This window comes from Astatotilapia calliptera, chromosome 19 (genome assembly GCF_900246225.1).
Source record: "Astatotilapia calliptera chromosome 19, fAstCal1.2, whole genome shotgun sequence".
NCBI classification, from domain to species: Eukaryota; Metazoa; Chordata; class Actinopteri; order Cichliformes; family Cichlidae; genus Astatotilapia; species Astatotilapia calliptera.
The window spans coordinates 25808661-26090767 of NC_039320.1; the positions used below are offsets into that span (position 1 = coordinate 25808661).

Below are 282107 nucleotides of genomic sequence, written 5' to 3' on the forward strand. Positions count from 1 at the left end.
CTGCTCACTAACCCCCGCCTCGCCCTTTTCCCCACTTCTTCTGTGTTGATTTTTGACATGACACGAGGGCGGGATTTTGATGAAGACCAACCGGAGCTAACAAGACGAGATCTTATCGGCCACATGTGTTTCAGAGTGCTTCCCTTGAAGTTTCCTTGAAGCTCTCAGTGCTCCACAGTCGGTGACTGTGAGGAGATTTATTGCTTGAGTTTGAGAAGGAAATGAATGCTGAACTTGGGTCAATTTAATGGAAGTCTGATCATGTCAGGACAGATGGCTTAGGCCTCTCTCTATCAAAATAAGACTGTGTGGTGTATTGTTAGGATAGGAAGGTAGTTTTTGGCTGCCATCCCTGTTTTCAGATATATTATGTAAGTTACTGGATTTAATTTACCAGATGGATTTGTAATTGACTCACTCTACTGAACTATGTATGTGAGTAGGCATTTTATTGGTAGATTAAGATTTAGTGTAGGGTATGTAATACAGTGGTGTGAAAAAAATGTTTGCCCCTGTCCTGATTTCCTATTTTTTGTATGTTTGTCACACTTAAATGGTTCAGATTGTCAAATAAATTTAAATATTACACAAAGATAACACAAATAAACACAAAATCCAGTTTTTTGATGAAGGTGTTTATTATTAAGTGGGGAAAAAATCCAAACCTGCATGGGCCTGCGTGAAAAAGTGATTGCCCCCTAAACCCAATAAGTGGTTGGGCCACCCTTAGTATCAACAATTGCACTCAAGCATTTGGGATAAGTGGCATTGAGTCTTTTACATCGCTGTGGAGGAATTTGGCCCACTCATCGTTGCAGAATTGTTGTAATTCAGCCACACTGGAGGGTTTTCAAGCATGAACCACCTTTTTAAGGTCATGCCACAGCATCTCAATCAGATTCAGGTCAGGATTTTGACTAGACAACTCGAAAAGTCTTTTTTTGTGTTTTTCTTAAGGCATTCAGAAGTGGACTTGCTGGTGTGTTTTGGGTCTTTGTCCTGCTGCAAAACTCAAGTGCACTTCAACTTGAGGTCATGAACAGATGGCCGGATATTCTCCTTCAGGATGTTTTTGTAGATTGCAGAATTCACAGTTCCATGTAGCAGAGTAAGTCTTCCAGGTCCTGAGGCAGCAAAAAAAGCCCCAGGATATTACACTACCACTGCCATAGTTTACTGTTGGTATGATGTTCCTTTTCTGAAATGCTCTGTTAGTTTTGTTCCAGATGTAACTTGACTGAAACCTTCAAAAAAGTTCACCTTTTGTCTCATCAGTCCGCAGAATATTCTTCCCCAAATCTTGGGGATCATCAGGATGTTTTTGGCAAATGTGAGACAAGCTTTCGTGTTGTCAATCTTTCTTACTGTTGAATCATGAACTCTGACCTTAACTGAGAGATGTGAAGCCTGTGGTTCTTTAATGTTGTTTTGGGTTCTTCCGTAACCTCCTGGATGAGTCGTTGAAATGCTCTTGGAGTAATTTTGGCTTCACCATTGTTCCAAGTTTTCTCCTACTTCTACAACGGCTCTCACAGTGGTTCACTTGAGTCTCAAACAGAGCTGGGCAGTAACGCGTTACTGTAATCCGATTACTTTTTTCAAGTAATGTAATTAGATTACTGTTACTTTCCCGTAAGCATGCTGCTGTACTGCGTTACTAAACTGTGATTTAGTTTGTGAGAGTGTCTCATGACAATGACGTACAAGTGTGTGACATCCATGGCAGCAACAGATGTGTGTAGATCAACAATGGATAATATGGAGTCCGGGAGAGAGCACGACCGTGCAGTGTTTAAAGCTTGGAAGTACTGACATTACTTTAAGTTTGATTGCGTAAAAAGTGATAAAAACATTAGCGTCCACAGTACAATCTACATGGGAAGAAAACTTCTTTCCGCAGCGAAAAATTAAACTTCAAATCTGAGCAAGTACCTAGCACGCTGCCACGAGAGTGTGAAATTCACAGGGAAAGGGGTTAGGGGTTGCAATGTGCATAAAGTTAACAGATTAAAACTAAAAAAAAAAATTTAAAGGAGACTTTTTCAGTTGATTCAATTTTATATCATGAAATATGCAGAAAAATAGAATTGGGCTTTAAGGTCTATTGCTTTTGAATTACTTTTGAAAATAAGTAATCAGTAACTTTAATGTAAAGTAACTGGATTGCCTTCTTGGAGAAGTAATCAGTAATTAGTAATTAATAACTATTTTCAAGTAACTTGTCCAACACTGGTCCCAAGGCCATTCTTTGAGACCCTTTCCAGACTGACTTTGTTTCTCAGGTCTTTCTTCAGATTGTGACATGATGTACTGCCAGGTTCACTTTGTCAGACAGCTTCTATTTGAGTGATTTCTTGATTCATCAGGTCTTCCAGTAATTGTTTTTGTTTTTAGTGAAGCTGAGCACGGCTTTCCAAAAAATGTGATTAATCACAGGTAATTCATGATTTAACAAGAGGGGCAATTACCTGGTCCTGTGTGAAAAAGTAGGCTTGTATAACCTTTCTCCTATAATCAATGATCATAATCAATCATCATTTAAAAACTGCATTTCCTATTTACTCAGGTTATCTTTGTCTAATATTAAAATTAGTTTGATGATTTGAAACATGCAAGTGTGACAAATATGCAAAACACTAGAAAATCAGGAAGGGGGAAACACTTTTTCACACCACTGTGCAGCGTTTGACTGAAGTTGTTGTTAGTTACCGTTTCAACCTTTTAAGTTTAGCTTGCTTGACGATCCCTTGATTTCTCCTTCTCGTTTCAGTTTCATTCAGAGTGGGCTATAAAGCAGAGAATATTGTCCCTTTATCTTTCTTTTGCTGAGCTAGAGGAAGCCACTTCCAGCAGCCCTGTCATCGGGTTGGAAGCGAGGGAGATGTTTTTCGTTTTCCAGCTCAGTCAGTCAGTCCTCGCAGTGTAAAAAAGCACCAAAACAAACTGTGCAGAGAGGGAATGAAAGGGAATACTGTTTGGGAGCACAAACACAGCAGCTCCAACTGTACTTGGAATGTCTTTTTCTACCGGATACCTGGCTGCACGCCAGCCGATAGGATCAGGGGGTGAAGGGGTTGAACACGAACAACTGAGCTGACTGACGAGATCAGCTGGTATCCACCTTGACCATGAATAATTGAAGAGGTGGACTCCACAACGGTTTAGCAAACTCTTCTGAAGAAAAACTCTTTTGGGCTTCTGTTTCTGTACACATGAGGGGTAGACCTTTGACTGCCTTTCTCACTCTTGTTATTTCTTCTTCTTTTTTTTGTTCTTTTAAAAAAAAAAATAAAGGTCTTTCTGCATACCGCAAGCTGTTCCAGGATCAGGAGCCCACTCACAGATGACACGAAGGCGACCAGAGGCACGTCCTGCCACTCTGCAGGCCTGACAGGTGTCTCTGCATGTAACTGCATCTCACAGAGGTTTATTCTGGGACGGGACAACAGATAAAAGTATGCCACACATCGAACAGGGTCCTATTAATTTCTCAATGATACAGCCACAGACATGCAAGAGGATAGTGTGCCAGGCCAAAAATGCCCGGCTTTGACGCAGGTCGGGATTTTGTTGCGCAGCTCCACCCCCTCCCCTCATCGCCCTTGGCTACAATCAGTCCGTATCCCACAGTGCCCGCCCTCATTCTCTCCATGCTGTTGATGCCACAGGAAGATTTCACTGACAGATAGCCTTCAGCAGATGGTTCTTCAAGCCCTGTTGGTATTTTAACTACAGGATTCGTTGTTTTATTCTGTGCTCAGGCAGTAGCATGTCCACCACAACCATGCGTGCACATTTTTCTTCTTTTCTCTTTTTCTTTTCTTTTTTTAAACACAGGTGATATGCGGGTTTTGGTAATGAGAGACCTCTGTTAAGTTTTTGACAAGCATTGTTCAGCCCGCATGAGCAACTTCTCATTTTACAGTCATGAATGATAAGTGTGCAGAGAAGTTCTTTTCATGTGTGGCTTTCCAGCGTTAGACACTCCTGACTCCCACTCCTCGCTGGAAGCCACACAGTTGCCAAATCTGACTCCTCTGCCTTTTCGCCCTGAGGACATGTTAAGCATAGCACCCTTTTTCTTGTGGGCCTGATAATAAAATGTGATTGTATTAATGTTGTTCCCTTGTTTGTATCTACAAAGATGACCCAACAGGGATGTTCAGGTTTCATGTAAAGAATGCAGTCGGCTTGTGATTATTCCTGTAAACTGTTGAGATGCTGATTGTTTTTCTGGATGGACCAAATTCATTATTTTTGATTAAAAAATAAATAAATTATTGTCATTACATCAGTATTTATTTACTGTACATTGTCCAGCGTAACCTTTTTGGCCCATTTCTGTAGCTCAAAGCCTAAAATAAAAAGGAAAAGATCTATAATGAAGGTCGATGCTGCACCAGGAGACCATTATCCTCACAGATATTCTGTGGCTTGGGACCATATAGTGAGTTCACTCAGGGGTGTGTTTATTTAAAAAAAAGAAGATGTGAGGTAGTGGTCAGCAGTTTTACCATGTGTTTATAATAACTTTGGCTGAAATACTTGAATTTTGTGCATGATTTTCTCACATCAGCTGATGACTATCACCTGGGTGAGTGTGCACAGATTGTAGTTTTCAATGCAGTACAACAGGTCAACTGTTTTAACATGTAACTTGACGGTGAATGTTTTTGTAACATGTGCTCTTTGACGTCATGTTGTGAAGTCCGACCTATTAAAGCCAGAACTCCCAAAAGCAAGATCCAAATCAGTGTGTGTAATGTAATGTGGTGACAGCGTTGTTTACAATGTAAAGAAAAGAAAACTGAGACGAAAAACAACTCCTTTCCTCTAATAGTAAATATTTATGTTTTATTAATACATTTAACAGTAATTTGCTCATACAGGTGTCCCCTCTTGGATTTTCCCTTTATAGCTAATGTCTCTCCTATTCAATTCCCATATTAAGAAAAATACAAAGAGGCCACTAGGATGAGTAAATCACTGTATGGGATGTGAGTTTTTGAGACATGCTTAGAAAACATAAACATTTACTACAGGTGTTTTTTCTTTGTTTATTTTCCATATGGGCTGTACCATGTTATAATCTCTTTGACTGTTTACAATATGCATGGAAATGTAGTATTTTTGGGACCAGTGAGGCTGTTTGTAGCAAACAAAATTGAAATGAATACTTGGAAAGCATTAAAAAACACGATGACTGTGACTCTAACCACTTTTGTTCATTTTGTTCGAACACTTGAAATTCAGCCCCTGACCTTTTGAAATAAAAACACCCTAAAACATGTGTAAACTAAAACATAAATACCACAACAGTAAAGGAGAAAAAAACGAACTGTCCAACATTTTTAATTAAAAAAAAAAAGTGTTTCCAAGAGTAATAAGAAAAACATTTACAGTTTGTGATCTATTAAAGTTCACTTAGTGACATTACATCATCTCATACAACAGAAAAGGCTTCATTTAAAAACAAAACAATCCCTGGAATCACCAGTCCTGTTGCATTATAGAGGTAAACATAACCATGGAAATACTACTTTGAAATAACGATCGGTTTCCAGCATGTTGTCTTTTCATTTAGATCATTTTTAATCGACAGCATTTAATCCTAAACAAACAGTGTAGGGAGCCGCGGCGCGCACAGCGTCAGTTTCCAGCTCGGACTTTTTGAATGTGTCCCGTGTGATGTGTTTGCTCTCTTTTGGCGTATGCTGAGTTTAGTCTGCATTCTGAGTCCTTCTCTGTCTCTCCCTCTCTCTCTTTTTAATGCATCCTTGAGAATGGATCAGTCATTTATTGTTCTGTTTCTCTTTCACTGAAAATGGCCTTTGATTACCAATAGTCGTGGACATGAGGTACAAAATGCTGGAAAAACAAAAAAATATGAGAAACACTGATGTCAAAAAGTAATTAACTACCAAGAGGTCTGATGGGTTTGAGAGCGCTGTTGGTGAAGTGGTGTATGACAGGTCTTCTAAGTATAGCTGTAGTGGACTCCATCTCTTTTTTCGTTTGTTTTTTAAGAGCTTGGGCAAAGCTAAAGCATGGGAAAGAGGTACTCATGGAGGCCAAACTGTACATTGCCCGCTTTAATTCCTCATACCCGCTTCGGGCAGTGCTGGGAGTGATCAAATCCCATGCCTTGCTTCTCACAGGGCACCCCCCCCCCCCTTCCCTCCCTCGAAGACCTTGAAGTTTAGCTGCACTTGCAGGACTTGACGACCATGTTTGAAAGCTGCTCGACTTTCGGGGAGCGACCCACGTAGTAGAGGATGGTTAGGGGCTCCAAGTCCTGAGGAACACAGCAGGGAGAGGCGGACGCTTCGGGGTTCAAGGTGTTGTACAGGCTCAGCAGCTGTGAAAGGAAGATGACAAAAGAGATGAGGGTTGGCAAGCACATTTCCAAACACCAAAACGGATTCGAGAAGTGGCACTTTTTCTCACCGAGCTGTGGGTGGTGTCTGCACTGCGTAGGTAAGGACAGGGACCAGAGCAGAAGTTGGCATAGTACCCTTCGGGCTGGTGTATCCACCTCCATCCCAGATCCTCACGGAAATTAATATATAGTTGTCGCACGCAGCAGTTCTCCTCGTAATTGCTGCAGAAATGAAAGGGGGAGACAATGATTACCCTCTTGATTTGGAGGATAACACGCAAATTTAAGTATACATTTTCCGCCCCGTGGCCTCAGTCAGAGATGAGACTCAAGTTCAGAAATTCCAGTCTTAGGTGTGCCCTTTTTTTTCCCTCTTGGAGTCAGCCCAGGTGTCTTTGGTACTGCCTGTCATAGGAAATCCAGAGTTGAGGAGACGGTGTGTAAGAGGCGGTAGTGTTTGCTAGTACCGAGACAGATCCTGACTTGTATAATCTAGTACCTCCGCCATGCTCATCTGGGTGATTAACAAGTTTATTGCATGTATTCTTTGTGTGTTCTGCGCTTATTTACACGTCTTCCCTGTCATGTTTTTTGAAACGTGACAGCTGATATTTTAATTGGATGCGGGTGCTTTATTCAAGTGTCCCTGGAATATTAGCCCAGTAGGCAAATGTCTTAAATTGTCAGCGCAGGTGCAGCCAGAGAGAAACGGTTTTGGGAGAATTTATTTTAAGATGATGAGCAATAGTCTAAGTAGTGCATTACATTTTCCAGGGGGAGCGAATGAGGCTTACTTGAAGCAGTAATTGGTGTCAAGTGCCCGCTTGCGCCTTCGGGAGGAAGCCTGGGCATCCAGCCTGTGGGGAGGGAGCATCATGAGGATGAGGTGGGGGTACAGCTGCTCCTTTTGGCTTTTCACACGGCTCTGCTCGTCATACTCTGCTTCCATCCCTGCAGGAGGAGGGTTTTTTTAAAGATATCAAGGGGAAAAAAACTACACATTTTTTTTAAAGACTCTTCAACAGCTGATGTTAGTGAAAGTAAGATTTAGTTTCAGTCAGCATAATCAGTTGTAACTCTTACATATGAATACTCTCCAGGCCCAACTTCATTCACTTCTGTCTCACTTTTCTTCCCTTCCTGGATTTCACACTGGTCCCTCTAACTTCCTTTCTTCCCCTCCATTCTCCCCCTGGGCCAGTGTCTGCTCATCCACTCTATCCCTGATAGCTAAAGCAGTGGATATCTCAGGAGAGATGCTGCTGGTGGATATGTACGGCCCTCTTTAATTTGGGGCCAAACGTCTGAGCGCCGTGGCAGCACATTCCTTGTGGCCAAGCCAGTCAAGAGCGTTCCCAGGACCGAGGGCCTGGGGGCCCCAGCGCTAAGTGAGATACCAGATCGATTGTATTCCCATGCTCTGTGCCTCTCTCTCTTCCTCTTAGAAAGGAAACCCATTATCTTAACAAAAAGACCTCAGTGAGTTTTGCTGCTAGAGGAACATGTTGATGACTGGACTGGAAAGTACTTTTATAGACCGGTTGCATAATAATAAAAGTATTGTGAGTGATATTTTATGACAAATGCATCCTAATTCACCATGAGAAACATTTTTGTAGAGCACACGAGGACTCCTCATCAGTGCTTCAGGCAACTTTAATTGAGGCAGTAAATGCACTAAAACAAAAGATTTCTTTTTGAAATGTAGGCCAAAAATCCAGAAATTTCCAGTCTACCTCCTTTTGTACAAGTATCTCTCTGCCAACTCGACACAGCATCAGCAAACAGAGCAAAAGATTTATAGCTGTTATTCAACATTAATACAGGGAGTGCAGAATTATCAGGCAAATGAGTATTTTGTCCACATCATCCTCTTCATGCATGTTGTCTTACTCCAAGCTGTATAGGCTGGAAAGCCTACTACCAATTAAGCATATTAGGTGATGTGCATCTCTGTAATGAGAAGGGGTGTGGTCTAATGACATCAACACCCTATATCAGGTGTGCATAATTATTAGGCAACGTCCTTTCCTTTGGCAAAATGGGTCAAAAGAAGGACTTGACAGGCTCAGAAAAGTCAAAAATAGTGAGATATCTTGCAGAGGGATGCAGCAGTCTCAAAATTGCAAAGCTTCTGAAGCGTGACCATCGAACAATCAAGCGTTTCATTCAAAATAGTCAACAGGGTCGCAAGAAGCGTGTGGAAAAACCAAGGCGCCAAATAACTGCCCATGAACTGAGAAAAGTCAAGCGTGCAGCTGCCAAGATGCCACTTGCCACCAGTTTGGCCATATTTCAGAGCTGCAACATCACTGGAGTGCCCAAAAGCACAAGGTGTGCAATACTCAGAGACACGGCCAAGGTAAGAAAGGCTGAAAGATGACCACCACTGAACAAGACACACAAGCTGAAACGTCAAGACTGGGCCAAGAAATATCTCAAGACTGGTTTTTCTAAGGTTTTATGGACTGATGAAATGAGAGTGAGTCTTGATGGGCCAGATGGATGGGCCCGTGGCTGGATTGGTAAAGGGCAGAGAGCTCCAGTCCCACTCAGACGCCAGCAAGGTGGAGGTGGAGTACTGGTTTGGGCTGGTATCATCAAAGATGAGCTTGTGGGGCCTTTTCGGGTTGAGGATGGAGTCAAGCTCAACTCCCAGTCCTACTGCCAGTTTCTGGAAGACACCTTCTTCAAGCAGTGGTACAGGAAGAAGTCTGCATCCTTCAAGAAAAACATGATTTCCATGCAGGACAATGCTCCATCACACGCGTCCAAGTACTCCACAGCGTGGCTGGCAAGAAAGGGTATAAAAGAAGAAAAACTAATGACATGGCCTCCTTGTTCACCTGATCTGAACCCCATTGAGAACCTGTGGTCCATCATCAAATGTGAGATTTACAAGGAGGGAAAACAGTACACCTCTCTGAACAGTGTCTGGGAGGCTGTGGTTGCTGCTGCACGCAATGTTGATGGTGAACAGATCAAAACACTGACAGAATCCATGGATGGCAGGCTTTTGAGTGTCCTTGCAAAGAAAGGTGGCTATATTGGTCGCTGATTTGTTTTTGTTTTGTTTTTGAATGTCAGAAATGTATATTTGTGAATGTGGAGATGTTATATTGGTGTCACTGGTAAAAATAAATCATTGAAATGGGTATATATTTGTTTTTTGTTAAGTTGCCTAATAATTCTGCACAGTAATAGTCACCTGCACACACAGATATCCCCCTAAAATAGCTCAAACTAAAAACAAACTAAAAACTACTTCCACAAACATTCAGCTTTGATATTAATGAGTTTTTTGGGTTCATTGAGAACATGGTTGTTGTTCAATAATAAAATTATTCCTCAAAAATACTACTTGCCTAATAATTCTGCACTCCCTGTAGAGACAAGCGTGTGTCAAGATCCGCTGATAACTAATGAGCAAAAAGACATAAAAGAGCACCACCACTGAATCAGCTAGTCCTGAGACCCCCTAATGTAAATCATCCGAAAAACCACCTGTGCCTCTGCAGCACTAATGAGAATAAATGGAATTTTTCAACAGAAAAATAGATGCCTATCTTCAACGCTCGACAAATCAAACAAAAGCCAAACAAACTGAAGCGCTATCTGGCTCGTAATCATTAATACAACATCTCAAGAGACTGAAAGATCAAAAGCAGAGAAAAATCCTGACCAAACACAGACTCAGAGACCACAGTCTGGGCCAGGGAGTTGGGACAACACACGAGTCTCGGAAACCTATAGAAAGAGGCCGAGTCTGAGACTGAATTCCTGGAGCTATTTGTTAGATTTCTGATTTCACAGTGAATGAAAGCAACAACAGTGAAAGTGTTGCAGTGGAAGGTTTTCAGTTAGACAGCCGAGGAGAACGATTGTGTATTTTTCTTGCTTCCAGTCATAGTGCTTGCGACGTTAAGTTACACTGCTTCATATTCATTGTGGAGAGAAGAGAGAAGCCTCGTTCTCCTCATTTAGTTCTTCACTTGTTTTCCTAATTTTACCTGAAAACACTCTTCTTGATTTATTTACCTGATCACAGTTTAAAGCCTTGTTAAAAGCACAACGTTCATAACTCTGTGAAATCCATCACAAGTTGGGTATCAAATGCAATCTCACCTTTGAACTTGACCTCTAGTACCTCATGGGCATTCTCAATTATATCGCCATTAGGCCTGAAGGTGTGGCAGGGGCAATGCACACTGATCTCCAGGCCGAGATTGGTCCCTGAGGGTGGGGGGAGAGGAACAAGAGCAGAGAGAAGTAAGGAGCAGACATTTTCAGCCCTGAGGCCGTTCTCCTTTGTTTCACACGAGCCGGTTATTATTTGGCAGGACATGTAATAAGGTGTGATGCGAGGAAAATGTGGTGTCCCACTCACGTCGATTCATCAGCCACTCTCTCACCGTCTCCGTAACATCAAAGGAGACCCACTCAGGCGTTCCCTTGGTCAGGACGTTCTTGCCCCCAATGTAGCGCTGTTTGGCTTTGGGGTCATCTTTCTGGAGGATCTGCGAGGAAAGATGAAAATGTGACCCAGCTGCATAAACTCTTTTTATTTTTACACACACATGCGCGCACAGAATCGAGACTGTCTGTCTGAGCCAGACTCTCCAGGATGCCTTTGGGCCAAATGTCTACTCTTCATGGAAAAAGTGACTCCGTGTGTTGATATCCCCATTTTGCAAGTTAATGCCTGTGTCTTACCCTCTTGCCAGTGGGAACCTGGCCGTCCTTCGAGTCAGCCGTTTAAACTTTGACTTATCCTTCACACACAGTGTCAGAAAGTATCTCTGAGGGCATTTAAAGCTGCCGCTCTGTTAGAATGTCGACGCTCCCACTGGGCAAAGACTGACAGCGGAAAATATAGTTTGTATCTGCACCAGCATGTATTTGAACAAAGGTGTTTATCTGTAGGGAGAAATGTGTTTGGGTGGTGGGTATGAGCGGTGCTATGGATAACCAGGTTTCTGAACAATGTCAGCATCTAATCTGTCTTCCTGTGGGAACGAGGGGCGGCAGGGCTGCCAGCGTCAGCCCTCTGCCAGTCAGTTCCAGTCTAAAAAATGTGGGGGCGAGTGAGTGGCTCCATTTACTCCCCCCAGTGGGCGACCCTGCCTCTATCTCCTCCTAGGCTCCTGGAAACAATCTGAAGCCCTGACAGTCTGTGTTCAGCACTGGCCAGAGCCTTGCCTCAGAGGCGGTATGCAGTCCGGAGACGCTTGTCTCCCTGGCAGGAAATGTTGGAACCTGATCATTACTTCTAGTCTCTCATGGGAGATTAATGAGGAAACAGAAAAAGAAAAAAATCTATTCCTGCCACCCCACACGAGCCTATACCAGATGTATGCATTAACACGCTTCTAAAATGCTTAAGATCACAGAGATTTATATATATATACTCCGTGCTTAATCCTACATGGATGGACAGCTGCTTTGATTGACAGCTGTGAAAGAAGAAACTGCCGAATGGTAATCTAGGGTTTCTTAAAGACGGCTGCACAAGCTCTTAAATCTGTCCTGATGTAGAATCCATTTGATTTTAACCACACGGAATAATGATCAGCACTTGAAAAGAGAGGTTGAGGGAGCCGGACACCCTAATATAAATGTTTTCATCTTTCTCACTGACCCACACAGGCCTTCTGAGAGAAATTCAGCTCTCCCCCTCTTCACCCCACCCCACCTCTGGACTCTGCTAATAGTGGAAATGAACGGCCAGTTCACACACCTGGTAGAGCTCAATCCTCTGCTCGTTTCTCCTGGCGCTGGGGTTGGGGATCCGCAGGGCTCGAAACTCAGCCCGGAATAAGTTGGTGGCGTTCTTCTCCATGATCGACACATTGAAGCGGAATATCTTGGGGGTGATGCCCCTGGGGCAGTTGGGGAGGTCATCTGCAGGTAAAATGGAAAGAATGACATAAAAGATCTGATTTGTTTTTGGTTTTTTTCTGTATTCCCTTAAGCTCCTACTTCACTGTGAAAAGCATATTTTCCCAGTGACATCCTCACAGGGGTGGACATGTTTATTGAGCCGATAATTGATAAACCTTTTGCCGAGGATTCCCTTTCTACAAATTTGAATAGTTTAAAGATAAAAGCAAAAGTTCTATTTTTTTAAAAGAAAAAAAAACAATTTCTAGTCTATCAAGGGAGCCATTACCGCAAACCATCTGCTTATGCTTTGTGCGGTCCGAGTTAGCAACAAGTTGAAGTCATGAAATGAAAACCAAATGTCCCATGTGTTAGTGGAGCAGGCTACAGTGGGACAGCAGCGTGCTCCTCCTCCCACCAGCACTTGAACCCAACAGGTGCTCCGAGGGCTCAGCCAGAAGCCAAGTATTCCCTGGAACTCAGAGGTTTAGCTGGGAACATGCGGGCTCACGTGCTGGAGGAGAACAGCACCTGAGCAGGCACCGAGGAGAGAGAGAGACTCCACCACACCAGGGAGAAGCAATAACTCACTGGACACTGTAACATGGTGCATGTGTGTGTTTATGACTGAACACTGACCTTTAGCACAATCGGCCCAATGAATGGCCACACCGCGATCCCATCTGAAAAAACTTCCTGCTGCATTGAAGCCTTTCTCCTTTTTATACCATAATACCATAGAGCAGTTTATTATTTTAACAGGCCCAGCATATGCACTGTTGAGCAAAACAAGCGCATAGCAAACTTTTTATGAGCCAAGTGGAAACAGTCACTTACAGCCAAGCCATGGCTAATTTATTACTTCAAGCTTAAGCTTTATTACCAAAGCCTCGGATTTGCTGATGGTTGAAAGGGGCACTGCACCTTTAGCTGATTTGCACCTCGAGCAGATTTGGGACAAATGGAAACTCAGAAGTGAGGCCGTTTTCTGTGTCATGCAAAAGGAACTTGCACATCTCCGAGTATCTGTACTTCATTTGACCCATAATCCTATTTCAGTGTCCTCCCAGTCATTATCTGATATTTCCACAAAGTTTTTTTTTCTTTTTGATTTTATTTCAGCTTTCCCTATTTATAGTTTGACCTTTCAGCATTTGTCCCCAGCCAGATATCTGTCCAGCGTTTCCACACAATCTATAAGGAGGAAACCTCAGTAGCCCTTTTCCTCCCCTCACTCACTCACTGCTCCGTCTCCCCCACAGAAGGTGGAAAGCCCCACTTCGAGGGGAGATTTGAAATTCTAATCAAGTCTTTGGTTTCCTTTTTGGATGACCTCATTTTTCCCATTGCAATGGTTTTAGGTGGATTTCACATTATGGCTTATTTTTGCCAAGGGTCTGAAAGGTAATTTGTTCCATGTTGGTGAGTGGAAGGGGATTGCTTGTATAATTAAAGTGAGATACAGTCACAAATTGATTTGACCACCACTCCCGACTCCCCCGTCCATTTTTAGATGATAGAGTTTAAGGCTGAGTATCAGGATGCTGACACAAGCTTAATGTATTAACTGTTTGACACGGCACAGGTTATGTCAATAAGCTTCTCCAGAGTTTAATTTCTACTAGTAAAAAAAATCAAGGTGTATAGTTTTCCATGCCAAACAAAGCAACACTCTATATTTTAAACACTGTATAAGTAATTAAAACAACTTCTCATGTTATTTCTAAAAACGCTGTAAAATAGCACACTGCTCTAAGGTCAGAGCATGCTTATTTTGAGTTTTATTGGGAGAGGCTGTCATTAACACATCTGCAAAAGTATATTTATAGTCACACTTTTAAAAAAACCTGGATAACAAAATGATGCCCGCCTGACTCCATTCTCGCATTATCACCCAATTAATTTGAACATATGGGTTTCAAAGGATGGATTAGGGAGTAAAGTTGTCCAAAATGCCCGAAGACAGACATTTGAATAGTTGCTGCTGCCTCGCCCAGACGCTATCGACCACACCTCAGCTCCTGACACGCGTTCAGCCTCCGGTGTCTGGGATTCTGTCCATGACACGGAATCTCCCGGAACGAAGCTCAAAGGAATCACCTCTCTTTGCTCTTTTGCCCAAAGGATACTTGTGATGTCAGTCTCTCCACAGCTTTGTGGATGTAAACAAAGGAAACAGAAAGCACAAGTCAGCAGGTGCTAGCCAGCTGCTGTGGTGTCTAGATCTCATAAAGCAGAACAGAAATTGCATTAGCTGGAGTTCTCTTATTATTTTCCTGAAATTGCTGCATCTGGGATGTGAATTTGCATCATGCTCTAATGGAAAAGTTTGATTTCCCCTCCCCAGTTAGCCGAGGGTTTAATGTACCAAATTCAAACGTTGCTTTTCATCAGAAATAAGTCCATTCCTACATCGGACTGCAGATATCAGCTATGGCAGTGTGGAGGAAACAATGCAATGAGTGACGACACCCCCCCCCCACTCTCCTCCTACTGGATTGAAGATGAGGAAGCAAAAATGGTAAAGGCGTGGGAGTTTGATGGAGCCATGCTGTTTCTTTGGAAGCAGACCAAAGACCTCTGTCTCTGTTTGTACAGGTGACATCATCTTTCTACTATCCCATATATCAGACACTCTGCTGTCCTCAGAGTTGGTCCTCATTTTTTCTCTACTGACCCAACACTGAGGCAGTGATTGGCTTGAAATTTCACTGAGGCTGCAGGCTCCAATGAGCTAGTCAAGGCCAGTCAGCAGACTCTTAAACTGTTATTGTGTTGCAGGTCGCCCCTCAGTTCAAATATGTCTTTATCTAATTTCCTCAGCAGCACTATCCCCACCGGCTTTGTGATGCACCAGGAAAAAGAAAAGGAAAGGAAGCTCCAAATTCCTGTTCTCACTCAGTTTTGTTTCATCTGCTCATAAATGGCCAAAGCTTTGAATTGCATCGCATTGCATTCGCAGTCGTGTCTAGCAAAGCAGTCTGGGTGCAAGCGTCGCATTAAAGAGTGTGTGAAAGGTTTCTGTTTAACTTCCTAACTAAGCACTCCCACCTTCCAAAAAGCAGCGAATGCAAAACTCATTAGATTCAGCAGGAATGAAAATGAACTACACAGCAGAAATACCAAGGTGACAGACATTATGTTTCTGCATACTGCAACATGCCCAGCTCTCCTTAAAATTACATAATGGAAAGGAAGAGAAGATTGCTAATTAATGCATGTGGCACCTTCTGTTAATTTAAACAATCTGTGACTCTAGTAAGCTGTTTGGGAAGAAAGTGCTGCCAGTGTGTTCATGTCTTGTATTATCACCTACATTATGGCCCACGGTGTGAGACCAGTGATGTGTCCTGGGCACCTGGCCATCACTGATCCCACTCCTTAGACCTCTGTTTGTTTTGGGAGCTCTGACTACCTCTGACCAGTGGATAAACCCGGAGCTGTGTATTTTGAATGTCAGAAGCACTTTGTGGGACCTGTGAAATGGATTTGATTCAGGGCTTCTGCTGGAACCGGCAGAGGTTCTGCTCAGCGTCACAGCATTGCACAAACACCTGTTGATTTCAGAATCACTACACCGTGCGCTAACCGGCCTCTGACCGTGAGTGGGCACCAATCCAATTGCTCCACTTAGGCTTTCTCTGGAGAATCTGCAGCTCAGCGGGCTTCTGCTTCTGATTTCTGGAACAATCAATGGGCCATAGTTTATACAGGAAATACCAATATGGATGAACGAGGGAATTAGATCATAACGCGGAGCTACTTGAAGGAAATAGTGGGGGGGAAATAGAAGTGAGTGACAGTGGAAGAAAAAATATTGGGGATCTCACGGCCAGAAAAATGGAAATGAGGTATTGGAGTTGGCAATAAATAGCAGATTTAACAGCCTGAGAATTTTCCTCGCTTAGGAATGTGTCAGACTAAGGCTGGGGTTCCCATGGATTTGGTGTGAGGTATGCATGAGGAATTGTGCTCATTCCAATTAGACTGTTTACTTTGCCCTTTCCTCTGCGCGACGCCACGGAGCGTCTGCGCGTAAAAAGCCGCACAGAGAAGAATGGACTTTCACACCAACCGGAAAAAAATATTTGTCTTTCACCCCCCCCCCCCCCCCCCTTGTAACCTCGCGTAATAATTAGGTTGGACATCGTGACAAAGATAAAAAGCGTTTGCGCAAGTAACTGGAATGATTTGGGATTGCGTGTGGTCATCAACTCTTCTTTAAAGTTCAAAATAAACCACAATTATGCATCTACACCTAGAACAGGAGGAGTTTCTACTTTATTGGCTTATAAAGGAAAAATTGGAACATTCATAACCCCAATACAGTACACTCACTGTTTTCTTGTGGCCCATTGATCATGTTGAACTTGTAAATCTCTTTGGCGTAGTACTCTGTCTCCGTGTTATCCTGTCCGCAACTCTGCTGCCGGTCTCTCCCCAGCTCCTCAATGAGCTCCTTGGTGCTGTTATAAAGTGCCAGAACCTGAAACGGTACTTGACTTGGACCTGTTGTTTGAGGCGGACTGGTCATTCGGAGTTTACTGAGAATCTGTCCCCGGACGGCCTCCACTCTCTTTTTCTTTATGTGTTTGATGTCCACTGTGGTGCAAGTGGATAGCAAGAAAGTCACTGTCACACAGTTTGAGAGGAGGAAAAACACAAGTGCTTTGCCCAGATTCATATTTTAATCTGCGTTCGCTCACAGCCGAAGCCTTGTCAAGTAATATTAGAAGAAGGAGAAGAAAAAAATATCCCTTTTTATCTTTTCATTGAAGTCGCGAGTGAGTACTGTTCCTGGAGGAATCCCATTTTCTCGAGTGCTATGTCATCTTTGCCAAATGCGCATTTCCATGGGAGCGAATCCGCGCAATTGTGCAAAAAGGTCTCGACTCTTCAACAAAACTCTTAATTACACTCTTCATTCCCCCTTGTCTCATTCAGGCACCTCTTCCCCTCTCCTTTCTTTGTAGTTTACAGGGACCCGATCTCTCCACCGCCGTTTAGTTGCTCCATTGCATTTGGGGTCTTTCCATCCACTTGTGCAAATATATATATGGAGTCAGTGCGTCTTTGTTGTCTTCTTGCAGTCCAACCTCAAACACACTAAAGACGCTTTCCACGCTCACTCATACTTTATACCCACCATCGGTGACGTTTCTGAGGGAGGGGCCGCGAGCTATAGACCGAGTGCGGACAATGTGCTCAGTCCCACTCCGTAGTAAGATAAATAAGACTTTGAATTTCATGCTGCCAAACAGTGTTTGAATCATACGCAGCGTAATATTGGGCAATGAGATTTCGCAAGAGAGAAGGGTTGCATTCATTTGTCAAGTGAATAGCAGCATTTTATGGATGTGGCTGAAATTAAGTCACGTTCTGTTGTGTGCCCCACGCGCGCTCACAGCAGTTCAAAAAATCTAAACCTGAGGAGGTTTACGTGCTTAATATTTTTAATCGTGGGCAAAATAAAGTGCCAATGAAGTAAAGTTCAGAGTTAACATGCAGAACTTCTGAGGGTGCGCAAGGGAGCTGCGGTCCTCTGCAGGCTGCTACCGTTCAGCGCCTCCCCAGTATCAGAATGAAAGGAGACAGCGACATCTCGCGGACCACGCGGGGAATTGAAGGTACAATTTGATTTCATCTTTATTTTTTGCCTGCGTCCTCAAATGAGATATTTTGCACTGAGGACAAGAGTATCACTTTATCCATTTAGAAAACAACAACAACAAAACAAAGAAACAAACAAAATAAATATAAAAATAAAAAGCGACAACAATACCTCCTGTTTTTCTTTAGTGATGTAATTTTTACTCTTAAAAATGAATTCATATTATGAGTTTTAAATATATATATATTTGCTTGTTTGTTTGTATTTCCGGACGTAATTATCCAAGGATTTTTTTTAAAATTATTTTTTATTTTTTGGACACACCATAATTATCTGTTGACTCACCATTAAATCAGAGAGAAAAATGGGGCATATATTCGGAGTAGGCGTCTTATTTATTCAACAGTAATGTCTGGGGAGCTCCAGTAGTACAAGGAAACATTGTTATCATTACTTTATATACGTTCTCACATACAAACGAGCAGTAGGGGCATTATAGCAGATTCCCTATCAATATCAATACACGCATCTATTTGTTTGTTTGTTTGTTTGTTTGTTTGTTTGTTTACTTACTAACGATATTTGGGGCGGTCCAAAGGCACTTTCCTCCTGATTTGCGTTACCATGGAGAGCGTTGCTGTGTGACGCCTGGTGGTATCCAGGAAGAAGGTGAACTAGCTGGTAGGAGGAAAAAAATGGACGATAATTTCCAACAAGAAGATGGTGGAACGGCAAGAAATGTAAGTAGGGTCTTATATCATTAAAATGCACATAGCAAGGTAATGGGAGGAAAGTAGCATTCATTCTGAGCTGAGTTGTGGGCACTGTATGACGGTGCAGCGATGCTAGTTAGCTAATTAGCTTTCTGTTTCGCTAATGCGAGCATCAGTAATAGCCAGTCAGTAAATGATATGCCAGAGTTTAACCTGTCAGTTACCTGCTCAGAATCATCATCATTCACTGTTTTTGAGCACTGGCAGCGGGAAGGTTTGTCTGCGTATTCAGCTAACTTTAACTTCGGGGTTAGCCACAGATGATGCTAGCTGAAATTTCCCCCACAAGCATAGCTCAGTGTTTTGGTAGCTCCGTGTAAACTCTGACCTGGTTCTGTGTCTGGCATTACTCCCTCAGAAAACGTACAGGGAGCATGCATACTGTGTTCCCACTGCTACCGGTTTTCTCCATAAAAGGCAAGAATGCCTGCTGTCCTGATAATGTTTCGGGGATACACTCATCTCTTTTTGTTGGTGCTTGTGGTTCACACACGTTCACATTTCTATAAACTACACAGAAAACATGACTTCAAATCTGAAATAAGACCAACCACTTTTAGTTGACAAAAAGACAATGTTTCATTTGAATTATACTATGTGTCTTTGGACTAATGTAAATATTGATACGTTTTTATTGATAGTAAATCCAATTTTTTTAAATTAATCATATAGGTGATATTCTTTGTGAATCTACTTTTTTTATTCCTCCAACATGTAAGCTTCACGGGTCACTCCATGGAAAATGGGTGCCTCCCACCTGAACCCCTCAGAATCAGATGTTTTGTTTTAATAACTTTAGTTTATATTATATTTAGCTTATATATTGAAGCCATACAAAATTCTGCCTATATGCTATAAATGTTTTCCAAGTTACAGGTCCTTGAAGTAAAAAAGGGGTGGGTTGAGATTTGACGCTTTTTTATTTCCTAATTTTTTTCTGGCAGTTTGTGCCATCATACTCTGTTACATATACTGAAGCTAGGCACTTACGATTTTCATGGCTGAAAAACAGTTTTAAAAACTGCAGCCACATCACTTGTACCCACTCCAAGTTTCACAATCTAAAACCAAAATCTTGTTTTTGTTTTGCGGCTATGCAAACCACACCCATTCATAGTTGTCTTTCACTCAGTATTGTCATGGTTTTAATTCCTTGAACAGATTAAATGGGAGTGGTAAGAAGTGATTATGTTGAAACCGAAAGAATCATGGCTAGAAGATGAGCCTGGTATCAGAATGTAGGTAAAAATGTATCTTTGTTTCTGTTACTTTACATCATAGACATTACTTTGATACAGTTTTGCTATTTGAACAATGATCTGTGGAAAGATATTGATCCTCAAAGTTGTAGAAAATGTCATGCTGAACCAAAATAACATTTTGGTTTCAGATTGTAATATTTGGAGTGGGCGCTGTTTTTAAAACTGCTTAAAGGTACAGTGTTTTAAAATCTCACCATGAGATATTAGTAGATTGCAAATTGGTACATAATCTGCTGTCAAGAAGGAAGGTGTGATTTGTTTAAGGACACTTGAGCCTAACATTAGCTGGCATAATGTTAGCTTATATCCAGCTGTTGTTGTTGTTTAGCCGGCTTGTTGTCAGCTGTCTGGAGCAATGACAGTAGAAAACAGTTTTCTACTGTCACTTGTCTGGAGATGGGAGGGTCCCATGTCTAATCTTCTGATAGTAAGTAATTGCGACAATATTAGGAATAAATTAGCATGTTTTCATGTGTTAGAGGATCAGGATTGAGGTGAGGAGGAAGAAGGGGAAATAAGGGAGAAGAGACTGCACTGATGGCAGGGAAGGACATAATGAGAAAGATATGAAAAATCTACATGTGAAAGTGTTAAATGGCCACATATAATTTGAAACATCTATTTTTGATCTTTAAATTAAAAGTGTCTTATATGGTGTTTTCATTTTGGCCAGTCTTCTGCAACATACATAAAAAGCAATTAGGCAGAAGTACGATGTCCATCTCGGCCACTTTATTCAAGATGGCGGGGCAATGTGGGAACTTCCAAAAACCTAATTATTTTAGTTTATGAAAACACATCAATTTGTTGGAAGACACAGATAAACACTATTCAGTGTATATTTATAGTACTACATTGTCTTTTTTCTGTAACCTCAAAAAATTACTCACTGTACCTTTATTTTCTTTTATTCCAGACAATTTCTTGTGCATCTCTTGTACTTAAGAAGTGATGAGGGCTGAATAAACCAAATCAAAACGCACCAAATTTTGACCTTCTGCTGCTTTCTTGCTCCTAGGACCTGTAAAATGTTCACAGTGGTGTAGTACTTCTAGCTGCTCGGTTATTCCCAGTAGGTACTACAGCAAATGGATCCACATATGGGATATGGCACAGAGTTTACAAAAACGGTCCTTTCTGACACAACCCTCCAATTTATCCTTATCTTATGACTGTCTGAGGCTGGGTTGTGTTTTCCCATATGGAAAAGATATATATAGATCTTATAAAGTTTGTATCCGTCTTGTGTGAAACTTGTATGAAAAGCATACAAGAGTGAAAACAGATATAAGATCCCTTGAAGAATTATATAATGAAACTTGTATGTTTTGGATACTTACTAAAACAATATATGAAAGTAATGAGAAAGTGGCCACTTTCATGAGTAAATCATGTAAGTTTTTACTATTTCTTTTCCATATGGGTTTTCCCAGGATGTTAGGGGAATGTTGAAAACACTACACCACTGACCCACCGGACGTTTTCATAGTATGGAGGTAAAAGTTTTCATGGCTTCGTAAAATATTCTGAAGTTATTGTGGAGAAAAAAAAGCAAACAGCTATTTCAGATTTTTGACATCATTTCAAATCTTTAAAATCTGTACATGTGTGCATGAGTGGAAAACAAATGACTCAGGTGTGCAAAAGCTCCACTTCCATGAATTTGACGTCATTGTTTAGCAATGTGCAGCTGTTGGAAAAAAGAAAACATGCCAGGAATTGATAAGGTTGGATGCAGAAGTTTCCAGAGAATTAGACCGTTTGGAACCTCCTTTTAACTGGAACCCGTTCTTGATTCCCATCCCATTTTCAGAAAACATTTAATGTGACAGTTAAAGCAAATTAAAACCACAAATTATTTTATAAACCCCAAATAACTGTGCTAATGTCTGTCACATACAGTGGTTTTACATGTTGAAATTACACACATTTCCCAGGTTGCCAAGTCTGGACGAAGAGCTCGCCCTGCGGCACACCAGTCATCGTTTGAAGAGACTCGTCACATAAGGAAGTCCTCCACCTCTGCTTCAGCAGGAGAGGTATGCAATCATGTGATAATAAACCTCTGCGTGTTATAACATTCATTTACAAGGTCATAAATATGCATTTTGGTCTTGTCTCATACATGAATTACAGGATGATGATGAGGTAGGTAGCATAAATTAAGCGATGACTTTGCATGGCTTCTAGTCCTAATGCTCAGCTTATCAACTTTATACCATTTCCGGTTATCTTACATTTCTTTTATCATGAAGTGTTTTACTTCAGTTCATCTGATTAGATTTGATAGGACTCAAATTACAGCTCACCTCGAAGAGCCAGCTTGACACACATGGTATAAAGTTTGATTGGAGTGCATAATGCAGGTGATGAGATGTTTGAGTTGCTGTTTTTCTACTTTAGCAGGTTTTAAAGTGCTCCGAAACACTCAGAATAGCTGCTCTTTATTTGTTGGCCTGTATATGTTGGCTCTTATGTGTTGCATTAAGGGTTTGAAGTGTTACTTCATACAAACTCTAAATCCTTTTAACCTTGTGAGTCACAAAACATTGTAGTTGTCTTCAGTTGGCTTATTTAGTATCACCAGCAACTGATAAATCCTCTCTTTCTACAAGTGCCTTTTTTACACAAATCACTTCAAGTCATGGCACAGTTTTCATTGTAAAGTTTGCTTCTTGTTGCCCTTGAATCATGTTGCATGTAATCATAAGAAATCAGATCATAAGTGACAGTTGAAATACAACAAATCACTTCACTGTCGTTGGCATTTATAGGATCAGTCACATCTCCTGGATTGGCAAACTGTAAACCAGCCAGCATTCCCAGAGCAAATATTCCAGCAATGCCCTTGCTTTAGGCTAATCTTCCCAAATTAGGCCAACTTTCCTAATGTATGAACCGGTATTCTCGCGCCCTCTCTGACCTGCTGTGCACATGCAGTACATTTTTCCAGAGTGTCGTGCGACTGGGTGGCGTTTTTGCAGTCTTCGTTTATCAAACCCGTTCTCTTCTGCCCGAAATACCCAACTGATTGGTCGCATTCCCGACATCCTTTTAAACAAAGACTCATTGCTTTTATGGGCTCATAGAGTTCGGTCACTACAAGTTCCTCGCCCTAGAGACCGTCATAGAATCCCAAATTAGAAACCTTAAGGCCTAAGCTAATTGGCGTAATAGCCATAACTATTTTACTACAGCTGTGAGCTTCATATTTGGTCATGAGGAATTGGATGCTCGCAGTTTTTGTTTTGTTTCTCAGGACTATTTTGGTCCTCCCCATTTTTGTTGAGTGAAATAACTGCCACAGGATACATTTATTGCACACAGGATGCACTTGACCTTATTATCTCATCCCTTATGAAAATTCTCCATTGTTGAAATGCCACATATGAAACATCAAAGAGATTTCACATCATGTGAAAAAAATGTTTAAATGCTGCTCTAAAAAAGCCTCCATAATTGTAATCCCTTTTTTGTTCCTATTAAAGAGACAGTTACTAATTGCACAAAGTTGAGGGAGCTCGTTCAGCCTCAGCTCTCTCGATTAATGGTAATATACAGTGGAGCAGAGTGGGCTCCCCCTCCCTCTGCCCTGCTTAATGGTGACATTCAGATTTATAAATGGCTTCAGTAAAGGAACCAGCCATGAAAGATTATTTCCTCTTTCATCATAAATGAAAGAAATTCTTCACGAACACTTTGTCCTCTGCAGACCCAATTTAGTAATGAGAAATGTTGTCCCTCTTTTTCCCTAATTCATTTGTCTAGTGCCCACCCTTGTGCGCGCTGAGGAATTTATTCATTCAAACGCTGGCCTCAGGGTCCCGGTCTCAGGATCAAGATTCTTACTCCGTTTACTATTTTCAGAATCAAAGAAGTAGACAGAGTGGGAGGTCATTTTTTTCCCCTCTGGCTCAGTTTTAGGGTCAGACTTAATTCCCACACTCTGCTCTATACGTTCTAATGCTTCAAATGGTTACTGCTGAAAACTATAATAAACTAAACTATTTAGCGCACATGCAGTAGACAAGCGGTCCCCAACCCTGGGCCATGAACCGGTATCGGTCCGTGAGTCGTTTGGTACCGGGCCTTGGGTGTGAAATTCATGGTTTCGCCTTTTAGCGTTTTTTTTTAATTTTTTTTTTATTGTTTTTATTGTTAACTCAGTTTCCCTGGGTCTTTTTCCGTGTGTTATGTATAAATCTTCTTTTTTGGTACCGGTTCTGGATTTATTTTGTTGTATTTATCCGCGACACCTTAATGGCCGGTCCATGAAAATATTGTTGGACATAAACCGGTCCGTGGCGCAAAAAAGGTTGGGGACCGCTGCAGTAGACGATCCTTTGCTCAGCAGATCAGGAATGTTGTTTACTCCACAGGTGGTTCGATCAGCATACCTTAACAAGACAGTTTCTTTTTTCTTTTTTTTTCTTAACAATTTGTGGATGAATGCTTCAATTTTGGAATACCTATTTATGAAATGTGTGTTTAACATGAGGCCACTGATTCTGATCAAGTTTACCCCAACATCTAATGAAAACATGCCGCTTCTGTGCTATATTTTCCGAGACTAAAGCCTCATAGGAGTTTGAATGCTTTCATATGTATTTACTTATCGTGAGTGTGGGTGAGTAGATATTCAGTGAAGCTGTTATTGAAGTTCTTCCTCCTTCCAGGGCCCTCCTCCTAAACCAGCCCGGCGACAGGGCGGCTGGGCAGAGGACAGCTCTGGATCTGGTTCTGCCAAGTACGTATTTTCACGTTCGCCCCCTCCATCTCTTGCGACTATAATGAAACTAAGCTGGGACTCCAAGCCGTGGTCTTGTTTTATGTGTTATTAATGAACTCTCATGCTGTTGAATGAGCTTATTTATCAGTGCATATTTGGCACTCGGGCTGTGAATCAACAAGGTTAGAGGGAGCCTGTCTGAGCAGGCAACTCTCCATTCGTCTTCATCTGTGAGCAAGGCGGTAATTGACATGGTTAATGCATCAGCCACAGGAGGGCACTGTTAGTCAGCTAGCCACTTCATCATGGGGGTTCAAGCCACTTAATCACCCCTTACCACTGCAGTCTGCTCTTTACACAAGGATCACAACATGGAGAATTCATGAAATATGTTGAACAGATGGAAGGTGTTTGCCAAAAGGCTTCGTCTCAGACTAACACATCTAAATCGCAATATTCTCCTTCACTGACTCAATATGAGATGTTTTAATACACTGTAGAACAGTTTGTTCTTCCAACTGCCATTGTGCTTCTTTTGCTCGGTCAGTGGAAGTGGGAGCACAGGAGATGCATTGAAGTGAACAGGCTGAGTCAATTGTATTTATTTGCGTAGTTTGCTGCACCGTTAGTGCAAGCAGGGAGAACGGCAAACTCAATAGATCTTTCCTTTCTCGCAGAAGGTCAGCGTGTCGCTTCTCCGCTTTTGCGTAACCCCCGCTTGATTCCCGGTCTCAAAGTGATTGAAATACAGGAGGTGTAAAAGGGGTTTGCACGTGCATTGATCCTCTCTGAAACAAAGTAAGTAATGGTCCCCCCTGGAACCAGCAAGGACTTTTCCCTTCAATGTCACCCCTCATGCTCAATCACCACCGCCCTCCTCCCACTAATCCCAGCGCAGAAATCCCAGGATTTGTCGATCTATCACTTCTAATTGACACTAAATGATCTGTCAGTTTATTGATGAACCTTTGAAACCAGGTTGTCACAATATATTTTATCCCTAACAACTTTTTCCAGACAGTTTTACCATGTCTATCGCTTTGCCTTACATGAGTCTTAATCAAGGGGCCTGTAATGTGTCTTAAGTGTCGCCACCCCCGCCCCGCAGACAGGACACCATCCAAGGGCAGGCAGGTAGGCTCCCTCAGCTCCTCTCTCGCTCTCCTGATTGGACTCTGCTGGCTTCAGATCGGCTGGTTTGGCCGCAGATAGCGTGCAAAAGATGGACAAAGCAGTAAATGAGCAGAGAACTGGCAAGATGAAGTGTTTAAGATAATTTTTCTTACTGGAAAAAAATATTATTAACGCTACTCATAACAATATAATATAAGATATAGGACTTGATATGGATTTATTTTCTTGTGCTTGAAAGTTTGACTGAACTACCTGAACTTATAGTCCAGTCAATTTCATTACGTTGTTAAAGCTTCACTTTGGATTCGCAGGTTTTGTGATCTGTGATTAAAAAAAATCATACCACATCATCCTATGAACTTAGACCCATAACTTCAACCAGGAAAAACATCCTTTAATACCAACACCCCCTCCTGCCAAAAAAAATAAATTAACCTCAGGCAGATCAACAGGAAATGAAATCCTCATGGTGAAAAAAGATGATAAGATATCACCTTTGAAAAACAAGCTATGAATAAATGTTCTTATTTGTTGCCATTGTCGTTATTGTCCCAATGTTGGGACAGATTTATTTTTATAAGAACCTCTTAATACTTGTTCTTGATAAAAATACAAAAGGATTTATTTATGGATTTAAGTATGAGCTTTGTATCGATCTGCACATAATAGCTGCTTGTGCTCTTGAGTTTTGGACATGCTAAAGAATTAAAAGAAAAAAGAAGTAAAAGGCTGATTGAATCACCTTTAAAACCACTAGGGGTCACTACTCAACCAGGAGAACCAACAAATGTATTTAGCTCTATGAAGGAAGATTAAAAATGATATTGGAAAAAATTTTTTGGGTATGCTTTTAAAAAATACACATAACTTACAATGTTTTGTTTTATTCCTGCATTTGTGTGATTATATGCTTTGCATATTAATAATGCTGCATTTTTGGTATGCCAGCGTGCATCTTTTCATACTGAGGGAAAATAAATGGAGAGAAGTCTGTAAATAGTTGCTGAGGCTGTTAAACTGGTATTATAGGCTGAGAAAACAGAAGACAACTACTGTCTACTCCACTAACACGGATGAAAAAGATATGCCTACCAGGAGCTTACTGTTAGTTTGAAAGAAATACAATTTAATATGTGTGTGTTATTAAATTTGTGTGAAAATTATTTTTCTCTGGTGACGTACAGATCTTCGAGAAGACCTGCAGCTGAGGACCTCGAAGAGTAAGTAGGAACAATATTTTATTCTTTCAGCTGTCAGATGACTTTCATAACTGTCAGCACTTTTTGTATAAAAATAGGCCAGTTTAAATTTTTGTTCTTTTCGCAGTAAAGTGGAAATGGCACTCTACTTCCCCAGTTGTCCTTGGTCGTAACTAATCCTCGCCTTTCCAAGAACAATCACTTAATATGATTAAAATCCAGCATGACTGAGTTGCCGTCACTTTTACTGCTGTTTCCCTGTTATTCTAGTCCCTTCCACCCACCCTCACACAATTGTGTGACCAGAATAGGCATCCACATGAGAAGAGGCAGGTAGAGGACATAGTCCTGTATGTTTGACTCATCATTGCAGCTGGAGCTTGGTGCCTGGATGGCTATAGTGAGACAGAGGCTTTGTGTGAAAGTGATGATGTTACTCTGCCGAAAAATCCCTTAGGTTCTGCTTCTGTCACAATTGTCTTGTCTTAACAATACTTATTCAGACTGTGCCTCCAGCTGGGTTTTTTTTTTTTAATTCTTAGAGGTGATCTTGTCTAGGACAGTCAGGCTGTGTTAACCCAGACAGCACAACTGTGTGTCTCATAGCAGCTTTGTCAGAGGCTGTTATTCTAAAGTCTGACTCAGACTGTAGGAAACTGAACAAGCACCCTACCTATCATAAGAAAGAACAAAAACAGGCCCATCATCAAAGAAAAGTCTAGGAGCCAACTCACTCACTCACTCCCTATGATGACTGTTAAGATAGGGTTTGAAAGCATTAAATAATTCATGCTCTCATACTTCCTGTTTCTACAGCCGCCGTCTGCGACCACAAACTCCCCAGGGATCAGATGATGAAGGAGGTAAGAGCACCCTTGCAATCCTCACTCTCTGTGCCTCCTTACGGGCAAAGTGGAGCCCTCCAGTGCCTCACCGGCACATTCATCCTCAGAAAGTAGAGCAGATAAGCAGGCGGTCAGATCATTGCTTTTCACTGGTGCTCAAACCATATTTCTCCCTGAATATAGCATGGATTTGTGTGTTAGAACGCTGACTTTGACCACTGAAAGTATGAGCGCGGTCCTTTTGATTAACGTGATGAGGGAATATGCTCATTTGATGGAGAGTTGAGGTTGTCCAGCCATCAGCCAGAACAACACAGTTAATCACAAAATGCACACACATGGACACAAAGTGTCAGACTGGTGCTGTTGAATACAGATCCAGTGGTAACACTGCTGCATTGACTAAGTGACCTGAGGGCTCGTGTGCACCACAAACAATGTTTGGACTGAGGGAGGAATTTTCAGCAAGGTGCTGCTGAAGATAAATGCAACATTTTGCAGTGCAAAGCAGTAATGGAACAGGGTTAAATAGGCTAAGTTAATATTAGTTGGCATGCATGCTGAGAGACGTGCACATGAACAAATTGAAAACCTTTTCTGTTAAAACAGCCATATTGTCATTTTATTAGGAAATAAAATAAGAATACTACTACGATTAATAAGAAGAAGATGAAAAAAATACCTAGTACGCTGTAGAGTGACTTTTGAGAAGATGACGAGAATTCATGTTTAATTCTTTGTTCATGAATCTGCTGAGTTTAAAGAGTACCAATGTTGTCACAATGACATGCAGAGATTTTAAACTGTATTATTTATTAATAACTCTTGGTAATTCCACTCAGTTGTATTTTTCTGATGTGTTTTATTTGCTTAATTTAAAAAGTAGAAATCTATTCCAAAATACAAATGATGTTACAGGGCAATAATAACTATTGAATTTCAATTTCAGAAACTGTTTTTTATATACATGTAATTAATGTACTTCTATATTGTTTGTACACACACGATTGTACTCGATATTGTCGGCACACTGGCTAAAATGGACAGTTGATTGAAGGGTCCAGAGGTTTGGTTCTCTTGCAGTTAATGCCGCTGGAAAGATTATTACTCTGTGAAGGGAGACCTCTTAATACAGAGCTGGAGGCAGGGGTATTGGAAATTACAGTGCTGAGGGTTAGTGAGATAGCCCCTCCGATCTTGATTATGTCCCCTACCCTTATCCCTTATGTCCACTGGCTACAAGCACAGAGAGAGACAGAGGGAGAGAAGGCCAGGCTAGCCCCAGTCCCCTGCTCCCTTCTCCCTATCAGCTGCCCCCACAGCCTCCTGCTGGTCACATAAAATAGCACCAGTGTCGCAAAGACACTCATCTATTTCATGTCTCACCGTCTCCCACTTAAACTGTGACGTGTTGACTGTTGCTGTCCCATAAGCCTTTCAAATGGATTCTCTGGCTGGGTAATCATTCGACTGGACCCCTGCGTAGATTATAGGGGTCCGAAGTAAGGCGAGGACACGGCCCGTTTGCCAGAGTCGCTGACTGGCATGTGCTGCCGGGAGTATGTCTACATTCACAGCAAATTATCCCCTTTTGATATTTACATGCTTCAGCGAGGAAGCCGGACGCGGCCGTGTAATAAGAATACGCGTGGCCTCTCGCTGCCAGACAAAAGCCACCTTGATACATGTCCAGCTGAGTGAAGGAAGCCAGCATGGATAATGCGTGCCATGCTGAGGGAAATATGCTCGTCCTGATGGAGTTGCCCTTTGCGTTGGAAGAAAACATTGGCTTGTTTGCAGCTGCTTTTATGGGCCACTTGACCTCTAGTAATAGGTTGGATTTGAAGCTCGTTTTAAAAAATGTTGTTGCTTTTTTTTCTCTTAATAATAGAGTTTGCACATAGACAGCATATGCTTCCGTGCTTCACGTCGAACTCTCACGGAGTGTGTTATTAGTGCGTTACTCGCTGAAATGGAAAGAAAGAGAGTGTGTGTGTGGACAGATAGACAACACAGGAAGCTGTTTGCAGAGCTGGATGGCAAAGCTTTTTGATGTCATTGCACTAAGACCATTAAATTTGATTGGGGGTCCAGGGGGGACGGATTCTGCTGAACGCTGTGCTTTGTAAATGAGAGGACAAAGTGTCACCGGGGCCTCATGAATATGAAATACCTGCGCCCGCATTTATTTGGATATCAGAAACACAGATGAATCTTGTCAGCGGCTAAACGAGCATGGCATTTTTAATTTGGTTTAATTAAAAAAAGAGAAAGAAATAAGTTATCGGCAGAGTGTGAGGCTTTTGGGCTTCAGCAAAACTTGGGGGGTAAGGTTTTGACCGGTCTACTCTTTTTTTTTTTTTAGGATTTATCCATCTCAGAATGTTCAGAATCAAAATATTTTTCTCCTTCTTACATCTAAATTTATGTTTGCTTGAATTCTTTTTTTTTTAGGGGCTATTTTGAAGGAATGGTGACATAGATGCCAAGATATTTCCTCACATCAGATGCAGACTTCCATCTCCTCACCTCTATTTAGCTCCTCTATTGACTTTCCCCTCAGGGTGCAGTACTGTGGTTAGAGATTACTGACAACCCTCTTCATGCAGTCCAGCTCTCTCTTTTTCTCTCGCTATCTGTCAGGTCTCTTTTCCCTCGCTTCCACTCCCCCACTTTCTTTCTCTGTCACTGTCCACACTCTGCTCTAGAGCTAATAAGGATGTGCACTTTGCTGCCACACCAGAAAAATACTTTTCAGGAAAGACACATCACACCCAAAGCTGGGACACCTGTAAAGCCTCTACTGTACTTTTTATTTTTTTTGAAATATATATTGTTTGTTATCTGTACAGGCACCTTTTCTGTCAACAAGCGGCAACTTACTCACTATAAAATCGTTGGAGAGACTTTTCTGTCTCTTTACTGCTTATGTCCAGCTATCCAGACTACTCTCCATCCCTCTCTTATTTCCCTGCCTTGATATGTCCATCTGAAAAATGCTGTGAAAGTTTGCCCTCTCCTTCTTGGGAGTGAAGCCATCCTCTGTCCTGTTGCGTTTTGCCAATTAAAGCGGGTTCCCACTGTTTGAGCAGCGGGCTGGCGGCTCCTGGCACCGCAGCCCCTGCCAGGCCGCACTGTGACTTCCGACCCCACACAGATGGGCCCGCAAGCAAATACTCGTGCACATGGCTGGATACCGCTCCAGTCGGAGTGGCAGAGTGGACATGGAGGTCGGCCTACCGGCCACCGCAGGTCCTGGGGGTGGGCGGCACTGACAGGGCCCAAATGCTAAGGTAGCAGGGGGTGCTTTCTGGGGAGCCCCTGACCAGCACCCCTCTCACAGCAGGATGAGCTGCTGCCTTGCCTTCTGAATATTCATGGCCGCATGGCTATTGTGACAGGGCAGCTCTTATGTGGATGTAGCACACAAGAGGGAGGGGAGGAAGTGCCGCTTACAGGCACGTAACCTTCTAGCAGCCGTCCACAGGGAATTTACAGTAATTTAAACAATGTGTTTGTATTGGTAAGAATACTAAATGGTCGTTTGATGATTATTTGATGTTCTTAAATGTGCCACTTCTACAAATGTATCAGATGGACTCTGCTTTTTTTATTGTGTGTATTTAGACATCCCAACGATTCCTGATCTGGATGAAGTGCAAGAAGAAGATCTCACCATGCAAATTGCAGCTCCACCATGGTAGTTAATTCCTTAAACTGTAAACACTTTCAAACCACTTAATCACTTTGGACACACACACACACACACACACACACACACACACACACACACACACACACACACACACACACACACACACACACACAGAGTGTGACTTACAGAGCCCCAACTCTATGATCTTAAACCTCTGTCCATGCACAGAGCAGTGGCTCAGTAGACTATTCTAGTGTCTTTCATGTTAACTGTCCTCCATTGATGCTGTTGCAGAGTGCCTTTGCTATATCAGGCTGAAATGGAGAAATAACAGTTGGGTGTGATTTATGCAACTCTCTTGCCAGGGTCCTTACTAACCGGGCCCTTTGATTTACAGGGCAGTGAGAGACACGTCGACATGTGTCGAATATGTTGCAAGGCTATGACAGCGGTGGAGGTTATTAGGCTGGGGCTTGCTCTCTGTGCGAGATAATATCCACATTGAACTCATTGCGAGGGCAATGTAGCGTGTAATGTGTAGTAAGTAGGACTGGCATGCACTGCTAGGCCCCGGCCACTTTGAGAGCCCCCCCACTTAATTCCAACCCACAGATAAGCAGCTGGGTTTCAATTTAAAGTGTTTAACACTTGGCAACCATCTCCTGCTCTCTCTGGCCTTTGCTTGAAATCTTAGAGCTTAAGTGTGTGAAAACTTCAAGCTCATCTAAGCCACTTTGCAGTCTTGCTTTGCGTGTATTCTGAAAGCAGGATTTTCTCTGTGACATGCTGTTTTCACCGAAATACAAGTTTGTTTACAGTATAAGTGCATCAGAAGCCTGACTTCCTGTCACTCTGTTAGTGTTCAGGTGAACCGAGTAATGACCTACAGAGATCTGGACAATGATCTGAAGAATTATTCTGCATTCCAAACCTTAGTGAGTCAAAGACACCTTATTTTTTTAAAAATACCTTCAATGTTCTCCTGCGCCTTCTCTTCAAGGTGGCAACTCTCATCACCTCTGTTTGTGCAAGCTAAGTGAATTTTACTGCACTGTTTCCTCAGGATGGAGAGATCGACTTGAAGCTACTCACCAAGGTTTTAGCACCCGAGCAGGAGGTGAGGGAGGTGAGTGAATTTTTAGTAAATATAGCTTGTGAGCTCCCAACGAAAGGCCTGTCCAGCTGTTTCTTGAGCACCAGGGGAGGTTGCTGTCTGTCTCTCAGGTAATCAAGATTTATGATGTGTACATTAACACCCTCTGCTCCCCCCCACCACTCTCTATTCCCCGTACTCACTTTCTTGGTATGTCTCGCTCTGCCTCTCTAATTCTTCTTTTCTTCTGTCTCTCTTTTGCTCTGCAGGATGATGTGAGCTGGGAATGGGATCATCTGTTTACAGAGGTGTCCTCGGAGCTGCTGATGGAATGGGATCAAGGAGAGAGTGAGGAGCTGGCTGTGTAGCCTGCAACTCGAGGAGGACGCTTGAACTGAGACATGAAGTTGCTCTAGTAGGAGTGAACATCCCACTACAGAGAAGGGCTATCAACTTACAAACTTCAATTACTGTTATTTTGTATAAAGTGTGCGTACAGCATTTGGTAAATTTTATAAATAAATAAAGTTGTCTGTGCATGGAGCAGTACAGTGTTACCTTACCCTGTCTTTTGCTTTTTTAAGTTCACTCGCTCACTTTTTTAGTTTGTTAGTTTTAACTCAAACAGCCAAAAGGCAAAGTGAAAATAGCAGGTACAGATAAAAATTCCCCCACTCTACTAACAGCATTATCAACACCTTCATACAAGTCCAAGGTTGATAATCAGCTAAGCTGAAATCCACTTGATTGTGTTCAAATTAACATTCCTCATTAAAGCCTACAACCTTATTGTTATTGACTGTGCCATTGACTTTATCTTCCAGCTCTTCGATAGGAGCAACCCCTTCTTCACTATTATCTCAAATGTATTGAACAGAGTTCCTATTGACACCTGGGGGATTAGCATACATTATACTTTTTTACTGGATAAAGAGGAATAGATGTGAGATAGGAACAAGGCAGCTGCTAGTGTGAGGTGTGTTTTCTTTAAAGCCAGAAGGCCAGGACAATGGAAAGGAGATGTCTCCATGTCTGAATTTAAAATGGCATTGTGTTCTAATGGGATCACAGTTGGCGTAACGTGGGGCTTCAACATGTGGCGATCATGTGTATCAGCATTCAGTTTTGCCTTTGGTTCATGTGTGCGAATATAAATGCAGACCTCCAAAGTCAGGCCGGGTCTATTAGGGAAACGGCTGTAACATTTACAGATTGTGATTAGGTTTATTTCTGAGGCAGAGAGCGGTCTCGTGACATTTGGAGATGCACAGAAAAGTCCTCAAGGGCACACAATCTACGCATCCAACAGCTCAATCACTGCCCATCACAAATAGATCCAGATTCTTTTTCGTTTGGTGGGCCTTGAATCAACTTCATCAGGAGTAATACCTCAGGACGAGGCTATCACGCGGGATATTTGTGCTCAGAATATTTGTGTGTGGCAGAATTTTTAAGTGGGGCCCTCAAATTCTGTGAGTGCTTTCTCTCTCTCTCTTTTTTGTCTATCAGATATACAAATGCACACTTTTTTACCGCCTCCACAATTGGCTTATTTAGCCAGACTTAATGAATTCTGCCCATATGCCCTGAGCAGCTGCTACGGTGCCCCTTCCTCCCGCCCCTGCCGAGCTGCGAAGTGCCCATCCATGTAGAGACAACCTCTAGCTGTCTCTCTGGAGAAGGCTAAGCCTGCCACTCCTCTGCTGGCAGCCAGCCGGTGCTGTCTGAGGTGGACCGCGGACGGGCTGAGGACTCAGATTAGGGCCCAGTGATCACGGGTTGCGGTCGTCCTCAAATGATTGGCCCAGGCGTCGGTGGATCAGAGAGGGGATTAGAGGGAGAGAGAGAGTTGCTGTTTGGCATGTGCTTGCATCCAGCTTCTCAAAGTGACCTCTCTCTACTGCCTCATCCTGCTGCTCTCTTACTTTATTCTCCCCATGTCTCTCTCTGTGTATACTGTATATATCCTGATGCTGCAGCGAGGCTAAGGATGACCTCTCACTGTCTGGGTGCAGTGGATTCAATCACATCAAAACAAGCGCAATGCACGCATCATTTCCAGCGAGGAAGACAATTGTGTTCTTTAAGAGCTTTGTGGTGGCTTTTGGATGAAAACGGTGTCGCCGGGAGGTGAGCCGAGTCTGAGGCCATGTTGATTATGTGTATATCAGATCAGATGATACAGGCCTCACATGGGTTTAGGGTGCAATTTATTTTTCCCTTGACATTTTTCTATTAAAATAATGGAGCCATTACCGCTGCAAAAAAACATCCACACTGCTCCGACGTGTGCTTCCGTAATCCGATATTTCACTGGAAATGCCTCAGTAATGATTTTTGATTTGATGGGAAACACTTTGGAGGAAAGGGTTTCCAGAATTTATGGGGTAAAAAAAGAAGTTTTCTCACTTTAAACTTTATTTATAAAGCAGCAATGTTTGTGAAACCTTAAGGCAAGCATGGCCCAGCTGAGCACAGTGAATTATTTTGGGTTTAAGTAGGCTATTTATCTTTGTCTTTATTGGGTCCCTCATTGGAACCGACTTTTCATTTTGTGGCAAAGAAAACACATGAGAGGAAGTAATAAAAGCTTAACAGTATTTTAAAAGAAGAAGAAAAAGTAGAAAGGTCCGTTTATGTAATGTTTTTTCCCTCCGCCCCTGTTGACTGGCTTGTCTTGATGTATTTTGATATTGGGCACTAATTGGAAGGATAGACTAGAGATAATATCCTTCCAGCTCTACCTAATATGCTAAGGTGCTGACAGGAGTTTATACATCTTATCTGTTCTCAATATCTCCCTTCCATATGGTTCAAATCCAATATGCTGAGGTGTAATTAAAGAAAATGGGGAGATGTAGAGATAGCTTCAGCCCGATGCCGGGGCCCCTCAGACACAGAGTGAGGGGTGAGGACAGACACGCTAAAGCTCAGAGCAATATTAGGTCCGGTTCATTCCACCAGGGGCCGCGTGCCTGTAACAGGTTCCCTATCAGTGACCTGCCCAGCTCTGCATCAGTCAGGTGCCGCGAACCAGCCACAAGAGGACGATTATCAGTTTAAAAGGAAAAAAAAGCAAGAACAGAAAGATATGCCCCGCTTTTAAGCCATGTTTTACTCATTAATTTATAACAAAGAAAAAAAAATATATGCAAGGTCAATTTGAATTCTGAAGCCAGAAATAATACATGCAAATGCAAGCATATTCAAATGGAGCTCGTGCCCTTTGAATCAAACCTCAAAAAGCAACCTCGGTATTGATTCGCAACAAAGACTCCATGATATTTCAAGTTTAAAGGAGAGATCCTCAACACACCACTAAGGCAGTCAGATCAATATCATTTTTTGATCAAAAGGGGGATTTGCCTTTGAAATGGCCAGATTAAACAGATGTTTTATTTTTCATTAGTTATACTGCACCTTTAAAAGCCCGCGGGGGGGGGGGGGGGTTCGTGGGGGGAAAGGAGGGGGGGGGGAATTACTTCACAGAAGAGACAATGAGAGTGGTATTTTTTAAGACCTAAAGTTTGACGGCTGAACTTTTTTTTTTTTGCTCTTTACTTAATGTTCTATCGTTCGAAGTACCAATTTCTTTTCTTTTCTTTTCTTTTGTTTACCCCAGGTGGGCTCGGACATGAAATGGCTGGGATGGTGGCAGCTTGGAATGCCCCTGGGTATCTTGCTGCCATGGTGTTGTCAAAAGACCTGGGAGGGGGAGTGAGAAGGCTAGGATGGTCTCTTTTCTTTTTTCTTTTTCTTTTTTTTTTTTAAACCAAGAAAAAACAACGAAACTGAGCTTCTGTTCTCTTCGTTACAAAGAGATCGGCTGAATTCATTTATTATTATTATTATTATTATTATTATTTCCTTCTTATTACCCCTCATATGTTTTGGAACCGCTGCGGGTTGGAAAAGGCAGGACAGGACAAGGGTTTGAACATGAAATACAGTCAGGCTCCACATTTGTCATGTATTTTATTATTTCCCTTCCTCACCTCTCAGACCTGTAGGCAAGGTCCTTCATTTTTCACATGACTGGTTTTCTTATCATTGTGGGCCCTCTCTGCTGGCCTACGAGTGACTTAAAGGCAATAAAACACAAAACATTCTGTAAAACACAGATGCCTTACAGTGCCTTTCCGGGGAATTATGATAATAACTCAGGGATGGTTGGAGTGGCCAGGTCATTGTGGATGTGGGGAAGGGGGGCTAGGGGCGATGGGAGTAAGTTCACCGAGGTTCTTTGAGCAGGGACAGGTCAAGGTGGGCTGTTGGGCCTCCCCATCCGCCCTCCCTTTCCCAGCCTCCCCAGTCATAAACTCTTCCTATCATGCAGGATGCCGGCTACAGAAGGTACAAAGCAGAACCTCTTTGTCTTGTAGCTGCTGGGGATAAAGCAGTGGCTGATGGGAAAGCGGTTGCGTTGGCCCCCTGGCAACGGCGAGGTCAGCTGAAGAGTTGATCATAGCCAGGAGAGGAAAAACTCCTGAGTCAACACGACTCTGCAGTCTGCCCCCTGAGGGTCAGCTATCCTGTGAACTTGGTACTTTGTAATTTAGTTCCTCTGAAAGAGAAGACAGAAGGTGACAAGATTTTAAGTCGTCTTATTGCTGAACTGTCTGGTTATGATTTTTTTTTTTTCGGTGTCTGGATTTGTTGCAGGGTGGAGGGAGGGGCTGGATGTAGTCCTACAACACCTTTCGAGTGTGTGAATGAGAAGGAGTGAGGACAGGAAACGAGTGTGGGCTCCACCACTGAGGTGCTGACAGAGGGGGGATAGAGGGGGCTGAGGCTGCACCTGTTCCGGCCCAGCACCCTCCCAGCAGGGCTTCGTCAGAGTCTCGGCCTTCTCCTGGCATCTGGGATGGGGGCCAGGCCCAGTCCCACCTCCAGCGTTTGCTCCACCTCTTCGCTGCTTGTGGATGAGAGACGAGAAACGCTGGAGGCTCCATCTGCCGAGGGCTCGCTGCGGTCTCCGCGGCCCGCCTGGGGAAAGGGGTTGCCGAGCCTCCACGACTCTGCCACGGGGGTCTCACAGTGGTAGACCACAATGCGGCACATCACGCGTCACATGCCAGCTGGCCAGGATTTCTCTCCTGTAAACAGAGACTAATGACCACTCAACACACACACACATAGAATAAATATCCCTTGGTGGAATGGAGGCGGGTGAGACTATGTAGGTGAAAAGACTTGGTTTGATTTCGTTAAAGGAGAGCAGCAGAACAAGGGGGTTCGTGTCACAGTGGGACATTGCTAAAGCTTCTCTCAGATGCTGACTATAAGTCCACTACATCACAGTCATGCAGTTTCCTGCTTACACGCAGCATCACAGGCCTCCCAGTGCTCTGCAAGCCTCTGGGCTCCAACAGGTCCACCCGCTGAGTCTGTAAAGCTCCCCTGTTGGATTTCTATTGCGTGGAACTGCATGGAGCAAAGAATTCAGCCAAGGAATCCTGTGATGGTTGGTTCTCCAGGCTGAAGGACATTAGTATCTCTATACTTCCTATCCGGTCTCCCTAGAATCTCCTTGTCCATGTCTCCAAAGCTCCGTTTTCCCCACATTCAATTAGATTATAATTATTTTTCACAACCCAGTAGTTTCATATATATGCCCCTCTGTCTAAATTGCCCCAATGTCCCAAGCATACACTTTCATAGGCATATTTATTTATATTCCTATATATAATTATATCAGTTGCAGGCTAGGAATAATGTGACATTGAGCGTTATTCCCCAGTTAAGCAGGGAGAGTGTAGAGAGGTCGCACGAGCTACACTGAGCCACTGGCAACCCAGGCCCTGCTGGTCCAACAGAGGATCTTGGCTTCATCTGCAAACTCGCAGTAAATATCTGGCCATCATTTATTTTAATTCACTCCTTTCTTGCTCAGATGGAATGGATTCTTAACCTTGTAGGACAAGGACACCCGCATGCTGCCTGCCTTGCCTTAGCTGCTAAATTATTCTTCATTCTTCAGGGGGAATAAAAAAAAAAAGGGAAAAAAAAGGAGTCCGGCGTTGTTCAAACTGTTAGCTCCAATGAAAAGCGTGCCTGAAAACATTGTCACTGAACCCTTGGACAAGGAAAAGAAGGGGAGTGGGCAGTGAAAGACAGAGTGGGAGAAGTGGGGGAGAGAGAAAAAGGGGAGGAGTGGTGGTGGGGTAGTCAGCAGCCTCCAGAGTGATTTATTTGCCAAATCAGGACACAATGAGTCGATTATGAGTCCTCTAATAAGAGAGAGTGTTTGGGGACCCACTAATTGGGCATGATTGAGTTGCAGTCTGGGAGCTGGGCGAAAAGGGAACCTGGTCGGCGGCTGTCATGCAATCATCAGCTAATCAGAGCTTTGAAATTAAAACTGCGTGTTTAGGGTAGAGGACGGGATAATGGCAGGGACCTGCCGGTGCTCTGAGGCAGCCTGAGGAGCCTGTCACTGTGTGTGTGTGTGTGTTTCTGCATGTTTGTTTGTGTTTGTCTTTAGGAGTACAGTATATGAGTGTGCGACGTGAATAAGGCAGATTGTATTGACAGTATGTGTGTGTGGCTGTGTGTGTTTGAGGCCTCTCGTCTCTGACTGTCATCTGCACTGGTCCTGATGAGGACAGTGAAGGAGATGTAATCAGCCCAGCTCTTGTACTAATGCTCATACAGTGTTTGTGTGTCTCTGAGTGCACATGTGTGTCCGGCTTTGTATTTCTAGATATATTAAATGCATGTAAAAGTCCAGTGTATTTAAGTGTGTAGGTCAGTCATTTGATTTTATTGAATTAATTACATACAGTGTTTTTCGCCGATAATTTCATTGAAAGGAAGGCTTTGCCGAGCAGATCGTTGTCCTGTTTCTACCCCCAAAACTCTGACATTAATCTCAGTTTTGAGCGGCTGTGCTCACATGTTGTCACTAGGGGGCAGTGTTTATCTGCAGTGCGTCGCGAGAGCACACGGACAGGACTAATTGATGTCAGGCGCTTCTTCTGGTTGTGTTGTTAAGAAAGAGATGGAAAGCAGAATATACCAGAAAAGAATGCGGTTTGTGCTTGTGTCTGTGAGGTAAGAAGGAAACAAAGCTTTTATTTAAGTAAGTAATTAAAAAGCGGCCTGTCGCACAGCTGACAGTGAAACATTTTCTTGATTGGCGCGCAGAAACCTTCAACGTAAACCGAGGCCATTATTATTATTTTTAAGTCATTAAACCTCCAGAACACGCCACACATTCCCCTCACTATGCCTGTGTCTTCTTCTTCCCCACCTTTAGTTTAATGTTAACGAGGATTGGGTTTGTAAGTTCAGATTTAGGTTTCTCTGAATTATTCCCCCTCCCCGTTTATATTATTAAACGGACTACTAGCTACCAGTAAACTTATCCAGTTAGAGTATTAAATTATAAAATATCTCAAAGTTTTCTTTTTTGTAAACACAGAAAACAACTTGGGTTGGTGGTAAATGGGGATTATAATGTGTGTTTTTATTTTGTGAAATCTTACATTTTTTATAATAGGTTATATACATGCATGCCAAATCTTCGTTTGCTGTGTAGAAGTATTTACATTTATAATTCATCTTTAAATTTCCATTTATACCTCTGGTTGCTGTTTATTATGATCCAAAATATAATTATATTAATGCAGCACTTACACACTTACTGAGTGACTCATAGATGCCTGATGCTGAGTCTATAATATGTAAAATGTGTAACTCTTTTTTTTCTTACACACCCAGTTTTAATGTGTAATTTATGATTCTCTGAGCCACCTTGTATTCAGTCTGTATCTACAAATTACCTGCCTAAACAAACAAACGCACACAGTATTTTTCAATCCTCCTAAGGCCTTGTCTAATTGTAAATGCACCTTACATCTAAAGAAGGCCTCACTATAAAAATCTGAAGTGGGTTTAGGCATAAATGGGATTAATTCCCAAAGAATGTCCTTTGCTCTTCCTCCCGTAATTTCATTTGCAGGGTCCACAGGATGAATAGCCAAGCAGGCAGTGATGTGGAACTGGAGGACAGGCCTTGCGGGGCCTGGTGCTGCTGCACCACAGCCTTCAGGTTATGTTACCTTGATAATGTCACAGCTGCAGGAACCACACTGCCCACCGTACAGGACACAGGAAATCCAATTATCTGTCTTCTAATGTGTGGGAATTTTACGCTCTCATTTCTTAAGCTTTGGCTTGAGTTGTGCCTTAGGGCAAAACCTACCTGAGAAAGATTCCTGGGATTGTTATTTATTTATTTTCTAAGAAAAGAAACACATCCATTTTCACTGGAATCAGTATAGGAAAGTTAGACTGCAGCGGAATCCAGAATGGAATTGTTTTCCTGATAAAATGCAGAATTATAGCTCATTAAGTTGGATTATAATGTAAGAAATACTTTTGCTGGTCACGTGAAAACAGGTAAAGAGGAGCAACCCTAATTTGTCCTGGAGTTCGGTCGCTGTGATGGCTTGCATATGGGAGCAGGTCCTCCCACCTGCATGGGCCCCCCAACTGTTTTTGATTTAATTAAAAGGAAGAGAGTGCATCAATTTCAACTGCGTGGCAGGGAGATGACAGTACACAAATTGAAAGTAAGCATCGCAGCGGAACAGGAGACGGGACGCTGGCCTATCATTAACATGGAAGACAATTCTGTGTGCAATGTAACAAGATTAGAAACATTATCATCAGTCCACCGCTAGACATGAAGCTCAAGCACAGGAAAAAAAAAGTCTCAAGAAGGCTTTTTATTCGGGACAGGACTAAGTGAGACCGGCTTTAGAAAACAATAGAAATGTGGCATGGCTGTCATAACATTCAGCTGATTGCACACCTGTAGAGAAAAGTGGGGTTTTTTTTGGGGGGGTGGGGGGGGGGGGGTTATAATGCCTGGGGGAAAAAAAGTGACACTCATCCCTTCGGGAGGTTTAATGTTTCCTGCTACTTTACCCCACACAGCAGCGATTATGGATCTCATAAGTGATTATGGATCTGTCCCCCCATCCCCTCCCTGCTGAATCTCCAGCACATATCTTTTGTTTTAGCGAGAGGGTTTGGTTTCGAGCAGATCCGAAGGAATGTGAATGGGCTCTGAGCTCGAGGAGGAGCCCCCATTAATGAACAGTAAAGACAGATGAGTCTCGCTCATGCCAGGCAGGTTGCCTCAATTGGATTAGTGAAGCCGGGGTTGGGATGGATAGCTGTCTATGTGCCAAGTGGCCATTAGCTCGGCCAGGATGCCAATATGAGTGTATACAAAAAACAGGCTCAGGATTCCCCTCGGCAATCTCAAGCTAGAGTCAGCAGCTGACAGTATCTGAGGCAATAAACTTTAGTTACGTGCTAATATAGTGATAAACATTTATCAGCTATGATAATGGGGGGGTTAAATGGTTGATTTAATCCTGCTTTTATTGTCCTGAAAATACAAATATCAGAATCTGTTACAGGTCATTTGTCAGTGGCTGTCACGCTGCACTTTATGAATGGAAAGCCGCTCATTCCTGGCATGTATCAGAGCGAGCTGATGTGTTTCCAAGGCTGATGTCATGTTCTCCGTGGGGCGATGATGGGCACTGTACATGTCAGTGGACACCAAGGGCCCTACTCCAACCAACTATACAAATGGGCAGAAGTGCGAAGAGCTGGGGAAATGTTATCAATCACTGTACGTCTCAGAGGAGCTGCTGGCGTTTGTGTAGAGAGTCCCGCTCATACTGATACATATAAAAGGCTGTGTGATGTATTAGAGCAGATGAGCAGGGGCTGGGTCTGACACATGACTGACAGCTCATTTGACAGCCCCAGGAAAGTGTGCAGGGAAGTTTCAATCTAATATAATGCTGCTGAAGGAATGAAATGGTGGTGTGAGATTATGTCTTCATGTTATATCCCCTCTAGGACAACGCAGACTGAATGGGATGAATATGATGCGGCTGACCCCCCGCCTCGGTCGAGAAGGAACAGGTGCCTTATGGGTGCCAGACGCCACAATCGACTCTAGGTTGAGACCTCCTGACCCATGACTTTCTCCACAATCCATTTCAGTCTAGTGAACCAGGTTTCTGAAGGAGGGAAAAACAAGAAACTGAAACCTTGATCAAACCTGTACCTGTGGGTAAACAAAAACATGTTTGTTTGTTTTTTTTGTTTGTTTTTTGTGGTGTCCTGCATTATGAATCAGCTGTCTCATGGGGATTTCCACATAGGTAATCTCTGTCATTCAATCGCTCCACTGCAGAAGCTGGGTCCTCCAGAAACAGGATAGCCACAAAACAGACATTAATATTAAGTGCCAAGGAGATCAGCTTCTCTTTGACCTGCTCTTCTTTCTCCTTTTTTCATAAGAGCAGAATATTGTTAGGTCACATGCATCTTGAAATCAATACTCCGTACTCACCGGTGTACGTTTACACTCATAATTTTCATGCTAAGCTACTTTTTTGTCTTTTTTTTTTTTTAATACAGAGACCATTTTTATTGATATAATATTAATGGAACCAAAGCTGTCTTCTAAAAATACTCCTGCTTACCAAACTCAGAGGTCACTGAGGTCACAGAACTTTCCTTAATTACACCAGAAATGTAAAATTATTTTACCAGAAAGCTATTAAAGCCCAGGAGACTCAAACCTCCCAATGCGTGTGCCCACAAAGATCAATCATAGAGGGCTAATTAGCCATTTTACAGCTATTAAAAAAAAAAAGAAACTCAGCCCTTTTCATTATGGGCCATCTATTTTTCCAACATTATGGCCTTTTTTATTTTTCCCCCCTCAGCTTCTGGAAGTTATTAGAAACTTCTGCTGCATGGAGAAATAAAGCATCAACTTTCCGTATTAGATGTGTCAGGCTTTCTTCCTCTCCGTCCACGTTTTATTCTTAGAATGAGGTCAGCAGTTGGCCCGCGAGCGTTGAGTGTCAGCTGCTGTTTTTCCATTGAAACAGACTATACTCGGGTGTTTAGCCCTCTGACAGGCCTGACGTCGGCCTCCTAGCAGCCCCAGTGACCACAGAACCTGATCTCACACAATCAAGCAACTGTGTCAGCCCAGTCTAAACTCGCTGTTCCCAAAGGTGTCTCTCTCTCTCTCACACACACACTTTTTACTTTTTACTTTGTGTACGTCTCCTCTTTTTTTCCCCCTCCTACATTTCCTACACTTCAACTTTTGCACCTTCTGATGGCGTCCATATTTCCCTGCTAATCTGCGGAAGCCCTGCAAACATTCGTATTGTCTAAGTGATCATTAAAATTTATGGCAAGCTGACTTCATCCAGCTTGCTAGGCCTCGTCGGCATAAGTCATAATTATGTGATGACATTGTAAGACGGAACGTCCACGCTGGCCCACTCGCCCGGGCTTGTTAAATGATGTAATTAGCCTACCTAAGAGGTGAACACTCCAGATTGGATAAGTTATTAAATGTTTGGATGAACCTGAGCTCCATTTCCCTATCACTGTCTTCCCCTCATTCTCGCCCCCTCCCTTCTTCCCCCATTAGCCCATTAGCAGTTATGTGATACTATATGCTGATGGGGCAGTGGACAGAGAAAGTGGGTAAATTAAGCCTGACCACTGGTTGTGTTATGGGCTGCTCTTATTATAAGGTGCCACTGAAGGACACTGCAAGGCTTAAGTGTACAGCGCATCAGTGACGGACACGCGACCAACAATGACCCGACGGTACGGCATATTTGTGCCGTCAGTTGCATGCTATGTGCTGATTACGTTCATTAGGATCTTCTATAAGTCATGTGACTCGCTGTTCTCACCCCTGGAAACTATTGAAAGTGACTGTACTGTACAACAAACACAGGTCAGACGTGTCAAATTTAACCCATCAGATTGCTCAATTTGTCCCCAGTTAAGCTGTAATGGAAGGCAGCGCACTGAGGTTGACAGCGCGCCTGCCACCGGGCCCTTGAGCCTCGGTGTGTGCGTCACTGTGCGGCTGTGTGTGTGTGTGTTGTGCTCCACCAGAGGGTGTCACCAACCGTGACTGTGTGTTATTCACACTGACGAGTTCCACTGTTCACTGTCACCTCTCATTGTGAGGGGAAATAAGCCTGTGGAGAGAGAGCCTGCCACCAGGGGGGAGGGTGGAGGACAGAGTGGGGCCCCCTTACAACCACAGCCCCAAAGACTGGCTTCTCCTTCAAGCTCAAGATTGCTAAATATCAGCATGCATATTGGGGATAAGAGGAGGATGTTCAGATAGACGCTGAACAGTCTGACTGTGGTTTCTAACACATTTTTACAGACAGAGGCGGAAGCTGATTTGTGTGTGTGTGTGTGTGTGTGTGTGTGTGTGTGTGTGTGTGTGTGTGTGGGGAGGGGGTGGGTGTTATGGTGTTTGATTTGTTGTGAAGACTCGAGCAGCAGGACTCAGCAGAGTCCAGGTTGGCCCAGCAGGCCCGCCGAGAGTGACACTTCCTCTCTCTGTCTCGTCCTGCGGAGAGCCTTGACAGCAGGGACCTGGTGCTGAGCCGCGTCCCCGTTCATCATCACCAGAGCCAACCACCCACAGCGGGCAGGGTTGGGGGGGGGGGACTCAGTTATCTCTGTCACCCCACTGTCCCTCCCCCCTATGTGCCTCTGTCCCCCCTCCTCTTCCTCCTCTTGCTCTGTCTTTGGCCCATCTCCAGAGAGACTAAAAAGCCGGTCTCTCTCTCTCTCTGCTCCCCTGATTGTTTTTGTTCCTGTGAGCAGACAAATAGAGTTTGGCCTCTTACAAAAGAAAATGCTCAAGCTCATCTGATCTTACTGCCCTAAGGAGTGGCCTGGCCTGAAGGGCTAGTGATTGGAAAATTACAGTGCTGCTCCAGCCATATTGTCAGGGAGTCTAGTCCAGTCTCTTGTGTTTGTGTGAAAGGCCATCAGATGTGTGGCCAGTTGTCCGCTTTTAAGGCCGCTGTTGGCTGTAATTGTGTAGGAACCGTAACCGTGGTAACTTCACCAAGGATAATATGCAGTATTTATATAGAGAGTAAATATTGCTGATTGGTTATGTTTTTACAGAGCAGGTAAGCCTCTCTTAATTTTCTTGTTTTTAAATTAAGGAGCTTTGCGTTTACATGCTTTATAAAAAGAAAACATAAATTAGCCAAAGTCTAGTCTGCAAATTCAGTGACAGACATCAGAAATTTGGTCTTTGAGTGACGATACCTGTTGCAGCTCCAGAGTGACGCTGAAGCCCCCTGTCCCTGCCTCACAAGTGGCTCTCTGATAAGTGATTACAATTGGGGAGAAAGGAGGAGTAAAACAAGGGCCTTGTCAGCACAGACCCTCCAGATTTGAGGTCAATTTCGCTCCCTGATTGCGTCTATTTTTGTGGCGGTTATGCTGGGGGAGGGAGAGACCAAGTGGGAGAGTTTACCGTCGCCCGTCGAAGCCAGCATCATCATCATCAGCTGACGAGCAGGCGCCGACCCCCGACTTGCCTGACGGTTTCCTGCCCCCCCGCCACACACTCCGCTCCTTTTACTCTTCACGCCCGCCCCTCCAGCTTTTCCATCGTCCCCTATCTGCGCTCCCCTACCACCCCTTGGCCCTGGCCCTCTGCCTGCTCTTTTGCTCACCCCCCCCCCCTCCCCATGTTCGCAAATCACTTCTTCCCGTGTCAGCAGGTAAATTGTTTTGTCCTCCCATTCCCAGCTTTCATTACCTTGTGTAAATTAAGCGATATGTCGTCCACCGGTGCGCGCCAGAGCACTCACCGCGCCAACGCCAAAATCATGAGATTTGGCATAATAAATGAAGACAAACTGGCAGTAGCAGTGCTCCTCTCCGCGCGGGCTCGCCTTCATTATTCGCTTAACTTGCCGGAGAAAATGACTTAACCCTGACCTGTGTATTACGTCCCATATTCACTCCAGATAAAAGCCTTTTTACAGCACACAACAATTTATATTCCAGCAAAGAGGCTGCTTTTCTCTGTCAGTTTTCCAATCTCAGCTCCTGAACACACGTCATTAAACTTGTCTTGCCTTCCTGTATTTGTCCATCAGTCCTTCTTTTTACATAAAATCTGGCAGCATTATTCTGGGATTTGATGGCACCCACTCATTTTTCCCCTTGGAATGTTTGATTGGAAGAAATATAGCCGGGCCGGGGCTATCTCCTCTCTTCTGTGGAATCATGCACTTGATGAAATAGTGTTCCCTCAGCAAGAATAATAAAAACAGACTTGTGCATTACAGGGGGCTCTCAATCTGCCAGCCGGGCTGAGCTGAGCCGAGCGAAAAAACCCACCCTGCCTCCTGACAGATTTTTATAGTTATCCCAGCAGATAAATGGAAACGGGTGACCAGGCTGGGGAAGGCCACTCTGGGCTGCAAGCCTGGACAGAAGCATGATGTGTGGCGCGAGCGTTAAAGGTTCGGCTTCTGAGACGAGCATGCTGCCACCGCCACATTTGTCCTTTTGCAGCGTTTATGAAGAAAAACCTCTGGGAAAATGTTCCTTGTGGTGCAGCACAGATATGTTTGACTGAAACACCCACGTTAATGCAGTTTGCATTAGAAAACCTTACAATAGCGAGGGAGTAGGAAGTTCTGCGTCACATGCTGTGGTCTAGCTCCATTGAGAATGAACTGTAGAAGATGAAAAGGGTGATTGCAACTGTCCTCTGGGTGATAGGTGTTCACTTTCCAATTTGGAAGTGTCAGCATTACTATAATATCAAGCTCACTTGAATGTAAAAGGTCATAGACACTTTACATAAAGTCGTTCATTCACTGTTACTGAAGCACAGCCTGCAGTAGTTAAAGTGTTTCAGTTTGTGCTGGAGCACACGATGAAACTTTGGTGTTTTCACACAATGTAGAAGGCCGCTGCAAAATCAGTAATACAGTTACCTTTTAATGCAACAGAAAAGAGGAAATACAATAAAAATATTGTGCAAACATATTACTTATTTGCTACATTCACCTAAATAAATTGGACTTTAAATATGTAAACATTTTAGTTGTTTTTAAGCTGCAGTCTTGTTCAGTCTTTTGCGTCTCAGTGACATTACATTAAATACAGAACAGCTTCAGTTTTCTTGGACTAAAGTGACGAAGGGAAGAAAAAAAGTTGCTTCTCTTGTGTATCCTGTGGAGCTGGGGGGAAAAGTTTGACTAGCTGTATTATATTCACACACAAAAAATGTGAAATTAAATGAAACCAGGCATGTAACAAGGATTATGATTACTGAAATAAAGAGAAATTCTTAAAGGCTTAAATGGAGGTTAAAAAGTTCCACTGTGGTTTGCACCTTAAGGTTTTGCCTTCTGGGAAGATAATCAGCCATAAATGGTGCTCGTTTCCACTTAACAGGCCCTGATTAATCAGCCGAACTGCATGGGCTAATCAATCCACTGCTAGTGCTTTCCGCACTGGACCTGGAGAGCTTCATGTAGTCTGAGTAATCCTCCTTCTCTTACTCCTCTGTTCAGCGGCAGGCGTCGTGGAGAGCAATACATTTGTGAGGGATGAGCACAAAAAGGCCCACAGTTGTGATTTTGTAAATTGGTGTGAAATTCAAGGCTTCTTTCTATAACCCTTAAATAGTGCACGTGCATCCCAGTTACATTTTATTGTCTTGTTTGTAATTTTTATTAAAAATGAAGAGGTTTATTAGAAGCAAATGAGTAAAGAAATTGCACTTTTTATTTTCACAATATAAGTCAGTTACCTCCTTATTTAGCTTATAGTAGTGTTAGCTTTTTTGTTTTACTGATATGAAATTGACCAGACACACTTATATAATATATATAAGCATACTTAAGCATGTAAAAAGGCTATCAGCGGAATTGTCTTTTTGTTTTGTTTTTACAGAAATGGCATCAGTGAAATGTTAAAGTCTTCAGGAAAGTTTAGATTTATCTTCAGAACTGCCAGTTTTAATTATTTCTACTAATGCGTCTGTAATAGACAAATCAGAAGAGCTCAATATTTCCCTCATCCCTTCCCGGGAGGTGAAAAAAGATCAACTTATTGGCTCAGCTTCACCTGCTCACCTGCTAAATTGAAATGTCAAACATGTAAAGCAGACTGACATGGCTACCTGTGGCACTGATGCAGTTCAGACAATGTACAAACGGGTCTCCAGATACGCAGCACAACAAACACTGTGAGTGTTTGATTTGCTTGTCAACAAAACTGTGCTCCTGAGGTTTGTGGGCCAGCTTTTTAGATAGTGTTGTTAACGGCATATGTCATTTGAGGATTGAAAACTGGAGCCATTGAATCTTAATGAGAGACCGTTTACATTCAGCCCTCTGCACTGTGCTTTCAATGTGGTTAAACTAGGCTTATGTTGGGGAGTTTATAACCAGTCTAGAAGGTAGGCAAAATTTAAATGTGCAATGTTTTACAGTGTATACAATGTTTATGCTCTAATAATTAAATTACATTCACTTACAGATGGTCTACAACGGTGCTGTCACCCATTTATTGTTTATGGAGCCAGAATGTAGCATATTTGGAGTGGCTGTTAATTTACAAGCGAATGCTAGAAAGAGTTGTTAGCAAGCTGCATTTAGAGTGTATTACATGGACATGGATACCTGCCAATTAGTGCTAAATAAATCAGTGAAACAAACAAGTTACTAGATGTTCACTTACCAAAACTGTACCACAAACTGTTGGCGCATCTAACTGCAACATTATTGGCTTGATAATTGCATTAAAAATACTCAAAAGGCAGCGGTGTCGTAAAAATGGGTGATGGGTCCAGTTCAGTGACTCCACTTAATGGATGTGAAGCCAAGGAGACAGCTATTGGCTACAGCCACCTGCCTTAACTTCCACCTGAAAGTTAAAGTGGCCACACCCACAAGAATCTTTTATAAAGTGAAAATGGAGCCTGAACACCTAATTGCCCCCAGTGCATCCACTATGGTGTGTATGACAGAAAGCACTTAAAGACAGAATGAAGAGTTAGCAGGTTGGTAAGTCACATTCACTTAGGACTTCTGGAAGTAGTTCTTCAGCTGGAGCGACGTATGTTTTTAGGTTGTCATCATGTTGGAAGATCAGACTAAATCTTCACATTTATTCATGATTCCTTCCACCCTGATGAGATTCCCCTCCAGAAACACTCCGAAGCATCCCCACAGTATAATACTCCCTCCCCTGTGTTTCACAGTGGGGATGCTTAACCTTCGTGCTGTAGGCCTCTCCCTTATTTCTCCAAATCGAGCTTCCAGTATCCATAATGTTTCTGCAGGTTGTCCTCAGCATATTTTAGTGTGGCTTAAAAGTGTCGCTTCTGCAGAAGAATTCTGCAATTCCCGACTTTCAAAAGTCGTTCACTCGTGTCTTGACAGTTTTTCTGGGGTCTGTAGACACATCTCATAGTATTTTTTCCAGACTTCTTACCTTTGCCAGGTTTTTTCTTTACTATGTGGCTCTCTTTGAATTTCTTAGTAATGCTTCTGGCTTCAGCTCTTGACCCTTGAAAATGCTGTCATGACTTTGTATAAACATCTCCTGCTTTGTGAACGTCAGTAATTTTTTTTCTCAAGTCTAAACTCATTTTTGTTTTTGGCACTATGCTTTCTTGAGTGATAGCTCAAACCATTGCTGAAGTCTTTATAATGTGCGTAAATTCGAATGTAACCTGAGTTTCAACTTAATTTTCCAAGATTAGAGGATTACAAAGTTAAAGCAGTTAAAAGATCAGTTTTTCAGGGGGCTAATAATTTTGACCATGGTATTTTTTTTTTCTGGAATAATTCTGTTATTTTGTTTAGATTAAATTAATTTATTCTTTTTAAAAAATAAAAATTAGTATATATAGAAATGTTGAAAATCCTTTGCTTCATTGCTTTTGACAAAAAAAAAAAATCATAGTGGAAGCAATACATCTGTCCTCATCTGTAACTTAAGTCTTCTTTTACTTGCAGTTAAATATTTTTGAGCGATGAAAAAGATGCCACATAACAATAATCGAAACATATTAACAGACACCCTCGTAAGATTAGTTTTTTAAAGAGAGACAGATCTGTCAGAGAACTCTTCAAATCGTTCCCAGATCGGTCTAAAACGGCTCTGACAAAGAGGATTTAAAATGTAAAGAGCTGGCGCTCAGCTCTGTAACCCTTCCCCTTCTCTAAAAGGACAGAGAAAAGAATGATACAAACAGAAGGGGAAAAAACTCAAATCCAACTCATTTTTTACTGTATGAAAGTTTCACAAGGTCGTTGGGAGAGTCATGTTAACACAATACCTGAATACAGATTTGTTTCCTTGTTCTACAAGTCACGCAGACTCGAGTCTTTAAGCGATCATTATTACCATACAAATAGACAGATCTATTTAACAACCCCCTTTTTATCGCATAACACTTATTCTTTAGTGTTGCTCCCTGAAAGGCACTGAAATGTGTCTCTCCCCCTACTTACTCTTCCCCTCTTTCTTTTTTTCTTTCTTTTTTTTCTCCCCGGGAAATCGTCTCCGGGTTGATAAAGGCTCAGAGCAATAGAAGAAGCAAGGCTGACATCTTCTTAAGAGATGATAGGAGAGCCAAATCAAATAGGATGGAGCAGTCACTCTTTTCACAGATAGGTAGCTCATTTCTGGTGGCTGAGAGTTTGCATCCCTAGTGACGCTCTGCCTGGGAAAGATAGCTCGCTCGGACTCCATTCATTATTTCATTCCCTGTCTCCTCTTTTCACATCTTAGCTACTTCTTTCTTCTTCTTCTTTTTTTTTTTTTGCTTTAATGAGTTGCCTATTTTTCTCAAGTGTTGATGGCGATCTTGGAATTTAGATTTGGAGACAAAGTGTTTAATCACAAGCGTTTTTCATTTGCCAAGAAGAGGCAAAAAAAAAAAAATCAATTATTTCTATTAGACAATGCTGATTGAAAATGAATGGAAGTGGTAACATTTTGAAACAAAGGCTCCACGGAGACAAAGATAAGTGTCAGTCTGCTACCCCTGAGGTGTGATGTGCGGTTTGGCTTAATAAGCAGTTTGCAAAAACATTAGCTATTAAATCTTTGCAGAGGGTTGATACAAACACAGAGCAGTTTATTAATAATAACAGCTCATAATTCTGTACTTTTAGTGTCACATTGTTCCTCGCAGAGTCCATGTTGAGCTTCCGATGTAGCGAGCTTCTTTATTTTTTTTGTTTTCACAAACACGTACGTTGATGCATAAAGATGTAACTTCATCAGAAGAAATTGCAGGAACTTTCCTCGTCCAATTATTTATTGCAACACTTACTGAATGAAGCTTCCAAACTCCATATGATATTCACTTTGGCACTTTGTGAAGAGCACTTTGCTATCGCATCCCTCACATTCTCTGCAAATCCCTTAGAAAATTATTTCTAAATATTAACTTCTCTTGCAGAGAGCTCATTCAAAAGAAGAATTACACGACAGATAAAACACTTTATCACCAGTGAAAGACTAGACAATGTACGTTGAGAAATTGGGAAGAAGGCAGAAACAATGAATATTAAGTGCCTAAGAATCCAAAGCTGCTGACTAAATTGAAACAGTATATCCTGAGGGGGTACGGTTTCCAAATTGCTAATTACTGCCTCTGAAAGGGGGCAGTTTCTGATATGTTTGCTTGTGAAAGGCTGCCACTTAATGAAGCAGTGGCTAAAGTTTTTTTCCCCCTTTCTTTCTTTTTTAATATTCCCACACTCCAGCTTTCAGGGCTCTCTCCGGACTTTCCTCCCAGGCCAGAACAATGGCGGGCCCAGGAGCCCAGCTTCCCCACAGGCCCAATGAGAGGAGGCCGGGGGCTGGGTACTGAGGGAGCCGCTCAGCATGCTGAAATATGGAGGCGACAGATAAGGTGGCAGCGGCACAGAGAGGCCCTCTCCCATGGGCCCAAGGGGAAATTTGCAGTTATTAAGAGGAAGATGAGAGCGATTAAATGGCTTTTGTACTCATTTTCACTGACTTTTCTTTTTTATTATTTGGGCTGCCTTCATCTGATAGATGAAAGAAATGGTAAATTACTTTTTTTGTTTCATTCAGCAACAACACTAGCATTGAGAAAACATCATTACAGTGAGCTTCAATCATAAAACACTTATTAGTCTACTATTGTTTTAAAAAGTGTGGCTGCAACAGAATTACTGTAATCTGACATCTGGAACTACAGTAATTACAAATTTAACATGGTTTGGGATTTTGGTTTGAAGAAATTGGACAAAATGTAACATTGATACATACACAGCATGTGCATGTTTCTATGTATGCAGTCATTTTATGGATGAACACAGCTGGGAGCAGCTATAGAAGCTTGTGCAATTCAACAACAGCCATGCAGCAAATAGAAAGCTCTTTGATTTTGCTTTTACTCAAACTGTGTGACAGATAATTTCCCACTGAACAGCTATATGACACACTGCTCTGCAATGCACTGTGAGGTCTAACAGTGCAATCCAACACAACGGTGCCTTAAAAAGAGAGTGAGTAAATTGCATACTCACAACACAGTGCAAACCTGTTGCTAATAATACCTCAAGCCTTCACATAGTGTTAGATATGCTTGAGAAAAGAGCAGAACAGTGGTGCAGTGTCACCTAACAGCAAGGAGATTCCTGGTTTGAACCGCTTCGTCAGCTGGGGCCTTTCTGCCTTGAGCACCCCCACTTACCCACTCACCAGTGCAAACCTAAGCTGGGCAAGCAGTTAAGAAAATGGATGGATGCTTTAAAAAGTCTCCTTCAGGCATCTTTTAGTAGGATTTTTTACCTTTCGAGATGAAAAAATAGGACGAAAAATGTTTTTCCCCCGGTTTACTATAGCATCCAATATTTCTCCTCATTCAGTCAAAGTCAGCCCTCACTGTTGGAGTATTTGCATTGCTGACTTCAGATTTAGGTAACACACTTATGAAGTTGACTTTGGTTAATGCTAATATTACACAGTGCTGTGCAAAAGTCATGAGCCATCCCTTGTGTCTTTATTTGGGGAAATGGGTGAAGAGATTAATTGAAAAATGTGTAAGCATAAATGGAAATACAGTATATAAGGCAAAAACACAGTTTGAACAATTCTATTAAGCTTGAAAGTCACTGTGTGGTATGACCACCTTTATTATTCAGTATAGTCTGAACTCTCTTAGGCAGCTTTCTTGTAATTTCTTTAGGTAGTCTTCAGGAATAGTTCTCCAGGCTTCTTGAAGACATTCAAAGCTCTTCTTTGGATGTTGGCTGTCTTTTGTTCTGCTCTTGACCCCACACTGCTTCCAAAAATGTTAAGGTCCAGTCTCTGTGGAGGCCAATCCATGACTGATGGTGTTGTAATTGTGTGTTTTTCTATCTACTTATGGTTTTACTGCATTGGAAGTGTGTTTGGGATCACTGTCATGCTGCAAAATGAAGCTGTTGCCAATCAGACACTTTCATCCTGAGGGCCAGATGCATCTTTCAGGTCCTGTTTCAGGTCTCTGCTGGGTTTTTTTCTGTTTCTTCGTGCATATTAAATACTATCAGACTATCAGGTACAAGGACTGGATTGAAAACGAGTGAAAAATCAGCCAATGTCCAAAGAAGAACTTTGACAGAACTTCTGAAAGCTTGAAGAACAAATCTTTAAGACCACTTCAAAAATGGCAAGAAAGTCTGGCTACTTGCAAGGAAAATTACAAAGAAATAAGGGTATCTTAAGACATTCGCACTATATCTCCAACTCACGGGTGCACAATTTTAAGTTTCATTTTTGACCAACATAGAAAAACAGTGCATTAGCAGTGTTTAGCAAAGATAACAATCCATAGTTTCTAAAACCTCTGAATTCTACACAGTGGAAGCAAAGGTATCCAGCTAAAGTTACCCAGCAAAAAAATCCCAGCAAAACAGGAGTAGAGTCAACCTACTAACACTGAGAGGTGGTCTGACGTTAACATGGAGCTATTTCTTTAAAGATATACAAAACATACAAGATGCAGTTTTACATTTAGTCTCTGAAAAACACACATGATCTAAACTGAATGGGACTTTCTCAGGTACTTCACTAACTAAATAAGCATAAGCTCGTTCTAATTGCCCCTTGTGACCGTCAGCATGCAGTTCCCCTACAGACCTCCTTTCCTACCCCCACAACTTTTTGTAAACGCTGATGGAAGAAAACTTGCACATTTTATTATTATTTTATTATTGCACATTATCTTCCACACCAGCACTCCGTCGGTTTCCTGAAGTGATGCCATAGTGACCAGACGCTGGTGTTATCTGCCTTGCAGGCTGTATTTCGGCAGCACTGTGCAGTGGCGCACTGTTTTTTTTGTTGTTTTTTTGTTTGGCGGAGTCACAGCGAGGCGGAGCCACCCGATTGGCTGGACTGCAGGGCGGAAGTGCGTCTGGTGTCCCAGCTGTGCTGAAAACAAAACAAGACAAGCTGCGACTGGTGAGTGCTCGAAACGCAGAGGGGTGTCTTCTCCCTGGCGTTAAATAGCATCCGAATAGATCCGCGCACACCGTGTCCGTGAGGCGGCCGTTGTGTTCAGCGCGTGTAAACCGCTTGTTTTGTTGTCAGCAGTGGACACAGAGATGTGTGGCTGTCCTTGCGCTGAGCTCACGTGTGAGCTGTTGTTATGTAACACAGGCTGAGCCGAGCGTGCGGATACTACAGCCAGCCTGAGCTGTTGTTGTGCTGCACTGATGTTGCACAGCTACACAGTCGCTTTTCTTTACTGCTAATAAAACGTGATGTCAATCGTTTTTCTTTTCTTTTAAGCCGATGATGACCTGCAAATGCTCGTAAATGCAGCGCTTTCTACACCGCTGCAATCAAACACGGAGCAATTCCGGTGATGATGAGCCCACCACGAATTTATGCTGCTAGACGTAAAGGGGGGGGGAAATCAACCTAGTGATGTTTTATAGCGCTAAAGCTATTGTGGATTTACTTTGTGATTGTTGCGAGGAGGTGGTGGGGTCCTTTCTTTGTTTGTGTTTTTTGTCCCATGTCTTTAAAAATGTGGTTATGACTGCTACTTTGGTCTACTGAAATGGACCTCAGTCATCATGCCTGAGATGGTTGGGGAGGTATAGTTCATAATGCTGCTGATACACAAACAGGTAACAAATTACTAGAAACACATATAACTGCATTATTAAGTCCCTCCGGAGCGGTTTCACTTTGCAACTCATTCTCCAAATGAAGCCACAAACCATTCTTTCAATAGATACTTCCATATTTGGCAATTTAATGGTGCTCTCGTGACTGCAGGGTTTGGCACATCATTTATGTCTTCCTCAAACCATAAGAGAACCCGCCCATAAAGAAAGAAAGCAATTTTGTATTGATTTGCAGGGACAGGTGGACCCCAGCTGTCCTAGCAGAATGCCCACTGCTGCACTAATGATTACATAATTATAAGAGTAGAAATATATGAAATAAAAAGGGAACAATGGCGTGTCGTTTAGTGGCAAGTCCAGCAAAGTAACAACCTGCAAATACACTATTTCCATTAGACTTTCCCAATGAATGGTTTGACTTGTTGTTTTCTTTACACCTTGAATATTTACACTCACGGGCACTTTATTAGGAACATCTTGGTAGTCCTGGATTGGACACCCTTTTGTTTTCAAAACTGCCTTCATTTTTCATGGCACAGGTTCACCCAGGTGTGCTGTGGTGTTTAAACAATAAAAGCTACTGAGGGGCCCAAAGTGTGCCAAGAAAATCCTCCACACCTTTACACCACCAGCAGTGGTCTAAGTGTTTGATTTGATTTCAAATGTTGCAGGAAAAATGGGCAATCATGAGACCAGACAACATTTTTCCAGTTTTCTACTTTTCAGTTTTGGTGACCTTGTATGAACTGTAGTCTTAGTATCCTGTTCTTAGCTAACAGCAGTGTCATCCAGTGTAGTTTCTGCAGATTCATTCAGAGATGCTCTTCTACACATCTTGGTTGTAATGAGTAGTTATTTAAAGTTTCTGTTGCTTTTTTATCAGCTCAAAGTCAGTCTACCCACTCTCCTCTGGCATCATAACCCATTCCTTAGAGATGGTTGTGAGAAAATCCCAGTAGATCAGCACTTTCTGAAATACTGGGACCAGTCGATGTGACTGCATTTAAAGTCACTGAAGTCACATTTCTTACCCTTTCTGATGCTCAGTTAAAACTTCAACAGGAATACATCTACATGCCTAAATGTACTGTGTGATTGGCTGATTAGATATTTGCATTAACAAGAGGTTTGGCATGTGTGCCTGCTGGCCAGCGAGTGAAGATGCTGATAATCAATTAGAAAAGTACATCGGACGTTTCTGTTGTTTCATATAAACCTCTAGCCTGCGCTTTAAACCTGCAATTTAACATGACAAGTCATCCAAAGAGTTTAACTGGTCACTAACATTTCCATTCTTTTCCAGCACCATGATGGATGAGCTGGTGCAGGACCTGGTATCTGCACTGGAGCAGACCTCAGAACAGAATAAGCTAGGAGAGCTGTGGGAGGAAATGGTACTGAGTCCTCTGCAGCAACGCCGTCAGATCCGCCGTCGCAGAGGCCGTAAGCGTTTTCGCGAGTCCACCCTCTACCCGATAGAGCACAGGCGATGCTGGATCGAGGCATCCGAGTCCAGCTTGGACGAGGCTAAAGAATACAGGGAGAACATCACTACTTCTGTGGCCAATTGCAGTGACTCTGACGATATGACCGCATCCACCCGATGGCCGTCCCTCATGAGAGGCTCAGTCAGGGCGAGGCAGTCCTCCTGGCCAGAGTCCGACTCCTTCACTGAGAATAACCCCGGACGTCCACTCAGGAGGCGGAGGAAAGTTAAACGCATGACCTCAAATGTAACCGTCAGACTGCAGTCCACTTTAAAAGGTTCTGGCTTGGACAGGAAACAGAGGAATAGGCCTTCTAAGGTGCGGCATCTGTCAGGATCAAAGAAGCGGTCTGGTGGTTGGATGGGAGCAGACAGAAAGACTGAAAGAGCCAGACTGATGGGAAAGGAGTGCTGGGAGAGAAAGAAAGAGCACAGAGATGCTGCAGACGAGAACATGTCTGATGGGTAATTTTTTACATTTTCTTCTTTCTTTGAGGTAAACCCAACTTTTGGCCTCCTCAACCCAACATTAAGAGTCGTATTAAGCACTTTGGACTCATTAATTGTGAAAAATAACATTTTCAGCTTTTCGAACCCAACATTTAATTTACAGTTGTGCAGCGAGCAAAATGTTAACCCTGCCCTTGTTTAAAGAGTCTCAATTTAAATCATGCTGAAAAAGAAGCTCAAAACTCTAAAAGCCCCTTTTACCCTTTAAACTGAAAGTTACCAAGGCAGTTAAACCCATAACATAAAAGTCATGGGCATAACTACTATCAGACAGAAGCAATTAAACAAGGCGACATTTAGGATGATCTATAATGCCTGTCTCCATCTAGCCAGTTGTCAATATTCAGCATGTCCTCAACTAAACCGAAAAAAATGTATCACAATCATGCCACTCCGCTTTAAAGTATTGAGTTGACATTAAAAATGAATGATAGAGTCTCTTCATCCTCATCTCGTATAGCTGAAATGATCATCAGGGAGGGATCTTTGATAGTTATGCCTCCGGGCATCTGCCAGCTCATTATTTTCTTTCAAGAAATATTGTCACAAATAAATGAGTGACTTGGCGTGGTATTGATTTGTTTTGAAATGAATTCCTGTCTTGGGCTGGGTAATTAAAGCTGTGCCTGTCCCACAGTCCCAGAGTGCACCGTCTTGTGCGCATTTTATTTAGCAAAACTAAATGTGGCTGTAACTGGCAGCAGAGAGGGACATTATATTACTACAGTAAAGAAAACATTACCATATGTTGCTTTAGCTTAAGCCCAAAAACTACCAATGACCTCAATTTAAGTTTCATTCACCGCTCTCTGTTAAATATACACATTTAATAGTACTGTGTGTTGAGAAGTAAATAAAACAATTAGATTATTTCTCCTTGTTTTGTACATTTAAGAGGCGTTAACATGTACAGAGGTAGTTTTTGTATCTATAAATGCACCTATGCATCTGTAAATTTCTTTGCATTAGATTTTTATATATGCTTCAACTTAATTCCATATTACATTATGGTTATTTATCTTGCAGTAGTAGGTACTATACATCCATATATCATATATAACATGTTCGTTTTCAGAGAGGTCGTGCCACTTATGATCCAAACTCTAAGCCTTTATAAGATGTAACTGAGTAGGTCATTAAGAACTGAAAGCATCCCCATGCAGATGCCCTGCTATAAAAGCCCAGTGTGTAACATGTTTGTTTTTACTGGGTTTTAACATGCGAGTCTGCAAGGATTGATTTGCTTTTGGACTGAGCCTCTAGTGGCCACTAGGGGGACTGCAGTTTTAGGTCCTTACAAAGTGGCTTCACTTTTCAGGCCCCAAGGTTGCTTTTTTTTTTTACTTTGAAGATCATAGTTGCACAAACTAAACAAGGTGACACCTGAAAAACTGCTTGTGATTATAGCTAAAATGAGATAGTCTCTTAGTACCCCTAAACAAAATGGTACAAGGCTATGAAAGCCTAGTTTGTTTAATGACTGATTTTTACTCTAATAGATGCACGTCTTCAGTATCTAGGCAGTGGTGCATGTCGGTGGCATTTATTTGTCATAATAGAAGTGTTTTTTGAGTACACCATGTCGTGCTCGGACTTCTGAATTTTAACATTTGAATACAATAGCAGAGAGTAGAGAGTATTCAGGAAGCAGATTCAGACACGGACCTTGACTCAGGAGGCAGTAGCTGATATACACACACCCTATCCCATTTCTGTACATTATAGTCATTGGGTTGTCAGGGATATAATGCTACAATACAGTTATAATACACAAATGCTTCTCAGTGCTGGTCAGATACACAGGAACAGAGTCGGTTTTTTGAAGCGTCGTACATCCTGTTTACCATTTCTAATGCCATCCAGTGGACTTTCATAACATATTTCCTTTGCTGATCTCATTGTCTGTTGATCACATAAAACATGTGTGAAGAAGACATTTGAGGGAACCCATAATGGGACGGAGAGAAGGCTTTACATCTTCAGGTTTAATTTGTGCTGACCTCCCTAGCCCCTAAACGGTACTTGTTTTCTTACTTTATGGAAAAATCAATAGCCGTTCTGACAGAAAACAGCTCCGGAGAAGAAATAAATGGGAGCACCATGGCACGCTGTCAATCATTTCTCACTTGCACAACGCCACCACTGTTGATTGCTGCTCAGTAGACTGCCACACTGTACTGAGGGCTGAACAATCTAATGGTTAAGTCCTGGCAGAGGCAAAAGGATATGAACAAATGGCAGCGGTGATGAGGGGTTGACAGTGGTACAGCGGCTATATTTATGCTCTGAGAGTGTACGGTCCATTTGATGTCAGACACTCATGACATTCTTGTAATGTCTTTTGAGTCACTTGGACTTTTTTCTTCTTTCAGTTTTGATTCATTCCTTTAACCTTTTTCATTTGGAGCCTCTGGTCTTCTAAGATCTCCCTCATCTCAAGGTCACTCGGCTTGTGTGCACACCGAGCAGGGCTTTGCCTTCAGCCACCCAAGTGCAAGGAGAGCACATGTTGGTAGCTCCAGTTGGGCTCCACATCCTTGATTAGACGTGGCTCAGCCTGCTGGCAGTGAGGCCACCTGGCACCCAGGCTGTCCCAGCAAGCAGGCCTCACCTGTGGGTAGTTGCTGTCCCGGGCTCGGCCTTGGTCTCCAGCTGTGTGCTGCTTCTGGTGTTGTTGATTTCATCCCTGGCATCAAAAGCAAACAAAATCTACTGTGGGCACTTCTCTCTTACTGATATCATTTACATTTTAAAAACTCAGTGAGGAGGGCTTTTTTTGGGGGGGGGGGGGGGCAGCACGGCATCTGCAGAAGTTAATTTTCATAAATCTCTGAGACTAATCCAATTACTGCAGCTCAGGGAGGGTGGGATAACCTTATAATCAGACACCCATGGAAGAGGGCATGGATTTGGGTTGGGGCGGCTTGTTTGAAGAGCCCACAGATCCATTGTTATCAGCACTTTGCCCCCCTCCGACTCTGCCTCTTCTTTATTCCTCTGCAGAATGAGCCCAGGCTCAATAAATGGCGGCTTGCCTGTAATCTCTGTGCAAACTGGTCTGCCTCTCCCAGGAGCTGAGGATTATAGCCTAATGATTAGTGCTCATCTGGATACTGTGTTTTGCTTCAACTCTTTGGATTGTAATAAGACAATACAGCTGTGAGGGAAGCTAAGTCCATTTCTAAGTGCTGGAATGCAGTTTTTTAATTTCGTTTTGCCCTTGTCTTTGTTTTTTCTGGGCATATTTATTCTAATTATGGTATTTATTACAGAAAAGTATTGTTACATTTGATCAGATAAGCTGCAGTTTCATGGAAGGATTTTCTTGCTGCATGCAGCGAGACAAAACCAAGTTTGCTCAAAACGTTTGTCAACTTTTCTCAACAAAGGTCAAAGAAGAAAGAAGAGGTGTTTCTTTTGGTCCCAAGAAAAATGGGGACCTCAATTATTTATAACATTAATTAGAGTACTTAATGGAAACGGTCTCACATCGGCCCTATGCTGCTTCAAGCGACATCACATTACACCTTTAATACGGATAAATACTTAATGGGAGTCTCTAATTAATTGTTTATACTTGTGATTCTTTTTCAAACTTTGCACAAAATCCCACAATATGAAGCAAAACAGATTTCTTATTTGAAAATGGGAAAGAACATCCTGAGAAATTCCTGTGAAAGGTAATAGACCAGAGCATAAAAGGGGGGGGGGGGGGAATGCAGGTGTTGGCTGTTGTAGAGCTTTAGGCAGTGTCCTCCTCTGATGTTGTGTGCTCCAGATGCCAGCTGATATGTCCAGAGGTGGGGTACAGCTGAGGAGAGGCCGGGGGAATCGGTGAGGAGAGAAGGTTGAAGGGGAGGGACGGTTTAGGACTGCTGGGTTAGGGCAGACATCTTCCAGATTCTCTGGAGAGGCCTGTTCCCTCTCACATCTGCTTCCTGTGGATGTTAGGGAAGAAGCTGCAGGACCATCTGGCTAGGGAGGCAGGCAGGCTGGATGGGCATTTTCCTGATCCTGTCATCACTGACAGGCTTCTGCAATATGGCAAAGCACCATATCAGCGCATATCCGACCCTCCAGCTCTCTCCTACAAGCAAGGTCAGCGTTGATAAACAGGAAGCAAAATGCAAGCTGGTCAAGAGAATTAAGCGCCTTTTCTTTCAAAAAGTTGCATGAATACCAATTTGACTAATTAAATGGATAAACCAGTGTGTGGCGCTCAAGCTGATGATGATATATCAAATATATGCCAAAATATATATTTCCTTTAAAAAAAGTGGTCAAACAGAAGCTAATTAAAACAATTAGTACTGTGGCTGTTGGAAACTGGTGTGTGTGTGTGTTAGAAACCAGTCACCCAGGCTTACTGGTATTCAGAACAGTACATGCAGCGTGTAGTTAATCAATAAACCCATGTGCTACATGTATTTAAAAACAACGGCAGAAAAAATGGCCTCTTTCTTCATCTCTTACTGCTCCTTCCTTATCCTCTGACCTTGAACTGTCTGGAGGTCCCAGTTTGAGGAGGATGAAATGTGAAAAAGAAAGAAAAGCCACAGTTATTTGGGTGAGGGGCAGGGGGCACAGAGGGTGTGGAGGGAGCGTAACGGGGGTTGCCCCGAGGACGTGGGGAGGACCGGCAACGGAGCGGTCTGTGCAGAGGCAGCCCACGCAGCAGATGTCGGCCAGTTGTCGAGGCGGCACGTCTGTGGGTCGATCCGCGTGTGGGGCACACCCAGAGGGAGGGGCGGACAGGGGAATGCGTTTCGCTCTCCTGTCATCCTCCACAACGCAGGCCAGATTAGATTGGAGCTGACAGCGGAGGATATTCAATTAGATTGTTCATGTCACTCAGTGGCTTCGATCAGAGTCTCTCCTGATGCCTTTGTGTTTGCTATCACAACAAGGGAGATCACAGCACGCTCTGTCTCTTTGTGTCATTTCCATTTATGTCGACCTCTAGATCCAGACTTCTTCATTATTTCTATTATTGAATGTTGCATGTTAGATACTGACATTACAGGAGATATTCCATTTTTGGATTTTCATTGTTCACTTTTCAGATGCTATAGCATTGCCTGACCTAAAGAATCTACGACGTGACAAATCAAAGTGCAGTTCCCGATCCTCAGATTTTTATTGATATTGACGTTAAAGGAGTTTCAATGGGAATCATTCACATGTGATGTTTTTTCTCTTTGCAGGGAAACCAGCAGCACATGCAGCAGCGACCCTGGTCTGTTCACCAATGATGAAGGAGGACAAGGTATTAAGAGACAAATATGTATTATTAACATGGATTCAAACTAGAACGATGACGAGCTGTCATATTTGGACAATACCCTGCTCGGCTATGAGGGAATGCTGGGGCTAGAGAAGGCGGTTTAGATACAATGGGCCGGTTGCTGGGCACCCAGGCGACTCTAATAAGACGTTGTCATGTCGTGTTAATGAGCGCCGAAGCCTTTGCTAATCTCATTAGCCGTGGTGGGGCCAGGCGGCCTCTGATTTAACAGTTGTCACTACACCTTGACTGTGAGAGGCATGGTTCCTGTGTACGCTTTGCTGAGTGACAGGTCTGAGAAGAGCTCGCCGTCTGGGGAAAAGCCCGGTGCTGTCTGGTAATGCGTAGTTAAAGGAGTAGTTCACCCCGCAGCTTGTAGGATGCTAAAAATGTGCAGTGACTTAGCTTCTCTCAGACATCAACACAGCGTTAAATGAGAGTTATTGTAGCTTATGTCTAATATTTACTTAATGTTTTCAACAAATTGCTTGACAATCTTCATTATTGTCAGAGTGATTTGCTAACTGATGGAAGATCTTCCCTTCCCCTCTGTGCAGGTGATGACGAACAGAGTGACTGGTTCTTCGAGGGGGATTGTGGAGTTGGGACGGGTGTGGCTGGCCTGCTGCCCAGCTGGGACTCTGACAGCCAGCTTCCCCTTGAGGACAACCATTCCTCAGCCGCCTTTCTGCAACCTGCACGACTCTCTGACCGAGGTTGCAAAGAGCAATTCTGTCTTCTAGATATAGTATTAGATTTTGAAACGCTCGAGTCTGCATCTTTATCACTGCAATAAAGCGCTGTTGAATATTTGACTGGTACCACGTCAGTATGTAGCGTTGGTCCGCAAATCACTACCTTGGCTTACAGGAGACACTTGAGTTGTCCTATAAATTCTTTTGCTTGTTTAAAAAAAGAAGAATGCTATAAAATCAGAATTTTTGATTATATTGTTAGTGTAACCAATTCAGTTTTTCCTTTATTCATGTTTTTGCTAAACCATAAAGTGTTGTTTTTTTTGTGCCATTGCAGGGTATCATTCACGTCTTAAACGACTGGCTGGCTCTGCTGCATGCTGCGTCAGGAGGGATAGGAGGCGGCCTCCCAGCAAGGTTAAAGAAAGCTTGAATTTCCCTCTTCAATAATTACCGTTGCACAGTTTTCGTGTTTTGTTTCTTATTGTACATCTTTGATTCGTTTTTCATAGGCCAGCAGCATGCCAGTGTTTGTAGAGCGACTGAGACACTTTTCCCAGGATCCTTACCAAAGAGAGTACGAAAGTTTTTAAAACTATCTTAGAAACATAACTCTTAGACATCAACTGTATTTGTTTCCATGATCGTTTTTTCTTTATCTCCTCTAGCTTTTGGTTGCCTTCTGTTGGAAAACGAGACCGAAGCCAGGTGTGCAAGAATAACACATTTTTTTTAGCTTTATTATGTTTGTTTTTTTTAAATAAACTGCATATTCTAAATATTATTGATTCTTTCATTTTTACAGATGAACCCTTTGTGCCCATTACCAGTGTGTCCTATTGACATGGTGCCAGAGAGCCCCCATCTCAGATGTTCCTCCTCGGTCTTCAGAAACCGGTAGTTGATGCTGTTCACACGCCTGCACCATTCAGTCCTTTTAATCAGAGCTCAATATATTGATGGGGGAGTCAATGACCAGCTCACTTAAGTGAATCAGTTACAGAGCGTTAATTGGAGTGATTTCTGTTCAGATGAGACTCTGTGTGTTAACCTTCTCCTTCCTTATTAAAATGACCGTGTGTGTGCGTGTGTGTGTGTGTGTGTGTGTGTGTGCGTGTGTGTGTGCGTGTGTGTGTGTGTGTGTGTGTGTGTGTGTGTGTGTGTGTGTGTGTGTGTGTGTGCGTGCGTGCGTGTGTGTGTGTGTGTCAGGAAACAACTGTTTTCCCTCTTGTGCCTGACAATTCACTGAATTCATTTCATGCTTCAAAGCTGCAATATTCACATTGTAACTACTCTAGAAGGAAATTTAATCGTCATTCGATGCTTCATGTAAACTATTGGCAGTGACGTGTAGGACTCAGAGGTACACATACTGTAACTACTGTGTTTACATATATTCTTCAAATATATTACTACGTAATGCATTTGAGCCATTCCTCATTCTGTTATATTTTTCTAGAAAATGGGAAATGCGTGTAGAGATTTATTGAAACATTATGAAAATACAGTATATAAGGTAAAAACAGTCTGTACAATTCGAACAAGCTTCAAAGTCAATTTTTGATGTGTGTGTGTTCAACACAGCCTGAACTCTATTAGGCAGCTTTCTGAAGACTACTTTAAGTAGTCTTCAGGAGTAGTTCTCCAGGCTTCCTGAAGGAAATTCAAAGCTCTTCTTTGGATGTTGGCTGCCTTTTGTTCTCACACTACCTCAATAATGTTGAGGTCTGGGCTCTGGGGAGGCCAATCCATGACTGATAGTTTTTCTATCCAGGTATTCTTTAACTGGATTTAAGTGTGTTTGGAATCATTGTCAAGCTGAAAAATTAAGCTGTTGCCAATCAAATGCTTTTCCAGATGGCACTGTGTGGTGGCTCAAAAAAAGGAGGACCCACTGCACATCATGCTGTTTTGTTTTGGCTGAAAGAATCTTGTGCAAAAATACAATTTATATCTTTCAAACCGTGTTATCTTTGGCAATTTCCATAGAATTGGCTACAGAAATAGGAAAAATTGTGTTTTTACAACAGGCTGCTTGTAACAAAGTGCCTAAAGAAGCAATTTAAAATGGTTTCTTTGCTAAGTTGTCTGTTATGCGTAGACAAAAAACTGGTTCATCTTTTCAAATAGGTGCATTTTTATGCTTGAATGATTCATAGGACAGTATTATTTGGCCTAACTAGCAAAAAACATTCCTTTGGAAATGGTTGGGTACAAGGACTGGACTGAAAATGAGTGAAAAAGCAGAAATCCTGGAGAAATCCTGCTTACTATATAGCTGGGCCTTTTTTCCTTTTACGCTTTGCAACAGATAACTTTTTGGCAAATGAAATGAAATTCTGGTAACTAATACTATTTTGATGATGATGATTTATATAAATAAAAAACCCGACGTAAGTATGAGAAATGTATTTGGAGGAGTTGTACTGTGTAAACCCCAAACAGATGGGGTGTGCAGTTCTATGCAGTAAACTTCAGAAATGTGGAATCTGCCCCCCAACCCCCAAAAAAAAAAAGAAGATTTTCATAAAATTAGGGAAAAGTAATGAACTATTAAGGTGAGAAAATAATGTTAAAGTTTAATCCCAAACAAAACATTGCCTGTTTTGGCCTAAAGTCTGAGCTAAACTTACAATAACATGCAGGTGGTGCTCTGCGTCACTTTAAATCGTTTTCAAGGTCAGCGTTTGCAAATGGAGAAATGCTACGTGTTGACATAGTTGTAATGCAGATTAATATGCTGGCATTTCTGGGACTGCACGGAAACATTTAAAAAGGTTTATCCAGGAGATGTTTGTCAAAGCATCACATCGCTCCCAGTCATCCCAGAAACTGTTGGATCTGCATGGGGGACTACTGAGAAGCCGAGCAGCCCTCTTGGCTTCGAGACTGTGGGACTCCTCATTGTATTGTTTTCACTCTGCCTATTTATGGCGCATTCTTAATTTTGTTTCACACGCACTCCTTTCCTCCCGCTCTCTTGGGTTATTTCACAGAGCGCTCCGTGGCTCCTTGATGAGGGGCAGAAACACGGCTGCTATGAAAAGCCCCCGACTTCTTAAGGCTTTCTTTCTAAACTGGCCCTTTCTTCTCCACCTGAAAGGTTCCTTCAGATTCTAGTTTAAGGCATTGTGAATACTAATTTCTCTCTATTAAAAAGCCCTCATATCCCTGCCATGCTCTCATTTGAATGACAGACTCAGGGGAGACCTCTTAATTCCTTTATAGTGGGATTCAAGACCCTTCACTTCAAAAAGTATAAATCATACTCCCAAATGAATGAGGGAGAGGGGGATTGACGAGAGGGGCTTCTGATGTGTCCCATTGGACGGCACGAGCTGAATCCATCTCCCCAAGCTGCTCAATTCCGCTCTCCAGCGAGATGGCAGCTTTGTCCCGATGACCCAGCTTTGCACACATTGCACCCATTTGGGTACTTTAGACTTTCTCCACAATGCTCTTGCATACAAACAGTTAGAAATGTTGTTCGGCATGACAACGAGAGCCGTCGCTCGTGGCCGTTCTCGACAAACTTTAGACAAACCGTCAGTTTGTGATTCGCATAATTTGTTTTGTAACTCTCACCTGTGTTATAAGTTTCCAGCGCTCAGCCCCCATACCGCACGCGTGACTTTTCTTTGTTTAGACACCCTTGAGAGAAAGTGAATTCTCCGTGGCCAGAGTTTGAGCATTTAATCTTGTGCTGTATTGTTGGGATGATATTGTGATTTTTGTTGTACGCAAGCCGACAGCAGCAATCACACATTTGATATTAAGTGATAAAGGCTGCGTAAGGTTGCATGCCATTTATCCTCGCATCTGCGCGTGAATGGGCGCAATGCTTTGTGGGATTTTGGCTGTAATGCTCTGAGCCGCGTTAAAATGCACAACCATCTCCCACCTGAGCCAGGCGGCAGCAGCTTTTATCTATTGACTTATTTATTCCTAAATGACACTTGTGCTGTGAGATAAATCATAGTCTTATGCCATCCCTATCCCAGTTTTCTTTTTAATTGTGAGATCACAGTGTCAGCAGTTAGTATATTGGTGTGAGTGGCCTATTGATTATTGATTTGGAGCTATTGATTATGTTCCCTGGAGACCCTAATCCTTTCTGATTCATTTGAATGCCTCTATTAATCTTGAGATCCTGCTCACACCTGAAGCGCCATGTAACCTAATGAAAATAGATGGCCATTTTGTAACAGCGGCCTTTCACTCCTCTTTTGATTTATTATTTTTAATTGATATATTTGCTTTTGGATGTGGGCGCCAAAATTACAATTGACCCTGTGTCAGTGCTGTTTTACCCCGCTCTCTTAGAGACTGCACTGCATTTAAAAGTGTCTCATGTGACCTGAAAAAAATCTATTTTGGACACTTTTTCCCCCTCAGTGTCCTTGTGGTAGAATTTAGTAGTTGCCGACCATCTCTGTTACTTTGTACTTGTTTTCTCTTTGCTCATTACCTCTGAGTCAATCTTTGCTTTCTCATTACAGTTTCAGTAAATGTAGGCCGTCATCTGTCAAGCTGTTAAAGCTGATGAAGAAACAGATGTTAAATAATAACACTGTTGTGCTTTTTTTAAGCATTTCTCTCAGTTTTGCAGTGAGCCATGTAAAAGGCTTATACAAAGCCTTTGGTTTCTGCTCTGAGATGAATGGTAGTGTTTTTCCTTGGTTAATGAGGCAGCTGATGGTATTCTCATGTTTGATTAGTATTGTGCTGAGTGGCTCACTGGGCCCCTGGCGGACTAGAAGTGACTCTGCATCTTAGCTCTCTGTAACGCCGGGGTGGGCGGGCGGGCGCTTGAGGAGGGGGCCAACATGTCTCGGCCTCAGCGCGAGGAGAAAAGAGATGGAGGGATGGACCACCACACATTAAGACCAAATGCATCAGGGTATTACTTTTAATACCGCGGGCGTGCCTTGTGAAATAATGCGACGTTTAAATGTGGATCGATTTTAGAATTAAAAAGTTAGTTTGCAAAGATTTACTGTGAGGAGTTCAATGCCTGAGCTCTTTATCAGGGGCGCAAATGGCTGGTTATGTGCTGTCCGACAGAGGTACGATTGAGGGATCGATAGGCGCGTGATTTACTAACTGGAGTACAGGTAATCAATAAGTATAAAAGTAAATGAAATATGCATTACTGGGATTTTATTAGAGAGGGGTAGCAGGGAGAGAATAACGGTCAGGCCATTTATTTTTATATCTATTGATTATACAACATAGAGACTTCGCTCAAAGCATGCTCCGCACAGCTCTCAACGCCCAGCGCCTGCACACCCGTCATGTGATTTATGGGTGCTGAGGTCATGGAACACGCCGCAGTTAAAAGGCTGGTCTGACGGGGCCTCATTGTAGCATGTGCCTGTTAGGGTTGAGCTTTAGGTAGCCACAGTCTTGGTTTGTACCAGCTAAAAAAGAGAGGGAGATCTTTTATGCATCCTTGTTGTTGAGCTGCCATGAATTCATTTTTACATTTTTATCCATATTTTCATAAAGGATGCTTATCATTCTTTATGGTGCTAAATTAGCTCAAATATTTAAGTCTGTCAGCGTCTCTTATCAGGGTTCACTCATCCTCTCTCTGCTCTACACAAACACTCGCACTGCCCTGATCACATCAGCTGCTGCCAACCCCCTTGTGATGGAACAGACCTTGACCTTAACTTTACATCTCAGAAGTCAGGGCTATTAAGCTCATGGGGGAGCTTTTCCTATTTCAGGGCCCCTGACATATGACACACAGGAGGCACAGAGCAGGTGTAATTTGTTTATGTGAACTCTGCGATGACTCGGGCGCTCGCACCCCAGCATCTCACATTATTCTTGTGAAAATATACATTAATGAAGAAAAATTAACACACGGCAAAGTTGTATTGAGGTGAAACGCGAAGCTGCAGCGTTTGCAAATGTGCAGCGGTTGCATTTATCGACTTTTGCGAAACTATTAAATTTCTTCATGTTTATGTGTTTATTCTAGGTCGGAGCTGCATCATAATATTGTGAGTAATGTGTTGTTTTTTTCCCTCTCTGTGTCTCACTCAGACAGACTAGTTTCACTCCAGGACTGCTGTTCACAGGAGACGTGAGGAAGCGGAGGGAAACCGAAGCTGTGTCCATCACTTCATCAGGTAACACTCGCCACCCCAGTTTAGCACGTGACACAGCTCAGAGAATGAGGTAAAAGTATCATGTTTGAATTGCAAAAACTTTATACCTTTGCGTTTTGTTTGTTTTTTAGCCATGCTGCGAGTAAAGCTACTTCGATGTCACTGCACCTCAATAATGAACTCTAATTACTTAATTGATGCCCTCACTTTTCCTCCAGTTCCAAAAAGATTTGTTTAAATTTAGTGATTTAGTGAATGATTCAGGAGTTAAATGTAGCATTCAAAATGGTGATAGGTGATTTTTTTAACTATTTTCCTTTCTATAACACCTTTAGTTTGTAAGTTTTGCCTCTGTATAAAACCATGGTAGATTTTCTTTTATACAGTCAGTATGTAACATATATGGTTGAAGTCCGTTTTAATAGGAATTAGAGCCATTTTTACCCCTCAGCTGTAAAAGGCTGATGGGGTATAGCCATCATGCTGCTGGGCGGGCGAGTCGGGGGTGTGGACACCTAAGTTTGTAAATGCGATACCTCGAGAATGAGGTGACATAGGAGCTCCAAATACAATAGACGTAGCTCCTAAAAATGTCAGACCTCAGTTTGAATCTCAGTGACCTTGGCCTCAAGTTTAAGGTTGGAGGTCAAGATTTCTGGAATTTTCAAGTTGATACCACAAGTGCATTTACTAAATACTCTGGATGATTTTGAATCTTCAAGGTCACAGTAACATTTTCTAAAAATCTTCTGAATATGATCACTTGAGAACAAGATGATGCTGGATTTTGAAATTGATGCCATGGGTATCTATTTTCATGCATAGTCCCTCATTTTCAGAGGCTTTCAGACTATTTGTACAATTACCAAGTTGTTTCATGGCCAAACGAGGCATGTTCCCTTCTGTTTTTTTATGACATCTTAAGTAGATAAAAGATCTGAGGTTTATTCCAAGGGTCAGATTTACTAACATGTTGCACCAGCCAAAATTACTTTTGGTACTACAAGGAAAGTGCGGTGACAAGATTCCATGTAAGAGGTGAGAATTCAGAAATTTAAAAACAGACGTGAATGCAGAGAGACCCACAAACAAGAAGCAAAGCAGAACATCTCATTGGAGGAAACAGCATTTGGTGCTGTCTATGGTTTCTACACTTCAGGCAGTTAGTGTCTGCTGCAGCTTTTCAGCCATGCATTAAAAACAGTCCTTTAAAATTGAAAGTCATGTTAGTTTGTAGAGCTTGCAGAGAACCTCTGAATGCTTCAGCTTTAACGTGACTTTACAAGGTGAGAGCATTAAAAAGTGCATCATTGCATAGGAGTCAGATTTTCAGGGGGATAATAATACTGAGCCTGGTTCTTTTATTTCTGAAGTAATTCTGTTATTGTGTGTTATTTATGGTTTCTAAAGGAAAGTATGTTTAGAATTGCCCCAAAATCCCTCACTTGTAGGAAAAGCATTTGACAAACTTTTCATTTCAATGTGGCGGGGGGCTAATAATTTTCTCCTCATCTCTACATCTATACCCCCTTTTATATTTGACTGCATTTACTTATGTACTCATGAGCTGTGTTTTCCAGTGTCACAGTTGCCTTACACTCCGAGCAGCCAGCGTTGCGTGTGTGCTTAGACCAGTGGAGCTGCCTTTTTTCATTAGACTGATGGCTCGGGGCCTTTTGTCTTTGCTGGATTGAAATCTGAATTGGTTTGTCCACCTTTTCTTCTCGCGTCCCCTCTGTGTGCTCCACTCCTGCAGCTGCTGTTTGTCATTTAAATAACAAATGCTGGTGGTTCTCTGATTTAGTGAGGGGTGCAGGCCTCTGATGTATATTAATATTGCTCCACAGTGCACTGTACCAGGGTCCATCATTCATTTGGATAAAAGAGGTGGAATTTAAAAACAGCCACTGCTTTACATGGATACAGATTGCATCCATTTATTGCAACGAGTGATGGAGGGGCCAGCGACTCCGTCCTTCACCTCCCAAGTGCTAAACTGCTTCACATAAAAGTTAAAAAAAAAAAAAGGACGGACCCCTGGCCCCTAAGGCCCTCTGATACTCAGCATGCGGAACGAGGGGCATACCTTGTTTGTCAAAGGTTAACAGGCCCACGGTCTACTGTAGTCATTCTTCATATGTTATTGTAATGTAATCTTTGTGTAAAAATGATCATAAAGCTTTTTTAAAAATATATATATATATATTTATCATCTTAAATAAATATATTTATCATCTTATATGTAAAAGACAGAAGTAGAGTCCCTGATATGCACATCCCCCTCAGCCCTGTTCAGAGTGTTTTCCTGCTTCTTGAGTCTAGTGCCCCCTGTCCACCATGATTTATCATGCATCCCATGTCATCCAATGTCAGTTTCTGCAGCTGCAACTGCTCTGTATAAATCTTTACTTTGGCAGCCTGCTGCACCATGTCTCTCCTCAGTAATCTCACCTCCCACCAGGAGATGCACATTCACCCTGACAAGCTTTCACACGCTCTGTGTAAAAATTTTTGGTTTGCTGCCGTTGTGACACGAGCGCGTATAGATTCGGTGATTTATCGAGCAGAAGCGCTGTCTGGTAAACATCTTGTTTGCATGGAAAGATTGTTTACTGCATTCAGTAAAAAGCGCAGCACGGCTCGCCGTGTTGCGTTTAGTGAACACGACAGCTGAGTCTTCGAGTTAGCCAGAGGAAGTGGATTGCTGTATGTGTTAGTGGCTGATTTGAAACTCTGTAATCAGGAGTGAAAATAGTCTGCGACTGAAGGTATCCTCCAGGACTCTATAGGGAATCACTGAGGTGGTACCCAGCTGTTGCTTTGTCTTCTTTCTTTAACCTTTTAGCACCTTCACGGCAGTGCTTGAAGCCTGTTGTGGAAAAAAAAAAGACAACAACTTATCAAGCCAGGTATCTGTTTGGATTAGATGACCACTCGATTTCTCAGCCTTAAATTGACCATTTTCTACTTTTCTCACCACCTCCATCCACCCAGAAATCCAACCGAGCCCCTACTAGATTTGGAATAAAGAAAACCTTCTTTCTGCTCTATAGGATTTGAAAAGTATTTTTAAAAAAGTGATTACAAAAATGCAAAATCAAAGTTTGCAATTATAAATGTATTAATAATTGCATTGGCTTTTATTAGCGAATTGTGCATTTTAGCACATGGCGCTCATTGATGGTGAATTAGTATGAAGAGCATGTACACGCTACACAATTGGGGGATTATTTGTGAGTCAAGAGATGAATCAAGAAGTGTAAAGATCTTGATGGAATTTAATATCCTTGGCTGGCCTGACACACAGACTAATTAATTATTGCAATTTTACTCCTCCCCTGCTGTCTCGCACAATGCCCTTCATCTTTATCTCTATAAAGTCGATGCTAGTTTAAAAAAAAGCCTTAATTTCTGTAGTGTGTTAGACGTCAGGAAGATTTTGTCTAAATAAGTGCGGTTGAAGTCAGTTTGCGCTTAACCTTGTCAGACCGCTTGTTATCTTTATATGTTGGTAAGTACCACATGTGGGTGTCCATGTGGAGGCCTGCCCCACGGTCAGCTTTGCTGCCTCTCCTCTCCCCCTCTGTCTTCATGTGTCTCCTTGCCTGAGCGAGACGGCTGCGTGACAGATCACCTGCATTGGAGGCCCGCCGTGTTCCTGCCCGGTCCGGCCCCCTCTCATTAATGCCCAGGCTGGTGCGAGGGCCGTATGGCAGCACAAGACAAATAACGCTACCACTCAGCCATCACTTCTGCTGACAGAAATGCAGCCCACCGCACTATTTCGCCCTCTCCGGCTCCACTCCACACCCTGCTCTTGTCCTTCAACCCCCCCTCCGTCTCCACCTGCACCTGCCTGCACGGCTCTACCAAACTTTCATGGCGTGCTTTTTTCTTTTTTTCAACTGTTGCTGGAGGCCCAGCTTAACACTGAAACCCACATGAGTTGATGTGCTATAACCACAAACCTGCTGCGGCTGTAACCTCTCTGATTGTTTTTCTTTTTTTTGTATTCTTTCATTCTTCTGGAGGTAGATTTACCCGGCTAGACTGTCAGGTGCTTCTTGTTTGTGTGCAACCCTTCTCACCAGGAGGTCTGATTTGAACGTCCCTTTTATTTTTTATTTTCTTTTGCAAAAAGAGCAGTGTGTGTGTGTGTGTGTTAGTACACGGAAGAGAGAGAGAAACACAAAGGCTAATCATTAAAGAGCTATTCAGCCCTGTTCATTTAAGTGTGGGAATCAGCAGGCCCATTACTGTCAATGTGTAATTAGCTGATTAATAAAGGGGGGAAGGGGAGTGCTCCAGGAAGGCCTGCAATGATTGTTTTTAGAGAGCATCACATGAGAGCTTATTAAGATGGTAAGATGGTTCCATTCAACTTCCCATTATCGTCCACAATAAATGTATGTACTGTAATTCTCCCATTGACTGAAAACCTTTGCATTGTAATGTCTTTATTGACCTTGATGTAAAACCAGTTGAGTGCAGCTGGTAATCTTTTATTCATCATTTTTAGATTACCTTGTAATCACATTAATACACTAAGATGCTAAACCTGTATCTCTTCACATGGTACACTTTGGATGCTATTTTTATATTATTATATGAAAAGTATAGTTGCTACAAAGACGACATGTTGTCAGCATGTTTTGGACCTCCATCGTGCACTAAATGCACTAAATGTTGTCAGTGGTGACAGCTCTGGGTTGCAAAGTTTACCATGCGCTCTTTACTGTTGAGTTAATACATTCAAAATGGGATTTGGCATTTTTTTGGTAGAAATAAGCAGGGCTTAGTAAACATGTTGATTTAGATAGTGTTAAACCTGTGTATTCTCACTGAGTACTTTAATAGGTATAGTTGTTAATATGATTTTAAATGCAAATCAGCCAATCACATGGCTGCAACTCAATGCGTTTAGGTATTAAAATGTGATCGAGATGACCTGGTTAACTTTAAACCGAGCATCAGAATAGGGAAAAAAGGTGATTTCAGTGATTTTGAATGTGGTATGGTTTTTGACATGAGTCAGGCTGGTTTGACTATTTCAGAAATATTTGTTCCCACATATCCATCTCTATGGTTCACAGAGAATTGTTAAAAACGAGAAAATATCCAGGTCAGTGGGGGAAAATGCCTCCTCGATGGCAGACTGTTTTGAGCTAATAGGAAGGTGCCAGTAACTCAAATAATCACTTGGTTCAACCAAGGTAGCAGAAAAGCATCTCTGAATGCACAACGCTGGACCTTGAAGCTACACTGGGCGCTACTCCTGTCAGCTAAAAACAGGAAACTGAGGCAATAGTTTGCACAGGCTCACCAAAAGTGGACAATAGGAGATTGGAAAAACATTTCCTGATCTGATGAGTCTCCATTTCTGCTGCAGCATTCAGCTGATAGGGTCAGAATTTAGTGTAAACAACAACATGAAAGCATGGCGCAATCCTGCCCTGTATTAACAGTTGAGCATTGTTTAAATGCCACAGGCCACCTGAGTATTGCTGCTCACCATGCCTATCCCTTCTTGACCCCAGTGTACCCATTGTCTGATGTTTGCTTCCTGCAGGGTAACGCACAATGTCACAAAACCTCAAATCAACTCAAACTGGTTTCTTGAACATGTCCTCAAATGGCCTCAACAGTCACCAGATCTCAATCGAGTGCACCTCTGGGATGTGATGGAGTGGGAGATTTGCATCATGGATGTGCAGTCGACAAATCTGCAGCAGCTGTGTGACGCTGTCATATCAATATTTATACACAATCATACTGTGAGTTTGAACTGAACTAAAGTTTTTCAGCGTAAGCATTTATTATGTTGTTTTTGTAGCATTTTCAGTTAAAGACTAAATAATTGGCAAAACACTTTATTCTATTTTGTTTTTAAATTTTATACAGTATTTATTTTTGTTCTATATCTAAAACTATATCTATAACCTACCAAAGCAGTGATTTATAAAAGGAAGCAAGATAATTTATCAGTTGATATGAAGAAAAATATTGTAGTTTTTATGCCATCTAATGGACTAGCTCATTTAATCTGAAGTAAAACTTTGAATTCAGGACTTACATTTCAGGATTTCCACATAAAAACACACATATATTAAAGATCGGAGCACTTCCTCCACCACTGCATTCAATGTAATTGGCTGAATATGAGAAACATGAAGACTGATTATTCCACCAGCAGGAATGTTCCAACTTTAAAGCGTTTTAAAATAGTAGTATTAACGTATGAAATGGTAGTTTTAAAAATATTTATTTATTTAAATGTTTGCTGATTTGATTGGAAATACAAATGTGCATACTCCTCAGCAGCAATCAGTCATCATTCCCTCAGGAAATATTAATCATTTACCTTAACCTAAACATGACCTTGACTTTGAGTTAGTATCTGGTGTGTCTTATGCATTTTAACATACTCAGACTTAAGTGTTTCCTGCTGTTTTTTCCTATTTGTCCAGTAAGAAATCCCCTGAATTTTGATCAAGTCCTCTGACTATGTTTAACCCGAATGTTTGTGTTGAACCTCAGCAACAGTTAGTCATCATTCCCTCAAGAAATATTAATCAATTATCTTGGCTGCTGGATCAGTTTGGAGAAGAAGTCATCTGGAAAGAGCCACAAGCAGATATAAGGAGAACGAGCAAAAGCACATACCAGTGAATGCTGTAATGCCTAATCCTTTGAGACAGCCCCGAGCCACAATGTCACTTCTAGTTCCCTTGTCCTATGTTATGGGACTGCCTGGCAAATGTCTTGTGTGACCGCCGCTAACTTTTTTTTTTTTGGTGGGGAGGGTGGGCGGAGATCAGGAGAGATTTATTTATCAAAGTGAAGTAGGAAAAGCAGGAAGGCATGTTAGCGAGTGCAATTGTTTTAGAGTTCCTCTGTTTTCCACGAAAATTGGTCCCGGCTCTCTTTCTGATATTTCTCTTCACTCGCGGCGAGAAAAAAGCTTTTAAGGTGCACGAGATCAAGAGAAAATGGGATCCTTTAAAAAGGAAGGTCATCAGCGAGATGTGAAGTGTGATGAATTAAGAGTTCAGAAACACAATCAAACCACCATAAGAGAAGCACAGATAGGTTTCGTTTTTTAATAACGTCTACAGTCATATGGGGGTGAAGCGGGTTTGCCTCACGTGACCCAAAATTAATATTTAACCTATTAGAAGAGGATTGCTTCAAAGTTTTATTTCCATCTACCTAAACCAGGGAGCGATCTGTGAGTCATGTACTAAATTTAATCATTTTTGAGAGGCTTGAAACAGTGAAGGGCAATGTGATTTATTTATCTTTTTGTTTGCTCTCAGTGTTTGGTTACATGTCCAGAATATGATATGTGCTTTTCTTTTTTTTTCTCTCTCCTCCTCTGCAGCTTACAACCCTTTTTACCTGGATCACCAGAGAGAAGAGGCACAAGGGCCCGGTAACACCTCAGCCCTCGAAGCTGTGGGACCAAGCGTACCTGCTTCACAATCCTCCACTTGTGCTCAGCCTGAGAGTTTATCTTTGCTCCAGTAGGACTGAATGGGACTCGAGAAGTACCATCTGAAGTCTGGAGGAAAGTGACAAAAAGAAGCTATTGTGCCAAGGAATGAAAAAGGCTTGAACTCCTATTGCTGCACAAACTTTATAACAAAGAAGTAAAAAAATACAAAGCAAATCATTAGTCTTCAAATCAGCATGTTACTGCTAGATCCAGTCCTTCCAGGTAGTATATTAAGCATGACAAATGTTAATGCAATCAAGCCTTGTTAAGCCCTCTGCCATCTCTTCAAGGAAGAAGGCAGCTTCAAGAGGCTCCTCGTTTCACTCTAGACTCGGCAGCTCCTCCTGTTTCCAAACAGAGTTTCCAGGCCACCTGCTACCGCACAATCCAACAATTATGTCCACTCTAGTTGCACGGCATTTGTCAGCAGGAACCCTGGGAAGGATGGTCAGGTGAGGATGGGTGGGCTAAGGGAGGGGGGCAGTCTGCTCTATTCTAGTGTGGCTGTCCGAGACAGACGAGCATCACAATGTTTAGCTACCACATGCTGCTACAGGGTTCACAGAGGCGACCACCGGTAGCGAGCCGCACAAAGTACAGGCCTCCTATTAGCATGGATTTGAAAAGCTACAGTTGGTACAAAGGTGCTCATTAGCACAACACAGAGGGAGTGTAGTAGCGGTCCTCGGAGGGCCGCCTCTGTTCTCTCCAGGTTACCTTCTATATTCAAATTTTGCCCAAATGTATTTAAAGTTCAAGGCCAGCTGCAGATCTGTTTGAACAGCCTGTTTTTCAGCTGTGCTGGATGGGCTGCTTTTGGAGCTGTTTAGAAGGAGCGCAGAGGCGAACGGAGAGAAGTGGAGAAGCTCTAGGAGACGGGAGTGGACATCCGTGCGCGCTGTATTTTCACCTCCCCTTAGGATATGGATTCCCCCACCTCCCGCAGCATCAGATGCATTAAAAGATCAATCGCAGCATACAGAGAGATCAAAAATATTCATACTAGCCAAGATGGTAAACAACCAGTTTATTTTTCAGAAAAAGAAAATACTGTGAGATACATGACAAACCATAAAGATACAGCCTGACTCCATTTAATAGTGTTAAAAATGCATTTTACACGGAAATTCTCACCTGAATTGAAATATTATTTTGAATGTTTTTTTAAAGGAAAGTTTAATGAATCTAAAGAAGTTACCAGGTATGCACTTTCTCTACTGATTACAAGATATCTTCTTAGTAAAGTGAAGTGCATAATCATCAGCTTCATAACGCGTCTTTTTCCGGCACTTTAAAGCCTTATTTAAGGGAAGAATCGCATTTAATAGAATGAGATTTGCCAATTAACATGAGTTATATGTCTGCAATAATCCATCTGAGAAGGCTTTATGTGATCATGTTGGAGGGGGATGACATTTATAAATGCTGTGTGTGCACACTAGTCTAAATGGATGCCTCACACAAGACATCCTGCCACAGAAATCAGTCAAAGTGCAGAGACCAGCCCACCCCTTTCCCCGTCTACTGCTGCTGCTTTTCCTTCTGCAGCTTCAGTCTGCCAGTTGTAACCAGGCCAGGTGGGAGTGCTTACGGTATACGTCTGATTAATAGGAATAAGAATAATTAGACCAAAAAAACAATAACGTGATGTGTTCTTCCCCTCAGCTTGTTGACAGGTATTGACCGTGCAGTGTTTTAAGGAGAGCTTTGCGCTGTTGTTTTATCCAACAGTATGTGTTTTGGTGCCAGGGCTCTGACAGGGGAGGAAGATGCATCAGGTCCGATACAGTTCCATTAGTAGGAGGGAGGAACACCTTACATGCCACCATGGCAATTAACAGTCACTATAATGACATCTCAGCCAGACCTTATGCCACGAAATGAATTTCCAATGGCTAGGAAATGGTGGAATGGCATCCGTGCAGCCAGTCAATTGTCCTGTTACAGTTAAGGAATCCAGCAGGCTAGTACCACTCATATTTCATCCCAGGTAAAGATTACCTGTCAGACCCATGGGAGATGTATTGATCTGTTTTCCTTTTTCCGCCAGCAATCACCTGACAAAGGCACCTAGGAGGCGAATGAATGAGTGATGCCTGGTCTGTCTGCTTCGGCGTGGTGGCTTCTAGTGTCCACTGATGGGTGGAGAGGTGATGAGGAAGAGGAGAGATAATGCAGTCATAAACTCTGTTTGAACCTCCTCTGTATGCATGCATGGCAGCCCCTTTGAGTCGAGGGTCACAGGTCAACAGGGAATTTGCTTTTTTTTCTCTCCCCCCCCCTCCGCACCTTGCTTGTCGGTAGCATTACTTCTTGCTGTGTCCACCGATGATAGAAAGACATGCAAAAGAGGCCCTCTGGTTCCTGCTGACAAATGCATGTTGCGAATCAACGTAGTTCAGCTCACTCTGGATTTCAAAAGCGATCCTTTTGGATCCGGTCGCCCTTTTAGCGACGTAATCCGGCCTTGCGTGGTCCTGCGATGATCACAGTGGCAACGATCGACGTATTTGACCATTACAGTATGTTCCCTTGGCAGCTAAAAAGTATTAAGATATTTACCTTGTTTAGTAGAATGTCAGAGTTGATATTATCCATGAAGCCATGCGTTTAAATTTGCTCTGCATAAAATGTGTAGTACTTATGATGTGATAATTATAGCTCCATTAATTAAGGATTTAGGTGCAAGAACATTTAATTCATAAATGCAATTTCTCGATAGATAGTACACTAGATATGTCTCTCTAATTTTTTTTTTTTTTTTTACTATCACATTTTTAATTTCATTTACAGGGATTTAAATATATCTAGCTGATATCAGGGGCCCAAGGCAGCTATCCACATTTGATACGTAGTGAAAATAGCATCTTATCTCATAGGCTGTTATCTTTATGTTTAATAGCAGTGGGGGCATGCCTAATTGCTTTGCAAATGATCTGAAGAGGATTACTCCACCCTTAGAAAGCCTGCACCATGTCGCTAGATCTTAGAGAGACATTACAATAGTAAAGTTCAATCAAATCTGAAGTGCAGCTCTGTGTTTGTGTTAAAGTACATTCTGGGAACAGCTGGGAACACTCTGCAATGGAGGAAACTTTGCGTAACAACATCATAGACTAATCAGGATGATGGATGTTTTAGGAAGGTGTAATTCCACTAATGTAATTTGTGTATTTTTCAAGTGATAGTGGGATTTTTAAGGACATCTTGCCTTTATGCCATAAGTGATATATGTGATATATTTATTCTTCCATGTCAGTATCAAATCCATTTTGAATACTGAATTTGTGTGCAATAAATACGTCTTGGTGATCAACATTTTTTGTGGGATTTTTTTGTGAAAATTGTGGCCTGAGATTTGAGATGAAGGTTGCTTGATATGCAAATATTTACCGACTGATGTAGAAAATCTGCAAGATGGAAACAACCAGCAAAAGGCCTCTGTGTGTATTATTGTAGGGTCCACCTTACAATATAAGGCGACTGTTGTTGTTGTGATTTGGTGCTGTATAAGTAAAATAGAATTGAAGCTAAATAGTTTGATATGAGGTTTTAAAATAAACAGCGTGCAGAATCATGTGACTAGTGTGGCTAGCGCTAGCCTCTGAAGAGATAAGAAGCCTTTCCTTTTGCTGTATGATTCAAAATTTGACATATTTTTGCTGTGAGATTTAGGACCTCACAGTTTATACACTATAAAGTGATACAGTCAAATAATGAACTGCTTAGTTGGTTATGAAAGTAACATTCAATGGCTGCTCTGGAATACTTGTCATTGCAGATTGACAGTCCCTCCAAGATTTGTCAATGGCTTTGTTGAATACAAATGTTAGTGTAGCTTCAGTGTGGCTGACAGAGAAAATACTCCCTCAGCCGCTGGAGATTATCGGTAGATCCCCCACTGTTAATCTTCCAGCTGAATGCTGAAGACCGGGGTAGTCACTTTTCCACGTGTTGAGAGTCGAAGCAATTCTCTCTCTGCTCACTGGTGGTCCATAGTTACAAATCACATCATCAAGTGTCTGAACACCCATACCCACCTCTTCTCCAGCAGATTGATGGTGAAATGGAGGAAAAATCAATGGCTTCCCTCCCGTCAGAAGGAGCCAGCTCTGTCATGTTTTGGAGTTTGATGTTACCCTCTCTTACTTTCTTCCGACTACAGGAAATTGAAAGCTCAGTTTGAGCGAACTGACACACCTGGAGTCTCTCAAGTTGATATAATGAATGATTTCAATCTGCCGCCTTACTCGTGAAGTATCGGTTACGCCTTTTAAAAACACTTCTGAACCACTAGAGAAGATTACAGTGATCAGGTTGAGCTGGTTGAGTTTTTAAGTAAATGATTGTTAGTCTTCCAACCGAAGGCTTCTGTGTAGGTGACCCTTTGAATAACAGCAGTCAGTTTTCCTGCTAGTCCCCCCCGCCGACCACCTCCATCACTTCATCCTTATCACTGTGACACACTGCAACTGTGAAGCAAGGTTTCATTCACTGCATTCAGTGAAATGAGCAAACATCACTGAGCTTTTTCACTTCGACACTTATCCCCCTTCCTCTAATGGGAAATTCAAATATCACATATCAGCTGAATGCAATATTCACTTAGCGAGAGATAACACTCTGCCTGATGTGTCTCATGTATCCGCTTCAGAATGGGCACGGCTCAGTCTCTGACACCAGATCTGACCGTGAGACTGGGAGTATAAATTCTGTCTGAAGCTCGTGTGCTGCCTGTTCACTCGCTGCTTTATTGGTGCATGTGTTGGTCCTCTTGTATTCCCTCGTGTATTTGAGGGAGAGCAGATTCCAAGGCATCTGCGCTTGTCCTGCTGCTCCCCGGACGTTTTTTACACCGGCACCATCCCTTTTCATTTCGGCTGGCATTCTAATCAGAGCGTTATGAGCTTCAGCGGGTGAAGTACGCAGAAAGTTGTGTTTCCTGACAGCCAATAAAAACCTTATAATCTCCTTGATTCAAGTGGCCCACCGAAAAAAAAAAACACTAACTAGTGCTATCACTCAGACCGCCTCCCTCCCTTTTTCTTTAATGCTCTTTTTTATTTAATATATAGCCCATGAAAAATGAGAGACTCCCGCTTGGCCGTGTAGATATTTTGTTGCTGATGATGCGAGACGAATTTCCATCACAGCTTTGTTTCCAGCGGGTGAGCGGATAATCTTTTACAGTGCAGAGAGGGAGGGCGCCACTCCCATCAATCTTCAGGGGTTATAGCGGTGGCGTGGTTGCCTTACCTGACCAGAACACCTCCACATCGTGGCAATAGAGGCCTATTAAGGGTCAGGAGCCACGAGGGGGTGGGGGTGGCACACCGGAAGCTTACTGACAAAGCAGCTACCTTCCAAAACCCGTTTGAACCCCTCTGGAAACAATGCTTCACCTCTCTTCCATTACTCCTGTCATTGTTTTTATGTCATTTTTCTAACAAGGCAGTCACATCTGAGAGAGAAGCATTGCTTTCCCCACTGACAGCCCTGTGAAACGTTTCAGCCAGAGCCTCAGCTGCTCCTTTTCTCGACGCTAAACTGCTCCAGAGGTTTCACCCTTCTGTGCTTCTCGATTGTGTGCACTGTGTGCTGTAGAGCAAAAGGTCTCCGTTTTAGTCGTGGCATACTGCCCGGGCAGCCCCTTGAGAAGCATCCCCCACCCCTCTTGCACTGGCGTAGTAGCTTGCAGGCGTGCTGCACGCTCCTCTTCGCACCCCACTGCCCTGGCAATCGCCTACTTGCACCTCTCCCCCGATGGAGATGATGCTGCCCTGATTGACAATAATGGGAAGTGGCAGAATCAATGGGAGACAAGAGAAGGGGGTGTGCGTCAAATTCTCCAGGAGTTTCTAGTCACAGACCAGGGGGCTCTGGCACCAGTCACCTGTCATCCCTGCAGCTCCGGGATTAGGGCCTGTGACAGCACAGGCATCCTGAGAGAAAGATGCTGCGGTCATCATCGTCCCTGACAGCCTGGAAATGGTGCCTCTCCCGCACGCTTAGGACTACATATATGTCTCATTAAGGGCCGGATTCAAGCAACACAATGCTTTAAGGGAAGTAAATGTGCTGGAGCTTCTAAAGTCTGCATGTATAGATGAAAAAACTCTTAGGTTAAGATAAAATTACTGAACACATGATACTGTATATAGAAAAACCTGGAAGAAGTGCGTGACCTATCCTCTAATGAGCCATTTAACAGAGTGCTTTCAAAAGGTATCTTATTTCAAGGATTAAAATAGCAGTTCACCTTGTGCCTTGTGGCCATGTGACACGTGTGTGTGTGTGTGTGTGTGTGTGTGTGTGTGGAGCATTGAATGGAGGGCAGGTGGCAGGTGTCAAGACAGAAGGGGCACTCCATTCTCTAATTGATCAGCAAAAGATGCACATGAAGAAGACGTTAAAGCAAAATGAAGTCATAAGAGTGGATTGAGACATTTATTAAGTCAGACGAAAGGCCCTCAGAAACGTTGAGATTGTTTATTGATTTTTGTGTTTTGGCTGGCTGCGCAGGGGTAATCGCTCGTGCTTCTGCCACCGAGGCTACGCGGGCTCGAGCGCAGCCAGATGTTCAGGTGGAAGCGCTGACTTCCTCTAAAAGAGGCAACTTTAACCAGCAGAACACAGACTTCATTAGGGCTGCAATTGTTCTAGCATTTATAGAAGGGTCCTGACCTGATATGCTGCCAGTCCATTAGCTGGGAATGCCAGCAGCACGGAAATGCTGGAAGCAGTGAATTCTGTGTGCTAAGTTTTTCCACACTGGGTGAGCATACTTCTTTTTTTGCTTTTTACTAAGAAAAATACTGTATAATAATTACTGGGAATATTTGTTGAAATTCACATGAAAAACACTGATCGTATGATTTTCCATAGCTCCTGTTTCATAAAAGCGGAAGTGAAGTAACCTGTTTGAAAACTTTAAATTATTTTTGGATGTCATTTTCAACCACGGTCAGACCATTTCAATGTTTTATGAGATTTTAAAGACTAAGCCAGGGATGTCAAACTCATTTTACATTATGGGCCCCACACAGCCCACTTTGTTCTTAAGTGTGCCAGGCCAGTGAAACTACAGGATAAATGTGTTAAACTTATAGCACCCCCTTGCCCAAAATGTCCTGTAATTATGAAATATAAACTTTCTGCAAATTAATAATTGCAATTAGAAAAAAATCTATAAAACTTACAAAGCTACAGCTACAAGTCTAAATCCATTCATAACCTCAATCAGCTGTCCACTGGACCAGACTGGAGTCTTTGCCAGGCCAATTCTGGCCCCTGACCTTATGTTTGACACTCCTGGACTAAACAATGAATAAGGAAATTGTCAGATAGCTGACATATTAACTCATAATGACCACAATCATTAGTTGCAGCTCTCTGTTATGTATGTGGATATGTATCAACTCAAATCACAGTTTATATAATTTCTGTGCCAGAAAATTAAATAAAAATTATTTTCCTATTTCATGACCATGCTGCATGTGTGTGTGTGTGTGGTGCTGGTGAGTGTTAGGTAGAGTTCAACCATACTGGTGACATCAATCTGCCTGTTCTTTATTAGACGAAGCAGTGAGGTGTAACTGACTGCATTGTCCACAGATGGACTGGGCCCCATAGCACACGGGACCCTGGTCAGCCACCCTTACAATACAATCAATAACCACACACTCATTATGGGAGCCTTGCCTGCCTTCTCCTCCTGCCTGCTCCATGGAGCCTCTCTCTGTTTCACCCAGTCTTTAACTCCCCTTTTCAAACTACATTTTAATCTTTCTGCCTTTTCACGTACTTTTTGTTTCTACCAAAACATCACATTAAAAGCCCAAACTGAAAGTGCTGAATAGACACCTACACATCTCAGCTCCAGCTTCCCACGCTTGTTCGATGTTCTGTTGTCAGGCTGGACACTAGCGGATGACAGTGATCCAGCACAGAGCCTGGGGCCAATAAATGGTAATGCTCTCCACTTGCCTTCCTCATAAAGCATAATAAAAGGAGGTTATAAATCCTAGCAATTAGCTGCGTCCATCAGTTGCCTTAATTGGAGTGTCGTGACTGGCTAGGGGATGACCTTGTGTGCCAGAGAGCCAAGACAGACGACGAGGCCAGAGGGGACATCTATGTGAATGTGGAGGACTTGGGCGCCTTTAAACCACCTTTATCTATCAGGCCGTACCGTATTTAGGCCCAGATCACATGGTAGAAAAACGTTCATGCTGACCGGTGATGTCGATTTAAAAACTGATTTGCTTTGCTCAACTTCGACACTCTGAGCGCAACTGTGATTATGGAAACAATATGGCTGGTGCAACAAAGCCCCAAGACACCAATAATCCCTTTGATCAGTGAACACAGGTGTTCTGAGTTCAATAGCCTCCACTCATCCCGCTGTGCAGCACTTGTTCTTTCTTCCCCTCTGTCTTCCCGCAGGGCCCGGCCACCACACCTTTCCTCTCAACACCTCAGTCGCGTGCTCTCTGCGGCCACTCAAACCTGAGACTTCAGCTTCCGCTCTCGCTACGAAGATCCACTATCTCGTGACACCGCTCTCCCTGAAAGCAAACACTGAGGCCATTTGTCTGTGCGCAGACGCTGATGTGTCCTCACGCTGTGCTGTCTCTCCCTGCTCCCATGCCTCCACCACAGGATTAGGCAGTAAAGACCGGTTAACCAACCGGCTGTCAGGGACGAGTTTCTCCCCGGCTGACTGAGAGCTGACGACAGTTGTTTCCTTTCTCTCTTACCGTCCGGAGATAATTCAGTCAACAGACTTTGAACTGCAGATAAGGGGAGGAAGAGGATGATCCCAGGGACAGACCTGCTGTATATGGGGCAGGGGCAAAAAGAGAAGAAGGGTGCAGCCAAAGGGAAGCGTGGGGCAGGTGTATGGGAACTGGAGAGGGCCAAGTACGATAAGACCCAAGACAGATGCGACAGCCCAATTTACACTGCACTTTTAGTATTATTTGGCTCAGATGGGAATGTTTTTGAGCCACCTCAGTCAGGAGATCAAGTTTGCATGTTCTCCTGTGCACAATGCAATTTACTCAACCTTTTAAAACATTTATCAAACAAACAAGAAAAAAAACTAGTATATTTTTTCAGGATTGGGATCTGAAGGTTGCATCATACTTTAATATAACATTCACAGTTTCTTATAATCAACTTGATGAAGTACTTACACAGTCTTGTGACTGCCTCATGTCTGAGCGCTGCCCCACATCATCGTGTTCTTTTCCGTTCTTCAATTTACAGGCACAAAAAAAAGAATCAGGGAGAGGAAATTAATTTCCAATAAACGTTTGACAGAGTGGCTTTTGTTTTGTCTCGGGCACGTGGTTTTGCATACCTGCCAGGTGTTGTGAGGCACAACCCCCCCCGTGCGAGATGCACGATGAAAGGCCTCAGGTTGGCCCATCAAAGGACCCATTGAGCTGCAGCCATGAGTAGGACAGAGGAGCCACAGTGTGGGCCGTGGAAATGTGACACTCTCTGACAGAAGCTCCACACAGCCCACTCAGGACCACGCTGACAAGCCTCGCTCGGAGGAGATCAGGCGCTCGCTGGCTCTCTTCTACTGACTCACCACATGCTGACCCTGGGGAGAGAGAGAGGCTGCGCTGTGAAGAACACGGTTACACAGATTATTTTAAGTCATGTATGGTTTTCCTTTTAACTGACAGTCAAGCGCACTCCACTTATATTTTAATGTAGCTTCTTCACCAAAATCTGCAGTTGATTTTTAATAATATTGTCACTATTTTTATGGTTTAAAAACCACCAATAGCACTAACAATATAATAAGTAGCATCAACAATACAGGGAGTGCAGAATTATTAGGCAAGTTGTATTTTTGAGGAATAATGTTATTATTGAACAACAACCATGTTCTCAATGAACCCAAAAAACTCATTAATATCAAAGCTGAATGTTTTTGGAAGTAGTTTTTAGTTTGTTTTTAGTTTGAGCTATTTTAGGGGGATATCTGTGTGTGCAGGTGACTATTACTGTGCATAATTATTAGGCAACTTAACAAAAAACAAATATATACCCATTTCAATGATTTATTTTTACCAGTGACACCAATATAACATCTCCACATTCACAAATATACATTTCTGACATTCAAAAACAAATCAGCGACCAATATAGCCACCTTTCTTTGCAAGGACACTCAAAAGCCTGCCATCCATGGATTCTGTCAGTGTTTTGATCTGTTCACCATCAACATTGCGTGCAGCAGCAACCACAGCCTCCCAGACACTGTTCAGAGAGGTGTACTGTTTTCCCTCCTTGTAAATCTCACATTTGATGATGGACCACAGGTTCTCAATGGGGTTCAGATCAGGTGAACAAGGAGGCCATGTCATTCGTTTTTCTTCTTTTATACCCTTTCTTGCAGCCACGCTGTGGAGTACTTGGACGCGTGTGATGGAGCATTGTCCTGCATGGAAATCATGTTTTTCTTGAAGGATGCAGACAAGCTGCACGCTTGACTTTTCTCAGTTCATGGGCAGTTATTTTGTCATTAGACCACACCCCTTCTCATTACAGAGATGCACATCACCTAATATGCTTAATTGGTAGTAGGCTTTCAAGCCTATACAGCTTGGAGTAAGACAACATGCAAGAAGAGGATGATGTGGACAAAATACTCATTTGCCTAATAATTCTGCACTCCCTGTAGTAAGTAGCATTATGCTCTTCTAGTAGTTGAGGCGGAGTGTCATCCAGAGATGCTCTTCTGCATGCCTTGGTCCTAACAAGTGGTTATTTGAGTTACTGTTGCCTTCCTATTAGCTTAAAGCAGTCTGGCCATTCTCCTCCGATTTGTTATCAACAAAGCATTTTAAGTCAAAGAACTAGATAATTTCTTGTTTTCAGGTCATTCTCTGTAAACCCTAAAGATGGTCACGTGGGATAGTTCCAGTAGATTAGCAATTTCTGCAATGTTTTATCATTGTTGTGTATTCAGAGATGCTCTTCTGCTTATCTCGGTTATAACCAGTGGTTTGAGCTGCTGTTGCGTTCCTATCAGCTTAAAGTAGTCTGTGGGTTCAACAAAACATTTTCACCCATTCTTTGTAGAGATGGTCTGGTGGGACGATATTAGTAGATTAAATATTCAGACAAGCCAGTCTGCCACGCTATGTGCAGCGTTGCTCAAACCACCTCTTTTCCCCATTCTGATACTCAGTTTGAGCTTCAGCGGGTCGTCTTGACCATGTCTCCACGCCTGAATGCATTGAGCTGCTGCCACATGTTTTGGCCGTCTGGATGTGATGTGGTTCGTGACAAAGTGTCTTAGAAGACAGTGTTCAGGGCCAGTGTCTGACAGAGCATTTATCGGCCAATCTACAACTATCATGGAGATGCGTACAGAGAAGTAGCAGTTTTTTGATTTTCTCAATATTAATTAAAATTTTGAAAATGAACCAAAATGCAACTCACTGACTCTGATGCAAATATATCAGGAAAATTCTTGTTGTATTCATCAATTCCCTCAAACTCTTTGCTCCACAGAGATTTGCCACAAATTAAGCATCCACTTAAAAGATGAGGATCAGAGTGATCTTATTACCCAAGCACTTCCTGAATGTCATTCCTACACAGATAAAAAAGCAGTGTGCTTTAATGAAGTGTAATAGAATTTTAACTGTGGGTCTCTCAAATTAGCAGTGGACGGGTCACGACTGGACTGCTGCTGCCCTCAAATAAGCCTCACCTGTCAGGCTGTAAAAGACCACAGAGAGCCTTCAATCACCAGCAGGCGACCAGTGGACAGGTCGCTGTCCCCCAGCCCACAACTACAGGTGTTAATAGACACAAAGCATGAAAAAACACCTAATGCAGGCACCTGTATGCAATTCACTTTCCAGAGCTATAAACTTCCCTTTTTTACAGTATGTTTATGGATATAGTGTAACAATGTTAATCTTACTCAATATGAGGAGGATGAAACAAATCCATTCAGTTCATCAACTGCTCGGTTCCCGTAAATTAATGTGAACAACATTCATATCCCCCCAACCTCTCTGCACCACTCTAGCCATTCGAGCTCATCGCCTTTAAAAGACACAGCCCTAAATAATACGAGTTGTTTGTGTTGACACCCCGGCTGATGTTTGTTGCTCAGTAATATATTGCATCAGCAGAGCAGAGCAGTTGTCTCTGCTCTGCACCTGCACCAGCCATTCAGCCTGAAGTCTATAAATCCCAGTGCAGGGAGGAATGAGGGCGCTGAAATGCTCACTGGACTCCAGGGTTGCCTTTTCTGTCACCTTACACCACGTGAACCCTCAGATATGTGTTTTTGTTTATGCATATATGTCGGCTGTGGAAGCTAGAACCTTTACTGCGAGGGTCCTGCAGTTCGCTGCCCCTGCCACATGAGTAGATTCTCCCTCCCCTACGATCTTCCGAGCCACCCCAGCCCCCAATTCCACATACCACCAAGCTGTGCATATACAAATCACCACGGCCTTGTTAGCATAGTTTAGTGAAGATGTCAGCTTTACGAGGGCCAGGTTGCCTGCTATGCATGTCAGGGACGGCAGGGGAGGGGCTGACCCACAAGGGGGAGTATAGTGGGATACACAAGACCTGCGCTGTAAATTTAGGTCTGAGGAATGGAAGCTGTGAAATGACTGGCCAGGACCTCCGTGAAACAGACCCACGCCGCACTGTGTGATTTAACAGGGACACAGCAGAGCGGACAGAATGGGATTCCTGCATCCAATAAAATAAATCATTTAATAATTTAATTTAATAATAATTTAAAAAAAAAACCTCTCTGCTTTGTGATTTATCCTAAATAATTTGATCACAAATTAACGAAAAAGCCTCGTCCAGTACTCGTCATCAAACTACAATCAATGGACATTCTCTTATGAGCGCTGTTTTACCTGTGTGTGCGTGCATGTGTGAGCGAGTGTGTGGAGCGCCGGCATCATTAGATTGTTAATCTCATTTCCTTTCTGATGATTGAAAATGGAGAGAGGCTCTGAGTTTATCAGGCAGATAAATGGACGGCCCATCCTCCGAGAAGATCTAATCTGTCATGCGTCAAGGCTGGGGTTCACCCACCGCCAGATAATAACCGTGTCGAAGGGCACCGATGATTTAGGGGAGCTCGGCTCTTTGTTTGCCTTTGCAAACACCTGATGGTTTCATTAATTAACTGGCCACAATTAGCCGGCCCACGTCACGCCAGGTAGACGAGAGATGTGCGATATTAAAAAGCAGGGAGGAACTCCATTAGAGCTGACCTTTTCTGTGAAATTACTGATATTTGAGATTTAATTCCGAATTCAATGAAAACTTCATTTTTATTCTTACAGCTGAGGTCCTTTCTGACTCCAGTCTGAAATGGGGTCTCCTGCAGCCTGCAGGTCATTAATTATGATCTTTATAAATTTAATTAAGAGGATGTCACTGCTTGATTCTTTTTTTATCTTCCTGTCCTACAGGTTAAAGAGTAGATAAGATATTTATCACCTCTCGGATGATGGGGAAAATATGCTCTTTTACACATTAATTATACACTGTACACCAAACTCCCAGTTGACTTGCTCTCTCATACATTAGCTTTTAAATATCAAATAAATATCTGTCGTATCCTCACCAGTTTATTTGCAGCTATCCTCTACAGCTTTTCACCAAAAACATTCAGCTACTGGATCTGTTTTTTGACAAGTGACAGATACAGACTCTCGGACGGAAAAGACAATGTAATTCTGAGGGTATACGTCCTGATAAAAATGCCTTTGGCAAGATTAAGCACAGAGTATTGTTACACAGCAAGGCTTTAAGATGTGTAATCCTCCAGATGATTTTTATACTTGCTGAAGGGAGGCAGGACTAGAAGAGTACTGTCCTTCCTCGACTCTCTCAGCACACATATAATATTTCTGTGTTTTACCGCCTACTCTCGCTCTCTGCCTTTCACTGACTTTTTAAAAGTACACACGCTAAAAGCACATGAATATCACCACACTCATCTCCCACCACGCTCTTCCATCCATACCTCCTCCTGTGACTCGGGACCTCTGCAGCTGCCTGCTCTCATCTCATCCCTCGTTCCCTCACTCACACGCACACAGAAGCGCACATTTCCACTTCCACCCGCGTGCATTTATTTATTCGTTATATTTCCTAATTCAGTTTGACGAATGAGTGACAGCTTGACACTTCATTCGGCAAGATTAATAGAACGACACAATATTTACGTGGCAGAGACAGCCAATTATCCCGCCATCTATCATCCAGATTATCTTTCTGATTGAAAACTACTCGTCCATGTAATCGGAATTATTTGGAATTAGAAGGGAATTTATGGCTTCTTGTGTCACTTTTCCTGGACGGTGGTAAATTAGAAATATTAGATACATAAAGTGAGTATAGAAAAACAGGATAAAAAGAGGTCTGGAATTAATGCCACGCTTTCGCCAGTCTCCGTGCCCCGGGATGAACCCGCTTTTCAGTCACCGTTGTACGTACTCTCTTCGCATATATTAACACTTACAGTGGGTCATACATTGTGTTGGTAACACTGTGTAATTCACACTGGTAAAGAAGGCAGCTTTTTCCCTTTCTGCAGCATTTTTAAGGATATGCTTGGCTGTGCGATGAGTTATTCTAATCACAAAGCAAGCAGAATTAAACGTGTTCAACTTAGAAGACTGTAATGGATAGATCTTATCAGCAGAGATAGCCTTGCGTGTATTGATCTCTGGCTATGTTTTTTAAATGTCCATCTCACTCAAGGCAGAACTGACATTAGTTTACTCCTTCAACCTCTGTCCTTCAGCCTCTGTTGATTAATTCACTCGACTCTTTCCTATCTCACCCCGCAATACTCTGCATTCTGTTTTCATACATCACCTCTTCTGTACCATTCTCTTCTCAAACTTTCATGACTTGATTAATTTACCTAATCTCTCCGCTCTGTGTAATGTCTTTGAGTGTCTACTTTTTTTTGCAGCAAAAACCTTTAAATGAATATCAGAAGAACAGAACAGATGAATTGTACCAGCAGACACTACAGAAATATGATATGGTTGTCAGGCTGGGTCAAAATCAGCTAAGGCGCAATGGATGGCTACAGCTGACAGTAAAGCTCCCGCCCTCCTCCAGCTCACTGCAGGAATCAATATGCTGCACTTCTGCAGAATTTGAAACTTGTTTTTAAACAGCTATATAGTAAATTAAAATAGACTCATAATGTAATCTGCTGCAAAAAGTGGCCAATAACCGCACCAAAAATAAACGTACCTAATTTTTCTTATGGTACATGAATTGACTAGGCATTTTTTCGCTGTAGGTCTTTAGTAATGAAATTTGAAAAGTGACGTTTCATCCATTTAGTAAATCCTGGCAGTCTAAAAGCCTGGCTCTCAGTCATTTCTTGTTTTAGAAATGGTGAAAATTGCCACATATAACCATGTTGCTGGAGTTTGATTTTATTGGCCAGAGTGCGTACAGACTTGTAAATGGGATTACGCCATCCCAATATAGTACTTCAACAACTAGCTTGTTTATTTTTATCCTCTTATTAGGGGAGCTGAATCCTTAAAGGGTGCCAAAATTATCCTGCAAATTGCTGACAGGGAAAAATGAAAGGTCTCTAATGGTTATTATAAGCAATCTGTCTGCACCGAAGCACAATGTGACTGCTGCGCTTGCGATACCACCGGGGTGACCTCGGTGAGATGGGGAGGAGAGGCGTGTTGAAAGTCAGACACACCGTCTGGATGGGACCACCAGGAATATCCACACACCTTGCGCGCCATGTTCGTACCATATCCAACCCCAAAAGGGCACTCGCCATTGGCTTGAGAAGTATTCATATGACTTTGTGGCATGTTGCCTGGATATTTAAGCAGTTTATGGCATTAGACTGAAGAATAATGAAAGGATGCAGTGAAATAAGTTAAGAATAGTAAACTATGGTAAACATGAGGATGGGCTGGAGTGAGGAGCATTGAGGATATACAATTTTAAAAAAAAGATTCTTATATATTTACACCAAAATGTCTCAAGCATTAGTGTGTGTTTGTGTGTGTGTGAGACTCTTGCAAAAAGAAAAATCAATCAATCAATCAAATAAATCCACTGAAATCAAAACTATATCATTTTTTCAATCACAAAAAAAAGTTTTAAGTAATTTGATTTTCCTCCGCTGCCTCACTGTGTCATGAAGCTCTTGGTCAAAGTTCTTTATGATAGATGACTGCAGACTGCTGGAGGAGTTGGTATTTTGGATATATCTCCTGAGTTACCCGACCCACTCCTTGAACCCCAGGGAGCAAATTAACAGCACTGAGCTCTTGCCTTTCTTGTAACCTTTCCCCATCCTGACTGACATTTGTGTTTTCCTTAGCCTTGGGCCTGGGCGTATGGCAGCTTGAGAGAGGATGCACAGAGATGCTGCATATGTTAAACGACTTCCTGCATGTGTTGATGCAGGGTGATGTCTGCGTGTGATGTGAGAATGTGTGCCAGTCCAGCTGTTTTATATATATGTATATGCTGTAGATGCCTCTGTGCAGGGCAGGAGGTATCTAAACACTTCTGGGGGGAAAAAGAACTTAAAAAAGTTAACTTATTATTCTCAAATTAACAAATATTGTTACTGTCTTATTACATTCTCATTGCACCACTGTAGTGCAGCATGCTGTGCATCAGAGCTATAAGTAAAATGTTACTTGGGTTTGTATTTGATTGCCCTTGACGCTGACAAAGCTGTTTGATTGGGAGGGATGCACTCAGTGATGGAAAGTGCAATTACTCTGCATTTTACAGTGTTGCATTTTACACTATTGCTTTACTTCAAAAAGTATGCAAACACATTGTCAAAACCATGATGCCAAAATTATTTGTTTTAATAAAAGTTACCCACTTAAAATTGGCTTAAAATGTGAATCAGTGAAGGGTGGCGTCAAAATGGTTATCAGTGGTGGTGAAGGTTCTGGGTTTGAATCTCCTGGTTGGCTGGGGCCTGTCTGTGTGGCGTTTACAGGTTAGGTTAATTAGAGGTTCTAAATTAGCCATAGGTGTTGATGTGAGTGTTTATCTCTCTGTGTTATTTCCCCGATGGACTTGCAACATGTCCAGAGTGCACCACACCTGTTGCTACTCAGCTGAGATAGGCTCCGCCCACTTCATTGACACAAGCTGGATAAATTGTTAAGAAGATAGATTTACAGACACTAGGTAAATGTGACCATCAAACGCCTAGTTTTTTAATTTAATGTTTTAGGAATTTAAGGTAAGACACTGAAGGCAAAAACTTTATTTCAAGGACTCGTTTTCAAGGCTAGTGGAAAGAAAATGTCAAGAATACAAATGTAGATGTGTCAATTTAGTCGATTTATTTGGCAATTGGCCGTTTATACAACCCGATGCACAATTAAATATTAATGAGAAAACCTTTAACAAAATTGTACTTGATCAACTTTTCGAGTTTCGCAATGATCTGCTTGTTAAGATTTGTAACCCCATTCACCTCTCGGTCACACACGTAAAAATGTGGTGGGACGCATCTCATGCCTCATGTCACAGTTGCAATCCTTGCACCTCACAGACTGGACAGCAACAGGAACACAGTTTAAATCAATGAACAGTGGCTGGGAGTGGTGAATTGTTTCAAATATCTCAGTCTCGATGACCTATTGTTAGCTAAAACCTTACAGAAAACCCTCAAATATAACTGAAAGAAAAATCACAACAATGCTACATTGAAGATCTGAGCTTAAACATTAACAGTCAATCTCTGTGCTCACCAGTGCAGAGCAAATTCAAATACTAATAGTGTTTGTGTGCATGTGAGTGTGTCTACTGGCAAACATGATAGCTCAAATTTTTTTGAATGAATTCTGATAAAACTTTGTAGGAGTGTAGAATGGAGTCATGTCAACAATCCATTAAAATTTGCTTGACATCCACCAAGGTCTTCAAGGTCAACTTAACGGTTTATTAGGTAAAAATGAACAAAAGGCTTCATAACTTGGAAACTATGATTCTTACAAATGTGTACTGTCAACACATAAACGTGTAACAAGGTTTTACACTATTGCACTGGTAACTCCTACATATGTTTGGCCTCCACCAGTATTTTCTCCACTATTTGATCCTGTAGACTTACAGGTTGTTTTTAGTAAGGATGTAGGCACTTACTATGAGTTCTGAATGCCTGTTGTTGAATCAATAAACTTTGTGTGAGGTCTGAGTACACAGAACTTTATAACTTACATTTAGGCTGACACAGTATGTTTGCATTGTTTTCTGTTTTTTCTCCATGTGCCACGTTCAGTTCCTCGTATCAATCCGACTGCTAGATTCTAAAACCTGAGACTGCAGTGTGAGCCTGCGATGTCTAAAAACACTCTTCTGAATATGATAAAGCTCCACTTAAACAAGTGTAATTGAACTTTCGAGGAGGGAAGGGCACACAGTGGGTTTTAGTTCCCAGACCAGTTGAAGCAGTGTGGGAGAAGAGGGATGGAAATATGGTTGGGTATATGAACCTTACAGTGGAGCTGTCATGGTGCTAATAGAGGAAGTGGAGCAGAGGGTCAGGAGTCCTTAGCACCTGTGTGGAAGATTAATGACCACAGAGCCATGGGAAGGAAAGACAGACAGAAAAAGAGTAACTCTGAAACAGACGCTGGCCTATCTGACTAACTCAAAGGTCAGAGCTACTTGACCTTTGCTGGGGAGTTACAATGTTAACTATACTGTCTGAGCTCTGTCACCAGCGTTGGTCTTTGAAAATAATATAAATATTATTGTAATTTCTTTGTGTAATCCACTTCAACTGATATGAAAACCACACCTGGGATCGTCGCACTCCATGTGAAGTCTGTAATAAAGCGGTGAGATTCGTATGCAGCACAAGCTGTTGTCCCTTTAGACCATAAAAGGTGCTCTCAGGCAGCGATGCCAGTAGAGACCTTTATGATTACCTCAGTAGCATGTAGCGCCACAGAAAAGAGATATCATCATTATCTCGACACAAAGGCGGCCCTCACATTGTTAAAACAATTTGCTGCTTGCTAATGTAGGCTGTCAGAGCACCGCACAGGTCTAGTTCCGAGAGTTAAGTTGTAGGAGGGTGGAGGGTGGGGGTGGTTTTCACCTCCCTCCCTGCCTGCCTGGGGAATCACGGCGGGTACGGGGCTCATTTCCTCATCAAACACAGGACGAGTGATTTGGAATATTTATGAGGCTCCCAATTTAAGTTAAACATTTAACGAAAAAGCATCCGATTAAAATGAGATAGCAGAAAGGGTTAAAGTCCCTGTGGGCAGTCAAGACTAAAAATTAAACATGGAATGCTACCAATGAATTAAAGTAGCAGGTCTAAGAAGAAAGATTTCAGCTCTGCAGCATTACTGTATAGAAGCAGTGGTGATATGGTATATGTTGAAACAAGGCTTTCAGTGACTGTGATTAGAATTTGAATTAGGTATGACGAGATAATGCTTTGATAAAGTGAATGCAAGATCATTTTGTGAACAATCTGCACGCTAATACGAGAATTTCATCCAAATGAGACGAGGCGCGAAATGCGTTATAAAAACTAATCTGTGTGTATATTTCAATTTATAACACAAAACGCATGCCACGACGAATGCACAAAAGCTTCCGATAGTCCGGTTAGATCCTTGAATGCCGATATCACGATAAGGATATCAGAGCTAGGAACCCTGCTTAGGTCAGAGGGCAGATGTAACACAATGCCGTATTGACTTTATTGATAATCTATGGCTCCCTTTCATGCTTTCCCCTCCTCTCTTCTTGTCTCTGTAGCAGCAGATCAGTCAGTGGCTGAGAAGGAAGGGTCAGCCAGCTCCTGATCTGCTCAGTGACTCTCCATACTTCCTGTTTAATCACCAGTCCCTTAGGAATACTCTGCCATCCATCTATCACGCCCTGAAAAAGTTCAGGTGCTCTATATATCGCTGACAGATGGAGGACTTGAGTCAGGTGTGTATATGTGTCTGTATATACAGCAGGTACCCCTACACATGTGCACTAGTTTCTCTGAATAGCATGAGATTATAAAAAAACTATGTATAATCTTTACATATATATTCTACATACTGTGCACACTGAGCACTTCATTAGATACCCCTGTTCAACTGCTTGTTAACACAAATATCTACACATGAGGCAATTCTGGCGGTAAAAGGGGTCCAACCAGGTCTTCTTTGTGGGCTGATTCACTGAACAGAGCATCTCCCGATGGAAACGCCAGCTTCTCAATATGTATATGAACATGTCTAATCTATGAGCAAGAGACAAGAATTTTGTTACCAAAGCTATCTGATTTAGCCTGCTTGCAGTCCAAACTCTGTGGATCAATTCTGTTTAGTCTGTGTGGAAAGAAAAAGTGAACTAGTACGTGCAGAAATGCACTGCATAAGTATCATCAGTTGTGTGATGACTGTGGAACAAAGGCAACGAACTTCCTAGTATGGTGAACTGTTCCTTTAATTTCCAGCGTCATTTGCTTTTCAAAGTAACATATTCTAATGAAACTGCTGTCCTTTTGCATTAGTCACTGTCAACAAATCCAGAGTCTTGGGGCTAAGATCCCAATGCAGCAGGTAGGAGGCAGACTGAAACAACAAAAGATTAGCCGGCTGCAGCTAGATAACAGACAAAGGAAGCACAACGTGAAAAACACAAAGGGGACGACAGGACTATTTATACACAGAGGGCTGATAACAAGACACAGGTGAAGCCAATCAGGACAATCATGGGAAGACTGAGACAAACAGGAAGTAAAGAGGAAACAAATTAAAAGCAGAAATGACCAAAGAACATGAAATGTGTTCATTTTTTGTTAAAATTATATTAAATCTTGTGTTTAAATGCTTCTATGGCATCAGACCAATGCTACGAGGACTCTTGTTTGTTGTTCTCTCATTACTTGCATCATTTTAACTTTCCTGTCAGTTGTAAGGGTAATTCTCCTCACCCACTGTATAGGCTGATTACTATTGCAAACATTTTATACAAAAAAAATAATTCTTGAATGTCCACCTGCACGGTAGGAACGCTGTTTATTTATGTTTTCACCGGCAGCCCTGAGGGAAGTGACTGATGTCTCAACCACAGAGACACTGCCTCTGGCCATCATATGCTACCCTCCAAGGTTCCTCAGTACAATCTGCATCTGTGTGTCACTTTTCCCCCCTAACAATCCATGTAAGGGTGTTGGACAGGCAGGATGGACTCTGAGTGCCCTTGTAGCTATTGATGCATTGGTCATAAGAAATAATGTTTGAGAATGAACCCCAAACACTGTTTATACATATATAAGCACTGCCAGAAGTGGGATTCGAACCCACGCCTCCAGATGAGACTGCAACCTGAACACAGTAATTTTTAATTTTGGTGATTTTAATAATTCCACACATCTGCCAAGCTCATATAATTTCATTTCATTATATTGTATGTTATAAGTTTTCAGTTGCAAATACAGCTAGCTTACATTTATAAAACAGAGAAGACTTATTTATCTCTGTGCCTACTGTTAAATGACAATGATTGTGTGCCAGCTGATACCTGAGTGCCTGGCATTTAAAGAATTTATCACAGTGATTGATTTATTATAATATTCCCTTGGCTGATGCAAATCTTGTAGCCTGCTATGAAGGTCTTCCAAAGGCAGCTCCCCTGTTGCGATGGTGTGATCTCATTTTCTCGGCAGAGAGGCAAACTGCTAGCCTCCCTCTGATCCACCTGGCAGGAGGGAAGTTTGGACTGAGACAAGCTGGCCAGCCCACTGACCTCTGGGTAGAGTCTCTAGCTGTGCTGGGCAGGCAGGCAGTCGGGGTTGGCCAACGATGGGGCACGAATGACTGAAGCAATAGGGATGTGATTAGCTGACATGGCGGCTGGATTTTTGCAAGCTGTCCTATTCGCAGGCATGGGTGAGCAAAGGGGCAGAGCCGCTAAAATGGGAATGAATGTATTGATCCTGCTGCTGTTATGAGAATGACATACACAAGCTATTTTTACAGGAGGGAGAACACTCTGCTGGCGAAGGCAATCTGTCTGTGACGTAGATAAGCTCCTAAAGACTAGATGGACCCAGTGGGTGGGGAAATAATTCAGGTGCGATTTAAAGGAATAGGCAGGGGTGGGTTTTTTTTTAGAAATAAAGATTGAATTAGTTTGTTGCAACCTTTTACATCGTTTCTAATTAATGAGCTTGAGGGGTGTGGTTAAATAAACTTCAATACTTTTGGACAGAGCCAAGCTAGCTATCTGTACTCAGTTTTTGTGTTAGGCTAAGCTATCTGGCTGCTGGCGATAGTGTCATTTCTTACACACACCTATCCGAGTGGTATAAATCTCATCTGAGCCTAGGCAGGGAACCAAAACAGGATAAAATATTCAGCCTTTCCTTTACATGGAACCATTTGCAAGCAATGCTTATTACTTATTACTTACTTTTCAAGGGCTAACAATTCAGTATGAGGGTAATGCACAAGAATTAATGTAATCATGGAACCAAATATGGCAGAATTGTATGTGCAACATCTAGATGGCAATACTACAACAAGGTCCCTGCCACAGAGTGCAGTAATGCTGTCCTCCGTCCCTTCTCGCAATCCTCTAGTGTCCAAGGGAAGCGAGATGGATCCTATTGGAATGCTGCATCAGGCCAGCAGAGTTCAGAAGAGGCTTATTCTTGCTCACGCCATTCACTGAACTTCTCCACTCTTTTTGCATAAAGTAATTGCTGTCAGGCAGTGAGCACTGCAGAGTCACTTGGGCTCCACAAGCGCAGAGGCTGAGATTAGGGAATAAAACAGCCAAGTCAGTGCTACTTAGGCACTCCTCTGTCATTGCGCCGCTATGGATGAGGGCTGACAGTGATGAATATTGGCCAAAAGTTGGTATTCCACATGATGATTTTCCCTAATGAGAATTGATGAATGCGGGACGGAGGGACTCGGGATTGGGTGATGAGAGGAGGGACCACTCATTAGGAGCCAGTCATGCTAAGCTGAGCGGCTTTAAGGTGGGCAGCACTGCTGGGCTGAGCTATGCCACTCCAGCAGTTCTTCAATAAACATCAGCTAATATCATGGATCAATACTGCCTCACACAGTACAGAGTCACATGAGAAAAATGTACGAGAGGAAAAAACACCAATACACAAACTCCCCCCTAAGAGCAAACTCTAATCATGTAGCAACCGTATCCATATAGAAATAGATTTACTGTTTGTGTGTTAGCCCCCTACATATGCTAACAGAGATCTACAACAAACTCTGTATCCATATGCATGAAGCTGTGGTAACACCTGGGTGTGGGACAGTCACAGGGCTTTGCTGTCCCAGCTGTAGCCACGTCAGCCCGAGAAGGAGAGCAGGGACACTGGACTAGCAGATGGTAGTGCGGGCTTTGAAAAGCCATGGCCCTGAACGAGCCGCAGGCAGCCCCAGAGGCCAGTGCTCAGCCAAAGCTCCACACGTGGCAAGCTAGGAAGGACATTAAGTGGATAATAGTTAATAGTGAACCAGGCCATTTACTATCATGTGCATACTTTATGGACCACAACCGCCACTCCCGTGTGCAGAAGGGGCCAGGTCTAAGAACAGGTTTAACTTTTAGATGGAGATAAAAGTGCTAAATGATCACATGAGCCATTTAGAGACTGTCACACTCTTGGATAAACATTGTGCAATTCTTCAGGTGATTTAATAGCTTGTTGTTCGCTTGATGGGAAAGCATATTAGTGGAAAAGGCTTTTCTTGCAGTCATATGACTGACCGCGGAATATTTCAACATTTTCCATCCAAGATGTTATTGTCCTTCTCCTTTACAAGGCCCGGGGTCATTGAATGTGTCAGTCTCCTGTGGTTAAGTATAGATGAAGAGATAGACTCTTTAATATCCAGGAGCTCATTTCACAGTAGCTGGCAGGTCACAGCATGATGACAGCTAAACAAGCCAATCTAGAGGATAAGCCACACCGAGCATGCGGACTGAGGCCTGCGCTGTCCTGCAGTGCACAGAAGATAACAACTACATGATGGATTGTTACAAAGATACAATTAGCTGAGAAGGCACGCGTTTGTGTTGTGTTCTGGTATGCCTGTCAAAATAAATACGCATAAGACTGCTAATCGCAATGACATTTAAGTCTCAAGTGTAAGTGTCCTTATCCAAGCAAAAGCTTTCGCGCTCCTTTGATAAGGACAGTTTGCTGGTTGTGTTTTGCCTTCTTCAGCTGCAGTGATAGAATTTGTCATTGGAAGATGCAAAGCAGGGATGTCTAGGGACACATAATAGGATTGCCTTGTCTACATTGTATTTTCTTTCAAAAGTGAATTAGGATATCTCTTTTCATCACAAAGTGAAATAATGTATATAATAGGTACATTCGAAACCCCTTAACCACTTTGCTCTGCGTTCATAACGGGATTTTAACAGCAGGCTCCTTCAAAAATCTAGCCGTCACCATCTACAATATTGGATTTTTCAAATACTTTTATGAAACCCTCTCTTTATTTCCTTCCTGTTGAAATGACTGGTTTTTAATCAGCCGATGCACAAAATGTCTGAATTCTCTGCAGCCATTAAACCTGCCTGCCTCCACGCAGATACATCCTACTGACTGCACAGCCTATTAGGGAGATGGAAGATTATGGGCTAAATGAAGCCATTAGTTACGCAAACCTAATGATCATCTTATTTGTATGTATAAATCTGATCCATTTCCCTTGCTCAAGGCAAATATTTCTTCCCTCAAATGATTTTGGGGGAACTGAGTAAAAACAACAGCAGCATCAACAACAAAAACAACATCAGGACCCATAATGAAAGGAGCGGAGGCAAAGGCACTCAGGCGATTGCATCCATTACCCCTCTCCACTATATGGACCCCTTCATAGGGATTACCCCTGGTTCCAGCGAGGTTGATTATTAGACGCTTGCAAAGGTTTCGTTTGAATCGCCCCAGTTAAACGAGAAATTGCAGGCTGAGGAGAGAGGCTAATAACAGTTATTAACCCCGTGCGGGCGGCGGTGTAAAAGAGCGCCACAATAACGAGGTGCACCACCAAGGTTTGAGGCGCAGCGCAGCTAGCACACCCCCGAGGAGAAGCTAACTTATTAAAATAATGAATTAGGCGACCAGATTACTGCAGCCTGCGGCAAAGGCAATTATCCCCCTCCAAATCCCTGGACACGGCTCCCTAGCGCCACCATAAAACAAGTGCTCAGAAAGCAGGAGCCCTCCGCTCCACACAAATGGATAGCCTGTTAATTAGGATCTCTCCCGCTGCGGGTAGCCTTCCCACTGCCATAACAGAAACCACTTCCACGACAGGGAAGAGGAGGAGGGGAGAAAGGAGTGGGAAGATACCAAATATGCACAACAGGAAAAGATAGTGAAATATGTAAAAAAAAAAAAAAAAAAAAGCCAGTGAGTGAGAAAGAGTGAGATTGCAAATAGCTCCAGTGTAAAGAAACGCCTAAAAATGACAACGGAAGACGTGGACCATTAGCACGTAGGCTACAAAGAAGCAGCGGGAATCACCAGTGGCCTCAGTTTAGAGCTCTGTGTGAGGTCTCTTTGGAGGCAAATACAGTATGGGGCGTTCAATCCCAGCCCAGTATGTGCTCAACTTTTAACAGGTTTACTTTGAGAGCCACAAAACCAGTGACCAAACCACTGAGTTACATTTCACACTTTAAGTGTTACATCTAGGGCTTAATTGTGCACGCGTAAACTACCTTTAAACCCCAAATATATGTCAAATCCAATTTGAAGTAGCTCAGCTTTCCTTAAAGCCAGCCAATCTAACCTGTCCCCATGAAGTAGGGTTTATCAAGGATGTCAAGGATGGAAGCGAAGTAGGCCAATGGCCACCCAGAAAAAGAACCCACGGTTACTTTATGACACATATACCGCCTCTAATGGTTATAAATACTGAAGTATCACATGGTTGACATTGTGAACCAAATCTGGCCACCTTCTGCTATCACCTTCCAACTCCATATCAGTAGAAATCATAAAGTTTTGAAGGCTGGACTCACCTTGTCCTGCATAGCTATACTTACACAGAGCAGGGACATAGCAGTGAAAGTGGAAACTGTGCCAAAGGGATAGCTGTTACATACCAGTCCAGCTACCCATTATTATTTCGTCTAATATGTATTTAAGCTCAAAATTGTGACAGAGTTACTTATCTTGGGATAAATACATATATGGATCAAGACACAACAGAAATCTTTCTTTGCACTGATAATGCGAATCACACCCTGTCCATGTTTATGTTTTAATGAAGGACATTGTATTTTTGAACGTATTTATAATGGAAATGTTTTTTCCTTCAGTAATATCAGTTGCTTTTATGCTCAATACGCAACTAATATAAATTGAAACAATTGCCATATTTACATTACAGGCAAGTGACTTGTCCTTCCATTGATACTACATTGCTGCTTTTACTATACATATGCATGTCGTCATTTGAAAATGTATACATTATAGTTAGTAAACCACAGTCTTCATTGTGCAATTTTTTCCCAAGAGAACGATTATATAGTCACACTGATATGAAGTGCATGAAACAAGACATTATGCCAGTGTACTGTATGAATATGCCTGCAAGGCTTGACATGAATGCAATTTCATGTAATTTGAATGCCTTTCATGAGGCAAGGACTCTTTTGAACTGTCTTAAAAAGCTCATCCACCATAGTAGCTGCCAGTGGCCCTCGGTACAGAGGAGTCATGTCGACAGGCCCAATTAATGATGGGGCGTCTGAGAGTGAATGAATGAGGAGCTTTGAGAGGATTCCTCCACCTTAAATCCCCCTGTGCTGCTGCTCCCAGACTGCCTGTGAAGAACAATCAAACGGCAGCAACCCCCTCCTATTTATCACTTTAAGACATTAGCCAGACATGGGCCTGAATATTAACCAGCTCCTTTTCCAGGAGAGTTCCACACCAAAGGCTGCATGTGGCAACATACATTTTTAATCATAGGGGAAAACGAGGCCTCTCAATCGCTCTCATCTATTACTGTGTGCTTAACTCGCAGCATTTTTTTTCCTCCGGGCTGCTCAGAAAAAGAAAACATGCTCGGAGCATTTATGAGCTGTGCAACAATCATGCATTTATACTCTGTTTCATTCTACACTTAGTAGATGAATCTCACGAGTGCTTATTCAATGAAATTTATTTGAAAAGCATAATGTGCCTATCTCAACTGTGCTGACAGAGTTCATTTCCTTGGGTTGACTATGTCTCCACACCTAGGACAATTGGGCTGCAGAGGCAGTGGAGCATGAGCGAGGCTTCTACAGCTTAATTGGAGTCATGTTCTCTAGAGCTTGGAGCTGCTCCTTTCTCCACACTGGCCTCTCTGGTGCTGGGCCTGTGGTGAGAGCACTAAGGGTAGGGCACCGGTACCAAGCGTGCAGGGAGATGATCTGTTCACCTCGTCCTCTCCCTCTGGGGCTCCCCTACTGTGACACACTGCACCCTGGTAACAAGGTCACTCTACTGTTGTGGCACCACAGGGAGAGTTGGACTTATTATCAGGAGAGAGGACAATCTTAAGAAGAATCAAAAGGAGAATCTGATCTCCAATCACATATTATCCACATGAGACCACAAGGTTTTCTATATCCAGGAGCTTTACTTCTAACTTTGTCAAGGGTAAGAGTTTAGTTAAATTACTAAAGGCACTGTGATAAAGATATCACCACGGATCCATGTGCGTTTTATAAATCTATACCTATGTTTATGCTTGAATTCAATAGCAGGAAAATAACAGCTCATAATCCATTAAAGCAGCCTCACTTTAGGCTTACGTTCAGTTTAAATAAAAACTCATTCATAAAAAAATATGTTTATTTTAAGCCCCAAATAAATGTAACAAATGTGCCCTTGATATAGAAACTGTGGTGGGCTAAGGACCCTGTTACATTATGCTAACTTTGTAATGCTTTTCTATTGTGGCGTGATTTATACACGTGACACCTCTGACTGATACCAAGCAACAAAACATTTGCTTGGTAGGTGCATAGCCTATATCTCACCGTTCAGGGGACACCTGGACCAGGACAAACGAATGCCTTTAAACTGAACCATACCCCTTATTAGGTTGTAATGTGATGGAGTGAATAACACACAAATCAGATCAGCCTCTGCAGATGATGATGTCACATGTTAAACTGCAGAAATGTATATGAGATAATTATACTGCATCTTACAAATGTCTAACGAGTCATGGCCAAAGTTTTTTTTCTTGTCTGATGCACTCACTGTTAGAGTATGAGTCTAGTCAGTGCCGATTTCAAGGGCGTGTTTATAAGACGAGCGATTTTTCTGAAATGCTGTTAAGAATTTCATCAAAACGTTCTCAGCAATATTTATTCTGTGGTCTATTTTTCTTTTGTTAAGGTAGCCAATTATTAATCACTGTTTAGTGAGGAAATTGCACAAATCAGTTAAATGAGCTACACCATGCATGGGCTGGCACTGCACTGCCAGCATTTATCAATCTCAATCTCTCTCCCAGCGTAAGAAAGTGAAAACTGAGGAAGGTCATTTTGTGCCCAATGAAAGTTTTCCTTTGGAAATTTTACCTTCCATTAAGAATCAAATTAAGCACCGGACCAGTGCCCACCGCCTCAAAACACACCGACTCGCATACTCCTAATTTACGTGTACTTAATATGGAATACTGGTGTGTTGTTGAGTGAGAGGAAGTGGTTTAGTCTTTCCACTGTAGTATGTATGTTTGGATGCATGTGGATTTGCCAGTGTGTCCCTGAATCACAGAGGGGGGTGAAGCAGAGTATGCAGCTATCATTCACTGCTGTGGGTCAGCCCTCACACGTATCAGCAGATGACCAGTGTCAAGACAGGGAAGGTCACAGGCCTGCAATGTGCGGTCTCTCGCAGTTTATAGAGCTTAAAAAAATCCTGCAGACAAGCAGGTTAAAATCTGACTCTGTGAGACAGATTAGCTTCCTCTCGTGCTGTCATGGTACCATTCTAAGGTTTGGGTCAGGATGAGATATTTACTAGCTGGTGCAGGTAAACATGCCAGCTTTTATGGCCGGATGCCTCTTTGGCTGATGCGTTTTCTCTGTCTTGTCCTGCTGTCTCTCTCTCACTGTTTCACTTCCCTCGCTGTCCCCCTTTTTTCTAGAATTTCAACAGCACGTAGTCTTTCTTCCTAGCTCGTTCGTCTGCGTGGACCCCGATGACAGTGAAATCTGGAGGCAGTGTTTTTGAACATCTTTTACCCCAGCCGCTCTGTGGGAGTCCTCTGGCTTAAAGGTACTACCTTATTTGTCTAATGCACGACGTACATTTGACATTCACCTGTGTGCACGCCTGTCTGTTTGTCTGGTTCTTATTCTGTTCACAGTCCCATTTGCTAAATAGATAAAATGCACTGCTCCCTTTTCATGTCTCTACTGCCTAAGGGGTGTTTTTCCTTGATTGCATTACAGTCACAGGAAGCTTTTCCCTGATTTCCCTGATTAATTTCTCATTTTTGTGTGTGCGTCTGTGCACAAACGCATGATCACAAGTGGCCAAATTTTAAGCAAATTCGACGGTTGTTTTTGTTTTTATTATTGTATGACGATAACGTCTGCTGAAGGAAGCTTAGCTGTTAAGTTTTACGTGGGGGAAACCTTTGTACTAGCTCCTCCATTGTGTGAAAAGGGCATTGATAGGAAGGCAGATAGAGCTGATCAATATGAAGTGCAGTTTTCTCCGCAGGCCTTTTTTTCAAATCTCTCTTGTTTGTGTTTTGAAGGGGTCGGGGGTAGGGCCTGGTAAAGTGGTGGCGTGGGCGGGCTTCTGCCCCTTTATCAATCAGGATTTTAATTACACACGTCTAGGGCGACAGCTAGATTAGAAACCAATCGACGCTATCGGCCACAAAATCTAATTACTGTTTATTGACAGATAAGGGCAGGCCCCCTTCACTTTTCCAAATAAGATAAACCTCCCCCCTTGTACACAATGAAGAGCAGCTCATACTGTCCACGAAAGACTCTATGATAAGTAAACCCCCACCAGAAAATTCCTCTCTCACCCATACCGGCTCCTTCCTGCCACAGGATCACCGTCAGGGAGCCAAATTATACTTCCCCTTTCAAACTTTTGGAATAGTGGAAGGATGTTTTCCAGCGAGCGCTTGTGTTTTTCCACAGTCTTATTTATGGAAATTTCTATAACCCTTCACCTCATGTTTCATAAACTGTACTTACTCCCGTTTCTGTAACTTACTCATAAATCAATGGAGTCTTAATGATGAGTAATGGGTGACCTTTAACCCTGCAGAGTGCACACAGGTGAGCCATCGTGTCTCCTGTAGACATACATCTCCCCGGGGGACGGTCCATCCTCGCCTACCTCGGTGTCCTTCTCTGCGAGCTAGAAACGCTCTCCTCGCAACATCACCCATATCAGTCGTTTTACAGCCTCCGCCACCGCGTGATGCACTTTGCCTTTAAAGCCGAGAATCTGCCTCAGGTAAATATGGAGTAAATGATTGGATTATTGTTCTTTCATTCGGCTGTGTAGTAATGGCTGGATTATAAACATTGCAGAATATAGATTTCCTGTCAGATCCTATGAATCAGACATCCTTATCTCATTTCCAGACTGCCGCTCCACCCAGCGCTACCATCTCCCAGCCTGGGAGTCAGTGAGAGCTTGGGGAAGCTATAGACATGCATACACACACACACACACGCAGAAAAAACATAAACACACAGACAGATAAACAATTGCACACACTCACACACATATGGATGAGGCAGAGAGAGAGAGAAACTGTTGCCACCCAACACAGCACAGGCACTCCAAAGTCCATTCGAAGATTTCTAAAACCACTTAGGTCCCCTGTCCATATTTGTTAAGCAAGTAAGTCTAAGGGCTACAGCACACTGAATTCAAAGAGAGAGGAGAGGCAGCAATGTGTAGAGCATGAGAGCGAGGGGGGAAAGGGAGAAAGATGTCTTCTAAATGAAATTTAGGGAAGGGTAGGATGGAGGGTGGCTGACAGCAGGTGGAGGGAGAGCGGCTCAGGACCCCCCTGATTTGGTTTGAATCTCGCAAAGAAAAATGTTTGGACTTGAATTATGCAGCATTTTTGACCGGGACTGGAGATTGATGCGTGATTCCTCTGATGCTTGGACATCATATCAGTGCTTGTGTCTGATACGGTTCATGTTTTTCTCTCTCTCTGCTGTCTGCCTCTCTGTCTTCTCACTGGATTACCAACAGTGTAATTGAGTTAGCGAGCTGTGTGGACCAGCAACCGCTGCACAAACATGCTTTTGTTGGAATTCATCAAAACTCCCTCCACAACGAAAACAACACACGCAAAACTGGTGTCACAAAAATCATACACTGAAAGCCAACTGTATGCATAACTGCCCCCCCCCCCTCAAAAAAAAGGAAAAAAGAAAAAGAAAAGCTGATCAACTGTGTAAAACATAAATAAAAACAAAACCCACGGATTTGCAATTCTGAGTCTTTCAGAAGTAAAGATAGGACAATACTGTGAAATACTGTGTGGTCAAATAGTTCAACAATTTAAGATTAACATTTCTGAGGATTACATTATCTTCTGCACATAATATCATAAAAGATTCGCAGAATCTAAAGAAATCCGAAGAAGAAATCAAAACGAATACACAGCGGCTGTGCTCTCTTTAGTGGAAATCACTGAATGGAACACTTCCAAAAACCAATCCATCACTGCATACACAAATGCAAGTTAAAATGCTACCAGGCTCATTTCAGATGGGCCTGAGGTGTAGCGGAGAGCTTTGTGGTCTGATGAAAGCCAAAAAAAACAAACAAAGTGTACACTGCATGACTAAGTTGCACATATGAGAGGGCACCATTAAATCTGAGCTATCAGCTGCCATCCCGACGGCATCTTTTTCTTGCTGATTTCAGCAAAATAATGTCTAACCATAATCTCCATGTTATGTATTACAGCAGCACGGTTCTCTTCTGCATTCAGTGGCATTCAGTGGAGACGTGTCAGCCATTGAAAGCATTTGGTACATGTCAGTGCTTACAGTGTACATTCAAAATAGGTGTTACAACAGGGGAACACAGGGCCAGACGTGCCCCTCTCTCAATTTTTTATTTATTTTAAAATGGATTGCTGATAAAAAAAAACCATATTTTATTTTAAAAAACTACAAGTGTAGTATACAGACCTTACAATCAACTGTAAGGTCTGTATATTATTCTGTTCTGCATTTTATTCACAGTTCAAACTTTTCTGGGAATGAGGTCATAAGTGGTGACATTGACTCCAAACCTGTGGCATCAAAAACGGGAATGAGGAAAGATGCGTGTGAGCTTTCATTCTTTCAAATATAAAAAGTGTTTGAGCTCGAGCCGTGCCGTGGATCAACTCCAGTGCTCTGGTCATTTAGCCATCAAAGAAACAGGCGAGCGAGGATACAAGAGAAAGCACTGCACAGACCACCAGCGCTGGTTTCAGGGTCCATTTGAACTCTGGCTGCAGCTTTTCATTCCTGATTAATCCTCCAATTATTTTCCCCGCATGATATTTAAAATAGCAATTTTCACTATATTTTTCATGGTTGTTTCATCTAACAAAACCACCGTCCTGTGATACAAGATGAAGCTCCAACTGTTAGCCAGCGACTGTTTATGTTAGTCGGACAAGAATAATAATATTAATTTGCATGTGACCCGTTGCCTGATATTTCCCTTTACTGCACAGTGTGGATAATCTATCTGTGAGCCGTTCACCGCTAGTTAACACACTGGGAACTGAACAGGACCGCTGTTGTCATTCCTTAGTGCTGAAGCGCAGTGCCATTACATTTATAGATTTTCTCTTTGATGGGATAATTTGGTCTTTATATCTCTCACAAATGAAGTGATCCTCAGTGCTCCTTGCACAGCTCAATGTGCAGGTCTCATTTTCAAATACAGTTAATTGCATTCGAAAAGAATCAATGATACTTTCACGGTGACAATATCATTCTTTTAATGTCACTTAATTTCCTCAGTGAAATGATTACATCAATAGCCTGGAACCCATTTCTATCTTTCAGCATGAATTAATCTATTAGGGACAATAATTACACGTTTGTAATGGATAGGTTTTTGTACTCAGAGGCAAATGCACTCGAGTCTCCATTGTGCTCCCAGTTGCTGGCACTGTCCTGACTGTCATTCATTCAGTTTATGAATTACACTATCAACCTGGGAGAAATAAATAAATAAATAAGGGTACCTCAGATGCAGCTCCTTGGTGGCCTTGTTGTGAGATAGCCCTCCCTCTAGTGGAGATGATAGAGTTGGTTGCTGCTGTCAGATAGCTTTCTCCTCTCGTCTGCTGCTGAGGCAGTCAGTCAGCGATGGAGAATGCAAAATGAGAGGAGGAAAACAATTGACAGAAAATATAGAAGGGAAATGGAAATCTCTGTATTACATGCAGCACACGTGTCAGGATAGAAGGGGTGAAAAGTCTGGTGTAACGCCAGGGAAAACGAATTTTTGAAGAAGGCTTACAGTGAATGTCAAAATAAGGCCAAATATGTCCACGTGGGTTCATTCAGTGCTGTGGTGTGCAGCTGATTCACCTGCACAAAGCTCCATAACAAATTACAATAAGTGCGTTCACACTAATAAGTGTGTAATTCTGCTGAAAAGCCAAATCAAGTTTGTGTAATTTGTGGACGCCTGGGTTACCTGATACAGCAGCTGTGATATGTGCGACAGACGCGACGCTGCTTTTGTCCCGTTATTTATTCATTACCAGTGGAAACCAACCGACTGCCACGGCGTGCAGCCTTTTCACCTGGAGTTTTTTCTGCTAGGCTACCCACCGAATTCCGAAGGGGGGCTAAGGTTGACCAGATAGGCAAAATTAACTTAAATTAGAGCCTCTAAAAACCTAGTTAGCTCGAAACAGCTGTACAAGCATACAGAGGTACATAGGAAGCATCTGTTTCCGAAACTGAGCACTGAGGTGTCTTACCTTTTTTTTTTTTTGGGGGGGGGGGGGGGGGGGGTATAGGAATTCACAGTCTTAAAATAAAAAATATATTAAAAAAAACAGTATGAATAAAATGTGTTATTTTTTTTATACAAGACCTAAAAGAAAAAGTGGGTGAATCAGCTGTAAGTTTTGTTTTTCTTCGTAGCACAGCAGAGCCCCCCCCCCCCCTCTACTCCCTCCCCCCCGCGTTTGATTCACATTTGACCCCGCTCGCCGGGTCCTGCTGCCTGCCGGTGGAGGTGTTTGGTTTAGCCACAGGGCGCGCGCCGGAGGAGGAGTGGATAGTGCGGCTGCCGTTGTGTGACAGTTAAACGCGGCGCTCAGACACACAGAGCCACACTACCACCACCAACACCACTACAACCTGGAGACACCACCTCTACAGTGCGCGGTGCTCAGCCCGGGGATGTGACATGACTTGTCCGAGTAAGGTACACGGCACGTTCATCAACCGTATTTATCTTCCAATTACACATCCAACACACGTGATTTTAAGAGTTTGATTTAATAGGTTTAAAATTTTTATACTAGTTTACTTATCTTTTAGCTTGAATAACGTCAGCGTGCGGGCAGTTTAGCTCTTACTATTAAAGCATGCGCAGTGCACGTGCAACACCACCTTTTTCACTGGTCATATAAATCATATCAATTACGATATTTATGTGATTAATTCTGTATGCCTGCCATAGGGTAAAAACTAGTGAGGCCTATTATCAGGTTTAGTTTCCGAGGAAGGAAAAAATACGACTTTATAGCAGTCTTTTTAAGGACATTAAGTTGTTTTAAAGCTTTTCTGCTCATTATCCCACACTTGTTTACATAAACAGACTTTAATATCATTTGTTTTTTAATAATAAAATTAACTTGACATTTAGAGAGTTAATGCCATACTTGTTGAAGCACACTGATTCTTCAGGTTGCCTCAGTGTTGTCAGAACTTTGTAATTTGCTTTCAGTGCTATTAGTGTATGTGTGTTTGTGTGTGGCGTTTTATGACACAAACAGGTGTAATTTTGTCAGTGTCGAGACTTTCAATGCAAATAGTACCAAGTCTTTAATGGTTGTGTAGAGGTTCTTTGCCTTTCTCACCTGAAGTGACTTTCAACACACCTTAATTACTGTTTTACTTGCATACATGTAGTACATGTGAACCAACAAACAGGCAGGTGTGAGGTGAGCAGGCTTGAAGAATGCAAACAGGAATCTCAATTTAAAAAACAAAAAAGAACCCGAAAAAGGGAAAAGAAAAATTTTAGTCTCTCAACTTCAGCCCCGTTCAAGTGTGATTGAGTGTTTGCCTACAACAGGTCTATTATTTATTTGAATCAGATCCCTTTCTGTCAAACAGCTGCCACAAGCTGTGATTTTTTTTTTTTTCATAACAGAGCTGATAAGAAGCAGCGATAACAGCAGCATGGCTTTCATGGCTCACACTGCATGACAAAAGTATGTATGATGTCAAGTCCCGGGAGGCCTATAGGAAATATGCAGAAATGTGATTCGTCAAATGACGGCAGTTATCACTGTTAAAAAGTTAGAAACCAGTCTGTCATGAGACTGTTTGGTAATAATATGATCTCCTAACATCACTGCTACTTCTAACGTATGCCCTGTTCAGCGCATTTAACACAAAACAATAATTTTTTTGTAGCTGTTGCACTATTTAAAAATATTTTACATCATTTACCAGACAACTTGAACAACAACCAACAACCTGAAATTGGCTGAATCTATACCCATGCCTTGTCTTCCTTATTATTCAATATTCAGCTCGTATTGAAGCCCAAGAACTGTAATTTTGATTTTATTCCTGAATTAAGTAAATTAAACTGACAGGTGTTTGATTTGGCATCGACCTTGATTGGATTTTCATTTATTTAGTCATTTTGTTTTGTCACAAAAAAGGGAGCAGATGCTGTGTGATGTGATGCCACCTTAGAGGCACCATTGCTGCACATCAATAGGCCTGTGATGATCAATAGGGATTGCGTGATGTTTTTGCATTGATTATAGAAACGTGAGCCGATGAATGGAACCGGATTCCTCTCCGGGGGGGGGGGGGGGGGTGTTGTGCTGTTCCTGTTCGGAAGAGGAAACTGGAGAGCTGCAAAACGACACAACACACCCTTTTTTGCATGAATCTGTCGCTAGATCACTCCTCCTCGCTTCCTCACTCACTCAAACTTTACTTTTTTATTGAAGAGTCTGAAGGCTCTTATCAGCCGCCTTGTGAGGTTTTTTTTTTTTTTTTGTGAAATGGGCAAGCTGCTGTTTCTTCTCAGTTCAATTCGACCAAGTGCCAAGATACCATGGTAAGCTCTGTTCTTATAATGTGGGGATACAGTAACATGGAGACCCTCACTGACTGTGAAATGCTATCTGCATTCTCTGCATTCTTACTGAGCTTGATCAACAGCGAAGCACAGGCGCTTATAAAGCTGGGGTTAGAAGAGACAGAGCTGGATTTTCTGCTGCTTTAGAAGATGATGGGCTTCGAGAATATGAGTTATGGCTTGAGATCATCTCTCACAGGTGGTGAAAGGTTCACAATGGTCCCTCACATGTAACACCCGCGAATGGAGCTAATGACACCGCTCAATAAATACATTTACTGTCCTCAGCGCGGTTTGAAAGCTATTGCTTTTTGAAAGCGAAGTGCTGCGGATGCACTCGACTGCCCGCTGGAACTTCTATAGTGTTGCTCTCGGCTGGCGTCAGATCTGACTTTATCATGTGTTGTGTAACAGTGCAGGTATCATTTTGATCTTAAAAAAACTTGAAGTGTGTGACAGCAGGCTTAGTACTGCCGTGCAGTCATATCTCTGAGGTGTGTGTGTTGCTTGGTTAAGTTCAGTGTTCATGTGTGGTTGCTTTATGACACCACTTCAAATTAACCCCAGCACGGTTGGATATAACACAGAAAACTAAAGAGATACAGCAGGTAAAATGTCACATTTAAAGAGACCTTGCTTTATATTGTTAAAAAAACCACTCAATTCAGAACAGCAAGTATTGAAACTCTGATTTATTTTTGCTTTATGAACACTAGGAGCTTCCCCTGATACTTAAAACCCCTTACTTCTCTTTATCATCTTATTTATTTAACTTTCTATCACCCATCTCTGTCATATCATGAGATGGAAACTTTGTGTGTTGACCGCTAGATCGCTGTTGTTCATGCGATAGCTTGTTTTGTCTATGTCCGTGTGAGCCATGCGTGTTGTGCATAGCGGAGAGTGTGAGCGAGCGTTTGGATCCCTCCTCCCCCAGTGCACCGCCGGCCCCCTCTGTCGCTTTAAGTCCTGCCCCTCAGAGCCAGCCAACAGCAGCTGTTCCATATTCATCAAGCCCTTGAGTCTTAAAGAGCCCTATCCCGACCATGGAAAGAGTCATTCCTCTTGCTCGCACTCTCATGCTCTCTCCATCTTAGCGCTCATCCCGCTGCTGCCTGCGCTTCTCTGTCTCTCTCACTCTCTCTCTAGCTTTCTCTCACCCCCCCACCCCACCCCCTTTTTACCTCTCCTGTCGATCTGTCCCTCCCCCCTTCACTCTCTCTCTTTCCCTCTCTGCCTCTCACACATACACTCAGACACACTCTTTCTCTCTCTCCCACTCATATATACATAAACACACGCGCATACACAACACACATGCTCAGGCACACACACGCCCACTCAATCCATCAGAGTCCAGCATACCTGTGCAGGCTGGGGGGAAGCGGTGCTGGAGGGGGTTTTCGGCAGCGTTGTCTCTGAGGGTGCTTTGCTATCATTTGGGAAAGAAGCGGGTCTCAATTGTTTTCTCTTTCCTCTTCCTCTCATTCCTGGAATGCTAAAACTGGACTGATGGACATTTCAGAACTTTGTCTTCCAGACCCTCTCAGCTATCATAACCAGTAGGTGCACTTGTTTCTCTGTTTTCCCCCTTTTATTTCTTTTTTAACCTCTGCCGTTGATCCCTTTGCTTTTTCCTGTATTTTCCTTTCATTTTTCTTCTATTTAAAAAAATATAATCTGCTCTTTACCTACTCTTCTTTTACTTTTCTACTAGTCGAGGCGCTGAACTTTTAACTTTCTAATTCCTGGCTGTTCTTTTTGTATAGCCTCTTAACGCCAACTCAAACTCCTTACCTGCACTTTTTTTCCCGTTCGTTGTTTTGAGGGATTTTAAATATCGTTGGACTTGACAGGATTGAGCAGCAGAGCAGGTGCAACTGTGTAAATGCGTGTATGGGTGTGTGGCACATCATGATGTATGTTTTATAAATATCTTTCAGAGCATGGCTGATTGATTTAACTTGGCCCTTTGAAGCAGTGTGTGTGTGTGTGTGTGTGTGTGCGTGTGTGTGTTTTCCTTTTTTCTTTCCTTTTTTTTTACTCTATAGAATTTGGGGGGTGCCTGTCCAGTTTGGTTAGGAGCTTGTTTGCTGATGGCTTTGTCCCTAGATCCGGCCACCCAGGCAGACTGAGAATGATATTATAAAGAGGAGAGATTAACGTGAATCCGTAGAACTGGAGAGGATAAATTACACGCTGTAATATATATTTGTAGCCAGGCAAGACGAATGAAAGGACCCTGTAACCTCAGTCAGGCGGCAGGTCTGTCCCAGTCAGCGGCGTGCCGGGCAAGCTGCTGTCTCGACAGCTCCTGGCTGCTGGGACAGTCTGGGCTTACAGTGCCTTCACCAAACTTTTTAAATCAACCAGTATCTTACATTTAAAACAAAACAAATTACCTTTAGTTAAGGTATTTTTTGTATCACCAGTTTTCTTTGTAATTATTATTCTTCTTTTTTAGAAGCAGTTTTATCATTATGGTACAAATATATCTAACAACAACCAATAACAGATATAGTATGAAAACCAGCCTCTAAGACATTTGGCTGTTCTAAAGTTTTTTGTTATGAATTTAAGCAGGTTATAAATCATATATTTTGTAAATGATAATAATTATAAGGGTTATTATGTAGAAGTTTAAAGAAATTTCAGGAGCTTTTCCCAAATTAGACAGTGTTTTATAATAATTTAATATTTTTGGTAAATAATTTTTTCTTGTTAGTGTTGTTCTCATATTATTCAGTTTTACCATAAATAAGATATTTAGTTTTTTTTTTAATTAATTAGATTTAAAAAAATGTGAAAATCATTAACAGAAAACAGTTAGAGCTCAATTCTCTTAGTGTTTCTTACTTTTTTGACTTTTTTAGTTTGAGCTTTAATCACTGCAAATTCAAAGTTCTTCTAGGATACTTATGAATAATAAGGAATAAATGGAATCATCTCTGTTTTTTTCCCTTAAGATGTATTTTGTGTAGTTTCATTCTTTGATACATCTTAAAATTAAATTAAACAAACCCTAAAAAAGTGAACATTTCTATTGCATGTCAGGTACGATGGGCTCAAGTCATAATGTCTTTTTTGTATTCTTTTGTCTGTATTTCCTAATTAGGAAAAGAAAACCACTGCAATTTTTATTTCTTTTAGAAGAGCTTTACATATTTACACCAGTATGTAATCACATATTTAAGTTTTCATTTTTTAATGGACTCATTAATGGTTTCCTGTAAAATCCAGTTTTCAGCAGAAATTGAACTATATGAACTGCACAAGTTGAAACATTAAACATTTAAATTTTAGGACAGTTTCAATTATGTCGAAAAGTAATTGCTTAGTAAGTCTTTTAGTTTAAATCAGTTTGATCTTTCAGGTGTCAGAATTCAGATTTTTTTCATTGTATTTCTTAAAGAAATTACACATAATCTAGTATTTGTTTTTCCATTTTTCAGGTGTGAAAGACGAAGTTTATGTAGCTGTGCTGGGATATTTTTTAGTAATACTTAAAGAGTGAAGTATATTTATGTTTGTTTATTATCAGAGATGTAGTTATGTTGTGCTGATTTAAAATCTGTCTAAAATAATAGGAAACATTAAATATAATTTAGTGATTATGCTGAATATAAATAATTATATTTGTACTTGACGGTGAGCAGAAAATCTACTCTTTCAAAGCTCAGTTGTGAACAGGTGTTTAACATATTAGTAACTGTTTACATTTCTTTTGAAATGGCAATCAGTAAACCTAAAATATCTTAATGAAGGAATGCTCAGCAGTAATGTGAATGTATATCAATCCCCCAAAACAGTTAATTTGTGGGCTCTTTTCAGCACATGCTTGTGTGCTGCTGGTAATTTTGGCTCAGCAGTAGCTCTCTGCTAATTATGCACTGGTATTTGCAGCCTCTTACTGAGCGCTGGATGCGGCCGCGATGCTTAAGTGAGAGGATTAGTAGAACGTATGTGCTCTATGTTATTAGCACAACAGTGTAGTGCCGTATCACTGTAGTACCTATACTGAACCGAAGGCATCAATACTGCCTGGGAATTAGCTGGAAGGAGAGTTTTTATCTTTTAAACAGAGAGATGCTTCTCTTGTTTCTTTAATGTTGGAAATCAATTGAAAAGAAACGTCGACGTTATTGCAACTTGTTCTAATAATGTTTTATGTTCCCATTACATTCGCCCCGTTTTACAGTTTTGCTTCAGTTGTTTAAATCCAAGTGTTTTTTATCGTGTAGTGGAATTAGATTCTCTGCACTCACTTGTGTTGCACTGGCTGTTGCACTCTCTTTAGAAACCAGCTCTGGTTGAGGATTGCAAGTGTAAGTTTTTCAGTGCTTGTTAGAAAACACAACATTTGAGTGGCAGCGAATTGAGATGTGACTTCTCTCTGCTTCTAAATGTTCCATCAACACCCAGGCTTCCCTTAAGCCCTGGCAGAGGCACTGCAATAAACTAACTAGGCTATCCAATTTCCCTTCATGAAATAAGAGCTTTTTAATGTATTTTCAGAGAAGCAGAAAGAAGTTAACACACAGTGATGAATTAGATTTCAATTTATTTGACTTCATTCCCAGCTTGCTGCATTAAAGCCTGCAAACACCCATCTCTAGCAGTCCGTCCACTTGATTCTTATTAGGTTTCAGAAAACAAGGCGAGGGAATTGCATTAGTGTATCTTAAGTTAAAAGCTCCTTGCTCTTTGACCAAGTGTTTCATTGTTATAGGGTTAATCAGATTTTTGCTGTCTTCATGGAGATGCTATCACAGGCTAGAGGCAGTGGTGGGTAACCAAAGCAGCCGTGCACAGACGCTATCCAGATGGGATCAGCTTACGGTAATTTGGTTTCAGAATACATTACCAGAAGAAGCTCCTGGCCGAGAATTGCCACCCCGCTATGAGCCAGGAGCCGGTGGCCTCTGTAGCTGCAGCATGGAGCCCAGGCAACCCACCTGTCCTGCTCTTACTTTCCTCATCTCCCAGAGCAAATGTTAGGAGGTTTTTTGGGATGTGTGCCTTTTAAAGAGAAACCTAATGTGCTTAAGCTCAGATTTTTGCCAAATTCTAAATACTTCTTCCTTGTACCAACAGGGCTTTGTTGTCCAATTCATTAGAGAGATTCCTGAGTCCACTGGCCACGCTGGAGCCCTCTCATTTCTGGTATCTAGTATCATTACTTTCACTGTAAATATGTCACTCAGCTCAAGCTGAGCGGGGGGAGCATGTTGTCTCTCTCCAGGCCAAATGGTGATGCAGAGTGTGTTGGCAATGTCTAGATAGTCTCAATTCTGTAGCTTCAGAGGTATTTGGGTTCATAGTTGTTAGTGCTGAGGCTGGCTTTTAAGGAGCTGCCAAATCAAGCACCTTCTTGTGTTGCTTTATTTCCCAGGTCATTAACTGATAAAATAAAAGGACAAGAGAAGGTTTCAGGATCCAGGCTGGTTCTTTTTTCTGTATTTCTTTACTCTAAAACTTACTAAAGACCAGATTCTGAATGTTTCTTTTTAGTATTGGTCAGTTTTGGAAGATCATGCTTTCATAATAACATGCTCTCTCTTGAGAGCCTATTTGATGTTTGGCCTTTAGATCTCTTCATGATTACTTATAATACCTCTTTGGCTATTTTATAACATCCACCTGCACAGATATCACCAAATGTCACTGCATGCGTCCCTCCTGATTTCTCATCCATGGTAACCTTGGACACCTCCACCGCAGTGTGAGAATCTGTTTAAAAATAACCAGGCCCATTAGTCTAGAAGGATAATGCTAGCCTATGTGGGCTCTCATGCCCTTGTGGCAGCAGAGTGCTATCACTGACACAGTGCGTCAGCACTTCTTCCTGTTGCTCCAACACTGAAGGGCTCCTCTTCATTTACACACATCCATGCATGCATGCATCCTCACACACACACATACATACAGTCACATACACACACCTACAATAGAAAGCGGAAATTGGGAAATACACCACGGTCAAGAAAAGAGCCGTTAGCATGAGCTGTTGAGTGTTGCATTACAAGAAAACACCACACGGTGAAGATTAAAAGCAAAATCAGCCGTGATTACAAAGTTTAACATTTTTTGTGCAAACATTTTGCTTTCTATTTGATTGCAGTCACATTGTGCGACTCCAGGTTCAGTAATTCACACTTAGTTTAAAAAATGACATGACGTAAGGTGGGTAACGATATGGGTGTTTATCATTGAAGGCTATTAGTATTGAGCGGTCAGTTGTTTGAAGGTTATGTTTCGGAGCAGTAATTGAAATGCAAAATAACATTAAGATCGATGCTTAGCTTTGTTTATTTATGAAATCAATATTGGAAGCGTCCATCACTGAAGCAGCTCTGATTCCTACTGACAGCTTCACCAGGTCTTCTATGCATGGTCTGCGTGAGCCTTCCACCCATTACAGCTTTTAGAGGAATAACGTTTTTTTTGTCATCGCTTTTTGGAGAGCTGTTCGAATGTTTCAGGTTCATGTGCTGAAACACGCAGAGCACAGCCTTAAAGAAAGCTGTAGGGCTCAGCTTCATGAACTGCTGAAATTGTTAAACTGAAAACATGCTGCGTGTACAGAGGCTGTCTTACGGGTGTGTCTACGAGAGGGAGAGAGAGAGAGAGCACTACTATTGCTTATCCCAGATTTGCCCTGGGCAATTAGATGTAACCAATAATCACCCAGTAACAGAACAGTGTGCAAAACGCCGGTCAGTGTCTCTGTGCTTACATATTTGGACCCTGCTATTAGAAAAATAAAAGCAACTTTTGTTTGAGATTTTAATTCATGTAAAAAATAAATAAATTAAAAAGCAGCGCAAAAATATTTGAATGTCTTTGTCAAATAAGAGTTAGTGAAAGTCTTAAATGTAAGAACATTTTACACATTTAGTCTTTGGTGTTGTTTAGACTTCAGTTTTTTAAATGTGGAGTCATTATAAATGATAAATACAGTATACTGTATAAATCAGAACAAGCTTCTAATTTTTGTGCTCGGTTTCCAAATAACCAAATTCTTGTCTGCTCTCCAAACTTTTCAGTGACACAAATATGGAAGCAAAGGGAAAATTAAATTATAACTCAATCTGAAAATCAGGCTGTTCACCCTTACTGTCATCAAGGGAAGTTTTTATTAGAGGTTAACATTTTTTTACAACTTTTCTTGTCATATAATAATTAAATCTGATAACTGACAGATTTGTTAGTGTAAAAGTGTGTGTGTGTATTCCTCTGCATCTGCCTTCAGTTTATACGACCGTGTGCTTATATGAGTATTTGCCTGTTGGTCACAAAACATGTGCACATTAAAACGTCACCTTAAGAGACCGCCCTTGCATCCTTAAGTACAATCAAACGTTCACACACTGAGTGGCTGCTTGTCGAAATGTTGAGAGGCCCCCTCTCCCACTACATCCTGTGACGCGAGACGTTGGTAAAAACCGCGTCGCACGTTTAGATGTCAACCCCCCCACCTCCCCACCCCTGAAGGAGATGCATTAATTCAGGAAATATCCCCAAAGTTTAATTATTCCTGAATGGTGTGGTGGTGGACACAACCATATAAATCAGTTAGGCCCACCCGCCTTTTTATTACCAGCACTATTTATGGAGAATGTGTGGCAGCTGGTAGAGATGAGCCTGTAAAAAGCTAGAGGCTATTGCTGTGACTGTGTCGACTGCTGTGGCGTGTGACAGTCATAACAATGGTGTTTCTGAGTAACAGCAATTCGTTTTGGAGTCGTCTGAATTGTGTGCCTCGAACAACGCTTTAAACGCGAGGAATCAAGTTACATCTTTAACTCACAGATGTCGTATCGCGCGCCGCGCTGTGATTGCTCACTGACCGTGAGCCTCTGCAAACGCCGTCACGTCTGAAACACCTGATAAACCTCCGATTTTTGACCTGTTAATTTTGCTCTAGCATTTGTGTATGTACGCGTGTGTGTGTGTGTGTCTGTTTATATTTGTGTCCTCTTCTGATAAAGGGGATAATTTGTGGTGGAGGCAGGATTGGCTCTTTGTTTTAGGCAGGTAGAGTTTCCTCCTAAACAAGGACGGCCTATCAGAAGAAGATTAATGAAGTAATTTCATGCATGGCTCTATGCCTCCGTCCCCCTCTACGCACAGTGACTGTGTCTAAACCTGTGATTTACATTGCACTGTGTTAAATAGCCTTAACCCTTTATAAAAATATTTCTTTCTGTTTGTGACACACACAGGCACACACACACTTAGACACACAAACAATAAAAAAAATCATCCAGCACAGCTTGCAACTTTCTGTGAAAATTAGCCTTGTTTTCTCTCTTGGTTTGCTCCACAAATATCTCTGAATGCTCTCTGAACTGCAATGCATGACTTTTAGTTATGCGCAAACTTTTTTCTTTTCTTCATTATTCAAATTTTATAATCCCACCTCCCTCCTCATGGAGCGTGCTGTGGTTGATATCTGTTGGCTTTTTACTGGATTTGTTGCAGTTAAGCAAAACTTTAGCAGTCGGCTTTTATCGTGCAAAACTGAATGTGCAGTTTTTTTAAGAAAAAGTGTTAAAGTTCAGATTGTATTGAATCACACTGTTCATGAGGATTTGCATGATATATCACTATAATGCATTCCTGAGAATAATACATTATCTTTACAATTTTAGAAAAAACGACTCGTTGTTAGTGCATTTATTTGCACCGTGCTCTTATTTGAGTTTTACAGCCAAATTTAATTAAGCAGTTTTAATAAATGTTCACATTTTTAAAACCATCACATGACAAAGAAACGGTTTAGTTAAACCGTCTGTAGTAAAGGGGAGAAACCTCCATGTCACAGTATCGCAGGAGAACGTACTCTGATATTGTTGCCTGTGTATCGGTAACATATCACACAACACAGGGTTGTGTCCGATGTCATCACCTAACCCCAAGTTTTCTAGGCCCCAAGGCTAATTTTTTTTTTTTTTTTTTGCCATGCACCATAATTACTTTTTGTAGTTATCAAGAGCCATTGTAAATTCATGTTGCTAAATTATACCATGACTGTGCCACATAATGGATGTAATGAAAAGTAATCTTTGGTAACGGCACGGCAGGCCGGAATTATCCCTGAACTTCCTTTTTTACATACAGCGTGATGAGCTGTCCAACTCTGCAGAGAGCCGTTCCCACTGGTTCTGCATAGAAGATTGTTAACTCCTTGCTTTCTGTCGTAAGAAGTTTAGACGGCGGTTACTTCCCCCACGACCCCCCCACCCACGCTTCCACTGACAGAAGCTCTGTCATTAGCCGGTTGCTTCCCTCAACATCCTGAACTCAGCCCCTTATAAGAACAAGATCTGCCCAGAGCGGCCCAGACAGTTTACGTCAGACAAACAGCAGCGCCTGTGTCACGAGAGGCCCTCTCTCTTCTGCCAGCAGCGTCTCTAGAACAGGAAGGAGCGGGAGGGGCGATCGATAGATGTGATCTGCTTCTTGGTCGACTCTATCTTGTGGTGCTGCTGGAGCGTGGGGCTCATGTTGTCGTAGTGGAGTGAGCTCATGGCTTTATAAAGACTACAGTAACATCGCTGTGAAGCAGCTAAATATAATCCTTTGCTAGAGCACCACGGAGCAGCAGCAGCGCAGTCCCTGAGAAGTGGTAACCCTGCCCTGGCCCCTGTAGCCTCCTGACTATCGATCTGGGACCCTCACTCCCCATCACAACAGTAAACACTCTCTTCTCTGTTTCTTCTAATGTAGCCCCTCACTCACTCTCTCTTTTCCTGTTTTTTTTTCCCTCCGCTTTCCTTTTGTTTGCCTCCATAGATCTGCAAATCATAAATCTCTGTCAGCGTCTTCTGAGTGTCTGGCACATCCGTTAATAAAGATGCCCCTCCCCTCTCCTCAGGTCCACCCCCTCCTCTCAGTCCTCTCCCTGTCTCCCTGCTAGAGCAGGACTAATGAATGAGAAACTCCAAAATCAGGGGCCTCTTCCTCATAGATTAGAATGGGTCCCTGTGGAGTGCCGGTCTTGCCTCCAACCAAACCACCGCCGTCAGCCACACGACACACCGCCAACCCCCAAATTTCCATCTTTCATATTCTGTCTGCAGTGCAAATACACACTCGCATATGAGCGCATAAACCAATCTAACAGACACACACACTTATGCTCATTGCCCCAAGAGTCTTTTGGCCCTTATTCCCCTGGTGGTCATTAACCTGGAGCCAGTTAGACAGAGAGAGGCACACTCCATATTTCAGCTAAGTGTATTTTGGAATCTCCATTCCCTTCCTTTCTCCCAGGGGCCAAACCAACCCCTCCTTGAGCCTCGGTCCTTTTTCATTTACATTTTCCCCCGTGTGAATGTGCGGCGAGCACCCTTGGTGGCTTTCAAGCCTCTGTGCGTATTTCTGTGACTTTTGTGGGGCCGTGTAGATTTTGACCATGATTTTCGCTTTTACAAAAAAATGAGTCCCTGGCTCTGTGTGTGTGTTGGAGCGGTAAAAGGTGGCAGTGGCCCCTGGAGGAGAGGTCAGCGTGGCAGCTGCCAGCGGGTTCTTGGCTGTGCTGAGGAGGCTGCGCTGGGCTGCAAGGGGGTCTGTCAGGAGCTAATTGAGTTCGTCCTACCACCGCTGACTCTGGGGCCAGTGGCTTATCAGGCCACATCGCCTGAGGCCCACGAGACAGATCTGCCCCTACTGGGGCATCTGATATCACCATCGCCCTGCCTTGAGATGTCAACCCCCACCGCCTACCCGTTCTTCCCCTTCGCTTGTGCAGTCTGATCAGGTAGCAGGAGTGTGACACTCTAAGATGAGGTGAGCAAATGTTATAAAAATTGTGTTTTTTGGCATCTGGCGGCCTTGAGAGTGAAAAGGACATGAGGAATGTACTCGCTGCTTGAGTTGAGTCTCTAGCGCAGGGTTGTACTCTGTGCTTGGGATTTATACATGAAACAGGGAGAGCGTGGCAGTCACACAGAGAAAAATGGAAGATGTCACTATCCTCCTGAAGAGAGCTGCTAGCTCTCAGCAGGCATACTTACAAATTGGCTCAATTAGATCCTGAATGTTCTCCGTTCTCATAACAGTGTCATCCAATGTTCAGAATTTCGCTCGCAGGCAAAGGGAAAGAGTGGAGATGTTAGGAAAGAGCGCTCCGTGGCTCTCCTCTCGGAAATCGCGGAACGGTGAGTGTGATACGAGCTGCCACATCATTAGGCCGGCTAATCCCAGTCACAGCAGCACTGGTGGAATGATATTAGGGATCTGAAATGCCGTTAGGAGGGCCAGGTGGAATCAGATTAAAACCAAACTGCGCAGTGTGCGTTTGCGGGCCCATAACCTACTACTCAGCATGAATTTTGATCGGTACAAAGGGAACAAAAGGAGGAGGAACAGAGGGAGAAAATGGGAGAGGGGGAGATACTGTGTCTTAGATGAGTGCTGCTCCTTTAGGCAGCCAGGCAGCAGATTTTGAAAAAAAAAGAGAGAGAGAAAAAAGCTCTTACCTTGAGGAAGGAAGAAAGAACTATAGATTTTACAGCATCAAGTCTCAGTTCAACACACCCTTTCCTGTCTGCTCTGTCTGTGGCACACAAGCTAATTAGCACCTGCCCCACATATTGAATTATTTATCGGGACTATTGCTGCTGTCAAACAATTTAATGTTCATAATTCATTTTCCCGTACAGTTGTATTTATAGATTTAAATTGGCCCTGTCCCACTAGAGATTACCAATATTTATAGAAATATTTTCGACTGTTTGATTAATACGCCAGGTTCTCATGGTTAGTATTCCCTCAGTATCATTAATCAATATATGCAGGCTTGTTAAAAACATAAGCATAGCAGTGATATAATGTGTCATAGCGGTGTGAGTTAAGGGGATTCTAGCCAGCACATTCATTATAAATGACCACATTGAGCTGGAGGGGAAACAGTTAAGACACTTATGCAATTATGCTAAGTGTCACCCTCGAGGTGGCCTTTGAACTTGGGTTAAGCTTACTCTGAATTTCTGAAATAAAAGCTAAATGGAGCCATCTTGTGCTCCTATGTTTTAATATATAGCCTTTAATAAGCCAAGTGCAGGTGCCCTGTCGCGCAGGTGCACATATCCATCCTGAAACGGAGAACATAAAGCAGATGAACACAGAGCGTGCATTAATTTATGGGTATGTAATCTGCATTCGTTATTAAGAGCGGCGAGATCTATTTTAGAAAGGCATGAACATGATTCACTTTTTTTTCTGCAAACCATTTAAGAGTAGAGGTAGGTAATTAAAAAAAAAAAAACGGTAATTCTTAACAACCACCCGTTATACAGTTATTGCATGAATTGGTTAAATTGAGAGTAAGTGAAAGAAAGAGGAAATGAAGCATGTATTGGATTGCTTTTTGCGAAACAGGATGGCGGCTGTGTGTCAGTTTTATATTTTGAGAGGTTTTATATCACAAGAAGGATTCCAGGAGAGCTCGGGCAAAGAGCTTATTCCACAAGGTCAACGGTTTTAACAGGGGACGTTTTTTTTTATTTTTATTATTTATTTTAGCAGTTAACCTTTTTGTGAATTTCCAGAAGTGCTAGGCACCTGGAGCTCCAATGAATATACATGACAGCAGGGAGGGGAAACCCGGGAATGAGATTTAATTTGACACGCTGACCCCCATCTCCACGGGCCCTGGAATCCAGGGTGAGAAAATAAGGTTGACCCACTGACCCCTGGGCTTGAACCCCTCCGTCACCCATCTTCACAATTAAATCAGCCTCAGAGAGCGAGAAGCAGTGTGGCCAACCAACGGCGGACACCACAGCATACGCTTCTCGCTTCCTGTTTCCTCTGAAGTGCTCTGAGAGCAGTCCAGTCCAAAAGATAGGAGCCCAAGTGGGAAACAGCATCTTCTCCCCGTGTTGATGGTAAACCTGACATGTCAAATATGTAAACATTACCGTTAGTTGGCAATATGCTAATGAAACTAATGTGCTAAAGCACAACTTGGGCTTTCTAGCTGCCACTCATGAGAAACCCTTGAAACTGAATTTGCATAAGCCACGCAAGGCTCAATTTTGTTAATGTAGGCAAGTGCAGGTAACCTTTCACCCCTTCAGTGGTACCCTCATGCATAGGGGTGTGTGCGTATGTTAGTGTGTGACCTCGCCTTGACCCTAAGAGGTTACTGTGTCTACACGGCATCCCCAGCAGATTGAGTTATTCATCTCCTCCACCACTTCACCTCTTCAATACACTCTATTTGCAGATGGAAAAACGAGTTGAGTGTGTCCAGGATAAGTTTTTTTCCCCCTCTTCGTTGTTCTCTTAGTGCAATTTCAAGTTAAAGGTTATAGAGCTGAACTGAAGTAGATTTATATGGGCAGGAGAGGCTTCAGAGAGGATTTTGTGGCCGCAGTCAAAAGACTGCACTTTAGTCTGCACACGTTACAGCATCAGATTGCATGTACTCCAAAATACAGTTATTAGGCAGACAGTGAAAAAGTCAATATCTTCCCATCATGTTTCCTTTTGGTTGACTGCTGACTCAAGGAGACAAGCCAAGGTCCACTGTGCTCTCTAGACTACGGAGATGCCCCCATCTTTGATGTGTGTGCACGCTCTGTGTGTGTGGGTGTGTTAAGTCTTCAGAGTGCCCTTTCTCTCCTCCTCTTATTCTCTTTCAACTACCTTTTTTTCACTGGGTTTGTGTGGCGTACGGACTTGTGCCGCCGTGTTTGGTGTGTATTTTTGCTCTGAAGCGCTTTCGCAGCTGCTGTAATGTGTGGCTAATGAAGCACTTCCCTTCCCCCTGGTTGACTGGTGTAAAGGGATTGTTAGGGCACAGTGGTGTAGACAGACAAGTTGGAAAGATTAAAAAAAACAGAGATGACTACATATTTAAATTTCAATTTTAAACGTAAGGCTGCAACCACACGAAACTTATCATCTGTCCTCTTTTCAGTTTCCTCTCCTTTGTGAAAAGAAAATCAAACACATGTTTTTCCACTGTAAAAGCTGTGAAAGTGAGTTGTTCTGCTCTGTAGTTGTAAATAAGCAGTATGTTAGCGCTCATCTTTTCACACTCCATTCACTCCAAATTTCTCGTTAAAGGAAAGAAGCATTTCTGTTACAGTTGTTCTGAATTGCCATATAATCTAATAATTTGCTGTCTCCTGCACTTCTGTCACTTGGCTGGTTGATGAGATTCATTACTGCTCTCCGAAGACCTCTGCTAATCATCTTCATCTTCTCCACCCTCCACACCCTCTTTCCTATCAACCCTACCCCCCACCCCCTTCCAGGCTGCTGAATAGAATGGCCGCTGATGACCGGCATCTACCCTCCAGCTGTGGGTCCTACATCAAGACGGAGCCATCCAGTCCTTCCTCGGTCATCGACACGGTCAGCCACCACAGCCCCAGCGGCAACTCGGACGCCAGCGGCGGCTATGTCAGCACCATGAACAGCCACTCGAACGGCCTGGACTCTCCTCCTATGTTCACCCCCAGCGGGCTTGGGGCTGGCACCTGCCGCAAGCGCTATGACGACTGCTCCAGCACCATCATGGAGGACTCGTCCATAAAGTGCGAATACATGTTGAACTCCCTCCCCAAGAGGCTGTGCCTGGTCTGTGGAGATATAGCCTCGGGGTATCACTATGGGGTAGCCTCTTGTGAGGCCTGCAAAGCCTTTTTTAAAAGGACAATACAAGGTATTTTTCTTCTTTCACCCCGCCCGACAAACACTCAATACAAGATATTTCATCCCATGTCGCTGCATCACAGAACACCAAAACACCCTCCATACAAGACACCTTTGGCCTCACAACAGCACTGAAACATACTCAGTCCAAACACTTTCCTATGTAAAAAAAAAAAAATCACTGGAGTGTGGAAGATGCCTCATACCACAGGGGACCAGTAGCCTCCTGAAACATATCAGGCTCTGTTTTTAATTTATTCACAACTCAACAAAACAAAACAGAAAAATAAAATTCTCTTTAATGATTAACAAATAATTATGCGTTTTGAAAAGAATCTTTACAATAAAACTGAAATAAAAGAAAAAGAGGGAGACTTGAACACAGAGGAGGCAACTGTTGAGATTATGACATCATCTGTCATGGTGGGTGGAGTTTGATGGAGGCAATATCATCACTCAGAGGGCAGATTTGGTGGAGGGTGGGGGCTGTTTGTCCAGATGCCTTGGGGGGGTGCAGAGTGCATGCTTTATTATTCTTGTTCTGACTTGTGTGTGTGGGGGGGGGACGGGACTAGTGTGAGACTGTTCTATCTGCAAGGCATGATGTATCACAGCTTCTCATTGGAGAGGCAATGAAAGGCCCCCCACTGTGAAACTGTGCGCTCCGCTCCAGATTAATCAGGGCGACGAAGATATTGTTGAGCAGAAAAAAAAAATTTGCACAACAGGCACAGCTGCCCAGAACTAAGCTGTGCTGGCTTAGTCGTGGAATAAATTCAGTGAAAAACAAACTAGATAAAACAGATCAAATGAACCTAAGGGTTTGGTTAAGGTGAAACAAAACAATCATTTTGTCCGCTGCTTTCAGGGAATTTTTTCATCAGCAAATAATTGCGGGCATTAAATGGAGAGCAGGCTGCCTGTCTTGATGCTAGGTGTTGATTTTGGACCTTACTGCCCTATCAGCTTTAGACAGTCTATGTACCTTTTGCAGGCAAACAAAAGCATTAGGCCAAATCCTCCTGTTTACCCATGCTGCCATCAGCAATCCTGTCTATTGACAAAAGATGAACATTTTCTCTCAAGTAACATAACTGGGCTTTTGTCCCTTCACTAAAAGTACACTGACGGCGACACAATGGGACAGAAAAGAGGCATCGGGAAAGAATGAGACGTCTTAAGTGGAGCAACGGCCCAAACAATTAAGAGCAAGGTACATGGAAAGAAAAAATTGAATGCTCCTCTTTTTTCCCCCCTCGCTTTGCATTGTCAATTTGAAATCCCTCTCTTTCTCTTCTTGGAGGGCTGCCTGTAATGGAGCTAATCTGCCGTCGTTTGTCCGAGCCACAGGAGTTTTGTCAATAACAATCAGCGTTTGGAAAGTGTAATTAAGGCCGAGGCTTTTCATTAGGAAGAAGGGAGGGGGCCGTCTCCAGGGACGGGCATGCCAATTAGAAACTCAGGCACGCGTCGCCGGGTAATTTCAGGGAAAGGAGGGGAAAAAAACCCAGGACTTCTTTAGATTGGAGAGGGAGCCTGCTGCTCTTTCAGAGGAGCGGAGGAGAGGCTTAATGGCATAATAATCAGACAGGGGTCCCAGGCAGAGGATGCAGGGCTCTTTTTTTTTTTTGGGAGGGGGGGGGGGCGGTAAAATCCTTCCGAAATGATGAAAGAAACACATGCAGGATTGCTAGAGGAAAATGGAAGCGGTAAAGAGCAGGATGTAGAGCCCTTGAAAAGAATGAGAGGGTGCCGTTGATGAGAACTGATTAATTAAAGGAATAACGAGGCAGTCAAGGGTGGAGTGTGAGACGGCCCTCTCTAATGAGAAGAAAACAAAGGAGCTGTCTTTCCCAGCCCTTTCTCACATTGTTCTATAACACTTAGGGCAAACATGTGAAGTTAATGTTAACCGTGTACACGACAATTTCTTTATCACCTTGTGCTCACCTTGCGTAACTGTGATTTAGCAACTTATTCTTGACAATGCTATTAAAACGCAGGCTTAAATTATTATTATATAAATAAAATATTATTTTCAGTGAGTGTGTGCACAAATGTGTGCGCCTGTCCTTTCAGACTGCTTCAGTTCTCTTATGGCCTGTGCTTTTTTAAGGCCACGTCCCTACCGTTTTCAACAAACACGGATGGCACATCCATCTTCTGCCACCTATTCATCCAGTTTAAAAGCCCCTTGAACTCATATGTGGAGATAGTTGCTTTAGTCAAGGCCAGACCCAAATTAAAGTCAACCTAGATCTCCATCCATCCCAGAAATACCCCTGTTCTCAATGCGCCCTAATCATACCTCCAGCCCTGCACCTCGCGCGCCCCACCAATCAAAAGCATAAATGTCTTATTGAACCGTGTTTTCTTCCCATTTTGAACCCAAGTGCAAAATTGCTTGAAAACCGACTGAACTCAGTGGCCCTCTTTTATATGAAGTAACAGACCTTGACAGTAAGCCTGTAAAAGTCAGTTTAGATTTTGATGAGAAATACCTGCCATTTTACTGTAATTTACTTACAAGACCTGACTTTCCCCCTCTGTGCCCTGGCATGGGTCCTGAAAAGCCATAAAATAGATTGAGACAGATACTTATCAAGAGAAGAAGGAGGCAAATCTTTTTCTTCTCCCTTCACTCTGTAATGTTATTGGTAACCATACCATAACCTCTCTAAAGACAGATAAACCCCCGAGCATGGCCCTCGGGTTAAAGGGGTTCCCGCCAGTGCGCTTCGTTTTAGAAAATGAAAGTTGCCATACAGTCGCTCTAGCAGCCAGTGTATCTGTGCAGCGTTTCTGAACGGCAGATCTGTTGTATGACATTTATTACAAGCACACCATTAAATCTGTTGTCACCGTCTGTGTTTAACTCCTGTTCAGTATAGTTCAATTTGTTATTAGATAAAAGACAAAAGAGACTGTTAGAGCCGTTCAGCCATCTGTTCTCTTTTATACCCTCTGAGCCCTGATATTAGTTCAGTTTAGTTAATTTCAGTATAACTCAATACAGTTAAGTCCGCTGAATTACAGTCCAGTAAAATACTTTATTAATTTTTTTAAGAAGACAACTCAAGCAAAGACGATAATAATTCAGTTATGGCGTCTATGCAAGTAAATTAAATATTTAAATCTTTTAACTTTAGTTGACTTCATTTCACTTTGACTATTTAAGGGTCAGTACCTAATTAGCCATTATTTTGGATATAATGTAGGTTAAGAGTATGACCAAATACAAGTGAAACTGAAGCTTTATGCTTTTCACGTCTGTGTTTACAAAACTGCTGATGGGAGCAAACCTTTTAACGCAATCAGTTAATATAATGAGTTACGTGTAATAAAAAAGATCTGCCATAGAGTTGGGACTCGTAACGTGCTGTAGTCTTGTGCTTTAAACATGATTGCAAAGCTACATTTTTGTCTACATTCACGTTCATTTATTATGTCCGTTAGCATTTTCTTCTGCACTTATATTGACTTAAAATAACAGGTCAGAAGCAGCAGTCATGCTAGAAAGTGATACTTTGGTAAGGTTGCGTGTGTGCTGACACTGAAACAATCCCTGTTCTAAATATAAATCAAATGTAGGGATGAAAAATGAGTTAATCCACCTCTCACTCTGCCTTGAGCTATGAGAAGCCCCCTCTGACAGAACATCAGACGAACGTGGGGGTGGGGGGGAGTCGGCTGGGGGGGTGAATACGGTAGCGCAGAAGTGTGGGCTCGCATGTTTGCTTTTGTTTCTGGAGTGTGCGATATCAAAGGGCTAACTTAGTTAGTGCCAGGTGTGGTTTGTGCGGTTTGTGCACGTGTCCTTGGGATCCCCTGAGAAACGAAACGGAGAGGAGGAAGAAAAAAACAACAACCCATAAGCATCACCACACAGGGTCAGCTGTGCTGTATAAGCCCTGCAACATATCGTGGTGTGCGGTCCACAAGTTCCTAATTGTATAATTTAGTGAAATGCAAATGAAAGATATATATTTTTTTAGATTTAGTGCTTTACATCAAAATTAAAGATTGGTTAGTGTGTAATGGAAACACAAACAGAAGATTAACTTCTGTGCAGGGCGGCACTGATTGCCTCCTGCCAGATTATGAGAAAGGGATAGGATTATTATGGTCTGGTTCTGCTATGACAACAGAGAAAACAGACAGAGGAAAGACAATCAGAGCTCATCAGCCACTTGCCTCACACATTTATTTACCCCAACCCCAAAGAGAAGAGGAGAATTAGCATAATGATTTCTAACCCAGATATAAAGAGGAATTTCTAATTATTTATAACATCTTGGGACCCTCTACTTGATCTGTCCAATAATGTTAACATAATTGCATAAGCTGTCAAAGGATGTTAGAGGGCTAGCATAGGAATGCCAGTGGAATATTACACAGCTTTCTGTACAGAAATGTGAACTCAGGGTCAGAGCTGGGGTGCAGCTTCAGGACGTCGGGGTGCAATCCTAATGTGCTTGCGTGTGAATGTGTCTGGATGGTGTGCGCACACACAAGGAAATGCTTCCCCCTTTGGAAGAGGTTGGTGGGTGGAGAGCACGTTTGCTACGTCCTGTTTGCTTAGATGCACTTTAATGGATAAGGATGTTTATGTTGTGGGAATTATAACGATTAGGTTCGATTCTGACATTAGATGTCAATCTATTTCAGCACTACACTGGAAAAGACAAACAATAGGTTAAAAGAAAAGTTTAGAAAATATCAATGTCAAAATCCTTCAAGCTAAAAGCCCACTCAAGATGAGGATAATTCAAATTCCTAGGCCGAAGCAACCATTACACTGAAACCCTTTATTGAAAACCCCTGAATGCAGTAAAATGTAGGGAATCAGGCAGCAGCGGAGGAACTGCCTCACATACCCTGCCCTTCCTATTGCTAATGCTAGAGTAGTGCGGAACCGGCGCTTTTATTGTGTAGCAATGAAACTCTTTTTCATTGCTCCGTCCTGGAATCAGACGCTGCAGCTGAATAATGCATAAGGCCTCTTGCCTGTACACTATGTAAATAGTCAACAATGGCAACAGTGGTAACAACAGGTTTGGGTCTGCAGGAGTATTATGTAAAGTGGTCAGGGGCAGTGTGTCTGGCTCTCTAGCCTGCTATTGAAGCAGTGGCAGGCCCCTCTGAGCGCAGAGGGACATGGCCTGCGCCCAGAGGGGCCTGGAGGGGACATGCACAGAATTAATGAGACCAATTTAGTGTTGCAGTAGAGTGGCATCTGCTGAACGGTCCTAACGGACTGTTTTAGATTTCACTCCACCCCTAACCTCTTGCCCTTTACTCCTTGCCCCCACCACCTCTCCTCAGACTCTGGACCTCAGTACTAGAAGGTACTCCACACACTGGAGGGCACATAGAAATTGGTTCTGTAAGAATCTATATGATTAACAGGTGCCCATACCAGAGTGGTTATTATATAATAGACCATCTAAACACAATGATGGTGTTTTCTGCATTTACTGGGAGCACCCAGCTAAGCATCAGGTCCAAAATGCTTGTACTTTATACTCTACTCGTTATTTGAATATGGCATTGAAGCTAAGCTGTGCTTCTCCTTCTTCTTCTTCTTCTTCACAGGTAACATAGAATACAGCTGTCCTGCCACAAATGAATGTGAGATCACAAAACGGAGACGCAAATCATGTCAGGCTTGTCGCTTCATGAAATGCCTCAAAGTGGGGATGCTCAAAGAAGGTAAGAAGAGTAAGAACATTTTTTATTATTCTTACACACTCATGTAGCATAGATCTTGTAGCATAGAAGCACACACTTTATACAAAAACAATTGATCAGATCAACAATAGTCTAATACATCATCATCGCGTGCCTGATGTCTTATGACCCACCAAGAAGGCCCATGTTATTTTTTCCTGCAGCAGCTCGTTTTATGCATTTCCACAGTGAGAAATGCATAAAACGAGCTGGCCGGCACAACAGTTCCCAGCCCCTTGTCCTCCCCCTCCTATCCACACAGCAGTAAATAATGTGCAGTTGAGTTGGGGACAGAAATATGCTGAATAGCTTGATCCCTGCCTTTGAGTAATAGAAATGTAACAGTATTCCACTTGGAAAGGCTCAGGCCAGGTCCCTGAGCACACACCCGCAACAGTCTCAGCTCTCCCTGACATATTGATCCACTAAATGTTTTCCGAACATCTCAGCTCTCTTCCTGCGGATGGTTTTTTAAAGTCACGCCAACAGGGAATTCAGTGACAATTAAACATGCTTCCGATGGATTTGTCTGGCTGGTTTTCTCTCCCCCTCCCTTTCCCCACTGACTGACTCCCCCGAGACACAAACCTTGGCTGCTCTTCTAGCGGAGGCACCTGTCCACTCTCCCTCATCCCACTGCACTAGTGGGTGAGTTTTCACCTCCCTTACTCTTTCTGTTTCTGTCAGTTTATCATTTGCTGTTTGCTTGAAATATAAAATAAAATAAAAGATAGACAAATAACATAGAAATGACAATATCTGGAGGGAAGCAGTGTTGTTTTTGTTTTCACTCGTTTTTATTTTGCTTCTCTCTTAAGTGCAGATAAAAGCAGGAAGGGTAGGTTTTTTCATCCCTCACGGTTGGGCGGTGGTATAAATGCTTTGCCAGATAAGAGCTCCGAAATCGAAGATAAATTAAATCCAGTTAAAACGTCCACTTTTAAATTCTCTGCCAAACTCCGTGAAATTTATATACTCTGCTTTTATTCATCCCATTATTCTCTTCTATTGGAGAGTGGGGGATTTATAGATGCATACATACCCAGTCGCGACCTGAAGCCGGAGTCGTAGCCCGTATGGATCCCAACCCAGTAACAGAATCTGCTGGACTGTGCACAGCCAGATAAAGCCTCAATGCCAGAATGACAGAGTAATCGCATTACTATCTGATGAAAAATTTATGCCAATATATCACCTTGGAGAATAAGAGACTACAAAAATATGTAGCCGTTGCTATAAATGAATGACTGGTGTCAGGTCAGGCTAAAAATGAGCGTAAAACCCGAATATGCAGAGTACGGCTAAGCCTGAGGTTCTAATGCACTCCTCTGTGTACTCAGCACATTATCAGAATAAGAATAATTCTTCTCCTTTACATAGTGGCTGTCATCACCGCACGGCAGCTATTGTCACTGTGCGTGATTAAAGTCATGTGCTGGTGTTCACAGATCCCTCTCATATAACTGATTTTTGTCACAGTCGAAATTATGAAACATGCTGGCTGTGATCAAGAAAACGAGCGTTTGCTTGAGCTCTTGTCTTGGGGCTGTGTCACCAAGACTAAATGGAAAGAGAGACACGTGGTCTGTGCCGACTGTAAGCTCAATGAAGCCGTCGGCTCAGGAAATGGTGGCAACCGCTCATGTGGCTCTGGTTGCAACTTACTTTCATTACTGCAGAAAGGTCACATTGTGTCTCAATGGAAAATTGCCTAATTATAACTTTATAGCCCCAACAAAGTGCATTGCTGACCCCCCAAAGAAACATAAGTTTAAATCCTTCACTAGATTTAAACAAAAAAATAAAACAACTTAAGATTTCACGTCTCTGTTCTGTGTGGGTACACCTGTGAAAGCAAAGCCACTAAAGCCACATTTGGCACTTCAATATTGGAAACCGGATAGGAGGCATAAGGAAAATGGTCTTGGAAGATCAGCAGTCCGATTACAGGAGGCCTGCCTGAACCTTGTGTTGAGTAGCTGTACTTTCCCTTGACTGTGTAAAGGAGGAAGTGATCAATAGACTAATCAAATGTCAGATGCAACAGGTTTTTCCTCTGATCAATGGAAACAGATCAGAGCTTAGAGCAAGAGAGAAGACAAGATAGTATTGAGAGATTAGACTGACATCATTCAGTGGCAGTTGCTGTCCACCACGACTTCCTTTCTCTCGCACACTCACACTACTGTACATGCCTCCACATGCAAGAATGGGCAGGTATATTTTACATAGTGCTTTTTCTAGTCTTACTGGCTGCTCAGAGCTCAAGAAAATCGACCATTTCTGTAAAGTTAATATATATTTTTATCTGCACATCCACAGCATTGACCAAAGACAATAGCTTTTTGTTCCATTGTCCTAATTTTGGAATACTGTGTGTTAAAGGAATCGTCTGGTTTTGCAAGGAAGCAGTGCGACAGCTGTGAAGATTTGCTGAACAAAGGAGTGTGTCTGTACTGATTAGGGCTGCCACAAACGATTATTTTGATAGTCGACTAGTCACCGATTATTTATGCGATTAGTCGACTAATCAGATCATCATCCATTGGACGTAAAACTACAGCTTATTGCACCAGCAGCATCTGCTCTTATATAACTATCATTAGCTTACAGCTTTAAGCTTTTAAGGTGCTAACTAAAAATAAAGACAAGATGATAGTTTATTCAATTTTAATGAAATTTGCAGATTGTTTCGGTAAAGTTTAATAAACTCCTTGCTATCTAAAATATAACAGGACACCGGAGTAAACTCTCCAGCATCTCACACTTATGATAATCAGCTGTCTGCTTGACGTTTATTCAGCTGTGTAAAAACTATAACTTTAATCTCAGCCAAACCGATTTACTCAGGAACAAATAAAATACAAAAAAAAAAAAAAAAAAGCCAAACAACAACATTTTTAATTTATCTAAGTGACTCATATATATTTAACCTGAGTCGCGAAAGATGGCGGTGGGTTTGAAAACAATTTGCCGGGAGTCCGGTGTTCTCACGGCGCTAGTGAGCCTAGCCCCCGGCTAGCTATCGAGCTAGTGGGTAACAGACGTCTCCGAAAACGTCGGAGCGCTTTTGAAAATATGTGGTGTCCTGATAAACTGAGCCGATATTTGAGGTTTACACAGCTACATTCTCGCCTGAAAATATGTTAAACGTTTATTTTGTGACCCAGAAAGAATAATAAGAGTAACATTAAAACTAACTAGCTGCCGCCATTGTTGGAAACTAAGCTGGGCCGCGCTATGAATTCTGGGACACAGCTGCTTCTTCTTCTTCGGGGTTTAACGGCAGCTGGCATCCTTGTACATGCTGTGCTGCCATCTTCTGTTTCAGTCCGTTATTACACTCTTAAATCCTGCTATTATTCCTGCGTCTTTTGTGATCGTACAAAGCTTCAAACGACACGTCGACTATTAAATCAGTCGTCGACGATTTTGATAGTCGACGTAATCGTGACTAGTCGACAAATCGTGGCAGCCCTAGTACTGATATGCAATACATTTTCATGCAGAGAACAAGCTCTAACAGTCAGTTATAGTAAAACGCACAACATACAAATGGAAAAAAAAATGTTTAGTGAAGTAAAGTACTAAACGTCATTTCTTCAAAGTTGTGTGCACCAGTAAGATGAATCCAGTCTGCTTCTAAGATCTATAATTGAAATAAGTAAGTAACAGGAGGCCTCCACTGTGGCAAACATCACTTGAAATGTTTTTTCAACAGTTTAATTTAGACTCTGAAGTGAGGTTTAAGTGCCGTTTAGTCTTTTCAATTAGCAGTACGAGCAAGGATGTCAGCTCACGAGGGATACTGTAGCTAACCTGTAAATGGAGTATGTGACAAGGGTGTCACTATGGCAGCCTCTGGGGTCAGCAGATGAGGACGGGGGGCAATGCGTGACAATTTTTCCGCTACCCCTGCTCATCACCACTCGTGATTAAAAATGCTGCGATGCACTTAGAAGCATGCAAAGCTGGCAACGAGGGCCCTTTGAAATAGTGCTGACGGCAGTTTAGCGGGCGGCTTCCTTGAAAGGCAAGGTTCACCATGCCTTGCCATGTGGCCTTCTGATTTTCCCAGCTAAAATAGGGACCGCCTAAGCCCCCCTTGGCATTGCCAACCATCCCAGACATCCTGACACTTTCCCCAGGGAGAGACACCCAGAACAGGTGAGGGACTCAAAATAAGGACCCCTACCGCATAAAGTGAGTGAAGACAGGCCCTTTTGTAGGAGTGTGCTCGGAAGGGGATTATTATTGTTTTTGGAGAGAAAGAAGAGCTGTAGGTCAGCTGGCCCCAGCCCCCACCTCGAGGCCTGTGCTAATCCGTGCACAAATGCCAGCCGCCTTGGCCAAAAGCCCCCTCCCTGAGCACCCTCCTTTGAAGAGATGATACCCGAGCTCACCCGCTGCTACCCTTGCTGCACTGTGTAGTGGGCCATAAAACAGCAAGATGACTGTGGATGAGGTGGCACTCAACTCGCTTTGCACATTTATAACGCACCTACTGTTTACTCTGGAGGGAGCACAACAGACTGGCCAGAGTCGGAGCGCTTAAAGCGTCACCAAAGGGGCATATGAACCTCACAAAGGCCCCTATAAAAGTCCTGGCTATAGTACCTGACAGCATGAGTGAATGAATCTGTCTGGCTGCTCTTAATCACTCTCTCTTCCTCTCTGCCTGTGTCTGGCCCTGTTGGACAGTAAAATGAGACAGGTTAGTGCGGAGCTTTAATTCCAGTCAGCATCTGTTAATTATGGCCAGGACTGTTCTAATTAAAAGAGGCACCCATCTACCTCCGTAGTTGGCTTTATGCTGGCTGACACAGCCACACGACTCAACCGGCAGAGAGGAACACGGAGAGCAGAAGCGTTGCCACCTGGCAGCAGCCAAGCTCATCTGGAGAGCCGGAAGAAACTGTAGAAAGTGGTGATAGCACATTTGACAGGACATGCATCCAAGAATAACGGTATTTTAGCTAATGCAGAAAGTTTTTAAGCAGTAGCCCACAACACTGCCAGAATTGATTGCTTGAGACAATGCACATAAAAAATAAATTGTCACCAAGTATCCACGCTTGTGCATGAAATACAGGTAGTTGATGTCAGATGATTCCCTGGTACTCACTGGGAAGGATAGGCTCTGCTGGGAGTTGGGGGTAATTAGGTTAGTAGGTTGTCAGTGTCAGGAAATTGAAAGACAGTCCTAATCAGATTTGTGTTTCTAGGGAATCAAATAATTTATATAAGTAGAAAAAAATCTTTGTTTCATAGTTACATGTTAATACAACTTACTGGACTCCCCATTCACACAGAGAGCGAGTAGGGCTTTGTGTCTGTTGTATATAAAAATCAGCTATTTTGCATAAATCTGCTGCTGAATTCCTCTTTGTTAAATGAAGGCCACCACTTCTATCTTACATCATCTGATTTTCCCTTTCCCCATCCGTTCACCGGGCGACCTCCAATCGCCACGCATGGGACACATCCAAACTCATCCTCTCCAAGAGCACTTGCTGATGGGCAAATTGTATTAGGCTCATTTGCAGTGGCCACACAATGCCCAGGTTTGACACCGTCCTCCCTGTTATAAAGTGATGAAATCATCAAGGAAGTGCTCCAGCTGCGGGTGTTGTTCACTCAAAGGACACGGGAGGCTGACAAATTAACTCCTCCTCCACCGCAAGAATTTCATTGAGCCTTTTTCCTCATCCAACCTTTAGTATTAAATTTGTTTGCACGTCTGTGTAAGGGGGTGGTGGTGTTACATTATGCATACAAGGTAAATTGAACAGATTCTCCTTCTCAGCTGGATTAAGATAGCCGGTATGTTTAGACTGTCCGGTGGCAGTGACACAATTCCAAATAAGGGCATGCAGGATATAAATGTTTGCATACAATTTCATTAAATGGCCAAATACCTGCCGAGTGGCATCAAATGAATAGAACGGCACAGATGAAATATGTTTACAATGTTGAAAATTAATAGAATAGAAAAGACATCTTAATAGAAACATTCTTATCAAATAATGAGATAATAAATAACTTATGTTATGATGAGGCCAGCTTGACATTTACAGTATCAGTGTGGAACCTGGCCCCCTAGGTGTGGCTGCGGATGATAAGGCCTCGGTGCTACTCCTGTGAAAGAGGGGTGAAATAAGGGTCTTTTATTGGAAAGCAATACCTAGTTATCTATCTGCAGTATGACAGTGGATGCTTTGTACACTGTATGTGTGACTATGTCTTTGCTTGTTGGCTGGTTAAGTTTCTGTTTGTGGATATTGAAAAAGGACACACCTGAGCACACACACACACACACACACACACACACACACACACACACACACACACACACACACAAGCAAAGAGGCAAGTGGCTGGCAGCTAATTAGTATTCAGTCTGCCTCACCCCAAAAGCTAAATAATTAGAGGGCCAGTCTGTGAGATCATTGACCCTGCGTTAAATATTCATATGTTTAGACCTGCTCTGGGCTCAGCTGTGTCACAGTAGACCAGCCAGGCATGGACCACATATGGGAAGCCTGCCGCGACTCTGACACATCCCCACACACACACACAGACACACACACACACTGAAAGTATGCTCATACACACGGACACATTTTTATACCTCTACGTAGTCCTTTTATATTCCTTACATACAAGCTAAAGGCCAGCACTGTAGCTCACATTTACTTTAATATATTATAATATAGAATATGTGAGGGTGTAATTTTGAACCATAATCCTATATTTTTGTCTTTACAACTTCATCACAATTTACACGGCGGTCTTATCTTTTCTTTCTTAGGGGTTCGTCTGGACCGTGTGCGAGGGGGCAGACAGAAGTACAAGAGGAGGTTGGACACAGAAAACAATCCGTACCTGGGCCTGACGCTCCCTCCTCCCACCAAAAAGCCTCGTGAGTACCCCCCACCCCCCGTCAATAGCCCATTGTCTCTTTCTTCCGCTGCCTCTCCTCTACCAGGCGAGCAAGCAAGTAAAACTGAGATAAAATTCTAGGACAGACTCGCGTTCCTCCATCATGTTGCATGTTTGGACAGTTGAGAGTTCGTTTGTCGTAAATATAGGCCACGTATTGTTCTGCTCGGAGCCGAGTTACGATAAGTCTCTGAACAGATGACTGATATTAAAGAGTGAGAGATCTCGAGGACACTCCTGTCTCACATGTTTTTTGCACACTGCAAATTTCCTTTGCACAATGTGGCGTTTCCTTCACACACACAGGCAAAAAAAAGGGAAGGTGGGACCACCATGCTACTGTTTCGTCATGTTGTCATGCATATCAGTGTTGCACATCTGTGTGCCTCTCTAAGCATTACGGTGAAATAACCTTTGACCTCTCCTTTTTTTTGACACCCCCACCCTCCTTCCTCTTCAATCCAGTCACAAAGATAGTGTCTCACCTGTTGGTGGCAGAGCCAGAGAAGATCTATGCCATGCCTGACCCCACCATGCCGGAGAGTGACATCAAGGCTCTGACCACGCTCTGTGACCTGGCTGACCGCGAGCTGGTGGTCATAATCGGCTGGGCTAAACACATCCCAGGTACAATACATATAAAATATTCTCTTATTGTCTTATTTCAAGGCATGCTCCTTTTCAATACTGTTTTATTTTTCCTCTTTCATCTCTCTTTGCCCCCAGTTTTAAACTTGCTCTGTGAAAATAAACATGCACTCACACGTAGATAATTAATGACAGCAGCTCATACAGCCTCCGGGTGCGTGGAGGATTGAGGGGTGTGCAAAATGGACATCGCTGTGCGAGAAACAAATCAATAGAGTGCATTTTAAATCCCTCCATTCAATGGAGAAGGGGGGACACAGACCCGGTGCCATTGTATGTTGTAATCACCGGGGAGATTAAGAGCAAAGTTGGGGACCTGCCCAGTCAAACAAGACATCATATCACACACAGGCACACATATGCACACATGAATGCACACAAGTGCAAGCACACACACATATTGAATTATTGATGGGCATAATCATGTTTCTTCCTTGCCCCATAGACATTCTGATAGAGGAGGTGTTAGGTTATAAGAGGCTGTTGAATTGAGGATAGGCCACCTCACATCAGCAGAGATTTTGCTTCCTTCGAGAGTTTTTCCTCTGATTTTGACAGAGTACATGTTGTTTAGCTGTTCTTTTTTGGCAACTAAAGCAGATTCCCGCTTGATCTTTCGCTCGACCCCCATAACTCTGTAGCACTGCAGTGCTGTAGAGACAAAGCGGTAACAAACTAAATCAATGTGTCCCTCGGTGCCAACGCCATAACCTCTTCTTCTCATCAGCATAACTTGGACAGGCATGCATCTGTCAGCATGCAGGAAATGCACGACATCATTACAACACTGACACATATGCACACTCTACGCATGGCACACACATGAAAAGTTTATTTATTTTCACTGATACAAAGTGGACTCTTAGTGACCTCGGGGTGGTGCATTGTGTACCGATAGGTATTAGAGTACTTCTCAGAAGAAGGGGTATTAATCAGGTACAGATCTGATAGTAAGGAGATTAGAGATGGATACGGTCCCAGCCCCTGGCCTCAGCCCCAGTCCCTTACGCGACTAAACCATTTGGATCACTCCCCACAGGCCATGCATGGTCAGCAGACTGAGAGTTTAACCAAGGAGCTTACTCAGGACTGGATCACAGCTGACCCGATAACACACTCTCATCATTGTGACCCAAAAATTACACCAGTGGCGCAGACATGCACAAAATTGACAGCATTCCCAGGCTGACTGTAGAGTACAGACAGGAAGAATCGTCACTAGTGCAAACTTGCATTTAGAGAGAATAAAGAGAGCATTAGTTTGTATTGTTCAGAGTCAGAAATGTTTCTTCTTCATAGATGGTCCTTTTAGCCAATTATTTAAAAAACACTAATATACAAGTATTAAAGGTTTTATCTCGCATCCCTGAAATGCTTCATCATTTTAATATGTGTACATGCTTACTCGGATTTTGTGTGTCGTGGTGTTGAAACGTTGCTAATCAGATTATACTAACACGTATTGTACAGTGGATAGATTCATAACGTTAATGGGATTTGCCCCATAGATTGCAGCTGACGACTCGTCATTCCAAATGTGGCGATAATGATCATTTAACCCAAAACCTGAAGCACTAAGCCCGACTGTGTGCTCCACTGTGAGCCGGCGCGTGGAACTATAGCTGCACTAACTGATTTGCCCTAAATAATCTGCACTGGCTGCACGTTGACAAGACGGAAGCAGATTTTTCTCATCTGCTTCTGAAGAAGACTCGACACTGGTTTCGTTTGTGGCCACGTTTTAATGCTTTTGTTCGTAAAACCACACTCATTCTTGTTAAATAACAATTTAAGAGGGCAAAAAAGGAGTTCCACTTCAACTAAGTGCTCGGTCCGTGTCTGCATTAGGGCAGTGGGTGTCCTCTGGCCATGAAATGGCTGCATAATTGAGTTGTACATGGCTGAACCTGATCAGAGACGGTTCACTGGTTGAGCGAGACTCCATGCGCTAACACTGCATGCACCAGCGGTACCTCAGGGCAGCCTACCACGCTCCGCTCCTACTATATTTCTCTTCTCCAGCTACGACAGGGAAGAGAAGGAGGGGAAAAAACCTGCTGATTGTATCCTGATAGATTTTTGTGGCCTTGGGCAATGGAATTAAAGAGATTAACTGTTCATTATGAAGTAGACCACATTGATTAGGCCACTGACAGATGGGCCAGCAACTGAAGTCTGAGTGTAACAATTTAAATGTCATGAAAATTGGCAGTTACCTTCTCCCGATTGATTTTTAATTTCTCCTATTTTCAGCTAACATTTGGAACGAGTTTGAAAAGTGGCGTAATGTTGAGAAGAGTAGCCCTATTGGGTTTTAATGGGAGGACAATTGGAGGATAACAAAGCTGTGTCATTAGTGGAGCCGATATCTGCCTTACAGGCTCCGATGTCGACTTTGTTATTTTGGCCGTGAAAGGTCGGCTTACATACGTGAAGTTCTTTTCAGGTGTTACAGAATTCTGCAATTTTAGGCGAAATAAGAACACGTTCAGTTGTTCAGATCAGCGTGGTGTCACATATCAGTCCTTTTTAACAGGTTTGCCATTGCAAAACTGCAGCCTTGCCCTCATCTGAAGAGCATCTTTAATTAACTGATAATCACCGCTGAGCTTTTAGACACTTGTGTCACTGCTCCAAATGGCAGCACAAAGTAACACGGCTGTTGCCTTAGGGGCACGGGGTCATTAGGAATAGTGTTAGGGCAACGCTGACAGATGGTTTGTTGCTCCTAAGGTGCTAACAACCTTCGACACACATAGCAATCCTCTGGCCACCCCTTCTGGTCCCTTCCATCAATTTAGAGCTGCATTTTCCTCTGTCCAAGACGTTTAGTGAGCAACTAAGTGCCCTGACCACTTCAGTACACTAGAACCTGCTTACCAACTTGACACTGCTGCCTTCCTCAGCAGCAGTGAGTTTCAAGTGTAACCCCCCATAACCCTGTGCTTTCCCCACATGCCTTCACACCCGCAGTGGGAATGTCATGTGTTCATATGTAAAGAGTGCCGTGCCTGTTGTTTATACAAAAGGTGCTCGTTGGTTGGTGCTTGCCAGCTCACCTCCCAGCTTCCCAGCTCCGAGTGTTTTCAGCTGGGAGTTCTCTCAGGGCTAAAGGGCCAAGCAAACACTGACACTGTCCTACTTTGCACCATACAAAGAAAACACGTTTCAGTCAGGACCAATATAGTCAAAGGATTTAAGGTGGATGTGGGTTGCAAAGCGGATTGCAGATGCATGACAATTGTATAGGTAGACTAAAGGAACTTAAATAGTGTGCGCAGTGTGACGGTGCCAATTGGATGCATAAATGGGTATCATCTGAACAATAAAGTGATGTTGGCTGACACTGAGTGAGGATTGTTTATTTCTCAGGTCTGTTTACATTTGTAACGTTAAGAAGTTCATTTGTCACACAGCTTTAATTATAATGAATTATTATAAAATATACACGCAAAGGATTTTCTCGTATTAGATTCAGGCCAGAGGAACCTAATGAATCAGACTAGTTTGCATTGTTCTTTTCATCGCTGGTGTTTTGGGAATATTCATCGTCTGTGCTTTATTGGATTTCAGTTCATCAGCTTCTGCGTCTGACACACAACTGCTTGGCGCGTTATTTGTTAGCACCGAGGCACCGATGTCGAAAAAAGATTGTGCCTCTTGTACGTTGTCTTGTTTTTGTCAGCTCAACCCTCCACTATAGTCGCCTGGCCTCCTTCACCCCCCCCCCCCCCCCCTCCTCCTCCCGGGCTCCTGTTTTCTCTTTGCCATTAAATTGTAAAATCTACTTACTGTGTTGCCAGCCTGATCCCACTCGAGCTGCGTAATCTCCTTGTAATAGAGTGTGAATACTGCCTGGCAATAAATCAGCACCTCATCAGTGCACTTTATTAAATATAGACACCAACAGACAGCTCTTAGTATATTCAATTTACCCTCTGACGTAGGCTTCAACACAGGAGATAAAGACAGATTGAGCAATCAGGTGGATGCTGAGGCCTGAACCCAGTCAGAGAGTGGAAGGAAGGCAGAACCCCCCAATCTCATGCAGGGAGATTGAGATGGGGGACAGGAAGCCAACAGTGTGCAGGACCAGGAAGCCAAGCTTGTTTAGTTATTGTGACAGATGTATAGCTAGGTACATCCGGCGCTGTTATATACATATTTTTAATGACAAAAATAGATCAAATTTAAATACTTTCTTAAACTTTAACATGTGTGGATAATCTTTTTGTGTGAAATCTTTTTTGCCGATGTGCCTTTAAGTGATGATCAGCAGAGAGACATACCTCATTAAGCAGTGTTACTTGATGGCAGTGGAGATAAATTATGTGTAATTATAGCAATGATTAAAGCCTGATTCGTCCTGGTCTTTGGGGCTAAGAGATATGTAAAGTCAGTAGTGGCCAGTGGGACCCTGGGGAGAGCTAAAGACTTTGCTGCCCGGGTCAGGAGGTTATAGGGTGCAGATTAAAACAAGGGGATTACTGTATTTAACGTTTTTCAACCTCATAACATTCACAGGCTGCTGGTCAAATCACCCCATTCTCCAGCTACTTACAATGGGATAATGGGCTGGTTATCACGTCAAAAGAAGGCTGATAGGCGCTTCCTGAAAACGCAATTAATTTTCAGTCATCAACCTCTTTTTCACCTAGTCAGCTTGTATTGACTAGACTTTACTCAATAATTTTTTTTAAAAAAAGCAGCATTTCGTGTCATCAAATCAATGTCCAGAGAAAGCTCGCAGCAAACTGAGCTGTCTGTGTTGTACATGTGGCTGGATTTCAGGTCAAATTATTTACGTCAAGCACAGCAATTTATTACCAAGCTGCTATTGATTGGATCCTCCTGACGCCGTCATATAAATGCAAAAAAGGGTCATAGTCGGCATGAGAGTTATATGCACAAAGGTCCATGAAGACGAGTTTGCGCCATCTGTAAAATTGCTCAAAATGGACATTTCTTCCTATATTGCTTGTATGTCTTGTGTGTCACACTTGGAAGTGACAAGAATCCATGCAAAACAGAGGTGCACGCACATTTTCCCCAGTCCTTTCCCCCTTTTAAACTGTTATCTGAAATAAAACAAAACAACAACAAAAAGCTTTGATATAGAATAAGCTTATGGCAGTGTGATCATTCAGCCCAGTTTGAGGTTAGAAAAAAGAAAGATGTGCTCAACCTCTGGGGTCCTGTTAGGGGCAGTTTTACTCTAACTGGAGCCCGGAGAGCACTTGACTTGGCTGAGGTGAGATTGCCGCTGGGCAGAAGTCTTCAGGGCCTGCTTGTCCTTCTGATATCTGGCCATGATAGATCAGCCCCTGTCCAGCCAGAATTACTCTCTTTCCTCTTTCTATCTCCTTTTTTGCCTTTCCCTTATGCTCTGGTCCCCCTTTGCTCTCTCTCTTCCTTATCTCCCTCCTCCCTGGCCCATATCTTCTCCTCTCTTTTATCCCCCATTTCTCTAGCTCTCTCCCTCCCTCTCTCCCGCCTGCCATCTTTTTTCTTTTTCTCTCCCTCGCTCTGTCTGCTCTGTTGTCTGATTGAGGTTGAGTTACGAGGGGGCTGCAGCTGGAGGGGGCCACCGTGCCTCGTAATTACATCTCTTTTTATTACCCACGCTAATGGCCCTCGGGGAGAGGGAAACAATAATAAATTAATAGAATATGAACTCCAGCTCAACAGAAATCTCCAGCATTTCATTTTGGACAGTCCTGTGCTCTGGCAGATGAAACAGTGCTCTGATTAATCTCTGCAAAGGGTTTAAAGCAGCCGTCTGTAGGTTTGGGCTGCCCCCTCCTGCTCACAGCCGAGGGCTTTTGGGGAGATAAAGGAGGAGATGATGGTTTTGGCTTCTGTTGTTGGACTTTAGTGGTCTGATTTTTGCCCTTTGAGCTATTAATGATGATGCAGTTGACGATTAGGTGGGCCATTATGCGGTGCTGTTTCTTTATCACTCGTATTTATTTGTGCTCCTTTGTCTCGATTGAGTTTTTCATTCACAAGCAGTGTAAAAAAAAAAAGTCGCAGCAGAGAATTTTGAAAGTGAACATTTTCTTTGAGATATAAATGCTCCCTATTTGAGCGGGGTGCTTAAGTCAAAGTGAACAAAGAGAAACTCAAGAGCTGCATTGTTATTATCTCCTCGGCCGCAAAGACTTTCAGACAGAAAGCTGCCGGAGCACTCAGCAGTGGAGTGGAAAAGGCCCTTCAAGCGCACCGACAGGCCTCTGTGATTTGGTCAATATTGTGTCATGTTTGGTCAAACCCCGCCAAGGCAGTGGGCTGGAAATGAAGATGTAAATATTGATATTTCATTAGAGGAAATCACCCACTCCGACGGCACTTAACCGGGCCACCTTCAGAGTGCGGCGGCCGGAGCGGCGTGTGACCTGCGGAGTCGGGAAGTCACTTCATTACTCGATTAAATTGAGTGGAAAAAGGCGAGGCAACGACATGAGATCCCATTTGGAGCGATAATTTAGGCCTTGAAGAGAGAAAATGGAGCAAGGGAAAAACACTACCTCTCCATCTCACAACACTGGATTAAATTCAAGGACTTTTAGCGTCAAAGGTAATTGTAGGCTGCTGGAGCCGCATGTGTGCATATGGCTGAGAGGTGTCTGTTGTATCAGAACAACTCCAAAGCCACTTCAGCGAGCCCTGAACAAGGCCTTCACACGAGCTGTCATATTGGGAACAGCGCTTTAGTTCCGCTTCACTCCTCCTTGGCATTAAAAGGCTACACAAAGCCTTTTCCTGTGATTGTGATGCCAACCTGATGTGGCAATCAAGACCACGTCCACGCTTGCATGACAATTTTGCTCCGGCCAGTCCACATTCTGTCCGACATAATGGCCACGTATGCAGACAAGGAAATAACACAACAAAGAGTTTTAAGATGCTGTCTGGATATGTGTGTAATGGCACAGGCCTTTTTAAAATATGGCTTATTGCCTTCACTGATAATAGTAAAGTGTTGTGAGTGCTTCTGGCAGTTTGAATTGTTGGGTCTAATTTGGACTCTTCAGAGACAACCTCTGACCAGTCCAGCAGGGCACTGGTACCTTTCAGTTAGCACTCTATTTTACTGACTATTGATTCCCCTTCAAAATGTGAAGGCCCTCACATTCTGATCACAATCTGTTAATTAATGTATCCTCCAGCTCTTCCCCTGCAGTGGTCATCACCACGATAAGGGAAATTGAACACTCGGGTACTTCTCTCCCCAGCTCTTCTTTTCCGCCCGTCTCCCTCGCTCGCTCTCATCGTCCCGTTTCTTTTTCGCATTCTCTGACGCTTCCTCATTATGTCTCTTATTCTTCTTAAGCTGCATGCGTGCGTGTGTGCGTGCGTGTCTATGCGTTTATGTTGTCCTGGCAGAAAGAGATAAACATCAGGTTGGTGGCTGCACCCTAGTAAGATCATTTATATTTAAGAGAAAATGTGGAATGCGGGTGCAGTGAGCGCTCTGGTCAATACTGTAATCTATCGCCCTTAAATCACACAACGGCTACGCAAGTGTGGCAACAGCAAACTTGTAAAAGCAATCTTATTAATCGGGGGTGGAGCCGAAGAGCCTAATATGCTGTCAGAATGAGGCGCCTGCAGGAACGCTGTGCAGGAGGAGGGGAGGTGGGAGATTGGGGGGAATGAATATGGGGAGTGTTGGGGGATGTCATGCGGTTTATTGACAGCTAAAGGGAGCTACGAAGGGAAAAAGGGACGAGACGATTCCTCTCTGGCTCTTTTTTTTTTGCTCTTATTAATTTGTTTGAATTTCTCACAGCTCATCTTTCAGGGATCTCACACTTTGTTTGATTTAATGTTCTATTCTGAGCATATGTCGTGGCGTTGGGGTAGAAAGAGACGGAGGTGTATTGTCCTCGTGCCGATTTCAGCTTTATTCTACTGCTGTCGAAGAGTTTGGCCCTGGGTTTAAGCAGGCCTTTGGGCATGACTTGCACCATGTGACCCCGGCTTCGTTTGTGTCTCTTGATGTGCGTCGTTTTACGTTTATGCATTCATGTGCATACATGTAGATGCCTTTATCTGAATATGCATGCATGTCTGTTTTCTTGCACTTCCGTGGATGTGTGTGTGTGTGCATTCCCTCATCACCTCCTCTTGTTACACAGTGCGTGTCATGTCCTCAACCCCTCCAATGAGGATGTGTCTTGGTGCTAATCCCCCCTCACACCAATACAAGAGTGACAGGATACAAGGGGTAACCACATGGCTTTGTGTATCCCGGACCTTTGCACTGATTTACTGTCCTCACTTACACTAAAGCCCACTCAAGTGCTCTGACACCAGCTTCAAAGAGGACCTTGCACTGTGCATTTGAAATTAAAGACCACTCGCTAACATGTGCATGTACATGTGTATTTGTTTTACTGATCGCATCTCCGACATCCTACGGTTTTAGCTTTCTTTCCCTCTAATAAAGAAGATTTTTTCTAAATCGTGGAAGAGATAAAATTACGTACATCACATAATTGCTCTTTTTTTGTCCTTTTCTTTAACATTTGACTAGAAATATAAGCTTGCAGATTGTGCTCAGGTTCTCTCGCTCAACTTCCCCTTCTCTTCCTGCCCAGGCTTTTCTACTCTCTCTCTGGGAGACCAGATGAGTCTGCTGCAGAGCGCCTGGATGGAGATCCTCATCCTCAGCATCGTGTTCCGCTCGTTGCCGTACGAAGACGAGCTGGTGTACGCCGAGGACTACATCATGGATGAGGAGCACTCGCGGCTGACGGGCCTGCTCGACCTCTACGTGTCCATCCTGCAGCTGGTCCGCAAATACAAGAAGCTCAAAGTGGAGAAGGAGGAGTTTGTAACCCTCAAAGCCATTGCTCTTGCCAACTCAGGTGGGTTATCTTCAGCACAGTGACGCATCATATATGACACGGAGTGTGCTTGAGTTTTTATTGAAATACATTTTATTTTATACTAATGTAGACTAAAAGAGAATCCTCAAAAGAGTTAAATTACAATATAAATAAAATTGGAGTTTTTAATAATTTGATTTAAAAATTTTGGGGAAACCAAATATATAATTTTTTAAAACTAATTTTTTTTTTTTATCCAACATTTCCTCTATTTTTGTTTAAAAAAAATCACCTTTCTTTAGTTTAATCACTTATATAAAAACGATTGTAAAATAAAAGCCATGTCTGTAATTAAAATATTTTGTTGCATTTTGTTTAAAAAGTGTAAGTATGCAAATTTGACATACAACAACTAATGAACCATACAGTAATAAGAAGCAATGAAATTTTAAGCTTTTAATTCACCTGAATTAAAACAAATGAATACACGCACACTATCCTAAAAAGGACACAATCTCTGGGCTTAAACAAAAGTGAAGGTTTAAAAATATTCTTGAAAAAAATCCTCATGGGCATTACTCACTCAGGACATTTTACTTTCTCCCGACTGGACCTCTGAGGAATGCACACTAGTCAGTGTAATATGGGTTTTGTCTAACACAGTTTCAGAAATGACATTTCTTAGTTTTTCATGAGTTTTTCAGTGTAACCTTTAGTTTGGAGCGTGAGATGGAGAGATGGAGAGAAGATAAGGCCAGTGTACGAGAAAGAGGGACGGAGGGAGTTTTTTTTTTTTTTTAATTGAACACCTTCAATGTTGTGGTATTTCTCCAGCGCTCCCTCTCCCTCCTCTTTCTCCATCTCCATAACAGTAGCTGCAGGGCACGGCAGCCACGGGAGATAAATTTAGCATTTCATTAGGAGCGCAGGGGGCTGTCAATAAAATGTGTTAAGTCAAATGGAATGAGTATCAGGGCGTGATGGGGCTCGTTTGTTCCAGTGCGAAGCCGGCACGCCGCTATTGACAGGCGCCTTTTTGAGGAGTCCTCCTCTGATCAATCCACGCCTGGGTCACCGGGCCAGTTTTTCCCTTGTTTTGTCCGGGACTGAAAAACGAAAATGCTGATGCTTGGACTTTGCTTTCAGATAACAGAGCGTTGGTAGGGAGGTGAGGTGAGAGGAGGAAGGAGAGATGGGAGGAGGGGGAGGCGGAGGGTGTCCAGAACGTTAGAACAAGGTCTCTGGGAGATCACTCTCCCGGGAGCCCCTCTGTCTGACAGCTGTGAAAATTCATAGCAATTGATTTTGTAATTAGCAGTTTATCAATCGGATCGACGTGGGCTCACTGATGGATTGCGAGGAAATTGTTTCTTCAAAGTTGTTGTTTTCTTTTTTACATTTTAGTCAGCCCCCTCCTCCAGTGTTTGTAAGCTGCTCGCTTTCTCTCGTGCCCCATTTTCTTTCCCATTTGTCGAGATGTCTCCATCCCTGTTTTTATTTTCTCTTCTTCTCCCTCTTTCGACAAAACCTTCCTTTAAAGCGCAGCGCCAGTCAGGTCGGTTGTTAGAGTGTGCGCATGCCTTTGCTGCTGAGAAACTAGAAAGGAAAAAGAAAAGAAAAAAAATTGGTTTGATTTGTAAAAATGCAGCCTGTGTGAAAAGAACAAGAGATAATTATGTCACACCACATCCTCATCGGAGTCTTTTGTTCTTCCATCCCCTCCCTCCTTCACCCCCCCTCCTTTTCCCACATTCACTTTACAAAACGACCTACTTCATTTTACCACTGTGGATTTGAAAACCGTCAGGGTGAGAAATGTCTCAAGGTCTTGGGAATACAGTTGTTCCAGTCAATGAATTTGGGGCGAAGCCTGAAATCTGTTTTGCCTTTTATTGTCCCGTGTGGTAAATTATGCGCCGCCAAGGTGAGTCGAGTCAGGCAGCCAATGACATGCTGCCTCCTGAGTGCCAGATGCCAGTTAACCAGTGAAAGAAAGGGCGACCCCTAGACTGTCCCTGAGAGAGGTGGGAGCAGAAAAAGGCGAAAGTGAGAGGGGAGTACGGTAACACCATGTACAAGAGGATCGCTTGAAAAACAGTGGCACTGTAGCGAAACGTTATAGGAGCGAAGAACACCGGAGGGAAGCCAGACTGAAACTGCAGACAGCTCTAAAAAGAAATGCCAGGAGGTGAGGTGGGAGAGATTTGGACTATCTGAAGCTGAGAGAGAAAGTGAGAGAGTCATATTTTAGCTGTTTGCAGGAGAATGTAGTGAAGTGGACACTTTTCGATAATACAGCGCAAACTCGTGGAGAAATGTCCACATTCATCGCTTTCGCATCCGTTTTGCAGGAGACAGTATCAAAAGGAAGTGTTGCATTCATCTCACGTTTGTTTATGGTGTCCAATTCTCTAATGGAGCTCCCTTTTTTTCCTTTGTTTTTTTTGGAAAACACTCTGTCCTTTGGAACAGTCAGGTGTTTAATGTGTACTCACTCAGCAAAGATTGGATGCTATTCATGCTATTGTTACTGGAGGATAACATTGATTTTCAGTCCCACTGGTCAAGGGCCATATCAATACCCTACCCAATCCACCAAAGAATAAATATATAAATAAAACAAAGCAGATGTTGTTGTTGTGTGTGTGTGTTTTCTTTTTTTATGATCTATTCTTTATCTTGTCAGGGTGTGAGTTATACTGATAATGTGTTCCTAACCTTGCTGCAACTGACCGAGCAGTTAAGATCACTCATGAGATTTTATTTTGTTTTAGAAGACTCTATTTCCCATGACTGCTGTTACATTACCACCGTCTAGAAGAGCAAACTGTATTTCTTACAATTTCCCTTTTCCCTCTTCGTCTCAAATGTAAAAAATCCATCATATTCATGCTCTTTTTTTTTCTTTCTCTCCTTTTTTTTGTCAGACTCCATGCACATAGAGGACATGGAGGCAGTCCAGAAGCTTCAGGACGCGCTCCACGAGGCCCTGCAGGACTATGAGAGCAGCCAGCATCAGGAGGATCCACGACGGGCTGGCAAACTGCTCATGACCCTGCCCCTGCTGAGGCAGACAGCCACAAAGGCTGTGCAGCACTTTTACAGCATCAAAGTGCAGGGCAAGGTGCCCATGCACAAACTCTTCCTGGAGATGCTGGAAGCCAAGGTCTGATCGGAGGGTGGCTGATTGGCTGCGGCAACAGAAAGTGACTTGAACCAAGGCTGAGGGTTCTCAGGAGAGAGGGAGACACCCCTGCTGAATCTGCTAGGCAGGATGGAGACTGACCTCTCTCACTCCTCCTCTTCCTGGAACCCCGGGACACAAAAAGAAAAAAAAAAGGGAAAAAAAGAGCAAATGCAAAACTTGGTTATTAGTATAAATATAAAATGATGCAGATTAATTTAAAATATATAAGAAATACTATGTACAGTAATAATTTTTTTTGTTAATTAACTGTCAGTTGTCATGCTGTATATGAAGAAGGACCCTTCTGCCGCTCAGCATCTGGCAACTACTTCAGCAAGTAGTTGCCAGATCTTGATAACAAGACTTTTTTTTTTTCAGAAAATTTAAAGTTCCAAAAAAATTAAAAAAAAAATGTTCTGAAGAGGTGTCAACCATCATAAACACACCTACTTGTCTAACAGCTGATTTTCTTTTTTGTGGTCTGGAATATAATATTTGTAAATATTTATTATTTGAAAGACTGAGTGTACAGTTCAAAGTCTGGTGAACTTGGTGGCCATTTTCTCTTGTTCTTCTTCTAATGGGGGGAAAAAGAATGAAAGTGGTTACTTATATGTGAACTCTTATCAGTTTAAATGTCCTTGGATATACCTCTCCAGAGCATTATGCCGTGTGATCGTCGTGGATCTATGCTCAGACTGGAAGACTCGCTGGTCCCATGTTTAACCAAACTAGCGTAGGCAGGTACAATAGTCAGTTGTTCCTATTCTGTAGTAACTCAGCAATAAAGCGAGCCATTGGGGAGCCAAGCTTCAGATCCTATCTTTTGTGCGCTTTTCAGTGCTGCTGTTACTAAAAGACCATATTTGCGTAGCCCCGTCTCAGCGGTGGAACACGCCGCTGTACCTCGGTTAACCACCGTTTCTCCTTCTCCAAAGCGGTTTGTGTTGCTGCTGCTCGTGCAAGCCAATGAACCCCAGACTGAACCTCAGATTTGGTCATTGTTTGAGCCTTTGAAAATTGCCTCTTTACATGCAAATGGATGACCTGATTCAGGCTAGGCGAAAGTTAATCAGCGGGTTTTGGTGTGGCAGTATCAAAGGATTTATGCCGAGTGGCAGAGGTCCAGGAGATTCCGTGTTCAAACAATCAGAGGCCCATATGTCAACCACTCTATTTTGGTCTCCTTTAAGCCTGTGGCAGAGTCATCCCACACACTGGGAGCAAGGTGCCCAGCATCTGCTCTCACCATTTTAGACGCCTCCTGTCTTTTAATAGCTGCGCCTGCATTTATAGGACTTCGACGAAACAGAGGTAAATGGCAGGTGCAGAGATGCGGTTGTGGCGTTTCACACTGGGTTTATTTTTAAGCCAGCAGGAGGTTGTTGTGTGCGCAGTGTCGCACCACGATAGACACGTGGAGCACTTCTTGACCTCGCGTTGACACCACGGCCAGCAGCACCCCTCCCGCCGGACGAGAGGCAGGTAGACGTCAGTGAGAAAGAGCTCGGGGTGCTCAAGTATGTACCTGTGAATAGCTATGCAAGAAATAGAGGGTCAGTATGCTACAACGGGTAGCAGCAGCCCATCATTGTGTCAGTGCAAGGTGTGGACTCTGGTGGGAGAGAGATCCCCCACCCCCACTGTGTTTAGCTGTAGGTCCATTGTGCTGGGTGTGAGTAACACTGTAGTCCAGTCCACTGGAGTCATGCCACTGGTCTTCGTGTGAGAGGGAACATGTTGAAGGGGGAATGCTTAGACTGCTGAAGGATTTTATGTGATGTGATAAATTGTGGCGCTGTCACAACAATATGATACCGCGATCAAAGGAATCCCTGACATCGCAGGAGGGTAGAGTTGCCGCCACGCTTGTGATATCAGTGTTTAACACTGATCCAGCCGCCGCCATGACGGTTTTTTTTAAGTAGCAGTCTGATTGGCCGTGCATCCAAGGTTGACCGCCCACTCCCTCTCCAAATTTTCCCGCCCAATTCCAAAACCTGAGTTAGCCGCCATCGAGTAAACGAGCTCCGCTGTAAAGGGTGACATTACCAACTTGACTTGTTTTAACTGTTGTGCAATACAACAGGGACCAATTCTGACTGAAACCATGCTAAAAGCATGCTTTTACTTAGGTTTTGGAGAATTTGTAAGCGATCAAGTGACATATTCTAAATCCGTCTAATCAGTAACATGTATCCTGTATATCAGAACTGTATTTGATTTGCTCCACTGATGACTTTTGTGCTTGTTTCAGTGAAAGCGCGGCATTAATGAAAGCATCTGCAGAAAATCTCGACAAATAGAAATTTGTAGTGGCCTAAGATGATCAGCCATAAGAAACTCGATTAGATTTTTTTTCTTCACCTTGCAATATGACACTATGTTAAGGAAAAGACAACATGTCTTACATTAGAAGCTGTGTCTAAGTGTGTAAATATATCAGCGTCAATACAGTAGGTTGCCGAAATACCACTTAAAAAAAAAGAAGTATGCAGCGCCCTGCTGACTACTACCTCATTATCATTTTGTCAATATTTCTCTGATTCAGCACTTTCTGGTCTTTATCATCCTCACGTCTGTGACACACCTGAGCCATCCATGTTTTTATCAAAGACTTCTTCTCTCCCGCAGTGCTCCTGCCAAAACATTTGTAGTTGTACATCTCCTCCTCCCCGTCATTCTTCATAGATCTCTTTGTAAAGGTAAAGCATGCGTTCACATCGACCATACGACTTGGCCGTCAGTGGGCATGACCCCCACGCTTTGGTTACTAAGCAAGTGTGTGTTTATATGAACATCAGTTTGTCAGAATTGGTCCCTCGATGATGAAACTGCAGACAGGAGCAGGTGACTGATTTGCTGCTTCTGCGCTGTGAGTATTTATGATGTGAAATATATCATTTGGCGATGGTGTACATTGATATCTCTGATCGTTGAAATCACCAATATCTGTGTAACTTTTATGTTTTGATTTTCAAAAAGGTAAAGGATCAATGAATTAAATACTCACCGACCTCTGTGATTATTTTGTGTTCTGGCTTAAAAAGTCTGTCGAGTAAAACTTTGAAGGAAATTTCACATGGATGGTAATGTTTAAGGGTGACAGTTTTTTACAGGGGTTTTTTGTGTGTGTGTTCGCAGCACTGACGCTGTTGTGTATCTACTTAATTCAGTGTAGCAACTTCACCTAACCTTGTCCTCTGCTTGGTGTAAATACCCCCTTTCCACACACACACACATTGAGAGCGAGTTCGGCGATGGGACAAAACAAAGAGCACACAGGAGCTCCCAGAAGACCAGAGATTGGTGGCAGTAAGTGAGGCAAGCCAGTGAGAGATTCACGCAGGCCACCCAACCATCCAGTAATCAACCGCAGCCTCTGCAGGGCCAGGAACTGTTGAAAATGGATCCGTCACAGGAAACAGGCAGACAGACATGTTAACGCTGATGGAGGCGGCGGTGGAGAGTAGGAGGGGAGGGGGGGAGTGAGGGGCTGGAGCGCCATTATTTCAGGAAGCTGATATTACAGGGAGTTAAAGTATTCCCTTCACTATATAATTATAAGAGCCAATTTCCCTTTTTGAAATAACGTCTTGCTAGCCAATTAATCGTGATAATCCTCTATGTGGAAACAATGGCATCACAAGACAAGAAACAAGATGAATTGAGGATGAAAGGGAAAGAAAAAAGGAGATCTGGAGGCCAAACACAATGTAGAGCGCTGCTGCCAGCTGCTGTCATTTTTATTTTTTATTTATTTATTTTTTAAAGTAATGCGCTCCTCATTTCTCATGCAAATCATCCAGTGGGACCGGCTATTGCCATCGATACGTTTCGCACAGATACAGTAGCGAGGCAATCATTTACCTCCACTGACAGGTCAAAACACCTTTCATTAGAGTTATGAGGCATCTCATCAAGATGCGGCCCCGCTCGCAGCTGTACGACTGCTGCGTATTGCTTAAGTGTGTTTCATTATTCCCAAAGCAACGTTGATGATGGTGAGGGAAAGGATTACACGTCAGGGTGAGTGATTGGGTTTGAACAGAGCTGCTGCATACACTTTGTATCAACCCAGGGCTCAAATTACACTTAGGTTGAAAACGGAGCACGTAAATGCCCAGGAGAGCTGGTGGCACAGAAATGAAGAGTGGGACACCATCTTCCTGGCCCCCCTCTCCGTTTCACTCTCGCACGCTCACACTTTTCATCTCTTTCTTTTGTCAAATTTTCTTTTTGACCCCCCCTCCACTCCTTCCTTCTCCTCCCCACCCGTGCTCCTTGTTTTTGCCCAACAATTCTTTATGGCCGTTCTTATTGTTCCACTGATTCTGTTATGTGTATTTATTGCTCCATTTGTGAAATTGGAGGCACCGGCCGACAAGCCTATTACTATTCAATAACAGGAGCTGGGCATTTTCACTAGCGTTGGGCTATCAATGGTGCCAGACAGAAAACGTTACGTCACATCACTTTGAGAAGGCAGACAGTTTGCTATATTGTTGTTGTGTATTATATCGGAGGAGAAATTTCAGCCATCTCTGCAGGGAGGACTGTGAAAGTCAACAACAGGTTTGATCTTCAACGAAAAGAACAATGTGATTTGCTCGACAGTGGATCTGTTTCCTAATAGATCCTAACGCTGTGCTGTATGTGTCCCACTAACAGTATCTGAGCCATGCATCCCCACACCTCTGACCCCACACAATACTCTCTTTGGCTGATCAATAGGCTGTCAAAGTGCCTAGCAGGCACACAGGCCCGACCATCTGAGATTTCGCCCTCTCATTGTCCATCTTCACTGTTTTAAGTGCATTTATCAGGTTACACTCCTGAGCTCCTCGCCACTTAATGCATGGCTGAGCTGCTGTCCTAAAAACCCAATGGCCATCAGCAGACCTTTGTCCCAGTTTGTCAAATGACTCTGGTTACATTTTTTTTCATCAGAGCCATTACGCAACGATGTAGTGAAAGGTGAACGTTTAAAATCCCCGTTTTTAATCCGATAGCAGACTCTTAAGTGTCAGAGCGAAAAAATCTGGAACAAAAAGAAAACGGGAAATATTATATCGAGCTTTGTGTCTCTTAAACGACGGCGGCCTGTTTCTGGGCCAAACTGCGGTTCGGGTCTTTCACCGTTTTAGCTGATAAGCACTGTAGAAATTAAGCAAACCCACAAAAATCCACTGAGAACAAGTCCCTGCGGAGACGCGACACCACACAAGAAGAGTGAGGATGAGACCACACTGAGCTGCTAGTATTGCAGAGAAAATGCCACGTTTAGCGGAAATCAGTGCACTTGTGTTCTCCCAGCACTTAAACATTGCAGGAACACAAGTGCTATGAGAGAACAGGTAATAAACTGCACACACACACACACACACACACACACTGATAACTGCTTGTGAAGGGTTTTGTTCCTTCATTTTGAGATTTATTTACCCACCTATATCTTTATCTGTGCTGCTCACTGATATGAAGCTGTGGAGGGAGTAGAAATATTTCTAACTATCTGCTCAATGTATCTGCCTCCACCCAAGAAAAACACTGTTGTGGGATGTACAGTCTGTGTGTGTGTGTGTGCGTGTGTGTTGGAGGCGGGGGCTCTTCTTCCTACTGTTTTATTGCCTCTGCCATGTATTCACACGTTCTTATGGGCTTTTCCAATTTAACCACTGGTTAGGAAGTAATGAAGGGAGATAAGGAACATTGATAAGCATGGATACGTCCATCAAATGGAGAAAAACTCACACTGGGTGCTGTGTGTGCTCACTTCACAGGCGTTTAAAACAATTACAGTGTTTTTAGAGCGTTTCCAGCCTGTGTTCTGAATTATATTAAGACATTTGTTTCATCCGAGTGTGCAGGTGGGATTGTTCTACAGTTTCAGAGCTGGGATTGTTCATTAATTGTTTTATTTTATTTATTTACATGTTTTAGGCTAAAACTGTGTGCAGATTGCTTATCTGCACTATGCTTGTTAGTAGTGTGGGTCCTGGGATTGTACCAAAGGTTTCTAGCGGTCCTAAGAGCAGGGAGAAAATGGTCCGTCTTCACTCCAGAAGGAAGGAAACCACGGATAGGCCTGACCTTTTCGGTGTGTCAAGCAAAGGTTAGAAGTCTCCATTGGCCTTAAAACAAATGCACTTGTTTGCCATAATGGAGGAGGCCCCTTACCTTTTTTGAGCCAAGGACCAGGTCTGGTCCTTAGAGACTTCCCTCTGATGGAAATCTTTGCACACATACACTGAGTCTGCTGTCTCCGGCCGCCTGCTTTGCCATATAATCACGTTCAAGTAAGTGTCACGCTCTTCTGTATCAAGCAAACAAAACTCAACATGCTTTCCAAAGGATAAATGTGCCACATCATATTTCACATTATGGCCATCCTTTTCGTGTCATCTCAGGAGGAGATGAACAGGGAGTCAAACAGTCAACATCACGATAAGCACGCATGCGAAGTCTGAAATAGATACGTGATCAGCCACGTAAGACCCCCAGCAAGGAAATCGCCCATCCCTTATCCTCTGATGAGATGTTCTATAGAAATCTCATAAATATTGGTAAGGCACTCTGTCTGGGGCCTATAGACGTATTGTAAATCATACAAACACATATGACCGCTTGTAATTCACACATTTGTATTCATAAATGTGATTTTGTATTTAAAATATGACTCATAAAGTGTGATTTATGGAAATTGACAGATCATATGTGATTCCTGAATTAAATATCATCCAGATCGCACGTTTTATGTCCTTTCCTCTCCCCTGTCTCTCCTTGCCTGAGAAAGAAGCCTTGACCATGCAGGTAATTTACAGTGTTATGGGACGAGTGCAAAACATGCTGTAAATAAATAAGACTCGACCCGTTTCATTTTAGGACAGTGGGGAGGTCAGCTGTCCCCCCCCCCCCCCCCCCCACCACCACCACACCCAACCCGGCCCAACCCCCAAAACCTCACCCTGCTGCCCAGCTAACACAGTGATGTCCCATCACTGGGTGCGTCGGTATATCACCAGGAGGAAGGGGACCACAAATGGGGCAGCAAGCTACACTCTGCAGTCCATTTGCTAATTTCAATATGGTGTCCGTCTGCACGGGTATGGCCTTGGGCACAGTAGCAGTCCCCCTCTCAGTTCACTGCCGCTCCCCCGTCTCTCCATTGTGTCCCTTTGACCTTGCACTCAATCACAAACAGACTTCACACACATATTGACAGCATGAGAAACTGCACACAATCCACAGCACACAAAGAAACTCTGGGGTAAATAAAAAAAAAAGATTCATATATTCATTTTAGTTTAGTGCCACTTATGCAAGTTTTCTTTTCTTTCTTTTTTTTTTATGGAGCAATTAAAAGCGCCTCTTATTGTCAGACTCAGGCAAACAGAAATCTACCCGAGCCTGACAAACATCCAATATTTTTAGTGTACATGCTCTTTTTTTCTTTGTGCAGTAAGAGCTCATGTATCTGCGAGGCGTTTTAGGACACATTCAACGTAATTAATGAGTGAGCAGTCAGAGGATGAATAATTTTAGAAATCCCTGTGACCACATCGGTGAGTATGTGTGTGATCTGCAGCTTGTCTCTTGGCCCCAGCAGCGCAGACACACACCGCACATACCTGCATTTGAATTACTGTGACTTGCTCACAGCTCTCTACAGTGACACGGCTATGATCATTGCCCAGGAAACTGGTTTCTCTTACTGCTTCTCACAAACTTTCAAAGACAGACAGAAAAACTTAATTTGAAAAATTAAATGAAACTTTTTCCTGCGATCACATCACATTGTTTTGTCCTCAGTGCCCAGCACATCTGCCTGCCTGCTATTTAAAGCTTTACTGGTTCATGAATCGTGATGAAAACATCTCCTGTGAAATATCTTTTACGCTTGTTGCAGTTCGCGCGTACCCACAACCTCCTAACTTATAAGTGTCTGTACATGTTCTCTCATCCTCCCCTTTCATTTCATCTGTGTGTGTGAGTGTGTGAGTGAGAGAGAGCGTAACGAGAGTTCATGTGTGTGAGGGATAGGTGTTAGAGCAGAAGCAGAGGGAATATTACACAATCCTCTGTGCATTATTGTAATTAGATTTCCCAGGATAGCTCAATTAAGTCATACCGCTCCAGGGACCCGGTGGTTTGTGGTTTGACACTCACCCACAAGGGGTCCAGTGTATTAAGTAAGGCAGAGAAACACAACTAAAATGGTCACTATAGCCGTTTAAATGTTTTTTCTTCCTGAAAACGGCAACACTTTTGGGTTTTTTGTTTTAACATGGAGCAGGTAAAGGTTGAGCCTACACCACAGCACAGCTCTTGTGATGCTGTTTAAGGATGATGGACGGCGCACAGTTACCGGAGAAGAGCCTTGTAATGTAATGTAATGCATATTCTAATGAGAAGAGCTCCATCTATGGACCACCTGTTGAACTGCATTCATGATAAAATCCTGTAAACCCAGCTTGGTGTTGGGGGAGCAGAAAGGCTTGTGTGGGGCAATTTCAGATTTCAAAGCTCTATTTTTAGCAGCCACGGGATAAATCTGATGGACACTCAGTATTACTGTAGAGGTCAGCCTTTAAAGGGCCCTCCTGGCTTCCTGTGATTATTTATTTGTATGAATGCAACAAACATGAATATGTTTGGAGGAATTGCATGTCATGTGTGGTGACAAAAGGAGATTCAGCACTTTTGATGATATGTGGTTACATTACTGGTCTCAAGGCTGGCGCCGAGTTTAAATGCTCCAGTAACATTTCCTTTTATTTATATCCGCAGACCTTGGCTGAAATAAATGAGTTGAGACAAGTGTGAGGGGCCGGTGTTACGAACAATTTCTTCCTGACATCGGGAAACGAGTATGCGCAAGACATTCAACTCTTTCACTGCCAGTGGCTGACAGGCCGTCCCGGCTCGGCAGCAGGAGGCCTCTTAAAAAGATTCAATGTCGGCATCAACGTGAAAGTCGTTGTGTCATTATCTTAAATCTTAACTATCCAGCAGGATGAAAGTGTGAGAGACAACCATATCTGTCAGGGGTCGGCAGGAGATGTTTTATTCTCTGTGTACAGTGAGTGCCCCCTCTCACACGCTGAGATTAGCAGTCCCAACCGAGGAAGTCACTCTATAAGGGTCATTCTGCACCCTGCCTTCAATTTACTGCCACTTTTAATATTCTGTCATAGTTAAATTTTTTATTGCCCTCTTTTACGACCATATCCTTATGTCCCGTGCTTATGAACTTTTCTATGCAAATCACTCACTTGAATCAAAAATGAAGGCCCGTGCTCTTTGTTTTCAGGCAGCTGAGGCATCAAGAAAATCAGAAGCTTCTTGTCTTCTGTGCACAGTTTCTGCAAGCCCACCCCGTTTCTGAGACAATGTGTGGTCCGCTGGATGGAAGGGGACAGCTGTCCAGACAAAACAACTGAGGAACAGTGTCAGATATTAGGAATTCAAAATTACGTCAACTCGACGCTGTGTTTGGTTCAAAACATTTTTTCCCCTTTAGTAAAAGTGTATGAGTCTATTGTGGGAGCAAACAACACAACCTGAGCTGAATGCAGTGCTTCCATCCCATGTTTTTCTCTCTCTCTCTGTAACGGTGCACATGGGCTCACGGGGGACTGGTTTCTCTGAGCTTAACATTTGTACTTCCTTCACCTCGCTGTATTTTCACACTCTTCTTGCTCCCTGACAACTGCCCCGTCTTGTTTTCTCTTCCTTTGAGGCTTGACAGGCCAGCGGGCATCTGTCCCTCTTGAAGAAAAAAAAAAAGAGCGGCGAAGAGGATGAGCCAGAGATTTACGGCTGCATCGATCTGCCACCCGGAGGATGAAGTTTATGAAGTTTATGATTTTGTCCTCTTTATAGGTTACAACGTTAAATGCAGAGAGCCGTGCCTTTTGATATGCCAGAAGCATGGATCATACAGTCTGCCACGTGGAGGAGGAGACTGGCGTGAGACTGAGTGGTCAGCAAGGCTGGACTATTGTCCTGGTGCCATGGTGACTGGGACCAATCGATACTGTATTAGTTTGATATGGATACGAGTTGGTGGATGCCTCTCTCCACACTCACACACCCACAAGCACACATGGACTTTTAATGATAGTTATCTGATTGGGAAAGGGGCATCGAGGAGAGGGCAGACCCCACCAGGGTGATGTGTGGATGTGCAGGGGGCCTCTAAGTGCTCATGAATGGCCCTAATGAGGGTGGCAAATGGAGACATAAAGAGGGAATGGGTACACTTTTCACTTTAGCCTGACATACCGTTGCTGCCCCCTAAAGCCCTTGAGGGGGCATTTGTAGAGGGTGCAACCATGCTTCAAATCCTCCTCCTCCTCGGACTAATTGTTGAGGATATTGACCTTGGGAAGGAGGAGAGAACGAGGGAGGGGAAATTGGGTGAAGGGTTGAGGTGGCTCACAGTTCATGCCGGTTGCTTGACCTACAGCTAGGCCATCTCAGTGCGGCCCACACACATAGTTTACAGTCTCAATGATGTTTGCAACCTTTGTGGAATCAAAGGAGTGCAAATAACATCACATTCAAGAACATGGCACCAAATCTGTTGGAATCAATCACTCCATTTTCTGGCCTGATTTTTGCGGCACTTTATTGATTTTAAACACGAACGCAGCACTATTGAATGCATGAAGCCGAATGTGGGGGTCTCACACAAACATTCCCTTCCCCTGTCCCTTGCCCTGACCCTGATCTGCGTTAGACAAGTTCACCATCCCGTTCTTCTTCAACACCCAGTCAATGAGTGTCAATAAGCTGGATTGTCCGGGCGACAGGGGCTCGAAAGGGAGTCGATGAGGGGCTGAAAAGCAGGCTGCTTTGTTTTAGTAATGACGGCTTAAAAGAACGCCCGTAGGCCCTTCCGTTAAACCAGAGCCTCAACTCAAACAACAAGCTTACATCAATAAAGGGACAATAACACATATCTCTAGTACGGCTTCATCCTTAAAACATTTATGACACGCAGTTTTGCACAACCTCTTCAGATATTATTTTGATGCAACTTAAAGTGTCAAGCCCAAAGTTCACAACGTCCTCATCCAGATCAAGGGTTGCAGGGTCTTATTTCTCAGCGCTAACTAAGAAATTAGAAATCCAGCACTAAAACCCTTCCTTTTTATTTTTCATGCTGATTAATTGCCAGCTTAATGGCATTTTATAATGTTACATTAACACTTTAACGATTTAATACTCTTGGTTCTGCATTGTAATATCTAAAGTTCATTAGAAGTAAATCATATCTCATTACTGATCATGCTGGAGTTATTGAAATTGTAATTCTGATTTATATTACAGCGAGATATACGGTATAGCAAGAAAAGCCGTGGATGCGGATGCAAATGTTTGATCAGAGGTGACTACGCATGAGCGTGCACATGCAACACAGCATGTATTCACACCACGGGAACTTAATGCACGCTTATGCTGATTGCACATGAAAAAGCAAGGGCGGCCGTGTGTCTGTGCTCCATGCATGGTTTTTAACCACTTACGTACTCGTTCCGTTGCTTTAAGAAAGATGTTTACATTGCATGGCCTCCTGCTGGGAAATCACCTTTCAGTGCCGTAATTTTTCCCAACTGTTAATTGTCATTTTTCTCATTTAACTGTCTCATATACTCCTGCTCACAGTGTTAATTTTACTATGTATAGACACGGCTTAAAGACATAACAAAACACTATGATGAAGTTAATCACGACAGGCGTATAAAAGAGAGCTGCGGTGATATATTTATTACATTAATATGTGAGGTGTTGCGGGAAAAAAGAATAATGTTTTCAATGGATCATTGCCCCTGTTAACATTTAGCCTAAAGACTGCTTTGACCACTTGCTGTGCTGTACTGTATGACTGCAAACAATAGCCTTTTTACAAGAAAGCACTCCTCCCTCTCTCTATGACAGGCTTTTATGGTGTGACAGTTGCACTATACCTCCGCAATTACTTTTCAATTAGCACGATGAACATTTCCAACACTGCGGCACAATTATTTTATAGCCCAGTGTCTTAGCCCATTAATGGTGCTACCAACAGCATGGGAAGTGATAAACCATCTGGCCAGGCTCCCAAAGAGATAGAGCACACTTAATGGAGTGAAAAAGTAAAAGCAATTAATGTCACATTAATATAATGATAATAATGCCTTCCCTTACAGCTCTGGCAGGCAGAGCAGGATACTGGGACAGGGCTTTCATGAGTGCTGCAGAGCTGAGGACAGGAACTCTGCTGGGACTCTGCACAGCCCCAAACAACCCAGAGGATAGGGAAACAACCTCACTGCTCCTCCAGCTGGAACATGAATGGAAAGAAAGTCCTGGCAAGGGAGGAAAAATGTGAATGGAGAGGGAATCGGATACAACAGCAAGAAACGAATCCTGTTAGATATTTAATTCCTGTACAATTAGGGAAATTCATAAGCGGGCGATTGGTTTGAAGAATGTTTATGTCTATTGAAATATTCCTCCATCAATTTGAGTGTTTACATCTATCAAAGGTGACATTCCCTCAAAGGTGTATTAGCGCGTGCACCTGCAAACGTGTGTGTGTGTGTGTACATGCTCAGAAACATTAATGGGGTTCATTTTATTTAAGCCTGTGTGTGTGTTGCGTGTGTGTTTGTGCGTGTGTGGGGCAGTGCCTGTCTCACGAGCAGCTTCCCTGTCCTATCTCCTGACCCCTCTGTGTTCCCGCCGCCCTGCTCTGTTTGTGTTAATTCCTCTACATCTCCAGGGTGGCTTACATTAGAATATCTTAACCACTGGGCTGCATTAGCATAGTGTGATGGATGCCGCTGAATCTCCATGCCAGATAATGTCCACATTTTGCATTTTAAACTAAGCTACGCTATGGACGTGCTATCCATTTTCACAGGGGGAAATTAGGTCCTGGTGGGAGAGCGCCTGGCACTCTGTCATCCCAAGCAAAGCTCCCTGCCCAGGTTTTATGACACCTCTGGGGCACCATACAGAGACAGGTTGAGGGTCATTGTCTAGCACTGGTCAGCTGTGATGTCACATAAACACTTCGTAAACTTGGCTGTCAGTTTACTCCACGTGTTTGTTTTTTTAAAGCTCACCAAAGTTGGGGATGGGATTGTTGTGTAGCGTGCACCTGCAATATTCATGCCTTTCTGTATGGTCCACCTGTCCGCCAGTCTTTCTGCAATGCATCCTGTAATTCTTTCCATGGAGTTACTTGCAAGCAGAGCGTGATAAATCATGCATAATTTCCATTTCAATCCTTACAGTCCAACAGATGACTTGCGTGCACATGTGTCTGTGCAGTCAGACTGCCTTGGCTTTGAGGGAGTGTTGATTTCCGTTACGAGGCTGTCTCGGCCTCCGGCAGTTGATCAATAGGAATAAATCAGTGGGCTCCTTTATATGACATGAGATAGTTGTACATTTATAAGCCTCTTTATGAGATAAGATCTCAACACTTGAGATTGCATCATCCACGCTGACACACACTCGCATGCAGTGCCAGGTTCTCGGTGCTTATTAGGCAGCAGAATAATGGCATATCTGTATACTTTGCCTGAGGTGTGATATTCCTCAATAAACATCCACAGACGGATTTTATCACTTTTATCCTTATTGACAATGCTAACAAATGTTCCGACGGTGTTTTATAAAGCATCAGCCTTTAAATCAGATTGCACAAGCTAAAGAAATTAATTTTAAAAAATGACAACACTATGATTATGAAGGGTCAGATTGCATTACAGTAAAGAGCTGGATGGTTTTCACCAGTATATAAACACCACTTATATGCATAAGCCTGTGCAATGACTAGCTCATTGATTAGTCGTCTCCTTGCGTTTTCTTCACACAAGCATGAAAGGCATTGCTCTGCAGCCTAATAATTCCGTAATGTTCTGCTAATTACGTTTGACTAATTATGAGTCTTTTATGCGGCAATATAAGCTGGGAGTTTCCCCTATTATTACAATATAGGTCCTGGCTGTGCTTCATTGATTCACGATTGCACACCAAGGTCTCTGCTTTCTGTTTGTTTTGTAATTAAATATTAGCTTTAACCACGTTGAGGGTAGGGAAAAAGGGGGGTAATTAAACTATTACACCCCCACGCACCCAATGACCGCTCCAGAATGTGATCAAGTGAGACTCAAGCTTTAATTAGACGCTTGGACATCACTGTTTTTTTTCCCCAGGTTAGGAAAACCCAGGCAGGATGCTTTCAACACCAAGCACATTGACTGAGCTCAAATTACATCCGCCTTTAAATAGTGGATTGATTGGGGAAAGGATAGGCTGTCTTTACAAGCTAAGTATTTCTGAATAGAGCTGCAGCATATATCTCCTCTACTGCCCTTTCATATTCCCCCATAAAAAAAGGGCTCCGCTCAAATGGAGTGGGGAGTATGTGAAAAACAGAAGTGATTCAGATGTTTACAGTTTAATGAAAAAAAAGAAGGAGAAGAATCCATGACCCTAAAAAGTGAGGGTATCCTGCAGCTTTGTTGTGCTTTGTGGGGCATTTTCCAAGCCTAGTTTAGGTGTACTGTAAATCAGTCCAAAACCTTTTTAATGAGTATAATTTCTTCAAGACATGAAAATCATGTGACTAAAAGGCTGTGGTCATCATTGTCGTGAGACCTCGACCAACGATTATCAAATTTGATAGTGCATGCAACTATCTTTTGGAACCATGTTGTTCCAAATGTTCCCTTCAAAATACCCTCAGAGAGGTAGAGAATCTGAGCTAAGGCATATTGAAGCTCTTCCTTTGTCGCGCTTTGGCCTTAACACCATAGCAGGACACCTAATGTTGTTGTTGGTTTTTTTCCTTTAATTTGTCACCCGCCCGTAATTGAACAACACTTGTGTAGATGAAAAGGAGGGGGCCAGCGCCGTGGCAAAGACAGGATGTCTCAACAGAGAGTTCGAGAGAGGAATGTGCCGGGAAAGGTGTGTGCATGTGTGGGTAGGTGTGAGCATGTGTGTGTGTGTGTGTGTGTGTGTGTGTGTGTGTGTGTGTGTGTGTGTGCACGCGCTGGGGTGGGATGGGGGTGGAAAGCAAAGTGGCACTGTGCTCTCTCTCTCTCTCTCCACAGATGATGGATAGCAACAGTGGGGAGAACAAAACCAAGCATTCCTCATGCTGTCACCACAATGAAACAGGGACATAACAGGATTTGGTCACAATGCGAACGGAGCACTTCAGAGAGATGCCAGGCCATCATGCCACTTCTACTGGAAGTCAAAGACTCCATCCATCACATATAACGTCCCCTTAGCATTTGACTGGGCTGGCGCTGCTGTCTTCCATGGGACTTCCCAGTCTAACTTGCTAGCCTGTGTGATGGATTTATTTCCCTGCCCATTGTTTAGCTTCTGTTGTTATTCTATTGAGGGAGTTGTGAATTGGGTGTGCAGAACAGTTCATGTAACATATGCAAACACAGGAGATAAAATTAAAAACCTATTGTGTCTCTTCTTGAGTCAGTTTAAAGTATTAATAATAATTTGTTAGATAGATGAGAAGGTCACCATCCCATTGGTTGATTAGTGAGCTTTGAATCTGCTGGTAGCCAGATATGGGTTTTCAGTCAGGCTATATTTTTTCCTCCATTTCTTATTCTTATTGTAAGCTAAGCCAAACAAGTAACTGTATATAAAAGATGGACATATTTGGTGGTCTGAAAACTGAAACCAGGGCAGAAATGTTGTAAAATGGCATTCATATGCTATTTCAATTCAATTCAGTTTCATTTTACTTATATAGTGCCAAATCACAGCAACAGTTGCCTCAAGGTGCTTTTTATTGTAAGGTCAATACCCTACAATAATATAAAGAACACAGAGAGAACCCCAACAATCATAAGTCACGCTATGAGCAAGAACTTTGGAGACAGTGGGAAGGAAAAACTCCCTTTTAACAGGAGGAAACCTCCAGCAGAACCAGGCTCACGGTAAGAGACACTCTTCAAATCAGTTTCAGCAGCCATGGCACAACGTGCCAGGAGACGAAAATTGGAAGGTGAACGACCTTTGTCAGACAGTACTGTGTGAGGTACTGCATGATGGGTATAAAAAGGCCCTTAGTGTGTCGCTATCTTGTCTAGGATATGTGCATGCAGGGTACTCAGGTTCTCAGCCTCACTTTCCTCGCAAATAACAAAAAACGTTTGCTAAGATTTTTTTTTTTAAACAAAAATCTTGCACCCTGATTATTATCATAAAACAAAGAGCGATGACTGTTACACCTGTCTTTTATTTACAGTCTAATGGGACAGCTGTGACAGTACCATCTACCTTATCATGTAATATTTAGAAAGCAAACAAATATTATTTCCCGAAAGTATGAAAATATAATTTGAAGCAAACTTCAAGTTTAAGATGCATAAGAATTATTTAGCATATTCTTCTTTATACCATTTAGTGATTTAATGTTTGTTTTTGCTATGATGTTTTAAATCCACTTTGTCGGTCCTTTCTATTGATGGGTGTAGTCCGTGCAGCGCAGTGCTAGCAGGTGTTTCCCCTTGTGTCCCGAGCTAAGAGATCAGCTCTATCTATAGTCATGGGCTGTGCTCCTGTCTGTAATGTGAAGCCCCCCAATCACACCACACAAAACGAGGACCCTGGGGGGGGAGGACAGCACTTACAGCCGAGCTCCGGAGTGATAAACCCGATTGTGTAACACTCCTGTGATAATGTGAATATTGTGATGTGAGGAGCAGCTGGGGGTGTGGGTGCTTGGAATGAGTGATTGGAGGAGGGGAGTTGCATTCTCAAAATTAAAAATTGTAGCCTATTAGTCTGTGTTTGGTAGCTGAGCACGCGCCCATGCCTAGCACGCCTGCTAATAGGAAAAGATGTGTGGAAGTGTATGATTTATGGTTGCACGCAAGCAGGGGTGGAATAATTTGGTGCAGAACGGGTACTTACTGAACGGCAACAACTCGGCTACTTATCCGTACTTTCTGGTGATAAATTAGCTCTTGTTTAAAGTAGCTGGAGACCCATTTTTCATTTTGATTACTACACTTGATATCTCTTTCTTTCTTACTCTCTCTTTGTCAGCAGTGGTTCTTAGCATTTTTTGTGTGTGTGTATATGGTTCGGTGTATGGTGTATGTGTGTATTCAGTCAAGCCGCTGGTCCTTAAGCTCTCAGTGACTAGACACTGCAGCACACTCTCATGTAAAAACAAGGTAGCGTTCCTAATTACGCAGAAACGCAACATGGTCAGAGTGACATGGCTTTTCTCATTGACCGTGAGCTGTCCTGCTGCCAGCTGGATGCAGGGCTCCTGTCAATCAGTGGCTGACCCCTGCCGGGACCTTCCCCTGCTCAGACAAGGTTCCCATTGATCCCTTCGTCGCCCCTCTGACAGGAAGCAGCTTCAGTGGGGGAAATAAGAAGATAAAATATTAAGTTATAAGTCAACTTCCAATCAATAAACAGAGACAGAAGGGGAGGGGTGGAGTCTGCACAGCAGGGTCCCCACTAGCCAGGGGGTAATGCGATTGAGGTCTGCGGATCACCCCAAAGACCTGCGGCAGAGCCGAAGCTACTTCTCTGCTCCCTGACTGAGGCTGTCACACTGAGTACACTGCCAAGTCCTGCAGCACTAGCTGGCACCCGCTCTTATAGACCTTGGCTTGGCACTGCCACCCATGTTAGTGCCCAGACAGAGCTGGACACTCTACAAACGGCATAAATAAAACATATGAGAGCTGTAATGAGAAAAGAGTTGCAGGGCCAACAGAGTCAGGGTGCACTGTCCATTGATACACACAGAGAGACAGCTAAAAAGGAGTCCGATACAATTACAGATGTAACAGAAGGCTTGCAGAGCCAACAGCTCCACCTTTGGTTTTCACCGGGAACCGCAGAGAAGCACAGGTCGTATGTGTTTGAAGCCGTTGTCCTGAGTAGTTTGCTTAAATCGGTGAGCCTCTAGCCTCGGGGTTGGATAGCTTGGCAGGTGTCAGCGGTTATCTTGGATTGTCTTCTGTGGACAGGGCAACTGAGGAGGTAGCGATGAGCCCTTGTCAGCCCCCCTCCCTGTTAGGCCTGAAGGGGCAGGGGCATGGGGGCAGTAGGGCAGCTCAGAGAGAAGGCCTTTTTCCAGCAGGGCTACATCTCCAGGGTCTGCTCCTCCAGCCCCCTCCCCTCTCCACTCCCCCCTATGCTTGTGCTTCTGACTGACAGCTATCTTCCAGCTGCGGGACATGCACCCCAGCAACCCACTGCTGATAAAATGTTAATGTAATTAACAGATAATGGCTGTTGTTTTTAGCTGTCAATACTCGGACTGGGAAGGGATAAAGGATTGAAGCCGCACAAAGTCACATTCAGATATCTGCCAACCATTGTAGAATTCAATTATTCGGCAAAGCTATCCCCCACCTGTCCCTAGCTGCTAACCTCCACACCACCATCTCAGAAATCTCTTTTCTCACCTTTATTAAGCAGAAGCGCACATCCGATCGTCTCTATGTGATATTGACAGCATTTCCTCTGGCCCGTTATTCAAGGGTTACGTGACTGGAAGACGGGCTCGCTCTCTGGCCAGCCATCGGGAAGTTTTTCCATATTCAACTGCTGCTTTTGGATCATAAATCATGTGACTGAGGCAGGCAGCCACGGGGCTCCTCTCACCTCGGACAGCACGTCGGACACAAACAAACCCAGCCAGCCAGCCTGCCACAAGACAAATGTATTTTTATTTGTAACCAAAAACACAACGGCTATCAGGACATGGTCAGTGCTGCTTTGGACAGCGCCTGCCTGACTATTCTGGTATTTTAATAAGTATCAGGCCCAAACAAGATTAGGCTCTTCCAGTTTACGAAATGTCAGCGAAGGCAGTGCTATCACTCATAATAAATGGGCTTATGCAAACAGTGGGGTTTTTGCCATGCATAAGAGCTTGTTTGGTGTGCTCCACAGTGATGCTGTATGCTGATATGCAATTATTCTAAAGAGTATCAAAGTTCAGGTGTGAGTCTACCGTCTTACTGGAGCAGTGGGGGATGCTCTGAGCAGCTACAGATTACCACTGGAATATTCCATGAATAAAGAGGGGAAAAAAATTGTGACGATAAGCGGGAGCCTGGGAGTATGATAAAATACATTCCATAATGGATGGTTCTCTGTGTAATCATATTTTGTTTTTGGTCCAGCTCTATGGCCGATGTGAGTGATAACTCTGTAGCCCTAGCCTTAGCTGAATTTACTCCCAACCATGTCAGACTGGAACTTTGATCAGTCCACCTCAAGTGTTTGTGCTCCCATTCCCTAATTAACCCAGTTTGTATGTGCTAATGACACCTAATTATCATTTGTGTAACAAGATTGCTCTCATTGCCATAATGAGAAAAACTCCTTCAAATGTTGCACCGCTTACAAGCGGCTTTCTGCTGTTATTAGCGGAGTGTTTATGCAATCACATCTAATTGAAGCGTTGATTAAATCAGGAATACCATTTTGCTAAACAAAGACGCTAGGTAGCGGGAGAAAGCTAAGGTTAAAAGCCTAAAGACACCCCCTTTCTCGCCAAACATATTTTAGGAGCCTCCCCCCCCCTTACCATCCCCCACCACTCAAACCACACATCTCACGTCTCACCCTTTTACCAGCTGCATCCACAGATGAGGAAGGAGAACCAAATAGAGGTGATTGGCACTTTGACTGGCTAGTTGAAATCAGGCCCCTCCCTCGCTCCCTCCTGCTGAATCACTCTTAATTGCCATGCACAAGAAAGTGGAAGGCCTGACGACTCTTGACCTTGTCTGCCCATCAATAATCATGTACCCGCTGAACGAGGACAAATATCAGTAGTCAGTATGTAGATAGACTGGACACGTTTTAGAAATCTAATGTGTATGTGTGGCCAGCAGAGACACACATTTGTATATTTACTTGACTAATATTAGCACAACATTAAAATGTAACATAACAAACACTGACTGTGACTATTATATTTTCTTGGATTTTTTTTAAATGGCATGAATCATCAAAAGTGCCATAAACACGTATCTTAGAATTTTAATTTGACATAACAGCTCACAAAGCTGAGAGAGGATGGAAACTCATTTCAAACTGCAGGTTTGTGTAATATAGAAGATTTCTGGTTACTCCAGATAGAAAAAAATAATGCAGCAAAGACATAAATACTGTTATTACACCAAGTTTGCCTCATTCTTGTTAAAATGTGGCCTCTACATTACCCACAAAACACTTTGCCAAATCTTAGTGTGGCATTGTTGTAGCCCTTAAAACAAATTGTCTAGTACGGTGGCCCATGGAGCTCAAACGCACTACAACAATGCAGAAAAAATGCAGCAAAGGCACAAAAAACACAATGGAAATTGATTTAAATACAAAGGAAATTAAAAACAACAACAACAAAAACAACAAAAGTGTTTTGGGGAAACAAAAATAATGTGACTGCAGAAGAGACATGCTAACAGAGAATGGCTAAAATCAAATTAAATTGTGATTAAAACACACATTACCTTGCATCTTTTTCTACCTCACAACAATGAATCCGTTGCTTCTTGTGAGCAAGTATCAGTGCAGACCTCTGCAGCTGTCCCGTCACATTATTGTCTCCCCAGAAACACTTCAGTTGTGTTTCGTGTGCCTTTGCAGCATTTTTATATTTGCTGGTGTTTTCTTAATCGGCAGTACAATTGACCTCTCGGGCTATTACTGAGATCTTGGGAAAAAACAAAACAAAAGATATTCCCGCTCTGTACTGTGCAATTCAGTGTGTTGCATTGCAGTGTTTAAAATATACATGTGAGACCTTTAAAAGCACCTGAGATCACTTCTTTCTACCTTTGTGGTATTAAAGTCAATACAGGTAAGACAAGTAACTCAAACATGCTATTTAAATTCTCAGTGCAACGCTCAGGAGCTGGCTGTGGAGAGTGTTGTGACGGAAATGTGTGTTTGTGAAATGTGTGCGTTAAGACTACATACACAATAGGTCATTCGATATTGTAGCAGTGATACACACATCTAAAAAGAGACAGATATTGCAGGTATTGGCACACACACAGAGAAAAAGCTTCAGTTAGGAGATTATGAATTGATTTCTTCCGCCCTATAAAGCTGATGTCTTCCTCGGTGAATGCAGTAATGTGTCCACTTGACCTTTCTTGGTGGACTCCTTTCTGGTGAATTGACTCCTAAGTGTTTGGCCCTGGCCTTTTCAGCACCATGGGTGTCCTCCATCTGCAGAGTGTGGCCTGGCTGGCAGACATCAGCAGCCTGTCAGCGCGTCACGCTCGCCCTTACAAATGCAAGCACGCTCACTCTCACACGCTAAGTGCATTTAACTGCTGAGGCATAACACAGAAGGCCTTACTGTATAGTAATACAGTATGTCTGTATAAGGCTGATACAGTGAATCCAGCTGCAGGCAGACAGAAAACAAGATACTGCATGAGAGTGCCATACGACTGAATTTATTTTGTTGACCTACACCTATTAAACTGGACTCTAGCCTATAGTTCTACCCAGCATAGTTAATGCATTATGCAGTGTAAGACACATGTATAGAGTATTTGCTGCCACTGAATTTCCTGGTCTTTGTCCAAGTGCCGTCTCAGGTCTGTGGAGTGTGGTGGAACTGAGAATGGTCAGTGACACCGAGGTCTCGGGCATCTGAACTAGCATCTGTTGCGGACAGGAGCAGCACAGCGGCCGCCCTGTCCTCGCTACTGGTCCGACATCCTCCCACACCGTCCACTGTCTGTCACATTCAGCACCACGCAAAGTTAATTGTGAACTAGAGTGGCGCGTTGGGGCCCTCTCGCTAAGCAGCCCCTAATGACAGGCAGAGAGACAGCTACACATGTTTGCTGGCTCTCCCTCTGGAGGAGGCTACAGATAGCGCTCCGGCACAGACACTGACCTGTCACAGTGCTGTCAGCAGCCAGCCTGTCAGCCACGCAGCCCAGCACGCGGCCTAGCTATCCCAGGTGCTCAGCTGACAATCTCTGCATCCTGTTCTGTCGGCTTCTCTGCCAAGCCTGCTGCCACTAAGATTCATTAAGGCTTTATTCAAAGCAGCCTCGGCCACTTCATTATGAACACACCGAAGTGTGCGGGACACACTTTACAAGCTTTGAATTGCTGTTCAGAGGCTTCTAGAGTCAATGTTGTTTAGTAATCTTGTACGGGTGTTAGATTTTGAGAAAATTCTCACCCCCTCTGTTCCACTTGGTCTCCCTTGTTGTGGCGGCTCCTGAGATGTGCGTTTTGTGTTTCTGAAGGATTCTCCTGGTAGTGCAGTGGAGCTCAGCACAGACGTATGGAACACATGTGCTAATATCTCCTCATAGGAGCCCAAATGAGCCATTACAGAAGCTAATCTGACAGGCACACTGCATTCAGTTCCCCATCTGCCATCCGCGGTATTGAGAGCCACATTGTGTTCCTTCTGAGTGCAGAGCTGGAATGGATCGGCCAGATGGAAAACACTCTACTTTGGAAACAAACTACTGACCACGGATACAGAGCGATGCACGGAGGAGGAGGACAGTTGATAGCATCGTGGAATTACCTGGTCAGGGGGAGATGTTTGCAGGAATCAACGCACAATTCAGCACTTTTGTGAATGAGGTTGAAGGAAATCCTTATTTAAAATTATACAACACCTTTTCTACCTGGCTACATGGACCCTCTGCATCTTCTGCTTCCATGCAGTTTCTCAGTTTCCTCCATGCTCTTAACCCATGGATATTAGGAGAAGAAAATGTGGAAGGAACAAAGGAACAGTACAGGCTGCTGCCTACCTCTTGAGGAAGAAGACATATAACATTAACGGCATCTGTTAACATCTCCTTAACCCCAATCCTCTTGCTTTTGGAGCACCTCCCATCCCCTGTGTCGTCCCCCCTCGCAGCCAACCACAACCCAACACGGTCCCTTCTACCTCCACCCCACCCCTCAGGCTTTGCTCCCTGGGGGCCTGTTTGTTTCCCTGCCAGGGGCACAGGCGGTGGAACACTGATGAGGTGCTCAGGCCACCGTGAAATGCACCATAACCTGCCAGCGCAGGGGCCTGGTGAGATTGCCGTATTTACTTTTTAATCTGGCCGCCTTAATACATGCGATAAAAACTTTGTCACATTAGATGGTGACAGATGGGCCCGGAGATGTTATTACTGGTTGGGGGTGGGGGTGTCGGGAGGAGCGGGCGCGGGCTGGGGAGCACAGGGCGGGAAAAGGGGGGCAAGAGGGAGAGAGAGGCAATGCCCCCAATCACGATAATTTTTCATCACCCCAATTACATTGTTGAGTGCGTCTCGCGGTGGCATGTGCGCACCCAGTCCTGTTGCTGGGAAAAGAGCGAGGCAGAGAGACATAAATAAAGATAAAACGAGGTGCCCTAGGTCTTCTATCCCGCTGACTATTCCTCTGCCATCTCTCCAAACTGATGGAGGCCCTGTTTAAATGAAGGCTAAATCTTATTTAGATAAGAGAACTGAACTGCTGCCCGGGACGAGAGCATCATTGTTTGTTACTGATGGCTGGAGAGGTGGAGAGGAGGAGGAGTATGGGGAGCTTTAGGGCGGGGGGAGGGGGGTGGTCTTTGCATGTTCTTATGCTATGAGAGAGATTGAATGTTGTTTTTGTGTTTGCAGGAGAGCAGGCGAATGATATCTGACACTACAGAGATAGACAGGCGTGGTTTTTGCTTTCCAAGTGTGCATTTGTGAAGTCAGTCCCATGGTAATAAAATTTCATTGCAGTATATCTATCCTAATGTCATTTCCTACCTGGGAGCTCTTTTTGGCTCTGTATTGCACGGAATAAAAGATCACAATACAGCTGTTGTTTATAGTTTCCCTTTATAGATGAGCAGCCGAATGTTTGTTTGCATCTGTGAGTATTTGCTCCACAAACAATTTGCCTGAGCCGCTGAGCATGCCGCACTGAGAGGCCTCAAGCAGGACAAGTTTAGCAACTGTTTTCCTTTTTAATTGTTGCGGAAATTAAATAAGAGAGTTTGTGACATGAATGTTGGAGGTAATGAGAGCCCAAGAGCAGCTGGGAGGCTACGGGCCTGGCGTGTGCATCATTAGGAGCTCAGAGGCTCCCGGGCTCCACGCTAGCGTAAGCCGCTAATGAAAAGAATGTAGTCACAGATCTCATTTTTCAGGCAATTCTTGTGTAAACTGGAGATTTTCCAGTGTATGCACAGTGGAACAGGGGCCCCACATAAATCACGCGGGCTGGCTGCCCTCGGTAAGAAAAAAGAGGGGGTTTCGAGCGCATGCTAACTGCACAGACATATGCTGCAGAAAAGTGGAAATCTGCAATGGCACAGCTAGAGGGAGAGCAGCTCACAACACCTACACCTGTCTAACCCACTCACCCCACCCCAACACATCTCTCCCCATCTCCTCAAGCTCTCTATCCATCTCCACTGCCCCTGCACAACAGCCCAACCCCCACCACCACACCACCCCCAGACACACACACACCCATAACATCCCCTCCTACCCGCAGGCAAACCAGGCAACCGGCAATGCCTGCATGCAAGCTATTGAAATGGGTCATTTTTTAATTAAATACAATATTAATTACTGCGAGCATCATTACCGATATGTGAGATTTGACTAATTAGTGTAATAGTTTTGGAGTCACGCTCATTAAATATGAAAATTACAGCAGTAGAAAGGATTGGTTCCGTGATCAATCTTGTATGGACAGAGAGGAAATGATTTAGAGAATAGCTTTTATTGTACAATTAACTCCATTACAACCTGCCAGACAAGAATAAAGAGAGCAGGGAATTTGGTCGATGTTAAGAGTTTCACACAAGTGCTGCCTTCGGGTGCTGGCTCGCTCACTTTCAAGCGCAATTTTTTTTTCCCTCTAACTAAAAGAGACACTTGCCAAAGCATACTGTACAATACGCTCCCAAGGAACCTCAGCCTCATCACCCACTCAGTTATGACAGCTGCTAAATGGAGGACTTGTTGATCTCTTCTATTTGACACCCTAAGAGTTCTTTGTACTTTAGTTTGGCAGCTTTGCACGCAAAAGGGCAAAAAAAGTAGGTCAGAATTGTTCTGGGGAAGCTGCGATTCGTTCTGAGGTTCATCTTAGCTCAAAAGCTGTCCCTGGAAATTGCCGATCGACCCCCAAGCAAAAGATCATCAACAGGAGAAGGAAGGTTCAGGCAGGAAAAACGTAGCAATTCAAATAGACAATATTGTACAAAATAAACGTTCCACATGCCAGAAATAGATTATGGATGGTCTCCAAGGTGGCCAGTGGGCACAGAGCTCTATGTTATTTGTGTGCATCAGGGTCTCTCTCCACTGCCCTGGTAAACACATTGCATAGGACCACAGCCAGTGCATAAGAGCTGAACAGAGCTCCTCTATGTCCTCACCATTTGTATTGCTAAACACTGAGAAATTGGCCCCTTTTTTCTGCAGTGGGTTTTTTGTGTGTTTAGCATATCAAAGCTGTGAAAATAACCGTGTTTGCATTGCCTCTTCCCTTTCCAGGTGGTCTATCATATCTGGGCCCTCAGACCGAATGGCACGAGCTGTGTGTGCTGATCAATATAGCATCTGGGTAAGGGGAACACCCCTGGCTGGCACTGCAAGTGTGGTAGTTTCAATAGAAGTGATGGCAGCCATGGCAAAACAAACATGTCAAAAGCCTCATTCAAATTAGGCTTCTTTTTACATAATTGAACATTTTTTGATGGACAAATATCACCATACTAAGAAAGATAACCTTGCAGTTACCCTTTGATAAATTATTGACTGCAAGTCACCTGATAAATGATCACCCTCTAATAATCATTAAGTTTATTTATGTAATGCATCGATCCTTGTTCATCAGTTGCTCTCAGTCGTAAATAAGCTAGATTGTCATTTTTAATCATATTAAAAGGGATCTAAATATTATTCCTGTGAACTGTTTTGTATTAATATTGTACTTTATTGGCATCAGTTTGAATACAATTATATCCTCCTTGCAGTAAAGCTCCCTATTGTTCATGACCTTGTACCTTGAATGTCTTTGCGACCCTCTGCTTGTATACGTATGTACCATAAACATTTCCCCCCTCTTTGAATATATGCAATAATCCTATCTCCAGCCACATGAATACCGGCCCTCCATATTATTGTAATGCTAACCTCCAGACTGCATGCCTGATAGCCACTATTTTATCACAGCTTTGCCTTTTTTATGGGTCTGGTGTCTCTTTAAAATGATTGCCCCTGTTTTGATCTGATTAATTTTGTGTGAGCACAAACAATTACTTTTCATCTTTATCTGCTCAAGGAATCACCCTTTTTTTATGGGTATCATTTATTACAGGTGGACAGCTACTTGTTTATTAGAATTTCAAGCAGTCTATCGCTGCTGAGATCTCCCGCGGTCTATATTTACATTTCAACTTCAGCTAAACAGGTATGACAAACACACACAGCAAAGGGCCAGCCATGGCCACGCTTCATTTTCATATTGCCTCCTCACGAGCCAGCCAGACTGGACCTAATGCAAAAGTTCCTGACATGGTGGCAGAAGGCGCTGAGCGGGAGGGAGAGAAAAAGAGAGAGGGAAACTGAATGAGAAAGGAAGCAAGAGGAAGGGAGAAGGAGAGAGAGGAAGTGAGAGGGATGGGAGTGGAGGAGGTGGGATGGCGAGAGCAGGTTGACTGAGTATGTGTTTGAGCTTTCAGGTGAGTGTCCATCATTCAGGGAAAGAGAATGGGTTCATGGCCTCTGAAATCCATCCATGGCAAGGGGGTCTTCACAGTGAATATAAATATATGTGTGTGTGCCACGGCCAGGGCCACTCTTGACAAGCCAACAGCTGTTAATTATGAATTGGCCTGCAGCGAGGGAGACAGGCTAGTGAATATGCAGAGCTGAAGGAGCGCGCAGAGCCCGTGCAACACAAGTGTCAGACCCCCACTGCACCTAGAGTGGCAGGGGTTGACCTGGGTGTCAATCACAAGCACTGGCCAAGCAACAGGACAGAGTTTGCTTGGAAAGGACCCAAAAAACTGCAGTTTGACTCACACAGAAATTAACTTTTCTATTTGACGACAGTGAGCAGAGGTAAGTGCAATCCTTACCTCGTAAATATTGGAATATTAAAAATTAAGGTGAAAGGAGGGATAGTTCAATCTTTGTACAGTGCTTGTTTTTAATTTCTCATGACTAACTGATGCTGTAACAAGCCAGTCACTTTTTTTTTCTTCTGTCTGCAGGCATTTTATCCAACCTGTATCATAGCTAAATGCATGTTAAACATCCAGAATGGAAGACGGCAGGTACATTTTAATTAAATAGAAATGTACTTCAAATATAAGCACCATAAATCAACATTTAAAAAGACACATGGGATATTACAGGTAAGAGAAAACAATGCTAAGTTTACATTCTTGCTAGCTGCTTTAGTAAGGGCTTTGAGCTAATTGCTAACACAAGATTAGCATCAGGCTTAGCTGTTTTTCACACTGTTTATCTTATTTGGTTTAGCCTGTTAGCAAAGATAATAAGAGCTAATGAGAAAATAAGTCGCTAAGGGCAATGGTTTGGGAGACATTTGGAATCAAACACCAAAGATGCCAGAATTTTGATTTATGTTTTATGGATGAATTTCTGTATACAGCTTCCTTAGAAAATCCCATAGCAATTGTTATTTCATTGCTGTGTTTTACTGTATTTTTTAAGGTACTGAGTTTAAATCAGAGCACTAAACCAAGTAAATGATATGGCTAAAAATGCACAACTAACAAAGACTAATTTAGATGAGAAGCTTCAATTTAAATATGTCTTAATTTCTTATTGATTTTGGTATTGGACATTTATAGCTAATGGTACTTTAGTTTTAAGTATGGCCTGATTTTACTGATAGTCTTCTACATTTGGGATGTAATGGCTCTCTAATGCAGACAGAAGCCTAACTATGCAAAGGTTAAAAAAATGTCATCCCTAAAATATATATATGCACATCTCCTTCCATTCACAGTGGAGAGCCCCTGTGTATACACTAGCTATTCACAGTAGGACCAGGGTTAACAGGGCCTGTGCCTTTAATGACAGGGATATCTCCAGGAATTTTAATTAATTTTCCACTCTTAGCAGCTGAATCCGCGTTAATTTCCCCCTCAAGGACTTTTATAAATTTCATCATTAATAAAATCAGACATTCAATTAGTCCCAAAATCCAGATTGCCAACTGTTTCATAACAGTCGTGGTCTGATTTTCCCTTTTTTATTGGGTTGGGTGAAAAAAAAGTTAAAACTAATTTCATTAATCTAATTGTCATAACTTCGAACCATCTCTTAATTAGTTCAAATTAATATGATTAATCACAATAATGACAAAAACTCATTCAATTACAGGTTTTCAATGGCAAGTGGATGTGTTCGGGGTGATAGGGGCATAAAGGATGAGGGCGGGAAGCTGAGCTGGCTGCGAGAGTTGGGATTGGTGGTGATTATTCCAATGACTGACAGGTTATCAATCATGCTGCACTTTTAATAAAGGCTGCCTGAACTTCAGTGGAAGGCCTGGCTCAGTTGTCTCCTTTCTTGTTTTATTTCTTCAAAATCCTTTGGAACTCTCCTCATTCCTCTGTGAAATATGATCCCTCTTTGAATGACTTGAGCTGCACATTTTAATGAAGAGAGTAGTGTGCGTGAAAACAAAAGTGGACTCATCCATATGTAAATAAAAAGATGGCAGTGCATATGCTCATCTTCACTACCCCATTATTGCAGAAAATTGCATACGTTTATGCACTGGAATGATATCACTTTATTTTCATTTGTCTGAGCCTTTCGCTAAAGCTGAAGATGAGTCTGCCCCCTCTTGCGTTCCTTTCTCTCCGATCCTCTGCAGACATATGGGTGTGAGAGGTGCCTGCTGCTTTGCTTTCAATCAGGGCCACCGATCTAACAAAGCAGGGAGCGGAAGCATGTCACCATTTGTCACATGCCACTGGGGCACAAGTCGAGCAGCAGGTACACCCTCGGGTGTGTTAGGCCAGGAGGGAGTGCTGCAGCTGCCAGTCTCAGGCAGGTTCCCTCTTGTCCCGTGCTGTCCCCCTGGGACCAGCCACCCAAATGTCCCCAGTCAGTTGTCTGGGACGATTTGACCTGTGATCCACCCATCTGGAGAGAAGGCTGCATTCTAACGGCTGCTTAGTTTCCATCACCCTGAGGAGGAAGGAGTCAGATGATCAGTAAGTCCATCTGCGGTTTGAGATCCCCCCCCTGGAGACTTCGGAGTCCTAGAGATGTACCTGTTTTGGCTATTCGTGCCCGCTTATTCCCTGCATTACTTCAGACACCATGCTTTGATCCCTTCTCCCGTGGGGATTGGTACTCAACAGGGGAATTCACCTGCCACCCCAGGTGAAGCCAGCCAAAGCCTGCTGGAGCGTTAAGCAAAGCATAGCATAGATACATATGTTATGTCTCTGTGACAGTGCTTATCATGAAGCTCAAGGGCTCCCATCCTTTACCCAATGGTTATATCTCACACAGCATTGGATCCATGTCTGATGCATATCATGGGTGACAACATAGTTGAAAGCCTGGAGCAATGATAGACATGTAAAAGTGTATATTGTATATTGAACTGCTCAAAGCAGTGTACACTGCAGCTTTTAAGTCGCTCTACTCTGCTGTGGCATTTGTTTATAGACCCAAGTGATTAGAGGCTGCTGGATGTGATGCAGAACCACATAGTGCCATACTTTCTGGATGTGGGGCAGCATATGGAGCAAGTTCCTCTTCTCTCTCCAGGACTTTTTAGACATGTCACTTGGGCCTTAATCATGCGTTTTTCTGCACAAGGAGAGAATTGGAGTATCTGTGCCAAGCTGGCTTTTGTGCCCATGCAGTTTTTCCACCAACAAAGTCAATCAATAGTGCCCAGTAGGGCTGCCACAAACGATTATTTTGATAGTCGACTAGTCACCGATTATTTTTGCGATTAGTCGACTAATCAGATCATCATCCATTAGCTTACAGCTTTAAGTGTTTAAGGTCTGTGCTAACTAAAAATAAAGACAAGATGATAGTTTATTAAATTTTAATGAAATTTGCAGATTGTTTCGGTGAAGTTTAATAAACTCCTTGCTTTCTAAAATATAACAGGACACTGGAGTATATTCTGGAGCATCTCACACTTCTGATAATCAGCTGTCTGCTTGACGTTTATTCAGCTGTGTAAAAACTATAACTTTAATCTCAGCCAAACCGATTTACTCAGGAACAAATAAAATACTAAAAAAAAAAAGCCAAACAATAACATTTTAAGTTATCTAAGTGACTCATATATATTTAACCTGAGTAGCGAAAGACGGCGGTGGGTTTGAAAACGATTTGCGGGGAGTCCGGTGTTCTCACGGCGCTAGTGACCTAGCCCCCGGCTCGCTAACGAGCTAGTGGGTAACAGATGTCTCCGAAAACGTCGGAGCGCTTTTGAAAATATGTGGTGTCCTGATAAACTGAGCCGATATTTGAGGTTTACACAGCTACATTCTCGGCTGAAAACATGTTAAACGTTTATTTTGTGACCCAGAAAGAATAATAAGAGTAATATTAAAACTAACTAGCTGCCGCCATTGTTGGAAACTGCGCTGGGCCGCGCTATGAATTCTGGGACACAGCTGCTTCTTCTTCTTCTTCTTCTTCTTCGGGGTTTAACGGTAGCTGACATCCTTGTACATGCAATGCTGCCATCTTCTGTTTCAGTCCGTTATTACACTCTTAAATCCTGCCACTTATTCCTGCGTCTTTTGTGATCGTACAAAGTTTCGAACGACGCGTCGACTATTAAATCAGTCGTCGACGATTTTGATAGTCGACGTAATCGTGACTAGTCGACAAATCGTGGCAGCCCTAGTGCCCAGCATCAATATGTACACAATACACAAACACACAGTCACAGACAAGCGCAGTAAAACACATACACACACACACACAGTTTACCTCAGTCCTATTTAGGAGTCCGAGCTTATGCTGTCTGTTATTCAGGCCACCGTGCTTTAGACCATTCCTTATTGTCATCATGCTTTTTAATTAGAAGAGAGTGAACTGGTGGATGGGGGACCATACCTCAGTAGTTTAGCCTTCCAGAGACTCAGGGACAAAAAGGGCATTTTTCAAGGTCTAAACCCACCCTCCCCTAATATGCTCAGCCATCTCCAAGTCCCCAGCCACCCTTGAGAGGGAAGCACAGCCTTCCATGTGCATAAAGTTGAAATAAACTGCAGTCTGTATTTTCATTGGGGAAAGTGAACCCAATTTACATGCTGCTCCATTGAAGATGAGCACTCTAGCATACCCTAGCTGGTAATCTTGCCCAGATTCCCCCCCTTTGTGTCCTGCATTATTGTTGAAATAAATAACCTTTCACTGCAATCAGTGTGGGGATCTTCACTTAAATTATCGCCCCACAGATAGCTCACTCATGATCTGCTTCTATATCCATTAACTATCTGGGAAAGTGATTTATTGGTGAAGGGTAAGAAAAAGGGAATGAGGAAAAGCAGAGGATTCGGTTGGGTTAGACAATAGTGCCCTCTACTGTCTGAAAGTGGATCAGCGTGACGGAGTGAAGACTGGAGTCCTGCACTGATAACATCTTCAGCGGTGATGCTGCGATAGAGTTTTAGGAACGGCTTCGGTATCTCTTGTAAACAAAAACCTTGTTATATCAAAGTCTAAAAATTCAGTTAAAATGATCAGGCATGGCAGGATGAGCAGATTAGATAGACAGCAATATTAGCGCACAATGTAAAGGCCAGTATATCCAATACTCTATTCAGAGAGACAGCAAAAACACAGAACTTTCATTTCAGATGGTAGCATGGGCATCATTATGCCCTCTCTCAGCAGCAATTTAAGCCAGGGCTCCACTACCTACCCCCCTCTTCATGCCTCCATCCCTCCTCTGCAGGCCCTCCATCCCCACACTCCTGTGATGTGTCGTTACACGCTCGACTGGCTCCTCTTCCATGACAGACTGTTACTTCCTGGAGCGGAAACACATTTGATTGTTAACATCTGGGCCATTACAATTGCAAACTAGGGCTCTGTACATCAATCAGGAAGTGATTTCAAAACAAAGAGACCGTCCTCCAATCAATCTATTGGGAAGCGGGGGCATTACATGCTCCTGTAATCCCGGCTAATTAGCGGGATAATGGGAATGAGATTTATGAATCTGCTGAGGAGAGTGGAGGTGCGAGGGAACACTCAAATTAGCGGGGATGCGCAGCAGCCATTGCTGCAATAAGGAAGATGTGCTGTTGATTTTTTTTATAAACCTCTTGCTGCCTGGCCACCTTTGGCTTGGTGTCATTGTGAAGGAGGCATTACAGGGTAATGTACAGGAACTATGTAAGGCAGGGGTACAGTAATCACAAAGAGAACTAGGACTATAAAACCATGATCAGATTCTTAATGCTCCTGTTGAACATCTGCCACTTTGCAAAGGAATATGGTTTACATGTTATTAAACAACAGCACTAAAATGACCAACGTACTTTAAAGACTTTTTATATTAGATGTGTTTTTTTGCTTGCTCTTTGTATGGTTGTTGCTTCCTCGGTCCCTACCTAGCTCAGGTTTTTACATCTTTTTCCGCTAAAAAAATACCCACTTTGTGAGCTGTATAGCTACACACATCGGTCGGTGTTGGATTGGAGATAAAGGAGCTCTGATGATTTGAATGGGAAGATGCAGCCTGGTTGTCTCTGTCACCTGGAGTGCAGTGTATTCAAAAGTAAACATTTTGGGAGTCTTGACTTCTGGTTATATCATCAACGCCATTGTCTCTTCCCTTTCTCTTTTTATTGCCAGCTACTTAAAATCTATGATGTTAGGAAGAAAATTACAGTCTAAACTAATTCGATGTATAGTTTGGAATTTAAAAAATGTGGCAAACAGCCACCGGTCTCCTCTTTTCCACAGCTGTCTGTATGAGTGTATGAGAAAGATTATGTGTACGACACTTGCTGTGTGGTAGGCACTGTGTGTGAGGCAGTGGATCCCTGGAGGTGGCTGTCTTGGTGGGACCCTGAAGCCTCTTTCGCCCCAGCGGGCCCCGGGCCTGACCTTGCCCGCTGGCGGGGGGACATCTCCCATTAAAGCAGTGCATTGTGATAAGGCCATTTCTTTTCCTTCAGCATCCCTTTAATGTCATCCCTGAAATATGAAGTCATTAAGCGATATTAAAACAGTGCTGACAAACTAATTAACAGAAGACATTATACGGGATGGGCTCGATTAATCCGCTTTAATTGCTCTTTTAAATGGGGGCTCCAATTAAAATTAATAAAGATTTACTGGTGATCGCACCAAACTACACCAAGAAGTGGTTGTCTGAAGGGCAGCCTAAAGTCAGCGGCTTCCATTCTCAAGTTACACTCCCTTTTGCTCCGAGGGCCCTCCCTGTGCGAGCCTGCCAAAAAGCTCCTATCCACGAGCAGGAGATTAAACAGAGGGACTCTCCCAGTGCCCCGAGTCCCACGGCTCCTATTGTTTCTAGCTCAGGGGTCTTTGATCCTGCCTTTGTCTTTCCAGGACCCCGCTAAGGAGACCAGATCTTTTTTTTTTTTATTATTTTTTTATTTTACAACGCACACACTGTCAGTGCAAAATCATCCATGCTTCTCCAGCATCCAGACGCACATTTTGCAAATGAAAAATCTGTTATGGCAAAACATTTCATTCAGTACTTCATAGGGTCAGTTTGCAGTGTTTGCTGTCCTAATTCTCTTGGCATCCTCTCAGATTCTACACAGTGACAAGTGCACCCCTGTGTGGAGAATAGTGTGCATGACGCAGTCTGATGCTCGATATTTAATAGAATTAAACATTATATATGCAGAAACTTAAATTTATAAAGAATTGTAGCAATTGGTTGAAATGTGAAAACATATTTGCATACAATATACACTTAAAAGTATTCAACTTACTCCGTCGGAGTTGAATCAGTCAAGTTTGGGTCAAAGCTGAGATGTATGTGCGATACAGCAGACAATCACTAGATGATGCTGTTACCCTTCTGTAAATACATTGCTCTATTTCTAGGAACTGAGCGATTGGCTCTGATTTTTCTTTGTACTGAAAACAAAAATCACATTGTCGAGAATTTCCACGAGGTTTAATCCAAACAAAAAGCATCTGCTTAGCCAGTGTTTTTCTTTTCATTTTATCACGTCCCCGTGCCTTTTACTTTCCATTTCATCTTCATTACACAGCGCGGCGTTTTATCTGAGATTCTCTAATACAGAACATAATTTCATATCGCGCCGTTTAAGTTGAGGCCTCGTCAGCCGGAGGCAGTTAAACAACTGAAGGTTGTATTTTCTTTGTTTTCTTTCATTATTTCAGAGGTTACCAAGTCTTGTTCAGAAAATGTCACACAATAAATTAATTTGAGCAAAGCACTTTGGTCCAGTCGGAGGCATTTTAATTGAGTTGAGAATGTAAATCAATTTGCTGAAGAAGACTGATCTAATTGAAAAGAAATGTCTATTAAAAGATTAGTGAGGTTTATTGTCTCCAGTCTTTGTCATCAACCAATCCAACTAATGTTTTAATTTCCTTAATGTTATCATTTCTGATGTAATTGGTGCTTGGGTGCCTAACAGGTTTTCCAATTAAATGTTTGGTTTTGGGCACTGACATTTGAATCTCACGCATTGGAGAGAAACACTCAGCCTGCACTTTCGAGCTGTTGTGCACGCTGCGGTCCACCTTTCTTTTTGAAATTTTTAAAACTTAAATGCATTTTGCAGCCTTGTTCCTAGAGTTTTACTAATGTAATTACCTGCAAATATTGAATAATATTATAAAAATTGTCTATTAACTCATTCACTGCCAGCCATTGGCAGTGAATGAGTTAAACCCATTGACTCATTCACTGCCATTGACGGCTATAGACGTCAATGGCAGTGAATGAGTTAAAAGCGACACAAAAAGGAGGTGGCAAATTTGGCATTTATTTCCCCGCTGTGTGTTTATATTAAGCCCGGGGCATCGAGAGTAGCCAATCTGTGATTTCTGTGACATCACCAACCTGCGTGCGTGCGCGTGGTGTTTGCGATCAGCGTGGTCTGAGTGGATGCCTGGAAGAAAGAGTCAACGGGTTTGTGGAATTTTGCTTTGGTGGCACAACTGCGATATGAGGTCACCTCGGGCATTAGTCATTAGGAGGGAATGCATTGTGGCTGTTTTTAAGACATGGCAGTTGTCCGCATCCGCACAATGAATGCAGGCCTTAGAAAGTTGACTTGAATTGGCTCTGGTGAACAATGTGAACAGCATAGTTTGGTGGGGCATTTAACAGCTGGCTGTTGGACGTGGATTAGAGGCACCTTAGGGGCTCAGTACTGGGCAATACTGCTTTCACAGGAGGGTTAAACATTTACAACCCCAAATAAAGTGTGTACCTGCTGCTTCTTGTGTCTTCAAATCATGAAAATATGCTCAATATAGTGGAAACTGTAAATTAAAAAAACCATAACACACTAGTTTATATTATAATTTAGTGCATCTTTAATTTTCATCATCATCCAATACAATGTCTGTGACTGAAACATCAGAAAATGATTGTTCTTTACATAAGAATCATACCTTTACACGTGGTAATAAAAAAAACACACACATTATTTTCACATGCTTTCTGTCAAGGTAGTAGTTTACAGCATACAATCTGAAACACAGAGTAAGTAAATATACAGTTACAAGACACGCAGAGCAACAACAAAACAAAAGCAGAAAAATGGAATTAAAACTAAACTAATACCAGCATATCGAATGAGTTCCAAGAGGCTCAGGCTACGCTATGAATGAATACACATCTGTAAAACTTTATATACACCTACAAACTCAAAAAGCTCTCTAAATGTGTCGAGGCAGAATATATAAGTGAACACTACAAAAATCCACAAGAGCATTGCTGTGTGTTGTTTTCAGACAACAGATTCGTAACTCTTAAAATTGTGTGTGCGTGTGTCGGGGTGGGGGTACAAATTTCATCTACAGTTCACTTCACTAAGATACACTACAATAAATTATGATATAATACTGCCAAGTGACTAATTTCAAAAATCACCCATTCCTTCACCTGTACATTTCGCTACTTCAGCCTATAAGTAGGAAGACGTCTTGAACTCCTCCGGGACGTCGCTGTCCAGTTTACAGATTACCTTGTATATGGCTTTTTTCCATGACGGGTCTGAATCTTTAGTTGCGGAAATGGCGTTGTAAAACTCGTGCAAGGTAATCTCAGCAACCTCCAGAAACCTATCAGGGACCTGGAAGAGCAAAAGGAAGTGAAAGTAAGTCTAGTTAAAATCATACTTAGTGGAGAAATGCTCTTTGTGTAAAGCTGTGTTGCAAATGTGCCAAAGCGCCTGCCTTCAGATTTCTCAAAGTCAAAAACATAGCATGAAGAACTGCGGTGCAAACTCTTCAAACACTCAAACTGATGAAAGGCAGCTCTACTCTTTGTTCTCTGCACAAAATACAATAAATGTAATGCTTCAATAATTAACTTTAAATTAGGGGCCTCTTTGATTAGCTTTTTGTGTTTTCTTGAACCTTAACTAATTATAGGTAAGCCTTCTTCCCAGGGATTCTTCTCAGCTCACCTAAATAAAGCATTAGTATGAATTTCAATAGGAATATAGCAAGAAGCTGAAATTCGCTCGTATAAACCTTCAGACGAATAAAGATAATTGTGGATAAGTAAAGATTTGGAATGGTTATTGCTGGGGGCAAGAATATGGGACTGATAGGATCCACAAAAACACACCAACAAATAAAGGCTGGATGCAAGTGATACTGGGAGGGAAACTATCCAGCAGTGCAGCACTTGTTTCCCATCCATTGGCCGGTTAGCACAACAGTTGTTGGCATAAGTTATTTTTCTTTCCCCTCATCTCCTGACACAAAAGCATCCCTGGGAAAGGAATGTCTTGGTCCCAAGGTAAAGAAAACGGTCTCATCCCTTTCCCACCAACCGGCCTTCTCCCTCGGAATCCACAGCGTCTTTCTCAGCATTCCGCATCAGTAGCAATCTCTGTCTCGCTCAGGCGTACTGGTCCTCTAATCCCAAGTTGTTTTAGTGGGATTTTGCGGCTTCCTCTTCCCACAGTTTGATAAAGCATCACTCTGGAGTTTAGATAATGGCTGTAAAGGCTGGCCAGCCACAGGTGCAGTGTGACACACAGGTCAGCACACAGACATACATGACTGCAGCCACATGTTGGAGGTCCGACATGGTTACTAATAATAGTTGGTAAACAATGAGTCATTGCTTGACATACTGGGAAATACACATTTTAGTGATGAGTTTGGTGAGATTTGTATTACCCTTACATCTGTAATTACAATAACAAGGCTACAAGCAGCAACTAGTTATCTCAGCCTACTCTGTAAACAAGGGGAACGTCTAGCTTGACGAAAAGTAAAATAAAAATCAGCTAATACCTCTAAAATCACAAATGAGGTTAGGTAGATACATTCGTCACAGAAGAAGTTCAGAAGAAGTCATTTCAAGTGTTTCTTGGCCTTGTACGATATCCTCTTGGAGTTTCTGGAAACAACTGCGCAACATCAAGAAAATGCCTATTCCAGCATCCCAGTAAGCGATAACCTGAACAGTTTGTTAGACTGTCAACACTAATACGTTTTTGTTTTAAGCCTAGCATCTGCGCTCCTACAATGTTTTGGAACCCCTTATAATAGAAGTTTCGGAAACACTGCTGACACAGTTTTACTTTCAATCCTCTGACTGCATTTTAGTCAGGATGAGCAGAAAGCTGGGACTGTAAACAATAACACAGACGTGCGCGTTCACAGGACGAGAGCGCTGCTTCTTTTGACTAAAATACCTCCTCAGCGAAAGCATCAGCAAGATTTGTCAAACAATGCAAACTGGAAAACAAAAGGTCGGTGACTAACAGGTGACACTTACGTGAAAGTCGTTGGCTTTATTGTAGTGCATGTTCAGTGCCCGGAAGAGCTCCGAGTCCCTGCTAACTGACATGTCTTTGATGTCGGTGACGCCGTCAACGATGGCCTGGCGGGCAAACTTCTCCATCTGGATGTAGTAGAACTCCCTGAAGTTACTGAACCACTTGATCAGCTGAGAGGTGATGCAGCGATTAAACTGGAGGTGGAGAGAAAAGACTTGTTTGACATAATGTAAATTAGACCAAGTTCACAGCAAGAGACTGCCCTGCGACTGAAGCTGCAAGCTGAGAAGAAATGCTCCAGCCAATGAGAGTAGCTCAGGGGAAAGTGGCTGTTTTGTTGCTAACTCTGACCTTTGTCCTCCTTGCTTGAGCAGACAAATAAATGCAGATTTCTTGAAATGGAATATATTATTTCAGAATTCAATTACAGAACTCAATAACGAATCTTGATGCTTTTTAATTAAAAAGGTCTGGTGTTTTGGCATTAGCAGCCATTTCCATTATTGACTAAAAAAATTAATTTAGTACCTGTAGGGCAAAATGTCACCTAATGGTCTATCACTAGACGGAACATTAATTGCTCCAATCTTTTCCCACCGATGTCCGGGATGAAAAAACATCTGTCGGGGCTCTGTGTTTCTAAACTCAGTCTTGACATTAGTCTTGTTTTTCTATCTTGTCATCCAGAAAGACAGAAAAAAAATGCCTAAGGGCTGGGCAGGCATCAAAGACGCTTCTTCTCTCTGGTGTGGTGGGTGAGAAAGCGGCGGCATAAGAGCAGAAGGAAGCTTCCCTCTCATTGACTCGGGCTGATAGGATGGAATCAGACATTGGGATTAGGCGCTCTTTTGTTCAGTGCCACTTCCCACCACAGGATTGTAAGCAAGGAGGAGACGTTTGCAGGGCTGCAGCGACAGCATCCTCCCCCCTGACCCCAGGGGTCAGAGCAGATAGAGAGGCATGGGGCCCGCACTGGCTCACAGATCCAGGAGACAAAATAGGAGAGGAGATGGGAGAGAAAGTTGAGAGGAAGCAAGGAAAGGCAGTGAGTATTAGTTTGTGAGGTAAAAAGATGGAAGAAGAGGAGCATAGAGGCTAAATTAAAAATGCTAACACAAAGAAGGAAACAAGAGAAAGAACAAAAAGATGACATGAGACTGAAGCCAGAGCACACAGGATGTTGTGTTTAGGACGAGCTCACCACAGCCTGGTTGCTACCGCATAAGTCTCTTAATACCAACTCTCTGTTGACACTCAATAGCAATGCCTTGCCTACAGAGTCCTTTGTCAGTCCATTTGCTGACTGGAGTGGCTTTTTTTAAAGAGAGAATACCCCCGTATCTCCCTCTGCCCCCAGGACATACTAGCAGCTCAGTGCCTTTGTTTTTTAAGCCCTCTGCGTTTTTGTTTCTCTCCTCCAACACACTGCTGATTGTTTCTGCCCCAAACACACACTGACAAGTAGATACCAGGAAGTTAAACACAGGGCAAACCTTCCATAAACTGTTCGACATGTTAAGATATTTGTGTACGTGTACATATAAGAAAAATTACCTTGACATCAGGGAAGAAGGTTTTCAGCACGTTGGAGCTGGGGTAGCGGGTGTAGAAGAACATGAGCTTCGCCTTCTTCAGATGACTCGGGGTGAGGCCCTCCTGGATGTTCACGTTAATGTTAAGGAAAAAAACCCAACTGAGAACTATACAGCACAGCATACAGTCCCATGCAAAGTGATAGGAGACCAGAGTATTGTGTTGCCTTAATCTTCAGCTAAATTGAATTTCACTAAAGAACAGCTTGGCATTAACTAGCGAGTCAATAATGACCCTAACATGTGCTTATTGGCAAAACAGAATTACGAATTAGATTAGGGATTTTTAATTAGAGAGTGAAGCACTTCATGCCTGGCAGTTAAGACAGCTTGTTGTGAAATGTTTTGAAAAAAGGAGACGATTTTCTGATATAATTGAGTCGATTTAAAGGCGGCTTATGCTGCTGCGTGTTGTTTTTTCTTTTTTTTTACCCCATGAAAAGCCGCAAAAATGAAAAAAAAAGATTTTAAACAGCTTAAAATAATAAAATACAATAATTTAATGCCGTAAAGGAGTAAACAGTTTAACATGTAACAACATTTCCTGTAATTAACACATTCATAATTAATAATTGAAATTTTCTTTCTAGGTTTTCGCCCCCCTCCCATGGCAATAAAGGTGCTCTGGATCATTTCCTCTGTAGTCCACCATTTCGCCTTCGGTCATAATATTTCCTTATCAGGTCACCGCACTACACATTTATTAGGGAATCCTACCTTTGAAATATGAAAGTTTGATAAAAGATTTATGTGGTATTGTTCAAAGAGAAGCAGAGCTCTTTACACTGTAAAGATAAAGCAACTCCTGACAGGATCCACACAGTATTCATCTCTAATGCCCCGACAAGACAATCACAACACTTGTAGGATTTTCGTTTGGTTTTTTTAGGATTATTTACTTGTTAATGAGCAGCACAAAATTAAATTTCTTTCGTCTAAGGAAAAGAAAAATGAATATACACATTATTTTAATAGCATCAATCGTGCATGCTGATGACCTGAAAAATGCATATAGTTTTCAAACAATACCCATTTTTCTTCTTCCCATAAGAAAAAAACCCAAAACTTGATTTTCTTTGAGTTCCTGTGAGGTACAAATACTGTTATCTTACACTCAATTTCAATCATGTACGTTCTGACAAAGGTATCCAACAACAAATGCTCAAGACAAGAGCTCAAGTGTTATGGTTTGGAAGCACTTGTGGTTTCCACCAGCACTCAGATGTGACCTTTTAGATGCACCCCTATCACTCTGATGATGGAGAAATAGATCCTGCACCTTTTCAAGTCTGAAAAAACCACGCTTCCTGAAACAGAAACCGATGCTTTCTCTGCCTTTGAAAAATTGGCTTTTGTTCCTGGCAATTCTTATCAAAGCCTTGTATTCCTTTTTATTTGTCTTTTTCTAGACTTAAAGTCATTACTCTGCTCAGATTAAAGAAGATGCTATAATTTTCTATGGGGTTAGTGAGATCAAAGAAAAAATTCTCCTTGAAGTTTGTTACTGGAACTGCTCATGCTGCAATGAGCCTCAACCGAGCATTGTTCAAATGGAGAAGCTGAAATATGTGGGGTTTGTATAAAAGAGAAGGTAAATATGGTCTATATATATGAAATTATCAAACATAATCTGCGCTGCGAGAGTCAGGTTTTCGCTTCAAATTTTGTTTGTGCAGAAAAAAGAAAAGATAAAGAGGAAGTCTTAAATTAATACATTTGATATTGCTAGATGTTAAAAATGAACATCATAAAGGTGATTATGTTTATAGATACAGATGCCATTCTGACTCAGCTGTTAGCGAGTGAAAGGATATGTTTAGAGACATATACGGGTTTCTGTCGGCCATGCCCTGCAGTTCACCACACTCGATCTTGACGTGAGGGAGACACAGGTTGTCGACCGTCACCCCCCCAAGAGAGGAGGGACGAGCGTGATGGCCGAGGTGGCTGGATGTGACCTTGGATCTCATAGCAATGGTCTCCCAAGGCAGGTCGACTGAGTCTGGGGAGGTTCTGTCCATAGACGGGGGCAGGCAGGGGAGACCCCCGAAGTTGGAATGCGGCCCATATTTGAGAAGATGCTCGAGGATGTGGCTGTCGTGCAGAGGGGTACTGTAGCTGAATTGAAAGGGTGCCTGGTGCACAGGGTAGGGTCTCTTCACTGTAGGGGTGACGGAGCTCATAGGCGGCACCGCAGGCTTCCGTACCACCAGTGACAGCGCCTCGGTCTGGTCCTGTGGGCTGTGAGCCTCAGAGCTTTCGTAGTATTCTAACGACCGGGATTTTATCCCGACTCCCTCCGCCTGGGAGTGGTCGAGGGCAGAGCTGGCTTGCTGGCTCTTCCTCTCTGCACCTGTGCTAATTTGCATCTCTGGTGACGAGCAAATGCGCTGCTTAGGGGACAGGTCGAGCCCTTTGGAGGACACGTTCTTGAACACCCGGTCGACACAATCATTAACAGCTCTGGTGAGCTCCTGCTTCAGTGTTTCCTGTAGGTTCTGACTTTCTCTTTGCTGTACCAGATAATCGGCTACTTTAATACGGTCCTTACACTCTGCAGCCACCCTGTTATTTTTCCTCTCAAAGTCATCTTCAGCGCTTATGTAATGTGACTCTGTGCTTTCTTCCAGGATGTCACGCTCAACACCAACTTCGGTCTCATCTCTGTCATATTCGGCTTCTTCCTGGTGGTAAACTTGAAGAAACTTTTCCTGGAGGTGGCGCAGGAGACGCTGCATGCTGTGGAGCTGTTCTTTCAGCTTGTGGCACTCCTCATCCTTGGTGTTGCAGTTATCACTGCTGCTGCTTCCAGGCTTTCTGCTCACCTGCGCTGAGGCGCTGTGTTCCTGATGCTGAGGCAGCCTCTGCTTGCGTTTGTTCTCCCTGTAAGCTTCTCTGGCCTCTCTGGTGTCTCTCGCCTCATTTTCAGACCTCTCACTGTCTCCATGCTGCCTGCTGTTGGGAGAGCCAACCATGACTCTGATAATGTTCTCCACTCTGGCCCTCTTGGCCTGCAGATGATCGGACATTGCATGCTCTCCCTCTGGGCTGGCTCCTGTAGGGGCGTGACCACTGGGCGATGCAGCTTCGACAGTGCTGTCCTTTGAGGAGACACTGCTCTGGTCCTCCTGGCTGCAGTCAGCGACAGCAGAGCTGGAGAGGTAGAAAGGGCTTTCATCTAGTGCCCTCTTGCTGTGGATTGTCTTACGGAGGAGTTGGGAAATGATGGATCCGTTTGAGTACGAGGCCAGAGGCTCATCGTACATGTTTCGGTGGAAGCACGGCAGCATGACATCAGCTTTGTCGTCCTCTATGCAGCCTTCGCTCGAGCTGTGCATGCTTTGGTCAGGAAGACTGAGGTTCATGGTCTCTATTGGGCTTTACAGTACACACTGATGAATAAGATACGTAATACACAAGAATCTGAAAAGAGAGAAATTCAGACAATAAATTATAAATAATAACAACACCTCTTTACTGTCGTTAAATCCTGCGGGTGACCTTTTTTATATTAGCCTATGTGTTTATAAAAATACTTACCTAATACTTTTAAATGTTATTTTCTGGACACTGGGAAATTAAACATGCCTAGTAATGCTGTGGAATTATGACTATCTATCTATTATCTATTTATGTTTTCAATAGAATATATAAATGTGTGAAGAAAGCAGATAAATGAAAAGGTACAAAACATGTAATGCTTTAATTCGGTCTAAAACTTGATATTATAATTGTGATTGTGAAAGCAACTATATCACTATCACACCAACGGAAAAACAAGGAGACCGATGATATTTTCATATCTTCAGTTAAGGAAAAAACAACCACAACAACAACACCCATAAATGCTGAGCTTATATAAAGGAGCATATTCTTTTATATCCTTTCAGCTTTGGATTGTAATAATGGTTGACACAAAGGTTAAAAAAAATTGTGATAAAATCATGAAAGGTTACATTCAGGTCATGAGAGCAAAGCGCTATGCAAAAGAAAGAGCTCTGTCTATACATTATTCACAAGAGAAACTACTCTGAAAATGTCTTTCTCCTTCTGATTTCACTCTAAGTAATAACAAAGATCATCAGTGCCGGTGAAAACAAAAAAGCTCTTGGGGTGGAGACTGGCTTTAGCCACGTTTTGTCATAAAATACACAAATTAATCAAATCAATTTAAAAAAATGTGAATAGGGATAAAAACCAAATTGATGGTTTCAAGGAGAGCAGGTTGAACTTTAAATGTTCAAGTCAGGAAGTCCCACCTGTGTCTGTTTCTTGGTTTTTATATGTGTTCACTACAGTGTGGCAAATTAAATAAATACATAAATGAATAAATAAAAATAAAAATTACACTAAAAAAATCTTAGGAGTCATTTCTGTATTTCCTTTACTCGCAACAATTTTTTACAGCTTCTGCAATATAATGTAGCTGCAGTCCAACTGCTTGCTGGGCAAATTGTAATTTCGCTAATGCGCACTGCGTAAAAAAGGAGCATCCACTTGCAGTTTAGATTCATTTTTAAAATTTCAAATTCATTTAGATAAATCTATAACAGATTAGAGTACTGACGGGTTGTCTATAGCCTTTTTAATAAACATAACACCCACAAGAAAACACTCGTGAAACATTCTCTAGACAATAAATAAACACTCAATTAGTCGATCAAGACCTTCAATATTAAAACCATAAAACACGCATTTATTAGCTGTAATGTGTGTGAAAGAGTGACTATTATTAAGCTTATTAAATAATTTTTTTAAAAAACCCCACTAAACTTGAAGAAAAGTGAGCTGCAGGCATGCGTTTTCACACTTGTAGGGTAGTGCAGCTAAACCACGGTTCGCAGACGGAGTGAGCGGCGGTGATGGGACCTTACCTGTTGCGCTGCGTCGCTGGTGTCGAGCTGCTGGCCTGCGCAGACTGTGAGTTGGATAGGAGAGTGCAGGAGAGTCGATGCGATGAGAAGGAAACTGAGCTGGGGCGTGGCCACATGAAAGCAAAGATAGTCCAGTCAACCCCACTCAAAAAAAAAAGGCCCTGCAAAGGAGGAACCACAGCAGTAATGTTGTGTAGTTTTCACTTCTCTTTATGCTTTTAAAATACTGTTTCGTGGCGTTGAGGAAACATTTATTTTCAAGTTTAACAGCAGCGATGCCCTCTGAGTAAAACATCGTTCTTTTTGTGTGGTTTGTGCACACATATTTAAGATGTTGATATTTTTGAAGTCAGTCTTTCATTTTGTTTCACTACTTGAATATTTTTAGGTGGTGTTATGCCACAATATTGTTTGCCAAACTGTGATAGTGTTGCACTTATATTCATAACTTTAAAGTGTTCAGACATATATCCAAACAAGCTCGATGTATGAATAAGTGGCCTTTATTGGCCTATTACAGGTCAGTATGCTTTCATTTTTGCCCTTTTTGTACTGATTTAAAAACGTTTTTCATTACAGAACATAATTCAAAACAGAAGAGAAGAAAAAGTACTTTAGGTAATATAGAAATGTTGTTATTGTATAGTTTGCCGAGCAGAACGGACTTCTTTTGTTTACAGTACTCTGCAACACCTATAGCAGGGCAGGTCTGAGCATCACAGCTTAGCAGATGATGATGAGACACTGCTCCAGTGTTAGCGTTCATAAAAAATGAAATACATTTTTCCCTAAAAATATCAGATTTTTTTCATTCTAAAATCAAAGTGTTTGTTGTTTGGTATCTGTGTTATTAATATTATTATTAGTAGTAGTAGTAGTAGTGATGTGCAGTGAAAGCACTTGAGCTGGTTACACAACACCCCCACCCTTTACATCCAAATGTTTTATTTCATCATTATGTTTAATTACAGTGCAGGTTGTGGCAAGTTTAAAGACCCAGACGTAGTCTGATTTTTCTATTTTTTTTTTTAAAGTGGATCACCTACCCGATGAGCTTGTGAAGAAAGCAGAGGATGATGACTGTGCAGGGACATTTCTTTACCAGCTGTCAAGGAATGAATTTGCTCAGAGAAACTTTCACATTCACGGAGCAATATTAGAAGCCAGCTTACTCCTGCTATGAAAGTAACAGGGCCTAAAGGTAAGTTTTAAGAATCAGTGCTGGTTAATTGAGTAGACTACTTCATTTTCTTATTTTCGTGTTGCATTGACAGGATCGGTCAAGATATGGCACACAGACTGTATGTGATCACAGCGCATAGTACAAGGGAGGCACAACCTCTTTCAGCTCTAAGATATCAGGATATAATGAAAAAAAAAAACATCTGGTGCTCGTCAGATAAGTACAACCTCAGGTCAATGACAAATGACATATTAGACCACGCCATTATTTATCTGACACAAATTAAGGCAAAATACAGAGGCAGTGTGTGAAAAGCCTTATTGCTTCCACAGGAATTAACTGGGTAAGTAGCAGCCGGTGCTGCTTATCAAATGCATTTGATTAATTGATCATCAGCAAGTGTGAGCACCTATATAAAAGAAGAGGTTTTGGTAAAGTGCAGTTATAGAGCAGTCAGATCTAGTAACACTATGCCGTAGAGGAAAGCATCAAACATCACTATATCCCATCATTCATAAACTTGTTGAACCCCTTTGGTAGACATAATGGGTAATCATTTTCTATTACGTCTTGTGGTTTGTTCAAATGCAGTTTTGGAAACCTGAGACAATCTGTCATGTTCTTTTTAAAGAAAAGAGGCCTTGTTCAGTGTTTTTTACGCCATTAATTTTAACATTTAGCATGCTAACTGAGGGCTGTAGTATCTGAAATGTAGCTCTTGGGTTATTTGCAGTTTCTCTGACCTTTGCACAAAATAACCTTGGGAAAGATAAGTGGGTATCTTCAGCGTTTTCCACTTGGAAACACTCTTTCTCACTGCAGAATGGATGAACTTCAGATTGTTTGGAAATGACCTCATAACCTTTGCATTTGGTTAGTCACACCTAGATGCTAACTGAATGCATGCCGTAAGGATGTACTTAGCTTTTCACATGCTACTTTTGCATTTTAGCTGAATTTTTTGTCAAATAAATAATAACACAGTCTAAAAAGAAATGCTTTGTTGTTCATCTGAGGCTGTGTTTACCTAATTTTGAGACCTGATAAGGGCCAGATGTTTTTTGATTATGCACTGATATGTAAAACTGTCTCATTTCAGAAGAAATCTCTAGAGAGGAAGTGTTGTGAGGAGCACTAGAAGACGAAGGCTGGAAGATTAAAAAGTACTTCAATGGTTTTGTCCATTGCAGTAATTGAGTTTACTTACCTTCACTGAAATAAATCTAAGGGTTTTGACAATTAGTTTGCTGCAAAGACTCTGTATTGATATTATATTGAATGTGTTGAATTTGAGGCTTTAGTAGAATCTCGCCACGTTTTTGGCTACAGGAGGTGAAGTTTAGGGTCTTTTTGAATCGACTGAGCCTGATGGGCTTCTGCTACAGCTGCTGATCATCTCAGAAAAGGTACAGAGAGTATCTAGCCAACATAAAGGAAACACGGGTCTATCCATGTTGCTTTCCACCTACCTTCAGATATGCCAGTGAAGCATCGCAAATTACAAGCATTTTCAAGCTTGACGATACTTACCTTTTCACCTAGCATCCTCACATATATCATCATCTGTAAGAATAAGATAAGTTCTATGTGAAGAAAATTTAATGCAACTTAATAATTATATTCTAATTTAATCAATTATGTTGATTCTAATTTAATCAATTATGTTTATTAAATTAGGTCATTTTGATTCCTTTTTTTTTCTTTAAATAACATGGATGCTTCAGTTATATCTGTTTGCATGTCAAACAATGCAGTGAAAAATGCAAATACTTTCATAAATCCTTTGAAATAATGTTCAGATAGAGATAAAAAAAAGTTGACAGTGCAAAGCTCTGACACTGGGGACCTAAATTCAACCCCAGAGTTTGCCGTAATCTGATAACTACATAACTGTATATTTTTAATATACGGTTAACATATTATTTTAATGTGTCATTTGGAGAAGGCAGTTATGCTATACTGCTGTTTAATGGTAAACATGACAGTTAAAAATAAAATATTGATCTTATGATAACATTGTGTACATAGTTATACACTCACTTTAAGTACATATACTCACATTTTAGGTGTCAAATTAATAAATAATCATAGTCAATAATTTGACTGATGGGCTTTAAATTCTCGTTTGTTTCCATTTTTATACATACTGCATCAATATTCTTATTGTAACTTATTTTGGCCATGATATCAGACTATTGAAAACCTGGTATCACATAAACTCTTATGCAGTTACTACTGCAAGTCACACTACAGTCACTGTGAGTTTAATCACTGACTAGCCACCCATGTAATGCCAAAAAAAAGAAACTCCACTGAAAGCTTTTTTCAAACAGAATGGGCCTAAAACGACGGTGAATCTGTTACAAGTAAACTAAAACTGTGGCAAATAGATGTCAAACATGATGCAGGCCTTTATAAATGAACATAAGCCTCAACCTCTTAATTTTTTATTTTTACTAAATAAATTACCACATTTGTCTTTAAATCTAAACGTCGTTAAAATCTTGAGGATAAAGAAGAAAACAGGAGAAGAACAGTGAAAAAGTTTAATATTTTAGGTTAACTACAGATTTAAATATTTAACCAAAAAAATAATTATCTCATTACGTTTTTTTAAAGCTCACCAAGATAAGCTTTGTCAGGTGAAACCCTAAATTATCTGTACCTTACCTTAATTTATTCAGTTCTATATTACTATTTCCGCGTTTACGTTGATACTTGTTGGCTGCCTGCGGGTGTATTCATGGGTGTACTGTGCGTACACAGTTGGGGGAGTAAAGGCTCGGGGGGGCAGTATGGACTCCCCTACTCCCCCTCCAGTAGGAGCAGTTGGTTTATCCCATAGTACTTCCTCAGTTGTTGCGCGTGCCTAGCTTAGCTGGTCTGTGTGACCGGAGTTTCCCTTCCGCTGACGGGCTGCTGTCACACACACACACGTACCATGTTTTCCCATTCCCGGTGTCTCACCAGGAATTTTGGCCGATCCCTCTCTGCCATCCGCCAGGTAGGCCGCAACCTCATAAAATGTTGTCTTTGCCATTCACAAGGGAATTGTATCCTGCGGCAATCTCTTCCGTTCATCTCTACCAGAGCTAACGTTAGCATTAGCCGGCTAGTTGCTATAGGCCAAGGAGAGGCCGTAACATTGTAAGCCAAGGACAGTATGACACTTCCGCTCACAAGTACTTGCTGCAGCTTAAAGTTGGAAACCGTACCTTCTGGATGTGTTTGATTTTGCCTTTTGACATACGTGTAGGAGGCTTGTGGTTTAGGCAGACAGTAGTTGATCTATGTTCATGCAAAATCATTAAAAATGATTTCCACAGAATATGCTAGCTGTAAGCTAATTGTATGGATAACATAGCTAGCTGTCATTTTTCCGAGGTCATGTCAGAAAAGTAAGAGTCTGGTAGTGTAGCTTTCTGTGGCTATGTTAAAAAACTTTCAGTTAATCAAGACAGGTCCAGTTAATATAGACTGTCAGGTTGTTAGTGGGATTAGTAGTAAATAATTAAGCGTTAATGCAGCCAAGAATCCCCATGCTGAACACTCGGTCCAGCTGTCGTTCACTTCATTTTATTGATCATGTCAAAGGTCATCTTACGTCAGTGTGTGGAAGTGACTTTTGACCGCCAGCTTTCTCCAAAACAATTTATTTAAAATTAAAACTGTGGGTACTGTTTAACTTGATGGTGGATATTTGTGCATTTCCAAAGGTTGCAGATGTTTTGTAATGATTGACTTTGTCTTTTTACAGGGGAATAATGTGTTAGCTCGTCGGGCTGCAGCAGGTATGTATACTTACTGGTCAAACATGTTCATCCCTTCTCTAGAGAAGTTCTTTACATGGTTATCTTGTCATTCCTCGAACAGCTCTGTCAGCTAGCAACTCTGTCATCATCAACAGCAACAATGTGTAAGTGCATACACTCTCTAGAGACTGTCTGAGCTACAGTCAGAATATGAGGACACTTTTACAAGAAATATGTGATAATGAGCTTAGTGTTATTCTATTCTTAGCTGGTAAAGTTTAATATAAATTCCATTTATCAGTGTCTCTTTACTTTTTTTTTTTTAATTATTCAATAAACACTGCATGCTTCATGCATATGTTTCTTGTCTGATTGTTTTTTTTTTCTTCCTCCCTTTTATGTTTAGAAAACATAATCCCCGATCCAGTGTCTTCCAAATTCAGTACTTCAGAACATCTGTAGCCTACAGTAAGTATTAACTTGATTTTGTGAGGGCTGTTTAGCATTTAACATATTAGAACAGTGGACAGGAGAGCTGTGGACAGAAAACGGGGGAAGACGCGCAGTAAATGTCTTCAAGGGAAGTCGAAACTTGGGCTTATAGGTTATCTGGTCAACCCAGTGATCTAAACTGGCGCCTCAGCATTAACATATTTTAATGTTTCATTTTTACTCTTGTCTAACTGTCACTAAAGCACTTTCACAATACATTGAAATGAATGTCCTTTTACTCGTCTTTGCCCTTCAGGAGATGAAGTTGTCACAGTTAAGACCCCTGCATTTGCGGAATCTGTCACAGAGGGGGATGTGAGGTGGGAGAAAGGTAATGCTTTTAATTCCTAAACATAAACTCATTGTTTCTACTATAGACATTGGCAAGATTGTTACAATGTTTTCTCCTTACAGCTGTTGGAGACACTGTCTCTGAGGATGAGGTGGTGTGTGAAATTGAGACCGATAAGGTAAAACTAAATAAATGTTAAACTAATTCAATATGTTTTTTTACTGCTGGTGGTTGTTGGACTTTGAGGGCTAGGATATATTTCCTAACTTTACAATCTGTTTTGTATTTACCTATTCAATACAAAAATGTAAGATTGCAATCAAAAGGTGGTTTTTAAATACATTAATTCTTAATTTCACATGTTTTAATTTGGCACGGTTCACCTCGCAAAGGTAGACTGTGTGATATTGGGTTAATATCCTGGAACTTTGTGTATTTCTTTATATATTTTAAGCATTTTTACTGCTTTTCCATGTTATTAGACATCAGTGCAGGTTCCCTCTCCTGCCTCTGGAGTGATCGAGGAGCTTTTGGTCCCAGATGGAGGGAAGGTTGAAGGAGGAACTCCACTTTTTAAGCTTCGAAAAGGAGGTCTGTGGATTTTTGTAAAAAAAATTTTTTTTTATTGATTAAACACACTCTAAAGACTGGGTTGTCATAACTGTTCATATCTCCATCTTTTAGCTGGTGCTCCTAAAGCTGCAGAAACTCCAAAAGCCGAAGCTCCAGCTGCTGCAGCCCCTCCACCGCCTTCTGCTGCCCCTCCACCCCCTCCCCCTTCATCCGTGGGCCCAATTCCCACAGCCATGCCCCCTGTGCCACCTGTGCCAGCACATGCTCTGGACAGCAAACCAGGTTAGTTGCCATCAGACAGACGGTCTGTGTCATGTGAGAACTGTTTTGCTTGACAGCTGCGTTCTTGACCTCCAGCTTACTTGATTAAACGTTGTTTGGTGCTCTTTCAGCAGTTGTAGACTGTATACTGATGTCCTTTTGCCTCATCAATTCTCACAGTTTCAGCCATCAAGCCCACCCCTGCTCCAACTGCACCAGTGGCACAAGCAGAGGGAGGGGCCAAAGCAGCCAGGACAGAGAGCAGGGTAAAGTGCAAAACATGACATTTAGGTGTATTTGAAAATTTCAGAGTTGTTTGATTTGAAGTAGTGTAGAGATGAAAAATATGCAACATAATTCTGTGTGTATTTGTGTTTTTTTTTAGGTTAAGATGAACCGCATGAGACTGAGAATTGCCCAGAGACTGAAGGAAGCCCAAAACACCTGTGCTATGTTGACTACGTTTAATGAGGTCGACATGAGGTAGGAAATTCGAAATTAACTGACCTACATTATTAAACGCTCTGTGCTATTTTAGATAATCAATGTGAAGTGTTCCTTGTTACATGAACACACACAAATGGAAATTTCTAAAGAAAAAAACGACAGACTTTGCAAAGTTTATGAGCCAAACTCTGCAACTGTGCAAACGTGTATTTGTTTGTGGTATTTTGTGTATGTAGTATACATACTGTATCACCGTTAAAAGCCAAAGCAACACTTTCACAAATGGTTATAGATTGGAATCTGTCCAGCAGGAAAAGCTTTTTGAAACCCAATATCCTCTTAAACACTGGAATGTAAATATTTGGTCGTAATTCCATCTAAAACAAAGATAAGAATTGTTAAAACAGGTTTTATTAATTTACAAGGAAATGTTATTGTCTGCACTTGCCCCCTGTGCTGAAGAGGACACTTTGAGGATTTCTTTTCCCCGCAAATGTGTGGTGTCAGCTTTCAGCTATTCAGGGTTTTCTATGTATCCTAATTAGATTGACATCGACGGTCTGGAGGAAGACTTCCCAGGCTAGGGCTCATCTGGAGCCGAAGGAGCTAGTCAGAACAGGAGGCTGGAGCATCTGCAGGGGCCCACAGAGACCTGCGCTCTGAGTGGAAGAGCTGCCTCAACCGATATGGGCTTTTATGACAGCCCAATAAGATTTACAGGCTCTAGAAAGTGAAGATTTTTATCGCTTCTTCTCTCCTTTCTCGGAGAGTCTGTGTCTTGGGAGGGGCTAATTACGTTAGCGGCGAAACCCTAGAGCTTCAACAGGGTTAGATACAGGAAAACAAACAATTAAGAGATACAAGAGGAAAAATGACCAATAGTGAAACAATTAGCAGGCCCAAAGCTTTTTTCTTTTTTTTTTCACTACTATCAGAGCCAACATTCTTTTATAGCCATCAAAAAGCCATGTGTTAAACTTCAGAAGATACAGTATTTAAAACTCTTAAATAAATACAATAGTGGTGCACTTTGTAGTAGAAACTTGCACAACGGACAATTAAACGCTGCTCTTGTTTGTCAGCATGAGAAATAGGTTGTCATACTTTATTAAATTGTAGCTCAAAGCTTGCTAACCATTGGTTCAAAGATGCTGCCTGGCACAGCTCTCTCTGTGTCTCAGGAATTTAGACACAGTCAAGTTAGACCAAGACAACCAGAGTAGTTCTGCAGTATTTTGATCTACTAACTGAACTCTGTCAGCGTTAACTGAGCTATAACCACTTAACCAGAAGAATCCTCAAACGTGGTCTGCACAGACACGTAGACGCTATCCTTCAAAATTCATAACTCTGCTGGTGCTAGAATGGCCAACATGAGCCACACTAAACAAGCTAGCTATTTAAATTATGTTGTATAAAACCATGTCGTTTAAATGGCCTTTAAAATCTTATGCTAAATTTGTACAGACAATGTTTATTCATGTTCCTTTTAAATGTGCTCAAGTTTGGAGTTTGTTTTTACTGTTAGACTAGTCAGGTAGTGTTTTTCTTCTTTTTTTTATCACTTTGTAAATTAGTCAGCAGGAATAATTTCGTGCCTTACTAGCATGAGTCATGGATTGTCTGCTGCTAAATACTAGTGAAATCCTCAGAAAACCATTAACTTAAAAAAATAAAACTACTAAAAAAACTAAAACTACTACTAATCAAGTCAATCAGGGATTGTAATACCATAGAAATGATGGCATTTCTAAGTAGAATATATATATATATATATATATATGGCCATTACATTATATTTTTGGTTATGCACCACCTTTTTGTTTTTAAAGAAATCAAGTTTTTTTTAATAAATATTTTACATCTTTTCATTCATATTTAATGTGAATATATATATTCAAATACTGAGATCTTGTTAGACTGCACCAGTTAGAATTCCCTCCTTTTTTGGATTCCATCAAATCCAGTGTCTGTAGGCTTGAACTCTGCTTAATCCCCAAGTTGATGATTTTTTTGTTTTTTTCCACAGCAACATCACAGAGATGAGGAAGACTTACAAAGATGCTTTCCTGAAAAAGCATAACATGAAGTTGGGCTTCATGTCTGCATTTGTGAAGGCTGCTGCCTACGCTCTTTCTGACCAACCTGCTGTTAATGCCGGTATAGATCAACCTCAAAAGAATGAGAACCCTTACTTGGTGGTATCAGTTTCGCACCACTGCTTTGCATGTTTGGTATCAAGTCATAGCAAGTATGTGCGGTGAAGAAAAAGATTTAAGTTTCAGTATCTTTCATTGCCCAACCACAAAACCGACTCTAACTTATTTACTGCTCCTAGACCACCCTGACCTATTTAGATAGACCTCAGTGAAACATGGGTGGTCTATATTTCTGCCCTATCTATAATTGTCTGTGGGTTTTTCTTGCCATGAGTTTTTACTTGCATGTAAGTGAAAATGGTACATAAGAAAGGGAACTTTTGGTTGCATGTAGTAGTGGAGATTCATAATTTAAATCTGCATGTAGATTTTCAGTAAGTCTTTCTTGTTTTGTGTTTCCAGTAATTGATGACACAACCAAAGAGATTGTGTACAGGGACTATGTTGATATCAGTGTGGCTGTGGCTACACCAAAGGTAAGACAAGTGAATTTTATGGTCGAGCTCATTGTGAGTGCTTGATGGCTCGTTTCTGAAATCTGACTCACGTGACTTTTTCTTTCAGGGTTTGGTGGTTCCTGTAATACGAAATGTCGAGGGAATGAACTTTGCTGATATCGAGAATGCCATCAATTTGTTGGGAGAAAAGGTAAGATTGTGAAACATTAAAAATTTTGTTATAGTTTGTTCCTTTTTTCTGTTTCTTTTCTAAAGTTTTATTGTTTTACATTGTTTTATTTACTGTTATATTGTTTTTATATTCCCATTTTCTGTGTTGTAAAGCACTTTGTGATTTTTATCTGTGAAAAGCGCTATATAAATAAATTTTACTTACTTACTTAAATCCTTGTTGGTAAAGAGTTTCTATCCATGCGTTTCCTCATTATATAAATTATGCGTTCTTAGGCCCGTAAGAATGAGCTGGCTGTCGAGGACATGGATGGAGGAACTTTCACCATCAGCAATGGTGGCGTGTTTGGGTCTCTGTTCGGCACCCCTATAATCAACCCACCGCAGTCTGCTATATTAGGCATGCATGGCATCTTTGACAGACCCGTTGCAGTCGGTGGAAAGGTTTGTGCTCTCATTATTAAAAAGAATCATGCATGACAGAATCACTATTTAATGAAAATGTGCTGATAAATCTCTTTGAAAGGGTACAGCTTGGTTTATTTATGAATCAGGTTTAACCTTTGTGCACATATCTCACTAACATGCATTGGTCTGGGGAGAAACTTCACATTTAACTTAATATGTACAAACAATATTTTTTTTTATATACCGGTACATAAAAATCACTGTAGTGCATACACATTGTGTCAGTAGTTATCTGCTGAATAATATGGTGCTCCACGGTCTGAGTATAGAGTGGCCTGGGGGGGGGGGTTTAATTACCCTTTGTACAGACTTCCTGTTCTCAGTCGTGCCCCCTGCTTACCAAACACCCAGCCAGCAGGAGAGCCACTGAGGAATAGTAGAGGGCCAGCAGCAGCTTCTGGTCCAGGTTATTCTTCCTCAGGACAAGGAGGAAGTGCAGCTGCTGCTGGTCCGCCTTTACCAGGGCATTTGTGTTGTGGGTCCAGGTGAGATCGACTGAGATGGTGATGCTCAGAAACCTGAAACCTTAAGTTGGAAAAAGGATCCCACCTGTTCTACATTTATAACATTTATAAATGTTTTTGGTGTTTTACTGCCAAAACTCAAATATAGTTTTGAAACATACAAAGAATGTAAATACATTAGAAAAGTGGGAAATAGGAATGATTCACATTATGAAGACTGTCCATTGTTTTGTTTTTTTTTTGTTTTTTTTCACATGTACAGTAGAGTGACACTGATCGGGCATAACATTATGACCACCTGCCTAATTTTGTGTTGGCACCCCTTTTGCTGCCAGAACAGCCCTCATCCTTTGAGGCATGGACTCCACTATACCCTTCTCCAAAGTGTCTGGCACCTAGATATCAGCAACTTTAAGTCCTGTAAGTTGTCAGATGGGGCCTCCATGGGTCTGACTTGTTTGTCCAGGATGTCTCACACATGCACGATTGACTTGAGATCTGGGGAATCCATTTTTGCTCCGTGGCAGGGTGCGTTATCCTGCTGAAACAGGCCGCAGCCATCAGGGATGACTGTTTCAATGAAAGGCTGAACATGGTCTGGAGCAATGTTTAGATAGGTGGAATGTGTCAAAGTAACATCCACATGTATGACAGGACCCAAGGTTTCCAGCAGAAAATTGTCCAAAGCATCACACTGCCTCTGCCAGTTCCCATAATGCATGCTGTTGTCAGGTGTTTTCACAGGATAAGCAACCAGGCCACCTTTTTCCATTGCTCTGTGGTCCAGTTCTGAGGGTCACATGCCCACTGTTGGCGCTCTTATGTTGTTAACAGAGGTCAGCATGGGCACCCTGATGGTCTCCAGCTATGCAGCCCCATATTCAACAAACTGCGATTGCAACAAGCTCAACGTCAAAAAGAGTAAAGGTCGCTCTCGAGTAGGACTGCACGATTAATCGTTAGAAAATCGCGATCTCGATTCATACTTATGTGCGATCTCATTTCAAAAAGACGACGATTGTACCGCTTTTTGATCCGGGATGTAATCTGCATGAAAACAAGCGCTCACTCTTCCTGCTCAACAAGTGACAAGGGCGGAGCCTTATACCACGTGATGCAGAAGCTGTGCTGTGTGATGCTAAAATTAGCAGGGAAAACCAACGGAGAGCACGTCAGGGATGACGAGAAAGTGACAGTTTTTATGTTCAGTCTCAACTGTTACGAAGTTGATGTGCAGTTAATAAGTGCAATAAATATTTATATTGGAGAAAAAAATCGTGAGAGAATCGTGATCTCAATTCTAAGCCAAAAAATCGTGATTCTCATTTTATGCAAAATCGTGCAGCCCTACTCTCGAGGATGCCGCTGTTCACATTTTGGACCCGAGAAGACACATTCGGTAAAAGACGCCATCTACGTCCACTGTAAATGGCTGTCACTGAAAAGAGGTGGTGGGTAACAACACCAACTGCCGGCCATCTAAAGTGTGCTCTTGAGATCCCTTCCCACGGTCCTCAAACCCCATTCACATCTTGCGTTAGGTGACCTCAATAGGCCACATGATGGGGTGGGGCAAGGTCTGATAGTGGTTTCACCTGAAACCTTGGGTGGTATAACCCACACCTTTTTTTAACACTTTGGCTCACATGATTTATAGTGGGTCAACAACCACCTCCTAAGAGACGACCCCCACTAGGGTTTAGTACCTGGGCCTCTCTGGCTTTTGGTTTTTCATTTTAAAAAGAAGTTTGCTGAACTTCTTTAAGCGCTTACCATGACCTGGATGACTGAGAACCTACACAGACAGCTCGTCTGCCCAAACAGGCCAGCCTTCGTTTCTCATGTGCATCAGTGAGACTTGGCAGCCCATGACGCTGATCGCTGATTCACCACTATTCCCTCCTTGTATCACTTTTGATTGATAGTGACCACTGCAGACCGGGGATACCCCACCAGAGCTGCAGTTTTGGAGATTCTGTGTTGTCAAGGCATCACAATTTTCCTGCTTCTAACACATCAACTTTGAGGACACAATGTTTACTTGCTCACTAATATATCACAGCTTAACAGGTGCCATGCTGAAGAGATAATCAGTGTTATTCACGTCACCTGTGATTGGTCATAATGCTGTACCTGATCAGTGTATATCATTATGACTCCTCTCTCTGTTTTATTAAACGAATTTTTATGTACAATATTATCAAGTAAGTTAAGTCTTCACTTTCTTCATCATTATCGTTTGGTTGTGTCTTGTAGGTGGAAATCCGTCCAATGATGTATGTTGCCCTGACGTACGATCATCGGCTGATTGATGGAAGAGAGGCTGTCACTTTCCTGCGCAAGATCAAGTCCGTGGTGGAGGACCCCAGGGTGCTGCTCCTTGACATGTAAACCTCTGTGAACTCCAGGCCCAAACAAACAAACCACCCACACAAATAGTGGCTGTACTCATCTGACGAACATTACTACATGTAATTTTGTAATGTGTTGTTGTATTGGTTAACTACAGGGGGAAAAAAAGAAGACAACACTTGGGTTGTGCAATGGACATTTGCAAAACTAGCAGTGATAAAGGGTTTTGTGCTGCTGTGGAGAATTGTTGGGGTCTGGGGTTTCTGGTGCTGGTCTATAGATCAAAAAAAGAAAGAAAATTGTCATACTGATGTGCGCCATATGTCGTTTTCTACATAGGACTGAAAGATTTTCAACTTATTGTGAGACGAATGGCAGACACAGTTAAAACTCCATAGATTAATTTTATTGTTTTAGCAGAGAGAAAAACAAAGAGCACATATTGGGCTAGAAACCAAGAAAAGCTGTTCTAAAATCTCCAAAGTGATGAAGTCCTCAGAGAATTTACGCCACCTGCTCAGAATAAAAGAAAAGGTCTCGTTTTGCTGTGTAAGAAAAACTATTTAAGAAAAAAAAACATTTTAAACAATAAAAGCTGAATTACTCGACTGTAGTCCTTGTCTGGGTTTGTTTTATTCCTTCCAGATTAACCACAAGGAATAGATGGCTTAGAAAGTAGCTGATTGACGTGTTTCAAATGAGGGGTGGATATGTTGCTTTGTAACATGAATGACAAAAATATGGGATGTAATCCAGCCCAGTGGATGGTTGCAGAGAGAAAAATGTTTGAAATGTCCACTGCAATTTACACCAGAAAACATGGCTGCAAGTGCTTCAGAACCGATTGCTTTGCATAGGTTTTGGTCAGAAATGCCAGATGTCTGACTCATTGTTAGCTTGAAGGCGGCCTTACTTACAAATTACCCGTGACCTGCCTTAGTACGCACAAAGGTCTGTAGGCCAAAGCGCCATGCTGACACACTGCTTTGAGTTATGACAGTAGTGTTCCTTTGTAATGGCACATTGTGTATTTTTTATTTTATTAACCTTTATTTAACCAGGAAGATCCCATTGAGATTAAAAACCTCTTTTTCAAGGGAGACCTGGCCAAGATAGGCAGCAGCAGATGTCTCACAGTTACAGAAATTATTCAAACACAGGCAGCAACATCACACATAAGTGAAAGAATATAAATAAAATTCAAAAACAAAAAAAGTCAGTTAAAATGACAATCAATAAAAAGCTTGTTAGAAAAAACTAAAATCCATTTAAGATAGTAAAAAAAAAAAAATACCCCAAAAATTCAAAGCAGACATTCAACAAGGAGACATGCTGCTGCCATCTTGGACTGTGGACATGCAAAATGTATGCATGTATCCAGGCAGAAAGAATCCTGAATAACTGCAGTTATTTTTCTGAAGACATCTCAAGCTCTTAATGTGTTTTGTTGATTTAATGTGAACTTTTTAAGAATCCAGTTGTAATTCTACTAAAAGAAAGTGGGAGATGTTGGCAAAGGATTTTGAAGTTGGAGCTGCCAGGCAGTAGGAGGAGAGACCAGAGAGAAGATTCATTGATGCAGTGGAGGAGCACATGAGAAGGACTTGTGTGACAGAAGAGAATGAGCTGCTGTGTTGACCCCTAAAGGCACCGGCTAGAGGAAAAATGCAGAGTAGTTTTAAATTTCTGACCCATTTGAGATCAAGTTGCACTTCATGTGACTCATGTGGGGGCGATACCATCTGTTGTAAATAACTTGTTTATCCTAGTTTCTGAACATACACTCACTGGCCACTTTATTAGGTACAACTTGCTAAGAATGGGTTGAACCACCTTTCAACTTAAGAACTGGCTTAATTCCCCATGACATAGATTCAGCAAGATGCTGGAAACATTTCCCAGAGACTTTGGTCCATACTGCCACGATAACATCACAGGGCTGCTGCATATTCATTGGCTGCACACCCATGACACAAGTCTTTCATTCCACTACATCATAAATGTGATCTATTGGACTGAGATCTGGTAACTGTGGAGGCCACTGTGGATACTCAAACTAGCCCCCGTGTCACCAATAACTGCACCATGTTCAAAGTCACTTAACCCACCTTTATTTTCCCATTCTGATGCTTGGTTTGAACTTGACCACGTCTTCATGCCTAAAAGCACTGAATTGCTGCCACGTGATTGGCTTATCGGTTTAATGTTTGGGCTAATGTGCAGTTTTAACAGGCTTACCCAACAAAGTGATCAGAGAGTGTAGGTATCCATGTCAATACCTGTACATTTTGAGTCATACTGCTGCAAATCTAATCTCAATAGGTTTAATGTATCCCTGATAGTATTACTGTTGTTTTAAAATTGTGGAGCCTTAAGACTCAGTGACAGACTTTGTGAACATATCCGAATGTACAACAAGGAAACACAACTCCTGAAGGGAAGGAACTGTCAACTTAAATGTAAGTTTCAGAGTGGTCTGTGGAGGTCCACAGCTATGGAGTGAACTTGAAAGCACAATAAAAACCCTTCTCTGTCTTTAAAAAGTGTTTTGCACCGTAGCCCAGTCCACACCCTAATGAATCTACACTTTTCATATTTTCATGTGTCACTATCAAGAGATGTAATCATTTCATGATATGATACTTTAGGATCTAGTTTAGTATGAGAATGCATGTTCAAAATGATATATTTTAGGTATTATGCAAGTATTTGCTGGTGTTTTGGGTCCCTGGTTATGAGCCCTGCATATCTTTTGGGGAGTCCCACTTCACAAATGGCTACTTTATATGTAATCATATTTGAAAAAGTTTAAAATTCATTTGAATAAACCAAAACTTAAAATTGTGCCAATCTTTGGACGTAGTAATGGCCTATTTATGAATGATAACCCAAAATGACAAAGGCTTTATAACAGGAAGGGATGTTCAAAGAAGATGTAACAATTTATTGCCTATTTATTCATTCTTCATTATTGTTTTTCTACATCAAGTAGTCCAAAATTAGTAATTTTTTCAATTGTCACATGTTAGGTTTAGTTGGCATCGGTTTTCATGCACAGTGATACTGAACTTGTAAAACTATCAAAATTACATCAAATATATATTAAGTTACATCTCAAGGGTTTAAAATAATCCATCTTGTTTCACTGTCCATGTGACAGTTCACCATTTTTGTTTCAGTTTTTATTTTGTCATATTTCTTTGGGAAGCACAAAATTCAAATGAAACCGGTATGCGGTGCTACAACTGTTAGGGCCACGTTAGGATGCTCGGATTCAGCCCAGTGTTTCAAGTCCAGTGTAACACACAGGGATCATCTCCTGCTAGCAGCTCAGAGCCTTCCAGGAAACTCCATTGAAGAAGGGATGACATTTGATGTCACTTACACCCCCACCTCCAGAGCCAAGGCGATAACCAGCATCGAACTGGAGCAACTGTAAGTGAAAATGAGTAGAAACACAGTTTAAAACTTTTTGAATACACTCTTTATAACAAAAGCCTTGCAGATCTTTCAACCCTTAACTCTAACCTCGGTAAGCAGAGAAGCGGCCGCGGTGCTCAGGTGGTCGGGGATGAGCAGCTGAGTGTGGGAGTGGATTCCTGCTGGGTGGAGCTGCCACAAAGGCTGCGGGAGAGTCAGAACCAATATTTTGCAGGGATGGTACAAAACTTACAAAATTCAAAAGTTGCAGACTATTACATTATTAATATGCTTGGAGAGCGTTTAGCTTACCATTCCTGTAAGAAGTTCGAACAGCAAAGCCCCAAGACTCCACCAATCGCAAGACTCTGTGATCCGGGACACTCCGCCAATTTCTGTCAACAAACATCAAGCTGAGCTGAGTTCAGGTATCACTGATGTTTCCTGAAGGTGTGTTTCTTGTTATCGCTTTATATTCACTTGCAATGTGTCGAGTTGGTTGAGATGAATTTAAAAGGCTCTACAGCTGAGTGAATGTGGCTCAGCCAATAGAGTGGCCAACTGCCTAATTGGAACGTTGGTGGTTTGATCCCTGGCTGCTCCAGGCTGTGTGGCAAAGTATTTTTGGGCACGACACTGAACCTCTAAGTTTGTCCTGATGCTGGATCACAGTGTGAATGGTAGACAGAGAGCACTTAGATGTAGAAAAATGTCCTTGTGTGAAGGTGTTTTGTATAAGAAGAGTAGAAAAGTGATATATAGAGACCTCTCCACTTACCATGAAGTACCCAACTTCTTGTTCAGGACAAAGTGGACCAAATGGACATTGCCACTAGGTGGCAGTTTATGCTAAGGAGTAAGCAAGGGTGCCAGCTTAGAGTGAAGTCTTACCGGCAGAGGTGGGACCAAGTCATTGTTTTGCAAGTCTCAAGTAAGTCTCAAGTCTTTATCCTCAAGTCTCAAGTCAAGTCTCAAGTAATGTCAGGCAAGTCAGAGTCGAGTCTCAAGTCACTGGTGTAAAAGTCCGAGTCAAGTCACAAGTCTGAAACTTTGAATTTCAAGTCCTTTCGAGTCTTTAAAAAAAAAAAAAGAAAAAATAATGTTGCAGTTATATGCTAAATGTAAATATTAGACCATGTAATTTTAAAATCTGTGTTTTTCTCAACACATGACAAAATAGTGAACTTAGAAAATATACACAAATTGTGAAATTGCACCTCTTTAAAATGCAGCTCAATTAAACCTAGCTCCAAGAATAATTTTCACCGACAGTTCTGAGATAAGCTGCATGTTATTCTTGGATGCGGTTGTAGGACCCGCTTTAAAATCGCATGACAAAAATATCATACACATTAAAAAGAACTGCATCACCAACGTAGCCTGGACAACATTTGCTAGTTAGATGAAGTCAGCTATCTCATCGTAGCATATTTATATGCATATTAATAATCATACGGTTCTTGGAGTGAGTGCATACACTCATGAAGTTTAGTAACTTCAGGTCACTGCAACAAGCCCAGGTACAGTTTACCGACGGATGGGTGCAGGACCTTGAAATGCACCGTGTAGAACGAAAGACCATCGTAAGTATCATAAGTTTACCAGTCTCACAAATTGTCGTCATAAATACACATTCCTTAACCGTTTATTAATAGGACCTTTGAGCTCAACGGTAATTAATTAGTAGTGGAAATAATTTCTGGTAGCATCACAGAAATGTAGCAGTGACAATAATATTGTATGCTGTAATCGTACTGGGCAATTAGTGATACAAAAACCCTGTTTTATCCTGTGAATAAACGTATATGTTTTTGTTAATGTACCATAATAACAGAAGCGAAACGCAATATTGTGTCAGGACAATTCACTATTTATGCACAATAAATAAAGGAGCATAGCGCGACAATTTCTGTTCAGCACCAGACTTGCTTGTAACCTATATCACTAATTATGTTATGAAAATGACGTATTAACTACTAAAAAATACTGACCTTTGTGTAAATGCTTGGAGCAGACTAACCTGTGAGCTGGAGTGTTCTGGGACGTTATATTTGATCTTTGAATGGCTGCAATCCAGTCCATCCGTCGCGTCTTTGTTACTTCGGAAACATGGCTTGAACAATTTCTCTTCAACGACATAATCCGATAACAACCGATCTCTTTACCTGTCGGCTTCCCGTGGCTGTCATGCGACCGGCTATTGCAGTTAATAATACAACGGCTTCTTGACATTTTTGTGTTTCTTTTTATCGCTGTGTGACTGATTTCAATTGAAAGCCTGCGTGCGCTACTACCGCTTGCCACGAGTTCCCAGAATCCTTTGCGGTTCTACCCGTGAATGACGTCACATTTTCAATCTCTATATAATATGCATGTTAAATTTTATATTTTGGGTAAAATATCAAGTCTTTTCAAGTAAACCGGTTCAAGTCCAATTCAAGTCCCAAGTCATTGGTGTAAAAGTCCAAGTCAAGTCACAAGTCTTAGAACATTTTTTCAAGTCAAGTCTAAAGTCATAAAATTAATGACTCGAGTCTGACTCGAGTCCAAGTCATGTGACTCGAGTCCACACCTCTGCTTACCGGGAGCACAGTACATCTGTTCCATGGATTTGGAGCTGATCTCTGACTGAACCTCACTCCACTGGCTGAAGAACGTCAAACACACCTTTCCTGTGAAAACATTATAGCAAATTAAACTCAAATACAGCACAAATTGGGTTTTTTATCATGTGGTCTTTGACAGTTGCTAGATTTGATAGCCTTACCGTTGCTAGTGAGCAGAACATTTCTAGGGTTAAGATCCCGACACAGGATGCCTTGCTGATGCAAACTCTCCAAGGCCAACAAGATCTGTGCCCCCCAGATGCGCACTTCATTCTCAGGAAGCCCCCAACAGGTCTGCATGGCCTTATCTGCAGCCCCGGGTGACTTGATAGGGAACCGAGGCAGATGGCACCACCCATCCACCTCTATGATCTGGTCTTCTCTTTCACCATCTGGTCTTTCTGGTTTTATAAAACCATCCACATCCTCTCGCTTCCTGTTGGGCGGGGCATCATGAGGGCCAGAGGAGAACCAGCCTACAGATGATCCCTTTGTTGTAGGTGCACGCTTCTCTCCAGGGCTTAGCAGCTCACGGGCTTCCTCTACTCCTTCTTTTGCCTCACTTGAGCAGGCTTCCCCTTTATTACTGAGCCCTGAAAAAGCCAAAGGAACCCTGGAAAACATGTGCTTTTTTTCTGTAACACTGAGGCAGAGTGAAGCTGAGGAAGGCCAAGAACTGTCCGAGGTGATCTGTGTATCTCTGTGGTCAGAAAATACTACTCTGTCTGTACTTCTGATAACTACCATTCCATTTCTTTCTTCCACAGTGGGACTGCTGCGTTCCTGCTTTGTGTTTAATTCTGCTGAGTTTACACCTAAAACAGATCCCTGGGGAGAGCCATTCATATCCCATGAAGCCCTGCCATGGATCTGGGTTTGGCAATGAAGAGGAAGATGCAAGATGGCAGGACTAGAACTCAAAACATTTTCACCGTTTTGTGACCCTGCTTTAATAAACGAGTCCAGATTCGTATGAGGTGCAGTTCGTTCTAGGGATAAATCAGCGTCAGTCAGTGCATAGGGGTTTGTTTTCTCACAGTTGTGCACTGGATCCGCAGCTTTCCAAGCCACTTCAAATTCGGAGCTGCACTCTATCAGCCCCATTCCAGGTTTCTTTTTATGGAGCTCCGACATGACGTCGAGAGCTTGACTGACACGAGCGCAGGAGAGAGGAAGAGCTGGCTTTTCCTGAGTTTCGCTGGAGTGCAAACACAAACTAGGAGCTGGTGGATGGATGTGAGTTTTGACCTGTGTCCTCGTCGGGCCAGACAGCAGAGTGAGCCGATCAAGCTTGGTGTAAAAAGACGCCGCCGAGCGTGTGTTCTGCAGACAACCCGTCTCTTCGATGTAGGAGTGAGTCCCGCAGCTCTCCAGTCGCTGCTGCGTCTCATCCCACGAGGTAGGGAAGTCTGCGTCGGGGCTTTCGTCGTTTAGTTTCTCAGGAATCACCGCTGCACTTCTGCTCTGCTGGTAGTCTGCGCTGATTGCAGGTGAGGTCCGGCTGGTCTTCAGCTTGGTGTTATGATGGCGAGAAGCGAAGCATTCTGGGTGTTCCTTGGCCTTCTCGTTCCTCAGTTTATGCAGCTTGGAGAAAAGCCTCCCACCTACAGAGAAGGAGCAATGCAAAAAACAAACAAAACAAAAGAAAAAAAACCCTCTATATTACACTCCATTACTGTTACCAAAAATCCATCCACATTGTTCCAGCAGCAGTGAGAGCAGTGGTTAAACGCTCACCTTTGACATGCTCCAAATGCAGATACACAGCATCCTCACTGACGTAATATCTTAGCAGCTTAACCATGTATGGCACCCCTTGAGGAATGATGGTTGGCTGGTCCCTGCTCTCCCAGCTAGACTTAACCAGGCTCTGGAACATAATGAGCATGACTCATATAGTTATATATAAATTAGCATTTTCTAGATGAGAAAGACGCAGGTGCATTATTACTCATTCAGGCGTAGATTAACCACTGCTTGGATTGACCCTGTAGGTCCAAGTGCCTGTCTGCTGCAATGTCTATCTGTACACTGAAATATGAGGTGCACTAGCACTGGCTAAAAGGGTGAGAGCTCTTAGCCTTGATTAATGTGGAGTGATACTCTGGGAGACAATCAGCATCGACTAGCCTGCAACAGAATACAACAACGGTGTTGCTGCTAGACAGCCACCCTCCCCCTCAAATCATCTCAACTATCTGTGGACACGTGTTGGCCAATGGATGTGTTTTTATAGGTATAATTTTGTTGATCAACTGGCTACTATAGAGCGCACACTCACCTTTACCACAAATGTCTCCTTGTTGACCATACTTTGCACAATTAGGACCTTAAGAATGAGAAATAACACCTTTAGCCTTCCACATAAAAGCGGGTAAATTATTACAGCAAGTTTCAAGGTTGGAGCGCAGTTGATCATTGACACTTTCACTGTGTGCTACAAGGAGTGCAAAAAGGCAAAAGAAACAATAAAAATCAAAATTAAAACAAAAGTCTTTCATACCTTGTCAGCCACACCCACAACCTTACACATCTCCAGATCCTCCACGGGTGAACTCAGGTGTCTGATTGGACGGAACCTCAGACTGCTGTAGCCCTGATGACACAGAAATCAACCGGATCTCAAGTAAGAATTTGAAACTTGGTTTGTGATAGTAGGCACTAAATGTTTTGTCCTTTGAGAAGAGTACAAGCAAGGACTGCTGAGCTACAATATGTTACAACCCTGCATACAGATCAACAAACAAGATGCCTTTTTTTCTTCTCTTAAAAGCAGCAAAGGATGATTGTCTTACCCCTAAATGAGAGCTCCCTTTCCCCAGGTTATCCTGTAGATGTGTTATAAAGATTTCTTCTGCTCTCTTCAAATACTGGGTTGTTTTCCTCTTCACAGCCTCCCGACGATCCTTGTTCGGATCCACTGCAAAACAATTAAACTCAGTCTCACACCAGTAAAAGTGGGTAAAACCTTGGCTTTGGGAATATATTAAATGCCACAAAGTACCTTTGATCTATAAAACAGCAGCACACACCTAAAATATTTGGCCAGCAAGCAAATCTGTGCTTAACCTTTGGTTTATGACTTCCTGTTTTTATACTCGTTCACATCTTCCCATCACATGTCTTGTGCAAACATGCATTTCCATGTTCCCTATTCACTCTGTCACGCAGAAAAGAGACCAGATATTTTCCACTTACATTGAACCCCATTTAGCAGCAGGTCCACGCCGTTCTTGTAGTAACTGAAAGCTGCCTCATAGTCCTCATTCACCTCACTGTCCAGTGCCATGCGGATCTGCTTGGCCGCCTCCACCAAGTAATCTCTTTTTGCCATCACTTCTTCTTTTGGACCTGTCAAGGTCCAGCTGGGCCTGTGCATAGCAGGGAAAGTTAGACATTACTCTTAAATAAATGGAACTATATTTAAATATAGTTGAGATATGAGCAAACTGCCTAATCACAGAAACAGAAACTGAATATAAAACTTGGGTATGTTAATCACACTGCTGCTGTGAGGCTTTTAAAATGATATTAAAACAACACAACCCTTCAGATTACCTTTGCTCTTCAGTCTTATCAACAGCAGGGCTCATCTCTGCCCTCGATCACTGGAATCAGAGCGTGTCTGCTCCCAGTGACTCCAAAACGTGGGTCTCTGCAGAAAGGCATGATCATCTGAGCGAGCACAAGCAAAGAGTTAACCGTCAGAGCAGAACAGGAAGTGAGTGCAGGCTTTGCTCTTCTATTTGTGATGAATGGAAAGAAGCAGAGCAGAAAATGTCCAAGATGACAGAGAGATGACTCAGAGCACTGAGGCTCATAGCTGTATGTCTCATAAATGCAATGTTTTTTCCTTAAAATATGATAAATACGCAAAGGCTTGCCTGAAAAAGGTGTAGACACAAGGACTCCCAACTGTACATGCTATAAAAACTGGGGTAATCGACTCGCACAAATCACATGACAGTGATCACTTCCAAGGAGCAAAAGTATGTGCTAACAAGAGGCTTGATTAAATTTTTAGTATGCCATTTATAACATTAAATGAATGAATTATCAGGCTGCATGCGGAGGCTATGGCTCAAAAGAAAACCTTCTATATATGAAAATCCTATATCCCCCCTCCAGTTCAGTCTACACTGAAACATCAGAGCCATACACACCCCATCCAGCCGTGGAGGCGTCATCATCTGAGAAGTGTGAGCCACACAGACCCATCTGCAGTCTCCTCCATTATAATCCATCATCTTCACAACATTCACCTCATAGCCAGTAAGCTAGCAGTGTATCATGATACATAAGTGCACTAACACCACAGAAAACACGTGTAACCCGCACAAATGCACGCTGTGTACCTGATGCAAGGCGAGCATGGCCTGGACCCTCCGCCCCAGCAGCATCAGCAGCAGCAGCAGCAGCATCAGCAGCAGCAGCAGCAGCAGCCCGTGTCTTTAGCAACCAGAACACATCATCCCACAAGCAGGACAGGAGGAGAGAGCTCAGGCGAGGCTGCTGATTGGCTGAGCATGATGTCACTTTAGGGTACCATTCCACACACAGAGACCACTTCCCCCCTGTCATCCTGACAGATGCTAGAGGATTTAAAGAGACAGTGCTGTATTTGTGTTGACTGACTGAAGGCTATTTTCAGCCCAGATTTATTTATTTATTTATGTAATTAAAAATAATGGATTTTCCTCAGATTTCTCCAGACAAATCGCATTTAAAATTATTCATTTTATACAACAATCGATTATTTTATTTTTTTAATGTCGACCATGTACAGTTAATGAAAGGTTCCTCCTGTTTAGAATTGATAAGCTGCTGGGTTTTGGTGGGTACTTGGTACCAGATGGAGCCACGCTCCAACCAGAGCACAAAGGCAAGTCCTCCCCCACCCCCTCACCCACCCAAGGGAGGGATTGGGTTACGGAAGTGGGAGGAAACTCCAGCATGTCCCTGGAAGAAGGGGGAGAAAGAGGGGCATAAGATCAAATGCTGTAACCTTATCCAAAAGGGGAGGGGTATTAGTCACCACAGAGGTTTTTTTTTAACCCATCCACAATTAAATCAAATCAAATTTTTATTTTGTTTTAATTCAAACTGAAGAAAAATAACCCAGTTGAATGATAAACTTTGATTTTAGCACAATGTAAGACAACATTTATGACAATCACAGTTGTGCTCTTGCTTGAAGAGCTTCTAACGTATTCAGATGTGACAGCTGCTGTTATCTGTAGTCTAATACTCCTCTTATTATCTGTGACATCATTTCATGGCCATAAACATTTTATTAGAACAGCATCACTGACCCTTGAGATTAGTGCACATGTGTGCATTATGCATACTATCCTTGGACTACTACAGGTCCATGACAGGGTTCCTGTTGTTTGTTTTCTTTATTTAATCTGATGTATGAAAAAAACAGAATTAAAAGAGGATTATGGCGAATCTTTATCTTAGTACTTATGGTGAGAAACTTGAGTTTTTAGTATCAGAAAATAAATCCTGTATGAATTCTGTGAAATGTGTGTATATGTTTATTTGCATCGCATGATAACAGCTTATCTTCAGCTGCAGTTTAAAACAGTTTATTATCTCCTTTAAACCTGTAAACTCTCCAGTTACATGAAAGAACTGCTCAATTAGTTCACTTTGATCAATGAAAGCTAAAGTGATTAATCTGCAGTAAAAATCACATTTTATACTCAACTTTATGCGCATGTTAAATTCTGATTGTGAGTCTTAATGCCCAGCCGCAGATAGAGCACACAGTTATTTAAACCCCTGTTTAACATGTGAACACTGGACAAATGTGCACCACTGTGTCCCTATTTGTCATATTTTGGTTCATGTTTTTCTATTGGACTTGTGTGCAAAAATTTTTATCTGAATACAGTAAGAATTGTTTTATCAAATTCATGCATTTTTTCCTGTTTCATTTGATTATCTAGAACTATTTTAAATCTGAAGCTAAATTTGTGTGGCATAATTTCATAATGATATAATTTATGTGCATAGACAATTGTTCACTTTATTTGAATGCTTCAGTTTAATTTTATTCAGGAAAAGATGGCCAAAAGCCAGTGCATCACAGAAAACACAGGGCATAAGAGATTACAGAAGACTCGTATCGATCACAATACGGCAGATGACCGAGAGATAAAATTATTCTTTGTCAAATTTCACATTATAGGACACATAATAGCCATTGTTGTACATGTAGAGTTTCTGGTCGGTGGGGTTGTAGTCCAGGTTGGTGTATTTGTCCTGGAACTTCTGGAACTGAATACTGAGGTGTTTCTCCTCCTTGGTCTTCGTGTCAAATGCGTAGTAGATCTCCTCTGTGGCAACATCCACTGACCTGGTGGCATACATAACTCCACAGGCCATGAAAGAATTACCCACCATCTCCTTAAACACACCAGTATTCCACTGATCTTCAACACCAAAAGATTTTTCTTCTATCTTAGCAATGACAATTTTCCCTTTGCTTGCCTCTGAAGCATACATTACCCACATTCCATTTTCATCAGCTGCAAAGTCTAAGAACTGACTGGCTGAGTAACTGTAAGAGAACTTCGAACTAGCGGCTGAGATCACTCTGTAGTCATATGTGGAACTGGTCAGGTTCAGTTTGGCCATACTGAGAGGTGCGTTGCGCTGATAGTATAGGCTGTTACCGTGAACAATAAAATTGCTCCCAAGCCCTGCCCACCCGTTTGGTGTGCGATGGTGTTTGAATGCAGACCTCAGAATCAGCTTATCATAGTTAGAGTACAAGTAAAAGTCACTGATTGAAGGGGAGCTGTATGCACCAAAGAAGTACATGGACTCAGAACCTCGAAGAGGTTTGGAGTCTTTTCCCCAGCCCCCATAAATGGAACCTGGGGTCAGATGAGCATTCAGCTGAAGCACCATTGGCTTGCTGAGGGCCAAGATTCCCGTGTGATTGCAGTTACCTGAAGAGAAAAATAAGCATGTTTAAAATTATTAGTAATGTCAAAACCGTACACCAGCGTTAATCCAGCCAAGGCAGTGGCCTTACCAATATCTGGATTGATGAGCTCCTGCTCCTTCTGGCAGTCCTCCAGCTTCTTCTGCAGCTTAGCCAGCTCAATGCGGAACACCGCCAGGTTGCTCTCATCATAACTCTCCAGTTGGTTCACAATGAGGGTCATGTTGTGGATCTACAAAGCACAGAAAGACAGACACATAAATTAGGTGCTCTTAAAAATAAGTCATTTGCATGTAAGTTCAAACGCAGTTTTTACCTCAGTGTACAGGCTGTCAAATATGGGTGAGGAGGAGTTGAGAGAGTTTTTGAGCTGAGATACCAGAGCCTCAAATTCTCTCAGCTCAATCCTGAGCAGCTCAAAGTCCAGTTTGATGTATTTGTCAGGACTGCTTTCCAGTATGTTCACTCTAATTGTCAGCTCAGTTAGGTCCTGCAGGTAGACCGCCAGCTTAGCCTCAAAGCCCACTATCTGGAAGGGTGAAAAAAAGCAATGTTAATGTCTTACTACAGCATATGCTTTCAAATGTCACATAATTATTTAGTCCTACTGCACCTTGTTCATTTGGATTTCCACTTCCAACATCAGATCTTTAGTGACTTCTTGCATGTGCTCAACCCGGTCAGCAGGGAAGGTTGTGTCAGGCAGAAAAACATGGCAAACACACTGACCTGACTCACTCACTGATGCCGTTACATTTCCAGACTCCCAGTCCTCCACTGGCTAAAATAAAAACAAACAAACAAACAAAAAAACATTCAAAAGACATAACTAATCACTGTGCCTGCATGCTTTATTAGAAAAGTAAAGGCACTTACAATCCAGGCCAAAACAGGGCTGAGGGCTGGCAGGAGCAGCAGCAGAAGAGCTGGCAACATTATGTCTCTGTTCATCTCTCAAAGGTTTTCTCTGTGGCTTTCTCAGAGTGTTTTTAAAGGTAGCTCTTATCAGACCATCTCAAACACCTTCTCTCTTCACAAATTTACTATCTTAGTCCAACATACACTCAGGCATTGTATTTGTTTGCTTATGACAAGCACAGAGGAATCCGCCACGTCACGTTTAATACAAATGTGGGGTGCGGATGAGAAGCACAGCATGTGTTGCTGCTGTGTTGTTATGTTTATGACCTGACAATTTGGACAAGTATTCATTCTATGATCCCGAGTCCTGTTTGCACAAAGGCAAACACAACTTTTTTTAGGAGTAGATTGCTGTAAGTCATAAAGGTTTTTTAGGACATCGTCCTAAAAGTGTGAAGTCACAAGTCCATTAAAATGGAGCAACTTATACTTCTCCATCTATGCCAGTAATTGCAAGTGACTTGGGTGGAGTTTTTGAACACCGTAGTTTGTGGAAACGAAGCGTTTTGCCACAAAGAACTTTGAATAAAATGCTGACTCAGCTCAATAAAATCACTATGTTTGACAAACCTATCTGAATCAAAATGCTGGTTTAAAGATTTCCTCATTAAATAGCATTAGAGTTTAAATGTATTAATAAAAGGCAGATGATACTCGAATGCATTTTCTTGTGAAAAGCTGACTGTGAGTGATTGAAAATCAATAAAGAAGGCAGTAATTGAAGACTGTAAACGAGCAGAGACAAGTGATAAAGCCACTGCTCTCATGACACAAACCTCTGAGGGCAGAAGGACTCACTGGATCATTAGATGAAGTATGTGTGAATCAGTCAATTTGGGCTTTACAGTTACCAAATGTACCAAGTCTACCAAAAGTATTTTCTATATCAGACATGATCACGTCACTCAAAGAAAGAATTTCCAGTAACTGAAGCACTTTGGATTTAGTTTATTTTTTTTGTAACAATTTCAAATGTTTGCCCTCATTAAGGTCTTTTTTGTTGAACAGCTATGGGAGATTTTGCCTGTTAGTGTGTGGTAGCACCTCACCTGTGAACTAGTTCACTATATGAACTAAATGATTTCTGCCTTTCTTGCTTTGACACACAAACATATTTATGGGGCTTTTATTTATTTGTTTGTTTGTTTGTTTGTTTATTTCACATATTTTTGAACTCTTAAATATGTTTTCACAAAAAAAAAAAACACCCTGCTATTTGTCATATTAGAAAAACTGAAAAACACTGAGGGACAATCTTGCAATGACAATTCGAATGAGTTCTTGAACAATCTTCAGACTTGGCGTTCACACCTGTAAAGTTTTGAGACGACTTGATTTCATGATGAGATACAAACATGGACTTGCACAAAGACTCAAGAGGTGAAACAATACCAGGTGTGAGAAATATTGATCTTTTTTTATTATTTATGTGGTATCAAGTCTGAATGTCTCCATCCCATATATGCCTAAGAATGCCCTCTAGTTTATTTTGTAAACACGATAAAGTTCAGTGCAAGGTGGGATCACGTTTGTTATATGCAGGAATAGAACCCTGTGTTGGGTGTCTCATTTACCCAATTGCAGAATAAGTTCTCTCTCCCTGAGTCACATTTTTTCGATATTTACAGATAAGAAACTATGTTCGTCAGAGTATTTTAAACTTTCCATCTCTTCCAGAAGGGGGGACCAATTTTTAAGCTCCTTCTGGGCTCCCCGAACTCTAACAAGTTGGTTTCTGGTTTTGTGAATGTTTTTCCAGAGTATTTGAATTCTAAATCTGACTTTGTGAAGAATGCATGGGAGGAGCTGGGTTTGCAAATTGGGGATGAGGCGTGGGAGAGGAGTCCGTGTAGGAATCATCATTGGAAATGGGGTAGGACGTATTCTCTGACTGTAGCAGTTTTTAGTCAAGTTACTGCACATACAGGATGATTATTCCATTGCACTTTAAATGCAGACATGCATACAGTGGTTCAGTTAGATCATTTATGACTGCAGTCAACACAGATGTTATAGTTTTGTATGTTCAAGGAAGTTTTATTTTTATTTCATTTTGACATTTTGTTTCTAATTCTGCATAATTTCAATTTCCAGGGTGGATTTCCACATTTGAGTTTCATTTTTATTGTGGGAAAATGTTTAGTTGAGTTTGGATCAGTTTCAGTGTTAGTTTTTTTTTGTTTGTTTGTTTTTAATCTTTTTAAATTTTACTGAATAGAGGGCAAACATCTGAGGCAAGATTGAGGAAAATGAGTACAGGTGTTACAATAAAAATATAGGTTTTGAAACCGTGGACTCACACTCTTGTAGACATGCCTATCAATGATTTGTCAGGGAAGTTATAATAATTACAAATATTGTATTAATAGTTAGCAAACTAACTAAAACAACAGATATTACCTCTACAGTAGAATAGAAGTGTTTGAAGGTACAATTAAGAACCATTTTTATTTTAATTCTGTTTTAGTTTTCAAAGTTCACAAAAAAAGACACTCATGACACTTGTGTGATGCTTGAAATCATTTATTAACAATCAAGAAGGATTAGGAGGTCATTACTCGACAAGATGAGACAATAGTTGGCTCATTCATATGATGTGATACTTCAGAAAATATCAGATCTTCAATTTAGGTTAAAAGAACTTGTGGCGCCGTGGTGGTCGTAGCCACAGCTGTGTGGTTAAACCACAGGTGATACTGGACATAGTAGCCATCATTGTACATGTAGAGCTTCTGGTCAGCGGGATTGTAGTGCAGGTTTGAGTACTTCTCTTGGAACCTCTCAAAGGGAATACTGATGTAAGTTTCCTCTTTGGTTTTAGTGTCGTACTTGTAAAATATCTCTTCAGTGATGGTATCGATTGTCCTGACCGCATACAAAGTGCCACAAACCATGAAGGCATTGCTCACACCCGGCTTGTAGATACTAGTCTCCATTTTCTCCTCTATCCCAAAAGACGCCTCATTTATTTTAGCAATGACCATCCGACCGGCAGACTGCTGTGTGGCATAGGTCACCCACAGCCCCGTCTCATCGGCAGCAAAGTCAAAGTTCTGACTGGAAAAGTATGCATAAGAGAAGCCTGAACTAGCCTTGGGGATCACCCTGGACTCATATGCCATTGTGGTGAAATTCAGTTTAGCTAACCCAAACGGGCTGTTGATCTGATAATACAGAGTGTTGTCACGGAAGATAAAATTGGTTCCTGTGCCACGCCAGCTGGTTTGTAAGCTGTGATGCTGAAAGTGGTTTCTTAAAATGAGGTTCTTGTAGTTAGTGTAGAACCTGATGTCAATAATGGAGGCACTTGTATACCCAGAGTACCAGTACATGGACTCTCTGTCTGGAATAGGTTTTGAATCTTTCCCCCATCCACCAAATTTGTAGCCAGCATTTAGATGGGCATTCAGTTGGCTTACTATGGGTTTGCTGAGCTTGGTGATACCAGTGTGTGCACATGAACCTGCAGAAGGAGACGAAAATTAGGTTGTAATCACAAAAACAGGGATTACAACTGGAATGACGGTATAAGTGAGCTTACCAATGTTGGGGTAGAAAAGCTCCTGGTGACGTCTCTCACACTCCTCTAGTTGCAGCTGCACCTTAAGGTATTCTCGGCGTGTCACCAGAATTAAATTCTTGTCGTAGGTCTTTTCCAGCCTGTTCAGGGTCTCCACCATGACTGTAATCTGAAAGATAACACAATGGATCTCCACTGCTTCTGCTGGCTTTTAAAACACCTTCAGCTCGGGACATACCTGTACACGCAGGGATTTAAGGACAGCAGTGGAGCCGTTGATGGAGAGCTGCAGGTCTACAATCAAGGCCTCCACTTGTTTAATCTCAATCTTTATCTCATTCTGTTCACTTTCACTGTAGCCATCAGGATTCTCCTCCATTTTTTCAATTTTTGCTGTGAGTTTTACGATCTTTTCTTCATATTCTGTCACTTTGATTTCATATTCCCCCAGCTGAAATTTAATTGGGAAAAAAAACATTCAAAAATGTTTTTTGTCACAATTATGCAATCTTTTAATGCACACGTTCCCTTGTGACTAAATACCTTGCCCATTTCCAGCTCCAGTTCATGTGAGATCTCCACTGCTGTCTGCTCTATCACCACCAGATCACCTACAGGAAAAGTTGAACCGGGCAGGAAGGCGTCACAGGAGCACCTTTCACCACCTCCACCTCCGGACTCATTTCTTGGATTCCCTTCACTCCACACGCTCCTCACTCCCTAAAAAAGAGTTAGATGGAAGAAGTCGTCTCACCTAAATGTGTACGGAGCTTTAAAGAATAAAGATGAATCGCTTGATCTACCTCATGCCATGCGTACCTCCCAGGCAACTGTGGAGCTCAGCAGTGCTGAGAAATACAGAGTGACGATCATTCTGCTGCAGTCAGAGTGGTTATGACTGAGATAGGTGGATCATTTGAATTTATAGATCCTCCTCCATCATATCAGAGGACACAGCACCTGTCTCAGTTCACAGAATTATTAGTTGAGGAACATGCCAGGATATAATGCTCGTTCTTATCTACAGCAAACAGAAATTAACGTCAGATGTTTGTTTACAATTATCCTCAAGAGTGTGGGCTCGCATGAGAACACCATTCCCGAATACCATAATGAAATATTATGTTTCTGAAGAAGGCCCATCCCACTCAGTGTCGTTAACTGCAAGGTGGCGAAGACATGACCGCTGATAACTTATTAAAGCAATAAATATAGATTTTTAGATAAGATTGATAATCAAATGTGTTATTTATTCATTTAAAAATATTGCATGACATAATAACCAAGGGAAAAACAAATCACATGTATAATATATCACGTAATACAGCATTATACAGTGTTCATGTCACTTGACCGTTACTGCAGGGTTCTTTGAAGCTTTGTCTGCATTCTTCTTCGGTTTCTTTTTCTTCATTTTCTTGGCTTTGACTTTACTTTTACCCTCTGACTGCTTTACATTGAGAGCGGGCCTGGATCTCGTCAGGCTGTTAGCAGTGGGGCTTAGCTTGCTGTGGCTCATCTCTGGATCTGAGCGAACGCCCTGAGCAGAGATGGACTTGTCTGGAGCAGAGCGAGGGGAATCGGCCGACAGGTTTGGCTGGGAGTACGAACGCATCCCGGAGGAGCTGGTGGGACGGTAAGGCGTGGCGCCTCTTAACATGGGCAGGTGGATGTTGCTCATGTTAGTGACAGAGTAGCGGCTGCTGTTGGACATGACAATGTGGTGCCAAGAGCTGAGAGGGGTGGCGGAAAAGTGTTGAGGGCCACTCGAGTCTTCTTTGGCACCTCCTGGAGACATGACTATGGAGCTGTGAGGTGTCACCGCCTCCACAGCACTTTGGAAGGTTTTGAGAATGCGGTCACTCTTCTGCTTCTCTTTCTTCTGACGGGACTCAAATTTCCTAAGCTGGCGGCGGTGATCCCTCATCATTTGTTTCCTTGTATCTGCCAGTCCCCTGCACAGAATGGTCAGATTGTAGTATAAACATCACTGACTGCTTTTAGATTCATACGCCAACCAATTATCTACCTGTCTCTCCACAACTGCACTTTTCTGTGAAGCCTAACAACTTGAACAGCCTCTCCTACCTCACTAACAACGTCACTACAATTACTGCTTGGGTGTCCTTAATATTCTCTCAATTTCAATCTCGACAACTGAGGTTCTTGTGTTCGGACCTGACAGCTTCTCATTCCACTGGCTGAGTTAGAGTTAATTTCAAAATGTTAGTATTTATCTATGTGCAGTGTGGCAGAACAATGAGGCAGTGGTTAACACTGCATGATGGTCCTAGTTTGAACCCACCTGTGTGTGGAATTTTTGCACGTTCACTGTACCCCAGATGAATTACATACAGTATAAAGCCCATCATACCCAGGCTTCTGTATGCATGAGGATCTGCTTTAACCTTATTCCAGCAGTAACCTCCCTGATCATATGATCAGGGTCTTATAATTGTCATATTTATATATTTTATGCTCATATTTAAATCTAGAGGCGATCATGTTTTTGAGACTGTAGCTTCTAAACGTTGGTGCAACCTCCCTCAGCCTGTCAGGATGGCTGAATCTGTGGTCTGCTTTAAACAACTGCGGAAAAGGGTTAGCTTTTTCTTAAACCTATGATCATTACTTTTCATGTAGTTTATAAAACACCTATATAAAAATATGAATGTATAGACCACATGGTTTACCATCTGTTTGCATGTTGAGCTACGTGGACTTCTTTAACATGTGTTTTTATCCAAACTGTGGAAGAAAAGTTCCCATACAAGTTATTCTTAGCTTATGATTCTCTCTGTGCTATACATAACTATACATATATAACACTATCACTACTTCAGTGGAGCTTCTGCGATTAGTTTGGTGTGTCTGTCTGTTTGTCTGTTAGTAGGATTACTTAAAAAATGTGATCAGATTTCTTTTCAGGCAGATTTGCAAAAAAGAAAAAACAACTTCTGTAGTAAATTATATATACAGTAGATCTGTGAATATTTGGAAAAAGCTTTTACCAGTGCGAGAGACAACCCAATATCCTAATATACCAGTCAAATAGACTTCTGCCGCAAGTGAGTGAACTTTTCAGGCTTGAAGAGGTTTTCAGCTACTCTTAGTTTTGATAGGGTCAGTTGAACTTAAGATCTGGGCAAATTCCCAGGTCATAACTAAGACACTCTATGCCCAGCTGTACTATCAGTAAACGAGAGATAAAAACAATCAAAATGTTAAAATGATAAGCTTTAACACGCCAAAGCTCCACCTTGTGACGTAAATATTGAAGCGTCAGATGTGAGTATATTTAGTCAGTATGGGAAATGCTCACCTGTAGTCCACCATTCCTGTCCTGTCCCGATCAAGTCTCTGAATCAGCTCCTCAATCTGGTATCGGTCCAAGGGAATGCTTGATTGCTTACAGTTTCACACAAAAGAGGAAAAGGGAATCAGTTTCATAGTTGCTCTCTTTATCACAGTAAACTCTCAGTGAAATGCACTGACTCTACACGGCTCCATATACAGTATCACAGTTTGTTTGGAAAACCTGAACTGCTTTCCTGAAGTCAGTAACAGACACTCTCATGATGCCATCTTTATCGATGTTTCGAAAGAAATCCCACAGCCGCAGTTTCCGTTGGTCCAGATAATCCTTCAGAAGCATTGGTAGAAGTGATTTTGACAATAATTAAATGCAGACCAACAAAATAAGTAAACATCAGAACAGCAAATATACTCTGAATAAAGAAAGAAAGAATAAAAATAAAGATATATTGTGTATATTTTCACAATAAAATTCATGCAGTATGTGTCAGATGCTCATTCGACCAACTGAGACAGACCTGAATGACTTTCATTGGATCAACACGTTTTGGTGGCTTCTTAGCCATGAAGCCTCCTACGCCTCCATACTGTACATCCAGACCAGGATGCTCCTGACACGTCACCTCCAATAGATGCACAAAGTGCTCATTTACCAGCACATTCTGTTCAGATAAAAGACAACATGATATACACACACACACATTTTGCTTCCTATGTCAAAAAAAAAGGAAAAAATTACAACTTTGACTTAATATGAACACAAAATTGAACTGAAATCAGAGCAAAAAGGAGTTGCTTAAAGAGAAAGTTCCCCTTATAATTACATATGTTTAAATCTGGCCTGTAGTGCAGTTTCTCTGTATAGACTTTTTAGATGAGAGTTGCTCAGTTTCAGTGGCACTGAATATTTCCAGAAATGACCTGGTTGTGAGCAGTTTCATTACTATTTTTTCTCCATAAAACAACACCTGCTGACTGCATAACTGTACAGAAGGAAGTGTGCATTTACCCATGACGAGAACCTGGTGATTGTGACAGCTTGGCAGGATGTAAACGCTGATAATGCTTTCTGCTATGGTGTAATATCAACCAGCTGCATGTCTACATTAGATTATGTCGTTTGGTAGAAAGAAAAAAGGACGTCGTGCAAGAATTGCTCTGAATTGCTCAAGAATTGCTCGGCTCTAATTGGGTCTTGATCTGCGGAAAGAAACATAACTGTGGGTTTTTCAGATGTATTATTTGAGTGCTTTGAGCATCACAAGTCAATTTCTATTAAATGTAGACACATCTCTACAACCAATAACTCAAGAACTGGGACATTTGCACCAGAACAATTCACATGGATAAATCCGACTACAGGCCAGCAGAACAATATGTAAATTTGATTTGTGGATGCACTGTCCCTACAGCCTGTGGTAATCTGTCATGACATGGAGCAGAGCAGGATGCACAGCCACTCACACATATGTTGATCTCCTCCAAGGCAGTTTTAGGTGAGTTCTTCACCACGTTGACTAGAGCCAGTGCGCCCTCTACTGTCAAAGAGTTATAAGCCAACTAAAGAAATAGAAGACATTATCCGATATTTCACTTGAAGCCATGACTGTGATATACGTTACCCTAATGCAATTTCATCCACCCACCGTCAGGACTCTGAGTGTGTCATTGAATTCAAGACCCCTGCACAGCATGCTGGCGCCTTCATTGGTCAGGCGGTTATTGTTGAGGTTGAGATGCACCAGGGTGGTGTTGAATTTGAGGGCTTCTCCCATTGCCAGAGCACCTTCGTTCCCAAAACCGTTCCACGATAAGTCAAGGTGCTTTAACATCATATTCACCTAAATGGGAAGACTGTGATGAAATGCTGCACACAGAGTAACTAACAAATTTTGTTAATCAGCCCTACTTTTAACCCAGCGCAAAAAGCCACAGCCCCTTTCATTCTTAGATGATTCCAGCTGAGGTCCAGCACCTCCAGGCCCTCATTGTTTGCTGTAGAAATAAGAAAGCCAAGTCAGTGAAAGAATACATCTATACTGCTATTAAGAACTAGTCTTAGACCTATTAAGACCTTTTACCATACCCAGCAGCTGTCCCAAATGCTCCCCTCCTTTTCCACAAAACTCATTATGGCTCAGATCCAGTACCTTTATCCTGGAATTGGTCTGAATGTAACAATATGTGACAGGTGCAAGTAGCAAAAGAACAATTTATGAATATAGAAATGACTAAAATGGGTTGTTATGTGTGAAAAAGCAGGACATAACTGATAACTTACTGACAGAGCATCTGCAAAATATTTAGCATCATCATCAGTAAATCCATTCCCTGCAGGGAAGAAAATGCATTCAAAACAATCATGAAAAAAAAAGATCACAATAATTATCGCTGTTAAATAGACAAACCAATCAGAAACTAACCTCGACTAACCTGTCAGGAAAAAGGCAACCCCGACACAACAAATGTAAGCTGACTGTTTGTGATGCCAGTCATCTGTCACGTAACATCTGACAAGTTAAATGCATTGTCACGTGCATATTACCTGAAAGCTTCACAGATTTTAACGAAATGCTGTCCAGCAACATTTTAGCCACATACTCAGCCCCAGCAGATTTCAGATGGTTGTGGGATATATCCTGCAAAAAATGTATTATTAAAACCAAACTTGATGTAGAGCTCTCAGATTTAGACCTGAAATACACTTGTGCCCTCCAGTGGTCAACCTGCAGTCTTACATACCAGGTGCTGAATGGTGAAATTAGCCCTCAACGTCTCCATGAGGTATTTGGCTCCCTCAGCTTGAATTGAATTGTCTGCCAGTGCCAGGGCGCTTATTTGTGTATCAGTCTAAATAAAACCTGATCATCAGTTTTCTATTTAAAAGTGCCTCATTGATTAACAGCTCTTAGATTTTAAACATACCACTAAAGCAATAGCAAGTGCCTTGCATCCCAAAGGTCCGAGCCCATGGTGGGAGAGTGTCACAGCTGGAGAGTCAAGGTTTCGAATAAAGTAAGAGACCGGCACCACACCTACCAGCTTGCAGGCCTGCATGTACACCTCAGCAGTGTCCATCTCCTTGTTGATCTTATTTCCTGCATATTATAAAAGTCATAAATTAATATAACCAATGTATAGATTTATAGTAATGACTACTAAATTACTTAGTATTTAAACAAGAACCTCAAGGATTATTCCATGATTGAATTTAATATGCTCACCATCTGATTCCAAGTCTTTGTCAAACTCATCGCCAAAGCTGTCGAGATCAGTTGGGGATGGACAGTTGTCATCGTCTTTTAAGCAGAGGGACTCAAATGACGGTATCGACATTACGGCCTGTCTTTAAAACTTGTCCTTATTGAAACGGTTCCCACTCACAAACATCAGGCTGTGATGTGCCTGGTAAGAACAGGGCCTGTGAAATGAAAGGGGCCTGTACTATGCCCCGGGTAATTCTACCCCTCAGGTTGTGTGTCTTGTGTCGTTAACAATTTATGCATCACTCGGGTTACAATCCTAAGCAAAACCTACAGTTATAGTGTGCTGTAATTTAATTCATCCAATGTTATTTATTAGTACAATCTCCCACATTTACAAAATTCAACACATGACTGTCACAAGCAAAGTATGATACGTGTGCAGAGGAAGTTTCATAAAAATGTAATTTGATCTTCTTAATTGAAATTGTGACAATCCATCAGTTTGATGGAAGCAAGTGTATGTTTATGAGCAAATGCTAATGCTAACAGATAGAGCTACCAGTCGCTGCACCGTTGAAGTGTTAATATATAAAGAATTTAATGGGTCAATACTGGATCAATACTGGAGTTATTTAGCAAAAAGAAAATTGACTGCATTTCCACTGTAATGATTACTAACTGGTGTTATATGTAAGCTTTACTCCTTCTAGAAAATATGGAGCATTCACAGCCATTATAATGCTGAAAAAATCATGAAATAAATGCACTTATTCAAGAATTCACCAGTGATAGAGAAACAAGGATTAATTCATTCATTATGTCAGAGATTTATGGATTTCCACACAAGAATTGGCCAATTTCTGAATGACTGTGGGCAAGTGCAGCGCTGAGGTCTAGATGCCAGCAGATATGAGACAGCAAGCTGAGAAGGAAATTTAGTTAATCGTTTAAATTTACTAGTCAACACAAGTTTCAGTTTATATGAAGATTTAAGGAGGAAAATCCATCTTTGAAACAGGTTTCAGTTCTTAGAAATGAGTTTTTTTAGATTACTGTAAACACGTAGTAAAGGCTCATAATCAAGGGAATAGGGGGGGGAAAGGCACAAAGTTTTAGAAACTTGCTAGGAGCAAGTGAAAGCTTTACTAGTGGTTGAAGCTGTAACTTCTACATCCTGAATTTGGCACCAAATGGACCATTAAATAACAACAGTAACCTAGCATTGTGTTTCAGCCCACGCCAGGCTGCAGAGTGCAGCTGTCTTCATTATGCTAAAAATGAATCTTTATTTTTGAACAGGAACTTGTTACTTTGTTAAATACATGTGTTTAAAAAACATGCAAACAATGAAACCTTTATTGTTTAATAAAATGCAAACAAAAAACCCTAAATTAATTAAAATGTTATTGAGTGAATATGGTGAAGAAAAGTCCAAATGTATTATTTTTGAGGGCGTAGAATCTCAGGAGGCTATTTTTTTTTTTCATATACAAATATATGCGTTTTAAGGAGTTTGTCACGGCTGGGATAGCTGTTTGCAGAAGGAGGACTCAAGTTGCAGACACAAAGCAGTGATGAGAATTACAAAGTAAACTGAACTGGGAAAGCCAGTAAGCTGACCTAAAAACATAACACAAAGGGAAGACATGAGGCGAGAAACAGAAAACAGAGAGACACGGAGAAACACTAAAATAACACAGACGAACCGGCGATGAGCACAGACCGACACCCAGGCTATACACACACACACACACACACACACACACACACACACAAGGTAATTAGGAAATGACACAGAGGGGGGAAGCACAGCTGATCCTAATCACAAGATGACGGGGAAACACAAGCTAAACACAGTTAAGTCACACACGGATCTACAAAGTAAAACAGGAAGTTTCCAGACAGAATACAAAATCAGAATAAAACTAGAACACGAGAAAAATAATCAAAACAAAACCACTGCGTGTGCAGACTCAGGACCATGATAGTTACTTAAATACAATGAAACAATAATCTTTTTCATGTTTATTCAGAATAAAATTGTTCATTTAAAAATTAAATACCGTATAAAAGCTTCTAATCTACTGGTTGTGAAACAGAGGCTTCTCTATTGGGTTTTGGAGGTGAACATAGGCCTCAAAACACACAACAAAGGATAAAGGGAGACTGACACAGATGTAGCTGGCAATGGAACAACAGGTGGGAAGACAGCTGAAACTAATCACAGATTAAAGAGACAGGGGAACCAAAACTGAACAAAACACACAGGGGAAAAGGGAATATTAAACAGGATACCTGGCAAACATTAACAAAAAATGTAAGAATATTTAACAATATCCAGAATACATTTAAGCTGGAATCACTGCCTCGTGGTTCTTTGCATCAGCCAAATTGTTAAGTTGTGGTTTAAATTCTTGTCTGTCGAATCATGTCTAGAGTCACTTCTGGCCAAATACCAAATGGCATTTATGTCATCAATGAAGCCGAGACAACATTTATCCTAGATTAACACTGTAGGACCTCTACCTTGCAATTTGAAGCAATAGAGATGAGTTTTTGACAGTTAAGCGGTGCTAAATGAAAATAAAATTAAAATAAAATAAATAAAACTGAACAGATCTAAAGGTGTTCCCGTAATTCGGGTTTATTAGAATAAAAGATCGATGAGGAAATTTTAAAAAAATATATGAGTTGGGTCAGTCATATACTCTGAATAAGTTCACTACATGTCTTAAAACTGAAACAACATTATCTGATGAGGGTATTTCCAAGCTTTGTGAGGCGGTCAAGGGATCCACATATGTGTAACAGGTGAGCAATCAGCTGAGTCTTCATCAGATATACTGTGTGACATTAGAGATGGTAAGATATTCAAAGTAGTTCTTTTTTTTTTTTTTTTTAAACCAAAATCCATTATGTTTCAAACTACTGCTATACCAAGATGCCTTCGAAGTTGTTAATCCTTTAGGTTATGGAAATAAATAGATAAAACTGTAGTTAAAGGGACCATGTTTTGGGCTCACATTGCACTGGTGGCTTCTGCTTTAGTCGTACACATCATTTCTGTAGATATTGTTTAATGATGCAATCTGTTTTTCAGGGTGGTCCAAATCAGTGTGGAGCAGAATGCACCACAGAGATGTACAACTCTCCTGCTGAACACCTCAAGACTGAAGGTACACCAGATATAGGAGGAGTAAAGTTTGAGTCAGTTTTCAACTGTTTAAAATATTTTCACATCTGTCAGCCAGGTTTGCCATTTTGATTAGGACACAAGATTTTTATGGCATTTTGTCATATGATGTTGTGCTGTTTCTTAAATTTTTTTGTGAAGAAAAAGAATGGTTCGCCTACTCCATTCTGAATTGGAGCATTAAACAGTTTAAATACTCTGACTCTGGTACCTCTTCAAAGCCGTGTGAGGTCAGTCCTCAACAAATTCTCAGCACAAACAAAACTGGAACTTTTTAAGGCTGTTGCCTCTCATAATTGGTGACAGAGTGGAAGATGGAACAGATGACTTTTACCCCACTGCATCCAGACTGCAAATAAATCGCGCATGTGCGAAGGCACTGCTGGCATGTGATGCACAACAGCAGAAGAAAAGGACCTGTGAGGCTCAGTAACAGAGATTTTATTAGAAAACTAAAGACATTTTGCCCCGAAAAATATATATTTTTCCCAATGCATCATGATAACTTCATTTCAGTTTTTTCTTTTCATCAACAAATAAAGGAGGTTACATATAAGCTACTTTTTTTTTATTGCTCAAAACTTGTCTGAACACAGGCTGCACGTGTTGGTCCACTGTGATGTATGTGGCTGACGAAAACAAATTGTACAACCTAAAAATAACAGCAGTCCTGATCAAAAGTTTTAGATCATTTGAAAAATGGCAAAAAATCATATTTTGCATGGTTGGATCTTAACAAGGTTCCAAGTAAAGCTTCAACATGCATGCAACAAGAAGAAATAGGAGTTAGGCAAAACATTTTTTGAGCATGCAATTTATTAAAAACAACGCTTAAACTGAAACAGGCTGTTTTACAGCTGATCAAAAGTTTAGGACCACACCTCCAAAAAACATGGGTAAACCCCCAAAACAGAAAGTTCCAAACGTGAACTCAATAATTATTTGGTCCGCTGTTATTGTTGATCACTTCATGCAAGCGTTTCCATGAGGTGAGTGGGAACATTTCTCCAAGTGGTGAAGACGGCCACACGAAGGGTGTCTACTGTCTGGAACTGTTGTCCATTCTCAGTTGGATTTAGATCAGGGAAAGACGCAGGATGGTCCAAAAGAGTGATGTTATTCTCCTGGAAGAAGTCCCTTGTCCTACGGGCATTGTGTACCGTAGCGTTGTCCTGTTGAAACACCCAGTCGTTACCACACAGATGAGGGCCCTCAGTCATGAGGAATGCTCTCTGTATCATCTGGACATAGCCAGCAGCCTTTGGACACTCCTGCACCTCCTGAAGCTCCATTGTTCCACTGAAGGAAAAAGCATCTCCCCAACCATTGTGGCACCCCCTCGTCTGTAGGGCGTAGAAAACATCTCAGGTGGGATGTGCTTGTCATGCCAGTAAGGTTGGAAGCCATCAGGACCATCAAGGTTGCATTTTTTTACAGGAGAAAAAAAAAGGTTATATTTTTTTCTCATCAGAGAATTTTTTTTTGAAGCTCTTCACCACTAATGGCCTTAATTTGGGTTGAGGATTTTTTAGGTCTTCCACTTCACGTTTTTGTTCCATAACCCCCGGGATTAGTTAGGAAATGACCGTCTTAAATGCATCCCACCTCAGCAGCGATGGCGCGCTGTGAGCGACCCTACTTATGCAGTTCAACAAGTCGACATGTTCAAAAAGGAAATTTTTCTTTGCTTTTGCCATCAGAACATCCTGACAGTCTGACTACCTGACAGAAAATGACAATGAATCCACAGTTTTGCACAGATTTGGCCTTTTAAAGGCAAGTGGTCCTAAACATTTGATCAGCTGTAAAACAGCCTGTCCCAGTTTAAGTTTGTGAAATGTAAGTTAAATGTTTTGTCTCACTCCCATTTCTGCTTGTTGCATGTTGTTGGAACCTTGTTAAGATCCAACCATGCAAAAAATGATTTTTTTGCCATTTTTCAAGTGGTCTTAAACTTTTGATCGGGACTGTATTTAATAATCAATTAGTTTCTTCTGAATGGATTAAAAATGCTTTATGTCCGCATTGCAATGCATGACAATTGTTAATCATTATACGATTAATTGTGTCAGCTCTATTAAATGTAAGATTGTATATTTGCTTTTGAAATGGGCAGTTTGCTCTATTGTGCTTTGTATTTGCTTTCAGACTGCAAGGAAAGAAGGCTAATCTACACCGAGCATCAGAAGAACAACATGCAAGTCCTCCAGCACATTGGATCCAAAACCTGTTCCAGTTCCTCAGACACCGTCAGAGACTGTTTTGAAAGCCCTCTACTATCAATCTGGAGAAAAAGAAACTTTGCCAACCACTGCAAGTATCAAGTGTTTTAAATTTTGTTTGACTGTTTATTATGTACTTATTTGTTTTTGGTTGTATTAAGTTTGATATTAATTAGATCAGTGCCTTTTTAGTCATTAATTTGATTATTAAATATAAACTGTTTAGGGCAGCATGGTGGCACGGAGGTTAGCACTGTTGCTGCACAGCAAGAAGGTCCTGAGTTCAATTCCACCATCAGGCCGGGGTCTTTCTTTGTGGTGTTTGCATGGTTAATTGATTAATCCAAATTGCATAGGTGTAAATGTGAGTGCGAATGGTTGTCTGTCCCTGTGTGTTAGCCCTGTGACAGACTGGCAACCTGTCCAGGGTGTACTCCGCCTCTCGCCCTATGAAAGCTGGGATTGGCTCCAGCACAACCCTGAAAAAGGATAAGCGGATGGATGGATATTAACTGTTTAATTTAATCATTGTCTCTACTGGTTTTTATTAATGTTTCTAGCAAATTATGACAAAAAGTCAAAGAATGTAAGTTTTATGCCTATTAGCCCTATTGTGTTTATTACCTCATTTGTTGGACCTTAATCTTTTTAGACCACATTCTGGCTGCAACAGCTGCCAATAATTTCGTGTAAATATGAACTTTTGAATAAAAAGGCATGTTTTGTATTATACAGTTCTTCTGTGCTTTGTCAATAGGAGACGGTAAACAAGCTTATTAAAATGTATTTAAACTGGTTTACTTTATAATAGTTTTTTATTTCAATGTAATAATTGTACAAAAACCAAAGTTCACTGTGAATTTTACATTTATCAACAAATATACCGTTATGTATTCTGCATTATCACTATATTTTCCACGGTGAAATTCTGGCAACCACAGCTGCCAGTATTTTACCGTAATATTCAACTTTTTAGGTATGATACCGTATTATTTTATACAATTTCACTATATTTAACAAAGTAAGACTGTAATCAGGTTAACGGAATGGCTGTTGTTTTCACATGAATTTATGTTTAAAAGTTAAAAGTTAGGGTTTTTTTGTTGCTCTTGTTTACTTTTAAGCCAAAAATAAAATAAATAAAGCTACAAGGTAGGGCTGGGCGATATAATTTGAAGCATGTGCGGTAACGATATATATCACGATATATATTCTTTTCTTCTGTATAACCACACAAAAAATCCTTTAATTTTCTCAAAAATCGAGAGTGCGCCTTATGTATGAATTCTGGTTGTGCTTACTGACCGCGAACCGATTTCTGCGTGCAGAAATCTGTTAAAAATGTTTTAGTACAACTTTGGCAAGCCGCACTGCTTGATGGATCGTCAGAGCATTATGGCTGCTGTAGTGAGGAGCTTCGTGGAGTAATCTGGGTCCAAAACTCCTTCCTCTTCAGGTCCCAAAGTCAAACGAACACTGAGAGTTAAAAACGGTCTAAATTCTTCCATCTTTAATAAAATCATCAGCGTTGCTGCTTTATCGGGTGTAACAATTAAGTTTAACATCCAGGCATCCATGAAAACAGAATTTATTAAATTTAAAGGAGTTAGAAGTTAACAGGAAGTTAGCTCGCTAGTTTACACCTAAACATTTCATAGCATGTTCTGACAGAGATTTTTGAAGCTAATTAAAACGTACAGCTCTGCTATCACTTCCAACATTAATGAAGACAGAAAACTAAACAGCAGTGGCGTTTGCAGGGTTACTGAAGTTGGACTACCTGCTATATAATGATGTGCTACGTGATTGCTAGCGACACAGCTATGTTAGCATAACATTAGCACAGTGAAGCTGGAGGATGAACGCCAACTTTTTTCCACTCGATAAAAGTTAACATGAGGGATTCTGGTGGTCAGGGACAAATGCAATCGCATAGCAGGATGCTGTACACGGGCCAAACTTCAGTCAGGAGAACAACTGAGATTATTCATCCACAATACGAGGTTAGTCATTCATATACTGCAACAACATGGGAACAGAACAGCTGCGAGAGAATTCAACATTAATGAATCAATGTTACGGAAGTGGAGGAAGCGCAGTTTTTGGCTTTCCCCATATTTCAAAAGTGCTTCATCTCTTTGCTATGACTGTCGCCCAGCATAATTTGCAGATGATAATGGTTTTAGCTGCAGCTATGCTTTCTACCAAAACAGGCGCAGCTTGATGACATCATCAACATGCGCTATGGATAGAGCGTCAAAGTCGCTATCGTTGGCCAAATTTATATCGTTTCTATCGCCCACCCCTACTACAAGGTTTAATATTGAGAAACTTGAGGTGGAAAATGACTTGAGCATTGTATAATTCAAGTAACATACATTGAACATACCATCAAAAAATAAAATAAATCATAACATTAAACTCACCTTGCTAAGTTGATCAGGCTTTTTCTTCATCCCCTGAGACCAGCTGCACTGAATCATCACCAGCTTTCCTCATCTTTTTCGCTCAGTGAGGTCTTTCCTTTCCTTGGCCATTCCTCTGCCAGCTGCCTTTGCACTGGAAAACCAAAGTGTGTGATCACAGGTGAAGTAAGGGATATTTTTTCCAGTGCAGGGTGTAGAGTAGTGATGGTAAATTTGATTCTTTTTACTGAATCGGATTTTAATGAGTCGCTCACCAAAGTGAATCGGTTTTTTTGAGTCATTTGATTCACTGAGTCAGTTGACCAGAGAGTGCAAAAAATTTACATTTTCACTCAAACTTAATTTGTCTCTCTTTTCATGTAAATCCCACTGCTAAGATGAATGATTCTAAAAAACAACCCAACTATTTTATGGAGCATAAAAGAGCAAAAACATTTCTAAAATTAAGCAATTTCCTATCAAAATTGCTTAATAAACATTTATTTTGTTTATTTTTATTTTATTAGTATTTTCCTTAAATGTGTTAAATATATATTTTCTCATCTAAATGTCCACTGAGCTGTGAGCCAGGGGGCGGTAATGCGCCTTAACATTGGTTGCCAACCAAGAAGAAGAAGAAGCTGTGAGCCAGGAGGGAGGGAGTGAGTGAGTGAGTGATTCGTTCGCTCGCTCTATGATTCAGCACAGGAGGGAGGGGGTGAGCGAGTCCTGAGTGATTTGCTTAAGCTTACGATTCAGCACAGGAAGGGAGGGGGTGAGTAGCTCAAATGTGTTGTTAGCATGTTAGCAGAGCGATGCTACTGTGAACCGAGGAGCTATTTTCTTGATGTGAGCTTCTACTCAGGGTTTTTTCTTCCAGTTCAGAGCAGAAATGCTTTTGTTAAGAAACTGGCTGTTGTTTTCTTCCCCCCCGCAATTTTAATTATAAGCTAGATATATTTCTACTAAGCAAATTAGTTTGCTAACAGAAACAGGGATGAGTCAGTGAGTCAGTTGGGCTTGTGAATCATGATTCACGAGTCAGTAAAGTGATTCTCGAGTATTGAACGATTCGTTCACGAATCGAACATCACTAGTTTAGAGTGCTCCATTTGGTGATAGTTGTTGAACAACATTTCTAAGGATGTTGAAAAAGACAAATATTTCTGTTTACTATTAGGCAAAATCATCAAATAAATCACATTTTCAACAAAAGTTAGAGCGAAGGCACAGTTACAGGGAAAATGTGTCTGTCTGTGACTAAATGTACTGAGGTGAGTAATTTGCTATCAGCCTGCTTATTGATTCATTGTACTGATGCTACAATGATTTGTACAAATTTTGGAAATCTACAATAACATTTCTAAATAAAACTGATGATGTACAATGTTGTCAAACCACCTGATTTATAATATTGTTACTTAAGAATAAGAAAAGTAACAGTCTTCAACACTTGCAGATAACAAACTCACAGACACTCACCTCACGCTCGATGATACCGAACGCATCAGCAAAGAGCTCATCAACCTCCAGGATACTTACAAGACTGCAGTGGAAACCATGAAGGATGCCAGCAAGCAGGTGGACAGTGAGATGAGCCATCAGACACAAACCAACTGGGAGCTTGAACACCAGACAAAACGAAGCAATGACTATAAAAGTCAGATGGAAAAAGTTACAAAGGAAATTGAAGCCATGAGAACACGCTTATCAATGCTTAGTAAGACCGGTTTCATTGTTTCTGTATATGATAAAATTGTAAAAGCATAATGATTTGTTTCATAATTTTCTATAAAGGTGGTATTATTTTTTGGAAACAGGCGATGGCTGCAAACACTGTCCTGCAGGATGGATTTTAATGAACTCTGTATGTTACTACTTCCCCTTGAAGTCAAATGAATTCAAAACATGGAAGGAATCCAGAGATTTCTGTCAGCTGCAGGGAGGAGATCTTATAATCATAGACAGCCAAGATGAAGAGGTTTGTTAATATTTCTGTGGAGCAGTTTTCATGCAGATTTCTGAAAATTTATCTTTGGTTTTGTTTCTTTTTTTGTTAGAACTCCACAGTCAATTATTTGAGAAATCAGCTACTTCCGTGCAACTGATATAAGATGCGGTAACCTGAACACAGCTTCAACCGTCTGTTTGTTGAAAAATAGTAACTGTAACGGCGTTGTAACAATAGGAATAGTAATTAGATTACTCATTACTGAAAAAAGTAACGCCGTTTCTTGTAACGCCGTTATTCCCATCACTGGTCTTTCCTCATCATAAAATTTAGATTTTGTGGTAACAAACACATTGATGGCTTACATAATTGGGATAAAGAAGTTAAAAATATGTACAGCTTCTGAATTTAATGTAATTAAAAGATAAAATTCACAATATGCCCGCTCAAGTATTCACCAGAGAAAGAGAAAATGAATTAATTCATTTACTATGTCCCAGATTTAGGGGCTTCAACACAGGACTTGGCCAACTGGAAATCAGGCCGAGAAAGCAAAAATACTTTTAAAATTAAAATAGTGTTTACATTTATTAGTCAAGTTTGACTTTATATCGAGACTTAATGAGATAAAGGCAGGTTTCAGATCAAGTAGACATGTCAGGTGTGTGTTTGAATCAATGCCTTTCGAAAATGTCTGTTTGCTCCACTCATTGCAATGAAATGTTTGTAAAGCATTTTAAAAATATATAAATATTTTCCCGTTTTTGTCCGGACCAGATTATCAAATCAAAGCAAAGTAACAACTGAAAGTAACACACTGGAAAAACAAAACAAAAAACGTGACTTTTGCCTTCAGGCCCCTACCCTCCCACAGCTATCACCAAATTCGGAGTGCGCATGCGTTGATTTTTGTACCGCAACATGATTGGCAGTCTGATGTTTTATGTGCTCTACTATTTATCACGGTACCTGACCGTTCGACCCTCAGGTAAATCTAACAGTGGATTTGCAAACGTGTCTGAACTTGTGATTGTCGGCTGAGCAAATACGGACTGAAAAAAAAAAACTACGTATGTATTTCCCCAGACACGCTGCCTGGAGCTAATAGTGCTAAAGTTTAGTTAGCACTTTTTTTGCTGTCTGCTTCACCGGCATGAGGTTTTTGGTAATGTTTCCCGTTATAAGCTCAGTGTGACACACGTTGTGGTGTCCCCAATTTGCCAAAAGTTTCCTCTTTGTGAAAACGGTAACGAAGAACATATTTAGCTGTTGCAGTATAGCTAACTTTATGAAGTGCTACATGAGTTAACTTGCACCTGTTCTTGAGGTCTTGACGCCCCCTTGTGACGCAAAGACGCTATCACATGACTTTTATGGTGTTGTTTATGTTCCGTAAGCACGTCTGTGTTTTCATGGGTTGTCGTTGACCTCTTAAAGTATAAGGTTTAGTAACTTTTAGCATACCTGCTTTCTTACTGTATTCTTGGCTTACAGGGGCCTCAAAAAAGGGCCTCCCTCCTGCCGTGGTTAATGACAAAGCTGCGTGGGATGCCAAAACCCGGAGGTTCACCGATTTGCAGACAGAGCAGCTGGAGCAGCGGCTCCGCCCAACCGGTGGTTCGAAGGGAGAAACGAAAGAAAGGGTAAAAGATCCAAGCCCGGAAGTGGAAAAAACTACAAGGAGCAACATGGACAAAGAACCTCCAACGGCTGTCCCGGATAAAGATACAATGAGTGACGGAAACTCAAACATTACTTCAGAAGTACCATCTGAAGTAAAAGAGGAAGAAGCGGGGAAGAGACATGGAGCAAATCAGGAGAACCTTCAAGATTCAAAACAGGAGGATAGAGAAATAATTACCCACCTTAAGGTGCTGCATATGGATGCAGAGGATGGGGGAATCTCACCAGCAAAGGAGACGATGCCAGAGCAAGCACTCGAGGAACAGTTAAAGTGTCTGCAGACAGAGGACAGCATAAAAGATACTGCATCTCAAGTACAGAAACAAGCCATGGGAGAGTCTGGATCTCCAGCTAAGAAGAGCACACCGGAAATGACCAGCTCAGCAGAAGACCAAATTCAAATACCATACATGGAAAAGTTAGAGACTACTTTTGAAGAGTGCTGGGATGAATACATAGTCCCATCTGCAGATGAGCCACATGATGGAGTCAGCATTTCCGAGACGGTGTTTCCCTCCCTTCTCTCTCATCCTCAGGCCCACTTTAAGCTCAGTGAGCAGCACCATGCACAAACCAGCTGGCACTTCCCTGCAGGACCTGGTCTCACAGAAGAGGTGCAGTGCCCACTTATAACTTTTCCTTCTATGAGCTATTACCCTCCTGTAGAGCCAGCACTTCCCTTGGAAGGTGAGGATGAAGGCTATATTTTGTTTTTAATTTAATATTTTTACTTTTTTTAAAAACTAATTTACAGTTCAGTAACCCGCTCCATGTATATCTGTCCTTCTTCCAGTGATGTGGAGAGTCTGGGTAGAGATGGATGAGAGTGCTGCTTCAGCAGAGCCTGCCCTCATACCCTTCACAAATGCCACTATGGACTTCACTGTAATGTCCTACAACATCCTTGCTCAGGACTTACTAGAAGCCAACCAGCAACTGTACACACACTGCCCCCTGGAGGTGCTGGATTGGCATTACCGATGTAACCTGCTTTTAAAGGAAATAGAACAATGGCTACCAGACGTGAGTCATGTCAAATTCATGTTTCTGAAATTTAACTTGCAAAATTTTATATCTAATGTTAGGTGTCCGCTAATACTCTGTGTAGATTTTGTGTCTTCAAGAGGTTCAGGAGAACCACTACCATGAACAGCTGCATCCTGCCCTGTCTCAGATGGGTAGGTCAGCTGAGACAAAACAGTGGAAGAGTCATGTTGGGGGATGTTTTGACAAAGATGTTACACATATTCTGTTCATGTTGTTGATCCAGGCTACACTTGTGTGTACAAGAGGCGTACGGGAACCAAGACAGATGGATGTGCTACTTGCTTTCGTAGCAGCTTCTCTCAAGTGGCTGCCACTCACCTAGAGTTCTTCAAGCCTGAGACGGAGCTGTTAGACCGGCACAATGTGGGCATTGTTTTGCTTCTTCGGCCACTGGTCAACCGGGGTTCACAAGTGAAGGAGGTGGGCTCGCCACTCTGTGTAGCCAACACCCACCTGCTTTTCAACCCCAGGAGGGGGGACGTGAAGTTGGCTCAGTTAGCAATATTGCTGGCTGAAATTGACAGCGTGATCAAGTCCTGTAAGGCTAAAGGTGAACACTGTAACGTAATAATGTGTGGAGACTTTAACTCTGTCCCACACATGCCTCTGTACCAGCTGATCACTACCAGCCAACTCCACTACCAAAACCTGCCAGCATGGATGGTAAGAAAATATAAACTAATTAAGTAACACCTTGTCTCGATTTTTATTTATTCATGCCTCAGTAAGAGTTTCTGTATTCACTGACAGGTATCAGGTCAAGAAGATCTGTCATATAAGGCCAATTGCCACAGACTGTTGGCGCCACTTTGGCCCAGCTCTCTGGGAATCACTGGCAGCTGCCAGTACACTACTGCCAATGAGATATTTGAGAGACAGAAATCAGGTAAGGTTAAGTCAAGTGCACTGTTACTATAGTAATATTGATCCATAGCGCATGTCTCATTCTTCAGTGGTATCTTTTCTCCATAATTTCTATTGATGCTTGATGATTTCTTCTTCTTGCGTAGGGAAATGTCAGTACAGCCACGACTTCATGCTGCAGCTGCGCTACTGTCCAGCTGCTTGTGTCCGTCCTCAGGGCCTGGAAGAGATTCCAGGGGTGACTGACATCACACCAGGTAGTACAAAAATACAATACAGAAACTGCACTCGCATTTTCATTTAAAGCTCCTGATTTCCTTACCATGATATGTTGATTCTCTGTTCATTTTTTTCTTATTGTGCACAGATGCTTCAAGGGCAAATCATCTTGATGATAAAAGGTCAGTTTACCACAGAAGCAACAGACAATAAACAACATAGTATTAAAGTTACTGTAACTGAATTCTTTCTACCATTTAGAAAGTTACATATCACACATGGAGCTAATGTATGATGTACAATATTATCAAGCTTACGCTGATTTTTAGCTCCATGTTTTTAGTTTTAGACTCTCCTATGGTAGCTTTACATGGTTTAAAAAGCCCTTATTTATGTTGAAGTGAACCTCGGTGGAGAGCTCTGCATCATCCGCTGTCTGAAAAAAGTAGTTTTAGCTCCTGTCACTTTGAGGCCACCTTACCTTTAAGCCCTTTGTTCTGTTTGCTGCCCTTTGTAAACAAAACATTACGTAGCAGATGTATGGTGCTGCTGTTTACCTGGTATCTAGTCGTTTACCTGGGATGACAATATTAAGGATGTCCACACTGAGCCTAAGCTTTTGGGTCACACGGATCACATTTCAGTACTGTGTAAGCCTCTTTACATTTCTTTATATTTCACCAGGAACTTGGGAAATGCAGAGATTTATTGAAATGCATACAAAGATACAAAGTTTGTTCAATTCTAATGAGCTTTTAAAGTCAATAGTTGGTATTCTTCAGCACTCTATTAGGCAACTTTATTGTAATTTATTTAAGTGGTCTTTATAAATGGATCTTCAGGTGTTTTGAAGGACATTCAAAGCTCTTCTTTGGATGTTGCCTTTTATCTCATTCTCTGTCAAGATGATCCCACAGTGCTTCAGTGTTTTTCTTCATATCCAGGTATGCTTATACTGCATTGGTACTATGTTTGGGGCTGTCTTGCGGAAAATTCTAGCTTTTGTCAATCAGTTGCCTTCAGATAAGTGAGGCACAGTGGGTGAAAACTTCACAGTATTTTTATACATGCATAATTCCATTGTTTTGACAAGATCCCCCAACACCACTGGCTGAAATCCCACGACAGAGCCTTCCTGTATTTTACAGACTGCTTTAGAGGCCGTTTGTACCTCTCTTCTCCCTCCTCTGTGCATATTAATAATGGTTGGGGTGAGAAATTTCAAATTTGGATTCTCATCCCACAGCGTCATGGTGGTTAGGACTGTTGCCTCACAGCAAGAAGGTCCTGAGTTCAATTTCACCATCAGGCCGGGGTCTTTCTGTGTGTACTCCAGCTTCCTCCCACAGTTCAAAGACATGTACCGTAATTGTCGGGCTATAAGCCGCTACTTTTTGCACAAGCTTTGAACCCTGCGGCTTTTAGTCAGGTGCAGCTTTTCTATGGATTGTCCATGAGCGGATTTGTTTTGTTTGTTCCGCTGTTGTACGGCACTACGTTGCCTGGCGGAAGGATCGGGGTTCAAGAGTGGTATGTTGGTCACATGTCCATCCGTCAGGCAACGTAGTGCAGTACGAGGTAGCGCGAAAAACGAACTTCAAAGTAGCGCTACGCGTTCAGCTGGAGGCGTGGATGACGAGCGGCGATAAACTTGCGAAAAGCAAGTTATGCCCAACTCCACCATTGGATTCTGACAGCGTGGAAAAGTGTGAAAACATCCACGATCACCAACAGATTTCGAAGGGCTGGAATGCTGCATGATGGAGAGGAGGACACCGCCACGGCCCTTCTGAGGGTGTTCGACTCTGACACTGACAACGAGGATTTCTTTGGTTTTGAAAGTGACAACGAAGGAGAGAAGAAGAGTGGATGACGAAGCCATCCTGAGCCTGTTTGTATCCGACACTGGAGGAGAGGACTTTGGTGGTTTTAGAGCGCAGGAAGAAGAGAAAGATGGTGGTGAATGACTGACTTTTCTTCTTGTTAAAGCCGTGTCACTGCACCTGAGCCTAAAAGGTAGTCCGAATCTATTTTTCTGGTGTGCTGTAGGTTACTGTTATGTACTACATTTGTTACTCATTTATGAAGCACAGTACATGTTTTGTACTTGTAATTACCGCTACTTGTACATATACCTAAAAAGTTATGCAAATATGTACCCATAACTTGTTTTTCAAAATATTAATAAAAGTGATGTCTCCAAACAGCCATCTCTTTCCTGACAATTCGCTTTGTGCATATTCTCTTACATATGATAAGTCAACATTGAAACACCTGCGGCTTTTGGTCAGGTGCGGCTAATGTATGTACAAAACAGGATTTTCCCCTGATTTTAGCTTGTGCGGCTAATATTCAGGTGCGCTCTGTAGTCCGGGAAATACGGTAGTTAGCTAAGTTAGGTTAATTGGTAACTCTATAGTTAATTGCCCATAGTGAGTGCGAATGGTTGTCTGTCTCTATCTGTTATCCCTGTGACAGACTGGGTATACATTACGACAGCTGGGATAGACAAAGATAAGTGGAAGAGAATGGATGGATGGATTCTCATCCCACAAGACCTGCTACCACTGACTTTCAGTCCAGTTCTTGTGTAATTTGTCATTCTTCATCCTTTTGGTATGGTAGCTACCCTTCCAGTAATTGTTTCTGATGAGGCTTTAGCAATAAGGATCGGCTGAAGGGCCATCTAGAATTTTTTTTCCTATTTCTTACCAAAATAATTTTCAAATACTGTCCATTTTCTGTTGATAGTTTCTTTTTGACTTGTTATTGCATCTTTTTTTCTGCACTTGTGCCGTTATCCTATTTTCTTTTTAACGACACACTGCACACTCGGCCAAGTTTTAGGCTAATAGCTTTTTGAAATTTTGCAAAAATACAGTACTATGCCTGTCAGACTTGTTATCACTGGCACTTTTTGTAGATTCAGCTAAAGAAAGTACACCTAATTATGTTTTATGTGACAGACTGCTAGCAACAAGGTGCCTAAAGAAACATCCCTTGAGTTTTTATGCTTCAGGGATCCATGGGTCAGTGTGAAGTGGCTTAATAAAGACCAAAAGATATTTATCTGAAAATGGTCTGTTTCAAGGACTGGACTAAAATGAGTAAAAAGCAGCCAATATCCAAGTAAGAACTTTTTTTTTTTTTTTTTTTTTTGTTATTACTTTATTCTGAACAAAACGAGACAGCAACTTAGAAGAGACAGATCCAGGACAAGGACATAGATGACTTAAAAACACGGACGATACAATAATTGAAACACGGGGGATATAGGAGCGAGTGTAGAATTTATAATGTGCAAGGAACCTCAATGTGAGAAGTGTCTTTAACCAGAATCTGTCAGTGATCAGGTGAAAGATGGTGGGATGTGGCAGCCCAGCAAGTAAGACAGCTGTGCAGTAATCTGGGTCCAAAAGGGCTTCATGTAGGTGCAGAGCCTGATTGCATCTCGGGGTGTTCTGAGAGCACTGTATGCAAGTATCGGTGTCGCTAAATCCAATTTTGCAAAGGTGATGCCAAGAGTGAGATGAGTAATTCTTTTTTTTTCTTTCCAAATAGTTGAATTGAACAAGCTATAATTGAATACAAAGTCTGGGTTATTGAAGATTAGTGACTTAGATTAGTGGATGGTCTAACTACAGAGTGTGTGATCTGATATGCATCCCACCAGAGTTGACGCTATTGTTATACTTTGGAAGCATTTATGTTTTTTAAGAGGCTGGGTGATAAGCGGTAGGTCTGACAAATGTATATCTTTACCAAGTACTTGTTTGGTATCTAACCAGATGGTTTCATGTTGGGAGTGCAAGTATAACTTTGAAAGACCTTCAGAAAGCTTGGAGAACTACTGCTCAAGAACACTTTAAAAACACGAAAGTGTCATTTGAAGCAAGATATCCAGAAAGGAGGGGGTGGCTCAAGACTTTTGCACAGAACAGTACATATGTTGACCTAATTGCATCTTTGGCCAAAACTAATGAGCATCCACCACTGTAACAGGATAGACAGATGAAAGATGATAAGTAACAGCAAAATATGTCCACTGGAAGTATAAATAAGATCTATTAATCATTAATTCTATGGTTTTGCAGGTTCAGACACACAGTCCACCATCGGTTAAACCTAGAGTCGGTTTATAAGCACATTCTCCCAGGTTCTGGAAATCCAGAAGTGACAACCCTGCATTCGGAGGTCGGACACACAGTCGACTACATCTTCTATTCTCCAAAACATGTTCTTACTGGTCGACAAGGTATGAGGATGTCTGACACGAAGAATATTTAAGATGTTCAAGCTCTAAATTAATTATTTGTGACATTAAATATATTGTGTTGTTTATTGTTTCTTTTCCTTAGCTTGTGCTAGCTTTCTGAACGATGGCCTGAAACTCATCGGGTCTCTTTCTCTTCTGTCTGAGGATGTCTTGTGGTCAATGAATGGCCTTCCCAATCACATATTCCCCTCAGACCATCTCAGTCTTCTCGCTAAATTTCAGCTGGACCTCAGTAATGCTTGACGGGAAGAACTGTGATTGAATGTTGGAACATATTTTCTTTCCAACTGTTCATTTATACAGGTTTTTGTTATAAATACATTTTTTCTGCTTCACTACTGGCAACAAAATCATAGTTTTGCAACTGAATAGACCTTAATTTCTTTTCCCAAATAGCAATGTAAATAATGGCCACCATTTTTCAGTCTACTTTTTTTGTGCTTTTCATTAGATAAATACTGAAATGTCACAATTCTTTAATGATGCTTTAACAGTTTCTTTTAAAAATGCAGCCATTGATTGCTTTGTTGCTGGTGTGGAAACTACATGGACCTGTTCATGTTGCTGTTGGTGAATGTTGTTTTGTTTGGGGTGGGATTTTTTTTTTTCTTTTAAATTTAGTCTTGAAACTATGAATATTTTTTAGATTGTTAATAATGCTGAATAAATATATTCCCTAAATGTGTGCATCTCCCTGTGTTTACTGTCTGGTGATGTCTGGATGACATGAATTAATATTTGTGTGGTGTTGATTTATTAATGCATGATGAATCTTAGTGTGAAAGGGTAAAATGTAGGCTGTAGAGTGTGTCATCACCCCTGTCAGTATGCTGTTTAGATATATAGGGTTATGATGAAGGAAAACCATGAACCCCTTACCTCTGCTGGTATGATTTTGTTTACTTTGTGTGAATTGCAGTTAAAGTTCAGTTCATCATATACTAGTGCAGCCCCTCGATTAACCCACTGTTTGAGACGAGTCATTTTAAGATAACATACTTTATTTCTCCCTAAGTTAGGACATTCCCTTGCCCTGCTAGCTGCTTGTCCTGTGTGAGCACACCATGATTATTATTTCTACTAGGAGTAAAACTATAAATAGATTATTCAGTTTGGGCATGGTCTTACTTTTTCAGCATTTTTTCCAATTTGAAGGTATTCTGAAATCTAAAAGTCCAGTATGTTGAACTCTGCCATCGCAGTATGACAGTGCTTTAGTTTGCTGAGGCTTGTGTTTCCCCTGTTATAGAAGTGTTTGCTTTGTATAGTAGTCCTGACAGAGATGGTGTTTAGAGAGCTCAGTGCGCTCTTGTTATGTGCCTCTGTTCTGGAAGGATCTGCAGTGCTCATTATGAACTGCTGATAGATAGAAAACCAAAAAATTCCCTGCCTGGCACAAAGACACCAAATTACAGTGTGTCTCCTTGTTAAGTATAGAGTTTATGATCTTGTTAAGGATTAGCAGACATTTTAACCTTTTTTTTAAGCAAGGTGTTGCGTAATCTCCAGGCATTCAAAGTTTTTTCTTTGGTCATTTGCTGCTTTTCACAAATTTTCAGTCCAGTCCTTGTACCTGACCCGTTTCCTAAACCACATAACACTGACCTATGACTTATTCAAAGCATAAAAAAGGCACGTAATTCAAGCAACGAACCTGTCTTGTGTTTACACATTATAGAAAGCTGAGCAAAGAACCAATTTTAAATTCTATATTCAGAAACTTTGTTACTAGAAGCCTGTCACAAAAGCAAATTTGTTTCCAGTTCTTCGGTTAAATCAAGGAAAACAACAAAAACTTGGGATATCTCAGTATAGCATACAGTGTGTTCTTAAACAGTCTGAGGAACTTGGACAAGTAGAAGACCAAAGACGTGTCAGGCCTAAAACTGTATCTACAGCAGATAAGCACCATCGGAAATTCCTTTAAAAAATTGGACAAATTCAACAAAGACTTAACCAGGGTCCAAGAGACCCATCTAGTGTCATAAAACTGTCCACAACTTGCAGTTATCACTAAAAAATAGATATACAAACACACTAAACCACTGCCTTAACTTTCTTGTTGGAGGTAATAAAAAACCCATAAAGATGTGTTGCCATAATCAACGTGACTCTTTATTGTGATTCTGCAAATCAACAGTTTTTGATACAAAACAACCGTGTTATAAGACATGAGAATGGACAACACCTACCGTAGAGATAAAAACGTTGGCTGCAGCAACATTTGAAACAGGGTGATAAACAATTAAGTATTTACGGGTGATCGTCAACAACGAGGGTATAAAATGACGGCATTTCCAATAAAAAAATACAAAATGCAGGTAAAAGTGCTGTAAACAAACTGCTATACACTTTTGTTTAAATGGAAGTCAGTTACTTAGGTTACCACTTAAGGCAAGTGAAGCATTTGATAAAGTTGCTACAAATAAAAGTACAGTTCACACAAACTCGCCTCGTTGTTACTTTACAATAAATGCAGCTGCATTACTCATCGGCTTTAACTCATGTGAAAGATGTTATATTTATCAGTTAGAATAACTGATGACACGTGTGTTTATGTTATAGTGATTCAGACGGGCAGAGCTGCTTTGTGTTTAGTCGGGCAATAAGAATAATGGGTTAGATGTTTTTAAAAAAGTGTTTATCCTCCTCTTTGAATTATCACACAAGGCACGAGGGAAGTGGTTTGCAAACTAGTCACTACACAAGTAATGGTTGCCCAGCAGAGTCTAAGTGGATATATACTACATGACATTTATTTGCACACTTACAGTACAACTAGACAGATTGCAGACGAGCCTCGAGAGCTTCTGTAGACAGCACAGGGACCTGTGATATGTCCAGCAGCTGAGCCGGTACTTTTTGTCCAGCTTTAGCTTCTTCGCTTTGTTTTACCAAAACTTTTTCAGTCATTTATAATGTTTACATATTACTGCACTTGTGCCCCAGCTCTGTTTTATGTTGGGAGCACTGCCAGCACCAATTTCTATGCACAGTAACTGCTACAGAAAAATACTGTAACAACACAGGGAAGCTGAATGAGGCGTTTGTTTGCGAGGAGTTGCTGGTAATCTATTCAACACTGAATCCTGTGAACGGGCCAGTGTGTACAAAAAAATAAACCTTAGGTTAAATCACTGGCCCCTGGAAAATATCAGATTCACGTCATATGACATGTAACACATTAACCACCACTTCCATGATCTAAATCTAAATCTGTGGGCACAAATTCAATGAGCAGCATTGGAATCTGTGAGCAAGAAACAAAACAAAAGGGTAGGAAGGCATAGAGGGGTACCTGTGTGTACAAAGCTCAGATCAGCCCCAAGCATGAGGGAAATTTATACACAAGTCAACTCTGCTTAAAAAAAATAAATTCTGCTTCTGCTTCTCTCACGACCTGATTCGAGGATTAGAAATCTCTCGGCCCTACTGTGATTGGTCACCGTAAACACAGTCATACCCACATGGAGATTCTTGTACTGTCACTGACAGCTAATATTACAGGAAGTCCAGAGGCGGCGGAGTTAATGGAGACTCCAAATTAAGGGTCCACATAACAAATTCAAGTAAAAACATTTTTGTCAAGTAACATATAAACATTGTAAAACTGGCAGGGAAAAAGTGCATTGTAAGATTTTCTTTAGCCTATCCAAATGAATAGCATTCCTTAACTTTTTAAGCCTGAATAGGTAAGGCTACACAGTGGGTATAACTGTTTTGCAGCAAAACACTCAACTCACACGCTCTGCCCTTTGTTCCTGATTGGATCATTAAATTGAAATTTAATAGAAGTGAAAACATCAGAGCAGGCGTTTTTCTTTTTACACTGAGCTGTGGTTGCACCTATAGAGCATCCATATTTCACTGCTGTAATCAGATTTTTAAAAATTGATATTGCATTTTTTATGTTGTTGTACCATTATGCAGCATACTGACTGTTTTTATGCTGCATTTCTTTTAACCAAAACACATTTGAAAGATGATGTCACTTCACAGCTTTAGCTGTGCCATAGCATTAACCTGTATGAGCACGTGTGTCCTCCAGCACCAAGCAGAAACGCTCTCAGACACATGTCCCATTCTTTGCCTCTCCCTGTGTTTTTTGTTTCCAGCTTGCAGCTGCTTCCCGGTCATTGAATTTGTGCATGAGGACTTGTGAGTGGGTGGCAGTTAATATGTGCACGTGTGGAAATAATCAAATTTTCTAATGAACGTGTTCTGTTACGCTCGTATTCTATGGCAAAATCTAACACCCTGTGTGGCGCTTTGAAATCTGCTAATTATCTAAAAAAATAAAATAAAATCTTCCTCAGACTCGAATCTGGTATCCGTTCATATCTGTGGAGGATTTTTGTTCCAAAACCTTCTTGTCTCCAGAGGGGCTGCAAATAAATAAATAAATAAATGTTAGAAACAACAACGAGGTTTATTCATATAAGAAGCAAACTGTGACTAATTTAGAAGCTCCTTCTTTTTGCCTTCGATCATAAGACATCTCCAGCGCAAATACTGAGAGCTATGCAGAGCATGTGATTAATCATACCGCCTCTCAACACGGCTGATCCTCCGTATGGGGCTGCCTGGTCCTCTGAGGGGTGAACCCATGCTGTTCCTCCTATCTTTGGTGGGAGATGGAGGTGCAGGCTTTCCTATCTGCAAAACCACAAAAGAACATAAGAGCTTCATTCACTTGAAAACATCATGAGTGAGCTACCAGTGCTTTCACCATTACTCTGAGTGTCAGTGGCTGAAGTATGTCTCTGTCTTTAATGTGATTGTGTAATGCACTGAGTGCACAAGATCAGCTACTGATGGACAGAGCCACCCTTGAGTAAAGCACTGCAGAGCAGCGTCAAGTCATTAGTTTTATTATACACCGAGCTCAGCATCCAGGCTGCCTTCATTATATGAGCATCAGAGGTGATGAGAGAACAGCATTTGAGAGAGATTGCTCTTCAAACAGCAGTTCAAATCAGTGTCACCACGCATGAAGAGAGAGCACGTCAAAGGGAATTTGATAAGCAGAAAGGGCAGTCCACCTGCGCCACTCTACCTTTAGCCTCATGTCTCGAGTATGTCTCTCCAGCTCCTTCCGTAGCTCCTCCTTGGTGAGCTTGTCCACATCAAGTATCGAATGTTTCCACTCTATCTGCTCCACGCTGTGAGGATCGTGGGAAACGTACTGGCCAATCTTGACTTTTCGTAAGGTGTGCCAGTAGCCCCTGTATGCTCCTTCAAACTCCTGGACCAAGTCCAGTAGTGTTCGAAATTCCAGGGGCTTAAACATGAGGTCCTCTCTTCGGCTCATGCCCAGCGCTCCGAAGCGCCCCCCGCTGTGGACTCCCAGCACAATGTGGTGGAAGTGGTTCCCTGAGAACTGAGATTTAAAGCTGAGGGGGAAGCGCTCCACGGCAGGCATGTTGTTGGTGAGGTAACTGCATCAAGCTGAGTCAAGGAAACGTACAACTGACCTTCAAATCCTAAGTCTAAAAAACGTCTGTACAAATTGATCTAAAACCGGGCATATAATGGTGAAGCCTGCTGCTTCTTATTATGTAGAAAATCCATCTGTTTTGTTCCGCTATACTAGATAATATCTGAAGCCAAAATTTGATGAGAAAACATACGGTAGATCTGCCAAAAAACAAATTTATGAATCCATTCTGTCAGGCTCCACTGGAGTGAAGCAGAAAACAAAACAGTAACACTTTATAATACGGCCGTGACTAAAGGTGCAATCCCATAGCAATTAAATGGAATTTCATTGAATTTTATGCATATGTATTGATGTATCCATTAATGTTTTAAAATTACTGTTTGTTTTTTCACTAAACTACCAGGAAATTATGCAGTACTTAAATTTACATACAGTATAATTATTTCTTGTTTACCTACCCTTAAGTATTTGTGTAGAAATATAATTACATTGTAATTTTAAATAAAATTAATTGAAATTTAATTTAATTACAGGGTAATTACGCCCTTAGTCTCAGGCTGTATTGTAAAGTGCTGCCAACAAAACAATAAATTAAGACCTGCACCACGTCCTTTGTGGTCATAAAGATACATTCCCAAGATCACTGCCTCCAGACATTTGATTGGCAGAGCCTCCCGCGTCATCTCCTTAGCAATGTCCATTAACCTGCGCAAAACAAACGAAAAACAAGAGTACCATTTAATGTCATTCTGAGTTAGGGGACAGCAGCCTACTGCACTACCAGTTACAGGAACACATTGTTATTGATTTCATGAAAACAAAAGCATTGTCATTGAGCCAGGGAAATAATATTGGCGCTACTAAATCTAATAAAGTGAGGTCAGGGAAAGTGTTTTCCAGCCCTGTGCTGATTGACACACACTCCTACACACAAAGCCCTGAAGTAAACCAGAGAGATCCATATGCATGCACTCACAGCAACACTGGGTAAATATTAAGAAATCAAAGACCCTCATCCCAGACATCCTGTGATTGCTGCTGTAAATATCTGTGACTGAAGAACTCCTTACGCAGTAAGAGGGCGGCTTTTCTTTATTTCAAAAAACTGCGTTCCTGTGTGATTGTACCTGTAAAGCACAGTTAAGGTCATACTGCGAGAAGGCAACATGACAAATGTTTTAAGAGAAAGGAAAAGGCAGCTCCTTAAAGTGCTCTGTGGGAGTCATAGGCTGTTGGTTAATAATGGATGAAATCCTTCTCTGGCTGGAAATCAAGCTTTCACCTAATATAGCATCTGTGGTGGCCTACATTATATTTCAGCTGTCTGGCCCATATTTTAAACTGTGAAAAAAACAGTGGGTCAGTGGGATTCTGCACTTTAACATCCACATTTCCTATGATCGGTGTGTAAAATCTATAAACAATCTATATAGTCTCAAAATCATTTTAAATGCACCCTGTTATCACTGATTTAGTTCTAACCGGCTTGCTCAAAGGATACTGCAATTCCCTGATGTACTTCTGTATGGCTTCCAGGCGCTGTGGGATAGTGGTGGTAGGCTGGTATGTAGGCACACTTGGTATTGGAATCTGTGGGACAGAGCATCCGAACATCTGCATTACCATAACACAATCCCAATATTCATTGCAGCTGGTGAATGTAGCATTGTTTGACCTCTGTGCTCTTCTGTTTTGTATAACTAATAGCAAAAGTAGCAAAATAGAAATTTCCTGTGCAGGGAAGTTTGCACAAAACACGCATTATATATTCAGTGCTGTGCGAGCAGCTGCATTTCCTTCCTCCTTCCTTCGGGCTTTACCTTGGGCAGGTCAGTGGCACCTCTTATCTCCTTCGCCAATGCTTCACCGCTGGGATGGATTCGAGCCACATGGCGCCACATCCTCTCCCAAGTCTCCTCATCCACCGGGAAGCCACTTCTGTTCACATAGAAAGGCACCCCTCCATCCCTCAACTCTTCGTCGCCTTCATCCTCCTGCTCCTCGTCTCTCTCCTCCAATGAGCCAACTGTGGCCAAGAGCATCCCCTCCTTTACCAGGAAGCCCAGCAGAGTTCTGGCACAGAAACGTCCTGACTGATGCCTTTAAATCCTTACACCTTGATTAATCTGCTTGCAGGTTTAAGTAGGTGTCCACGACAGATGGCCAACTCATGACACCGAGTGGATTATGGCATCAGTATTTCATAAAAGAAAGGCTGATCTGCTATAATTAATATTCGCCTGTGTCACAGCACGTAAATATGAGGCAGTGGTTTAATAACGTGTATTAAAATCGTACTGCAATAAGTATTAGACACTTTGAAATAAACAATAGTAGACTAAAGGCATTCAATGACCAGAAATTGAAATAAATAAATCGAGACAATAAGGCTACTTAAGGTATAAAATGCTTGGCCTTACTGTTAATGTTCATCAACAACCAAACACAGGCCAGCCAACATTAACACTCTCGATGCGAGGATTGACTTTGCAGACAGCAAAGTATAAATTCCTAATTCCCCCTTTCGTTAGAGGTCATTCACGCCACAGACATCCAGCAAATCGCCGCTCTCCTGCATTTCCATCTCCCCGGCGCTGCTCACACGTCCGCTTTGTCCGTTTCACCAAACGATTTCCGTCCAAGTCCGCCGGTTCATTGTTCACACAGATGCTCTTCTTGGCTTCAGCGTCTGCGGTTATTCACATCCAACGAGCTACTCAGACACTCCCCAAATCTCTTCTCCTGCGCATGCTCCCTACTTAGCGGATGATCTCAGCAGGGGTACGATGATGCATTTAGGTGCTCCTCGTAAGCTGTCAACCTGAGGTCTGCTTTAGCTTATATTTCAATTTTCCAATTTAACAGTATACTACAAGTAGAAAATAAGGAAATGTACTTCTTGATTATAAAATGTCACATTACTGTTAAATGTTAAATTAGCTCTGAGTAAACATCACTTTACACATTTAACATGGAAAAATGAAAGACAGAAGATATTTCAATAACACGTTTATTCAATGAAAAAAAAAATTGTAACAAAATGTTTCAAGAACAAATCACTCAATTAAATTATTTTGCAGTTTGAAATGTGATCAAATACACCCCATCCTCACTAAATGAAACTTCCATCCATTCAAGGCTTATCTAATCCAGCTGACACTGGGTGAGAGGAAGGATACACGCCAGACAGGTCACCAGCTTATCACAGGGGGTGATCATCACAATCATTCACACTCAAACTCACCCATACTGTCAAACCACAATCCCCAGTTAATGTGTTTGTTATATTAACCTAACATGTACGTGTCTCTGGACTGTACGAGGAAGCAGGAGTATCCAGAGAAAACAAAATAAGCCTCAATCCTCAATATTTTTTAATACAAATGAAAGGAATAATCAACAAGAAACTTCAGTCTATTTACACTTCTTGGTCAGCTGTAGATACATTAAAATCTTGGAGCACCGTAGTCATCAGGCATCCGCTCAATGTTATACCTGTTTTTAGAATCAGAACAAATTGATTTCAAAAGTTAGCAATAACATTATTTTAATTTTATATTTGAAAAACACTTGGAAAATAAAATAGCTACAATCAAAGCTGCCATATATTTTAATTAAAATGCAGAACCCTGCTACCTGTGGTTTGAGATGTACATGATGGGAACTCCAGGGATCTTCCTGACCCTCCTCTTCAGATCTCGGTCAACAGTGGCCAGGATGTAACACTTGTGCTGCAGAAATATTTTTACATAATTTACATCTCCCCTTAGCAACATAGCCAGCGTTAGAAGATGGACATTTATACACATCACAGTTACTATTTGGCAATTTGCCTTTTATCAGAGAACTGTTCCAGAAAGCAGGATTAGTGTAAACTTTTAACTCTATCACACTCCTCTTCTTACTGACTGGTTTTCTTTAATAAACCTGAACTCCTTATTTGATTCCTTCTACAAATACACACATGCATATATATTTTATCCTGTTTATTTACCAAAATTTTTAGTTTTTATGTTTTGTACCTCAGAAAATGTTTAATAAGATTGCCTTCTTTGCATATAATTTAGTTGCACTTTTACTTTTGTATAATGACAAAGATTCTGAATATATGTGCTTTGATATCAAGGTATCCATAAAGGAAAATTCAAATCAAGAGTAAATAATAGAAGAGTGGAACACACAAAATAAAATGCAATTCATGGACTTTTTTCCCCTTCCTGTTTTCTAATTCATTTGATCATCCTGTTTTTTGTTGTTGTTTGTTTAAATACCACATATCACTAATAGGGCTGCCACGATTAGTCGACTAGTCACGATTACGTCGACTATCAAAATCGTCGACGACTAATTTAATAGTCGACGCGTCGTTTGAAGCTTTGTAAGATCCCAAAAGACGCAGGAATTAGTAGGATTTAAGAGTGTAATAACGGACTGAAACAGAAGATGGCAGCACTGCATGTACAAGGATGCCAGCTGCCGTTAAACCCCGAAGAAGAAGAAGCTCTGTCCCAGAATTCATAGCGCGGCCCAGCTTCCAACAATGGCGGCAGCTAGTTAGTTTTAATGTTACTCTTATTATTCTTTCTGGGTCACAAAATAAACGTTTAACATATTTTCAGGCGAGAATGTAGCTGTGTAAACCTCAAATATCTGCTCAGTTTATCAGGACACCACATATTTTCAAAAGCGCTCCGACGTTTTCGGAGACGTCTGTTACCCACTAGCTCGATAGCGAGCCGGGGGCTAGGCTCACTAGAGCCGTGAGAACACCGGACTCCCGGCAGATCGTTTTCAAACCCACTGCCGTCTTTCGCTACTCAGGTTAAATATATATAAGTCACTTAGATAACTTAAAATGTTATTGTTTGGCTTTTTTTAGTATTTTATTTGTTCCTGAGTAAATCGGTTTGGCTGAGATTAAAGTTACAGTTCTTACACAGGTCAAGCAGACAGCTGATTATCAGAAGTGTGAGATGCTGGAAAATTTACTCCAGTGTCCCGTTATATTTTAGATAGCAAGGAGTTGATTAAACTTCACCGAAACAATCTGCAGATTTCATTAAAATTTAATAAACTATCATCTTGTCTTTATTTTTAGTTAGCACAGACCGTAAACACTTAAAGCTGTAAGCTAATGATAGTTATATAAGAGCAGATGCTGCTGGTGCAATAAGCTGTAGTTTTGCGTCCAATGGATGATGATCTGATTAGTCGACTAATCGCAAAAATAATCGGTGACTAGTCGACTATCAAAATAATCGTTTGTGGCAGCCCTAATCACTAATATAATATACTCGGAACATATCACAACCTGAACTCAGAGTGATAACACAGAATTAACTGATCTAACTACAATCAGCTGTTCTGGAAACTGAGACTCTGAGGTGATTTTTGCACATGAGACCTGGACGATCTTGAGAAAAATCTGGTTTTAACTTTGTCTGAAAGTGTCCTTTCTCACATGTAGCACACAGCAAAACACTAATCGCTTCAGCTGGGTTCTCACTATTGGAACTACTCTGTTTAATTTCAGCCTGAGTACAGGGTAACCACTCGCCTCATCAAATCTGCAATCGGTGTCTGCAAAGTCAGACTTAAGAGATGCAGCATCATACCTATGTTTTATCATCTGTTTCTTACTATCAGCAGATCAGACAGATAGACATTAGATATCTGACATTGCCATTTCCGGAAAGCTGACAATGAGCTGGCTAAACAACAGCAGCTGATTATAAGCTAACATTATTCCAGCTACTGTTAGGCTAAAGTGTCCTAAAAATCAATTTTCCATCTGTTGAACAGTTTTATTACATTGTCACATTTTATGAAAGTTAATTCAGTAAGTTTCTAAGTCCAACAATGTTTGTTCCACTTCAAAGAAAGTCTTACTAACACCACTAACAGCGGCAAAAACGGCAGCACTTAAAACCATCAGTGTCACTGTCATCAGACAGAAGTGAGCTCATATACTCATATCAGATTCCTTTCACGATATTTTATAGCGTTCTCCACAGTAAATGCACAAGGACACCAGCTGAGGTAAACAGCAGACTGCAGCAGACCTTTTCTCTACATCCTTTACCTAATTTCTTTGTTTAGGGAATAGCTGCAAAGACTCCACTCTAGAGAGTTTTGGAGTTGGTTACGTAGTTCCTTTATTTTCTGTGGTCAATTTTTAAGGCTACCTAATTGTGTTATCTTACTGTTAAGCTCTTGTGTGTGCTGACAAGCAAACAGCTGGTGCAAAAAAAATTAACACTGACATTTAATTGCATATATTACCTGTGTTACTCGTTGGACTAAACAGTCATCGGCATAAGTTCCCTTGTGTGTGCAAGGCAGACGCTCAAATCTTGGATCTTTTGCTATCCTACAAAAAATAAACGAGGTGAAGACTGTTTCAATAACAAACATAACTTTAAATGCATTCAAGTTTGAAACACTTATTTACATCAAGCAGCCTTTACCTGAGTGCGACTCTGTATTTCATTCCAAGCTTTTCAATCTCCGCCATTACACAGTCTGTAATATATGGTATACCTGGATGGGATGGAATTTATTTAAAAAATTCATATAAACTTTCTGTTTTATTGGATGCTGATATAAAACAAGTGACATACAGCAACTTTATTATTTTCATAAAAAATTCCCACTGAACACTAATACTTACATTTGGCATAAAGGCAGTCCATCATAGACTGAACAATGTCCAGTTTGGCCTTGATGGAGAAGTTTATAAAGTTTGTGTCAACCAGAATGTGGTATGGTGGGCCAAGCTGAGTGTTGTATTGAAAAAAGAGGCACGATGGGTACTTAGTCCTGCACAAAAATCAAAGAAATGAAACCAAATTCATGATCAAACACTTTTTAACGATCCAATGCGTATTTCTGTTTCGTGGCTAACTTACACTTCTCTCTCCTTCAGCTGCGAAGGGTCTTTCTTCTTTTTCTCTTTTGCTTTGGCTCGGTCTGTCTCTTTTCTACAAAACAAACGATGAGTTGTGGCAGCTTTTTACGTGGGAAGTGGGTGAAGCAATGAATCACATGGCTCTAAATAAAGCAGAGACGCAGAAAGCACTGGCGAAACTTACATTCTTTGGTCCTTGAGACTGATCATTCTTTTCATCGCTGCATATCTCTTCGTTTTCTGCTTCCCCTGCATTGATGAAGCCCAAAATTGATCACAACCAACACTTAACAGCAGAAACTTCAACTGTGTTAATATACAATTTCTCTAAATAGAGTGACAGAACCTACTCAAAACCTTTTGAAACGTTAACGCTCGTTAAAAAAAGATACCGTTCACTGTTTAACCTTTAAAACGTCGCGACTAAAGATCCGATGTGGAAACATTGCATTAGCATTAGCATGTTAGCTTAACGGTAAATCTGCCAAAACTTTCTAACCTTCAAGTTAAAAAAAGAAGTTATCTAACAACAATTGTTAAGTCGGTGATGTTACTCTGATACAGTGAGAAACTACGTACCATTTCAAATTTCAGTGACTGAACCCACAGACCGGCTACAAGTACGACTTGCTACCCTCGTGTTAGCAATGCGCAGACGTAATCAAAAATCGACGCCCGCTCTGCGCATTTTCCGGTGGCTACGCTAGCGCCTCGCAGACGAAGGTATCTGCAGTGTTTAATAATAGTTTGGCTATATTACAATATTGCATTTGTTCAGTTTTGTTTTGTGTAGTCGTGGTTTTGCAAAAGGCACCTGTGACGATATGCACCTTAATAACCATTTTGGGGCAGGCGACGAGATTTCTGAAAGGACGCTGACATTCAGGGCTAACTCTGCTAGCTGTTAGCGTTGTGTTGTCTGGTCGGAGTGCTACTGTAGCAGTTGTGAAGGGTAGCCTTCCCACTGTGTCAACAGACCAGAGAGAATTGATGATGTTGCAGTTAACCTTCCGAGGCTTTTGACCTTCCCAATAAATTCTAGTTAAGCTTTCTGTTTGAATATGTTATTTCTTTAGCTAGCAGATAGTGTGAAAACGTGCTGGCAGCTGAGCTAGCGAGACCAGAATGGTTATCAATATCTGTCATAATCAGTAGCTGCACTGTTGGTCTCTCATTGGATTTGACTTGCAAATCTTTGACCCTGTTTGTCCTTACTAAAAGGTTTGTCAGAGCCTCGTTTTTCATACATATTTCAATGCCACGGGTTTCGTATTATTCTGGACATTTAAATATTCATGTTTGTTGACAGAACAGTCTACAGCCGGGCTCCTTGGTGTTTCCATCTACTGCTTGTTTGAGCAACTTTTTCTTTAAAATCCCATCTGGCTAAACTCGTTTTTCCTCTGTTGTAGGAGATTTGAATAACTCGATGGTGTTTGGTGTTTGAGCACGGAGAAGTCTGAGTGAAGGCTGAAAGATGGTCTGATGGACCGCCGTTTCTTCCTGACCTTCCTCTTCTGCTCACTGTCGTGGATCTTTTTCTGGGAAGTGCGCTGGAAGAAAGGAAAAGAGAGTCAGATCGAGGAATGGCTCAAAGGACATAACCTCTCTCAATACAGAAACTTATTTGAAGGTCAGTGGATCACCTTTGACTTCAATCCTACCTGACCAAAACAATACAGACATTTAGCTGATTTCTTTTTCTTTTAAAGAGCAAGCTGATGTTAGTGATATGTGTGAGAAGACTTGAGTTTTTGCAGAAATAACAGAGGCAAAAGTATCACTTTCAACTGGATTTACTATGGGTTTATTTCAGAGAGATTGCATTACCTCTAGGTTTGACTCTGATGATATTTTTGTTTTGATCAGTAAACATTCAGACTAAATTGATGCCAGTGGCATGCACATACAAACAGCACAGGCTTAAGCTTTCATTATAGTAGGTTTTAATGAGGATATAGACGTTTCGGGTCATTATACTGATGTGGATTTACTGGCAAGTATGAGTATTGGAGATTTTATATGCTGTTCATGTGCCATCCAGATGTACACACACTTGAGGAACTGAGTCTGAGTGTTCTTAGTCGTTTGGAAGAGGTGGTGAAGGAACAGCAGCGCTGGAGGGAGATCGCAGAGGCTCACATCCAGCTGCTCCGAGACTTTGCCTTCCAGGAGTGGCTTTGCTCCCAGAACCTGGAGCACTATTATCATACGTAAGCAATGAAAAGTCTTAACTTCAACATTTCTACTAATCTGGTATGAGCAGCAACCCTTTGATGTAATCAATTACTTTTTGCCTTGTCATAAATATAGATTATTCCAGGTGATTTCTAAGATTTTGTTTATTTTTTTTAACGCTTTTTAAGTTGTTTCATGTTGGTTAACACACACTAGGTTTATTTATGTCCACTTGAGGGCACCCTCTCCATTCACGGCTAGCTGAGTCTGCTGACACGGAGCTGTGTAGGCTGCAGTGTTTTGGAGGGTCACTGCAGTAAAAAGCATTCTTTAGAGACTGCATTTGTGAGACCCTGCAGTAATGCAGATGTTTCTGTATATGTGTTGGGTGCTTTATTCTGATTCAAACAGAACCAGCTATGATTAGTATTAGTTATTGCGCTATCAAAACAATAAGTGTGCTGGGATTCTTTTTTGAGTAAACTGTTATGTTTCTAGAGATCAGCTTTGTTTCGGAAACATGGAAAATACTGTTTGTTAGGAAGATTCCTGACATTTTTAGTGGGATACAGTGTCACATTTCTGAAGGTCATGGCTGCAACACTATAGCTGCCTCCACTGCTGTTGGCTTTTATGTAAGCCTTCATTGCCCACATCATTTTTTTCTGTGCTTTTGGTTCAGTAAAGAACTGAAAAAGCCAAAGTTAATTATTAATTTTTTTTTTATCAAAATGTAGTGTAAGTGGGGATTTAAAGTTGCTTTTAGTATTAGTTGTACCATTATTGTCAGTATGTACATATTAAACTGAGACAGCATCGCGCATGCTGATTAACAAAGGATAGAAAAGGCAGTCTTACAGTTGATTTGATTTTAGTTATTCAGATAATATTTTATACTAATCTCTATTTTTGCCCATAAAGATCATGCTGTGAAAGCGTAATTAGAAAGTGTACTTTATTGATCCCCGTTGGGAAATTCCTCTCTGCATTTAACCCATTCACTCAGTGAAGCAGTGGGCAGCCACTGGGCGCCCGGGGAGCAGTGTGTAGGGACGGTACCTTGCTCAGGGGTACCTCAGGGTAGCTGTTCAGGGGAATCGAACCCCCGACCTTCCAGTCATGGGGCCACCACTCTGAGCTATCCCTTTTCCCTGCATGATCTCTGTGTCAGCTGACACAGAGACAGTATGAACATTTGTTTTAGAGGATTAAAGGTCTTCTTTGTATTTATTAATACACTGTATTTATCCAGTCCATTGTTGCTGATCTGATTTCGAGCTAATGTTGTCAGGAAGATTTTATAGGATGCCTCTAGCTAGTAAAAATGTGTATGAGGGATCATTTGTGCCAGATGCAATTAGTGATGCTGTGATGTTTTTTCTGAAGTTTTCTGTTGTATATTTATTAATGTGTGCTGATAATTATCAGTATATTTATTTATTATTGATTTGTGACTTGGTGAACCAAAGATGATTTTCCATTAATCTGGACAGTAGCGTTATTATAATTCTAATAATCTTTTGCTGTTGGCTCATCCAGTATTTTCCTCCTCCATGTACACCACAGGAATTAGATTTTTTTTTTTTTCCTTTTATTCTATTTATTTTGAAAAAGGCTTGTTGGAACATGTCATCCGATGTAGCTTTTGCAATACTGGAGTAGTTTAGGAGATAAGATTGAGGCTCCTGGCCTGAATTGTACTTAAACCAGATTTTGTTAAGCATGCCGGACGGGTTGTGTGTGTGGTTGGAACTGCATTCTTGTTTAACAGACCTTGAGTTAAAGTTAGGTTTCAGTCCCGAAGCCTAAAAGAAAGGCGGTTGCTTAATGCTAGATTCATTTCTATTACCTGCTTGACATACTTTCACTTTTTGTTTTACACTGCAGACTGAAGACCTTGGGTTGTATGAATTTGGATGATCTCTCTCAGTTTGACAGTCAGCTGCAGCTTTCTTTAGCTGCCTGGGGCTACTACTACGAAGACTACATAAAGTTGTCTACAGGCATCAAGATCCTCCAGACCTCCAGGGGGAGTCGTGACCAGGACTACGAGATCCGGCTGGTGCACAGCCTCGCTGAGAGACGTCTGAATGAGAAGTGGTCATTTGGTGAGACCCTGATCACGTTTTTATTGTTGCCTTTAAAGAGTGTTAGTTGTGGTTGTGTTCGCCAGCTGCAAAGTATCAACAGGCATTCAGATACAACATATAAACCGAAGTACTGTTTGCTTAGTCTTTTCAAGGGTTTTCACAAATGTTACTCAAAGAAGCATAGATCATTTGAAAGCAGCTCAAATTCTCTAATGGAGAAGTTATGTGTTACTTCATCTGTCTGACAACAAAACAACTCTCTACCTTACCAGCTTTCCTGTTGTTTAACAGGGTGTGGTTTTTCATACTAAAGGACAAAGCTGGACATTTTTGTCACACCCTTTCTTTGCATTTGATTTAAAAATAAATTTAGTGGTATGGAAGACCTACCCGAATTTACATAATAAGAAAACTATGTGCTAGAGACAAAGGAAAGTGCAAGCATTGACACGGACTCTGCAGACAAGGAAGAGGAAGTGAGTAGTTTCTACAATTGAAGTAATCAATAGTGCATTGTGTTACTGTCTTCTCAGCGGGAGCTCTCATATTTGGCTGTAGTGTGGCACTGTGCTTCTTGATAAGGGACCTCATGTTTTACGTGATTGGTGAGTACAACATTATCTGGTAGTGTAAGAGTTGATATGGTTGGTGTTTACTTGTATGTGACTGATTTTTATTCCTGCTCACACTTTGGCTTTAGTTGGTGCTGCTGTTTTTGTTTTTTAAATAGTTGGTGATGAAACATTGCTTAAACTTTAGTTATTTTAATACTGAAATGTTTTTTTGCAAAATGAGTTCCAACTCTTGTGCTTCTTTCCTTCTTGTGGCAGGTGGAATTACTGTTTCCATCATAGCGTTTGTCTTTACCATCAAGTTCCTCTGTGAGCTTGCGGCAAGGGTGGTCAGCTTCCTGCAGAATGAGGATCCAGGGCGACGCGGTGATCGTAGCATCTACGACTATGTCCGGGGAAACTACCTGGACCCACGTTCCTGCAAAGTGTCGTGGGACTGGAAGGAACCACAGGAAGTGGGACAGACTATGAGTTTCAGAGTCCAGGTCACACTAGATTCTAGATGTTGAGAAAGGAAAAAGAGATGATAATAAAATCTCATTTCAGTATTAAATGGCACTTTTTATTTTTCTATTTTCGCCTTTTCAGCTGTTCTATAAGAATGGTCAGCCTTTCCCAGCACATCGGCCTGTGGGGCTGAGGGTCAACATTACTCACATTGAACTGGCCCTGGACATCCCTGTCACACAGGAAGTCCTGCAAGACCCAGAGTCCAATGTAGTCAAAGTGGCTTTTACAGTACGCAAGGCTGGACGCTATGAGGTTGCAGTCAAGCTGGGTGGACTGAATGTGGCCTATAGCCCTTATTACAAGATATTCCAGCCAGGTAGATGCATAAAATGTTTTCATGCAGTTTACATGTCAAAACAAAGTCTTTATTTTGGATGACTATATTTCTGTTCTCTTTTTCACTTCAGGTACAGTTGTTCCATCCAAAACCAAGATAGCCTACCATTTCTCCACCCTGGTGCTAACAAACGGACAGCGGCACACTTTACAAATTGAGCCCAGAGACGAGTATGGAAACCCTACTAGTAACTCCACATCTCTGACAGATGAAGCAAACTACAGTGTCCATGTGCACTCTGTAAGCGAGTGAAACTCCTGTTCTTTTACCCATTAAACTGAGATTATTTTCTTGATGATGACGAGTATAAAACCTAGGATTAGTTTTTATTCTTAAGTTGCACAATTGCACAACCATTAGCTTTAGAACTAAGCTTGGATTCATTTGTAGTCTTTCTGCTCTTTCAGCTAGGCACAGCAGATGATGACAGTCTGGAGGGCCTCTACAGCAAATCTGTTTCAGTCAACAAGCAGCAGTGCCAGGTTCTGTTGAGACTGACCCTGAAGAAGACTGGTTGTTTCAGGGCTCGCATCTCCTACAAGGATCAGCCGCTCAGCAATGGGGAATTTGACATAATTGTTCTCAGTGGTGAGCAGCTTGTACGTGCTGAAGAGAAATGTATTAGCTACTGTTTTCATAGCCTAATGCTCCTCTTTGCATGTCACATTGCAGAGAATGAAAAGGCCTGCGTGGAGAAGAATGTATCCACTCCTGGCATAAGCATCTACTTTGAGGCATACCTTTACAGTAGTGGGAACTACAGCAGTTCATCGTGGCAGTTACCAGCCTCCTCTTTGTTGGCTCCCCAGAGGAGGCCCTCCATGGGAGAAGAGGAGGATGAACATGACTCTCCTGTGGAGGGACAACCTGAGAAGGTCAAGAAACCAAAAAAGGTCTACTGTTACATATCGCCAAAGGTAAGTGACCGGTGGCAATATAATGGTTAGGTATTGGAACCAGAATCACCTTTACTGTCCTCGTCCTCTAGATCAGTGCCCACATACATACAGACCTATTTACACAAAAGCTTTAATACCTGGATTATATTTTATGAAGTAATAATTGAAACACTTCAGTTGTTCTTGTATGCTTATTGTCTCTTCCAATTTATTTATTTATTTTAAATTCAGAGATTTTAAAACTGCCGGTATGAAAATATGAGGGCATTGAACCTGAGTTTTTTCAAACAGCAATTATCCGTGAAGGAATTCTACCTGAAAATTATTCCATGGCGCCTTTTCACCTTTCGAGTATGTCCAGGAACAAAGGTAAGCAGAACTAATGTTAGACAATCCTGGAGAATCGGTATATTTTTTTTTAGATCGCTTTGTTTTATACGTGGTTAATGTTTAATTGAATTATTTTCTTTAGTTTACCTATTATGGTCCTGACCCAGTTCACAAGTACCTAACTCTAGTAGTGGATGATGGGATACAGCCTCCTGTGGAGCTAAGCTGCAAGGATAGGAACATCATGGCTGCCACCTTCATTCGCTTCCTGCACAAGAATATTGGTTTGTTTGAGTGGAACGCCGTTACTTTTGCACGATCTGCACTTAGCAAATACCGTCTCTTTGGAAAACTGTAGTAGTAATTTAATAATGTTGTTTTTAGGCGGCTCTGAAACGTTCCAAGACAAGGTGAATTTCTTTCAGTGTGAACTCAGGCACATCCATTCCAAGAGACCTCGCACCAAGACCTGCCTAAAAGTCAGCCGACACGCCATTCTGGATTCAGTAAGTCTTACGCCGTATGTTATTCTTTCTAGTGGAAAAGCAGAAGAATAGACATAATTTGTCTAATCCAGTGTGTAATATGTGGTATGTAATTTATTTCTCCAAAACAGTGCACCAGAATGACGTTAAGCATTAAAGTCCGAGGTTTATTAACAAAAACATTTATTACCAATGTTTTCTGATTTTTAAAAAAAAAAAAAAAAGGTTTAGAGGAAAGCCTTTTTAAATATCAGCTCACATGTCACTCTGACCTTTTTCCAAAATGTTTTTTCTACGATGCCAAACACGGTGAAACAGTGCTCCCTTTTGTCTCTGTGTGTGTAGTACACATGTCTGATATATTCCTGCATAAGAGTTGAACTTGGCAGGAGTTACAGGATTTTGCATTAACCAAATGGCGCGTGTTAATCTGAGGCATGATTTCACCATCTGAGTATGAGCCAGACACACACACACACACACACACACACACACACACGTACGTCAGTCCTCTGAGATTTCAGTTTCCAAGTGTTTTTTGCTTTACATTTAGGACGTTCTATTTACTCAGATTTGTTTTATTTTTTTTATTATAAGCTATGTTTTAAGACCACAGGTGTAATCATAACAGTGACGTGACCATTATGATCATATAGACTGTTTCAATTGTCGTTTTTGTTCTTTGTTCAGTCATTGAAGGCCACGAGGAACTTCTCAGTGTCTGACTGGAGTAAAAACTTTGAGGTCGTGTTTCAGGACGAGGAAGGTAAACGCACAATCAACACGAGGCCTATTGGAGAAATGACATTTTGCCTCAAGCACTTCACTTAAAATCAGAAAAGGATTTAAGGTGCGTTAAAATCTTTCCTCTGCAGCTCTGGACTGGGGCGGTCCACGCAGGGAGTGGTTTGAACTGATTTGCAAGACCCTCTTTGACACATCGAATCAGTTGTTCACCCGCTTCAGTGACAACAACCAGGGCCTTGTGAGTTTCTGTTTTCAACCCTTTGTATATTCTGTATACACCATCAACACTTAGTTTTGAAACTCACAGAGAGTATTCGTCTTCATTTTCCAGGTACACCCAAATCCCGAGAGGCCACCCCACTTGCGCCTAAAGATGTATGAGTTTGCGGGTCGCGTTGTAGGGAAATGTCTGTATGAGTCTGCTCTGGGTGGAGCCTACAAACAGCTGGTTCGAGCTCGCTTTACACGTTCCTTCTTGGCCCAAATCATTGGCCTGAGAATGAACTACAAGGTATGGAACGCAGTGCATTCCAATTAAAGAGACACTTTGCTCAGAAGTTGGAAGGTCACATCTCTATTGTTTATCCTCTAGTGTCAACTGTTCTATCTCATCACTTAAACATTCCTGACAAAGCCAAGAAACCTCATTTCTTTCTTGGCATTATTTATTTAACAGAAAACTACCCAATGTGTTTGGCTGTTTATCCAAATAACTTCGCTTTCAAAGTTGAGAACTCCAGTCCACCCAGTCATCTTTTTATCCTTCCCTGCTAGAAGATGAAGTACCGTGTTTATTTAAAAATTTAATTTTTTTTTTTCCTGGGTTTTCGTTTGGTTTTCCACATGCAGTACTTTGAGACGGACGACCAGGAGTTCTACAAAACTAAAGTGTGCTTCATCCTAAACAATGACGTGAGTGAAATGGACCTGGTGTTTGCCGAGGAGAAGTATAGCAAGTCGGGACAGCTGGAGAAGGTGAGGCAACACTTTGGAAAGGAACCTCCCCTTATTTTTTTTTTTTTTTTAAGTACTGATGTAGGAGATCCCAGGAGATCGAAGCAGTAAACCAAGCAAAACAAACCATATTGCTTGTTTGGCTAGAGCCTCAATTTTTCTTAAAAGAGGAAGAGTGGTGAGTTTATATAAAAGGATGGACGAGTAGAGTTTGGCATTCTTTATAAACTTTGTTGTTCACTTGTAAAATATCACCCAAATAGCTGGCTGCATAAATCTGTGATGAAACAGAGCTCAGACTCGCAGATTTTTAATTAAATAACGACGTTACTTCATCAAATTGTTTCTTTAACATTAAAATGAATTGCCCAAATATTTATAAATTAGCTGAGAAGTAATGTGACATTTTTCAATGTCTAATTCTTTCCTCTGGTTCTTGCTGTTACTTGCCAGTTTTCAACATACCTTAAATGTCATTTTCTGTCATTTTCACCCCGTCGTCCTCTCTTCCAGGTGGTGGAGCTTATATCTGGTGGAGCTCAAATTGCTGTGACCAATGAAAACAAGATGCATTATCTTAACCTGCTGGCCCAGTATAGACTGGCCAGTCAGGTAAGAGATGAGGTGGAACATTTCCTTAAAGGTAAGGAAATGAAGCTAGCACACAGCTGCATTTTTGCATTTGTATTTTTCTTGCCAGTTCCTCTCATTTGAGATCTCTGGTAATGTGCACATAATTGGTGCATTTTTCCTGATCAATTGCAGGTTTGAATGAACTGGTTCCAGAAAACCTGCTAGCCATATTTGATGAGAACGAGTTGGAGGTATGTGCGATGTATTGTAATTAAGTCCTGCTGACATTTTAATCAACACCGGATATTTATGGATTTTTGTGCTTCTAGCTGCTGATGTGTGGCACTGGTGACATAAACGTACAGGACTTCAAGGCCCACGCTGTGATTGTTGGTGGATCATGGCACTTCCGAGAGAAGGTACGTCACGGACGCTTTTCTTATCTTGCCTTCTTCCCTAGCAGCTGGTGGAAATGTCTGATCTTGTTTGCTTTTCCCTTTTCCTTCCCTCAGGTGATGAAGTGGTTCTGGGCGGTGGTGTCCAGCTTCACACAAGAAGAACTGGCTCGTCTTCTGCAGTTCACCACTGGCTCCTCTCAGCTACCCCACGGCGGGTTCAACACTCTTTGCCCCTCGTTCCAGATCATCGCTGCCCCCACACATAGCACTTTGCCCACTGCACACACCTGGTGAGTAGAAGCACACATACTGAGAGAAAAACATGCCTCAACAGTGCTGCTATGTGTTTTTCTGACTGCTGCCAAATCCTGCATCATGTCTAAAACCAACAGTCTTCTCACTGATGATATAAATCTTTAAGACCAGATCACAGGTACAGTAAAAATCTTTAATTGTACAAAAAAAATGTTATTCAAACAGGAGAAAATAGTACATTTCTGTGGAATAGCTTCAGTGGCTTATTTATACATACTAATGAGTTTTTTTTATGGCAGCAACAGGATGGCATACATGGGACTGAGTCAAAATAAACTGTGTGAGAGAGTGGGAAAAAAATCCCCACTGCAACACCATGGCTCACTGATATGTTTTTAATAGTTGTTGGAAACAATAGAGCTCTGTGATGGTGTGTTTTGCTGTATCACGTCTGGAAATGTTTAAAATCATTTCCGTTTTTGGTCTTTTAATTTGATTTTTTTTTCTCTATACATAAGAAATAATGTAATATCAGCCCGTTCTCCTTTTCAAATCAACAATAGTTCAACCACATGCTGACTCTCTGTGTCTGTCTAGTTTTAACCAGCTGTGCCTCCCTACCTACGACTCCTACGAGGAGCTGCACAAGATGCTGAAGCTGGCCATCAGCGAGGGCAGTGAGGGTTTTGGCATGCTCTGACTCTTCCATCAACTGGCACTGTGGTTTCACACATACAAGAGACCAGCACTGCTCCACTGCCCTGGTTTCCTGCATTCGTTCACATTTAACGGGTGGACTTGTTGGCACTCTCACCCTCCCTAATAAATACCCTCTCTCAAGATGAGCGAGCGTTTCAGGAAGTCCCAGGAGGCTGTAGTGAATCTCGTATGAACTCTAGTGCTACTGTATATAAAATATTCCACTTTTGTATAAGGAAAAAAAGACAAAAATGACAAAATTCCAACTGCTGAAAAAGGGTGTTTGGACAGTTTTTATTTCCTGATGCTAAAGTTTGCTTAGTTTTATATGCTTGAGAGACGAGTAATACTAGAGCAAAAGCCTTGAGTATAACTGTATAACTGCTTCTTTGGCATTTTGCAAACTGAGGAACACTTAAGTGCAACAGCAGCCTACATGTGACGTGGGTGACACGTGCATCTACAGCACTTTGGCCTTAATCGATCAGGGACTGATGTGTGTATGTAAATATTATAATATCACTCTTTAATTTGTACATACTAGCGCGTATACAAATGTTTTCATCTTGTTACTTTTTGATTTAATATTTAAGGAGAAGGGATTTACTTTACTGTTGCACGTCTGATGGGTTGAGATTTAATATAATTTCTACAAGTTGTTGTTTTGTTTTTGTTTTTTCTATCTGAGCAGAAGTGGTTTTAAAAGGAGCCAAGTGATATTGTTTCTATATTTACATTTTAACTTATTGTGTCTTGAAGGTAAAGTTTCTGTTGTCCCTTAATCTTTGTTTTTATGTTTTATAAACCCGCCTTATTCTTGCCCTTTGCCTCTGATTGTATCCCGGGGGGTGTGTAGGTGAGAGAAACATACTCAACAATAGTAGGTAATAGTCATGTTATGATTTTTCTCTTATCACATGCAGAGGTTACTGTGGATGTGAAAGCTGTTTGGGTGTTGGAGGGCTGAGCCCGTGTATAACATTTTGTTATATAAAGCTTTTGACTGACTCATTCACAGCCTTTCATGGGTTTACCTCAGAATCTCCTTTGCCACCTATGCATCCTCTGACACAGATGTGTGTTTTCATGCACATGCATGGCAAACGTGCATACGGTTTGTTCATAGTTGCCTCCTTCCAGCCCTGACTGTACAACCTTTAGCCATATGCTCCATCATCCTGTAAGCTGAGCAAAGCATCTTTGAACAATAAGCCCTGTTTGTTATATTGTTGTAAAACTATTTATTTTTATTGCTGTTAGTTTTGTTGATATCCTGAGCCAACAGAAGTGTTTCCTTGTTTGTTTGTTTGGTTTATTAAGTTTTTTTCTTATTTATTAGCACTTCCTTTTGTGTTGCAGAGTTTACATGGTCATTGGCCAATTTGGAGAAGTCTGCTGACAGCTTGTAGAGCATTTAGGAAAAGTGATGTTTACTCATAGCAAACAGAAAATGTTAATAGGTAATGATTCTTCTTAGTAGTGTTTTGATTAGTTTTGCCCCGTAAGCAGTCAAATTTGATTCAAGAGATTGAACTTAGTAAATGGCAAAGAAATCCCATTTTGACAGTAGGTGTTGGATTTATTTGCATTGGCTCCTCAGTGCCAATCGAATGTCAGAGCTTTAGCTGATCTTACAGTGTTAAAGAAGTTTGTGAGGGTTTAGGCGCTCGTGTTTGTTTGGGTTGTGCAATGTTGACCTGACCTTCAGCACCAGTACCAAAAGCTGACATCATATTTATCCAGCACAAAGCGTGAGCATTACTTGTACGACTTGATCAGTGTAAACAAGTATAACTGAGTTCTGTCCTGTAATTTTATGTTGTTTAATGTTTTGCTCTTCATGATCATTTACTACTCTGTTTTCTGTTTAGATGCTTTTTGGATCAGATGGCCTGAGTGTGATTTTTAGCGATTTAGATGTTGTGAAATATTTGCCTATGAAGTTGAAGATGGGTGGGGTCCAGGGGGGAGGGTGGGGGTAATTTTTTCCTTTTACTTCTTTGTTTTTGTTTGTTTTGGGTTTTTTAATGAGCCTCTGCTGCTGATGAATGTTTGAGATTCTCTGGATGGAGCTACTTTGTTTATGGGAATAAAAATGATGGAATAAATTCTTGTCATCTTATTTCAACCTCTGTATTGTATTTATCTTATCTGAAGACGTGTTATTACACACCCCTATTTCCACCCAAAGACCCAGTCTATGGTTTGGTGCCTCACATGTGCTGGTTTGAAAATTGACCTTGATCTGACCCTAAAACACCCTGTAAACTAAAGTGGCGTTCATTTAGAAAGCTGGGATACGTGTAGTGCTTGAGAATAAGACTTTCTTGGCCAGATGAATGCATGTTTTAGACACAAGAGGGCACTGGCTCTACATGTGACATGAGCTCACCATGAGTGACAGATGCGTGCTGCATCTTCTATAATCCCCACAGACAGGTTGGCTGCAGTGATGAGGGAGCTTTCCTGTCTTCAGATAACCCTCTATACTTTAAGTCTTCCACACAGAGGGAATCCCTCCATTTACGAGCATTTCTCATTCTCTCCTCCATGCTCGCAAATACAAAATAAAGTTAATTTAACTTGGAGGGGTAAATTAAAATTTGTATGGTTCCTAAATGCAGAAAGCATAATGGGGGGGATGGCTTCCATCATATGGAGGCAGCCGCAGCAACACAGGATGTGATAGAAGTACACTCTTGCCCTCCTGTTTGTTTTCTCAGTTGATGTCTGATAAGCCCTCAACTAAGAAAACATCTTTAATGCCTGTGGCTATGCAGGTCCTGTGGCCATCAGCACGATACCCACATATTCCTGGCGCGACTCCACGTACTGTGGTCTGAACACTATCAGGAGCCGGGAGAAGGCATCTTGAAGTACTTGGAGGCAGAAGTCCAGTTATTTGGTCTTGGCATGCACCTGTGGATTTGCATAATGGTCTCTCTCAAATTTCCCCCAGGAATGCTCGCTAAAGAGGGACCACAAATCAGAAAGTCGTCCTCTGGCATCTAACTAAGAATAATGTACCATGTTGGAAAGGCCTTCTTTCCTTACAGAACCCGTGGGAGATCGCGCAGCAACAGTACAGTGTTGTTTTTTCGGTGTGTTTTTTAAATAAATGTAAATCTGATGATAAAAATTCCCAAGAAAAAATATGTTTCTCAGACAAATTTTCCATGCACTATTCCATAAACAACTCCAGACCCAACTGTAGCTTGGTTTGGAGGTTTAGGGTTTGCCAAGTTCCTGGAGGGGGGGGGAGTCAATTTATGGGTGGTTCTCTTCGACCAAAGAATTTACTTACTCATTTCCCACTTCAGACACCCCCTGCCTCCGAGGAGATGTCCGTCGGTTTCTCTGATCAAAGATAATTGTCCGCAGACAGGGATCCACACAAGGGAGACAACACAAATGTGGCACGCCTATATGCATCTTTAGAACATGACCGCGCTCTCTTCCCTGCTAAACAGCCGTGGGGGTTGTCTGCTTCCCATTCCAACATGCAGGTCCTCATTACCTGATTGGACGGTGCTGATTAACTGCCAACTGGATTGGCTGCAGATATTTATCATCTGCGATGATTGGGCCAATTTAGACTCCAATCTTAATCAGGGTTGTTGAAGGACAGCAGCAGGCCGGGACTTCAGTTCTCTCCAGGAAGTTCACCGTTACTGTACACAATCTAGTGATTTCATGTTACATGCAAATGCGTCCAAACCCTCCCAAACATCAGCTCTCTTCATATGCTGGTCCTCTAGAAGAAGCAGAGTATGAAAGAAGAGCCTCCCTCCATCCGCAATGGCTTACCACAAACGCGACTTTGACTGTTTTGGCTTTTTGGGGGAAATTCTGCCTCAGCTGTGCCTTCCGAAGTTGGCCTATCAGCATCTTAGAAGTGTGGTTCTGCTATTGACGTTGTTGAGGATTATGGAGAAAACAGCTGTAAGAAATGCACATCACAGTGATGACAATGGTCTGGCAACTGAGTGCGGCACAGGAATGTATGGATGGGATGTTACTGCTGATTAAAGAGATTTTTTTCCCCGTGATCTCTTGATATTTCACAGATTCTCTGTTGCTCCTATCAATTCTTCTGTTATTTAAGTGATGAGATCTGGCTCTCAACACTTAGGCTGAGATGACTGCAAGTCTACCTGGAACAGCATGTAAAAGCGGCCTGACAAAGGAGAAAGGGCCTTGTTTGAATACATTCCTCTGCCGGGAACAGGACCGCCAACATGTGCTTTGTTTTGAAAGTGATATAAACGTCCATGCGTACAGCTGAGGTCAGAGACAAGCAGAAGCACGCGTATTGAAAAACGGCTAGCGCGGAGATTAAGTGTCCCCCAGCTGATGGCTGTCTATATTATATATGATGCTGGAATGTGCCTATTGATTCATGGGGTTAGCTGTCCTGCTGGGATGTGCAGCTGCACTGTATTTGATATGTTGGGAAACATTTCAGTAGTTATATTTCTTTTGTAATAACAGGGACTCTAATGTTGATTGTCTAACTGTCTGAGAAATACCCCATGCTGCTCCGCCCTTATTGTTAGCACAGTTGTCACTATAGCGTGTGTGAATAGGCTGTGAATGTTAACAGCATGGGTCGCGGTCTAGTTGAGTCTGTCACCTGACCATTTTAATCTAGACTGAAACATCTTGACAGTTTTGTACAATTTGTCTCCTAGTGACTTTCCTCAACTTTTCCCCATAACACTAGGCTTTTCTTTTGTGTCTGCTGGACTCATTGTCAGTGGGACAGACTTGTCCTGCATCCCTCTCAGAAAACTGAAATATCTCAGCACTACTCTGTACATTTAGGCATTTGTGGTTTCCCCAAGTTAGTGATGTTTGATTTCTCTTCAGCTGCTGAGTTTGACACAGATCTGCTACAGCTCATCTAATGCTATCACTAGATCAAAAAAATCTATTTTTAGGGGATTTATGATAACAAAAAATTATGATAATATATTTTCTAGTGTAATACTATAGTACTAAAGTCTTTAGCCTGAACTCTCTTAGGCAGCTTTCTTGTCAAGCGGTCTTCAGGAATAGTTCTCCAGGCTTCTTGCAGGATGTTCACTGCTCTTCTTTGGATGTTGGCTGCCTTTTGTTCTGTTGTCTTTCAAGATGATGTTGGGTGTTTGGGATTATTGTCATGTAAAAAGAAAATGAATCGGGTGCCATTCAGATGCTTTCCAGATGGTATTGCATGGTGGATCAAAATCTCACTGCACTTTTCTGTTTTCATAATTCCATTAATATTGAGAAGATCCCCAACCCCAGCGATTGAAATGCAGCCCAACACATGACAAAACCCCCCCACAGTGTTTTAGAGATGACTGTCACTCTCACTGTTGTTCCTCTCTCCTGACCTCTTGGACCTATTGGTGACATTTTGAACCAAAAACTTCAGTTATGGATTAATTACACTGATTTTACCACAGATTTTCAGTCCAGTTCTTGTGTAATTCTTCTCCCCATTTCCCCTCCTTAAGAATGGCTTCTTGATAGCCAAACTTCCACTGAGACCATGCTTAGTTATGCCAAGTTTTATGGCTTTGGGAATCAGCTTGTTGTTTGAATGGGGACAAATGATGATTTTGCAATAGGCTGCTTGTAAGTGCCTACAGATACAATTTAACATTGGTTGTCTGTTATATGTAGACACAACATTGACTCATCCCTTGAGTTAGGTTCCTTCTTTATGCTTGAATGTTTCATAGCCCAGTGTTAAGTTTCCGTACAAACTGGACTGCAA

General features: G+C 42.0%; 14 protein-coding genes and 3 long non-coding RNA genes across 33 annotated transcripts; 8 read left to right on the top strand and 9 right to left on the bottom strand.

The window, feature by feature from the left end:
- Positions 1 to 4834: 4834 nt before the first annotated feature.
- tgfb3 (transforming growth factor, beta 3) lies at positions 4835 to 17443 on the bottom strand. Its single transcript, XM_026151879.1, has 7 exons — positions 16598 to 17443; positions 12117 to 12280; positions 10767 to 10896; positions 10505 to 10612; positions 7174 to 7330; positions 6448 to 6601; positions 4835 to 6358 (listed from the first exon to the last, which is right to left on the bottom strand). Exons 1-7 carry the CDS (start codon positions 16941 to 16943, stop codon positions 6200 to 6202), a joined length of 1218 nt encoding a protein of 405 aa, XP_026007664.1. The 5' UTR covers positions 16944 to 17443; the 3' UTR covers positions 4835 to 6199.
- A 1014-nt stretch (positions 17444 to 18457) lies between these two features.
- Positions 18458 to 33355, top strand: ift43 (intraflagellar transport 43 homolog (Chlamydomonas)). 4 transcript variants are annotated; one of them, XM_026151883.1, is made up of 10 exons: positions 18465 to 18610; positions 21843 to 21944; positions 22042 to 22053; positions 24582 to 24652; positions 26953 to 26988; positions 27784 to 27830; positions 31440 to 31512; positions 32327 to 32402; positions 32531 to 32593; positions 32830 to 33355. In XM_026151883.1, the coding sequence occupies exons 1-10, from the start codon at positions 18566 to 18568 to the stop codon at positions 32926 to 32928; spliced, it is 624 nt and encodes a 207-aa protein (XP_026007668.1). In that variant the 5' UTR covers positions 18465 to 18565; the 3' UTR covers positions 32929 to 33355. The 4 variants fall into 4 exon arrangements, with proteins under 4 accessions (XP_026007667.1, XP_026007668.1, XP_026007665.1 ...); XM_026151882.1 differs by lacking the exon at positions 32830 to 33355 and having other exon boundaries at positions 18458 to 18610; positions 32531 to 32813; XM_026151881.1 differs by lacking the exon at positions 22042 to 22053 and having other exon boundaries at positions 18472 to 18610.
- A 6088-nt stretch (positions 33356 to 39443) lies between these two features.
- On the top strand, positions 39444 to 52417 carry LOC113012407 (uncharacterized). Its single transcript, XR_003270694.1, has 3 exons — positions 39444 to 39613; positions 42446 to 42658; positions 52201 to 52417. It is a non-coding gene; the product is annotated as an uncharacterized LOC113012407 (long non-coding RNA).
- A 2374-nt stretch (positions 52418 to 54791) lies between these two features.
- Positions 54792 to 80494, top strand: LOC113012062 (G patch domain-containing protein 2-like). Its single transcript, XM_026152010.1, has 10 exons — positions 54792 to 54913; positions 56891 to 57538; positions 62788 to 62849; positions 63425 to 63583; positions 63900 to 63979; positions 64075 to 64139; positions 64231 to 64270; positions 64368 to 64459; positions 69617 to 69702; positions 77063 to 80494. The coding sequence occupies exons 2-10, from the start codon at positions 56895 to 56897 to the stop codon at positions 77206 to 77208; spliced, it is 1374 nt and encodes a 457-aa protein (XP_026007795.1). The 5' UTR covers positions 54792 to 54913; positions 56891 to 56894; the 3' UTR covers positions 77209 to 80494.
- Positions 80495 to 86407: 5913 nt separating this feature from the next.
- On the bottom strand, positions 86408 to 110524 carry LOC113011670 (uncharacterized). The gene is made up of 3 exons (XR_003270600.1): positions 110491 to 110524; positions 86541 to 86789; positions 86408 to 86433 (listed from the first exon to the last, which is right to left on the bottom strand). It is a non-coding gene; the product is annotated as an uncharacterized LOC113011670 (long non-coding RNA).
- Positions 110525 to 111496: 972 nt separating this feature from the next.
- On the top strand, positions 111497 to 153761 carry esrrb (estrogen-related receptor beta). Of its 7 annotated transcripts, none has more exons than XM_026152221.1 (8): positions 111497 to 111689; positions 118686 to 118754; positions 127865 to 128274; positions 133860 to 133985; positions 140806 to 140916; positions 141402 to 141563; positions 150188 to 150457; positions 153346 to 153761. In XM_026152221.1, exons 3-8 carry the CDS (start codon positions 127878 to 127880, stop codon positions 153588 to 153590), a joined length of 1311 nt encoding a protein of 436 aa, XP_026008006.1. In that variant the 5' UTR covers positions 111497 to 111689; positions 118686 to 118754; positions 127865 to 127877; the 3' UTR covers positions 153591 to 153761. The 7 variants fall into 7 exon arrangements, with proteins under 7 accessions (XP_026008006.1, XP_026008008.1, XP_026008007.1 ...); XM_026152223.1 differs by having other exon boundaries at positions 111497 to 111684; XM_026152218.1 differs by lacking the exon at positions 111497 to 111689 and adding an exon at positions 114812 to 115153.
- A 26783-nt stretch (positions 153762 to 180544) lies between these two features.
- Positions 180545 to 199489, top strand: LOC113012722 (uncharacterized). The gene is made up of 3 exons (XR_003270729.1): positions 180545 to 180730; positions 180883 to 181026; positions 199126 to 199489. It is a non-coding gene; the product is annotated as an uncharacterized LOC113012722 (long non-coding RNA).
- prox2 (prospero homeobox 2) lies at positions 189199 to 198643 on the bottom strand. 2 transcript variants are annotated; one of them, XM_026153023.1, is made up of 6 exons: positions 198092 to 198643; positions 195032 to 196640; positions 193180 to 193287; positions 191625 to 191819; positions 189771 to 189960; positions 189199 to 189356 (listed from the first exon to the last, which is right to left on the bottom strand). In XM_026153023.1, exons 2-5 carry the CDS (start codon positions 196580 to 196582, stop codon positions 189793 to 189795), a joined length of 2022 nt encoding a protein of 673 aa, XP_026008808.1. In that variant the 5' UTR covers positions 196583 to 196640; positions 198092 to 198643; the 3' UTR covers positions 189199 to 189356; positions 189771 to 189792. The 2 variants fall into 2 exon arrangements, with proteins under 2 accessions (XP_026008808.1, XP_026008807.1); XM_026153022.1 differs by lacking the exon at positions 189199 to 189356 and having other exon boundaries at positions 189375 to 189960.
- Positions 199490 to 202115: 2626 nt separating the features above from the next.
- Positions 202116 to 211772, top strand: dlst (dihydrolipoamide S-succinyltransferase). Its single transcript, XM_026152263.1, has 15 exons — positions 202116 to 202278; positions 203032 to 203065; positions 203148 to 203190; positions 203433 to 203494; positions 203775 to 203849; positions 203933 to 203988; positions 204293 to 204401; positions 204495 to 204665; positions 204825 to 204910; positions 205030 to 205127; positions 207121 to 207251; positions 207653 to 207726; positions 207815 to 207898; positions 208156 to 208323; positions 211068 to 211772. The coding sequence occupies exons 1-15, from the start codon at positions 202216 to 202218 to the stop codon at positions 211200 to 211202; spliced, it is 1389 nt and encodes a 462-aa protein (XP_026008048.1). The 5' UTR covers positions 202116 to 202215; the 3' UTR covers positions 211203 to 211772.
- Positions 211773 to 214086: 2314 nt separating this feature from the next.
- Positions 214087 to 221653, bottom strand: rps6kl1 (ribosomal protein S6 kinase-like 1). Its single transcript, XM_026152973.1, has 12 exons — positions 221545 to 221653; positions 220748 to 220864; positions 220388 to 220560; positions 219985 to 220109; positions 219693 to 219785; positions 219471 to 219518; positions 218927 to 219059; positions 217351 to 218793; positions 217166 to 217255; positions 214896 to 214978; positions 214692 to 214787; positions 214087 to 214596 (listed from the first exon to the last, which is right to left on the bottom strand). Exons 2-12 carry the CDS (start codon positions 220780 to 220782, stop codon positions 214486 to 214488), a joined length of 2430 nt encoding a protein of 809 aa, XP_026008758.1. The 5' UTR covers positions 220783 to 220864; positions 221545 to 221653; the 3' UTR covers positions 214087 to 214485.
- A 1704-nt stretch (positions 221654 to 223357) lies between these two features.
- On the bottom strand, positions 223358 to 225098 carry olfm4.2 (olfactomedin 4, tandem duplicate 2). The gene is made up of 5 exons (XM_026151096.1): positions 225024 to 225098; positions 224761 to 224928; positions 224464 to 224676; positions 224238 to 224379; positions 223358 to 224151 (listed from the first exon to the last, which is right to left on the bottom strand). The coding sequence occupies exons 1-5, from the start codon at positions 225096 to 225098 to the stop codon at positions 223358 to 223360; spliced, it is 1392 nt and encodes a 463-aa protein (XP_026006881.1).
- A 2477-nt stretch (positions 225099 to 227575) lies between these two features.
- olfm4.1 (olfactomedin 4, tandem duplicate 1) lies at positions 227576 to 243003 on the bottom strand. The gene is made up of 6 exons (XM_026152078.1): positions 242951 to 243003; positions 229408 to 229548; positions 229132 to 229308; positions 228827 to 229039; positions 228610 to 228757; positions 227576 to 228531 (listed from the first exon to the last, which is right to left on the bottom strand). Exons 2-6 carry the CDS (start codon positions 229459 to 229461, stop codon positions 227696 to 227698), a joined length of 1428 nt encoding a protein of 475 aa, XP_026007863.1. The 5' UTR covers positions 229462 to 229548; positions 242951 to 243003; the 3' UTR covers positions 227576 to 227695.
- On the bottom strand, positions 229818 to 235448 carry lrrc74a (leucine rich repeat containing 74A). Of its 2 annotated transcripts, XM_026152076.1 has the most exons (13): positions 235128 to 235448; positions 234829 to 235001; positions 234646 to 234753; positions 234449 to 234542; positions 234185 to 234195; positions 233990 to 234071; positions 233813 to 233898; positions 233550 to 233744; positions 233368 to 233463; positions 232422 to 232565; positions 232127 to 232231; positions 231911 to 231996; positions 229818 to 230543 (listed from the first exon to the last, which is right to left on the bottom strand). In XM_026152076.1, the coding sequence occupies exons 1-13, from the start codon at positions 235237 to 235239 to the stop codon at positions 229934 to 229936; spliced, it is 1902 nt and encodes a 633-aa protein (XP_026007861.1). In that variant the 5' UTR covers positions 235240 to 235448; the 3' UTR covers positions 229818 to 229933. The 2 variants fall into 2 exon arrangements, with proteins under 2 accessions (XP_026007861.1, XP_026007862.1); XM_026152077.1 differs by lacking the exons at positions 234646 to 234753; positions 235128 to 235448 and having other exon boundaries at positions 234943 to 234996.
- Positions 243004 to 243054: 51 nt separating the features above from the next.
- On the top strand, positions 243055 to 253650 carry angel1 (angel homolog 1 (Drosophila)). Of its 4 annotated transcripts, none has more exons than XM_026152073.1 (11): positions 243055 to 243110; positions 244389 to 244649; positions 246375 to 247250; positions 247357 to 247586; positions 247672 to 247741; positions 247834 to 248273; positions 248361 to 248496; positions 248621 to 248731; positions 248842 to 248875; positions 252788 to 252948; positions 253052 to 253650. In XM_026152073.1, the coding sequence occupies exons 2-11, from the start codon at positions 244490 to 244492 to the stop codon at positions 253210 to 253212; spliced, it is 2379 nt and encodes a 792-aa protein (XP_026007858.1). In that variant the 5' UTR covers positions 243055 to 243110; positions 244389 to 244489; the 3' UTR covers positions 253213 to 253650. The 4 variants fall into 4 exon arrangements, with proteins under 4 accessions (XP_026007858.1, XP_026007856.1, XP_026007857.1 ...); XM_026152071.1 differs by lacking the exon at positions 243055 to 243110 and adding an exon at positions 243681 to 243704; XM_026152072.1 differs by lacking the exon at positions 243055 to 243110 and adding an exon at positions 244091 to 244203.
- A 1412-nt stretch (positions 253651 to 255062) lies between these two features.
- vash1 (vasohibin 1) lies at positions 255063 to 261166 on the bottom strand. The gene is made up of 7 exons (XM_026152895.1): positions 260230 to 261166; positions 259911 to 259999; positions 259480 to 259536; positions 259040 to 259114; positions 258026 to 258407; positions 257516 to 257625; positions 255063 to 257354 (listed from the first exon to the last, which is right to left on the bottom strand). Exons 1-7 carry the CDS (start codon positions 260449 to 260451, stop codon positions 257282 to 257284), a joined length of 1008 nt encoding a protein of 335 aa, XP_026008680.1. The 5' UTR covers positions 260452 to 261166; the 3' UTR covers positions 255063 to 257281.
- Positions 261167 to 261403: 237 nt separating this feature from the next.
- On the bottom strand, positions 261404 to 266373 carry fcf1 (FCF1 rRNA-processing protein). Of its 3 annotated transcripts, none has more exons than XM_026151905.1 (8): positions 266147 to 266373; positions 265501 to 265565; positions 265318 to 265389; positions 265080 to 265228; positions 264877 to 264949; positions 264692 to 264779; positions 262046 to 262140; positions 261404 to 261904 (listed from the first exon to the last, which is right to left on the bottom strand). In XM_026151905.1, exons 1-8 carry the CDS (start codon positions 266156 to 266158, stop codon positions 261856 to 261858), a joined length of 603 nt encoding a protein of 200 aa, XP_026007690.1. In that variant the 5' UTR covers positions 266159 to 266373; the 3' UTR covers positions 261404 to 261855. The 3 variants fall into 3 exon arrangements, with proteins under 3 accessions (XP_026007690.1, XP_026007691.1, XP_026007692.1); XM_026151906.1 differs by lacking the exon at positions 266147 to 266373 and adding an exon at positions 265896 to 265997; XM_026151907.1 differs by lacking the exon at positions 266147 to 266373 and adding an exon at positions 265667 to 265823.
- Positions 265977 to 278649, top strand: arel1 (apoptosis resistant E3 ubiquitin protein ligase 1). The gene is made up of 22 exons (XM_026151904.1): positions 265977 to 266039; positions 266729 to 266949; positions 267361 to 267529; positions 269382 to 269602; positions 270118 to 270189; positions 270415 to 270641; positions 270745 to 270982; positions 271074 to 271243; positions 271411 to 271591; positions 271676 to 271920; positions 272194 to 272271; positions 272375 to 272516; positions 272617 to 272738; positions 273408 to 273483; positions 273593 to 273702; positions 273796 to 273975; positions 274314 to 274439; positions 274932 to 275061; positions 275184 to 275242; positions 275321 to 275410; positions 275504 to 275679; positions 276242 to 278649. Exons 2-22 carry the CDS (start codon positions 266802 to 266804, stop codon positions 276342 to 276344), a joined length of 3063 nt encoding a protein of 1020 aa, XP_026007689.1. The 5' UTR covers positions 265977 to 266039; positions 266729 to 266801; the 3' UTR covers positions 276345 to 278649.
- The last annotated feature ends 3458 nt before the right edge of the window (positions 278650 to 282107 follow it).

Coding starts and splice junctions, on each gene's coding strand:
- tgfb3 (XM_026151879.1), bottom strand. CDS start 16,943: ATGAATCTGGGCAAAGCACTTGTGTTTTTCCTCCTCTCAAACTGTGTG. Junction 10,897..12,116: donor AGAGGATTGAGCTCTACCAG/GTGTGTGAACTG, acceptor CTTTCCTCGCAG/ATCCTCCAGAAAGATGACCC. Junction 10,613..10,766: donor AGAGTGGCTGATGAATCGAC/GTGAGTGGGACA, acceptor CCCCACCCTCAG/GGACCAATCTCGGCCTGGAG.
- ift43 (XM_026151882.1), top strand. CDS start 18,566: ATGGACGATAATTTCCAACAAGAAGATGGTGGAACGGCAAGAAAT. Junction 24,653..26,952: donor TCTGGATCTGGTTCTGCCAA/GTACGTATTTTC, acceptor GGTGACGTACAG/ATCTTCGAGAAGACCTGCAG. Junction 32,403..32,530: donor ATTCTGCATTCCAAACCTTA/GTGAGTCAAAGA, acceptor CTGTTTCCTCAG/GATGGAGAGATCGACTTGAA.
- LOC113012062 (XM_026152010.1), top strand. CDS start 56,895: ATGATGGATGAGCTGGTGCAGGACCTGGTATCTGCACTGGAGCAGACC. Junction 63,584..63,899: donor TGCACGACTCTCTGACCGAG/GTTGCAAAGAGC, acceptor GTGCCATTGCAG/GGTATCATTCACGTCTTAAA. Junction 64,460..69,616: donor TCCTCGGTCTTCAGAAACCG/GTAGTTGATGCT, acceptor TGTCTCACTCAG/ACAGACTAGTTTCACTCCAG.
- esrrb (XM_026152218.1), top strand. CDS start 115,104: ATGGACATTTCAGAACTTTGTCTTCCAGACCCTCTCAGCTATCATAAC. Junction 118,755..127,864: donor CTGGAGCCCTCTCATTTCTG/GTATCTAGTATC, acceptor ACCCCCTTCCAG/GCTGCTGAATAGAATGGCCG. Junction 140,917..141,401: donor TCCTCCCACCAAAAAGCCTC/GTGAGTACCCCC, acceptor TCTTCAATCCAG/TCACAAAGATAGTGTCTCAC.
- prox2 (XM_026153023.1), bottom strand. CDS start 196,582: ATGAACCTCAGTCTTCCTGACCAAAGCATGCACAGCTCGAGCGAAGGC. Junction 191,820..193,179: donor CCTTCTTCCCTGATGTCAAG/GTAATTTTTCTT, acceptor CTCCACCTCCAG/TTTAATCGCTGCATCACCTC. Junction 189,961..191,624: donor ATAAAGCCAACGACTTTCAC/GTAAGTGTCACC, acceptor TTGCTCTTCCAG/GTCCCTGATAGGTTTCTGGA.
- dlst (XM_026152263.1), top strand. CDS start 202,216: ATGTTTTCCCATTCCCGGTGTCTCACCAGGAATTTTGGCCGATCCCTC. Junction 203,850..203,932: donor GGATGTGAGGTGGGAGAAAG/GTAATGCTTTTA, acceptor TTCTCCTTACAG/CTGTTGGAGACACTGTCTCT. Junction 207,899..208,155: donor TCAATTTGTTGGGAGAAAAG/GTAAGATTGTGA, acceptor ATGCGTTCTTAG/GCCCGTAAGAATGAGCTGGC.
- rps6kl1 (XM_026152973.1), bottom strand. CDS start 220,782: ATGAGCCCTGCTGTTGATAAGACTGAAGAGCAAAG. Junction 220,561..220,747: donor GATAAGACTGAAGAGCAAAG/GTAATCTGAAGG, acceptor TGCTATGCACAG/GCCCAGCTGGACCTTGACAG. Junction 217,256..217,350: donor TGTTCTGCTCACTAGCAACG/GTAAGGCTATCA, acceptor ATGTTTTCACAG/GAAAGGTGTGTTTGACGTTC.
- olfm4.2 (XM_026151096.1), bottom strand. CDS start 225,098: ATGAACAGAGACATAATGTTGCCAGCTCTTCTGCTGCTGCTCCTGCCA. Junction 224,929..225,023: donor GCCCTGTTTTGGCCTGGATT/GTAAGTGCCTTT, acceptor TTTTTATTTTAG/CCAGTGGAGGACTGGGAGTC. Junction 224,380..224,463: donor TTGACAGCCTGTACACTGAG/GTAAAAACTGCG, acceptor TGTGCTTTGTAG/ATCCACAACATGACCCTCAT.
- olfm4.1 (XM_026152078.1), bottom strand. CDS start 229,461: ATGATCGTCACTCTGTATTTCTCAGCACTGCTGAGCTCCACAGTTGCC. Junction 229,040..229,131: donor TGGAGCTGGAAATGGGCAAG/GTATTTAGTCAC, acceptor ATTAAATTTCAG/CTGGGGGAATATGAAATCAA. Junction 228,532..228,609: donor GCTTTTCTACCCCAACATTG/GTAAGCTCACTT, acceptor CTCCTTCTGCAG/GTTCATGTGCACACACTGGT.
- lrrc74a (XM_026152076.1), bottom strand. CDS start 235,239: ATGTCGATACCGTCATTTGAGTCCCTCTGCTTAAAAGACGATGACAAC. Junction 233,899..233,989: donor GCATTTGGGACAGCTGCTGG/GTATGGTAAAAG, acceptor TTATTTCTACAG/CAAACAATGAGGGCCTGGAG. Junction 232,232..232,421: donor ATCCAATGAAAGTCATTCAG/GTCTGTCTCAGT, acceptor ATGCTTCTGAAG/GATTATCTGGACCAACGGAA.
- angel1 (XM_026152073.1), top strand. CDS start 244,490: ATGAAGGATGCCAGCAAGCAGGTGGACAGTGAGATGAGCCATCAGACA. Junction 247,742..247,833: donor TCCTGCCCTGTCTCAGATGG/GTAGGTCAGCTG, acceptor TTGTTGATCCAG/GCTACACTTGTGTGTACAAG. Junction 248,876..252,787: donor AATCATCTTGATGATAAAAG/GTCAGTTTACCA, acceptor ATGGTTTTGCAG/GTTCAGACACACAGTCCACC.
- vash1 (XM_026152895.1), bottom strand. CDS start 260,451: ATGCTCTTGGCCACAGTTGGCTCATTGGAGGAGAGAGACGAGGAGCAG. Junction 257,626..258,025: donor CTCGAGACATGAGGCTAAAG/GTAGAGTGGCGC, acceptor GTGGTTTTGCAG/ATAGGAAAGCCTGCACCTCC. Junction 257,355..257,515: donor ATCAGCCGTGTTGAGAGGCG/GTATGATTAATC, acceptor ATTTATTTGCAG/CCCCTCTGGAGACAAGAAGG.
- fcf1 (XM_026151905.1), bottom strand. Junction 265,229..265,317: donor CAGCTGAAGGAGAGAGAAGT/GTAAGTTAGCCA, acceptor ATTTTTGTGCAG/GACTAAGTACCCATCGTGCC. Junction 264,950..265,079: donor GGACTGCCTTTATGCCAAAT/GTAAGTATTAGT, acceptor CATCCCATCCAG/GTATACCATATATTACAGAC.
- arel1 (XM_026151904.1), top strand. CDS start 266,802: ATGGACCGCCGTTTCTTCCTGACCTTCCTCTTCTGCTCACTGTCGTGG. Junction 267,530..269,381: donor CTGGAGCACTATTATCATAC/GTAAGCAATGAA, acceptor TTTACACTGCAG/ACTGAAGACCTTGGGTTGTA. Junction 275,680..276,241: donor TTGCCCACTGCACACACCTG/GTGAGTAGAAGC, acceptor GTGTCTGTCTAG/TTTTAACCAGCTGTGCCTCC.